Source organism: Myodes glareolus, chromosome 10, assembly GCF_982192425.1.
Source record: "Myodes glareolus chromosome 10, mMyoGla1.1, whole genome shotgun sequence".
Lineage (NCBI taxonomy): Eukaryota > Metazoa > Chordata > Mammalia > Rodentia > Cricetidae > Myodes > Myodes glareolus.
The window spans coordinates 21,210,880-21,499,237 of NC_142035.1; the positions used below are offsets into that span (position 1 = coordinate 21,210,880).

At 47.6% G+C, this 288,358-nt stretch overlaps 2 protein-coding genes, 1 non-coding gene and 2 pseudogenes across 3 annotated transcripts; 3 read left to right on the plus strand and 2 right to left on the minus strand.

Moving 5' to 3' along the window:
* Positions 1 to 17,002: 17,002 nt before the first annotated feature.
* Positions 17,003 to 47,145, minus strand: Vstm2l (V-set and transmembrane domain containing 2 like). Its single transcript, XM_048440902.3, has 4 exons — positions 46,867 to 47,145; positions 25,365 to 25,534; positions 23,991 to 24,041; positions 17,003 to 17,874 (listed from the first exon to the last, which is right to left on the minus strand). Exons 1-4 carry the CDS (start codon positions 46,985 to 46,987, stop codon positions 17,608 to 17,610), a joined length of 609 nt encoding a protein of 202 aa, XP_048296859.3. The 5' UTR covers positions 46,988 to 47,145; the 3' UTR covers positions 17,003 to 17,607.
* Positions 47,146 to 69,952: 22,807 nt separating this feature from the next.
* Positions 69,953 to 237,929, minus strand: Ctnnbl1 (catenin beta like 1). The gene is made up of 16 exons (XM_085697114.2): positions 237,771 to 237,929; positions 198,792 to 198,980; positions 193,641 to 193,747; positions 184,490 to 184,631; positions 174,012 to 174,107; positions 167,066 to 167,159; positions 164,933 to 165,024; positions 156,722 to 156,794; positions 156,450 to 156,508; positions 154,900 to 155,048; positions 125,109 to 125,290; positions 92,109 to 92,206; positions 89,834 to 89,914; positions 76,616 to 76,753; positions 76,422 to 76,494; positions 69,953 to 70,135 (listed from the first exon to the last, which is right to left on the minus strand). The coding sequence occupies exons 1-16, from the start codon at positions 237,798 to 237,800 to the stop codon at positions 70,047 to 70,049; spliced, it is 1,692 nt and encodes a 563-aa protein (XP_085553240.1). The 5' UTR covers positions 237,801 to 237,929; the 3' UTR covers positions 69,953 to 70,046.
* Positions 139,519 to 140,133, plus strand: LOC148120585 (ubiquitin-ribosomal protein eS31 fusion protein pseudogene; annotated as a pseudogene).
* LOC125405117 (small nucleolar RNA SNORA61) lies at positions 234,049 to 234,177 on the plus strand. Its single transcript, XR_007233469.3, has one exon. It is a non-coding gene; the product is annotated as a small nucleolar RNA SNORA61 (small nucleolar RNA).
* A 23,230-nt stretch (positions 237,930 to 261,159) lies between the features above and the next one.
* LOC125405063 (uncharacterized) lies at positions 261,160 to 268,286 on the plus strand (annotated as a pseudogene).
* Positions 268,287 to 288,358: the final 20,072 nt, after the last annotated feature.

Below are 288,358 nucleotides of genomic sequence, written 5' to 3' on the forward strand. Positions count from 1 at the left end.
TTTTAATGATAAATGTTGGAACTAAAGTTGTAGATAATAATAAAGAAGATGGGGATAGGGAGGGGAGAGACTCCATTTGGTTATGTTGTGTGCTAGAGTGTCTTCCTCCTGAGGAGTAAAAAGTTGTTAGAAAAATTTAGTCAACTATGTTAAAAATTAAAATGAGTAAACTGGAGAGATGGCTCAGTGGTTAACAGCACTGGCTGCTCCACTCAGAGGATTGTCTTGGCTCACAACAGTTTATAACCCCAGGTTCAGGAGGTCCAACACCCTATTCCGCCCTCCATAGGGAGCCGGCCACAAAAGTGGTATTCCGACACACATGCAGGCAAGCAGCTGTGCCCATAAAATAATAATAATGACAATAATAATCATTATTATAATAAGTTTTCAAGTGTCTGGAGAGATGGCTTAGTGGATAAGAGGCTCTTCTTGCACAAGCCTGGAGTATGGATCCAAGAACCACGCTGGGTGACTCATAGCTGCCTGTACCTCCAGCCCCAGAGAATCTAATGCCCTCTATGGCCTCCACGGGCATATGAATGCCCATGCATGTGCAAACGATATGGCACATGCACCTGCACATACGAATGTGCTGACACATGCACCTGCACATACGAACGTGCTGACACATGCACCTGCATACACAAATGTGCTGGCAATGCACCTGCACACACGAATGTGCTGACATATAAACATACACATAAATAGCAAGGACTCCTTTTTTCAAACAGGGTTTCACTCTACAGCTCTGGCTGTCCTGGAACTCCGGCTGTGTCTGGAAGGGCTCTGCTTGCCTCTGCCTCCTGAGTGCAGGAATTAGAGATCTGGAGGCATGTGCCACCATATCCAACACGTTTTCTAAAGAATTCAAAACCGAACTTGGGAGGCAGAGACAGGCTAATCTCTGTGAGTTTGAGGCCAGCCTGGTCTACGAGAGCTAGTTTCAGGACAGCCAGGGTTGTTAGACAGAGAAACCCGTCTCAAAAAACCAAAATTTACAGGGCTGGAGAAATGGCTCAATGGTTAAGAGCATAGCCTGCTCTTCCAAAGGTCCTGAGTTCAATTCCCAGCAACCACATGATGGTTCACAGTCATCTGTAATGAGGTGTGGTGCCCTCTTCTGGCTTGCAGGCATATACACAGACAGAATATGATATACATAATAAATAAATATTTAAAAAAAAACCAAAATTAAAAAAAAAAAAGAAAAGAAAAGAACTCAAAATTTAGCTAAAGTTGCCTATAAGGTGTGTCCAACATACTGATAAAGCCAAAGCTGAACGCAGACAGAAAAGATGTCCTGGGCAATTGTCTGCATGCAGAGCTGCAAGACAACCAGGGCTACAAAGACAGAGTTTGTTTCAAAGAAAAGCAAACAAAAAAATATATCCCAGACAAATACTAACATTAAAAAAATCTAGTCTGCCAATAGCAATATCAGGCAAAATAGATTACAAAAGAGAAAGCAGACTTTGGGTTAAAGAAGTTCAATATATTCACAGTGAAAGCAACAATCCCATTGTGATGGCAGCGGACCTGGAACTGAACAGTTCCCCAGCATTTGGATGGAATTCTTACTCAAGAATTGTTTGTTCATTAAAGCAAAACTTCACGCAGGCCTGAGTCCCTTACTGTGGAAAAGGATGAGACTCGAGGAACAAGGATATTAAAAAAGAAAGTCGCCTACTAAATTATTAACCATCAAGCTATGGGCTAAATCAACATAACTGCAACTTGAACAATACAGGCCCACTGCACCCCAAATCACCAGCAGCACATTTGCATATTAAATTGGAACATTTATATAGACATAGCCTAGAAAAGGGCCTTTATTAAAACATGCCCACAGTTAACGCTTTAGGTACCACTGCAACTGGGCAAGCAGAGCCTCTTGTGCAGGTAGGGTGACAGACAAGGGGGACAGTGGGCTCAGAAACCCAGTGTGTGGGGCAAAAACCACCTACAATGACCTTGTGGCCAAGAGAGAGGGAAGAGGTTGGAGGCCGTCCTGAGCCTCCAGGGCTGCTGTTTAGCAGGTATTGTTAGGCAAGACTGCTGTGAACCAGACCCAAATCCTAGGTGTGTTCTTACTTATTAACTGGATGATCTTGATAAAGTCTTTCGTATCATTACGGGCTTTTACCTTTTGTGTTTATCTATCTATTGTGTGTGCATATGTGTGTGTGGACACACACAGTACTACAAGCATGTGGATCTCAGGAACAACCCTCAGGAGTCACTTCTCTTCTACTGTGTGGGCTTCAGGGCTCCAATTCAGATCATCAAGCTTGGCAGCAGGTGCCCTCATTATCCCCCAAGCCGTCTCACTGGCCCTATCTTATATGTATCTTACATGTACGTGTGTATGTGTGTGTGTGTGTGTGTGTATATGCATGTGCGATGCATGGGTGCATATGATATACAGATGGATTCATGCGTGTGCCTGCCCATGTGTATGAGTGTGGGCACGCATGTGCCATGGCACATGTGTGGAAATCTGAGGACAGCCTCAAGTGTGAGTCCTCACCTTCCTCCTTGTTTGTTGCCAGCTGCCGTAGCCAAGCTAGCTGGATGCCAAGCTTCCTGTGTCCGCTTCCCATTTCACCATAGAAATGCCAAGATTACATGGCCAGCTTTACCTCAGTGCTGGGATCCGAATTCGGGTTGTCCTGCTCGCATGGCCAGCACTTTATCCACTTGGCCATCCGCCCATCCCTCTTCCGGCCTACTATTCTGTATTCGTCTGGCCATCAGTCTCTCCAGAAAGAGACTGCTGCCTGTTTCAAGGCAATGTGCGGATTAAATGGCATCGATCACAGAGACACTCAGCATGCCATAAGCACCGAGTGCTGCTTCTGCTTCTGCTTCTGCTTCCCGCTTACAGACGGGAAGAGAGCTCAGGAGCCACAGGATTTGGGGTTTTAGCTGAGACACAGTGTAGCAGTACAGAGCTGTCCCCGACTTGGGGCTGTGACAAGAGGAGCATGCTGTCAATGTCGAAGAGGTGATGGCTGAGTTGTGGTGACAGTTCTATTAGGTGTGAGTGTGTCCAAATGTGCGGGACCACCCTAGACCCTAGACCACTGATTCTGAAGAGTGGTGGTGGCCACAGCCAGCACCAGGAAGAGCAGCAGCAGCAGATAGGGAATTTTTAAAGAAATGCAAATTTTTATGACCTGCTCCAGTCCTGCTGGATGGTGCCCCGGTAATTTGCATTTTAACAAGCTACTGTTCTCCAGTGTTAGCATGATTCTGACACATGCTGTAATTTGAGAACCAGTGACCTAGCCTGACACACAGTAGGGAAGGATCAAGGTTTCTAACCAGGTCTATCGAGGTCACTGGAGGGAGAGCAGACTAATCCAAAAGACAGAAGGGCTGGCTTGTGTTTCTCTGTCACCGCAGGCAGCAGAGTAATGTGGCGGATGTCTTAGAAACTGTGGAGTGGCCAAGGCAGAAGGTGCTGCGAGACCACGGAGGGAGGGGGCAATCCAGGACGGCACCATAGGCAGCGTGTCAGTGAAGAACTGAAGATAATGGAACAAGCTTAAAAGGAAAAGTACCGGCTCAGGATCCCCAAGACCAAGTTCTCGGCACAAAGCAGATTTATTTGCCCCAGAGGGACAGTGGTCAGGGAATAAGAGACAAAGATAGGAGATAGAGTATGAGGGAGAAGAGAAAGGAAACAAGGGAGGGGTTGGGAGTCTTTGTCCCCAGGGGTTGGGGGACTGCCTCTGGATAGAGAGAAGACAGACCTGTAGGAAAATGGTGGTTTATAATGGTACAAGGGGAAACCCCGTGTTAGGATGAGGTGTTTAATTTTAATTGGGCATGTTAATTAGGTGAGCCACAGGCCAAAGAAGGGAGTAGGTCTTGGGGGCTAGCTTCTGGAATGTAATCTAACAGTTTTGGGGAAGGCAGAGGAAGTCAGGGAAAAGGGCAAGGCCTGCCAGAGCCGCATGTTCAAGTGGGCTAGTGTCTCTTCAAAGCTCACACCCCACAGTGGGAAGAAGGGGCTTGGGATTTGTATGCTCAATAGACAAGGTGAGCCCTAGCCAACCAGAATGTCCCTGGGCTCCCTATAAACCATGACTGTGTCAAATGGCAGCTAGAAACGGCTCTAGGAGTCAGCTAGGAATAGGAAGCCGAGGACCTCAGCTGACTGTCTTAATGACTTTGTTTATTCTGTTTGGAATGTGTGCAAGGGTCAACTGGGCAAAGTGGCAGTCACAATCAAGATGGATTGTGAGGGACGGGTGGAGAGGGCTCAGTGGTTCACAGCGCTTGCTGTTCTTGCCAAGGTTCCAGGTTTGTTGTTCTCAGCACGCGTGGTGCACAGCCATCCATAACTCCGTGTGATGGCTGTTCTCGCTTGCCAACTTGACTATGTCTGCAATTAACTAAGACCCAAAGGGCTGGGTACACCAGTGAGGGATGTTTTTCTTCATTAAATTGCTTGAAGTGGGAAGACCCACTTTTAATCTGGATCTTCTCAGATGGGAAGATGTGACTTTAATCCAGATCTTTTGAGGTGGAAAAGTCCACCTTTAATCTGGGCCCCACCTTCTGCTGGCAGCCTATATAAAGGACAAGGAAGAAGGGAACTGGCTCTCACTCTCACTAGCAAGTCCATCCCTTCACTGGCATTAGAGACTACTTCTTCAGGATTCTGCTGTAGACTGAAGACCAGCTGAGTGATCCAATCTCATAGACTGAAAAACTATTGGATTCTTGAGTCTTCTATTGGTAGAAAGCCATTGTTGGATTAGCTGGACCACAGGGTATAAACCATTCTAATAAATCCATATATATATATACACATATATGAATAATATATATTGTATATAATAAATCCATATATGTGTATATTCATTCTATAAGTTCTGTTCCTCTAGAAAACCCTGACTAATGTACATCAGTTCCAGAGGATTTGAGATGATGGTAGTCAAGCCAAATACCTACTAGGGTGGATTCCAGAAGGTTCTCTTGGCTACAAGTAACAGACAGCTGACCTAAATGACCTTGAGTATCAGGGGTTTGTTGATGTTATTCCTTATGCTCTGGTCCCTTTAAGGGCTAACTACGCCCACTCCCAGCCACTTCTGACCTCCCTCATTGCCATCTTAACTCTTTCTCTTCTGTCCCCCGTCTCTTGGCATGTGCACATGTGTCTCTTCTGTCTATATGTTTTTATGTCTTTATGTTCCTCTATCTCTGCCTCTCTGTCTCTCTGCCCCTTATTTAAGTAATGAATGTTTAGCTTTATGTATAGCCTTATGTCCATTTACTCCGCTGTCCATCACACCCACCGGCCTGCTCTCCGGCCGCATGGCAGGACCAGCCTGCCACCCTGGAGATCTTGCAGGGACCCACAGCTATCCTTCTCGGACTAGCGGCTGCTCTGCAAGCCTGCCAGGGAACACGCCCGCCTTTTAAAGAACAAAAGTTGGTAGTAGCAGAAGTCCAGAGATAGGTTGGGTCTGCTTCTGGCTAAGCCATGAGCTCCAGGAACCCTCAAAAACTCGGGGTTTCTCATCAGTCATCTCTGTCTGTCAGGTGGCTCAGTGGCTCTCCTAGGGGATACACAAAATGAAGAGAAATTATGCCCTCCAGTGCTTAGACATCAAGAAACAGAGGAAGGAAGAATGCTTTCTTCTGTCTCCTGTGAAGTATTAAAAAAAATTTTTTTTTCCATGAGAAATCAATGTTCTCTCTTACCTCTCCTGGTCACAGAACACAGTGTAAGCCAGTCTTTGGCAAGGATAATGGGATATAAAGATCATCAAAAACCGGGTGCTCTCTCTCTGTCTCTGTCTCTGTCTCTGTCTCTCTCTCTCTCTCTCTCTCTCAGATATACACGCAAGTACACGCATGCACGTGCTCGCTCACACATACATACACTGCAGACCCTCTGGTAGTATGGTGAGGCTGTAGACATACCAGAATAGTTTTCAACTACGTTTATTTAAAATGGCAGCAGGAAACCCATTATAGTGAAATACAATTTCTAAAAATATCTTTTAAAAGCAGGACATAGGAATAAATATGCTTTATTTCATCTTGTGGAGCTAAGGGATCGAATCCATGGCCTCATACATGCTAGGAAAGTGCACTACCACTTTCAGGCCCTACATATGTGTCTACATGTTATGTGATAAGACACCCTGAAAAGCAATCTAAGGGAGAAGGGGTCTACTGTGGCTTACAGTTTCAAGGGGTACAGCCCATCCGGGCATGGACAACATGGCAGGAGTCGGGAAGGCGTGGGGCAGGAGCAGGAGCAGGAGCAGGAGACTGGCTGACCACATTGCATCCACATTCAGGAAGCAGAAAGATAGAACAGGAAGCGGAGAGATCCATCAGGAAGCAGAGAGGAAGTGGGGTTGGTCTAATAAAGCCAGAAGGCCCACCCCCAGTGACCTACTTCCTCCAGTGTCTGAGAGTTTCTGTTTCTTTGATGAAAAACCATGACCAAAGTAACTCGGAGGAGGAAAGGGTTTCTTTGGTTTGCATTTCAAAGGGTTTATTTGGTTTGCACTTCAACAACTTAGTCCATCATTGAAGGAAGTCAGGAAAGGAACCCAAACAAGCAAGGAACCAGGAGACAGGAACTGATGAAGAGGCCATGGAGGGGTACTGCTTACTGGGTCTCTCCCCATGGCTTGCTCAAACTGCTTTCTTACAGAACCCAGGACCCCTTGTCTGGGGTGACCCTATCCACAATGGACTGGGCCCTCCCACATCAATCACTAAGAAAATGTCCCTACAGGCTTTCCTACAACCTAGTCTTATGGAGACACTTTCCAAAGTGAAGCTCTCTCCTCTCTAGCGCCTCTAGCTTGTGTCAGGCTGACATAAAACTAGCCAGCACGTCCAGCAAGGCCCTAATTTTCTAAAGGTTCCACAGTCTTCCCAAACAGTGCCACTCGCTGGAGGCCAACTGTCCAAACACGTGAGCCGATGGGGAACAATTCCCATTCAAACCACAGGGCCCCCACGTCTTTACGAGGCTGATGAGTAACAGGCTCCAGCAGCTGCCCTGATAACAGCCAGTTTTAAAGCCGCAGTGCATGTGCGCAGTGTTCGGGGCCACCTGCAGAAAGCACTTTAGGATGAGGTGGAGACTCTGCAGTTCCCATAGTGACAAAGTCACAGCTGTTGATGCTACAGGGACAGCTAATATATGTTCCTTTTGCCCTAGGGGGAAAGGATGCTGAGTTCTATACAAGGTTAGTGAGAATAAAGGGGTAAGGCTTTCCTAGGGGCTTCCCCACTCCTGGGTGTGAACCTTGTGTTCTAACCAAAGAGTGCTTGGATTTCACAGTAACAACTCTTGACTGGTCCAGGCCTGGTGGCACAGGCCTCTGGTCCCAGCTAGTGGGGAGGCTGAGTCAGAGGGTCCACAGGTTCAAGATCTGCCTGCTCTTGAATTAAATTGAAGTCCACCTGGACCAACTTAGTAAGCCCATGTCTCCAAGAGAAAAGGAAAGAAGCCGGGAATGGAGCTCAGAGGTGGAGCACTTGCCGGCACGTGCAAGGCTGTAGGTACAATCCCTGGTGCGGGCGTGGGGGGTGGACGGGTGTGGAGGGATGACACCCTGTGGGAGCCTGATCAAGACGTACAAGCCAAGACCAGACAAGTCTTTTCCTGTGACAAGGGCTCTAAAAGGAGTGTAGAAAATGAAACTGAATCAGGACTAAATCAGGAAAAGAAAACCCTGTAGGATTAGAGAGAGGGTGGGAGCAGCTGGAGGTGTGGGTGGACATGGCTCCAGGGTCTGCCTCAGTAGCGACAGCAAGGGCTTCTTTCAGCACTGCAAGGCTCAGCACACGGGGAAAAGATGTTGTCAAGGGGACTGAGACACCAGCTGGTGCACAGCCTAGGATCCTTGCCAACCTCAGCATTCCTTCACCTCCCTCCCCCATTTTATTTACTCTTGTGTCCTGATTGGCTTTCTTCAAACATTGGTCTATGTTTCAGGTGCAGATGTAATACTTACCCTCTGCAAACAGCCAGCCTCCGAGCCCCATCTTTTCTCTCCCACTTACCAACCATGATGGTGGCTTTCACCACCTGGTCTGTCTGTTCAGACACCTTAGTCTGCACGAGGGGTGTCCCAACAACTCAGCCAGGCAGAGAGGCAGGTTAGAAATGCAGATTCTCAGGCCCTACCCTGTCACCACACTATGCTTGTAAATGAGAACAACCTCACTGGATCAGACGTCAACTTCGGTGCCTGCATAAATTTTCTAAAAAACCTGGAATTTCAGGGAGAGAAGGTAGACCCCACATCACACACCTCAAAGGTCACAGAGCTTGGATTTGATCCCATGACTGCCTATTGGTTCTGGCTGAGGCAGCATCCACACTGAAGTGTTTAAAAGCTTCACTAATAAGGTTGAGGCTCTTAAAACAGTCTACGGAAGTTTGAATAAGAATGGCCCCTATAGCTTCATACATTTGAATGCTTAGTCACCAGGGAATGGAACTGTTTGAAGGGATTAAAAGGATTAGGAGGTGTGGCATTTTTACCCTAGGTGTGACCTTGTTGGAGGAGGTGTGTCCCTGGGGGTGGGTTTTGAGATTCAAAAGCCCACACCAGGTCTAGGCTCTCTTCTCTTCCTGTTGACTGTGGATCGGGATGTAGCTAGTTCTCCAGCACCATGTCTGCCTAGATATGGCCATGCTCCCTGCCATGATGATAATGGACTAAGCCTCTGAAATTGTAAGCAAGCCCTCAGTTAAATCTATAGCATCTCTTCACAGCAATAAAACACTGACTAAGACAGTCACAGGGCACTGGACAGGGGAAGAAAATTAAGCATTCGTATTAAAGTTAAAAGCACAATAAAACCAGGCATGCTGATAATACACCTTAAATCCCAGCACAAGGGAGGAAGAGGAGGATTTCCGTACTAGTCAGGGCTACATCAAAACAAACAAACAAACAAAAATAACCAACGTCTACCAGTACACAGCCAATGCAGTTAGAGAAAAGAATAAGACGTGTACAGGTTGGAAAGAAATGCAGTTGTCATTATGTGACTGGGAGGTGGTGGGGCAGCCAAGTGGAAAACCACTGCAAATACAACAAACTCAATAAAACAGCTGGATACAAAAGTGAGAAATACAGAAACCAGGCTAGGGGTGTAGCTCGGTGGTGCAGCGAGGGTTTTACAGGCACAAGACTTTAGGTTCAAGTCCCAACACCAAAAAAAAAAAAAAAAAAAAAAAAAAAAATACAAAATGCAGAAGCTGGTAGCCTTCACATTTATAAAACAGAAATGAATTAGAAGACAGCAGAAGACTTTAGTGCAGTGGTAACAATAGGAAAAGTGAGAACTAACCACAACAAAACTATGCACAGACTATAGAAAGACGTCTTCGAGGTGTGTGTGAGGGGTTGTTGCCTATGATGGCCCCAAAATCTTGGCCTCAAGCAGTCATCCTGCTTCAGGCTCCCAAGTGTCCAGGAGAACAAGCATTTGCTACTGTGCGAGGCTCAAGAGCAAACAACCTAATTGTTCTCTTTTCTACCGGCATCTCTCTTGAAATATATATATATATATATAAATATATATATATATATATATATATATATATATATATAGAGAGAGAGAGAGAGAGAGAGAGAGAGAGAGAGAATGTGTGGATTTTAATATGTATGTATGTGTGTATGTATGTATGTATGTATGTTTGTATTTTGAGGCAGGGTTTCTCTGTATAGTCCTGTCCTGACTTTTCTGAAACTTGCTCTGTAGACCAGGCTGGTCTTGAACTCACAGAGATCTGCCTGCTCTGCCTCCCAAGTGCTGAGTGTACCACCACTGCCTGGCCGAGAAGGAGTTTGTTTTAAATTATGTGTTTGTGTGGGGGCCGGAGAGATGGCGCAGCAGTTGAGAGCTCTGACTGTTCTTTCCCAGGCCCTGGGTTTGTTTCCCAGGCCCCACATGTTAGCTCACAACTATCCTATCCGTACCTCCAGGTCCAGGGGACCTGATGCTCTTTTCTGCCACCCAGGCACCAGGCACACACACGGTGCATTTACATGTGTTTAGGCAAAAGACCCACAGACACAAAATAAATTAAGTAACTCAAAAAAAATCTTTTAAATTATATGGATATCTTAAGGGGGTGCGATGAGTGCAGTGCCTGGGAAGCCAGAAGGGGCGCTGGATCCTGTATAGCTGATTTAAAGAGGGTTATGAGCTGCCCAGTGCAGATTCTTGGGAACTGAACTCAGATCCTCCGGAAAAGCAGTTCACGTTCTTAGCTGCTGAGCCATGTCTTCCCCCTCCTCCCTCAATATCTTACTATTAAAGGACTGAGGATGTAGCTCAGTGCTGGAATGCTTACCTAGTATGCCAGAGCCCTAGGTGTGATCCCTAGTGCCCTCAGCAACAAAAATAAATAATAAAAATGAAAGTTTTAATAAGCATAAAAGTTGAATTGATAGTACAGAACACACCCATATACCTACTGCCTTTGTTCTCCAGTTGATATTTTTCTTTATTTCGTAATCTCTCCTTCACCTCTATACCACTCCACGTGACTGACACACGTGTTTATACTCCTCTAGTCATCATATCCCTAATACTGTCTGGAGAGGTACAGTGAAGAAGTCCTAACGGAGGAGGCGTCGTACTAGAGAAGGACTGTAGAGACACACAAAGACATGGCTAGGTAAGCGTCTGCCGGGCTGATTTATGAGCGTACCATAATCCCAACTGTGGAGGTATGAATGAGAATGGCCCCATAGGCTCATACATTTGAATGTTTGGGCCCCAGTTAATGGAGCTGTTTAGGAAGGATTAGGAGGTGTGTCCTTGTTAGAGGACATGTGTCAGGAGGGGTGGGCTTTGAGGTTTCAAAAGCACTTGCCAGGTCTCTTAGTCTGTCTCTCTTTCTCTCTCCTCTCTTGGTCTCTCTCTTATCTCTTGGTCTTTCTGTCTCTCATCTCATGGTCTCTCTCTCTTAGGTTTTCTGTTGCTGTGATCAAACACCATGACCAAAATGCAGATTGGGGAGGAAAAAAGGGTTTATTTGGCTTATACTTCTGTCTTGTTCTTCATCACTAAAGGAAGTTAGGGCAGGAACTCAAACAGGGCAGGAACCTGGAGGCAGCAGCTGTTGCAGAAGCCATGGAGGGGTGCTGCTTACTGGCTTGCTTCCCCAGGCCTGCTCAGTCTACTTTCTTATAGAATCCAGGACCACCAGCACAGCGAAGGAACCACCTACAATGGGCTGGACCTTCCTCCATCAACCACTAATTTAGAAAATGGATCTTATGGAAGCATTTTCTTAAGTGAGGTTCCCTCCATTCAGATAACTCTAGTTTGTATCAAGTTGACACAAAACTAGCAATCTCTCTTCTCTCTCTCTCTCTCTCTCTCTCTCTCTCTCTCTCTCTCCATCCATCATCTATCGACTCCCTCCTCTCCCCATTTCTTCTGTTTGTGAATAAGATGTAAGTTCTCAGTAGTTTCTGCTCCAGCAACATGTCTGTCGCCATGCTCCCTACCATGATGCTCATGAATTCACCCTCTGGAACTGTAAGCAAGCCCCTAATTAAATGTTGTTGTTGTTGTTGTTGTTGCTGTTTAATAAGTGGTTTTGGTCATGGTAACAGCATCAGAACAGTAGCTAAGACACCAACTGAAACAGCAGTTAATTTTTGTCTGAGCTGAGGATTGAACACAGGGCCTTGCACATGTTGGAGGAAGAACTTTTTTAAAAAAAAAAACCAATGATTTACTTATTTTTATTTTATGTGCATTGATATGTTGCCTGTATGTAAGTCTGTGTGAGGGTGTTGGATCCCCTGGAGGTAGAGTTACAGGCAGTTGCGAGCTGCTATGTGGGTGCTGGGAACTTAACCCAGGTCCTCTGGAAGAGCAGCCAGTGCTGTTAACCACTGAGCCATCCCTCCAGCCCTGAGGGAGGACTTTCTAATGATGATTCGAGGTCTAAAAGAGTAAGCTGGTAAGTTCTGGAGACAAAATGTTCCACATGAGCCAGGTGCTGCAGTGGAGGTAGAGGCAAGAGGATCACTGAGAGTTTGTGGCCAGCCTGGGCTACATGGTGAGTTCCAGGACAGCCAGGGCTATGTAGATAAACCCTGTCTCAAAAACAAAACAAAACATGCAAAGAGAGGAGTAGACAGCTGCAGAACACATTGGACCTTGTCATAAAACTGTAATAATTAAAACAGTGTGATACTGACCCATCATAGATGAGACAAGGAAATAGAAAAAAGGTGGGGGAAGCGGCCATGGATGTGGGGGAAGCGGCCATGGGTGTGGGGGAAGCAGCCGTGGGTGTGGGGCCAGCACTTAGTGCCAACGGCGTCACATACCAGTGTGGGGAATAAAGATGCCGTTGACAGATAAGAAAATTTAAAAAGCTAGAAAAAAAGTGAATTGGAGACCCTAACTCATATCTGAAGACAATTTAAGTTCCCAGAGACTCAAATTTATGTTTATATAATGAAAGCTAACTCAGAAATGATAAAGTAATAGAGAGTGAAACTACTTAACAAAAAATATTTGTCAAACAAAAAGTCAAAAGGAAAAAGAAAACAAAACCGAACCGAAATGCACTTCACAGCAATGCCACAAATCAACAGGATGACAGCCCCAGCCGGTAATGAGGCAGCCAAGACTGAGCTGTCAGTCCCTGGGCTGGGGGGAGGGGGATGCGGGGAGATAAGGGGGTTCTCAGAGCAGCAAAGAGCTGCTGGGTCCTGCTCACAGTAGCCAGTGAAGGGAGGGGACCCAGCTAACCCACAGACCACGATCAATCCATTTGACTCTCAGGTTGTGGAGCGGGGCCAGGTGCACATTCACACACCATTTATAGAGGGGTAAGTGGCTCCCGCTTCTGTGGAAAGTCATTAACAGGAATTAAAACAGCCGCGGTGACTTGAACCTGCAATTCTAAGGTATAGAGACGCCTTACAGAAGCGTTCTCTGCCTACACTTGGGTTTGCCAGGTAGAACATTCCACACAACCTTGCTTCTGGAGGCAGGAACCCCTGTGGATCAGCCTTTGGGAATCCTCTGGATAAAGCATTCTCTGCCCAACACTGGAATAGCCTAAAGTCATCCAGACTCCATGGGAGACTTTACTGAGCTATAGTTACCTCGGGCTGCTCAGTAACTGCAGGTACTGGTGGGGTCTGAATGCCAAGAATTTAGACTACATCTCACACTGAGTTTCTTTTTGTGTGTTTGTTTTTTCATTGAATTCTTAGGTCTACCAGGCAACGGTGGCACACACCTTCGATCTCAGAAGGGATCGGCAGAGGCAGCAGATCTCTGAGTTCAAGGCCAGCCTGGTCTACAGAGTGAACTTCAGGACAGTCAGGGTTACACAGAAAAACTTTGTCTCAAAAAACAAAACAAAACAGAAAATTCCTGGGTTCAAGCAATGCTCCTGCCTCAGCAGCCAGAGTTGCTGGAGATCCAGGCATATACCACCATACCTAATTATTTCAGGTTATTCTTTGTGGTATGGGTGTATGTGTGTGCATGCATGTGGAAGACAGACACCTCAGCTGGCAGGATCTCTCTGTTGAGCTGGAATCTATTGATTAGGCCAGGTTGACTGGCTGGACCTCTATGATCCTGTCTGTCCCCACCTCCCTAGCCTTGGGATTACAAGTGTGTGTTGTCCCTGAGAGTCAATCGCAGGTCTTCCTTCATGGCTGTACAGCCAGCAATTTACCAACCGGGCCATCTCCTAGGCCCACAGGCTACTCCTGTGTTTGGCACAAAGGGGAAAGCGGCTTGTCACTACCTTCAGGGACTGTTGGGGTTTTCTGAACCTTCAGGCCAGCCAGGGCACCACCTTAGGAACCTGTCTCTCATTATAGCCACCTCCCCCAGCTGCCACCACCTGCTGTGCCTAACCCTCTCCAGCTTTCGCCTAGAAATCAGAGCGATGAATAAACAGAAGACATCATTTCCAAGTGCCTGCCGTGTGCCCAGTTTTGGCGTGTGGGCACAGGGCTGCAGTCAGGAGAATCCTGTTTCTTTTAACAGCTTTGTTGAGATATCCACACGCCACACGATCGTCCACTTAAAATAGCGGCTCAGTGATTCAGCACGTCCGAGCAGTTGTACAACCATCATGACAACCAATTGTAGAGTGTTTCTATCGCCTAACTCGTCACCTCCAGGTTCCTATACGCTGTACTGTGCGTGAAAATGCTCTTTTTCTCTCTCAAATAATATTTCATTGCCTGGCTCGGCTTTCTTCAGCAGTCACTTGTTGGCTGATGGACCCTGTTTCTGTTTGGGGCCTGCCATGAATAACAAACACGGTCGTGAATATTCATTCACAGGCTTTTGAGCAGCCCTGTGTTTCCAGCTCTCATGGGAGTGGGGCCTGCTGAGAGGTGTGGAGACTGACACGAGAGGTTGCCTCGTTTCCCATCCTCCCTGGCAGTGTGAGTGGTCGGGGGTTCTGCAATCTCCCCCACATTCCTCACCTGTCCTTTTGATATTACCCTCCTTGTGTGTGTGATGATGGTTCATGGTGGTTCAGGTTTCACTTCCCCAGTAGCATCCCCATTACACTGAAAGGGAAACTGAGGTTCAGGAGGGAGAAGGGCCCTGCTGGAGGGCTTGCAGCAAGGATGGACAGGGGCAAGACTCCAGTCCAGGTACTTTCTTTCCCCCTGGACTCTTCCAATGGAGCTAGAGCAAGCACTCCAAATTCCCCTCTGGGAGGAGGGGGCTTTGAGAAGTGCAGAGTTTGTTGTGACAAGCCCTGCATCAGTGCCTGGCACAAAGCACAGTGCCCACCTGGCTAGAGTTGATGGGCACTGTTGTCACTAATGTCAGCAAGGCCCTCTTCCCTCACAGAGGGGCCTTCCAAGGTCAGCATTGCCTTTGGACATTTCTGAGGTGGATCCCATTCATTGAATAAATGGTAGACACTGGCCAAATGATCACAGGCCAGACAAGATGGTCCTTTGTTGTTGGGGTTTCTGTCCTACCCAGTTTCCACAATCGTTAAGTCCCAAAGAAATCACACAGAGGTCTACATTAGTTATAAACTGATTGGCCCATTAGCTCAGGCTTCTTATTAACTCTTATAACTTATATTAACCCATTATTCTAGTATATGTTAGCCACATGGCTCAGTACCTTTTTCAGCAGAGCAGGTCACATCTTTCTTCTTCTGTGTCTGGGCAGGACTCCAGAGGGAGCTTCCCTCTTCCCAGAGTTCTCCTGTTCTCATTGACCTACCTCTACTTCCTATCTGGTTGCCCCGCCTATACTTCCTGCCTGGCTACTGGCCAATCAGCGTTTATTTAAACCATAATTGACAGAACCCAGATTTTGCAACAGGTGCAGGCCCTGCGGACTCCACAGCCTAGGTTAGTTGTGTCTCAATCCACCCATTCATCTGTCCACATACCTATCCATCTACCCACCAGTCAGCTATCGTCTGGCCATTCATCTACCTACCATCCAGCAGTCCTTCCATCCAGCCATCAGCCTTTCCATGTACACAACAGTCACCTACTGACCCATCAGCACATCCAGCCACCCACCATTTAGCCATTATTCATCCATCATTCATCTACCTACCAGTCTATCCATTGTCTATCCCTCCATCTACCTATTATCCATCTATCCATCCATCCACCCACATTGACATGGGACGTCCATGTCAACATCCCCAGGTAAATCCTCAGCAGAACCATGGCAGTTGGGATGACCCAAGGCATACATGATGAAGGAGGAGGGGTTAGAAGGGACCTGGTCTTACCAGGGCCAACTACTCGTACTTTTAGGCTAAGAAAGGTCCAACTGCTGTGTGAGCTAGGGTGAACTATGCACCCTCTCTGACCCCGATTCCTCTTGTGTCATAGGGAGATGGTGATGGTCTGAGGAGAATATGGACCCTAACGTGGACAGCCTGGCGTGCAGCCTGGTAAATGTCCCTGAGACTCTCAGGCGTGTGTGTCCAGCAGACATGGAGAAGGAACACACGCCACATCCTGTCAGCCCGGTACTGGAGAAGCTGAGGCAGGAGGAGAAGGAGGTCAAGGTCATTCTTGACAGCACAGAGTTTGAGACCATTCTGAGGTATATGAGGCCATGTTTTGAAAATGAAAACACAAAACTCAAATATGTAGGGGCTGGAATATAGCTCCATGGGAAAGCACTTGCCTAATGTAGGCAAGGAACCCTCATTCCCAGCAACCAAAAAAAAAAAAAAAAAAAAAAAAAGGAAAATTTGTTTAAAGTGACTAACACGATGGGTGAGAAAGGCACTTGCTGCCAAGCCTGATGACCTGAGTTTGATCCCCAGGATCCACTTGGTGGGAGGTGAGAACTGACATCCTCAGGTTGTTCTCTGACCTGGACATACATGCTGAGGCATGCATTACCCCCGTAAAGATGCATGTGATAAAAAAATAAAGTGATATAATATAGGTATTAAAATAAAAAACAAAAATAAACAAAGAAGCCCTACTAAACTGGGCATGGTGGCCACACTTCTATAATCCTAGCTCTTGGGAGATTGAAACAACAGGATCACGGGGTTCCAGGCCCACCAGGGCTATATGAGACTCCAGAGTTGATGATGAGGATGACGGTGATGATGTTACCCTCTGAGAGTGAGGGAGGGGGCGGTGGAAGAGACTGAGAGCTGAGGTGGAGTCTGTTTGGGAGTGATAGGCTTTCTTTGTGGCAGCTACAAAGATGTTTATCCATTTCTGCTCGCATGCTTCACAGGTTCTTCTGTATGTGTGATTATCGCGGGATCCATGATGAATTCAGGTGCCAGTATTCACGGTAGGGTAGACAAAGACTGCTTCTTTTTCCCTTTGGGAACCACTCTTCCTGTCCAGCAGCAGCCCCTGCCCTTTCAGGATCCTCTCAACACCAGGTTACTTCTGCTCTTTTCTGCGACCCACCAAGCCCTCCTTCCTTCCCCCACCGTGGCTCAATTGCCAGCTCCAGCAAGACACTGTCCTGGTTGGTTTAAACCGCTTTATTGGAGTTGGCTGGTACTCACAGGTTGGGTCATATACACAGGGCCCGCTCACCCCTACGCAAAGCCCTGGGCCTCCCACCTCCCCTCCATCACCGAGGGTGGCCAGAGGTTTGAGCCAGTTCCGGGTCGGGGTGGGCCCAATAGAAATATTTACAAACCACCAGGGTAGATGTCCCCTGATCAGGAATGGGGAGGTGATGGGTGGAGGGGATCCCTTGGGTGGACTTCACAGGCCCAGGACAGGGCTGGGCGTGGGGGGTGCCGGCAGAGGGGGGCTCGGGGAGAGCCTCGAGGGCCCAGAGCGAGCCTGCTGGTGCTAACTCTGCCTGGTAGGGTAGCCTCCCGCGTGGGGCTGGGGGGGGGGGTCCTCCGCTTCCCGGCTGGGGGACCCGGAGCCGGTTCCGGGTAGAAAGAAACGGAACAGGAGCGTAGGCCCCCCACGGCCCGGCTCCTCACCAGGGGATTGGCCGCGAGGACGGGGTGTATGAAGCGGAGCCGGGAGTGGGGGGCAAGCAAGCAAAGCACACGCGGGACTCCTCTGCCACCGTCGCCGCAGGGCCAGGAGGACTGCATGCGGGGCGAGCGGGCTACAGGCTGCAAGCCTCCGGCAGAGAGCGCTTGCGCAGCTCCCGGCCCGGCTTGGGCGGCGGTGCGGGCGCGGCAGGGGGCGCATCAGGCAGCTGCAGCACCGAGTTCTCCCCGGGCTGCACCCGCAGGTAGGCCTTGACCTTGTGGTGCCGGGCCTTGCCGTCGCTGAAGTCGATCACGCGACACTCGTAGGTGCCTTCGTCAGTGGGCTTCACCCGCGACAGCCGCAGCTTGTGGGAGATGTTGCTGCCCACCACCTTGACCACCTGGGGGCGACAGAGGCACCGTGAGAATCGGCTGGAGTCAAGAGCCAAGCCGCTAGGGAGACAGCTAGGGAGGGGACCCAAGGCCAGCATCCGAGCAGTTGAAGCAACGCTAATGCCTATCCACAGGGTGGTGTGTGCAGCCAGTGGAATACTGCCCAGCGCTGAAGAAGGGTGAGCCAGAGCCCAGCTTGTGAGAGTTCTACATGCAAGCAGGGAACAAGCCTCCTAACAAAGCTCCCAGGCTGTGCAGCTGTTTCTGAACAAACGGAAAAGCCCCGCATAGACGGGAGACACTTGGGCTGGGGGCTTGTGCCACAGTGAATGTGTGGTCAGACGACAATCTGCAGGAGTCACCTCTCTTTCCACCCTCTGGATCCTAAGACTGAAACTCAGGTGTCTGGCGTCATCGCCAGAGCCATTACCTGCTGAGCCGTCTCACCAGCCCAAGGTTCTGTTTCTTTAAGATAGGGGCTGGAAGGAAGTGGGGATGGGAAGATGACTAAACACTTAAGTTCTTGTAGAGAACTGGGATTCGATTCCCAGCATCCACTTGACAGCTCACAACTGTCTGTAACTCCAGTCGCAGGGAATCCAGTTCTTTCGTCTAGCTTCCACAGACACCAGAAATACAGATGGTGCACAGACATATAATCAGGCACACACACACAAAAATAAAGTCTAAGAGAAAAAAAAAGATACAGGCTGACAGAGCACAACAGTCGGATGCCAGACTGTCCTCTCCCTGGCAGTAGAATGAGTGTTGTTAGCTTGTAAAGTTTTGCCTTTTTATTGATTTGAATAATTTTTTAAAGATAGGATCTCGCTTTGTTGTCCAGGCTGGTCTCCAGTCAGGACCTTCCTGCCGTAGCCCTCTGAACACTGGAATTGTAGCGCCACTCCTAACCCTTGACCTGATTTCTAATATTCATCTCACTGCTGAGGCCCCACTGTCCTGGATCAAGTACACCCAACTCGGTGGACAGCCCACTCCTGTTCGCGCTTGTGTCTGCCATGGAGCCTTTCTAAAGCTGTGGATTCCTTCCGTGCTGGTACTTAATCCCCACTAGGGGCTACCTTTTCATAGCTGTCACCACAGTTTAGCCACATTCTAGAACTCTCTGTGATGGGGAGGGCCCTTTGCCAAGGCTAACTTTCTTCCACACACTGCAGTGGTTCTGTGCGTGGCTGTGTGGTATTCCGTTGGGTGACCACACTGCGGCTTGTCTACACGGTTTCCTCTTGGCTGGTGTTCGGGGACTTTCCAGATTAGTGTGCTCATGAATAAATCTGCTGCGACTGTAACTCTGCTGGCAACTCTTTTTTCAGTCACACGAGGAAAGGCTGTCAGAGTAAAGTGCGTCATTAGCATGACTGGAGGGTGGGTATGGAGGCCCTGACGTACTTTTGTAAATTTCTACATTTCTATAACAAAAAAAATATTAAAGGGAGTGAAGTTGGACGTGTAGTTAGGCAAGGATCTTTCCTAGGGCTGGAAGCCCAGCCCTCCTGGAGCTCAGGTCCCCAGCCGTCATCTGGCAGGTACCTACCCTCCAGGCCCCGCAGCCCACCAGCCTGGTCCCTGAGCACAAATATCCTTAATGTCCCTCCTCTAGATAGCAACAGCTGCACTGTGCCTGCCAACTCCCAAAGTCCTGCTTTGGGACCCTAGTGGATTCTCTGCTGGTCTCCCTGCCCCAAAGTGAGGGACCCTAGGGAGAAAAGGATGGTTCCTGGGAGGGTGGGTATGGCCTCAGGCATATTTCCAGCCTGCCCTGAGATACACACACATAGCTGGGGACACACACAAGCCAGACACAAACAGCAGCCAGTGTCTGTTGGGGGAACTGAGACTCCAAAAGGAGTCAAGCCTGGCCCGGAGCCCAAACCAGTCTTCAGTAGGGCTGGACAGTGACCCCAGGCTAGGATCCATGCATTCACCCTGGAAACAGTGTGACAGACCCACAGAGAATTCCAGAGCTGGCAGTACAGGCTCCGTAAGAGCCCCCTGGTGAGGAGCCCATTCCCCAGGAATCAGGAAAACATGGGTTTACCATACAGCAAGAGGAACTGGGATGGGACACAGACAGAACGTCCCAATGGAAAACAAGACACGAAGAGTCAAGAATCAGACGCTCCCTCCCTCGTGTGGGGCTCAGCTGATGTCCACTGTGCCTGCTCACTCCATCACCCTGACCAAGGGCACAGAAAGACCCCCGCGGTCCCGCCACACTCTCGGGTGAGTTAGGAGAAGCCATTGCAAATGCGCAGCGGGAGCGAATTACCTCAACATCTGTTTCCCTCACGGATATTAATTATCCTTCATTTGTCAACCCTACAAGGCGCTAATGGAGTAATAATGCTGCAGCGCTGGGAGCAACCGCTCCTGGGGAGGGAGGCCTACGCCCCGCCCTCCAGGCGCAGGCCGAGGGGGATGCTGAGACCTCTGCCCTCGCTGTCAGCCTCCTCCGCAGCTTCCTGGAGGTCAACAGACAATGGTGGCCTTCAGAAGGGCCGGCGCTTCCATCAGGGGCTGGTGAGACAAGGTCTATAGCACAAGTCACTCATGGGTACCCTGATCATCCAAGTCAGAAGCCAGAAGGAGGCGAGGCTGTAACCCTGGCTTTGCCCTCAGCACAGTGTGCAAAAGGCAAAGATCCAAACAGCAGCAATTAGTGCTCAGAACCATTCTTGTAGCACGATAACCCCAAACCTCTCAGGGTCCGAGACGGAGAAAACTGAGGCTTCCTAGATCAGGCACGCATCGCCATACCCGGGGCGTGGCCTCTGGGCAGAAAGCCCTCCCACCTCACTCCCCAACACCCACCATTCTGTGTCCTTGGGGAGCCTTGCCCTAAGCCTCATCAGCGGCTGCTCCCTTGGACGGGTTCTCTATTCCACCTCAGTAGTTTGGGGTGATGGAAGAGCCTGCTGGGCTTCCTTATTCAGGAATCAGTGCGACTGGAGAGGCCAAAAGACACACCCGCAGGGCAGCTTGGCTGTAAATCATAATCACAGCCCAGCATAGACAGGCCTCAGCGATTAAGCACCTAATCACGCCGAAAGCGCCTGGCCAGGCCGGCTCTGAGCGCCAGCCTCCTGCTGGCCACAGCCATACACCCCAGGCTCTGTCCTCCCAGCGAGGCCAGGAGGAAAGGGCAGGCAAGCCATCTGTGCCCATAGAGTGACCTTCGCCTCTGCACGGCTCCCAAGGGAGACCTGGGAGATTCTTGGGGAGGGAGTAGTGGCTGGTCTAACCAGAGCCAGACTCTGCCACTTCACCACCTCTGAGCGGATTCAAAGCCCAAGTTGGGAAGCCCCCAGCTCTGGGACCCTGTGCGTCTGAGGACCTCCAGTTGGTTCTACTGTGCATTACCCAGCCCAGACTTCCTCTGTTCCTGCCCCTGGACATGTGAGACACCACCATCTGCAGGAAGCAGGGCAGACCCTGACCCTGCCAGCCAGGTCCTCAAGGGAACCTCCTCCATATCTTCCCAAAGGCCCTCAGCCCCATTCTACCTGCTCTTCCTTGATTGTCTGCCAGCCCACCCACAGCTGGCGCAGCACAGAGGGCCCTGGAGCCCTTAGCCCTGTCCTCCAGCGAACCCTTAGCCTGTGTTAGCTCAGACCCCTGGCACAGGCTCTCAGAGACCAGCCATTCTCCTCCTGTGCTGGTGGCAGATGTCATGTTCCCTTTTATCCCTTGGGAGCAGTGGATACATGCCCATTTTCCATTTGGGCCTGGGGATCGGGCACAAGTGATTGGCCTTCTGGAAGCATTTCTTGCCTACTGTGACTGCAGCCATCACCTGACAGGCCCAGGGAAGGGGGAACGTTTTTCATAAACTAGTTTTTGTGAGTGCATGGATGTATGGGTATGTGCTTGTCCTGTGTTCTGACTTCTATGTGGAGGTCAGAGGATGACACAGGGTTTGGTTTTCTCCTACTGTATGGGTCCCAGGGATCAAATACAGGTCATTCATTAGGCTTGGGACAAGCACATTTACCCACTGAGTCATGTTTTCTGCCCCATGGGGGAACTTACATCAGGAATTCAGCGCCATCTTTACCTGTGAGACTAGTGCAGGATTAATTTAACCCCTAATGCAGAAAGCATTCGCTAGACTACAGCAAACCTCCCAGAACTCGAACATGGCTGGCAATGCAGGTACCCTAAGCCTTGCAGAATGGCCCTCAAGTAGGTACTGGGTCCCTCAGTACAAGCTAATTCTGGTTTCTAGTGTTTTCTTATATCATCTTCTTCCAGAAACAGAGACAAAGAGAAGGCAAAGCCAGAGCCAGAGCTCAGCTCCTGGTCCAGTAAGTACCAACCCCATTGTATGCTCAGGATCCCATGAGTACAGACAGCCAACCCCTCTGTAGGACTCCTCAGCAGGCTCCACAGGTTCCGAAGTTTCCCCACTACCTACTGGAGCCAAGTCTCCCACAGGCCTTGGCGCTGCCTGGCCCGTAGCTCACATAATGGCGAGCCTGTGCATGGGAGAAGAGTCAAAGAACCTTGAAGGCCTAGAAGAAAAGTTTGTACCATCTCCTAAGACATTAAGAACCCAGGCTGTGGATCTGCCAGGGTGTGGTCTGTCCTGCCTGCGTATTTAGGAACATTGGCTTGCATGCTTGTGTAAAAGGCTGGGCCTGGTACCAGACCCGGAAAGCCCCAGCTGGTATGAGGATTATGGGGATGGACTAGGGGTGACTTCACACTCCCACAGAGAACATTTATTTTATTTAACTAATTAGCATTATGTTCCCCTCTCATGAGGCTAGCAACCTCTAGCTATATTATAATTATAATCCTCTCAATCAATTAGATAATTCTTTCTTTGCCGGAGCCCAAAGCCTCTCATGAAATGGGACACAATCAATGCAGAGGGTGTGTCCTCGAAGGGGGTGTGTTGGTACCTCTGGAGGCCTCTGTCTGAGGGTCTGAGAGGTGTAAAAGGCAAGAAATGGGGCATGAAATAGGAGCATGCCCTTGACTGAGGGTAGGAGAGCAGGGGTGGCTGCCTTAAACTGTGAACAGCTTCAAATCCCCCGCCCCACAGAAGGTACCAGGAATACTGTGATCCCATCCGGTCTCTCACTTGCTAGCCCCTCCCCTGAGTAGCTGAAGAAGCCTCCTCCCTGGCATCCTGGCCACAGTGCCCTTACTTGTCCTGGGGGCCACTCCGCTGCAGCTCCTGGTTCGGGAGCACAGCTCCCCTTGTACCGTATCTAACTTGCCCCTGGGCCCTGAGGTCCCTTATAGTCCCTAAGAAGCTGTGAGAGACTCAGCCAAAATGGGGGTTTGGAAAGGCTGCCCCCAACATTTTCATAAATGTACTTGGGTGCCTGGACCATGGGTGTGTTGCTAAACTCCAGTAACCCAGCCTTGTCCTGTGGCCACACGCATGTCCAGAATAGTGCCCCTGCTCCATGGTCTTATTCCGACAGTGCCTGTCTCTTCCAGGATGAGCTTTAGCCTCTCAGACTCCACAGTAACTGTCACATCTCAGCTCCCTGATGTCCCTGACCTCCCTGGGCTTTGGCGGAAGACAAGAGGCTCAGCACACTGGCCACATTTCCAGTACTCTTCAGCCTCAGCTCCCCAGGCCGTAAAATGGACAGGTGGTTGGCCCTCTCTGCCCACTGTGGCCACAAAAAGGTGAGTGGCTACCTAGGAACTCCTGAAGTCCCTGCTCCTGGAAGCCACACCCAGAGACCCTGAGAGGCTCCAGCATCAGTCATGGTGGGTCAAAAAAAATAGCCCACTCAGCCTCCTGAGACCTTGTAGCTTACCAGTGACAAATGGGGTTGAGTCAGGCATGGAACACCACGAGGCATACCTGGCCTTGGCCCGCCAGGGGAGAATTTGTCTTCTCACTCCTGTCATTTTTCCTACCCGTCATTCAATGGACTTGAAAAATCTCTGGAAAAAGACCCAGAAAAACACACCAAAAAAACCCCCGCCAAGCTGGGCACCTCCCAGTCCCCCTCCCACTTCCTTCATTTTCTTACCCAAGTTCCCTACTGAAATGGACCGAAACCATTTTTTTTTGTTGTTGTTGTTGTTACAGCTGCATCTTTCATTAGACCATTTGTGAAAAGGCATCAAAACTCACACTTATTTTGGTGGCGTCCTTCCCCGAGTCCTCCTGCTGAGAAGCTTTTAGCTGTCCAGAGAGAGCAGAGACAAGGTGTTAGTGAGTGGTGGGGGCGGGAGAAACAGCATGGAGATGGGGTGGGGGAGGCAGTTAGGATCATGGTCAAGGATGCTGGATTTCATCCGTACAGCTGTGGAAATGTCACCCTGTTCATAGAGACACTTACATACATTCTACTCAAACTGAAAAATGATAATAAAAAAAAATGAAGACTGGAGAGATGACTGAGCAGTTAAGAACACTTGCTGTTCTTCCAGAGGATCCAAGCTGGGCCCAGTGCCCAGCTCCAAGGAATCCAGTGCCCCCTTCTGGTCTCCACAGGTACTTTCACCCATACGATACACATATATACACTCAGTCACACACATGCACCTAAAATAATAATAAAAAAATCTTGGGGGTTGGAGAGATGGCTCAGAGGTTAAGAGCATTGCCTGCTCTTCCAAAGGTTCTGAGTTCAATTCCCAGCAACCATATGGTAGCTCACAACCATCTGAAGTGAGAACTGGTGACCTCTTCTGGACTGAAGAAAGAATACTGTATACATAATAAGCAAATAAATAAATATTAAAAAACCTTATAAAAAATAAGATTCTAGCCAGGTAGTAGTGGCATACGCCTTTAATCCCAGCACTCAAGAGGCAGAGGCAGACAGATCTCTGTGAGTTTGAGACCAGCCTGGTCTACAAGAGCTAGTTCCAGGACAGGCTCCAAAGCTACAGAGAAGCCCTTTCTTGAAAAACAAACAAACAAAAACAAAAACAGGATATAAGATTCTAGCTAGAGATCATGAGATTTGGAATTGGAGTTCCCTCAGCTCTGCGTCCACTGGCAATGCAGGAGTTGGGCAGTCAAAGGGGGATAAAGGAGATGCTTATGTTTGACACTGGCCACAGAGCCAGGCGCCTGGACACGGGAGGGTGTTTGGCTATAATGGCTGTGTGTCTGTGTGCACATACAAATTGGGAAGAATGTGAGTGGCATGTCCCTGAAGTCTATGCCTGTCTGGGGATGTGCTGGTACGGCTGTGTGTGTTTGAACCTGAACTTAAGTTTGTAGCAGATACGGTTAAATCCCTGGCCATGTCCTGAGGCTTCTACCCCTAAATAACCAAGAACACCCTGGAATGCCCCCAAATACCCCAAATTCCTCTTCTAAGTGTTTCCTCTGGCCACAGGGCTCTTCCACACCTGCAGGAGGCAGGCTGACATATTGAGGACTTGCTGTTCCAATAATCAAGAAAGGAGCACCTGCAGATGCTCCGGATGCAGGAGCAGCATCCGGCACAGGCCCCTGCAACGTCCCCTATGGAAGCATCTCCCGAGGTCTTACCTGGTTGGAGGTCCAAGACTGCTTGTCGGTCCAGTCCCGGTGGCTGCGCAGGTACCACCACTGGATCTCCAGTGAGTAGGATGGGGAGCCACTGCCTCGGAAGGAGCAGGCCATCTCCACATCCTCGCCTGTCCGTGCTGTCATGTCATGGGGCGTCTCTGTGAAAAGTGCTGTTCGGGGAACAGGCAGATGAGGGCTCAGAAACAGGAGCCCACCCCAGGGTAGCTGTGTGTGGCAAGACGCTGTCCCAGAGCCTGAGGGGACATGGCCAGAGGAGTGATGGAGGAGGGCTGACTTGCAAGGGAGCCAGGAGGCAGGGAGGCTGCAATTTGAATTCTTCCAGATTCTTCCATTCACCCTACCCAGTGCTCAGCCCTGTGAGCCTTGCCCCCACCATCTTCCAAACTCAAACCCAGCCTCAAGGTCCCTACTTCCCCTGGGGTGCACCCAGACACCACTCTGACCCTCCTGGGGGGCTGCTAGGCTCCTCCCCTCTTCCTGGGCCTCTGCCTCTTCTCCCAGCTTCCTTCTCTCTGGATATTCTCCACCGCCAGCCTGGCTCAATCAAAGTTCAGCTCCGAGTCACCCCTTTGCGAGCCCCAGCAACTCTTTGTTCGATGGCCACCAGCTTGCCTGCTCCAGATGTACTTGAGTGGGGAGCAGGGGAGAGAGGCAACCACCCCGCCTGGCATTTCTGTAGGGTCCAGCTCCCACCAAGTCTCAGCACAACCAGTTCCACGAGCCAGCAGCTGTACCCCCATGCTGTACCCCCACTTCACAAGCCCCCTACCCCTCCCCACCATATGCTCTGGCTCTTACTCCCCATACTGTCTGAGATGCAATTAGCATGTCTCTCTCCTCTCCGGAGATTGTCTCACACAGAAGAAAGATGGGAGATGCCTAGCAACTGCAGGTCACCCCAGACACGTGGTGTCCACCAGGCCCCACCCCTGGGCTATGCAGTCCTCCAGGCCCAGTTCAGAGGGACAGACATTCCTAGCCCCAGAAGGCCACCTGTTCCAGGAAAGAGGGAGCCCCGAGTGGCGAGGAGGCATCCTGAATCAAGGGGCAGCAACCCCACTCCCCTCCACAGGATAATGGGGGTTTTATATGATTAGGTTTGATGACTGTCTTTGCTCTGCACAAGGTACCCGTGTGGAGCTTTACTTCAGCAACATCTCGGGGCTGAAAGAGAGCTTAGCAGGCCAAGGTTTATAAAGCTTCTTATGGGGGAAAAAAGCGTCCGTTTCTCTGCAGAATGGAAGGGCTGGCTAGCCCTGGATACATAAACAAGGCCTGTTTGACAATGAAGAACATGGCTTGAATCACAAAGATGGTGTGAGGTGCTGGGAGCTACCTTTACATGTGGCCACCCCCAGAGCTGGGCTGTCCTTGTCTTCAGGGGCAGGAGGAAACCAGTGCCTGAGCCAAGTGCTCAGACCACAATCTCAAGCCACCCTTGGCTTTCTGACTCAATCCTCACAGCCTATACTGGATCTTCTGAAAACTCCATGGGTTCAGGCCCAAAGGATCTCCAACCCCCAGCCCCTATCGCAGGGCTGAGCCACCATTAACACACTAGTCCTGCTCCTTCACGCTTCCCTGAAAACAACCTGTTTTCACACAGTGGCTGGAGGTATTTTAACACAGCACAAACAGCTCCATCCCTCTCTTCTCACTACCCTCTCGGGCATCTTCTCACCTAGGGTAGGAGCTGAAGTGCCTGAGGGGAAGATGGTCGGTACCTATGTAAGTTAACATAGCGATCACTAGTGACACATTGCTGAGTGGACCAGGCCCCTGGATTTTAAATTTCATTTTAATTCACTTAAATAGAACCATTTGGATAGTTACTATCTTGTGTGGCACAGCTAACATGTTATCTGTCCTTCCAAGAAGTACAGCCATTCCTGTATTATCTGTCTGCCTGTCTGTCTGTCTATCTATCTATCTATCTATCTATCTATCTATCTATCTATTATCTATCTATCTATCATCTATCTATCTGCCTATCTGTCTATCTATTATCAGCAATGGAGAAAGGCCCTGGTTCACAGTGGGAGGTCAGTAGTATTCCTCAGCGGCTAGAAAATGGTCTCCAGGGTCCACACCTGATGATCCTGCCTCAGCCTTTGTGGTCAAGTCTCTCCCAGTCTTAACTTGCCAAGCAGAGCATATCCAAGGGTGTCACGGAGGACCTGCTTACGAGAAGCCAGTAGTGCCCTAGAACAAGAGTCCTCTGGATCCAGGCCCCTTCATTGGATCTTAGTGGCCAGGGATGGGGCTGCTCGCCTGTGACCCACACCACATGCCAGTGCTAAGTCTCAGAGGCCAGCGCGTGGCACTGCTTGCCCTCTCACGGAGCAGGCTCAATTTAAGATCCTGGCGCTAGGCAAAGGGAGGCCACTCAGGCCTGAGATATAGCCTTGGAACCTCTCCTCCACCCCATAGTGGGATTCGGGGAGCCACATGCGGCTGGCAAGGATGAGGATCACCTGTGTGGCTCCAAGAAAAGGGAAGGGACATGCCTCTGTCTGTACCCTCTCAGCCACCCCCTCACCAGAGCAGCAGCTACCTTGGTTGGGGCCTTCGGTTCCACTCACTAGGTTCAGAGAAGGCAGAACGTGGTCTGGGCAGTCCAGCAGCCAGGGTCAGTGAGACCAGGCCCCAATCTTTGGGTCCTTGGGATAGCCCTGTTCTGTGACTTGGGGTGGGCCAGAGCACAGGATGGGGCCCACCCCGGTCACCTCTCCACTGGATTCCCAGGGATGGTTTAGGACAGCTCTTTCCAACAGAAACCTACATAAAAGAACTAAATGGTGTCACAAGTCACAAGGGACACTCCATTTCCCCACAAAGAAGTTTTTTTTTAAGAAAAGCTAAAATTAATTTTAATAATATACTTTACTTAAACAAAACTATATTATTTTCAAGATGTGATAAATTTAGTTAATAATGAGACATTTTCCATCTTTTTGTGTGTGTGCTAAGCAGTGGAAAACTGAGCATGGCTCAGCTCAGCCAGCCGCAATCTCCGCCTTTGGTGGCCGCTATGTAGATGTCTTGCAGTCAGTGAGCTCCTCGTGATTTGGAGGGGACAGCGCCCCCTCCCCAGCTGCAATCCTTCTCCATACTACAGTGGTCGGAATTTGAACCCAGACCAGCCTGACTCTCTAGACTCCCACTCCCCGCCACCACATACTTTTTAGGGGATTCGGTGACTTTGCGGGACACGCAGGCTCACTATGTAGTCCTCGCCATCCTGAAACTCGCTCTGTAGACCAGGCTGGCCTTGTACTCACAAAGATCCTCCTGCCTCTGCCTCCCGAGTGCTGGGATTAAAGATTGGCCACCACACTCTGACATCTGTCGCCTTTTGCTTTTAGACCTCTTTTTACAACAGGTTGGGACCACGAAGGAGCGGGCCCTGGGCTGAAAGTGAAGCTAAGTCATTTCAATGCTGGCCTGGCATGCACGAGGTCTCAGGGTTTTATCTCTCACACCGCATAGTCTGGGCACGGTGGTGGCATACAACAGTAATCCCAGCACTCGGGAGGTGGAGGCAGGAAGATAGAAAGATCGAGATCATTCTTGGCCACATGGCAAGTTCAAAGCAAGCCTTGGATACATGAGACTCTATCCCAAAAAGAAGTGGGAATGGCCCCTGCTGGCCAGTCTGCAGCCCTGGAGGGCTGTGTGTGTGTGTGTGTGTGTGTGTGTGTGTGTGTGTGTGTGCTGTTTATCAGGACATAAGGACACAGTTTGCCCCATCTGAGGCAATCGGGACGACTTCCCTGAGGCAGCATCCCCTGGCCTCAGCCCCCAATGCACAGACAGAACATCCCGAGCATGGAGTGGACACGGATTTTGAGGTGAAAGGTCAAAGCAAGACTACAAGGCCACTACTGTGGCCATCGCTGCCAGCTCCCCTCCCCATGGGGGCTCTGGTCCAGGGTTTCTCTGATCCTCCTCAGACTTGTCAGGGGCTCCCAAGTGGGGTGTGGTTAGTTCTCCCTGGACCCCTTCACCTAGCTTCCCAGCGAAGGGGGAAGTGTGACTGAAAGGCAAACAGGAGAGCATGTTCTGTGCATGTGTCGGGGGGGTGTCAGTTCCCAGTCCACAGTCAGCCACCTAGACACATGTCCCATCCCTCCAAGCAGTCGTGTGGGTCCAGTGTGTGGGGAATCGTGAGAGCACTGGGTAAGAGCCATAGCCCGCCTGTGCCTCACCTCAGAATTTCTCCCCATCCTGGGCACCAGTTTGTCTTTCCACAGATGGGGTGTGTGCCGGGGACACACCAGGGAGAAGAACATGGCGTGTGTCCTAAGTTTGTTCTCTGGTCTCAGGAAGAAGGCAATCCGGGAGAGCTTCAGAGGGGAGGCTCCCATTCTCCCTGCAGGACGTCCAGCATCCTAATAATTGTCCCCACTTTTCAGATGACGTGGGGAGAGACCTCAGGGAGGTTAAGCATCTTGCCCAAGGTCACAGAGTGAGTCACTGGTTAGACTGAACCCGGTTTTAGAAGACTTAAAAGGGGAGCCTCCTCTAGACCATCTCTGAACACCTCCTTCCAAGCCCCCAGACCAGTCCTTCCCACAGCCCCTGCCTCCCAGGGGCATCTCAGACATGAGTCCTCTCTTGTTGAACTACCCCCAGATTCTTTCCAGCTCAGGTGCCTCCCAAAGCCTCAGTGTGTCTCCAGGGCTGGTGTAATTATAGATTTTGGAGGAAGGGTATTTGTATTCTCCAGCTCCAGGGCCTGTGGCTGCCTGGCTGACTCTCAGGAAAACTCAGGGAAGACAATTAAACCCAGTGTCCACAAATTAGGATTCTGTAGAAGGAACAGGGACTTGATTGAGCGTGACATCAGCTGCCTTTCTGCTGTTAATTGGGGCAGCGATATACTCATTAACCCCAGGCCCTATCGGGCATCGGCTGCAGCGACGGGTGCTGAGGCCTGGCTCTTGGCAGGTAGGAGCGAGCTGAGGCCTGTCCTGTCCTTCAGCATCAGGCTCTCCCAGCCTGAGCCTGGTCCATCCAGATAGCTCTGACTTTGCCTTCAGTCTCGTCAGCTTGGCCCTCACTGTGTGACCTGGGCCAGCCCGTTGCCTCTCTAAGCCTGTTTCTTTATCTGACAAAGGGGACAATCCAGGGACGGCTGAGAAAATAGCACAAGGCAGCATGCATACAGTCGGTATTCACCCAGCAACCTCACCTCTCACCTCACTCTCTAGAGATGCGGCCTCAACACCTCATGAGGTCACATGGCCGTGTAGCATCTGTATCCATGCATGGTGGGCCCTGTGACCCCTCACTCACCAGTTCTGGCCTCTTTGCCCCAAAGGTCCACCTTCTAGAAGTCACTGGGCTCTTGCACACCTGGGGGACTCATTTATCCCCAAATGGGCAGTTCAGCCTGGCTCTCTGAGCCCAGATCACACATACACATGCCACACATGCATACACACACACACACACACACACACCATGTGCCCACGCACACACATACATGCACACACATACTTCTTTTAGCTCCTCTTGCATAGCTGGTACCTGTTCCTTTCTTTTCCAGCCCAGTGATGTTTTTTACTGGCTCAGGATCATCCTTAGAGGGTCTGGAGCCAAGTGTTGCTGGTGGCTCAGTAAGAGATGTCACCTGGCGAAGTGTGGGCAGCGTTTGGGGTGGTGGTGATGTGCTGGGTCTCTCTGCTCTACCTGAGCTCTGTTGGGTATGTATGTGTGTGGTGTGCATGTCTGTGTGTATGTGGTATATGTGTGTATGTATGTGGTATATGCAGGTGTGAGTGTGTGGTATGTGTGTAATCTGTGGTGTGTAAGTATGTATGTCGTATCATGTATGTGTGAGTATATGGTGTGGGGGTGTGTGACATGTATATGTGTGTGTTAGTCTGTGGTATGTGTGTGTGGGGGTATATGTTTGTGTGAGTGTAGGGGTGTGCTGTGTTTGTGATCTGTGTGTATATGTGGTATATGAATGTGTGAATGTTTGGAGTGTGTGTGGTGTGTGAGTGTGTGGCCTATGGTGTATGTGTGTATGTACGTCGTATTATATATATATGTGTAGGGGTGTGCTGTGTGTGATATGAGTACGTATGTGTGAGTGGGGTGTGTGTATGTGGGGGGGTGTCTAGTATGTGTGTTGTGTGTGTGGTATAGAATGTGTGTGTAGTGTGTATATGTGTGTGTAGTGTGGTATATGGTGTATATATATATATGTGTGTGTGTACGTGTGAGTGTGCACTGTGTGTGGGTATGTGTGTATGTATGTGATATGTACGTGTGAGTGTGCACTGTGTGGGTATGTGCGGTGTGTGTGTAAGTAGTTGGTTCTCTAAGGACAGGCCCAGGGTCTCCCTTACGGAGGTCCCAGAGCAGCAGGCAGTGCTCAGTAGAAAAGGCGCTGCTGTCATGGCAGAGCCTGGGCACTGAGAACACTTCTGGACGGTTCTGACAACAGCTCAGCAGACTGTACACACTTTGTCCGGCTACACACTTAAAAACAGCCAGTGTGGCAAGTGTGTGCTCTGAGTATTTTATTCCATCTTAAAAAGCCCCCAGCGGCGTCCCCAAATCATAGCAGCTGCCCCAAGTGAGCACTTCACAGCTCGCTTGTGGACCATGAACCCCACTCTGGCCCTCTACTTCCGCCTCCCGGGGTCTTCGGTCCTGTCCCCTCCCAGTAAGTCTCCTCACACTTGCTTGTAGCTTTCCTGACCTCTTTACTAGCCGACAGTCTTCCGGCTTGTCTCTGTTTCCATCGTCCAGCTGATACACAAGTTTCTAAAAGCAGTCATTCCGGGCTGTTGCCTGCTTCCAGGATGGTGCCAGGCACACAGCAGGTGGCTCAGTGAACTCCGCCATGTTTGGGAGTACACTGGTCACAGCTATTGTAGCAACCTGGCATAAATCCACTCGGAGCCTTTTCAAGCTGCCCAAGAAAGCAAGGCTCAGAGGGCCCAGGACCATCATGGCTAGTCCCCTGCCGCAGCATAAGAGGCAGGAAACCTATTTTACACCCCAGTTCTTGTACAAGAAACCCCACTTCCTTCAGGCCTGGTGAGGTGGACTGCCAACAGGCTGTTTCACCATGGAGTTTGGGTGCCCAGAGAGGGAGCGACTGAGCCTAAGATCACAGAGCTGAAGGCACAAGGTCAGCTCACAGCTCCAGGACTGGCTGGGAAAGTCCTCACCAGAACTCACATTTTATCTAGGCCCCTCTCTTTTTTCAGCATAAGAAATGTGACACTTTGGGGGTCATTCTAGGAAGCCAGCTTTGTGCCTACCCCAGAGCAGTATCCCCTGACCCCCCGACCGCCGATCCCGGGGCAGAGATGGGGTGGTGGGAATAGGTGCTCTTTAGACCTGATTGATGGATTGCTTTAGCTAATTCTTTCACACTGCTCAGGAGAGGAAAACCTCCCTGAAAGGAAACCTCAGTCGAAGAGGGCAGCACAGGCAGCCCCAGCCCCTCCTCCCTGGAAACAGGGCAGTGTCTTTGGCCTGAACTAGGAGGAGATTCCTCCAGGGCAGATTGCCTGCACAAGAGGGAAGGAGTATAAAGTCGGGGGACTGTCTCAGAAGGAACGGACGAAGCAGGACGACTTAGCTGTGTGCCTGCCCCCTGTGAGAGGCAGATGGGAGGAATCCTGTCACAGCGCTGAAGGAATGTGCTGTGTGCCCTCGCGGGAAGATGGTTGCCTGAGCTTGCAGTCAACACGCAGGAGGAATGAGAAACACCATTCTGACCCCCTCCCTCAGGGGAACGGCTCTGTCTCAGAAAGGCTCTGGCCTTCAAGGAGCCCGAAGGGGGAACAGAGACACACATGCCAGGGACTGCTGTATGCACAAAGGCTGAGACCGGGCGTGGTTGCTGTGCACAGCTGTTCAGGGCACGCACAATTTGCACCGACCATGAAGTAGAGTGTCTCCCTCCCCTCCGAGTTTGTCACGCTGTGTGTGGGAACTCTGGAAAGAGGCACGAGGTCTGGAGGATCCTGAGGAAATGTAGGCCTGCATCAGCACGGACAGTCAGAGGAGGCTCTGAGCAGAGGGGACAAGCTTGGGCGTCAAACTGCCAAGGCTGCACGGTGAGGGGACAGGGCATCCAAGGGCCTGTTATAGGCAGGCTCCTACATCCAGCTTTTGAGGACGGCCTCCATTTCTCCACAGGGTGCCTGTACTACCGGCGCCATTATTTACTTAATATTTATTTTCAAAGCATCTTTCCCATTTTACTTAAATAAATTCAGCTTAAAAGGAGACTTTTATTACTGCCATAAATGGAAAATCAGCATCGCTTGCCATCGATAGCGGGAAACTGTAAAAATCCACACAGAAGCAGCCGGCATCAGTAAATCCCAGCCAGCAAGGCTGATACGAGCTCCTGCCTCTGCCTCCAGTTTGTTCCACTCACTGGGAGGTGGGTGAAGGGAAGAGGAGCCCAGGGGAGCTTTTGGGCTAAATCCAGAGTGGTACCACAAATAGACAGTCTTTTCCATCCAAAGGGTCTTGAGACACAGGTCCCACTGAAGTGTGAATAACCGTGGCCACTCCCAGTCTCCCGGCCTGCTACCATCTCACTGGTTACTATCACAATTTACATTTAGACCTCAGCGGCCTGGCTGGGGCTGTGCCACAGACCCGAGCCTTGGCCTGTCACTGCCGTCAGAAAAGCATCGACGACACTATGTCCCCTCTACTTGGTGATACCTGGGGTGCTTGGAACAAGTGAGGCAGAAAACAAGGTAGGAGACCCTCTGGTCTGTTCTTCTCCAAGCAGGGAAGCAGCTGCTCAAGGAGTTGGCTTGTCTCCAGAGGTGCGTGAGCATAGCAGACACAGGAGGGAGCAGAATACGGAATTCATGAATTTTTGAATGAAATGGGGACCCTCAAGGCGAGTCTATCCCTGTTGGAGCCAGTTTCCCCCCTGCACAGGAGCAATAAATGCCCCAGGGGTGTCTCCCATCCCTTCTGACCCAAGGCCAAGTTCAGCTCATTGGTCCTGGGCATCTCAGCCCCTGTCCTCACAGTGGGAAGAGGACCCGGAGGGAGAATAAAGGCCCAGGGTGGGGAGCCAGGACTCCCAGATCAGGTGTGAGCTACAGTCTCTCTGAGCTCTGGTTCCTACCTGCTTCACTGGCTGAAGGTTTATTTTGAAGAGGGAATGGATTAACGAAGATAAAGAAGCTGTTGGTATATGGGGCCTGGTGAGTGCCCAGCACCTACTGATCTCCGGTAGAATCACTCATTGATGAGGTTTAGACATGAGTGTGTTCACCCAGGTGGGGTCTCTGCCCACCTTGGTGTGTGCGCACACACGCATACGTGCGTGTGTAGGTTACCACAACCCATACAAATACAAAGAGATCAGATTTGAATACCTAGCTAGGTGCTCAGTGATGCTGTGCCTCAGTCTTTCTGTAGCTCTATCTATAAAATGGGAGCAATGACAGCAGCTGCCCCCCAAAGGCTGCTGTGAGATATAACACCATCACTATCTAATGAGGTGCCTGCTTCCACCCGGGAGAGTTATTTCCTTCTCCTTCCCCAGTGCTGAGATCAAAGGCTTGTGCCGCCAGCCCAGCAACCCTAGCTATTTTCAACTGACCTGAAAGTTACTTAAAATTCACTATCCCCAAAGTGAAAAAAGAAGAGATGCCAAGAGACCCCAAAAATTGTATAACCGTCACAGCCATCTGGTCCCCACACAGTCTCACCATACTAAAGGAAGCCCTGAACCAGTAAGCGATCGACCCCCGGCTCCACCTTCCCGCAGCCCTGGCAGCTACACATCTGGACTGGCCTGTGCTAGGCATTCCTGCGTGATAAGATGTGGTCTTCCAGGATCGGCTTCCTTTACTGAGTGCAGTAGCTTTGAGATAGTGGCGGTGTTTTGTGGCATTCTGTTCTTTTTGTTTGTTTGTTTACTTTTTTCTATTTTTATTTACTTTTTTGTTTTGTTTTGTTTTTCAAGACAGGGTTTCTAGCTTTGGAGTCTGCCATGGAACTAGCACTTATAGACCAGGCTGGTCTTGAACTCACAGAGATCCGCCTGCCTCTGCCTCCCGAGTGCTGGGATTAAAGGCATGCTTCACCACCGCCCGGCTGTTTACTTTATTTTGTATGAGAGTCGGAGTGGGGCTTGTGCCATGGGAGTTGGTTCCTTCCATCCACCATGTGGGTCTCGAGGGTTGAGGTCAGATGGTCAGGCCTGGCACCTTTACCCACTAAGCCATCTCATTGACTCTCATTACTTCTCATACGTCAGTCTGTTCTTCCTTCCTTCTGTTCTTTTCCTTCCCAAGAGAGGGTTTCACGCGTCCCAGGCTGACCTTCAACTTGCTATGAAGACAAGGATGATGACCTTAAAGTTTTGATCCTCCTACCTCTGCCTCCCAAGTGCTGAGATTGATTGCAGATGTGGGCCACCATGCTCGGTTCTGTGGTACTGGGAATAAAACCTGGGCCTTTCTCTGTGCTAGGCAAGCGGCTATGTCCCCAGTTACAGACGTTTCTTTTTTTTTAATCTATTTATTTTTATTTTATGTACATTGGTGTTTTTCTCTGAGTGTCAGGTCCCCTGGAACTGGAGTTACAGACAGTTCTGAGCTGCCATGTGAGTGTCAGAAATTGAACCCGGGGCCTCTGGAAGAGCAGTCAGTGCTCTTAACTGCTAGGCTATCTCTCCAGCCCTACAAGTGTTTCTTGTTTATTTGCTTGCTTGAAACAGGGTCTCACTTTGTAGCCCTGGCTGGCCTGGAACTTTCTCTGTAGACTAGGCTGGACTTGAACACACAAAATTATGTCTCCCTCTGTTTCCCAGGTGCCGGGACTAAAAGCACGCGCCCAACTTACATGTATTTCTTTAATGCGATAATAATTCTCACTACAGCCAGAAGAGTTCTTCTCACTCTCCTCTCCTTACATATGGGGAAACTGAGGCAAGAAGGAAGAGACCTGCTCATGTGTCCTGCCAGGCCACTCAGACACTATGCTTGCACCCACAGTGCTTCCCGCGGCCACCAGCGCATATCGAGGGAGACGAGGGAGACGGCAGTAGAATTACAAATCTAGAGAGATTTAAGGAGAGCAAAAATATTCTGGCACTTGCAGGATTGTGGGAGTTGATCAGGCTTCCCCAGTGGAATTCCTGCCTCCTCCTCCCACACGGGCCACAGGGAGGGAGAGGAAGGCAGGTGTGGGAGGCCCAGGGAGGAATGCCTGGGCCAGCAGGAGGGAGGCAAGCAGGCCAGAGGGCTGCAGGCTACAGGCATTGTTTCTCTTCCCTACCCTGCAGAACCACTGGAGGCCCTGGCCCTGATGGTTAGCCGAACTCACTGGTGTGAATGAGGCCCACGATCTAGGCCCCCACAGTGTGACACCAAAGCCCAGGCATACACCAACCTGCTGCCAAACAGGGAGAGAGGGCCAAGAACGGGGAGCAAAGATGGAGGCTGCCCTCCGTCATAGGAAAGAGAACCTTCCTAACGCTGAGACCCTTGAATACAATTCCGCATGCTATGGTGATCCCTGACCATAAAATTATCTTGTTGTACTTCATAACTGTCATTTTGCCACTGTTATAAATTGTAACGTAAATATCTGATATGCAACCCACTGGGGGTCAGGAGCCACAGGTTAAGAACCATTGCCCTGAATGCAGCCAAGAGAAGAAAGAAGAGACTTGAGGACACCAGAAGGACCCCCGGAGAGTCGGGGGCAGCAAAAGGAGAAGAGGCAGAGAGGAGGTAAGGCAAAAGTGAGCTGCGGAGGCTCACACCCAGGGTGCTCTTGAGCAAGGCTCTTAGGCAGCTCAGTTGGCAGAAGCAGAGGAAGGACCGCTCTCCGGGGCCACCCTTGTCCCTACCAAGAACCTCGTGTCTGCCTAGACACAGCCCCTGCTCACTCTGACAACTGCACTTGGGAATCCCTAGGTGGCTTTCAACATGGGCTCTGAAGACAGGTCAGGATTGGAACTCCCACTGCGTTTTCTCACCATAGTCCAGTCCTAAGTTAATCTCTGTGCCTCTATTTCTCCACCTGCAAAATGGGCTTGCGAGGCCCACACTAGCTCCAAGGAATACTGAGACACTGGCCATGTCTCCTCTGCTATTCACTCCCCTTCACAGGATGGGTTTGCTGTGGCTCCTCCTTCTCCAAGTCTTCTTTTCCTTAAGAGAGGATTGGCCTGGCCTGGTCTCTTTAAGCCAAAGTCAATTCTAGAATCAAGAATTTTGAGCAGAAGGGGTTCTGCCCCACCCCAGGGCCTTTGCACTTACGGTTGTCTCTGCCTGGGCCAGAAGCACAGCACCAGAAAGCAGAGAAGAGAGGGAGGAAGAAGGGGCATTCAGGGTTCCAGGACTGGGCTAGGGGCAAGGGACCCCTGCCTGCAGGAGTCTAGGCTCATAAAGGGACCAATGGGTGACTTCAGCGCTGCCCCAGGTCTTCCTTGGGCATCAGCCCGCCCCTCCCTCTCTGGGCATGCAGGCCCAGAGACCATTAGCGTGGCTTTGTTTTGAGTGCTGTTTCCACTACTGAGAGCTCTGGCCGCAGGGCCTCCATTAGGGACCCTTTCCCGGGGCCGATGACAGGCGGCAAACAGCTCCCCAGCGAGCCAGCAGTAATTGCTGCTGTCTCCAAGGCCGGAAATGATTTTTTTAAAGCCTCACAAAGCAAAACAGACACCCGGCTGTACGCTTTCTGCCTTCTTACCCTAGCCAGGAAGCAAGCCTGAAGGTCTGAACGCAGAGTCCACTGGAGACTCCCGGAGGCCAAGAGTTTGCTGAGGAAGCCAGGCTGGGGGGCCCAGTCTGCCTCTCAGAGCCTCAGTTTCCTTAACTACAGCTAAGTGTGTAGAATGAGGTCAAGGGTACCTGTGGCTGGGTGCACAGGAGACCTGGGGGACAGCCAGGGGAGAAAGACGGGAGTGAGCCAGGCAGGAAAGGACACAGGGACAAATCTGCAAGGGGAGAGGAGCCTGGCACAGGCATGAACTGAGAGAGGACACACGCTCCATGCACATATGCATGCATGCATACACACCGGTTCCCATCCCCAACCCCTAACATGACCACCCTCCCCAGGTGCTGAGCCAGTGTCAGCATCCCACAAGCCCACACTCGGTGAGGCTGGAACTATACTCAATGCCGTCCTGGCAGGGGGCGTCTCCTCCAGCCTCCCACACCAGCCCAAGCTCCTGTTCCCCACACCGCACCAGCCTGACCCAGGCCTTCCCCACTCAGAAAACGTCCCGCTGGGGTGTGTGGAGAGATGACTCAGTGTATGCCTTGCAAGCCCAGGGACTTGAGTCTGATCCCTAATGTCGTAAAGCTGGGTGTGGTGGCATGAGTTTGTAATTGCAGTGCTGGGGAGACAGAGCTAGGTGGATCCTTGGGGCTCACTGATTAGCCTGTCCTAATCAGTAAGTCTCAGGCCAATGATAGACCTGTTTCAATAAACAAACAAACTAACAAGCAAGCAAACAAACAAACAGATGAACCCAAAGTGGGCTGCATCTGAAGAGGAAAACTTAAGGTGGTTCTCTGGCTTCCTCATGCATGTGCATACATGTGTACAGCCATGCATGCATGCATGCATACATACATACATACATGCATGCATGTGTGATGCCCTGGGTTAGGTCCCCAATGACACAAAGAGAAAAATGAAGCTCACTCCAGGGACCAGAACCCAGGTGCTAACATGCTCTGTAGGCCCTGGTCACTGTTGCCTTTTCCAGAAAGGTTCACACACCTCTAAATTTCCTTACTAGAGTGGTGAGGCTGATTCCCTGGGGAGCCAGAGATGGAACTGGGGTTCGCCCACAGCCCTTTGGAAGTCCCAGCAAACCAGGTTCACGTTTCAGAGGCACGAGTGGGTTATGATGACAGAAAAGAGGAAGTCGCGGGTCTGGGCAAGCCGAGGCCCTCCAGGCCTCCACATTTGGCCGCTTACTCATCAGTCATTGCTCATTCATTCATTCACTCATCCCCTGACTTGGCCAATGTGTGGGTGTTTCTGAAATAGGCTACATATGTGTGTGGTTCTGAGTTGTCTTTTGATGTGTGTGTGTGTGTGTGTGTGTGTGTGTGTGTGAGCGAGCGTGTGCGCACCTGCATGTACAGACAGAGAGGTGTGGGGAACAGGGACATGAGAGAAGAGGGAAGGAAACAGCAGTCACAGAGAAAGGGACCGAGAGACTGAGTGGCAGAGATAGGGAGAAAAAGAGACAGAGAAAGATCCAGAGAGATGGAGACCCAGCAAGAAAGAATAACGGGAAAGTGAGCCCAGGGAAGCGGACCCAGGCAGATGGCAGGCACAGCACCTGGCCAGTGGCACTGCTGACCCCAGGCTGATAGTTCCCCAAGGCCCCTTTCAGCTCCTGAGCTGACCGCCCAAGGCTACCATGAAGGGCAGTGGAGGCTGACCTTAAAGCAAAGGCCACAGAACAGAGGATCCCAACCCAGTCCCTCTCCATCCCCTCCTAACCTGCCCACTCTCCAACTACAGCCACCCAAATACACTGCAGGGACACAGTTAAGCAAAATCCTCATTCCCTGGGCTGGGATCCCCAGGTGGAGACACACAAGCAGCCCACATATGTTCATAGGACCCCAGCATTCTCCCTGACAACGCCTGACAGAGACCGCAGAATGCCTTGTGGGTTCTTTCAGGCAGAACGCAGCACCCTCGGTATCCTGGCAGTCCCTCCCCCATGACAGCCTCACAAGCCAGGGCAGCGAGCCAGGGCACTGTCAGGTTCAGGACCAGGGCTGCCTACACACTCAGGCAGCCAAGCAGAAAGCGGAAAACGCAGGAGCTCGGCTGTGTTCCTCACCCAGGCTGAGCCTGTGTGCTCTGCCACATTTGTGTGCCTGTATGTCTGACCCCCTTTCGGCAGCCTGGCCTGAGAAATGGGGGTGTCCTTGATTCTGTGGTGACGACCACGTGGTGAGAAGAGAGTGGAGAAGTGGGTGGGGAAAAGATTGGATGATCGAACCTCAGATTCCAAGACCTTGAAGACAGGTACCACAGGCTGTGAGGGACCTCAGCCCCCAACCCCACCCACATCTGCTGCTCCAGGCACAGCAAGGCTCCTGAGGGATTTCAGAAGCCTAGCATTTAGGAGCAAACTCAGTATTGTTTGGTTGGGGAAACTGAGACCAAGAGAAAGGCAGGCAAACCACCTAGCAAGAGAAAGGGGAGCTGGGCAAAGCCGCTGGTATCTGCTTGCCCCTCTCCCTCTCTAGCATTTTTGCTGAGACGGAGTAATAGAGTCAGAGTCTCCACCCCAACACAGTGAGCTGGGCAGGTCCACCTACTGTGTTCCCTAGATGCTGGGGAAGAACCACCCCTACTGTGGAGCCTAGGTGAGGGGGAGCATTCTCCACACTGGAAGCTCTCTCTCCCCTCCAACCCATCCCTAGTCAGCCTGTGGCTACCATGCAATGCGTCAGACCTTTATAAACACCTGCTGTGTTCTGGGTTGGAACCTATGGGGAATAAAGTAGAACCCCTCCATGACATCTCCAGCTAAGACGTGGCTGGGTCCTGCTTGTACACTTTGTGCGATGGGGAGCTCACTCTAGGCACTGTCATTGCCCAGGGTGAGCGCCCTTCTCTGAACTGAATGTTACACCTTGATCCCATGCTCCCTGAATAGTCTCAGAAATTATACTTAAGTATCCTTTATGGGCACAGTTTCTGCCTCTCCCACAAGCCTGAAAACTCTCCATGGCAAGAACCTTATCTGCCCACTTCACTGATAGTTTCCAGTAGCTAAATGGCCTGGCATAAGGCAGGTGCTCAACTGATATCTGTCAAGTAAATGAATGCACAGCTCCTAACAGTTGGCAACATATCCCACCAAGGTATAGCCCTGGCAGGCCCCCAAAGCTGCCCATTCCTATTCTGGATGCCCACTGCCAGGCCTGGGTACCACCTGTACTATGATGTTCGTAATGGCTTCCTATAAACAAACCCACTATTTTTAATACCCTGTTAGTCCCATCCTAAGCAATCATATCTGTGAAATCACAGTTTTGATGTGCTGGCTATATTTTCCAGCCCACATTAAAATAAATGCATAACTATTAAAATGTAAGAGGTTTGTCTGGGCTCTGCCTAAGACCATTTCTCAGGGAAGTCACAGTTTGGCTGAGGCCCTAGGGAAGCTTTGGGAGGGGTTGAAACTGGAGTTAGAGGTGAGGTAGAACGGAGCTCAGGCCCCAGAGATTCCACTGGTGACTTCCAGGAGGATGAGGGGCTACTCAGCTGTGGGAGGGGCCTGGAGGAAAAGGTGCAGGTTCAGCCTTCCACATTCCTTCTCCGGGATACTGGGCACCACAGGGAGCCAGTGTGTGGGTACTGATCCTATATCGCAGATGGCCACTGGGTGGATTGCTTCTCTGGCTTAACTCTCTGCCCATTTTTCTGATGTGCCACCAGATCAGGGAGGAAGTCCAGTTGCACCCCTTACTCCCACCTGGCAAACACATTCCATTGCTACCCAGAGACTGGGCTCAGGCTATCCACTGCAAGGTGAAGTCAGTTACCCACCCCATCCTGTCCTTGCTGTGGCCAGCAGCCTTGAGGAGATTCCAGCTGCATGAGGCTTTCACTGCAAACATGGATTCTCTGTGATATTCAAGGTATTTCAGTGTTTCTAAAATATATTAATGTGGATGGAGCAAGTGTGAGAATTGGAAACCCAGACCATCCATCATTCCCTGGACCTCCCTGCACTGGTTTGAAGTGTCCTTCCCATATCCCTGCCAACCGTCAGTGTGATCCTAAAATTTCAGAGAGTGGCCGAGCACCTAGAAGTGGGCTTGAGTCGGGTTGTCTGTCTTCCTCTTTTCCTCTCCTTCCTTCCTTGCATTTTTTAAAAAAGATGTTTTGGTTGCTTTTTTTTTTCAGGTTGCCTTGCTGTGTAGCCCTGCAGGCCACAAAAAAAAAAAAAAACAAAAAAACCACCCATCACCTTTGCTGTCCTAGTAGCAAGGGACAGAGTCCAAGAGGCCACCTGTGGCTCCCATTTGGTAAAAGGGCCCCAGAGTCTGCTGAGGGCAAGGTGTCTAAAGCAACTGGTGTGAAGGTCTTGAGGAAAACCATTTCTGAGGGCCAGGTTCCCACAGGAGGCTGGGAGGCCCTGAGCCAGGCTGAGTATTTATGAGAGTAATTGATGGTATAATCACCAGTGCGGGAGACAAAGGAGAACACACATTCTTAACATCATAACCTTCAGGAGACAAGACTCAATTTTCTTCAGTCGTCCAGCCACCAAACCAGCCGGCTTATGGATGGTGAGATACCGCCAGTCAGGGAAGGAACCCACGGAGGCCACAGACCGTTTTTTTTTTCAGAGCGCGAGCTGCATGTCAAATGGTCCGGAGCCCCTCCTCCAGGGCGCCCCACTGCTTCTTCCCGGTAATGCAGAGCACCTCAGACCAGCAATCATTCACTGGACTAAGCGCCAAGCCAAGCTGGGGGCTTTGTCTGTACTTGGGGGCATTAATAATTGACGGTACTGGGCTGGGTTGGGGGCCGCATGCTTCAATGGGCTTCTGAGGCTTCACTGTTTAGAACATGTTTAGGAAACCCAAGCAAGCCTGCGCACTTGGTGATTACCACTCTATAGCCCCCAGCAGGTATGGGTGACTATGGCAGGGCTTCCTGTCTCCAGATGCCAAGAATTGCCCAGGAGCTCATTAAAATGCAGATGGGGGAGCAAGAACTGAGGTATAGGTCAGTGGGAGAGCTCTTGTCAAGCTGGTACAAGGCCCTAGACTTGATCCCCAGCACAATCAAAAGAAGGGAACATGAGATGGCTCGGCAGGTAAAGGCGCTTGCCACCAAATATTACAACCTGAGTTCAAACCCCAGAACTCTTATATGGTGGACCTAGAGAGCCAACTCCTGCGTGTTTCCTCTGACCTCCACAGGCACACTCCAAGAAAATAAACAAATGGAAAGAAAAAAGAGGAAGGAAGGAAGGAAGGAAGGAAGGAAGGAAGGAAGGAAGGAAGGAAGAAGAGGAGGATGAGACAGTGGTCTGGGGGTATATACATTATCACAAACACCCTGGTGTGCTCAGATTAAGGCCTGTAAATGTCTTCACAAAGCTCCCACCTTCCTGTTCCCATCCAGAAAAAGCAAAGGAAGCTCAGATGTGGACTCCAGCAAGATCTGCCTACCCTCTTCTCGAGCTTCTGGTACCTCCTGGTGAAAGGAACTGCTTTCCCAGTTCCCTGGGAAACTAGGGGCCCACAGTGGAGCTGGGGCCATGCAGAGAAAGAAGTTCATTACAGGACTGGGCTGAGCCTGTCCAAAGGCTACCCTCAGGATGACAAGTTCAGAACCACCCGCATACCTACATTCTAAATTTGGTCCTCCTGTCTCTGCAGGCTCCGTCCGTGACCTTGGGGAAGTGGTCGGCTCTCTCTGAACTCGGTTTCCTTGAGTATCTGATGCTCACACAAATGACACCAGCCTGCCTGAGTGCACAGTGGCAAGAGGTCTGGGGCACCTAGAACACACACTCAGCGTTCTATACACTGTAACTGCCTTTCTTCCCACCCTTGCTGAGGGCATGGCAAGGAGCTGGCCCTTTCTTATGAGGCAAGTCAAAGCAGCTGCTGATACCATGTAGGAAGCTTGAGTCTTCACATTCAGTCTGCGAGGGTTGGGGTTGGGGGTGCCTTCTTAGAGCCAGGCCCCACCCATTCTGTGAGCCTTGCAAAGCTTGCTTTGGAGGGGGTTGAATGGATGTGGGAGGGAGCTGAGGAGTAAACAGACATCCTTGCTGACCTGGTCACAGGCACTCCCTGTGACAAGCCCAGGGACAGACAGGTGCAAGGCGATACCTGGTGGCTGGGTAGGGCTCAGGTGGAGCTGGAGCCATGAGCTGTTACCAAACTAAGCAACTGGAGCTCAGGGCTCGTCCCCAGGAATCTTCTACCCCCGACCCTTTAGGCCATACCCAGAGACACCATCCTGACCTGGCCATATTCCCTGAATCAGCTGAGGACACGCGGAGCCCAGGAATAATGAAACGATCAGGCTCCAATCTGCTAAACAGCAATTTCGGGCTTTTTCAGCACACACAGCTTTTATCAAATTGGTATTCTCCTCCTGAACACAAATGGCTTATTAGACATGACCCACTTATTCGCCGCGTCTCACTATCATTAATAACTGTTTCTTTTTGTGATTAAGTGAGTGGCTCCAGACCCTTCCTGTGGTGACAGGGTGCTGGGCCCGGCAGAGGGGCAGCTGTGGGGCTCCTTAGCCGTCACTACTTGGTGACTTTGAACCTGGCAATGTCGAGAAGGCATCCTGGCCCCTGCAGAGCAGCTGGGCCATTTCTTGAGGGACAGAGCCGGAGGTCCCAATGGGTAACTGATTTACCCAGAGACACAGTCAGGAGGGGATCATATACCCAGCAGCAGGTTCCATTCTTTTTGTACCCAGCATCTCCCCTGGGCCTTCAGGGACTGGTCCAGAGTGGAAATTGGAAGACTACCGTGAGGCTGGGACCCCTCAGCTCAGCCTGGCACCAGGGGGCAGGAGGAGACTGTTACACAAAGGGAAGAGCCTGCTTGCTTAAGAAGGACCCAAATCCTGGGAGCCTGGTGCCCCAAAGGCAGAATGACTGTAAGCCTCCGAGTTCCATGTTCATACCTCAAGGGATCTCAAACTCAGAAAGGGAAGCTCTTCTCAGAGAAGCCTCCTGGTGGAGTTTTGACAGTGCCAAGGAACTGAACTGGGCAAGCAGGCGGTGAGGGAAGAGAAAGGAGGAATTCCCAGTTCTCCCTGAATGAGAAGGAAGGTGACAGGGAGATGAATGTCCCAGACAAAGTGCTGCTTTGCCTGACAGACCCTGGAGCCAGCCTTGGCTTAGCCACTCTCTCACTGTGTGACCTTGTGCAACTCCCATCACCTCTCTGAGCCTTGATTTCCCATCTGTAAGTAGAGCGTCAAAATTGTCCTTTCCCTATTTACTGCCTGTGCAGCCAGGTCAGCAGAAACCACGGCGGACACAAAGGTATGTAAATGATGCACCCAGAGAGGTTACTGTCAACCAGAGAGAGGTGTGGGTACAGGGAGTCCCCGCTTCTCTAGAAGCAGGGATCCTGAGAACGGCTTTGAAACCCCCTCCCCCAAGAGCAACCTGCGTTCCTACAGCACACCTGTAAAGGGTCTTCCCTGGGTTTCTAGGCCCCTGCACACACCCCTCACTCCTTCCCACTAGAATAAATCATCCGGTCCTCAGCCCTTTGTTCAAACCTCCTCCGGTCTGGGCACACAGAGCACAGCATGGGTGCCGCAGCCTCTGCTGGGGAAGAGAGCAGGGTCTCCTCCGCTTTCATTCATTCCTGCCCCATAACACAGCATGGCTCAGAGGCAGGGAGCTTCCCCGGCTGTGTGTATCTCACACCACCCAACTCTGCTGCCAACTTGGGCTCCTGTGGGGAGAGAAGGCGCTTCCTCCGACACTTAGGCAGGTAGGACTGGGAACACTTGCTTGCTCCCTGATCCCACAGCGCTAGAGTTGAGGTTCAACATTTCAGTTCTCTGGGGCAAGGGTGAGATGGGGGTGCCCTGAGGAAGGATGCAGGGGTTTCCTACTCACCCCAGAGACAAACAAAGCGCCCTACATTTCTCTTAGCTCCTTGCTTCTGGCTGGAAGGAGTGACCTCAACTACTCCAGTGTATCCCAGATCTCCACCCCAACCCCTGCATCCCCACATCGCCCTTATTCCTGGGATGCCACCCACATGGCAAAGGAGGCTGCCTCCCTGGCTAGCAGGTCTCATGCAACAGCATCTGGCGTCCCTCAGGACCATTCCAAGCAGTGGAAGGGATGGATCCAGATGAAGCTGACGAGAACAGCTTCAGCATCAAACCCACAAAGGAGAAAGGCATCTGGGCAGAGAGGAGTGGGTGGGCAAAGTGTGAGCACAAGTGTGTGCGTGCATGTGTATCCGTGTCTGCAGGCAGACAGGCAAGAGTTGTGGCGAAGCAAAGCGTGTATGCCTGGGTGCCAGCTGGCAGGATGAACCACCAGCCAGTGTCTGATGTGTGTGCATAGTGGGCACAAGTGTATTTACTAGTGAGGAGAGGCTCGGAGGGGTGTGCGGAGTTGTGAATGTGGGATGCAGTGAGCGTGATTGAGTGTGTCCGCGGCTGGAGACATCTGTATGGTCGCGGAGGTGTGTGTATCCGCGTGAGCGTGTGCGCGCGTTGAGGGGGTTCTCCAAGAGCTAGAGAGAGAGAATGGGGATGTGCTCAGGGCCCCTCCTCGCAGTGCTGGCCAGGATGGGGACCAGGGTGGGTCCCTAGTCCCAGCAGGGGGCGCCTGAGAACTCTGGGCCGCGGCCTCTGTGGGCGCGGGTTCGAACCCCACAACCGCCAAGTTGGAGCGTCTGCGGCCGGGGTGGGGTTAGGTGGGGAAGTCCGTGGGGGCGGAACGCGAACTCACCGTGTCCGGAGACGTGGTTGTCCCAGGGCGCATGGCCCGCGGGCCGCGTGGCGCCGCCGAGTTGCAGGAAAAGTGCCAGATAGTGGAGGGCGCCCAGCGCCGCGGCCAGCGGGGCCCCCATGCTGCGCGCTCCGGCCGGGGGGCGCCGCCGCCTCACATCGGGGCTCCGCAGCCTGCAGAGCCCGCGCCCGCCTTGTCCTACCCGGCGCCGCCGCCGCCCTCTCCGGCTGGCCCCGGCCCGGCCCCGGCTGCAGGCAGCGAGCGCACGCCCAGCCCGCCGCCTCCGACTGCGGGACTCTTCGCTTGCGCGGAAGGCCACTCCGTGCCGCCGCGCACCCGCCCTCCCCCTCGCTCCCCGCCCTGAGCCGGCGGTGGCGGAGGGATCCGCAGCTTGATTTATCATCAAAGTTTTGCCCAGGCTGGGATTTTTAAAGCGGTACTCGCAACTGGCCTCCCGCGCGGGAGCGGGTGTAGGGCGGGCCTGAGCGCGGGAGGTCACCTGGGTGCCCGACCCCCCGCAGGACGGAACCCTAGGGTGTTGGGAGCAGAAATCTAATGGCAGCGAATAAGGGGCAAAACCTTTCACTTGCCGCCAGACCCGAGCGCTGTAGGGACCGCTCAACTTTGCCAGCTGGGCGGTGCCGGGGCCACCAGGCGGGGTACAGGCCAGGTGGGCAAGGGCGGAGGGGGCACCGGGGCCGAGACATGAGTGGTTTGGTTAAAGCTCTGGCAGCCTTAGGCTCCCCGCGTGATCACGCGTAGTCCCTCCTGTCTGCACCTCAAGGTCTTCGTCTGAGAAATGGGGACAGACGCCACCTTCAGAAGCAGTAGTGAGGATCTTTGGAGTTGAGTGTGTAAACTGGGGAGCATTGCGGCCCCCACACGCCCCCTCTGTGGTTATCGTTGTGGTTCCCCGCTCTGGGACTCAGTTTTCAGCGTCTCCACGACAGGAGAGAGGCTAACCAGTTAGTGGGGCTCCTAACTTAAAGGTGTTGGGGCTCTACGCAGTGAACTGGATCGCCCCCTTCTGGATCGTAAGGCTCTCCCTAGACAGAAGAGTCTAGATGGAGGTGTGTGTGTGTGTGTGTGTGTAAAACATGAAGCTTCTTCCATTCCTAAGTGCGGCAGTCCAATTCCGATTTCTTCCCCGACCTCTTTTACCCGGCTGTTGGGACTGGAAAGCAGGGTTTTGGCTCGTTTTAAAAGAGAAGCCCCTTCCATCAGACTGTTTTCTCCGAGGTCCTGTGAAGATCTGGCGCAAGACTTCAGACCCCAGGAAGGGTCCGTCCTGCTCTCATTCCTCCTTCACCTTCGCCCGGCGTGGTTTCAGCATCTCCAAGAACAGCATTCTTCTCCCTCCATCCTTTAAGTACCGCGGACAGCTCCTCGGGGGCGCTTAGATGCGAGGGTTCAGCACCGTGGACAGACATCCCGCTCCTCAAGCAGCACCACAGGGGTCCCCCAGACAGCAGGGCGCACAATACTGAAAGTTTGAGAGAGCTAAGAAGGGGAGGGACACACTGTGCTCGCTGCCTTTATTCTGTCTTTCCGTCCCTCTTTCAGAGGGAACGGTGGATAGCACACTGTGGTCACCAGGAACGATTCAGCTTCCCCAAGACCTTGCCCTCTTTTCTGCCAGTTGTACTTAGAAGCATCATTGCAGAACCACGGACATTCCCGCCAAGACCTTTTTCAGCACCACGGACAGATCGCCTCCAGGCTCACCAGCAGCGCAGGGGCCGACAGTCCAAGGCCTTTCCAGAACACTGTGGAGGCGTTAGAACTGGGACTCAAACCTGGGTTTTCTCCTCTTAAAATTCAGACTGGAAACAAATACATCTTAAAATAACGGGGGGGGGGTGCAGCAAAGGGACAAGAAATCATAGCTCTCAGGATCTAGTTTCTATATTTTTAATTGTTTTCTGGTTAGCTAGGTTTTTGTTTTGTTTTTGACTTTGTTCTTTGTTTTTTGAGTGTTTTATGTAACCAGGGTGGCCTTCAACTCACTATGTAGCTGAAGCTGGTCTTGAACTCTTGGTCCTCCTGTCTCTATCTATCCAGTCCTGGGATTGCAGGTGGCATGCATCATGTCCAGCTTCTAGGAAAGATTTGACTCTAGAAAGGCTCCTGACTGCATAGTTGTCCCGTATCCATGTTTATTTAGGAATTTTGACTTGTTTGACTGGCATTCATCTCTCTGTGGTCCAGCTACTGCTCCCTCCTTGAGTATGCTTTCCCTCCAATGAGTCTGGGTCTCCCATTGCCGCCCATATGTGTACATACCAGATCCAGTATGTCATCAAGTCTCTCATGGGACAAAATCCAGCCTAAGTTCCCAAGAAATGCCTTCTCTCTTCTCCCAGCTCTCAGGCTCTGTAGCATTATAGCGGACACGACAGTGTGCAAAATTACCTAGACATCCCACTTGCCTTAAAAATTTAGGCCATGTAGGCAGGATGTTGGATCTAAGAGTGGACTCTAGGAACTGGAGTAGTGGGTAGAACACTTGCTTCGCAAGAGAACCAGAGTTAAGATCCCTGGAACGCACACAGAACTAACTTCGGTAGTGCGCATCTGCAAGCCAGTGTTCCTACAGCTACACGTGAGAAGGAGCATGAGAAGCCCTGAAACTTACGGACCAGCTAGCTTGAATGCAGAATGTCGAACAGCAAGAGACTCTGTCTCAGGCAAGGTGGAAGGTGATTGATGCTGAGGGTTGCCCTCTGACCTCCACACATGAGCCGTGGTATGCATGTGCATGCATATGGTCACACACATACAGCACACACATATATGTAGATTTTGAAAATCCTAGATCCTAGAGCCACACCCCGAGTTTCAAATGTTGGCACTTGCTAGTTCTGCTACCATAGACAGGTCATTTCATTTTTTTCTGCCTCAGTTTCTTTCTCTGTAATATAAGGACAATAATACCCTCCTCACAATGTCACTTTGAGGATTAGATCAGTTGCCACATAGACAGCACTTAGAACAGTAACTGCACACAGGAAGTACATGATGACTGTTCCTGTCATTGTCAACTACAGATGAGGAAACCGAGACTCAGAAAAGGTGGACTTGTTGCCCAGAGCAAGGCAAGGCTAGAAGGGTGTCGGTCTCAGTGGCAGAGACCGTGCTCTCAGGAATATGTGAGCAGCTTTCACTTAATCCATCCTCACTGCAGCTTTGACAAGAAAGAGTCAAGGAGGGCTAGTGGCTCCCTCAGAGTTAAACTTTCCAGTACAGGGTCCAAGTCCCCCATTTCTGGTCTTGGGCCTCCCCCATTGTGTCCTATTGTTCCACTTGCCTTCCCTACTACACCCACTTAAACAGCACTTTACAGTTTACAAGTCATATTCACATCCACTATGACCGAGGTGTTCCCCTCAGGGAACTCAAGGTGTCCCCATTTCTCCCCTTTTAATTAAATTTCCTAAATTTCTGCCTAAGATTTGGAGAAAGGATGATTCACAGCTCTGGTAATGGCCATCAGTGCTCCTGGCCCGTCCCGGGAGTGACCGGACTGTACCAGGTTCCATCATTCACATTCATGACTCCTGAGGCCAATATTCTTCCTTCACAGTTGAGGAGTCTGAAGCTCAGGGAGATGAAGTCACCTGTGCCAGAAGCACATGTGACGGGCAGAGCCAGGTGTAAAGAACGAATCCCCAGGCTCCATGCCTTCCCTGTGTCTCTTGTCTGCGTTCCCGATTCAAAGGCAAACTGCAGACCCTGAAACAACTGGAAGGGGTGAGTAGAAGAGAACCACACTGTCCCAAGAAAGTCTCTGGGAATCCATCAGGGCAGGGCGTTCCGATCACTCACTGAGTTCTGGGATGCTCCAGGAGAGAGGACGTCTCCTGTCCCCGGAGGCAGCTAAACAAGCATCCGGCAGTCATAGCAAGCATCCGGCAGTCATACGGATGGTGTGAGGCAAATATCACGGCCATTTCCCTTACGCAAATGAGGCTTGGAAGGTGAGCAAGTTCTTTAGCTGGAAAAGGTGCTCATCTCAAAGTTGCTCCAATCAGGGAATCTTGTGCTCTCAATACCAAGTCAGCAGAACTCACTGGAGAGTCCCCACCCTCCCCTTGACTCGGAGAGGCCACCCTCCCTCCCCTCCTTGAAAGGTGTCACTTGAGCACTGTGGCTCTGTCAGTGGTAACAGCCGTAAGATTTGTCCTTTTAATCCAGAATCAATAACAAATTTCATTTAAAAATAAATTAAACCAGGCATTGGAAATCATTCACCGTGTGGGCCAGGGCCCTATAGAGCACCGTCTAAATGGCTTCCTCTTGCTCATCTATCAATGTCATGAAGGGGGAAATACCTGAGCTGCCTGATTCATGGGGAAACGACTTAAATGTATCAGGACCTAACAATGAGCAATGTAAGCCAGAGCCGCACCTTGCACACACCAATAACATGGGAGCGAGGCTTCATGGGAGCTTATCGAGACCCCACGGTCACTGGCTTTGAGGGAACCCATTTGTAAGGGGGAACAATGGCTTTAGGATATAGCTGCCTAATTTCTAGAATGCATTACTGAGCTCAGAGGAGCAATGGAATTCTATTAAAGCCTTATCTGCCACGGGAGGGCATGAAACCGGCAGGGAAACCCAGACTTGGCATCAGCATCCCTAAGACAGCACCAGGGCTGACCCGGGAGGTGGGTGAAGCAGCCCAGAGGTGGGGGTGGGGCAGGCGGGGCCCTGGGTGTGTGGAAATATGTACATTAATAGAACTCCAGTTGCCAGCGATTACGTTTACATCAGCGAATAAAACTTGGCAATAAAACATCAGAGCTGTGTCCCCGACAGCACCTCCATTTATAGCCTGTGTATTTCACTCATTCTAACAGGAGGCAGGGAACTCGAGGTGTCCCCATTTCTCCCCCCCTTTAATTAAATTTTCTAAATCGCTGCCTAGGATTTGGATAAAGAGAATGACTTACAGCTCTGGTAATGGCCATCGAGGCTCCTGGCCCATCACTGGAGTGGCCCTGACTGTACCAGGTTCCATCATTATTAAAGTGAAATATAGTAAGCCTCGCTTCCTGGGCTCTGGTTTGTAGAAGCAGATACAGCGTCTTAGGAGAAGCTGGCCCTGGCCTAGGTCTGCCTTGGTTACCATCTCCCTGTGTGAGCTTGGGTAAATGACTGGCCCTCTCTGAGCTTCGCTGCTCCCCTCCACCACACACACCACACACACACCCAATATACACAGAAGTCTCTGACAATTGATCGGGGACTAGAGCAACCCTCAGGTACATATCACGTAAACTATTAGTGCCCAGGCCACAACCGGGAATGTTGACATTAATGTCCCAGATGACTCCAATGCCCGGCCAAGGATAAGCACCACTTGTTTAGACAGATATTTTTTTTCTTTCTTTTTTTGAGAGCAAATCTCACTGTGTAGTCCTGTCTGGCATGGAACTCATAGAGATCTGCCTGTCTCTGCCTCCCTAGTACTGCAATTAAAGGCAACTGCCATCACACCTGACCAGCTTTTTTACTTTTTAGGATTTATTATTATTATTATTATTATTATTGGTTTTTCAAGACAGGGTTTCTCTGTAGTTTTAGAGCCTGTCCTGGAACTAGCTCTTGTAGACCAGGCTGGCCTCGAACTCACAGAGATCCACCTGCCTCTGCCTTCCGAGTGCTGGGATTAAAGATGTGTGCCACCACCGTCCGGCTTAATTTTATTTTTAAATTATGTGTTCTGTGTGTGCCTGTACACAGTGCCCATAGAGACTAGAAGGAGACGTAGGCGGATCCCTCAGAGCTGGAGTTATAGGCAGTTATGAGCTGTCCCAAGTGGATGCTGAGAACTGAACATGGGTCCTTTTCACTGTTATCAACAGTGGAACCATCTCTCCAACCCTCAGACAGAGTTCTGATACAGTCTGTGGCTATAGAACCTCTGGGAAGGCTGGCTGTGCCCACCGAAGTCAGAGCCTCACCTGGGTGAATTCTTGTTTAGCCTAGATGTTGGGGGTGGGGGAGATATTTGGCAGCGTGCCACTTACTGGGTATCCCCGTGAGCCTAACATGTGTCCTACGGCACAGCTAGAGTGGGGGGGGGGTCCTCATCTCCTGCCCTGACTTGTGATGGTGACCCTGTCTGCTCTTGCTCTCCTGGAGGGCAGCACTGGACCAGCGCCACTGTGGCCAGCCCCTCTTGGGTGCTTTCCTTCCCTGATCCATCAGAAACTGGGCATGCGCCCTGGAAACCACAGATAGACCACACACTTGTCACATGAGCCAGGCTTGAAGTCTTCTTCCATGGCACCCTGGGTAAGATCCAGCCCTCCCACCAGGATGGAGCCTGCATGTGTGTGTATTCTGCCTCACCCAGGCTACCTGACCACCTAGGAAGGCCCTGTTCATTCCTGGGCTTGAGGCCAGGGCCAGGCATGGGTGGAGAGAGACTGTCTAATATGGCTCCTTCCTTGCCTAGTTAGAAGCCCCTTGTAGACTCCACCTCCTAAGACTAAAATAAAATCTCCCTCCATTTGAACATTGATTAGACTTGGAAACTAAGGTCTAGAGAGGAGAGGTGACAGAAGCCTGACACCCCACAGGAGGGGACCAGAGCCAGGATGGAAGTCCAGGTTTCTCAGCTGCATGTAGGGCTCTTTCCTACATGTCCCTGCCCAATGAGGGAGACAACCCATTGCCACCCTGCATCTAGGCAGCTCATCCAAAGGCAACCAACTGTAGGACCTCCCAAGAGACATCTGCAAAGCTCCTGAGACCCTTTGCTTTAGAGAGTTCCACAACAAAATACCACAGTCAGGATGGTTTACAGGCCACAGTCCCACAAGCCTTGAGTTCACACTCAAGGTACTGGCAAGGTAGGTTTCTTTCCTAGCCTGTTTTCTTGACTTAGAGGTGGTGTCCCTCTTGCTGTGTGCACAGATAGCCCCTGCTTTCTGCATAAAGAGAGGGGGTGAGAAAGAGGGAGGAGGGGGCACCCCGGCTCAGCTTCAGGGAATCTACCACCCTCTTCTGGCCTCCTTGCATACACACAAACACACACACACACACACAGATGCACATGCGCACATGCTTGTACACTCTTAAAAATAAAAGTAAATTTCAAAATATATAAAGATTCCCAAAAGTTATAGTTTCAACACATAATCATATAAACCATCCCTAGTGAGGTACGGCCCACCAGCTCACTGACTTGAGCATGTCTCACACTCAGTACATCTCAACATGAATCGACTCCTGTAGGACACGCTAGTCTCTTGTGACTCCTGTCTGTAAGACACGCTAGCCTTGTGTGACTCCTGTAGGACACGCTAGCCTGTGTGACTCCTGATTTTTCCTAATGGACAATGCAAGGTGAACCAGGGTCTAGAAGGGACTCGAAGAGACAAGAAGGCCAGGGTCTCCACATACTCACGTACATAGCTCTCACATAGAAAGAGAAGGAACATCTATTGAGTTCTTACTGTGTCCTTATGCCATGGGTGTGGCTGTTTACCTCATCTTCTGGTCGTGTCAAAGAGCTGACCAAGGCCCACCGCCCCAGGTTCCTGTGACCAGAACCCTCCTGTGGAGGCCATCAGGAAACAGGGCCTCAGTCTCGGGAGATGGAGAGGAAGGGGCGACCTTGTGAGTGGCTGTCAAGAAAGGTTGCTCACACTGAGGCTTGCTCCCCGCCTGGGGACAATTTATTTTGGTGATTTTCTACTGCAGAGCAAAGGACCTTAGGACAGACAGCAGGGTCCCAGCCAGAGAAGCCACAAAAGCCAAGATTCCCTCTGTCACTATTTCAATGAAGTTGTGGGTTGTACAGTTAACTGAAGTGTGACCTCCTCCCTGAGGAGCCAGACTGTAGGCTTTGTAATGGCAAAATGATGCCTCTCTCATTTCCCATGGTGTCCTCAAGGCCAGATTTAGCCCCTGCTTAGTCAGCCACACCCTCTAGTATAGGAGCAGAATGCCTCCACAATAGATTCTTCCATCTGGCCTGGCCTTGGGACCCAGTTTGCCATTTTACTCTTGAGGCCTGGGCACAGTCAGCTTGGGTGTATGCTGGCCATGTGATTATTTTTGGATCACCATGGCCACAGTTGTTGCTCACCAAGGACCCCAAATACACCAGGCTATGTGCCGCATGGATAGTGTGGTATTCCATTTATTCCTCCTGACACCTGGTGTGCAAATTTCATCTCGCAGATGGGGAAACTGAGGTCCCGGGAGGTGCCCAAAGCCTGCCTGGTGGTAGATCCTGGGTCCACGGTGGATCTTTCTGAAGCAAACAACAAATGGTGTGCCTCACTGGAGAGCACACAGTGAGGAGAGCTCTTGGCAAATCCTACCCCATGTGGTGCCAGGGGCTACAGGACTCTGCCCCACTCCCTCCTGCACACAATGACCCTGGTATCTTGAGGCACAGAGTTGTGCGCAGATGACAGACTTGCTGGTCTTTTCACTGAAGCAGGGAATTCTTTCTGTTCTGAGGGCAAGTGTGAGGTCAAGACCTCAGCTTGGTGATGAAAGAGGCCAGGCTGTCTTCCTCCGGTGCTGGAATTCGGTCCTCCCTACTAGGTGAGCCTGGGGTTAAGCCGGCTCAGGCCTCGTCTCTACTTCCTCTGAGTTCCTTTGTCCCCTCTGGCAGATGTCCTTCTCTGGACCCTGAAGGTCCATGTAGAAGCATTGGTCTGAGCCTGTGTCTCCTCATTCTGTCTTGTGTCTCAAGCCTGGAAAGTGCCCTCACCCCACCAGCAATCCTCCCCTTACAGTTTAGCGATGCAGACACTGCCTAGTGATTAGACGGCTGGAACAGGCTTCAGTCTTTGCCAGCACTCACAATTAAATCAAGCCGATGCAGGGAGGACAAGCTGCCCTCTAATCCTGGCGGTCTTGGCTCTCTGCTTTTGTAATCCGAGACATCTCTAGCCCTGTTCCCTGTAATTCTGCAGTCTGCAGCCCCCATCCCCTGTAATTTGAACCATCTCCAGTCATGGTCCCAAATGTTGCATAAAGCAAGGACTTTCCTGAACCTCCCACCCCTCAAGCGATGCTTTAGGAGGCCAGGCCAATGGCCCTGAAGCATCTTGGAGGACAGTCTTCAGGTCTGCACTCACGTTTCTATTTTTCCTTCTGTCTGTGAGTCCAAAGTTGCCATCACTGCTCTGCCACTGTGGCGAGCGGCATACCCTGGCATAGTTCCTCTGCTTGCTTCAGCTTCCTAGTCTAGGAGTTGAACTCCTTCCCCATCCCTCCAGCGCTGTTCAGAGGAGCAGATGCGACTGAGTGGAGGTCCCCAGGGAACAAACAGGACTGTGCTCTTGGCTTCAGATGCACCCCATGAACACCTCCTGAGGGGGATGTGATTATCCCCATCACCCTGATAGACAAACTGAGGCTGGTGAGGGTAGGAGCTTGGCCAGATCTATCCATCCGGGTCTTGCTCTGTGTGCCCACACTCACTGCATGCTTCCTGCTGTCCTCAAAGCGTCACCTGCTTGCCCATCGTGAGGAGTGCACATTCCCCCATGCAGGTAGCAGAATCCAGCCTCAGCCCAGCCCAGGCGTGGAAGGCTGAGAACATTGCTCACCTTTCTGAGCCTTCAGTGTTTTCCTTCCTAGAGCAGAGACTCCCATGCTGTGTGAGGATTGAGATGCCCATGAGAATGTGCTCCAGCCTCAGCACCCGAGAGGCCAAGAGCATCAGCTATTGATTTACTTTTCCTTGATCCCACTAGGTCATTCCCCAGATGTGGGGACTCCGGTGATTACTGTACTACCTCATTGTACAATTGGAGGAACCAAGGAGGGAAGGATAGAGATTTCTGAGGTCACATTTTACCCGGACAGACCAGGATCTTGGGAGTCTCCCTTTGGACACAGTTCTTCAACCCTTTCCCCACCCGGTTGAAGTTCAAGTATGTTCTCCTTTCCCTATAACGTGGGACAGATTCCAGCACTTAGGATGAAATCCACATGGCCTCCCACCATGCCCTGGGCTTCTACCCAGAACCTCATCACTCAGCTTCCACCCCATCATCCCAGTTCCTTGGTCTTCTGGTAGCTTCTAGACTGTTCCATGCCTCTTCTAGCTCAGTTTCCTCTCCCTGCAGCCCCACTTCCTGGAGGGGAGGCTGTCCTGCAAAGCCCCCCAGCCCCCTGTTCTTCCCAGCAGCCCTGTACTTCAGCATCCTGCCTTCCAGGTCCCGGGCTGAGCCCAAGAGGCTCACACTCTTGCTCAGAGCTTTCCACACAGTTGGGTCTCAGTAAATCCTACTGAATGAAGAAATGGAATATTAGGCCTGACATCAAGGGCTAGGCATAGTGACCCCGATCTTAGACTTTGATTTGACTTCAGAGAAGCCCAGTCCCACATCACTCTGATTTCTGAACCCCATTTTCCTTGGGAGAACAAAGGAATTGGTAGGATGGCCTCTTTGTCACTGTGGGATGTGAAGGAGGAAGACCAGTGGCAGAGCTGGGGCCCAGAGGTGCCCTAAGGGGCTTAAGGTAGGACAAAGACAAAGGTGCCCATGGGCAGGGTGAACCTTCATTATGAAGAAGTGAGCTCCCTGTGGTTAGAGGTAAGCAAACAGGATGCAGTGGGGAGGGGCCCAGAGGTCAGACCTAAGATCCACCACATAAGGAGCCGAAAGACACAATCCAGAGGCCATCCTAGTGCTATTTTGTTGGCCCTGTGTCTCTGAGTTGGCTCAGTTCCAAATACCCATAGCACAGCCTGGAAAGGGGAGGTGTGGTGTCAACCTGGCCCAGGGTTCAGGGTCTGGGGTGGCGTACATGTTGTCGGCACTATATCTTCCAGTCAGAATGACAGTTCAGTCATCCCTAGAATGGCTGCTGCACCCTGAGGCCGGAAGGCCCTGGCCCAGGTTACTAGGTTTCCTATTTTGCTCTACCTAGGGCCTCACAGTCTGGGGTCCTGCCTTGAATCCTAAGGCCTAGAAGACAGGAAACTTAAGTTGACTCCCTCTGCATCTGCCCCTGAAAAATCCCCTTTGACCTATCCCTAGTTCTCCCTCATTCCCTTTCCCTCGTTCTCCTTTCCCCCATCCCTTGCCTCCACACAGGGAGCCCCATCCTTTCCACGCCTCCCAATCACGGCAAACGACCTCATCAATCATGTTCTCTCTAATTAACTTCTAATTTACCTCTTTAGTCAAATCTGTTTACAATCAGAGACAAGAAAACACGCAGCAGCCTGTGGTACGGATGAGGGGACCGGCTCCAGGGACCGTGAAGGATCAATCAGCCCTTGACCAGGCAGCAGCCCTGAGACCCGCCCCCCTTCTGAGGACAGGGCTGGGCCCTCCACTCAGTATCCTTGTTCCCCAAGGCAGTCGTCCAGAGTCCTTATCTGCTTGGCCTCCCCAGACCCCCTCCTGTCTCTCCATGGAGGCCCATGGTAGCAGGCCTCCTGCTCCTGGATGGCTGTGTGACCTCAGAAAGCTGCTGGACCCCTCTGAGTTTCAGTTTCCCACTTACAGAGTGAGGGAAAGAACCACCCACTTCACAGGGCTGTGGAGTCGCCTGAGGCCCCACCTCTACCTGGCCCAGCCTGTGACTCTGGGTTCAGTGAGGAGGAACAAATGCCTCCTTTGTTTGGATAGTCTGAATATTTCAACTGGTTCAGAATTTCGAATGAATTTCTAACCCAAGGGAAAGTCACAGGATGTGGCCAGCCGAATGCACACTGTGTTTGGCCAGACTTGGGACACCTAGGTTTGAAGTCACATCTGCGCCATCTTGGTGAGGGCCCAAGGTTGTGGTTTTTTTTTTCCTTGTCTGTATGTGTGTGTCTGTGTGTGTGTGTTCATGTGTGCACATGTGTGGCACGAGGAGGCCAGGGGCAGATGTCAGGTGTTGACCTTGCTTGAACTACACTTTATTTGTTTGTTTGTTTGTTTGTTTTTGAGACAGGGCTTCTCTGTAGCTTTGGAGTCTGTCCTGGAACTAGCTCTTGTAGACCAGGCTGGCCTCGAACTCTCAGAGATCCACCTGTCTCTGTCTCCCGAATGCTGGGCTTAAAGGCATGAGCCACCATTACCAATGCCCAGTGATATGCTTATTTTTTGAGATAGAGTCTCTCACTAAATCTGGAACTCAAGAACTTGACTCTGCTGAGAGCCTGTCCTCCCCTCTCACAACCAGCGCCCAGCTCAGGTGCTTTATATGTGAGCACTGAGGAAGCCAAGGCCACAGCTTCACCCAGCTTTAGGATCTTCAGGATGCACAACACGCTTCTGACCGAGCCATCACCCCAGCCCCTGAGGTTGTTTCAGATCCTTGCATCAGCTCCTGGACCTCACCACCCTTCCTCTCTGTTTCTGAGTCTAGTACGGGGGTGCTATGTAGCACCCCATCCTCAGGTTGCCTCTGCGGGCTGATACAGCAGGGTGTGGGAAGGTGCATGGTGCCACTGGGGCCCACAGAGGAGGTGCTAGCTCTGGGACAGTGACATCTGTGGCCTTGAGCTGGAGGAACCCCAAGATTTTGGGGGGACTTCACATGCTCCATTTGGTGGGAGGACCCAGAAGGCCTGGAGACATTGTCTTAGACCTGTAGCCAGTGTCAAGGGGCAAGCAAGAGGGAGAAGTAAAAGGCATGGAGGGTAATGACTATTAATAATGGCATAGCAATAACTTAAGCAATGGAGAACCTCTATCACCTGGAAGGAGGCATCGGGTGGGGGTGCAGGAGCTCAAAGAGCAGAGTGGAGGGAGGAGCCAGAGGGAGGCTGGGGGAACAATGGGCCGAGGGAGGCAAGGATCCCTGTATGACCTATATGGCTTCCATTCCCTGCTCATTAGCCATCAGTGCATTCATTGACTTCATTTTGCACTCACTCTTCCCTTTCTGGAACATTCCTCTAGCTCTTCCTGCAGTTGCTCCTACAAGACTCAGCTGGATTCTCTCTTCCTTTAGAACCACCTAGAAGTCCTTCAGCCACACACACATACATACATGCACACTCCCATACAAGCACTCTCATACACACTCGTGCGTGCATACATACACACACACACTCACACACTCATTTGTTTTTTATTTCATTAACTTGCTTATTTTCTTTTACCACCAGTTCAGTTCGTCAGGGACCCCCTCTTCTTTGGGGTAAGTTTTTTGGGCTGTGTAGTGGTGGCTTCCTTTTCGGGAGTTCCTTGAGACGAACAGTACCACCTGTTACGCTAGGTTTTGTCTCCCAGATGCAGGTTTGCATTCCACACTTGTGACAGCTTCAACCTGAAGTCATATCCAGCTGTGTCCTCCTTGGTACAGCCAACGTGGGGACAGAAGAGCCTGATTGGCAGGAGCTCTGCCCTCCCCTGCTTGCTGTCCTGCCCACGTGCAATCACAGAACCTCATGGTGGACACACCAGCAGAACCAACCTCTGACCAGGGCACCGTCAAGAAGAACCAGACTCCCTGGGAAAAGAGCCTTGAGTGTCAGGCCAGAGAGAGTCTGTCTCCACTGAGTTGCCCCAGAGCCCGTGGTCAGCTGTGTCCACTCCTTCCAAGCCCTGACCACCTAACTGTAGCCTAAATGATACCTGTCTATCATGGGTTCTTGGAAGGCTTCGGAAGGCCAACCCTTGCGCCCACCCACATGGTCACTGTCAAGTGTATGACTTCTCCATGGGCTCTTGGAGCCTGGTCGGCTGCTAAGGGTCTCCATGTTAGGGGGAGCAGGGTCTTATTTGAGAACAAGGAGGCCCTTCTTGCCCAGAGGTCTCTGGACAGTATCTGTGGTGAGGGTTAGTGCTGGGAGGGGCTGAGACTGTCTCAGCGCTGTTTGATCATATCTCTGTCTCCCTGCTTTGTTCTCATACCGTCGGCTTGTGTAATTAGGCGTCCAGGCCATGCCACCTCAGTTCCGGTAGGGTTTGCTTTGTTTAATCAAGGGCAGCACGCCTGTTCCTGTGGCCCCTTTTTTATGCCAGAAAAGAAAAAATAAGACTTTAGTTATAAAGGGAGCTTGAGGCACCTGGGATTGGGTATCTTGGTTTCAGTCTATCAGACTCTCAGGTGACCTGGAGTCCCACCATTTCCCCTCCCAGGCCTCAGTGTGCTCATCTGCAGAACAAGGGGCTGCCCTTCACTATCTCCGAGCTTGTGGCTTTGGGTTCACGTTTGGCTGAGCATCTACTGTGTGCAGCGTGATGCAGTGAGCCAGGGTATCATTCCCTTTGGTGCTGGAGGAAGAGGCGCTTAAATCCAAGGTGGCATTTTTATCACCATGTTCTTAATTGTAACTGCTATTTAATTAGATTAATGATAATTAATAACACCAATAGTGTACTACTGTCCTTCGCTTGGGATGATGACATTGTAGGGTGACTATCCCGAGGAGCTGGGCAGCAGTGGGTCCTCCCCTCCTCTGCCGCCCTCCCCCATCCTCCTCTTTCCAAACTTCATCTTTCCAACATGTGTTCTTGCTGCCTTGAGTCGTAATCATCGTTGTCACCATGGCTTCCCTATTAGGGAGGCTCAGGGACAATCCAGTCATTCCTAGGTCTCCACACAGCAAGGGGCTGGCCCGAGGGAAACAGCGGTTGAGAGGAAGGGTGAGTAGACAGACAGAGGGATGGCAGGAGATGCAGATGAAGGCCAGCTACGTCTCAGGTGGCGTAGCAGCCACTCAGCTTGTCAGGGTATGTGGGAAGGACCATGGTGTCTCTGTTCTCTGGAATATAGGTGGAATTTGACCATGGGAACCCACAAAGGAGGTACTAGCTCCAGGAGCCAGTGAAGCCTGGGGCTTTGAAGATGAGGAATGCTGAGATTTGGGGTGGGTTTCGTGTGCTTTCTTTAGAGGGAGGACCGCATGGACACAATGATCTACAGATTGTGTGATCTATAGATGGGCTGGGCCACATTCATAGATCTGCTGGATCGCATGCAGCCCTCTTAAAGGTTGGACACGTCTTAAGGGGGTCTAGCCTACCACCTACCTGGCTCTCCACAGCCCTCAGTATGTCCTCTGCCCCTTTGTCCTGAGGTCATTGCCCCTTTGGAAGTCACCACCATGGAGGGACTTTCACACTGGCATTTCTGAACGGCAGCCAGCCCCCATGTACCCCAAAGGTGACTTTTCATCCTCTTTCTTCTCCCTGTCCACTGCCTTGGGCCCTGTGCTCTGTACCCTGGAGTAGTCCCTGCTGTCTGACCTTCTCATGGCTTCCTTTGTACTATTCAGCCTTGGTTCTGAATGGTTCCCAGTCAGCTATTGCTACCCTTGGTGGCTGAGTCGGTGTTCCTCCTCCGAGAAGCCCCCTTTGATGCCTAGGAAGGAGGGACCACTCCCTACCACCTGCATTTTCTGTCCCCACTATTATAACCCTAGGAAACAGAAAGCCGGGGTACATCCCGCTGGTCACTTGGGCTGAGAGCTCTAGTTTTGGGTCTCACTTGGAGCAGGGGAGCAGCTAGCCTCTTCCCCGAACCTTAACTTCTCATCTAGAAATATAGGCAGCCGGGTCGAAAAGGACAGGGCTCAGAGAGGGCCTCTCCGAATCTGCCCTGGGCATCCCACAGTCCCTCAAGAAGCCCATGCTGTTCCCAATGCCCGCCCTTTAGTCCAGCTCAGGGAAGAGCAGGGATCGTCGCGCCATAACTGGCTGTTCTGAGAACATCGCGTCCCAAGTTCAGATGTTTTTGTGTTTATTGCTCTGACCTCTTTGGGGATCACATGAGACAAAGCCAGAGGGACACAGAGGATGAGAGCGGCCCTGCCCCAACCACAGTAGCCTTTCCATCTCTCCTTTCCTTTCTGGCTTGTGCTTATCCCCGACACAAACCTTCTGTTTAATAGTCTCCAATGAGTTCCCTTCGCAGGTTGAAGGTGACCCAGCTCTCTCCTGGCAGCGAAGCCCTGTCTGTCTGACCCTCACCTCTGCATCCATCTTTCATGCTCACACTACACAGGTGTACTGTGTGTGTGAGATGCACACGCCTGCCACAGGGCCTTTGCACTCCCCGTGTCCATTGTCAGGATACTCCCATCATCCCACACTCCTCCCCCAGGCCTTCTCTGGCAATTCCCAGCTGTAACGTCCTCTTCAGCAGCCCCAGCTGCCTTGCTCACTTATTCCTCAGCATTCCTTCCTAGGAAGGCGGCTGCAGGCTACCCATGTGCCTTGTGCAGTTTCACCCCACAGCCTGCTGCAGCGAGGCTCAGAAAGGCCTTGCTGAAGGCCCTGCCAGGCCACCCTGCCTTCCGCAGCCCGCTAGCCCTGTAAAGTTGGCTGGTGGCCTCTCCTGAGGGCAGTGTGGAGGGTTGGGAGTGCAAACTCACTGATCTAGGGTGGGTATGCTTGCTTCTGGCTAGACCTTTGCTACAGGGGAGCCTCCAGAAAGAACCAGCTGGGGGGCAGTGATGGGGGACAAAGGGTGTGAACAGAGGCCTGTGATCCTTGGTACTGAACTTGAGTATGTGCAGACTTGAACACTGCTTCTGCAGGACCCTGACTGGGGGCTCATTGATGAGTGGACAGACGTCTGTCCTTGTGTGTGTGGTTGGCTCTTCTAGATGGTTCTTCTAGAGGTACTGGCTCAGTCTGGAGAGGAAGATGGCCAGGAAACAGCACACGGGGACTGGTGAGGTAGACGGCTCAGTACTGTGCATGGCTCTGTTCCAAGCGTACCAGTTCACTGCCTCAGTGAGCACACTGAGCAGACCATTCCTACAGATAAGGAAACTGAGGCTCAGGGAGGCTGAGGAGCGGCAGGACTGGCCAGGGCAGGCTCTGTGCTGTGTGGTCACTGCCCAGGTGGCTACTTGCAGACCCTGCGTGGAGTCCTTTGGATGACACCTGCTCTGCGCATCTTCTGCTCTCCCCGAGCTCCTGACAGACTTTCTCCTCAGCGGCTAGACAAGGAGCCTGTCCTCTGGTTCCCAGAGGGCTGAGGTGAGACGAAGAGGGAAGACGGTTATCTGGGCTGTGAGTGGTCACTTAGTGGGCAGGTGGCCAGCTGGGCCTGCTCACTTGGCTAGGCTTTCTGGCCCTACAGCCACAGACAGCGGGGTCAACGGAGAGCCCAGAGGATCCCCAGTCTGTATTACAAAGAGAGTTGTATGTCCTTGTATGAATCCTTGCCTTCTCTGTTCAGTTTGGTTTGTATTGCTGGTGAGGTACCCTGGGAAGGCAGCGCTAGGCTCAAGGATGTGTTTCAGTCAGTGGCCTGCGGTTCATGGACTTTCAGGGCTGCCTCCTGTCACTCAGGGAATTTTCCCACCCCAGTCCTTTCCTAGACTTCTACTTTCAAGCTGGGCGTGGAGATACACGTGTAATACCAGCACAGTAGAGGCTGAGGCAGGAGAACAGCTAGGACTTTGAGGCCAGCCTGGGCTACAGGGTGTCAGGTTGTCTCAGCTCCCAGTTTGATGGCTGAGGCAGAGAAAACACAACCTCAGCCCTAACACCTAAGAATAAGGCAGAGGGCTAGTTAGCGACCCATGTTTGCAGCTGGCTCACCACTGCTGAGCCTCAGTGTTTGCATCTGCAAAATGGGACAGTCACGAATCAGGGAAATGGCGCTTGACAAGGACTTGGCCCAGAGAACGTGTTGCTGACACTAAAGAGTGTAACGATCATATGGCAGCTTGAGTGCTGGGGCTGCTTATCTGGAGTGGCCTTAGCATAGCCACCTGCTCTTATGGGACTCTGTTTCCTCTCTTGGAAAGCTGGATACCCCAAGGTGGGGCTTCCTTAGCTCTGGGGTTCTAGGAACTCCATTGTGTTGAAAGCAGCTGTCCCTAAACTCAGCTTAAGATGAAAACTGCAGGGTTCTGATTTCAGGAGGGGGGAGGAAATTGTGGGTGACAAGTCACATGTCCCTGTCTGCTGTGGCCTCATGCTTGTCAAGGTGTGGGAAAGACCCACACCATAGGGCCCAGGACAGAACATGCATGTGTGGAACACTGGGAACCAGGCAGAGCCGGGGGTGGGTGGGTGGATTTATGTAGCCAGGCTGTCCCCTACAGAGCCTGCTTCTAATGAAATTTTACGGCAGTTGGAAATGATGGGACCCGGCAGCCTTAAAAGCACTTCTATTTATTCATTAAAGATATTTATATACTGAGCCAGGCTCTCCCCCGCCCCGCCTGGCTCCTGCTGGCCCAGGAAATGGCTCCCAGGCCTCAATGCTGGGGATGCCTCTGGGGCAGGGCCTCTAGTGCAGAGTCTGGCTGGCTTTGCCTCTGTGTCTCAACCCGAGTCTTCGGTGGAGGCCCTTGTGGCTCATAACACCAAGGCTCCTCACTGGCCCAGGCTGTGCTGGCCTTTGGAGATCCTTCTCACCACAGTGCAACCTCCATAGAGTCCCCAAGGGCTCCTTTTAAAGTCAGTTCTCACCTCTTCCAAGCTCAGGGCTTAGGTCCTCTGCTTGCTGCACTGGCCTGATCCCCAGTTGGCCCCTCCTCTCCCTGAGTCCGGTCACTGTGGCCTCTGGTGCTTCTGGAGTGTTGTGTCTTCTCGCTGTCTTGGGACTCTTGCGCTGGTGTCTGTATTTGGGCTCCTAGGCTCCAGTTTTTCTGTTCCGTCTCTAGGACACCATTTGGAACTCAGCTCAGGTTCTGAAGGGACGATCACACTAAGCCTTCCTAAGTCACTGAGCCTGGCCACTCCCCTGCTCCTCAGCCCCACTGCTGCATATCCTGTTTGCTTTTTTACTCTCAGAAACTGCCCTATGCATTGTTTATATGTTCACTGACTTCTGGTTTGTCTTATGAGGTCAGGGCTCCCTCAAGACAGGGATGACACCTGTTTTGTTCCCATGTGGCATATGGTGGCTGTTCAGTAAAATGTAGAGGGACGGGTGAAGAGACCTGGGTACCATGTGGGGGCACAGGAGTAGTCTGTGGGGAGTTCCCAAAGGTAGCCCCTCAGTGAGACCCCAATAGTGGGCACGTATCTCCCAGTTCAGGCGGTTGGGCTGAGCTCCTGGATGGCTGGTTGGAAGCTGTGATCAGGCATAAGGTCCGGCGTCTACCCAGTCTGTTCCAGTGGCTTCTACACACCTTCCCAGGTCCAAGAGGGCTAGGGACAGCCTGGGCTGATGGGGACTGGATCTGCTCTCCCTTAGTCCCTGCCCTAGGTGACTTTGTGACACAGCCACAGAGCTAACAATGACAACGCCCTCTCCTCTTTAACTCTGCCACTTTAGACTTTAAACACAAGCGTAAAGTGAGAACCTGCACAGCACGCTCACACACTGGTACGCTAGCCAGAGATCAGCAACAGGCCATGTGCCCGTTATAACTCGGTAGCTACGGCAGGCCCAGCTCTGCAATGAAGCTTGGCCTTTCGAGTGGGCCAGTGTGCGCCACGTGGCAGATGTCAAATGGAAAGCAAGGGGATGACGACTACGACAAGATGAGCCCACCTGGATGGACCTGGAAGGGGTGCCTGGTCTGGTCAGCAGGGGCTGCATCCAGGGAGGGGGCTGAGTGGCCAGAAGGCAGACCTGGTGGGGAGATTTGTACAGCGCACCATCCCACACCTTCACGGGCCCCTACCAAGGGCATGTTAGCTCCTCGAGATGAAGTTTGCCCTCTCCCCAGCACCAATAACTAAGGCCCACCGCTGTGATCTCAACCACTTCCCATGTGCACCAAAGAACACAGCAGATTGAAAATGGGGGCCTGCTTTTACCTCTGCTGCTGGGTAAGAAATCTCATCAAGAAGTCTTGCCTCTAGGAAAGCAAGTCTCATCTCCCTGTTGATACTAAATTGACGCTTGTGGTAATGGCAGAAGGTGCCACCTGGGCACTGGTGCTACGAGAGGTGACTGAGGGATGCCTTCCAGCCCCCCCGCCCCACAGTCCCACACAGAAAAGAATGCAGCCTGCATGCAAATCTCTCTCAATTAGACTTGCCCATCCTTGCTGCCAGTAGATTCAGGCGTGTGGATCCCCACCATGATAGCAGGTGAGGAGGCAGCCATGACTTTCCTTTTAGGAGGCTCTGAGGTTTCTTAGATCACACCTGGATGGGAAAGGAATATCATCTCTGCAGGGCTCTGCTCTGGGACTACTCAGCTGTTGACATGGGACAGGCAAGAAGAGAGCTTCAAATCTCAAGACCCCAGGACAAGAGAGGTGGCCTTCACTGGAGAGTGGGGAGACCTTCCAGAGCAGAGGTGGGCACAAGCTGCTCTGTGAAGCAGCCTAAGGAGATGGGGCCACAGCCCAGGAGCCTGGGCTTCCCTAAGATAGCAGAAAGACATGGGTCTACATTGCCTTTGGAGGTCTCAGCTTTATGCAGTGTGTGTTATGACTAGAGTCCCTTGGCTTCGTAGCCCCTGGGAGTGTGCACTCTTGTCTCTGCAGGCATCAGGCTCTGGACTCCCTGGGTCCTCACACCCAACAGAATTGACCCACTCCTCACCTGTGAAATGTGTGCATGTGTGTAGGCGTGGGGCCCTGGGGACCAATCCCAGGGCTTTGCACAGGCTAGGCAAGTGCTTTCATTTGAGAGACGGAGGGCAGAGTTTGGACTTATTTTGGCAGAGGGGCTTTTGGGGCCAATGGGAACTAGACAGACAAGTAGAGGGAACCAGTGCCAGAGGCCTGGCGTGCAGAGATCCATGAAGCCCGGTTCCCTGCGCTGGCTGACCTGCCTGAGGGTGAGGCCTGGCCTTTGGGAGCTCATGCTGGACAATGCTGTCCACATGCTGAGAAGATGGCTGGGTGGCGGGAGCAGCTCCAGGAATAGGGGGCTCTTCGTGCATTATTTTAAAATTAAGTTTTGACTACTATGCACAATGGCCATGACCCTAGCTGACCACACTCAGACCAACAGAAAGTGACATGCTTACCAGTGTCAAGTGTCATAGCCTGACTGTATGAAGGAAACAGCGTGTTTCTGTGGTGGTAGCTGTGGCTTAGCTCCGCACTAATTGTGTTCATGGAGTACTCAGTGTTTTCAATTTGTAAAAAACAAGCTTCTCCAAATACTGAGTTAAAGTTGTTCAGTTAACACAATCCCAGAGAACCTAGACAACAATGAGGACCCTAAGAGAGGCATACATACATCTAATCTACATGGGAAGTGGAAAAAGTCAAGATCTCCTGAGCAAATTGGGAGCGTGGGGACCATGAGGGTTGAAAGGGAGGGGAGAGGAAGGGAGGGAAGCAGAGAAAAATGTATAGCTCAATAAAATCAATCAATAAAAAAAAATTAAAAAATTAAGTTCTGAACTCTGATACCATATGTAAGTATTATCTGGTTAAAAACCAAGAAAGTTAAAAAAAAATACAAGAAGTATTGAACAAGTAATGATCAAAGGAGCGCCAACTTTAGCTGGAAAAGCCGGTGATTCCATAGGTCGCCCGAGCACACGCTGTTCTGTGGACTCATTAAAGCATCGACAGAGACAGCGCACTGACGGATCAAAATCGTATCAGTCAGTCCTGGGGGGCTGGAGGGGTGCAGTGGAGGGTCACGGCCCGTGGTGTGAGTGTGCGGTGTGTCTCACTGGAGGGGTGCAGCGGAGGGTCACAGCCCGCGATCTGAGTGTGCGGTGTGGCTCACTGGCCACAGGACCTGAGCCCTGTGTAGCCGTGAGACCTCAGGATTGGCTTCCCACAGCTGGGGATGGCAGGTCTACGGGGCTGCAGTGAGGAGGCTTAGTTACAACGCAGTGGGCATGAAGCAGGTGTCGTGTGTAGCTACGGCGGTCACAGAAGTGATGTAAACAGGACCTGGCATGTAACTTGCTTCTACTGCTTTGCTGGGATGCCCAGTTCATGGTGGGACACACCTTCTCCATCTTACGCAGCCTTCCAGAGGCTGACACACAAGGGTGGCTCTGCCTGTACTTCCAGTACCAGGCTCCACATGGACGCAACTGACACCAAGTGTGCTTGGTGGCTGTCCGATGCCTGGTTCCTTGGAGTTCAGGGAGGAGTAAGAAGCACTATCGTGTGGCATTGTGACCCACGGGCCTGTGCGAAGGTGTGGCATTCCTTGCAGCTTCTTTGGTGACCAAGCGTTCATGCTTTTCTGTAAGGAAACCCCGTGTTGCACAAAGCTGCTCCACACACCTGGCATGGGAGGACTCTCCTCTGAGGCTGTGCTGTCTGCAGGAGGGAGGAGCTTTCACGTCAGCCAGGAGGCAAGACCACACTTCCGAAGCCACAGCCACACACGGTGAAAGAAGTCAGCACCGAATGTGCCCACCTCATCTGTCACCGTGGTCTCTTCATTCCCACGAGCACTGTGACCCTGGGCAGCCTGCTCTGGAGATGTCTGTCACCAGAGGTCAAAACCACACATCCAATGGGTCACAGCTGGGTAAGGTAGGGGTCACCTGCTAGCACTCCTTTGCCCCCCAGGCTCAGAACCTCTCAGGAGCATAAGAAACCAGCAGCAGGCCATTCTCAGATTTTTGTTTGTTTTTGGTTTCTCAAGATAGGGTTTCTCTGGTGAACAGAACTTGCTCTGTTGACCAGGCTGGCCTCACATCAGAGATCATCATGCCTCTGCTTCCTGAGTGCTGGGATTAAAGGTGTGCACCACCACCACCTGGCCATCTGAGACTATATGGCCTTCTTATCTGTGGGGACACTCAGCACCCTCACCCAGTATACGTCTCAGGCTATGCTTAGTACTGAGCATGGGGCTGTGGGGAGGGCACTTTTACCATTGAACACTTAAAATGAAGTCTAACAAAGTAAGACAATGGCTGTACATTAGTGTTTCAGGTTAGTGCAGGCCCTCTCACAGTGGGCCTGAAGCCCCGTGGCCCGAGCTGCGGTGAAACTGCTATGGAGGACAATCCTCTGCCGCCTGCAGCCCCGAGAACCTGCAGTGCCGGGCGGAGATCGCTACTTAGGGTTTAGTGCACCAACATCTCCTACACATGCCACGACAGCAGGTCCCTCCTGTCACCACCAGCCTCTCAGTGTCAAGTCAGATCTGGCTGGCCTACCATCTACATCCTCCCACTCCCCATGAGAGGGGAGTCAGGGTGAGGCCAGCTCTGGCCTTCCTTAGGTAAGCCTGTGTCTGCTGTGGAGGAGGAGGAGGAGAGAGTTAAGGCGAGGCTTTCACACTAAACGTCAGCCCAAGGATACCAAAACTAGCTTTAATCTGTTCAAGTCACCACAAGTGTAAACTGGTTTCCAGGAGGGATCCAGGGGTCCGAAGCACACTCTGTCCAGCCTTCTAGAAGTTCTCCAACAAGCCCAGGATGCGCTTCTGCTCGGTCTCTCGGAACTCAGGGCTCCGGCCATCCCCAATGTTCTCTGCGTATTCTAGGGAAGAAGGATAGGAGGAGTGAGGCTGGACCATGGATGCCGCCCCGAGCTATGTCTTTCCATACTGCTCCCAAATCTCAGTGAGCAACAAGGAGCCGCTGGGGGCAGCCCTTTGTGGCAGCTGTTGCCGTGAATCCTTGAGGCTCTCTGTCTTACCTTTCCAGGCTCATGTCTTCTCCGAGCACATCTATCCTCAGCCTTCATGAAAGTCATGTGGTACAAACCTACCAGGTACTGCTGTGCTCGAGCATCTGGGTCCCTCCCAGCAGTTCATGCTGCGGCCTCCAGCCTCCGTATAAATGGGATGTGACTCTTATACAAGGGCCCTGGGGAACATGTAAGGTCCCTTTGCTCTGCCACAAGGGGACAGACAACATTTTTGGCCTCTCTCTCAGATGCCAAGGGCAAGTTTTAGTTTTGAACTTCCTAGTCTCCAGAACTTCAAGGGAATAAATTTCTTTCTTTATAATAAAGAATCCTGTCTCAAGCATTTTGTTATAGTAGCACAAACAGGCAGGAGAGGTGCCTGGTATGTAAGTTCTGCTCTGTGCTTTGCAGTGTGGGGACACGATCAGCAGTATGACATCAGGTGAGAACATCCTAGAAATGCAGGATCTCACTCAGATGGTTTAAATAGAAAGTGTGTGTGTGTGTGCGCGCGCACACACACACACGCTAAAATGCTTAGCTAGCTCAGGCAAGGCCCTACATTCCATCCCTAGAACACAAAGAAGAAAAGAAGAAAGATGGGAATTTGCTTTTGCAATGCCTGCTTCCCAAATGGGGTATACATGATGGTTACAGAAGCTGGAGGGGAAGGGAGGCTTGCTGAAGACCTAAGAGACCAGTGGAGGCCTGCTCCAGGCAGCAAGCGGCAGATCCTGCTTGGTCGTCTGTTGGTCAGCAAAGAACTCTGGGGTCGTAACCAGGCCCTACACTCTGCTGTCCCAGTGTGACCATTCTACTGTTTCAATTCTCAATGGACACTCCAAGTCACTTCCTTGGGGAGAGCTCAGCCCAGATGCACAGAACAGAGAAAGCAAGTCTACGTCGAGCCCCTCTCTGTCAAGGCTATGAATGCCCTGTCACATAGCCACCTTAGCAGGTCTCTGAATCAGGCTATGACAGGGCGAGGCAAGGCCGGCTCATAAGCCCTAATCTTGGAATGGTCACACTTACTGGGTGGCAGGTTCTATAAATGTGGTTAATTTAACCCCAGCGACCACAACCACAACCACAGGCAGACTGAAGGGCCAGTCCTGTTCAGAAGCAGCAACCGAGGATTCGAAGGAACGGAGGCAGCTTGCCTAAGTATGGGCTGCGAGGGGAGCTGGAATTCATCCAGAATCAATGTGAGCGGTGAAAAGAAGTAGGGGTGAGTCTGGTCCCCAAAGTGGCATTTGCTGACCCAAGCAACACCCTGCCCTGCCTGCTCCTAACCTCTGGGGAAAACTGCTCCAAGAGCTTCCTGAAGCTGCTCCACAGGGGCAGCCCTGGAGGCACTGCTGTGGCCAAGGCCCTAGTGGCCAGGACTGGCGTGGGGTGGACCGGCTGGGCCCCACTCCTCTCTCAGGTCATAGAGCAGCTCTCAGAAATACATACAAGCCAAGGGGCAGGGACTAGACAGAGTCTCACGGGTACCTGAAAGCAGGTACAAAGACCCAGCACAGGCTGTCTCCTACAGCTGGCAGTTTGCACCCATAGTACAGCTGGGCCCCAGCCTCCATCTTTGTTTCTGGAGTCTTGGTTGGAGCAGATCTTGGTGCTGGCTACTGTTGGTTATTTCAGCTGCTGCAGTGGCTGATAAATATTGAACAGATTCCTCCCAGAGGTCTTGGGAGAGTTCTCTTCTATGTGTGTGAAGAGGAGAGATGCTGGCTGAAGAGAGCACTCTGAGGTAGAAAGAGAGTGACCAAGGACCAGGGGAAGGGAAGGGGAGGAGGGGTGGACTAGAGAGAGGGAGACAGCATCAACTCCCTTCCCTACTTCCACAGCATTTGAAATGCTCTTAGAATACAGGCTTTGATGGAGTTCAAACCCAGGCAGCAGGGCTGAACGCATAAATATTAAAGCAAACTTTAGACAGCAGGTTTACCACACAGACATGGAATACAAGCTGTTCTGTTTACGTGGAGAGGGAGACGGAGGGGGTAGGGAGGGCAGAGCAAAGGCTGTTTTCCAGGCAAGGGCCTGGGCCAGTGCACACAGCTCAGTCAGAGATTCAGGATGAGGATGATGGAGGAGTAGGCAGGCCTGCATCATCCCTGAGACCAAGGCAGGTTCCTCGGGTCCACCGCGCTTGCTTGACAACACTGGCGCTGGTGGCATGCTTCAGCAGAACATTTTGCTGGGCCAGGGGAACTTATTAAGTAAACCTTCTGAGAGAGGCTAGCTTAGCTGGTGGGTAAGATAACCACTCATCACTGTATGGAGGCTCTACTGGTCATGGCTGGTCCTTCAGTCTATGTTGCTGCCAGCTCCAGGCCGAGGATGCAAGGACTCCATGCCATGAACATGCCCTCTCACCTAGATACCCAGCCTCCTAATGGGCACGAGTGATGTGGAACATGGGTGACAACACTGAACCCCAGCAGTCTTGGTGTCCTTATGTGCTCAGGGGATCACCCTGCACTCCAGGGCTTCTGGACGACAAGAGGTAACACATGGCAAAAGCCTGTGTTAAGCCTGGCCTAGTGTCGCGGGTCTGTAAGCACAGCTGCTCAGGAGGCAGGAGGATCACAAGTTCAAGATCTTCCTGGGCTACAGAGGAGACCCTGTCTCAAAAATTAAAACAAGAATAAAGCAAAACAAACTCCTAAAACCAAAACAACCGAATCCAAGAAGTGTGGCTAAGAGCGGGGAGGGGGTCAATGTGGGACTCTTCCTTTGGAGTTTCTGGCCTGTCACAGAGCAGCCTGGAGATCCACTTTGGTACACAGCTTACTCTGTAATGAACAGGCTTTGCTCCGTGCCAGGTATCAAAGATGGAGGCAGGAAGGAGCACAGTGGGGATTGCCCTTCTCAGCTCCTTCAAGGACCTGTGGTCTTCAGGCCTGTCTGCCTGTTTGGGGATGGCTGGACCCGGGAGCGCCGAGTAAGCAGTCTGCAGAAAGCAGGGCTTTAATGAGCCATCAATTATTCCCCTGCTCTTGGCACCCCCAACAGAAAAGGAGGGAGGAAAACCATGAAAAAGGGGACTGAAAACCCTGGGAAAAGTCCCCTGCTGGGCTTGCCTCATCAGCGGTTTCCTGAGACCTCAAGGGATACATCAGCTGTCATCCTGCCAGCAAAACTTAGGAAATATGTAGGCCATAAAATCAAAGAAAAAAGCTCTCATCTAATTAGTACGTTAAAAAAAAAGGAAGCAACCCAAACTGAAAAACAAAATTAAAATCAAAGCAGACAGAGTGATGAGCTGGTCTCCTTTATGAGGCTTTGTTTCTTCACTCATTTTGATGGTGAGGCAGGGGAGAGGCAGGGATGGAAGGGAGAGCAGGGCAGGCTTCATGGGGTGGCCTGCACACAGTCAGCCCAAGTCACTAAAGTGTTCCTCTGGTTTCAGCACTGACCTCACACTGCCAAGTGACTAGCCCTGCAGGTCCTGCTGTACCCTGTCTGGGGTTCATATATGCGGCACAGGGAACAGGGATAGGCTTCCCCGGCCTGTGAGAGGCAGAGCAGGCCTGCAGGATGGGACTGAGACCCTTTTATTGCAATGGTCAGCACCATGCTGCAGGCTTCCTCAATCAAATACTGGTGTCCAGTTCTCGGCCTGTAACTGTCTCCTGAACACTAATGGCTTCAAATGCCCAAACCATCTTGTGAGCTCTAGTGAGATGTCTACTGACTGTTGGCAAACAAGATGACACAGTTACTACGTGTACCCCAAACTCACTATGTATCCAAAGAATTAATAACCTGCCAAAAACCACTGCCCCACCTGCTGGAATCTAGGCCGCCGGAGCCTGACCACTCTCTGGCCCGTTCCTCTCCTGGGATGTCCTTGGATGTCTGCTGCACTAACCCCTAACAGAGGAGGCTTCAATAAGCAGTGCTGAGAACACTGTTATGAGCCCCGCGGCTCAGGAGGGAGGAGACACGGTGAACAGGCAGGACAGTGCCTTACATCATGGAGCTTCCATTTTAACACACGAGACAGAGCAAATGAGTAAACAAACACATAAATAAAAACAATGACTGACTTGATAAAGGGCTTGGAAGGAAATACAGACGGAGAGGAGGGGACAGAGTCAAGACAGTCTGGAGGCAGAATGGGCGGGACTCCCTGCAGTACGGGCTGTGGCACAGGCTGAGAGAGGTGGACATGAAAGGAGGGTGTGGGGTGTGGTCAGAGGTGGGGGGGGGAGAAGGAAGTCACAGCAGGGAGCAGCTGTGCAGGTTTCTCCCCTGCCCAGACCCTCAGCGAATACACTGTCAGCACCTAGGGTGAGCCAGGACAGACGGAAGTAGAGGCGGGCTCGAACAGGATATTTTGAATGACCTGAGGTATCTATAACAGTCCAGAAAGGAAAACATCCACCTACTACGTTTCAAGCCCCCACCAACACTTTTTCCTTCTGGGAAGCTCACTGTTTTGACTAGAGGGATGGAGGTGCAGAGAGAAGCCTGAAAGCAAGACAGCGGAGCTGAGGGTAATCAAAAGCTCTAATTGCACACGTGGGCGTTGGCAGTAAATGCCATTTAAAGGCTGGAGGTGCAGTCATCACAGCCCCCCTCGGAGGCTGGCTGACACTAGTCCAATTCACGGGGCTCTGATGCTGAAGGGAACACCAGGGTCTACTTCTAACCCCTCCTCTTTGGAGAAAAGAGCAGATGCCAGGCCTTGCAACTGTTCATCAGCAGAATGGATACAATAGGTACCATGCCCACAGTGTGGCACGGCTGTGCCAAGCATATGGCTTCCAGTCCCGTGCTTTCCTTCACACTGTCCCAGCCCCACACACCAGCTTCATGCCACTTCTCTTGTGAGGCTTCCCACAGGCCTTCAGCTGAGCCTCATTGGTGGCGATGACGAACGTAGTTAACTAATGTTTTGTGACCATCATTTATTGAGCTTATTGAGACTCAAAAAGCTCCCATCAACCACCACAGTCACCTCCTTCAACCCCATGGTGCATAGAGTCTGAGTCAGAAGGCAGACCTGGAACTGGTCCCACAGCCTCTCCCCTTCTCTATGTGGACCTGCAGGGGGGCTAAGAGCAACTGAAAGGCAAAGCCTCCAAGTCGATGTAGCCCAATTCCCTACCCTAGCAGTGGGCAGATCAAGGTCCAGAGAGCAAAGTGGCTGCCTGTGCTTTACCAACCCACCAGGACCCGACTGTGGAGTTACTGTACTGACCACCTAAGCCCACCATGCTCGGGTAGTGCATAGGTGGCCCATGGTGCTGCTGCAGCCTGCGCTCAGTATAGACAGCCCTGCCTGTGACTGAGGTGGGTGACCACAGGCTTCTCCAGAGCTACTCTAGCCTGGTCAGGTCCAGACCTAGACCCACAGGCACTTGGGAGATGTTACAGAAAATGGGGGAAGGAGGTATGTTCACCCTGAGTGCTCACTAAAAAGCCAGCAGCCCCTCGCTCGATCTTCCCACGTCCTTCAGTGTGAGCAAAGGAAAGGGATGATGCTGCATGGGGAGAGGCAAGCCTTGCTAGGATGCCGTCTCAGAGCCACAGGCTGCATAGCTCCAGCTGCTTCTTGTCACGTCCTTGTTTTTTGTCCTACTATGCAGTTAAGTTTTCTGCTTTGCTTTGGCTTTAGTGTGGGTGGTCATGTCTGTGTGCATGCAGGTTTGTGTGTGAGTGCATGCAGAGGACAGAGATTGAAGCTGGGTGCCCTCTCGGTGAACCTGAACTGACTGATTCAGCTAGACCGGCTGGCCAGCCAGCTCCAGGGATCCTTCTGCCAGCACCTCCCAGTGTGTGCCAGGCCTTGTGCATGGGTGGTGGGGATCTGAACCCAAGACCTCACGTTATGTGTGGCAAGCCCTTTGTTGCTGAGCCACCTCCCCACCCTAGGTGTTTAAAAGTAGATGGTCCCGAGCCCTAGTGCTTCTTATCTGTGTTTACGGTGTGGAGCTGGAAGCAGACAGAGACAGCAACAGGTTAATCGTCTGTGCTCGTCACAGATGACCTATCACGGTGCAGTGGAGAAGAGCTTGCCACTTTCAGTCCAGAATATCTGGGGCACGGCTTTTCCAGGGACATTGATAGGGTCTGGCAAGCTCAAATAGCCCCCAGAGATGTGACCCAGCAGCACCCAACTCACCCTTGATGATGTGCCTGACAATCTTGATGGAGCTGCCACGCATATTCAGGATCTGGTGAACCCGCTGGCGAATCTAATAAGGAAGGCAAAGAATGGGATGGGGAAGAAATCACCAGGGTACAGTGCCATCCTCACCCCACCCGAAGCAGAGGACCCATAGGCAAAGGGACTACAGAGAGTGATGAGCCCCCTACCTGGGGCACGTTGGCATTGCAGATCTCGGCCATGATGTAGCAGATGTGCTGGAGAATGAAGAGCCCGGCATCCAGGCGCCGCAGGTAGAACTCGCCCTCCATGTCATTGTCTATGATCTCCCCACGCCGCACCATGTCCTGAAAACAAGCAAGCACGGGGTCAAAGCCGGATGGTGCTTGGTCAGGCAAAGGATGAGCCTCCAGTCTGGTCACACCACACAGAAGGAAAAGCCCTTGTCTCCACCCGCCCTTCTCCTTCTGTCCTGAAGCATCCTTCTGGTATTCCTCATTCCACGTGGACTATGGAGGCCACAACAGGCAAGTTCAAAGATCACTTTCCTTTCTGATGACTTGAGGCAAAAATGATCTCATCCACCTGCATATTCTATCCCAGAAAAGCTGAAGGGGCATAGCCTAAGCTAGTATCAGCTTTTTTCTTTTTTAAAATCTAGTTCATGATTATTATTTTTGTTTGTTTGAGATAGGGTCTCTCTGTATCCTGGATCTTGCTATGTGGACCAGGCTGGCCTTGAACTCACAGCATTCCATCTGCCTCTGCCTCCCAAGTCCCAGGATTAAAGGTGTGCTTGCTACACAAGCATGAAAACCTGAGCTCAGGTCTCTAGTACCCAAGGAAAAAGCTAGCAAATGCATGTGCGCTTATAACCCACAGTGCTGGGGTGTGGAGGTGCAGACTCAGGACCAGGGCTGGGGTGTGGAGGTGCAGACTCAGGACCAGGGCTGGGGTGTGGAGGTGCAGGCACAGGACCAGGGCTGGGGTGTGGAGGTGCAGACTCAGGACCAGGGCTGGGGTGTGGAGGTGCAGACTCAGGACCAGGTCTGGGGTGTGGAGGTGCAGACTCAGGACCAGGGCTGGGGTATGGAGGTGCAGGCACAGGATCCCTGGAGCCCACTAATCAGCCAGTCTGATCAGTGAGCTCCAGTTTCAAAAAGAGACTCTGTCTCAGAAAAAAAAGTAGTGATTATAGCAGATGTGTTGACCTCTGACCCTTGTACATGTATACACACATGCATTTGCACCATATACTCACACACACAAAGGACACACCATACTTGCACAAGGGTATGGGACACAGTGACCATGTAACATGAAAGGAACGGTGGTTCTCTTCTCACACAACCATCATTTCTCTGTAAAATCCTCTGGTTTACCTCCACCCTACTCCTCCCTGCCCTTCCCTGCAGCTTCGCTGCCTGCATCCTTGATCTCAAGAAAGGAACTGCCTCAGTGGATCCACACTTTCCTTTTCTTGCTGGGTCTTCAGATGTAACTGCTCTGTAAGACAAAGCTTCCTCCATTCTGAATCACAAGAACCTAGTCCCTTTCTCCCCACCCTGCCTCAGTCCACATGCTCCCATTGTTTCCCAGAGTTTCTTACAAGTCCATCACCCTCTACACCTCCTAACTGACAACAGGCTCTCTCCCAGACCTGCCTGACTGTACCTCTCTCCCTCTGCAGCTAGTTCTTATTTTAAAAAACGAATCCCCAACAAAGAGGCTTCCAGAGACACCAGGCACAAACCATTCCGTTGCTATCAGGAGCTTTTACCCATCACTCACGTGACCAACACTGCAGCACGTCTAGAATATCACCCTACTCACCATCTGAGGAAAAGCAGCACGGACCGCTGGGAGAATTCTCACCCCCAGCTTGTCTCACGTTTCCCAACATGGACCTAAGTGTCTCTCAAGCCTACACTGTTTTAAAGTAACCTTTCTCAAAAAGCCTTCCTGATTGTTTAAGGTTGGCACCTGAGCTCCCGAGACGACAAGACCCCTCCCTGTACACCTCTGCCACAGACTGTGTCATCATCCGTGTAGGCAGTGGATGCCAGGTGGACTATGACTCTGGAAGGGGGTGGTGTCCACGAGGACTACAGTAAAGGGCTTTGCTGCTGTGAGCCTGAGAGCGGAGAACACAGGACACATGGAGTGAGCTTGACTTGTGGACCGGTCTAAGACAGCAAGTGCGGGGGCCATATCTGTGACGACAATGACCCATTTCCTAATTCCATGGCTATTTTTATGGCTATGGTTCTTTCTGACAACACAGGCTCTTGTCACTGACAGAGCCCAGGGGACTGTGGAATGGAAAGGCTCAGCAGAGGGCCGTCAATCTCCAGCAGGAGCTCTTCAGAGACCACTTAGTTGCAGATAATGCACTTCTTTATTTACCCGGGGGGCCAGCCTGCAGCAACACAAGGCTACTTTTCATCTCGCCCCTAAAGGCCTGTCTACAAGGCACAGAGGGCTGCAGGCTGGAGACCCACTCTGTCTAGGCGTCACCACCGCTAATCCTAGGCCTCATTTAGTAGCCAATTCCTTGGCAATCTGGCAATTGTTAATGTTCACCTGGTAGTCAGAACACCACAAAGTCACAGTATAGAAAGAGCCTCATTCTCTTCTCACTTGGATCCTAACTTCCTGCTCTGGGGTTGGGGAGCACAGGAAGGAAATCAACTCCCTGTTTCCACTCACAAAAGCATTTAGTGCCCATATCATTCATTTCTACACGGCCATACAGTTTAAAGTCTTATTACACACACATGTCCTTATGAGTGACATTAAAGGGGAGAAGAAAGGGATTATTAATCCCACTGTACAAATCAGAAACCAAGGCACACGGAGGTGAAACTGCTCATTATTACATAATTGCCCGTTAACAGAATACAGCCTCTCTGAGGATGGGACCCTGTTCTGATTCACCTCTGTGTGGAAATGATAACAGTAGAATTCAGAACCTGGCCTTACTAGGTGTCTAGTAGCAAGACTATTACCCTAAGGCAGGGAAAAAAAGAAAGGAGAATCAAAAGTTAAGAGGGAAAAGTTAAAGGGAGGGAAGGAGGCTTCTGGAGGGACCGGAATCTCTGCATTCATCCACCCCACACTTAACTGCGCCAGGCACTGTGTGCTGAGCTGGGATCACAGAAGGAGAACGACAGTACACACTTCTTTCTTTTTTCCCCTTTGGTTTTCTGAGACAGAGATTCTTTGTGTAGCCCTGGCTGTACTGGAACTCACTCTGTAAACCAGGTTGGCCTCGAACTCAGAGATCCATCTGCCTCTACCTCCCTAGTGCTGGGATTCAAGGTGTGTGCCACCATCGCCCAACAATACTATACATTTCTGAGGCATTTACAGTGTAAGGAGCTTAACACACAGGAGCAAAGCATCTCTGAAGACAGCATGATACAGGACACGAGCCCTGCATGAATCCTGTGGGAACCCAGAAGCTAGACAAGGCCTAGGGAGCAGAGCCAGGCAGGGCCTCTGAGCTGGGATCTGATTGAATCTCATAGGACATTCTAGATACACAACAAAAATATGGCTCTCTATGGTCTACATAATAAATTTTTTTTCTCAAAAACAAACAGAACACTACAAAACAGACAGACAGAAATGATGGTGAAGAGGAGTCCGCCTGCTGGCCTGGAGAGCGCAGTGGTGGCATGTCATATAAGGATATGACGGTGGGAAGGACCAGGGGACTGGCTCCTGCTGATGAGCTCCCAACCATTTGCAGCTCACTTAGTTCTGATAGATTACTATGTGGTAGGAACACAGAAGGCAGTATGAACAATGACCACCCACCCACTGAAGGGAGCCGCTGAGCCCCTGCAGGTGGCCTCTGGTGTCAGGCACAGTCACTCCTTACTTCCCAGGGTAGGAGACACACTGGCTCAAGCAGGGCCACCTCCCAAGGCCAGGCTGGCAGTATTGGGACGCAGACCTGCAACTGTGCTCTCCACACAGGCGCTGACTTCAGAATAACAAACAAAGATGATAAAGAGTACAGGGCTCCGGAAGGAGGCCGGGCCATCTGCTTGTGTTCTTCTCAGTGGCCCAGTGTCCCAACAGCGCTTCCTGCTACAACTGCCCCTATAGCCTGACCTTCCAACTGAACAGGACACTGTGCTGCGGGCTTCTCCATGTTGCTTTCTAGAAAGCACAGACCCACGAAAGCAACACCAAGCTCTGTCTGCTCCTCTTCCCCTTTCCTTGGAGCATCCCCAACAACAGTCCATCAATGTTCAATTTCAAACATACAGCTTTTCAGACTGGAAAGTGGAATTTTCAAATGCAGATCTCAGAGAAGATAATAGCTCATCCCCAAGAAAGGCATGCCCATTGCCACACTGACTGCGCAGAGCTGAAACTGAGGCTGGCTTCTGAAGGTCATGAGGCCACCCTGGCAGCTTCGGGAGTGCCTAGAAAGTGGTGTGCAGTGAGACTGATCTATCAGGATGGTACCTTATGTAGCCCATTATAATACTGGGCTGTGGGTTTGGGGACACAGAACACACACGTCTTCCCTGCTTAGGGGACGCAAAAGCAGCAGGAGTTTATGTCATGCCGCACAGGGAGCGAAAGGGACTGCTGTCAGCTGCAGCAGTGCTCCCTAAGCAAAGCCTTCCTTGCTGTACAAGCCGTTGGGTACAAGTAGCAGGTGTTGCCTTCAAATTCCAAATGGAAAATCCGAGACATGTCATGTGACTATCGCGGCCCTCCATTGGGAGACAGTGTAGCAGGCTTTCCTGGTCTTTTCACTTTCACCTAAGTGGCACAGTTTCCTGAGTGCCAGGCACTGGATGAGTCACGTTTCCTCCTCTGAACCCCAAGAGGTAAGAAGACTATATCCACATCCCACTGGAACCTCTGGTCTCCCCAGGACACAGAGCGTGACTGAGCGAGTGGTGGAGCCCGGCAGAGAGGCGCACAAACTGCCTCCGAACCTGTGTTTCCTTTCATAACTCAAAGAGCAGAAAGTCTTAGCAGGGACCTGCCCCAGCATCAGGGCACTGTGTTTAAGTTATGTGGGAACTAACGTACATCAGGAGCATTAAACACAGGGCTTCTTGGCCTGTCTTTCTCCCAGTAAAGAAACTTACTTTATGAGAGGAGGGCAGGGGGGCAGGGATGCACTCCAGCTGGAGAGTGTGTGCCTCCCACCTCATGCTCATGAACCCTGGGTTTGATCCTCAGCAACCCCACTGGGCTGGCATACACTTGTAATCCCAACACTTGGGAGGTGCAGGCAGGGGACCAGAAACTGAGGACCGTCTTTGGCCACACAGCAGACTTTCATGCTTGCCTGGCAGTCACGGGACCCTGTGAAAGCATGGTGGGTGTGAGGGGTGTGTGGGGAAAATACAGCTAGACTAGAAAATTCCATATGCAATCTGAGACAGTGAGAAGACACTCTGCTAGGTTTTGTTTTGTTCATTCCGTGCGAGAGGGCTGGGATAAAATTTTAGATGGTAATTGAGTGAATGGTGTATTATAAGTGGAACAGATTGCAGTTCCCAGCAGCATACGCCTGTCGGAGGGTTGCTAAAATAAACAGATTCATCGCCAAAGACACCACGGAGGTGGAATGTGGAGCGTCAAGGTGCTATTACTGCAGGCTGGTGTGTTCTCCCTTTCAGCTGCAGCTCCACTTTAAATGTTAATCTGTCTTTGGAAGCACAACTGAACCATCAGCCTCCCACGTGCTTCTCTCTGGTCACAAGCCCTCGAAGTGCTCTGAGGATGTCATTTCTAAGTTGCCCCTGACAGGCAGTGAGCTGTCCCTGGCTGACGGAAGAGGACAGGTCATCAAAAGGGTGCTGTGAAGCCAATACAGCGCCCTCTGAGCCCCAACATGCAGCCCCAACTGGAAGTGCCTGTTCTTTAGGCACAGGCAAGGGCACCGCATCACCTAGTGATGCCAGCTTCTTCTCCAAGCCCAAGGCAAGCTTGGAAATGTAAGTGGTAAACAGAGAGAGGTGCAAATGCTCCCAAACAAGCCCTTCCACCAAAAGCTTCTAAAATAGGGCACACAGCTGGAGAAGTAGCCTAGAAGCTGTGTCTTCTCAGCTGGGGAACGCTGAGCCTGGGAAATAGTCTAGAAGTGTGTATGTGTGTGTGTGTGTGTGTGTGTGTTTGCGCGTGTACACACATGCACAGCCAATGGATGGCAGCTCCAGAAGAATCCAAGACTCTCAGGCCTGAGCCCTGCTCATAAGGAAGAGGCCGACAACACACAGCACACTTGCACAGCCAGGTTCCCACAAGCAGCCTTGCTCATCCTACAACACAGGGCACTTTCCACTCTGTGTGTGGCAGAGCTGGTGCTTAATCTGGGTTATATCAGGCTCCCCAGTACCATGGTGTCTTCTTTTTCCTAAAAACAAACTAATAAACAAAACTTCAAGCATCCCACTGCTCCCTGACAATGGAGAACAAGCCAACCAGTATTGAGAAGCAGGGTATTCACCACAGCAGGTGCTATCAGAAATCAATGATTCTACCGGGGAGAAAGTATGAGCAAATCCAACTAGTGAAGACTCCATTGGTTTAGAGAAAGACTGACCAGCATGTAGGTCAGAACCACTTGTGGCAACAGTTCTGACAAACAGCCTCCTCTCTTAAACCAAGGACTATTTTTGCTTAGGTCCCATAGCACCTAAGAGATCAGTGCTCTCACATGCATGCTCTCACCAATGAGTGTACCTCAGTGGTGAGTTCAAGGGAGGCACTGTGATCCCTAGGTGGAAGGCAGGTCACTAATTTCCACCCTGAGGCTGTTGCGCAGGTGTGCTTAGGCACCAAGGAGAAGCTCCAGGCATTCCCAGGGATGAGTTTTTCTCTAAGAACTGTGAGAGAATATTGCTGCAGCTACCTGGTATGTGACAGGCACTGCACACACATCTAATGACTGTGTGCACACCCATGCACTGAAGGCTGCTGAAGGACTCGTCAGCTGCAGCAGAGGAGGGTGCGGAAGACGCAGAGCAGAGAAGCATTCTAGGCAGACAAAACACATGGGCAAATGTCTAGCAGATGTTTGTTTTAGTCTTAGAGTTGAGATTCTTCTGCCTCAGTCTCCCGCATGCTGGGATTTTGATGCACACCATCAAAGTCTGCCTGGCTCTTGCAGACTTGAGGAAGCACAAGTTCAGGGAGGTACAAGTGGCTTCTTCATGTAGTGATGGATGAGGGAATGTGGCAGGGTGTGGTTTAGATTCACCTACAAGTAGATGGTATTGCAACGCTGGTTCACGTGTGTGTGTTTGGAGGAATGGTCTAAGTGAACATCCATCCACTCAGACATTTTCTGGGAAAGGATGAGAGAGAACCACAGGGCACACTCCCAGACTAGGGAGGTAAGTTAGGTGGGTAATGTGTGAAAGCAAAAGGAAGCGATGACGGTCACCTGCAATGAAGCCCTTGGCAGTGAGAAGGGAGATGGAGGATGCTACTGCAGGGAGAGCCTGCCTGAAGAATGTGTGGCAAGAATAAGTAGATGGCTTCTAGGTCTAATGTATTACATTGGCCGTAGAGTGTTCCCAGTTTAGGGAACCTAGGGTCTAGGTTTGACTTCAAGAGTCAGAAGAGCCTATGGGTGACACCCAGGTAAGGCTGGCTGTGAGCCTGCAGGTGTGGGAGGTCCTGGTATAACCTTGATCCTAGCAAACCCTACAACAGGCCTGGGAGGCAGCAGGGAGGTGAGGTATTAGCTTCACTGAGTAAGGATCCAGGGTCAGAAAAGCAAAACAGTGCTCACAGCCACACTGTAAGGAAAGTGGGAGAGGTATGGATCCAAAACTCAGATCCACAGACTTCTCTTCTGGTGACTGATTGGCACTGAGTGGCAGAGAAGCAGGAGACATCAAAGGGGCCCGGGCCTGAAATTGTGGGCATCAATAGAGGGGGTAGGAGAGAGGAAAGCTACTATGATGCTCTCCCCTCTCCCACTGGCTCCCACTGGCAAGTTTACTGGCTGAGAGCGTCTGTGTGACACTGGTTTAAAGACGAGCTGAGAGGATGCTCAGCAGGATGTGCTCTCCTGTTTAAAGAAGCTTCCAGCACAGTTAGCAGAACAGGGGCAGTCGGGCTCTCACTGTCTGCATCATCACTTGGAGCTCAGGGTCACACACCCCACACATTCACCCCACCCCACGCTGTTCATCCATGTCTTCAAGTGAGTTCTGGACGCTGAAGAAACAGTTGGTCTGCTTAAGATATCAAATCCTGTGGATACTGTTTCATTACAGAGTCCATCTTTTTCTTTGCAGGATAAAGCCTGGAATGATTTAACTGTGGCAAAATTAGCATGCAATTTGTAAGTCATTACGGTGCAAAGTATGTGGTGAGAACACTTTATTGAATAAACCTGCTGAGTATAATTTTCCCAGGAACTAAGAAAGAAAAGCCTCTCTCTAAGGCTCTCCTCCCTCTTTCAGAAATCCCCGCCAGCACCTATCTAATTACGTCTTGCTCTGACGGCAGCTTCTGCACATTGAACCCACAGGGATCTTGGTCTTTTCTGGGCTTCAGCCTGTTTGGGGAGCCCAGTGAAATCTGCTGAGACAAGCACCCTGGATATTTACTGATCATGAGGGCTGCTGCTTGCTAGGAGAGTTGGAAGCATTACATGGCCTTTAAAAGTTCAGATCTTGTTAACCAGGAGCCCCTGGGGTATGTCCAACTTCACTCTGGATCTCAAGGACACTGACTACAGCCTGAACATATTGGGCACCAGCCCAAGGTATGGATGACACTCTCCTCTAGTTACACACCGCTGTAGTTATAAAATATGAACTGAAAATGCATAAAATGACCTGGTGCTGGAAGAGTCCAGTCATGCTTCTAAGCACACATGGACTTCCTTAGTTGCATACATCTGTAGGACTGGGGATATTGCTCCACAGGAGAGCATTTGCACAGCAGGTACAAGGTCCTGGCTTCCATTTTTAGCATTGTAAGCAACAAACAACACAAATGCTACCACCAACCAAACAACACAAATGCTGCCATCAACCAAACAACACAAACACTACCACCAACCAAATAACACAAATGCTGCCACCAACCAAACAACACAAATGCTACCACCAAACAATACAAATACTACCACCAACAAAACCCTACAGTACTGCTGCAATTACAGTCGAATCTACATGTGTGTATTTTCAATGGTGGGTGAATTTTTAAAAATTTATTTGATTTTATATTTATTTGTTTGTTTGAGACAGGGTTTCTCTGTGTAAAAACCTTGTTTGTGTAAAACCACTATAGACCAGGCTGACCTCGAATTCAGAGATTTGCCTGCCTCTGCCTCCAAAAGTGCTGGGACTAAAGGTGTGTGCCACCACGCCTGGCTGGATTTTTTTTTTTTAAATTAAACATTAGGGGCAAAAATGAAAGCTATGGAACAAGTTAGGTATGGAGCACCACCCATCCTCCTAAATACCCAAGGGCAGTGGTCCTTTTATCAGGCTCAGCATCAGCGTGCAAATCTTCAGAACAGATCACAGGCCCAGAGGAAGTAAACAAGCACGCTACCTACCAGCTATGGGGGTGGGGCTCTGTGCCAGGGACTATGCCCTTTGAGAAGGGCTCATACCTAATGAGCTCTGACCTTGCATGTGGCACCAGCTATAAGACCCACTCAGGAGGACAGGACTGCAGGTGGGGAGACAGAGAAAGGGATTAGTGTCAGACCAAACTGCAAGTTAATAGGGTTTCTCCTGGAGAAAAGGAAACAAAAGGTTCCCTGCCTCCTTCTAGGTGCTGGGCATGGCTATGGCTTTTCTACTTGACGTTACTTTTAGTATACTGCTACCTACCCAATTTCCAAGAAAAAAAAAATTGAAACACCTTAAAAATAAAAGGCCACTAAGGGAAAAAACAGGCATGGGCAATGTAGTCATGTGTCCAAAGCCAGAGAGCCAGAGAGCCAGGGAGCCAGGGAGCCAGGGAAAGGCCTGGCACTGAGCCCAACTCCCTGGCTCTTGTCCTCCTTTCCCGGGATCTGGTAGCAGACTGAAAACACCCCACCCCTACTTGGTGTGCACGTGGAAGAATTACAGAGTGGTGAAGGTGACTCTAGCCACCCCTGGACCTCTAGCCCTCCCCAGCAGCATACCACTCCTGGGTCTTTAATTGGCACTTGGGCCTCCTGCCCTTGGCCAGTGCCTGGTCCAGTGCCTGGCCCAGAACAGGAGTCTAATCAACATTTACCAATGACTGGATTCTCTCCATTGAATCTCGGTCAAGTGCAAACCACACACAAGTGCATTGCACTCAGAAAAAAGGTTTACAGCGAAGGGTGGCTGAGAGACACTGAAAAGCTAACATCTGATTCTGTCACCTAGAGTGGGGAGCTTTGCAGGCTGGTGAAGAATGAGAGACATTCATCCCTTACTAATCTGAGGGTCATCCAAATGCCTTAGAAACAGTGTTCACATCAGCAGTGTGTGTAGAGTCCCCACGGTGGTAGGACATCTGTAATGGGAGTAGGGAGACCAACTGTTTATGACCCGAGAGAGAGGACAGCAGGAGGAAGGGGTGAAAAGAAGGTGTGTGGCTCTGTGACACGACACCCACGAGGCGGCTTCATCTGCCAGGACAGAGCCCAAGTGCTGGCAGTGAGCACCACTCATGAATATGCCCCGCCTGCCTTGGCTTTTGGAGCAGCACGAGGCTGCTGAGCACTAATGGCCTTGGAATGTTTGCCAGTGCCCAGCAAAACGGCCTTGGCACCAAGGAGACAGATGTTTGTCAATGAATGGCAGGGCCCGAGACTATGGCACACAGCAGCCTGCGGGAGGCTGGGGGAGCGGCTGCAGCCGTCACTCTCCATCAGTGCTAATCAATTTCACACCCTCTTCAATGCACATAATGGATAATCTCGGGAAGCACGCCAAGGACCCTAACAGCGGCATGCAAGCTGTCCCAATGCCCAACTGCCTACTGGTCTTCCCGGTGTGTCTATGCTCCACCTCACACAAAGCACAACCAGTCTGCTGAGGTGGCCCCTCTGGGACAGCAGGCGGGAAGGGTGCTCAGGCAAAGGACTGCTGGCTTGCTGAAGTGACACAGAAATCCAGTGGAGGAGGGCCACATGGCAGCAGCTTCTACTCAGTGAGTAGAGACTTTGCAAACGCTTACACTCGGTTTTCAGTCACTGAAAGAAACAGCTACTCTCATTTATGTGGAGAGGATAAGTTAGTTGCTCAGGAGCTCAAAGCCAGAAGTAGCAGAGCTGGTGTGAAACCAAGGCCTGACTCCCCATAGGTATGTGTCACTTTCTACCAGGGCTGGCCTCTCCTCTCTTCTCCCCTCCCCAGAGGACAACTCCTTCCTCTTAGGTAGTTTTTGTTCTTGTTCGTTTGTTTGAGACGGGGTCTCATGTAGCCCAGGCTAGCCTCAAACTCATTATGTAGTTGAGGATGACCCTGAACTTCTTGTCCTTCTGCATTCACCATGCAAGTGCTGAGATTAAATGAAAATATCACCATACCCAGTTTACACGGTGCTGGGGATTGGCCCCAGGGTTTTGTGCATGCAAGCACTCCACCGACTGAGCCGCATCCCCAGGTCTTCTCCTTAGGTTTTTAATCCATCCCATTGTCAAAACAGCAGTTACCAAAGGATGGCCCACTGAATTGAGTGAAGCATTAAGGTAGAGGGACCTAGGAGCCACACGAGGAGCAGTGAAAGTCATGACTGGCAGCAATTTCAAAGAGGCAAGTCTGCCTTGTAGGCTTTCTTCCGCCACTTAAAACCTGCTTCAGCGGGTTCTCTTTCTCAGGGGCGGTGTCATGGCTATTCCCACACAGAGCTAGAGAACCTTCATGTGTGTCTAGTCACTCCCACAAGGAAAGGCTTCCTTACTATGACACCCTGCCAGTCACTCAGTGTTCCTCAAGTACCAGATGAGACGAAGGAGCGGGCCTAAGTATCTAAGCCCAGCTCAGCACTTAGAGTCCCTGCCTTTATCTTGCAGCTGGATCTCTGTGTGAAAGAAGAAAGTGCCTATTAATCAATTCAATCAATCAGCAAACACCTGAGCACTTACCAGGCTTAGAGATCACAGGGAACTCAGAGTGAGAAATAGTTATAGTCTACTGGCCTGCCTAGGTGGGGTGTGTTTTATGGCAGAGTGGGAGCGTTGGGCAGGAAATGGTAAAGAAACAGGTCTCAGGGTCCCACATCTGGATTCCCCAGTTCCAGCCTAGCTGTGCAGAGCGATCATCAGCTTTGCCAACCACCGGGGTGGGTGCTGACATACTCCTGCTGGAGAGGCTCCAAAGCCTCAAATGCCCCTCCAAGGTGAGAACTGAGAGAACCAGATAATCAAGATCACAAGGAAACTCAGGGCTCCTGCAGCCAGCAGAGAGCAGGGAAGCGCTCACACCGTACTGCTGCTGCACCCTGGGGGTGTCTGCAGGTCAGAAGACAGACTGGACAATCGGCGAATGTGACAACCTGCCTTGATTAAGATGCGAGCTGAGTAAGCCACAGGGCTGCAGGTGGAATGGTATGGAGGCAGGGGAGAAGCATGGGGCCACCTGACGGAAGAACAGGAAACCCACCCAGGCCCATGGCCCTCAGCAAGCTGTAGGAGCAGAAGATAGCCAGCCATGGCAGTCTAGGGTTTGGCCTGGCCACAGAGATAAAGCCTTTATTCCCTGGGTTGTCTGCGAATGCAAAGCTGGATCTACTGACTTCTCAGCTTCCTCCTGCTCTCCTCTCCTGGGATTCCTTTCTTAGAATCATCCCGCAAACACCACTTCTTCAAGACAATGGCAGCCAACAGCTTGGTCACTATGGTACCAAATCCTGGCACTGTACTTGGGTACTTTTGAGAGCTGTGCTTGCCTAGAATCTTGTCCCAAACTCCTAGGGTGACCTGGGTCAGTCCTGCACCCTTCCTCCTAAAAGCTCCCCACTTGCAGAAGGGCGTTACACTGTGGCTGTTAACTAGGTTTAGAGCCTCTGGGGAAATGCACACCAGGTATGACTATGAGGGTGTTTTCAGAAGGAAGGCCTACCCAGTGTCATCCCACGGACTGAATAAAGAAAAGAAAGTGAGCTAAGCACCAGTATTCGCCTCTTCCTGCTTTGTAACTGGTTGCCTCATGTTTCTGTTGCCATGCCTACAGACTGATAGACTGTGCAGCCACAAACTGTGAGCCCAAACCAACTCCTCTTCCCTTAACTTGTCTGGTATTTGATCAAAACAACAATAACAGCAACTAATACACATGTACACCACAGTGGCCTTTTGCTCTGCCCTTAAGACATGTTAGGTGGCCCATGGCTGTAGAGGCACCTTTGGTCTACCTGTCTTGTGCAGAGAGAGAAGGCACACAAGGTACCAAATGGAGTGTGTCAGGAATTTGCAAGAAGTGGGCAGGGATACATACATGTTTCTCTCCTTCAATCTTCTTGTCGGCCACCTGCATTGCACCCAGATATTTAAAATGCAGCTCCATTAGCCTGTCAACCTGAAAGAGAACCACAGGCAGGAGTGAGAAGGGAAGAGCACACCCCCCACTTCACTGTCATTGCCTGCAAAGGGAGACCCGCCCTTCTACCTCTGATATGGGGGATGGACATCAAGGACACACCCAGAGCAGAACAGGGTGCTGGTGCGAATAGCACCCAGCAAGCACCAGCTGGAACACACGCCCACTGCTCAAAGGAAGAGTGCTAGCCTCTCTACGACTCCAAGGAATTCAAGTGTTAGTAACAAACAAATAAATAAATAAACATTCGAGTCCCTTCTTGCAAAGCAAAGGCACTTGAAGCTACATACTTGATATTCACTTAGAACTTAGATTTCGTTTTTCCAACTGAAACCTTTCATGTTCAGATTCTGCCCCAGAGCTGATCTTAAAAAAAAAAAAAGTCAGAGTAAAATCTTTTCAGTTGCTTTTGAGTCAGAAGAGAGAGCCAGAAAAACTCCTTCAGCAACCTGAAAAAAAAACCTCTGGCTTCTGTTCAGAAATAACCTGAGTCAGTTCTCAGCTCAGCAAAGCCGTCCTGGAACATGGCCTGCGGACACCAAATGGGTTTGGAAAGGTTCACTTTCCCTAAGGCCTTCAAAGGACAGAAAGAGTGCCGCCTTGATGCTGGCCAGACTTCTGACCTACCCGCCAGGCTGGTGCCACCATAGCTGCTGGCAAGCAGTCTTTTTTTGCACTGGAGCTGATATCATGTTGCTCCAATGTAGACGCAAACAGTCCAGGCAAATCGCATCCAAGCCCCAACGCTTGGCAGCTGATTGCGACTTTGTGACTTAATGCATTTCCCTCACATGTCCATGATTTCCTTTACCATGAAAACGTATATCAGGTAACAGGGACGTGATGTCATTCCTACTACAAAGGTGTGGAAACTGGAGCACAGAGCGTCAAATGATGTCACAGCGTGACTGCTGAGACGCTCTGTGCTGCGGTGCATTGCTACTGGGCAGCACAAACAGCTCAAAGGGGCAGAGCAGGACCCTCTGAAGGCTGTATCCCAGCTCTACCTTCAGTACAAGCAGGAATGTAATTATCATGTGTTAAAGCGGGGACTCTGAGCCGCCTTCTCCTCTGGAACTGCCTATTATACACAGTGTGGACAGAGGCACAGGCTCCTGTACTCAGCAACCTGGGTTCAAGCCCAGCTCTGGGTATTAGTGGCATGATCGTGGGCATTCCTGTGATGCCTCTACGCTTCAGTTTCCTACTGAAAACGCGGTGACACGAGCACTAGGATAAAGTGCAGCTCTGCACAGCACAGTGGAGGTGGCGCCTTGTTCCCCATGCCCCAGCAGCCATTCAACAAACGGTAGCTGCTCTTACTGTTCAGTTCTTCTGGTTTGGGATGCGTGATGACGACACGAAATGCTGTCCGATCTCACACAGCATAGTGATCGTCACCAGCTTCTGCAGCCACCGGAGCTGCTCAGCATTTCCTTCGAGACCTTTCTTCCCTCACCACCTAGTGAGAGCTCATCGAATCCACTCACCCCCACCCACCACTGAGTCTTCCAGAGTGGCACACACCTTTTCTTTCTTGCACATGCGTGTGCATGCGGAGGTCTGAGGTTGAGGCAGGTGTCCTCCTTGCTTGTGCTCCACTTTGCTTACTGGAGCAAAGTCTCTTGCTGAGCCAACGCTCAAGGACCCCAGCTAGTTTAGTTAACTGCCAGCCAGCTTGCCCCAGGGATCCCTGGGCTTTGCCTTCCGCATGCTGGTATCAGGGTGGCTGCCACACCTGTCCAGCTTTTACATGGGTTCTGGGTTACTAAACTCTGGTCTCTGTGATTACATGTCAAGTGCCTGAGCCATGTCTGTAGCCCACATACCTAGAAAGTAGCAAAACAGCTTTACCTACAGACCTCTGGCTCCAAAGCATGTTCTCAGTCACCTGGCTACGCTGTGCACCCCACTACACCCTAACCTAAACCCTCTTATACTCTCCTCTCACAAGGTCTGAAAATCCCCACCCCAGGAGGCACTGGCATTCGAGGGGAAAGCACAGCTGAACACAAGACTGGAAACTCAGGAACCTTCAAGACACAAAGCAACAGACTCAGATGCTGGAGGAGATACTTCAGGGGAGAAGCACTGGCACCAGCACCCGTCAGGTGAGGAGCTGTCTCCCCAGCACTCTGACCCTGCCCCTATCTTCATGGTCACAGTTACCCACCTTCTCGCTGTCATTCTCAGTAAATTTATTCAGAAGCCGGGTCCGCTGCTGCCCTCTCAGGTTGCGTAGGAGGGAAGCCAGGATCGAACAGACATGCTCTGGGGTGGGAAGGAAAGAAGAGAACACGCTGAGATCACAGCAGTAATTATTACCTTTTCAGGCCAGTCTGCTCTGTCAGAGGAGGAGAAAGGAGGCGTCAATGACTGAGACTATTGATTAATAAGACAAGAACCTCAATGGTGTCATCAGAAAACTAAATTTATCTGGGCATGCTGCACAGATATACAGTCAGAAGGGATGACATCCTCAAGGGCAGAGTGAGCAAGGAGACCAAAGGGAGGTGAGAATTTCTATCTTGCCTGGAATTAATTGACTTGTATTGTCCACAACAGAATCTCAAACTAATCCCCCACTTAGAGAAAGGCCCTGTGAACAGAATACGAACACCAGCCAGGACATGAGTGAAGGATGAATGAGAAATGTTCTGTCACTTCTCAAATTGCCTTGCAACTTTCCTTGGCAACTGCCCTGGAATGAAATACAAAGTGTGATAGTGTCCAAACTCTGCTGAGCTGACCCCCCACTTGATGTTGAGGGGGGCTGGAAGGTGAGCACTTCCCACTGTGTCAGTCTCTTTAGTCCTGCAGCCCAGCGGCTTCCCTCAGACAGTGCCACCCCAGCCTTGCACAGGAGACAACTGCAGGCTATGGTGCAGGCTTCACTTCTGAAGACAGCTTTCTCTTTAAGCATTAAAAGACTCCCGAGAGACGGCTCTGTGGGTGAAGGATGGCTGTGTAAGCACAGGGACCTGAGTTCATATCCCCAGAACCCACACAGAAGCCAGGCCTGGTAGAACATGGCTGCAACCCTGGTGCTTCCACAGCGAGACAGGAGAAGCCCCAGGAGCAACGAGGAGGGCTCCCTGGCATATACAGCAGCAAACACGAGGCCCTGTCTCAAACAAAGTAGAAAGTGAGGACTCACACCCAAGGCTGTCTTCCAGCTCTACATGTGTGCAGTTGCACACACACATGCACGCATACATGCACACACACACACACACCACAGATTTAAAGATCCTTTAGCAATGACCTTGAATAGGTTACAGATACCTACTTATAAGGAAATGACAAAGTTTATTCTGAAATAAATTGTTGGTGCTGGGGAGATGGCTCAGAGGTTAAGAGTGCTCACTGTTCTTTCAGAAGACCAAGGTTTGGTTCCCTGCTACATTGGATGGCTAACAATCACCCGTACCTCCAGTACCCGCACATACTTGGCATACACTCATGGAGACATGCACATACACACACTAAAAAGAGGGGGTTGGAGGGATCTGACTTGGCATACACTCATGGAGACATGCACATACACACACTAAAAAGAGGGGGTTGGAGGGATCTGTCAGTGGTTAAGGGCCTGGGATCAATTCTTAACACCAACATGGCAGCTCACAAATGCCTGTAATTCCAGTTCTAGGAGATCTGACATCGTCTTCTGGCTTCTGTAGGCACAGGGCACAAACACATTACACAGATATACATGGAGGCAAAACACCCATACAAATAAGATAACAAAATAATTTTTTTTAAAAATGGGAAAAATTTCTCAACCTAGATGATATTTGACAATTGAAGAGCATCTTCATATGTAGGTCCTACCCAGAGTTCTGAGTTCTGTGACTGTGAACTTCAAAGAGCCACAGGGAAACACCCCACATCTGCTGTGACATTCTGGGCTTGAGTGTGTCCTCCTTTACTTATACCCCCTCATGTCCCCAACTTAAGTCAGAAGCCTTTGTTCTCAGATATCTGCAGAGTTGGGTTCATCCTGCATTGTGTCTCATATCTTTGGAAACCATTTACACGCTGAGACTCATGAACTTGAACCTGTAACCAGACCCGTCCTTTGAATGTCCTTTCGAGTCATACAGTCACCGCTTTTCCCACATACTTGTCTGACAGGTCTGTTCAGCTTAGCCAGCTAATGGCAAGATCCTACCCTCCCTCTCCAGCCTGCTTCATTCACTTCAGGGTGACCAGGTTCTCAAGCCCCACAGCAGATCCTTCATGAAGACACCTTTTATTTCTCCCTCAGATGTGACTCCAGCTCTACACCATCATCACCATCCCCCACTCTGGTCTGAATTACTTTCACCCTTGCCCACAACATGCCACAGCCTGCGAGCAGGTGTCCTTGCTTTCATCCTTGTCCCTGGGCATAGTCTTCACAGGGCATAAGGATATTTCTTCAGCAATGGCTCCTGACCTTCATCTAACTGCTTCTTCTGTTGCTGGGTGCTCCTGTCTCAAGAAGCAACAGTCAGGCCAAGGCCAATGCAGTTACCCCGGTGATTACTCTTTAGACTCAGGGGCCTCAGCCCTCTCCAGTAGACTCCTTTGTCCATACTCTTTGAAAATGCAAAGCTGCAACACGGCAGTTCTAGATCTCATTAAGCCTTCCTTCTCTCCACATTAAGTGCTGAGTGGTACTGATTTTTGTTCACCATTTCCTTCAATCAGAGTATATGTTGCCAGAAGACAAGGGCTCCAGTCTGCTTTGGTCACTGCTTACCTCTCATCCCCATGCCTATTCCAGCCTGTCATATACAGTAGGTATTTTGGGAAGCCTTTGTGAATGAATGGGAAGAAAGCAGACTCTCTGTATAAAGACCATTACTGAGTTCTGGATGTGTCTTTAATGCCTTCATACCTCTGGGTAAAGCACCCAGTCCAGGTTCAGAGGAATGTGGCCTTGTATGCGGAACAGAAAGAACCAGGTTACAGACCACCAACCAGGGCTCTGCTCTGGATAGGGCAGCAGCATAAGCAGGGATAGCCTTGAAGGCACAGTCAGGGAAAGCAAGGCCTCTGGGTGAGCCAGGAAGAAAAGGCCAGAAGGTAGAGGGTGGGACACCCAAAATTCTGCTAGTCAAGGCTGAACGAGCAGGTTGGGGCTCTGAGCCCTTCAGCTGGTGAACAGGTGTGAGAGAAGTCATAAAGAATGCAGTGAATCTCACATACTCAGCTCTGAAACTTTGAAACTACTTAGCACGGCAGCTGGGAACAACCTCTGTGTATACATATAAGGCATCTGACAACCGCAGAAGGAGAGCGAACAACAGCCAGTTCTCGTCCAGTGTCCAAAACAACCCTCTCTGTATGGATGGAAAAAGTCAGGCCCAGAGCACAGGAGCATGCCCACAGTGAGCTGGTGCAGGGGGTTGGCACGGTCCTACCTTTAGATGACAGACAGCCATTCACCACTTAGCTCTTGAGTGCAACAGGTGAGTGCCCAGGGCTCCAAACAACACAGCACCCCAACCTGAAGGGGCTCCTTATGAATAGGGAGGTCAAATCAACTATTATAGTGCTCTGTGCAGGCTCAGTAGCTTGGTAGGTATGGGACACTTGGGAGCAGGGGACATCTGCCTAATGCTTCCCACTGGAAGAAAGAAAATTGAAATTCCTAAATCCTGGTAACCATGTGAAGAGGAAAGAACATTCCAAGCTGGGGAAGCAAATCTATAAAGGCCTTGTTGGAGTGTCATGTGCATGTAGGGAATGGAAGACCAGCTGTGGGAAGTGACCAACCACGATACCAGTGACTTTAGAGTGGGATGCAGAGACAAGATCACATCAAGGTTTAATCCCATCTCAGCAGCTCCATTTCCTCCTACAGACCAACCCTAGGAACATGTCTCTTTCCTGATGAATTGTTTTGTTTGTTTTCCCTCTATCTTGGCTATTAGGAAGCTGAAGGATGAATTCATGGTACCCAAAGGAAGCAGCATCCCTTATTGCTTTATTGTTGGTCCCAACAGAATGCAATGGATGCATGTGGTAAAAATGAAACCACACAAGGCACAAATATACTTACTATTTATGTGTATCTATACTGGTATTTTTCTTTTCCCATTCTCCTCCCACTATCTTGCCTTCCCCCAAAAGAACTACAAAGTACCTTGTGTATATTCTCATGAGAAAATTTATATTATATACATACATATTCCCAAATATAATATACTTCCTTTTTAAAATGGGTATATAGATGCCACTGAATTTAACTAGTGAGCCCAATCTGGGTATTTTTGGTAGCTTCCAGTTTGAGATTTTTTTTTCTTGTCATTAAGGACAATGATATTCACATATTCTGGCATACTTTTCTATGTTTTTTTTCCTTATGGCATATTCTTAATAATGAGATATGTGACTCATGAAAATCACATATAAAATGCTTAATGTCATTTGGGTCAGAGAGATGGCTCAATGGGTAAAGACAATGTTTGGATGGAACCTCCAGTTCACTCCTGTGTGATCTGGAAAGCCTCATTCCTGTTCCTCTCTTCAAACCCTGCCCTCTCAGAGGCTATCCAAGGAAGAAAGGATGCCAAAAAGCCCAGGTCCACATTCCTGGCAACTATTGAAACTTTCTCCCCCGTTGCTGCCAGCAGCCCAAGTCCCCGCCTAAGCATTACAGCTTTTGACTACTTGGGCACAAACCCAGTCTGTGGCAGACACATCATTACCCCTCGCCGACAGGCTATATAACCTCCCTGCTTTGGTTTGGGCATGTGGCTTCTCCGGCCTCAAGTTCTGGAACTGGAGAACCTGTCTGGGAGTTGCTTTGTGCAAATAAACCTGTAGTTACACTTTCTCAATTTGACTTGATCTGGCTTACTGTATCAGTGGAGAAACCTATTATCCAGGTACAGAAAATCTATCAAACAACACTGGCCATGCAAACCTGGAGAGATGAGTTCAATCCCTGGAACCCACATAAAGGTGGGAAGGAAGAACTGATTCACAAAGTTGTACTAACTGCCACATATGTGTTGGCTGTGGCACATGTGCCCTCCCCCGACATGTGTGTATGCACAACAAATAAATAAATAAAAATCTCTAAAAGGGATTGGTAGCTAAGCATCCGTCTCCCTACACCCTTCCTCACAGTGTATACCATTTTCAGGTAGAACCAGACTGCCGCCTGATTAGCACGTGCCTGTCCAACATTCTTTTCCTATGTGCATGAACTGGGTTCCCCAGACACAGGGTACTGCGGGATACCCTACAATACAGAGGTCTGTGGTGAGGGTTTGGTGTTTGGTGTCTGTGGAGACCTAGGGAAGCCAGAGGAGCAGTTCCACAGTAAACTCAAAGGCCAGAGGTTCAGGCCAAATACACTAAGTCCCAGAGTGGAGGCTGAGAACCATACCTGAGGGCTGTCTGGCTCCTCCTCCTTCTTACTATATTTGGGGTTCTCAATAGACGGGGTGATGCCCACCCACACTGGGAGGATGATCTTTACTCAGCTATCTGATCCGAATGCTAATCTGTCCCAGAAACACCCTCCTAGGCACACTCAACTACCAGGTTCCTTATAGTCACATACATGATTTACTCATTACCCCATGCTTACTAACATTTGCATGGCTTCTCCTGTGAACTTAGTTTTCTTAATTTTGAGATCTAAGGGATCCTTGTAGGTTAAGGAAACTACCTTCTTTGTGTATGTTTCTTTCTTTTTTTAAAAAAAATATTTATTTATTTGTTTTTATTATGTATACAGTATTCTGTCTGCAGGCCAGAAGAGGACACCAGATCTCACTACAGATGGTTGTGAGCCACCATGTGGTTGCTGGGAATTGAACTCAGGACCTTTGGAAGAGCAGGCAATGCTCTTAACCGCTGAGCCATCTCTCCAGCCCCCTTTGTGTATGTTTCGAATATTTTCCTTAGTTTGCCATCTGTCTTTTGGAAGTTCTTACTCAAAGTCAGATTTAGCACCAGCCTACTGTTTTGCTCTGAAGCTGCTTCAGATGCCTATTTGAGGGCTAGATGCACAGCTCAGTTGGTAGAATGCTTATGTAACATGCATGAGGCCATGGGCTTGGCTCTCAGTACCCTTCTCTCTCCCCAATCCTATCTGAAAGCAGGTATGGTACGTCGTCACCATTCGTCGCGCACATATGACAGCACACTATTTTGTCTATACACCTCACAGCGAAGCTATGGGAAAGGTGCCACCTTTATCTCAGTCTTATTAATCTGGAATTGAAGGCTTGGAGAGGTTAATTTGCAATCCCATGCTTGAAAAAGCAGAATCCATGTTCTCTGACTCCAAGTGGCAACCTTTTCCTCACTGCTATGTTTTCCATAAACAAAAACCAATCCCCTGGCTGTTAATGAAGGACAAGAGGGGCCCAGAAACCAAATCAGGGGCTCACTGTGCCCACAAGACAGGCACTATGTAACTGTGGATTTACGAAACCCCACAGTTTTAGTGAGGCTAACATGAAGCAAAAGGCCATATGGAGGAAGGCATGAATAACACCCGCCTTCCCTGCGTTACTGAATTAGTCTTTCCAGAGCAATTTCTTTCAGAGTCTAAATAAAGAAGAGACTGAGTTTTACACAGTTCCACAAATACCGAACCAGAACTTCACTCTGCAGTCCTTTTCTCTTTGAATCCTGCTGTTTCTGGTGGATGAAAAGTACCAAGGGAGTGTTCTTTATATACCTTACCAAGAGGGCAGGGGTTACTGGTGCCTGGGGAGGGCATCCAGAACAGTACGTTTCAAGGAGGGAAATATGATCTCTGAAGGGATCACTTTGGCACCAAATCCTCTTAGCATGCATGCCCACAGCTCGCTTAGTCTAGGCAGGAGAAACCTTGACCGTCACACAGTACACTAAGCAGACCGTCATCTGCCTGATTGATGGGCTTTAAGCCAAGCAAACCCGACGCTCCATGCTCCTTCTACCTCTGTAAGCTCTGGCCTGTCATATGTCACAGGGAAACGCTCCAGCCACCCCAAGTTTTAGTACACAGGTTTCATTAGCTACTAATAAATGTAGCTTCCCTAAGAACAGATTTCAGCCCAAGGTGGTGTCAATTTTTCATACACCAAGGAGATGGGGAGAGCTGCTGGCACAGAGAGCAGAGGAGATAACAGGTTTATCTGCTGGCCAGCGCTGCTCGGCTGCTCTGTCATTTCGACAGGATAAAATGGAGGTGAAGGATGGCTATGGAGCTGTCAATGTGGACGTGCAGATGTGGTAGCGCCACTGCAGAGGAAAAACACACAGACATACCTGCCATATCCCCCTACCACGCACGCACACTCTACACATATAACACACCACATACATGTGCCACACCATACCACATCTCTACACCTGGAATCCACAAAGGGAAAGGTCAGATAAATCTAGTTTTCAACTCACTAGTGAGAGAGGTGGGCATCTTGGCATCCTGGTAGAATGTCAAAGCCAGCACTGACACTGTGCCCGTGTAACTCCCTGCCTGCTGGGCACCCTGCTCAACAGACAGACAACTGGCTGCCTCCTACACTAATTACTGAAACTGCCTGGAGGGGTGGCTCTGGTCCATTCTTTCCCTAGCTTTACTCTCCTCAGGGCCTCTCCAGGGCGATTAGCAATGAACTAGATGGTGTCTATGCAGAGGGCTAAAAGTTTGATTTTCCAGGGCAGTTAGAGGTGTATGATTTTTCAGAGCTGGAAGGAACAAGAGCTCTCGAGCCTGCCTCCTTTGGGGTTCTGCATATAGAAACGATGGTCTAGGAAAGGGAATGACCTGCCTCAGGTAAAAACACATTTGGAAAGGGGCATGGGAATCTAAAATCTACAATCCTCCCTCCAAATCAGGACATTGGAGAATCCAAGGACTACTTCTGCCTGGATGTTCTGAGTGTCCCCATCTCTTAGAGATGGTCCCTTAGTTAAGAATCCTTGCTTCTTACACCAAGCAGGTCTTTCTAGAACAGCACTTCAAGCTGGCTCCTAGTGCAATGCACATCATTGCAAAGAACTGAACGCATCAGTGTTTCTTAAAAATAAGTGAGGTCCAAACCCCAACATGCGTTTGGTTAGCAGCAACTCACTCCATGAGAGAAGCTACTTGCCTTCAGGTCAGCCTGCTCATAAGAAAGGATACTAGATCTCCTGCAGAGAATGAAACAAGTACCGAGAACTCACTCCAACTGGGGTCTGCTCCAGATGAGGGCAGCGAATTCACCAGACTTGGGTTCAAAACCTATCCCCAGCTATTAGACCTCTCAGACGGGTGGTTTATCTGCCTCGGTTTTCTTGTCTGTAAAATGAGGCTGCCCCACCCACCTATTAGATCTGCTGTCTCAAGGGAAACACGTGCACAGTACCCACTCACCAGACGGCAATCTAAGCTGTGCCACACCACCACAAACAGCACTGTGGGAGTCTCTCGTCTGTGCACCCGCGGAGAGCTCTGTTCTCTCCTTGAGCACTGTTCTGGGCCCACAGTTCCTGCAGTGTCTTTGCCTGCCTGGGTCCCGGTGAGAAAAAACCTTTCTCACACTAAAATGGAGCAAGGCCAACCTCACTCTTGTCCTTTAATCCCACAATAGATTAAAACAAAGTACTGGGTGTGACTGTTTATAAAATCCACAAATCTGAAGACCTGCAGACATCCCTGAGGCAGGCATAGCTGTTTACAGGGAGCTGAAGGACACAGCACATCTCAGCAGGCAGGCTTACCTTTCAATAAAAATGAGCATATTTAGCCATAATAACCATTTATTGAAAAGAGAATACGTAATTTGCCAAACTATAAAACACAGCTTCTCGTTCTGGAGTTGTACAACTTCAGGTCAATGATAGGGCATAAAGCATTCTGACAGCTTCTGTGTGCCAGGCACAACAGCAGCAGCAGATCACGGAGAAGAAAGAGTCGACTGTCCTGTGAACAGGCTGGGGAGTAACATCAGAGAACACTATTAAGTGGCATGAAGGGGACACAGGGGACATGAGGAGGAGCCGAAAAGAGAGGGTGAGAAGGCCAGAATTGGGATTGGAGGAAAAGACCTCTTCTGACACCTTGGAGAGAGCAGGGTTGGGTGTGCTCTACTGCAAACAGACAGCTTGAGCTCACTGTTGTTTGAAGTAATGTTGGTAGGCTGGCAGAAGCCAGGAGTCTGAGTTTTACGGGCACATCTAGTTTCTGAAGCACAGACTGGGCACACTCCTCATAGTAAAAAGTCTGCTATAATGATAGATGGGCAATGGGAGGGTTGATGAGGTACATAACAGTTCCTAAATGCAACATCCTCTTACTCCTCCTGTGCCTCCAAATCCCAAGAGGGTGCTGCTAGGCTCTCTGATAAGTTTCAGTGTGAATGGCAGGGCAGGCCTACAATCACCAGAAAGGAAGAGGAGGCTCTGACAACAGAGCTGGCCACAGAGGAGGACCCTAGGTTAAAGCAGGCACAGGAATTCTATCATATGTCAGGTAGTGTCTGGGGACAGAAGTGACATACACTGACCCTGCCCTCCAGATGCCTCTGAATGACGTGACAGACGACAGAAATCATGGCAACCAATGGGCACTGGGCATACTGGTAACAACATGACATCCATACCCAGAATCCATATACACCAAAATACCAAGCTCTACTCCACCTAAGGTGTAATATGTCTTTGATAAAGCCATTGAAAAACAAAAAATAGGTACAATCTCATTCAAAGTGAGAGTGGGCAGAAAGCAGGCAGGAGAGCGGCATGAGCCAAGGCGCTCCGAGAAGCCGACCGAAGCCAAAGACCTGAACAGGGCAGGGTGGACAGAAACAGAAGAGATCAGTGTGGCAAGTAAGCAGAGGGTCAAGGGAGAAAGAAGGCAGGGGCAGGACAGGAATCAACTTGAATGTAAGACTATGGATAAATATAAAGCCCCCTGCATCCGGAAGACTGTGTGTGCGCGTACATGTGTATCTGCATATGCCACAGTGCATGTGGAGGTCAGAGGAGCTGGTTCTCTACTTCTACCACGTGGCCCCCAGGAATCAAACTCAGGCTGGCAGCAAGCACCTTTACCTGCTGAGCCATCATCATCCTGAGCATCTAGCCAGGCTCGGCTGGCCACTGCAGCCTCAGAACCTTCGCCTGCCTTCCAACTGGCTAAAGACAGACACACAAGGGTCAGCCAGGGTTCTAGCAGGATGGCAGTGGCTCCTGTATGTCACACACCAGGTCCATATTCGGGTCAGATGGAGAGGGCTACTTTAGAATTCAAGGCCACTCTGCAGCACTGCCTTTGTTTCCACTCAGCACCAAGGCCGTCAGCGCCTTTGTTCTAAGGAAACCAAACACGGTGCTGTTTTCATACTCTAAAATTACAGCCATCCAGTTTTAGTACTGAACCCACTGCCCACCTCCCTCCAGCTACCCAGATGGACAGACATCCTTGTTTCTGGTTAGATTCTAGATGCAAACAGGATGTTCAAAATACCCTAATTAGATCGATCCCGGCCTCAGCAGTAGTGTGCTGGAATACAGATTAATCTGCTGCATGGCCGACACTGGCAGCTGAAGTAGCAGGAGGCCCTGTCAAATCAAGCCACAGTATTACACGCTTCTGCCTTTACTATTAATTTTGTTCTCTTCTTACATTTCACGATAATAGACATCTGCCTAGTCAGGGATGTGGCATCCCATACAGAGTTACACGTGTGTGCTCAGTCCCTCCAGCTGAATACTGATGCCAGTCAGATCAAACACTCTTCGAAAGACAGATGGATCTGTGCGAGCATCTATATACAGCCTTTTAAACACACACATAAAATACATATATTCCTATTCTTCCCAAATGTTTCCTGAATATTCAATACATGGCAGGCATATGTGGGTCCTTAAAATGGTAACACAGATGCAAACCTAGCATGCACCTGTGTGCACACTGCATGTCATTTCACACTCACAACGTTCTACAGGTTACTTTGATCAGTCTTCCAATTTCCAGACAGGAAACTAGAGGCTCAATTAGGAAAAGGAATTTGTATCACAACAGCTAGGAAACAAATAACCTAGTCAGTTCTACAGAAAGTAAACTTGATCCTCTCCCTTAAACATTAAAAGGGCACCCGACTCCACTAGTGAGGCAAATAAAAACCACAGGCTACTTCCACTTGACTAAGCTTTCGAAGTGGAGTGTCCGGGAGGATGTGTGGGAGTGCTCCTACACCCTGCTGTCCATCAGAGCCCTTGCCACACTAATCCGCAGGTCCTTCTAAAGAGAAAGTAAGCTCCTCAAAGGCTGGGTTGCTGAGAGCTGCCATGAGAGTATACAGCAGGTGACAATTAGTGTTCAGTAGGCCGACCTGCCAGAAACGAATGACTGTCTGTTTCAGTAGGGAGCCCTACTAGGAAAAGTCTGGAGTTACTGACTGTAAATGATCAATTGCTTCTGGCTGTGATTCTCTTATGTGCTGCCACATTCCTTCCCTAATAATAGCCATGGGTATTATTCCCACAGATTGTGTGTTTATCTAGTGTATATATTCTAGATACTGGGCATACGTATAGCTGTGGATTGTCAGGAAGATGATTTTCACTCAATCTGTAAAATTTTGATAAGCAGAAATAATACTAGGCTACTTTTATTACTCAGACTGACATAGGAGAGTAACAGTATTCTTAGTTACAAAGACAATTAATTCTAGACTTCAGAACAAATTCAAGAGAATTCAAGGAATACACAAGGATAAATAATTCTCAGGTGTTGTTTATTGCTGCTGATTCAAGGTCAGGCTAGAAGCAACTTTGGTAGACACAACACTTTGTTTTTTTGTACGTAGTCCCAGCCTCATTTTACAGGCTCAAGTTTCAGCCAACTGTTTACTTTCTGTCTGAGAACCCTAAATATTTTCACTATGGCCAGTGTTACTCGCTGGCTGGTCAATGTCACCCTCCCTAGCCTAAGAGAAACCATATGACTTATCCTGTGTTATGAGAATGGGTTGGGTTCTGAAAATGTAACATAATTGTCCAGAGAGTTTGGCTGTGAGGAGAGGAAGCTGTGTTGAGCTATGTGGAGGGATGCTGGAAAGGGCTGTACAGGATGTGAATGAGGGTGTGTGTGCTGAAGAGAGATGGAAGAAGAAATGTGAAGATATGTAACTGTGTGGGGAATGTGTGGAGAATGTATAAAGAATGTAACTGTGTGGGGACAAGGAAGATGAAACTATAGATGCAACTGTGTGTAGAGATATGTGGCCGTGTAGGAGAGAGATGTATGTATGTAAAGAGAAATATGTAGTTATATGTAAAGAATGTAGCTGTGTGGAGACAGAGATTCTCAGAGAGGATTATTTAAGAGGAAGTAAAGGAGAACGTTACCATCAGAAAGCGTGTGTTTCCTTATTTACCCCTCAGATAGAAAAGTCTAGTCTTGGCTGCATTCGTGGATTTTTTTGCATACCCTGGTGCTGACTAGAGGCTGGCTCTCCCAATTAGCGATACTGGGTGAGTTTCAGTCCTGCCTCATTTAACTTATGCTGAATCAATGTCATTATGAGGCTCATGGTAAGAGCCTGCTACACACACACACACACACACACACACACACACACACACACAGAGAGAGAGAGAGAGAGAGAGAGAGAGAGAGAGAGAGAGAGAGAGAGAGAGAGAGAATAACTGAATCCCTGAAAAAGGAATGAGAAGAGGAGCTGGCTATCTGAGAGGGTCAGGACGAAAGAAACTCTGCAGCTTCAAAGCAATGTATCACAGTGGCGAAGGGGTAAGGACATGCCCAAGAGGCTGGGCACAGAGATGTGAAGGGCAGATCACTCACTGGGGGTGGGCAAGGGATGGAGGGTGGAGCAAACAGCTAAATATAGGAGATGCAAGAACCCCGAACCTTTGACTAGAATCTGGATTGGGTCCCACGGGATACAGAGCAGACGGTAGGAAAAGGCAGCTAGTTCTGTGTTCCAGGAAGGTCATCCTGGAAAAGGAGCAGGGAAGGATGACACAGAGGAGCTGCCAGGTCAGACGGGCATCTTACAGAAACACAGGCAACAACACAACTCACGGCATTCAGATGTCCCTAAGCAAAACCTGAAATAGTCAATGGCCTTCCAGAGAATCTCAGGTACCACCTTCTTTTTTAGAGAGGGAGAGGGATGGAGCTAGGAGACTAGACTTCTAGTCTACCACAGAGACCATGACACAAATGTTCCTGACTGTTTCCCATAGTTCAACTCTAACCAGCCTATTAACAGGAAGAGTGGAAAAGTTCATCCACATAACAGAATTCTACTCGGTAACAAAAGAAAGAGACCCCCAACTATAAACAAATCTCACAGAGGGCACCAGAGTGAACGCCTTACTCAGACACGCCGACATTGTGTGAGCCTCGACTGAGGGTCTAGGTTACCTCTGTGGGGGTGGGGACAAGGGTCTGTTAGGAAAAGCAAATTTTCTGGACTCCTCAGGATTTGAGCATCCCAATTGTAACTAAGCAATAACAATGCAAGGTTAATGATAAACAGGCTGGAGTGTAACTTGTCTGCAACTTACTTTCTGTATTAAAAATACAGCATAAGAATGAGAGAAGGGAAAAGCAGAGCAGCGCTTTAACTGTATCCCGGTGGCAGGGACGGCAGAATTCGCTGAGCCTTTCTTTCACCTTTGCTATGTTTGAAAATTTTCCTAAGAAAATGCTGAGAAGGAGAAGGAAAGATGAAAAGTGAACCTGGGATATAAATGAAGCAACTTCCAAAGGTGATTTTCCAAAAAGGAGTTCTCCTATGTGTTACTTGAAACTGTGAATGTCTTTCTCACTGAAGCCCACTCTACCTGAAACATAACTAAAATTAACTGAGTATTCTCACTTCTGGGCTATGATGAGACTCTGCAAACATGGAGCACCTACTGGGTGCAGAGCAGGTGCAGGTGCTGCCTGGGTTGACTCCTCTGTCACTGCCATTCCCCTGGGATTCCCTTCAATAGCCTAGCAGCACGTGAATTAGGAAGTACTTAGGTGTTATCTTGATAAAACTGTAGCCTGGAACAGTAGGGAAAGGCTTCCGGAGTCTAGGGAGAAAGGACTGAAAGGCGTGGCTTCTCATAAGCCCAAGGCTCCTCCCTAGAAGTGTTCCTAGAGTAGGATCGTCCAGACTTTAGGAAGAATGGAGGAGCTGCATGCAACCCCTACCATGTGTGCACCATGACGAACTGGAAGTGGGGACTCTTCACCTGCAGTTTTCTCTGGCTCCTGTAACGTGATCTGTCAGGGACATAAACCCCATTGTCCCAGCAGCAGCAGTGTGGTCTTATGACAATGGCTCTAGGGAGCACCACTTGACTTCTGAAACCCAATGCAGGCTTGGCCAAACTGCCACAAGAAGCCGTATACCAAGGACAGCAAGCAGAAGGGTTGAAACTGCCATTGCTCACACACATTGGTCCACCTCAGATCTCTTAGTACTAGAGCACATTTCAATTAGAGAGATATTTGATCAACATAAAAACAAAACAAACAGAACCCTATAGGTACTTAATATTAGTGATTTACGCTTGACTGGCTTTTGGAACCTTTATAAGAAGGGACATGTCCCATTCTTCCCTTCCCCCTTCTTTAGTCTCTGCTCTCTGGAATATAGGAGTTATAACTAGAGCACTAGTAGCCATCTGGGACCATAAAGCAATCTTGAAAAGAGTAGTCAGGCCCCTTTATAGTTGCTTGGGGCACAGTGAGAGCCAACAAACACTTCTGACCTCAAGATAAGAGCGACAGGACACCAGGAAGCTGTCAGAATGGTCCAGCTGGCCTCTGGGTTTGTCTTACCCAGAGAAACATACACATCATTGAAATCTTTTTTGTTAGTGTTTGTGATTCTAGTTCCCAGCAGTAGTCCTGCATCTTCTACCTGACACCCTATCCCTAAGTTCTTTCCTAGGACTCCCAAAGTAAGGGGAGGTCATGAGCATCCTGAGGGTGGCCCTAAGCAAAGGGATGTGCACCTAGCCACACCTATTCTCAGAAGCAGTCCACATCCCAACAGGGGAAGCTTCAGGAGCAGATCAACTGCTGATGAAAACGTGTGAGTCTCCCTTTCTCTGCAGGACACTTTTCATGACTATACACAGATCACAGACTTTGGTAAGCAGGACCAGGAAGCTTTTGCCTAGAGTTCAACACCCTCATTTTACAGCAGATGTCCATAAGTGTCAGTACTGTGGAGTGGATGGATGGATGGATGGATGGATGGATGGATGGATGGATAGATGGATGGATGAATAGAGCTCCTCTGGCCACATGGACGCTTGGATAAGGCCTCTAATAAGAAGAGCCCTGTATCAGTCAGAGTTCAGCTCAGTTCTCTGCCTTTTACTTTCAGAGTACTTCATCTAAATGAAAGCTCGCTGTGGCCTATGAGCTCTTCTGGGTTTGGGAAGTGCATTACCTAGTTACTGCCACTCCTTTGCCATGAAGCACATAAAAACATCTTTAGATCCTAAAATGAGACAAACGGCTAGGATATTTGCAGTGCGACATTTTTCTTTTGTAAAGTGTCCTCGATGGCCAGCTCAATGTAATGTCAAACAGCTCTGTAGGGCTGGTGAAGCTGAGTATACCTGCTTGGCATACGCTGCTTGGCCTGGACTCATAGCCAGAGGCTAGGCACGGATGTCAGCATACTCCCACAGTCTGTCGGCAGATCTGCTCTTCCCTACCTGTACATCCTGAGTATGGGGGTGTGGGGGAGACTGGTGCAGCAGAGCTGACCAACACAGCCCCAAGACTTGGGAGCTGTTTCCATACTCCGGAACCACCACTGCAGACCTGCTTTGGAAAGAAGTGTGTGTGTGTGCACACATCATGCATGGCGGGGGGCGGGATATGCAAGAGGAGAGGTCAAGATTTTTGGGAATGAGTTAAAGTCATCTCTACCATCCTCATCTTATTCGGAGGCTCTGCCTCAGTCCTCAACAGTCAGCCCCGCCTGCTCCTCCCACACTAAACACCATAGTCATCTTCTGATGCCTGAGGCCTTGCCAACTGTTGAGCGTCAGGGATTGCCACGGAAACAAGAAAAGTCTGTGTGCAGACACAAAGCAGCTCATGTTCATTTGCTTGAAACTTGATGTGGTGTGGCGGGAGGCCGGAGGGGTTTCATGGTGACAGGATGGAAGCATTTCAGTGCTGCTGGAACACACACAGCTCTTTAATTCTGTGTCTGGGATGAGCAAACTAAACCATTCTTTGATCATTCACATAGGAAAATGTCTGGAGAAACACGCAGTCCACTCTGCTGTGAAAATGCTTTGGGGTCACACTCAAACAGGTGTCTGTCAGTTCCCTCCTCAGGAAGAAAGGACCCAGTAAATCCTAAACCATACTGTGTGTGAGGACGGTTCCATGCTGTTACCTGCACACAGGCTATGGGCTTACTGTCAAAGCTTTCTTCCACGTATCAGACTAACCATCTCACAGATATATAATAAAGAACTAGAGGGAAGCGGGGAGTGTGAGTTTGATGCCAGTCTGGTTGGTCTACATAGTAAGTCAGGGCTACACAGTGAGACCCACCGGCCAAAAGAAGAAGAAAGAGGAAGAAAAAATGAGGAAGGAGAAAGAAGGAAGGAGGAAGGGAGGAGAAGGAGAAGGAGAAGACAGAAGAAAAGAATAAATGACCTGGGGGTGGGTGGGGAAGGGATGTTCCTGCTTTCTCCATGACGCTTTCCCGAAGAGGGATGTCATCTGTGAGTGCTCCCTGACAGTGAGCATGCTAGCTAGTTCTCATTCCCCACCCCCTCTCTCTTTCTGTGCCTGGGTGGAATCCAGGGTCTTACACAAACCAGGAAAGTGTTCTGCACTCCCTCCACCTCTTAGTATTTGTGGCCTCTTTTATGTGAACTACAAATGAAAACAAATAAGGCTCAGAAAGGTCCTGTGCCTTAGCCAAGATGGCAGAGCTAGTAGGAGCTCTACATCAGTGGATCTGACTGTAAAGGCCAGCTTTTCCCACTTCCCCAAATCTACCATTCCAGGGAACTAAGTCTCGCAGTACCCAACTTTCTAGGTACTATTTAGTGAGCTGAGTTGAAGGAACTACACAGAGAGCCATTTTGAAGAAATCCATACAATGAATCACCAGTGTCCCTTTGTTTTATACAAAACAGATGGTCTCTGGCAAAAATGGACTTCAAAGTAATCTCTGTGAAACAAATGCTCCTTGGATTGCTCTGGAATCCAGGATGCATTCTCCAGGAGAGACTTTCCCAGCCAGCACCGGCGGATGAGTGTACGGGGCAGGTCTGGAACAACAGACCTGCTGCTGGGGTTCTTCTAGAGTTCCCTTAAGTCCCAGGGACTGTCTTGCTCAGTGAGTCACACTCACAGGGAGCACACGACTTCTGTCCACTTCTAGGAAGCCTGTGCTCTTACCCAGTAGCTCTGAGTGGCATGGTGGGATATGGCACAGGGAACAGAAAACCGACTTTACTCTCCAGTACACTAACAGGCACAATCAGAACCAGAAGTGTGTGTTTCCTTCTAGGACTCAGTTTCCCAGGCTATTGAACAACCCACCCATTTCTTTCATTCCCTGTCTCTGTGTGGGTAGTTCTTAAGTGGGGGGGATGAGGAGAGGGAGCCCAGTCTGGGAGATATTTTGCAATTCTTTTGCTGTGTTTATCTGTGATGACAGGAGGTGTTACTGGGCTCTGGTAGGTGGAGGACAGACATGTTGCTGAATGTCTTATATATACAGGACACCTTCTTACACCAAAGTATGTCCTACTTTAAAAGTGTCAATAGTGACATGGTGGAGACACCTTGAGCTAGTCTAGTTCTGACATCGAACTGTTGAACAATGTTCTCAATGTTAACAAATACATTCCAGCTGGAAAAATGGCTAAATTTAGGGTTCTCCTTTATACTTGTTACTGATTTTATAAACATTCCATATGAGATAAAATTCCATCATGTCTAGGAATGTCTTAAAACATTACAGGAAAACGGGGCAGGGAGCAGGGGGATAAAACCAGATTCTCAAATGCTACTTATCAGAGTTGGGTGATGGGTAAGCTAAGAGCTCAGTAGTTATGCTTTTTATACCTCTGGGTATCTTGAAAATTCCCACCATAAAAGATGATCTGTTTCCTTCTCAATGAGTCTACTTAAAGAGATACAACATATAAAAGGGTTCCTACTCACCCCGTCCCTTATAGAAGCATGGTGGGGAGAAAAAAGGCATGCTGGGGCATACTGGGAGGAACTGTGCAGCTCTGACTACTGGAAACAGGATTCTAGGGAAGGTAAGATGCTGCTGGAGAAGGCAATAGGGGCTAGTCTCGCATGCTACACCAGGGTCTAGTTTTAGTCTAGATCTGTAATGGAAGACTTTAGAGAATTATCGGAAGTGCAGCCGGATTCCTGTTTTAGAGGTACTGGAGGTAGTGCCTCTTCACTTGTCTTCTCTGGAGACCTGGAAGGAGCAAACGATAGTCTGGAATGAGGCAGGGATTCCTAAAGTGAGCCAGGAACAGAGAGGGTTGCTATCATTTGGGAAAGAAACTGAGGGTACAGGGACAGTGTGCAGAAAGAACCAAGACTGCACTCAAAGGTGCCTGACTACGTGCTATTCAGAACTGAACCATAGGTGGAGGGAAAGTGAAAGGTCTGCCTCACGGAGACAAACAGCAAAAGATACCACTGATCTTAAACTGCAGGTGACAACAGGATGACAACTGTGGCTCCTTCCTTTTCAGAGTCGCACACTGTGACCAGACATGTCTGACTGACCCCCGACCTTCTGGTCGCCAGTCTGATCTTGTGGAGGAGAAGTAGCAGTGTGGGTCAGTGTACTGGCAGTCACTCCCAGTACTACACACTGGAATCCTGGCCTTCCCAGAGTTCCACGGTGATCTCTGTGCCTTTGTACATGCTATTCCTTCTGCCCAAAAGCTCTTCCAGGTCTTGTCCATGTGGGAAGTTACTACTCCCTTTTGATCTTCTAAGTTTTCTTGGGAATGATCCATATATAGTTCTCTCCCCAGGTAGACCAGATATCTAGTTCTTCCTTCAGGGCTTACAGCTGGCACAAGCTGGGACTTCAACTCAGGTCTCCAGGTTCTAATAAAAGGCTATGCTTTTCCTACTATACTGCTGCTGAGACCCCTGCCAAGTGTAGAACTTACAAAGGTTCTACCTAAATTAATATGAAATATACAGAAAGAACCTTATCAGAACATGGTTCATTATTTTAAAACTTAAAATGAAGTCATAAAAACATTTTACATTCCTCATTGTCTAATACCACAAACTTGGTAGTGTTTTCCTGCCCTGACATGCCACCATCATTCAGTCTCCCTCTGCCATTTCCGAAACAGCTAGTTACTGCACTGTTGCCTTGGTGATTAAAAGACATTTAACTTTCTGGTCTTGAGGTAGTTCTTTGAGAGGACAGAACAAAGTGTTAAGGGCTGTGCGTTCAGGTTCTTGCTGTTAAACTGTGTGCACAAATGAGGAAATGCTTAACTTTTGGAGGGCTATTTTCTTAATAATGAAGAACTAATGGCACCCCATGCAAAGCTGGTGGTAGGTATAGCATCTTGCATATACTGTAATACAGCAATACTCAATAAACCTGAGTTACAATCCACTGTCAGCATGGCTGACACCTCGGGCCAGTCAGCCTGCTAACCAGTTAGAACACTGTCATTCCCAAAGTTAGCCAGCCAGCAGGCATACTTACTGCAACATGATTTATTACTAATCAATACATTTAAGGAAGTTGTAGGCATGCTTTTAGTGATCATCAAAATCATATGCTTAATTTATTTTATGGTACCTTGCAGCAAATAAGGAACAAACTCACAACTATTTTTTTTCTACTTTGGAATCAAGGACAAAGAAAAAGTGTTACAAAGAAGTCTAAAGAATACAGAAGGAGTAGAGCGAGCACTATGAACAATACCCACCAGCTGCATGCTGTAGCCATCGCTGTCCTACATATTATCTTAAGCAGTCTCTTATGCTGTGAAGTACTGCTGTCTCCACCTTTAAACTGTGAAAAGCGAGGTTCTGGGAGAGCAAATGACTTATCCAAGTCATAAGCTAAACAGAAGAGTCTGGGCAGAAACATACCCCAGCCTCCTGAACCTAGTGGCCAGGGCCCCTCTCTGGGCCACTCTGGGACTTAAGTAACTCTTCAAGAAGAAGCACTGAACTGCAGAAAATCAGCCTTTACTGGGTCCAGGAGTCTCCAAACCCACCCCAGTGCACAGAGCCACAACTAGGAGCAAAATGTTGCCTCAGTGTGTCTGATACCTGAGGATAACCTCTGTTTGGGGATTCATTGTTTGGCTACCAAGAAAGAACGTTCAACATCTTTCCAGTCTCCTTCTTATGCTAATTACAGCTCATCAGCATCTGGACACCCACAAGCAAAATCAATCTGGCACCAGAAGCCAGCCAAAGACATTTTCCTACTATAAAAAAAACAAACAAACAAGACTGCAACATGATTAAACACACTGAGCATTTCCCCAGTAACCTGCAGGCTGGTGCACATAAAAATCCCATCTGATTTTACAGTCTAGGAGGAAGGACACTAACAAACACCTCACACCTGCAAGGGTATTCTTTATGAGCAGTGAGATGTATACAAGTTTATTTTCTGTGCTTCCCTTCCACATCACATCTTCTGTTAGGTACCAATATGTCCAACACGCTCAAATATTTACACATTGTAAGAAGCCAGCAGAAAGGCACCTTTCCATTTCATGCTCTAAGCGAATGAACGTGGACGCACTGGCCTTAGGTCTCCATTCCCTGACTTAGCAGTTCCTATACTTCCAGGAGATATGGAAGAGCCACCTTGCCATCCAAGTTCCTTTCCAAACTAAATCACCTCCAAAGACACCACTCAACCTGAATTCTTTTCTTGCCTTCTAAAGAAAGTGGAGCTTCACAGTAACAAAGCAGTAGTTACAAAACAGAATGCCTAGCAGATTCTCATCTCTGCAAAATCACACACACACATGACCCCCATCCCAATATGTATGTCTGAATGGATTCTGTCCATTAACTGTAATTAACTTTGGGTGGAGGTTTGGGGATGATTTTAACCTTTTCTCCAAAATTTTCTTTATTGTACTCAGAAATGGCAACAGTTCTTTTTAAAAAGCACCTGACATGTCAGGCGGCTCCCCTGGGCAGAGAGGAAATGTGAAAAGGATGCCAACCCGGCTGGGTGTTCTGGCCAGTGTCCTCAACACTTAACTGAACATTAGGATCATGAGTTTTATAAATACTGATGCTTGGGGCTGGAGAGATGGCTCAGCGGCTAAAAGTGCCTGATTCCCAACTATCAGGGTCAGATTCAGATGCTAACATCCATGTAACAAGCCCCAGGTTCAAGGAGAGACCCTGCTTCAAAGGAACAAAGGAACATGGAGGGCATCCCATGCCTTTTTCTGGCCTTTGTGCATGTGCACAGGCACAGGACCTACCCACAAATCTGAACACACTCACAGAGACACAGACATAATTGAAATCTTTTAAGAAATACTGATGGTCCAAGGCTCAAGCCTCGGAATTTCTGGAGATGAGACCCAGACCCAAGCATTTTGTCACAGCTCTTCTAGTGACACCAACCAATTAGGGTCGAAAGCTATAAGTCGATGCCGTTAATCAGGAGGAGTCAAGAGGACAGAGTAAGGTTACAGTGAGCACGTCTAGGAGTAAAGACTAAAGGCTGGAAAGCACTGAGCATCAGCTCTGGAAAACCCCATGTAGAGAAGAAGATATGGTAAGCAAATACGTCTTGGGTCTGAGCCAAGAGGCAGACAAAGTGAGGTAGGCCCAAAGGGTCAGCACTGAGAGATGGAGACTATACAGGACCACAGAGAAAGAGGCAGAGTAGGAAAGGATCCCACACAGTTTACATCAAGCTCTCTGTAGGCGAGGAGCCTTCATTTATGACTAGAAGCAGGGCCGCCACAGTCTCTGTGAGTCCATATGTGTACCAGTTCTGTCGAATAAAAATCCCCACCCCCAACCAAGAAACTATTTGCAATTGCCAAGAAAGGAAAAATTCATTTTCTCTAATAGAGTATCAATGAGTATATCAACTATTCTCTAGGGCAGGACCTATGTCCATGAATAGTTGGTCAAAACAAAGCAGACTCCATGGGGTATGCAAGCACGTACACGTGCTTGGACTTCTGTTATATTTTGTTTTCTTTAACTTTTTCTGCCGTTTCTTTCTTTCTCCTTTATTTATTTATTTTAAAAAGAAAGACACACAGAGAGAAGTAGAGAAGAGAGAGAAAACATGAAGTTGGGTGGGTAGGGAGAAGGAGAAGCGCTAGAAGGAACTGGGGAGGGGAAGGAATATGATCAAAATATATTGTCTGAAACAAAACAAAACAAACAAACCAAGGCCAAACAAACACTGGTGAAATAATTTTGAAACCACAGGAGAATGCTAGGTTCAGTTTCTAATAGGCCATGTGCAGTTCTATGACCTTAACTAACAGGGTCCCATGCTGTGTTCTCACCTGTCAAGTGTGGGTAGTAAGAACATGGTCAAGAGGAATGCATATTATAATACTAAGAATAAAAGCGGCCCTCAAATGGTGACGTCAGGAACGGCATCCCGGCGGAGAGTATGTGCTAAACTTCAATAAACCACAGTTCACAGGTAATAACTGTTTAGTTCCTGTTAGTCCTTTATTTTGGGACCACTTAAAATACTATAGAAGTTAACCTAAAATGGCCTGGCTATTCTTCAGTTGATGCTGGTATTTGTTTGATTTCTATGAGGGATATAATTATATACCAAACCATTTCTATAAAATTTAAGCAAGATCATGAACAAACACTATCATATTCCTATTGACAACACTACAAATGAATCAGAAGAAATTCTATTCCAGAATGAGAATTCTCCTAATGTCACAAAAGAGCTAAGCTGCTACTGGGCAGAATGAAAACTGCAAAGAGAACATAGGAAAAAGAACTGTTCTCTACCCTCCCCTCTGGATTCAACATTGAATTTGCGATAAATTAGCTTAAATGGCCAAGATAATGGAAATTAATGCTATACCTGTGACCTGTGAAAATTTGGGAGGTTCTTTTTGGTATGAAATAATAAAATTACTACCATAACAGCAACAAGAACTAGCTCTTATGAACACTTTCTTGCGCCAGGAAGGTCCGGGGCCCTGTCCCTGATGAACTCAGGTCCCACAGATGTGGCTTCTGGATAATGCTCTAATCTTCTCTATGCGCTGCTACCACTCCACCAAGACTGGGGCCAGCAAGGCCTTGGGGCATACTCCAGGGGGGAAAGGAGGGTGGGGCACATAGGGCTCTACAAGAAGTTGGTGGCAGCCACATTAAAGACTCACTGTCATTTGTCCCTTCTGTCTTTTCTGTATGTGCTTTCCCCTGACATTACTACTCAGCTTCTACCAGAGTGTGACTCAGGAGCCACACTTCCCAGGTAAGGCTATTTCTGACCTCCACCCATTCTCTCACTCAGGTGAGATGTGGAGCTGTGGAGCCTCCCTTCCTTTTGTGTCCACAGGGCCTCAAACATCCTTCTGCCTCTCACCTTGGCATAGAAATGCAGACTTTCTATCTGTTTTCTCGGTGAGTCGTGAACACATTCAACTCCCGTTTTTTACCTTGTAACATAAAAGGTGTCTTGATAGCTGGGCTGTTGGTTTGTTCACCTTCCATCTAAGCCATGAGCCTGGCACAAAGAAGGCCTAATGGTTTGTCTAATGAAAAAGCATGTGAAGTCTTGGTAATCTATCTTGGGGCAATTCCTGTTATGACCCAGCCTTTACACAGATTGGCTCAAAGCTGGGCTCTATGCCCACAAAAGCAAGAATTTGTACCCCATATATAAGCACAAACCCTGGAAGAGGGAGGGATGACTACCTTTGAAGGGAGCTAACCCTGGTAACTATAGCCCAATCACTGGGGACTGAATACAGGACACTCACAATCATTACTTTGTATAGTCTGGGGGAAGATTTTACCAGTCCTGCTTTACTGCAGTGGGATTCAGCCTGCCTGTAAAAGCACTCCTCCTCTTCAGCTCTGGGCTGCTTTCCGACAACCTACAGGAGACCCTGCAGCCCCTGCTTCTGGGAGAGAGTTTGAAGATGACCTCAGCTCAATTCTGCACCTGGCACTTACTTGCTAAAAGGCGCTTGGCAACCAATAAACTCTAAGAGTCATGGCAACGAGAAGAGAGAAATGTCTAATTGCTAAAGCAGTATAGGCCTGTGTCCATTAGTGGATAGCTTGTTTTCTCCCCTGCCTCCAGGATGGCGAGTGCACCCTCTCTCCCAGTCTTCCAGGGGAAAACAAGAGTCCTGTGTGTAAAACCTTAAGGACTTGGGCCAGTTAGCCAGTCAGACAACAACACTCCAAACAGCCCTGCAGGCTTCAGGAGAGGAGCCCCAAGCCGACCAAACACGCAGGCGGCTTGTTTCAGCATCCCCACGGCTGACATCCAAGTATGGGTGGAAGACGAGCAGCTGAGGGAGGGAAAGGGAACTGATCCAGAATGTGTCCGTTACAAGGTTTTCACACCCAACACAAAACAGCAAGGCGTTTTATCCTTGGTCAGCACAAAGGGTCCATCAGTACATGCTTAATGTCATCTTTCCTCCATCATTCTATTATAAATAACTAACTTGTGATTTTGAAGCTTGAGGAGAACATGAACTGAGTTTGCAAGCTCTGGCATGGGTTATATGGGAAGGGTTTTGTCTGACGTCTCTCACACAACTGGCACACACAGAGACTGGCAGGTTCAAGAAACCAAAATGTCTGTCAAGTACATACTTCTTAAACCACCAAGATCTTAGCAGAGCATAAGTGAGAAGTCACCCTCACACCAGCACCACTACTACTGAGACCAAAAGCATACTGAGTATGTGTGTGTTTCTGAATGGTCAACAAGTCAAAATCAAATGAGGAATGAGCCCAAGGAGTTTCTGGCAAGACTTGCCCAGGTGGTACTGTGTGTGTGTGTTCACAGCAGCCTCGGATATGAACACATAAGTGAGCACTTTGCACTGAGCACGTCCTCATCCCAGAGAACGCTGTCTGGAACACCTTGGTGCAGGTCTGAGACTAGAGTGTGTTAGGAGCTGGTGTTTTTACTGCACACATAAAGCTTTCTGCTCTTATGGAAACATAATGGTTTAATTATGGAAAACAAAGACCGTCAATATTTTCCTACTGTTATTCCTTAGCATCTAAGTATTGATTTAGCGTATCTTTTGACTGCATTGTGTTAGGATGTTTGATATTAAAAACTGCTGTTTGAATTGCTGACTTGGGCTTCATAAAAAGTCATTAAGTACATTTTGGCTTGGGATTAGGAGAGAATTCCCAAGAATTTCTGAAATGGCCCTAAACATTCTTCTGTACTGCGTACTGTGTGTTTATGTGAAGTGGTATTTTCAGCATTGGTGATTATAAAACCTAAATTCTGAAAAATGCTGAAGATGCTCGACATCAAATATTCAGACAAGATGTGCAGCCATTTTATAATATACAAATTTGTTTTCATATTTAATAAATGATAAAATTATATGTATACAAAGAATTGTTTTAAAATAACTTTATGATTTATTATCAGTAAATACTGACATTTATATGTGTGTGTGCATGGGTATGCAGTCCCCGTGGAGGGTGTGTGTATGTGTGTGTGTGTGTATGTATGTATTAGCATGGGCATGCAATCCCTGTGGAGGGCGTGTGTGTGTTTGTGTGTATATGTGTGTGTATGTATGTGCATGCAGTCCCTGTGGAGGACGTGTGTGTGTGTGTATGTGTGTGTTTGTGTGTGTGAGCATGGGCATGCAGTCCCTGTGGAGGGCGTGTATGTGTTTGTGTGTATATGTATGTGCATGGGCATGCAGTTCCTATGGAGGGCGTGTGTGTGTGTGTGTATGTGTGTGTATGTATGTACATGGGCATGTAGTCCCTGTGGTGTGTGTGTGTGTGTGTGTGTGCGTGTATGTATGTGCATAGGCATGCAGTCCCTATGGAGGTGTCAGCTACTTTGGAGCCTGAGTTACAGGCAGTTGTGAGGTATGTGAAGGGGGTGCTGGGAACCAAACTCTGGTCCTCCCCAACAGTGGCAAGTGTTCTTAGCCACCATGTCATCTCTCCAGCCTCTAATGTTAACTTTCTATACCCATGTACCAATTTCATGTATCCGGGATTACATAAAATTTTTGAGTGAAAACGTTTAAAGCAGCTCTGCTCTAGCACACTTACAAAGTATGATGCCTGGGGTCAGCGTTATGTAAAGACACATCACAAAATGGCATTTCCTAATAAGACGTGCACACTGCAGAAGTCAGCTCAGCCCTTCCAGTAACTCAGGAGGGTGAGGAGTGCACTTGTTCTTAGAGATTAAGGAACAAGTTTGCACGGAATATTACTGAGCAGCTTCTTCAGCAGAAACACCGGCTAGACCACACGGTGAGAAATACAGATTCAGTGATGCTGTGAGGTACTGCCAGCCTTGACAGCAGCAGCAAACACTATGTGGCTACTACGTAAGTTCATTATTGACTCACCCAATATGCACTGAACACCTATCATGCACCACACTAGAAATGCCTAACAACACTTTCGCCAAGTCTCTGCCACCCAGCCTTCACAACTGTGCGACCTGAGGGTAACATTAGACTTTCCACGGCCATGACGAAATACCTACGGCGAACAGTTTAAGGAGAGAAGTATGTATTTTGCTTCACAGTGGCAGATTTTCGTCCACACTGGTGGGCTCCATCACTTCCAGGACTAAGCTGAGGAAGTACATCTTGGTGAAGGGTGTGGTGGGGCAAGGCTGCTCACCTCACGGCAGCAGCAGAGTAGAAAGAGCCAGAAGGAGAGAAATAGGAACCAACTTTACCCCATGGAACACAGAGCTCCAGTGACCGCTCCAGTGAAGCCCCACATCCTCACATTTCCAAAGCCACCAGTCAGGGCCCAAGCTTTCAACATAAGCCTGTGGGGAAAGAGTTCACATTCAAAATGAAAAGAGCTAAAACAGAGTCCCACTGCCATGATAACTTGCCAAAGCCTCAATGTTATAACATCAAGGTTTTCTGATTAAGAACTCTTGTAACTACCCCAGAAAAACAAATGTGCAAGCTCTTGAGGCTCATGGGAGCAACGACTAATAGCAATGACCCTGGGAAATGAGGTCTGTGATTAGAAGTAGAGGGGATCTGAGTCCTCATTCAGTTACCCACCCATTGTATGCTCTGGTCATGATTTCGCTGAGGCTCAAAGTCTCTATCCTTTAGAATGGGAAATAACCCTGAGGAGATATTGGAAGGCTCAAAATCAATCAGATGTGTAGAAGCCTTCTGGTAGATGCTACAACTGTGAGGGATGACTGAGGTTCTTGCCCTTGCCTCCATCTCCCTTCCACCAGAAGTGTCCTCTTCTCTAAGGCCCTTGCTCTGTTACCTTTAATAATGAAGTCCTCTTGTCTGGTGGGTCTTTGTAAATTGCTGATGGAATTCTGTGGCTGATACCCGCACAATCATCTTTACCCCCATGTCCATTTCCCCTTTCCTAAAACTAGAAATTTGCTAAAAGCTGGGCATGTCTGGTTCATTTACAGCCATTGAGACTCTGAGAGGAATCAAAAACTGGGCTCAAGGAACAGGTATTTAGGGCTGCAGAAAAGCTCAGGGAGGTGATGGGGCAAAGATGGTATAATGGGGGAGAGGGCTCAGGGGAGACTTTATGAGAATTGTTCAGTCAGGGAAGAGGAGGTCTGATGAATGTGGGAGTATCTTCAGGTGATTAGCTGCGCCAACCTGGGCTTGGGAGACTGAAGAGGTAAAGATCTGGGAGCCAAGAACAAGTGGAGGTCAAGGTCTTGAGGGGAACACGCAGGCCAGTGTTGGGAGGGACTGACGCCTCTGATCAAAGTGAGCAGGAGGCTGAGGGGAAGGCAGAAGCAGGGAGTGTGGGAGGGAACCCAGGAAGAACAGATGCTGCAAGACTGGCATTCTACCATCTTTTTTGTGCACACGGGACCTGCCATGGCCTCAGTTTCTCCCCCATTTTAACCACAGCATTAATTCCATCCAAAGTTGGCACCAAAGGATGCATGTCATCTTGCTTTTCCAGGAGTCTTTTAATGATGCTTCCTTTCCCGTGGGCTGGCCAAAGTTCCCTCTTGTCTGACTGCAGAGAAGCCATGCCCTTTCTTCTCTGACCCTGGCAGGATCCGATGAGTGCCGTGGGAGCCTGGCCTGCTCTTTTGTTTTCTTAGAAGTCTAGGAGACCTCAGGCATCATCATGATTCCTGAAATGTGGAGTCGATTGAAATCTCTTAAAACCCTTCCCTGACAACAGAAAGTCTTCCTCAAGCTGCTGACCTGCTATCAAGCACTGTCACTGTGGATAAGGTGGAAATGCACGCATATGCCCAGCAAGCGTGCTGCACACCTACACTGCTTGGGAGCTCACCCCCTCAAAGCTCTTAACAGCCTCCAGGGGAACCATGTTAAAACAGCGCAATTAACTAGAACGGCTACAAACTCAATAACTCACCTACCTAATGAGGCAATACAAGGAAAATTGGGCCTATTTTAATAAGAATTTAAAAGAGAGACGGGAAGTAAAGGTCAGATGCCATTTCTGGATCCCAGCTCTTTTCTCTTCCCTGTCTATGCTGGAGTAGTTAATACCAAGGAGATAATACACACTGTGCAATTCTTTATAAATCCAAGGAGGCAGCCAGTCATATTACTGCACTCAAGGGCAAGTGAGTCTTTCTGACCCATCCCCCCCAACACTAAGTGCCTCCCCAGATCTATTTCTGAAGGTTTTATTATGCAAACCTGAATGGATTTCAATTACAATAATTCTTTTCCTTCTCCACCCTGACTCATGAAAGAGAAACTCAATTACCAGCAATTTGAGGTTATAAGGGCAGTTTTGTTTTCCCCTCCTCTCTGGAGTCTCAGCAGTCTAGAAGGTTCTCCTTTCTCACCCCCTCCTGTTGCCTGAGCGGCCATAGCTGGTTGGTCACCACTAAGCAGCACGGCCTCTCCATCAAGAAGGCGCTTTCCCAGGGGTCAGGAGATGGCTCATTTGGTAAAGTGCTTGCCATGCACAAGGATCGGATTTGAGTTTGAATCTCCAACACTCATGTAAAAAGCCAAGCATGTGGAGCTTCCCTGTAATCCCAGTGATGGGGAGACAGAGACAAGAGGATCCCTGAAGCCAGGAAATCCTGTTGAATAGGAAACTCTTGATCCAGTGAAAGACCCTATCTCAAAAATTTAGGTGGAGAGCAATGCAGACATTGACCTCTGGCCTCCTCATGCACCTGCATACACCCACACATGTATGCATGCATATCACACAGCCCTCCCATTCTCAAGCTCTCCCCATGACTTTCAGAAAGGATGCATTCTGTAGCCAAAGCAAGGGTGGCCAAAATTGCTGGCGATTTTGTTGTGGGACGGAGTTAACACTTTTCAAAGCTAACTATTCAATTGTAGGGTCTATGATAGGAATATAAAGTCAACCCTCAATATCTTGAGATTAGGCCCAGGCTGCCAAAGATACCAAATTTTGCAGGTGATGAGTCCTTAAATAAAATGGCACAATATTTGCATATAATCCAGGAACAATCTCCCATATCCTTTAAATCATCAAGCCAGGCATGATGGTAACACACCGAGGAAGAAGAGGAGTTCAAGGCCTGATATACATAGCAGTTTTAAGTCAGCCAAAGGTGCTTGTCTCAAATCAACCAACAAACTAACCAACCAATACCTGCTGCAATGTTAAATGATGGATAAGACAGTGTTACACTATATTGCTTGAGGAACAATGACCACACCCTAAAAAGTCTGCACATGCTTAGTACTGACAATTTTTGTTACTCACATTCTCAATCCACAGTTGGTGGAACCAGCCCACAGACGTAAAAGTCCATCAGAATGACAGTTTCAATATGTGTGTCATTTCACTTGGTCCTTATGAACAACCAGAAGGAGATTCTAGACTCATCATTTTACAGACAGGGCAACTGGGGTTAAGAGAGAGAATTTAGAAATGTGCCCAGGATCACATAAGATTAGCAGCAAGGCACCTGTTCCACACCGGGCTACACTGTCACTGCAGTTGCTCTAGATAGGTCCTGAGGTGACAGGGCTGAGATGACACCAGAATGGACTCAAGACAACCAGAATGTGTGACAAGCCCAAAGCTTGCTAAGAAAGAAAAGGCCCAGGTAGCTTCCAGACTGGGGAACTAACTCCCTGACCACGACGCTTAATTAGGAGTCTGATCGCAGCAAGAAGCTTGTCCTGGGCGAGCCTTACCTATGATGAAGTTCTGTGCATACAGGGCTCTTGAGAGTACAGCTACAGAGGGAGACCTCCACCACCATCTCCAGACCAGAGTGACAAAACCCAATGTGCCGAGAGAAGCCCCTATTTCCACTTCAGAAGAAGCTGGATGGAAGGCCCCTCATTCTAGGCATGCATCACTGACAACCATCAAGGCAAATGTCAGCCAGCTCTATGACCTCTGTTCCACACAGCTCCGGGGAGAGCTCCAGCCTACGCCTGAACTCTGAAGTTTTCCAGGGTAGCTGCTGATGTAAGCAGGCACCAAACACTGTGTGCTTATTATACACATCGAGCACCAGACTAGACAGTGGGACCCAGACATGACAAGCCCACTGATTCTTGAATGTTAAGTGTTAGGGGACCAAGTCCTAGAACCGAGATCCAGTAAGCAAGAGGACCTGAGTACAGGGGTGCCTATTCTTCCTGTAGGAGACATCCAACTAAGGATGGCAAGGATGACTAACTGGCAGCCAGGACATCGACGAGAGTGCAGTACTGCAGCAGAGGAGGGGGCACGGTGAAGCCCGAGGAGGCCCTAGTCACAAACATTCCTAATGGCAAGAGTCTACTGTACTCTGGCATAGCACACACACACTTGGTGCTCTTGTATCAGACAGGCATGGACAGCAACAAGAGCACAGACTTACCCAGGGGACAAGGCAGGGCAAAGAAACTGGCATGATGTGCCCTATCTAGCCCTCTCCCTACCATTCAAAGTTTAGGGGCCAGTTTGTCAGGACACAGCAGCTGGCAGGTGGCAGAAGACAGAGGGCAATGCTTTCTTCTTGGTCTCCCTCTACTTCTGGGTGCCACTGTGTGTAGGATGCACAGCTCATCCTCGCCAGCCATTACAGCCCAACATGCCTTCTAGGAGCTATCTTACCAAGCCATTGCCCCTACTAAAATAATGTTATCACGTTCCTAACGCGGGCACTCTAAAGGCAATATACTGTCACCAGAATGTCACCGGGCACATTTTTTCAGCAGGAAAACAGCTGCACATTGAATCTGTAACTTCTTTCTCTTCTTAGAACCCTGCACATGAGCAAGAGCTGGCTCAGGGTTGTTTGCCTTCACCTTCTCTCCACGCGTGCTCAAAGCCCAGAGTCAAGTCTCTCAGTAGAAACCAACAGATTGGCTACATCAGTGTGAGGAGGTGGCCGGGTTATGAAGCAGCATTGACAAGTAGGACCTAGTATGCCTCGGAAGCTGAAGGCATAGACATCACAGCTTTTATTTAGTTCACTAGTCTCAACCCCTAACTTTTTAGACCAGGGATCTGGGTGGGGGCAGGAAGAGGTGGCTTGGTTGGTGAAGTGCTTGCCTTGCAAGCATGAAGACCTGAGTTTAATTCCAAGAACCCATGCAAAAAGTTAGTCAGGGTGGTACTTGTACTGGAGTGACAGAGATAGGAGGATCCCTGGGGCCTGCTAGCCACACTGACTTAGCCAAATAACTGAGTCCCAGGGCAACAAGAGACTTGTCTCAAAAAATAAGGTGGACAGCTGTTGAGGAACACCTCAAGTTGTTCTCTGGCTCTACATGCATGCACACACAGCTGCAAACATATATATGCACATAAATACACAAAAAACTCACACACTGGTCCCTGTGTGAGCTGATTTTCTCATAAGAATAAACAAGGATACCACCCTCTTCACCAGCTGTGAGGCCTAAATGAAAACGCAAGTAACACAGCACAGTCAGAACCTGGCAGGGCAGTGAACAGCAACTGCTACAGAACTATCTAGATTTCCAGAGGCCCCCATTTCTTCTCCCAGGGCCTCTTTCAGCTGAGTTCCACCAGGGAGAGAAAAAAGGCTGGCAGCAGGGTTAACTCATTTACAGCTAGCTTGGTCAATATCTGACCGGAATTTGATGAGGTCTCCAAGTTGCTGTCCCTCAGCTCTCCACTGCCTCTGAAGAGCTGATCAGACCACAGGTCACATCACCTTCCCTTCAACCACTCCAAGTTTGGGGAGACAAAACCAAGGCAATCTGAGATGCAGACAGGAGGGTGAGGGACACAACAGATATGCAGGTGCCTAGGCAACTCTAGCAATCACCGAGGGAAAAGTCGCCCAAACCATGGGACATATGTATGTTCCTCTGGACAAGACCCATGAGTGCTCATAGCAGCTCGGGCTCCCCTCTTTCACACTGCTTCCTGTCTCTCTGCCCCTCCTGCACTTTAAAATAGCCATCTGACCATGTAAATTCTCGAAGCGAGTGTCTGCTGGCCTCCAGCGGAGCTGTCAATGCTCATAAATCGCGGCCTTCCAGATTGCAGTGCAGCTATTTACTGGGGGAGGGGTGCAGCAGCCACCAGACAATACCAGGAAGACACTGGCCTGGCGGTAACTACTCTGGTTACAGCCTCACAATTCACAGTGGCATTCTGCTAGGAGTAGGCTCCATCAAGGAGGAGAAACATAAAAAGGGGAACCTGGGCTGTAAATAGTTTATTCCAGCAATTCCTGATGTTGGCTGAATCATACTTTAATACAGAAATACACGAAAGCACCACTCCGGGGGTGACATGTGTGGCCACCTCATTACTCTTTCCTAAAGGGTCTTCCATCAGAGAGACACCTCACCACAAATTACAGCGAAGAACACAAAACCTCCTCACACACTCACACAGGCCAGAGGGAATGGTACTTCAGGACTCCAACACAGACAGGGCCCAGAGACTTGGGCTCTGGGCTGCTTTGCCATGAAGGGAACAGGTGACAGAGATGCAGACTCACCTGCCTCTCCCAGAGGCCCTTGCAGTGAATCCTACCTTCATGTTCCTTCTCTGTGGTTCCCACTTTCTTGATCTTCCGGGGAGACTTCATAAAGAGTGGAAAGATGGTCCGCAAGCCAAGAATGTCAACAAACTTGTGGCAGTTGTCTGTGCCCTCGGGCCCGATCATGGCGTGGTCCAGCACCTTCAGGGCGCTGCTCCGGGAGATCTTCTTCTCCCTACCAGCAAAAGGGATTCCAGAAGAAGGACTAGGTTTTTAATGTGTACTCAACTGGGAAAAAAAAGACAAACATCCCCCAATAAAAACAGAACAGTTAAAATGTCCTCACAGAAAGAAGACATTTATGTTATATCTAAGCACACATGTTAACAGGGGGATCTAGACTAGGAAGAATAAATTCTCTCTCTGGGTTTTTTTTTTTTTTGAGTCAGGGTCTTTCTATGCAGACATGGTTATCCTGGAACTCTCTATGTAGACCAGGCTGGGCTTGAACTCAGAAATTTGCCTGCTTCTACCTCCCAAGTGCTGGGATTAAAAGTATGCATTATTATGCCAGCTAAAGAATAAAATCTTATGGTGACACAGGATAATGTTCAAATTTCTACATGAAGTATCATGACAATTCTGTGGGAAAGGCATCAGAAGACTGGAGAAGCAGATCAAAGTGAGGGCTTTCAGAAGGTTTAACAGTCTTTTCCCCTTAACAGCTTTACTAGATATACGCCACATCATTTAATGTGCCCACTTAAAGTGTACAATGCAATGGTTTTAGTATGTTCACACACATGTAACCATCCCACAACCAAGTTCAGGGCATTTCTACTGCCCTGTAAGGAAACCACCAACCCTTTGACTGTTCCTCCTCTCCATTCCCTGGCTCCTGAGCTCTAAACAGTCACAGATCTATGTTGTCTCTATAGACTTGCCTACTCCAGACATTTATTTTAATTAAAAGATTTTTTGTTCATTTTACATTCCAATCCCAGTTCCCTCTCTCCACTTCTTCTGCCCCCCTACCTCCTTCCATTCTACCTCCATCCACTCCTCAGGGGAGGTCAGGCCACCCTTGGGGAGTCCAACAAAGTCTGGTTTGTCAAGTTGAGGCAGGACCAAGTCTCTCCCTCCGTATCAAGGCTGAGCAAGGTATCCCACCATAGGGAATGGTCTCCAAAGAGCCAGTTCATGTCCCCAGGATAAGTCCTGGTTCCATTGCAATCTACCCCTTCTCCAGCAGATCAATCCACATAGCTGTTACCCACATTTAGAAGACCTAGTTCGGTTCCATGCAGGTTCCCGAGCTATTACTCTACAGACATCTTAGGCAAATGCTATTACATGTGATCTCCATAGTGGACACATCATTTCATATACCCATTGGAGACAGAGACTGCACTTTCATTTCCCAGTTGCCCAGACCCGAATAATATCACAGAAACTATATTAATAACACTGCTTGGCCAATGGTTCAGGCCTATTCCTAGTTAGCTCTTATATTTTAAATCAACACATTTCTATTAATCTATGTAGCCATGAGACTGTGGCTTACTGATAATGTTCTGGCATCTTTCTTCTTTGGTAGCTACATGGCATCTCTTTGACTCCGCCTATTCTCTGCTTGGATTTCCTGTTTGGATTCTGTTTGGATTTCCTGCCTGGCTATACTCTGTTAAGTCATTGGTCCAAACAGCTTTATTCGTCAACCAATAAAAGCAACAAATAAACAGAAGGACATCCCTATCAACCCATAGGCAGTGACAAGGGTTCAAATTTCTCCATATCTTGAAAACTTTTGAATTTTGGGTTCTAGTTATCCTAGTTGGTATAACAATGCCACCACAGTGTGTGTATGTTGGGGGGCACACATGTCATGGTATGTGTGGAAGTCAGTCCTCCACTTCCATTATCTGGGTTCCAGAGATCAAACTCGGTTGTGAAGTTTGGCAGAAGGCGACTATTCCTACTGTGGCCCATCACTGTGGTTCTCATTTACATTTCTGGTAACTAAAGTACTTAGTGTGCTTACACATTTGTATGCCGTCTTCAGGAAAATGCCCTCCTTCATTCTTTGCTCATTTTTTTTTATTTGTGATTTTTATTTTTTGGGGGGACAGATCTCACTGTGTAGCTCTGGCTGTCCTAGAACTCACAATGTAGACCAAGGTAGCCTTGAACTCACAGAGATCTACCTGTCTCTATCTCCTCTCTGGGAATTAAAGATGTGTGTCAACAAGCCCAGCTTTCTTTGCTCATTTTTAAGTGAGTACTCGTCATTTTTCCATTCTAAGAGGTCTTTTTAAGGACGTAAGATGTCCCTCAACAGATCATGATACAATCATTTCTTCCTATTGTACCAATTATTCTCCTTACTTTCTTGATGTTTTGGTTGTGAACCTTAGCCTTTAACAGCCGAGTTATCTCTCTGTCCCTCTCCTTTCTTTCTTAATAGTATCATTTGAAAAATAAAAGCTCAAAATTTTGATGGAGTTCATTATATTTAGTTTTGTCTTTTGCCGTCATACCCTATATCATAAATGTTTACCCTGTATTTTCTTCTCAGAGTTCTTATAGTTAGGCCTCTGATCTTTCTGCCTTAATTTTGAATGTGAGGTGAGGGTCTAGCTTCATTCTCTCACATAAGAATGCATGACTGCCCCTGTATCATTCACTTGTGAGTTTAAAATTGATGCCCTGAGTTCAGCCTGGCCTCAAACTCCTAATCTTCCTGCCTCCATTTCTCGAGGGCTGTGATTATAGGCACACACCACCACAGTGAGTTGACTCTAAATTTGTGCTTCTTGAAGGAAGCAGTGTGACACATTCCTTAATCCCAGCACTTAGGAGGCAGATGTCTGTGAGTTGAGGCCAGTTTGGTCTACATAGTAAGTTCCAATTCAGCCAGTCCTACACAGTGAGCCTGTCTCAAAAAGCAAATAAATAAACGCAGTATGGTGGTGTACGCCTTTAATCCCATCACTCAGGAGGCAGATCTCTATTAGGTCAAAGCCAGCCTTGTCTACACAGTGAGTTCCAGACTAGCCAAAGCTACATAGAAAGATCCTTGTGTCAAGAAATCTCCGATAAAATAAAACAATGTACTTCTGTTAAATTTATTTAGATTTTTAGATAGTTTTAAAATTTGTAAGTTTATTTAGATATTTTATTCTTACTATTGCTATAAATGGATTCTTTAGGGTTTTTTTGACTATTCATTACAAGAAATACAACTAATTTTTCTATACTGATCTTATCACAAACTTCTTTATTGGTTCTAGTGGCTGTAAAAATAGAATACGTAGAGTAAGATCATGTTATTTGCAAACAAATAACTCTTCCTTTTCCTTTCTGTAGGGAAAAAGGACAACTGGGGCAGGAAACCTACCAATCACTGTGCACCCTGACTCTGAACCCAGAGTCAGAGAAAGAAACACACCCTGTATTTGAGACCTGGGCCAGAGAGAAAAACATCTTTATCCCTGAACCCAGGACTAAAAACATGTTCCCTGGCTCTGAAACTCGTGTCAGAGAAACACACTTTGTCACTAGAATCAGAGCCAGTAAAAGAAATGTGCCATGGTTCTAAGATTGGAGTAAAAAAGCTAAAAAGGACCAATGAAATAAACAGTTTGGCCATGAAGTCAGAGCCATCTCTGCCCCTAACCAACTAAACTGACCAATCCCTGAGCAGGGAAAAACTAACCAATCCCCTGTCTCCCTGGGAAAACTCCACCCCTAAAAAGCCCTATATAAGCCTCTTCACTGCTTCAGTTAGGAGAAGCCATTAATCCCTCCCTGGCAGAGGCAGAAAATCTCCTGGACTCCTCCTTCCCAAATAAACCTCTTTCTCAAGAGTCCTGGGCGATGACCTTCATTCAGTGGCACAAAGCAGAACCTGGCTGGGAAGGCCCTTAGGGGACTGAATTGAAAAACCTTGCTGATATGCTCCCCAGGGGGCTTCAACAAGGTAGGGCAGGACAGAAGAACCTTGCTGGGAAGCTCCTTAAGAGGACAGAGCAAGGCCAGCTGAGGAAAAGTAACAACTTTTTGCCAGAGCTGGATGAGATTGCTATATTTCAGCAGGGGGCTTTGCTTTAGCAGAGTATTAGCAGAAGAAACATCTTGGGCTGAAGAAGCAGATAGCTCTGCTAGGACGCTCCCCTAAGGGAACGGAGCAGAACTCAGCTGTAGCGGCTCTCCAGAAGAGCAGGATCCCTATATCCTGCGGGGAGACCATCCCCACTGCACCCCAGCTTCAGGTAGCCGGGCTTCTGGATAGTCAGGACACCTTTCCTCTAGGGTTGAGCTGTCCTATTGCAGCTTCAGTCTCTAGAGCTGTCCTATTGCAGCTCAGCTCTAAGTATATCCTGGCTTTCCCATGTCAGGATATCCCAACACCACTACTGTACCACATGCCCTTACACTTTCTAGTTTATTTTATTTTATAGCATTGCCTAAGTGCCCTGTCTGGAACCAAGTCCAATGCTAAGAAGACATTTTATCTTGCGGCTGACCTTGGCAGGAAAGTAGCCAGTTGTAGACCATCAGGGATGCTGTTAGCTGTGGGTAGTCTGCAGGTGCCTGTTATTTCGACCCACTGTTTGAGGTTTTGCTCTGTGGTCACTTGGATCCACATAAAACAGTAGGTAACAACGGGATTGTGTGCAATGGGGCTGCTCACATCATGGTGGTCAGGAAGCAGGTGGTGGCACTGGAACTTCCTCTATATTCTTCAAGGATATACCCTCAGTGGCCTTACTCCTTTCTATGAGACCCTACCATCTCCCATCAGTGCTGTAGGCTTCAGTACATCAGTATACAGGCCTCTGGAGACCTTTAAGATTTAAAAGGAACAGGAGAATACTTTCCTACAATATTACATGGTTTCACTTGTTTCCTAACTGGGCAGAGATAGCCAATCAACCACACAAACGAACAGTGTTTCCTGAGCACCTACTCAGCACTGTGGTAGACACTAAGACATGGCTTCTGCTCTAAAAAGTGGCATCCACTTGAGGAGACCAAATGAACGTGACACCACCAGGAAAGTGTCCCTGTGTTAGGTCCTCTACAAGACCCACTGGACACCTTTCCTGTCAAAGAGAAAAGATGTAACTGTGCCCCGCAGCTTACATTCTAACTGCAGGAAGCCAGGGGACACGAAAGTGTTCAGAGAAAAGCAACAAGGAAAACCAGGGTGCACAACCGACATTGCCACTGGTCTTCTCCTTGCCACAGATGAGTGGACAGTCAGACAGGCAGCAGTGCTGGGTGTGAAGACAGTAGCAGGCCACCGCGAACTCAGGCCTGTTCAGACATTGCTACTGGAAACCAGAGGTTTCTTGTTTTTAACAAATTCGAGGAAAGGATAGTAAAAATAACAAAGGCCTCAAGCACTAGGAATTATGTTCAAGATGGTAGAAGGAAGGCAGCAGCTCATCTGTGAAAAACCAGTGAGGTAGCAAATGGCAGGGGGTGCCTGTCAACAGGGGGTGAGCAGTGGCAGCGGTGTCAGGGCTGGGGAATACAAGGTGGGAATGAAGGTGACAGCATGCACCAATGTGGTCCCACCAGGCCCCTGCTGTGCTGCTAGGGAACCCCAGCTCCACTGACACTAGCCCAGGAGCAGAGGGACTGGAGTGGCAGACCTTGTGGGCAGGGAGGACAGTTCAGAGACTATGGCACTAGCAGAAATGAGAAAGAAAAGGACACCTGACTGCGGCAGGGGGCTGAAAAGGGCCTATTTAAGAGAAATATGAAATTTTGAACACCAGGAGGAGGCAAACAAGGTTTGAAATCCACTGGGAAGGACTCTCTGTCTTCGGATGAAATTCTAGCAGGCTACACAAATAACATACTTGTTCTCACTGCGGTTAGACTTTTGCACCCTGCTTTATAAGCTGGAATTTACAGAGGTTATGGCTAGGGCAGATAATCATGCAGGCAGAAATTAGGAAACTGAGCTACCAATGTGCATTGTTTAGCCATTCAGGGAAAGGCATCCTGAAATGAATGACGATTGCAGACCAGGGCACCTTCAGCTTCTGTTGAGCATACATTGAAACCATTTCACAAACGACATAGGATTGCCTGAAATACTAAAAGCAAAGAAGCCTAGTTGAGCCAAGCCCCTCTTTTTTCCCTGCCTAAGCAAATTCATGAAACAAAAGACTTTAAAAGCAAAGCCCTTCTTTGGGTAGGCAGCGCAGGACATGTTTAAAGGGGGCAGTAATTGCGTATTGATCACCATTTAGGCAAGCTGCATGGAGGTGAACTTTGGAATATTCATTGGGCTCCAGTTCAGGCTTTTAGCAATCAATAGCTGTTTGGCCTGACTTTCTTGGGTTGACTTTATTTGAAATATTTATTCTACTGGAGGACAAGTAGTTTATCTTAGTCTTGTCTGGGTTCATTGGGTTGTCGATCAAGCCAAGCCCAATGTGAACACCAGCGCCTACAACCTGGGTGCCTATGGTCAATGGCTGGGTCGTCTGCTCCTATCTGCTCACGTGTGCCTCAGATGCTGCAGCAGTGTCTCCTGCTATAGTTTTAATTAGCTCACTCTTTATCATACTCAAACACTTCTGTAGTGAACACAGATTCCGAATATGATTTCCTTTGCTCATTTTTTCTTTACTCAAATATTTATGAAACACCTAACAGGTGCCAGACACCTAGTCAAGAATGCAGAGACAAAGCTCAGCTCATGGCTTCTGAGGAGTTTGGTCCACATGGAATGAAAACAAGCAGGCAGGGAAAAGGGAGGCCTGAGGAAGGCTGAGACCCACAGCAGAGGTATAGACAAAGAAGGGGAGTGCAGCGTGGAGGCCTGGCCAGGGAACAGAAGCTGGAACTGTTTCCCAGACAGGTAAAGAGGGAGCAAAAGGGAACAAAACACATTCAGGGGCAAGAGCAGGTGCACACCAGGGAAAGGGTGCCTGTGTGCCTTGGGAGGTAGTATGGCTCAGTCACAGTGGACAGATGGTGGATAGGGCAGGAGAAAGGAGACTAGCAGGGGCAGAGGAAATGGAGTGGTGGTTTGCATAAAAATTGCCCCACAGGTTCATATACTGGAGTGCTTAGTCAGCAGGGAAAGGCATTATTTGAAAGGATTAGAAGGATTAGGAGGTGTGGCCTTGTTGGAGGAAATGTGTCAACAGAGGTAGGCTTTGAGGTTTCAAAAGCCCACGCCAAGACCAGTTCTGCACTCTCTCTTGACCTGTGGATCAGGACACCACTGCTCCAGGACCATGAGTGGTGCCATGTTCCCTGCCATGATGATAAAGGACTAAACCTCTAAAGCTGTGAGCAAAACTTCAATTAATTTACTTTTAAATAAGAGTTGCCCTTGAGGCAGGAGAGACGGCTCAGTGGTTAAGAACACTGGCTGTTCTTCCAGAGGACCCAGGTTCAATTCCCACCACCCACACGGCAGCAGACAACTTTCTGTAACTCTAGTTCCAGGGGATCAGACACCCTCATACAGAGGATATACAGGCAAAACACCAGTGTAAATTAAGTAAATAAACCTTTTTTAAAAAGTTAAGTTGTCTTGGTCATGGTATCTCTTCACAGCGATAGAACAGTGACTAAGACACAGGACAAAAGAGCAGAAGGCAGGGATGGAAAGGGCCAAGAGTTCTGGTTAAACCTGAGGTGCCTCTGGGACAGGGCAGTGATGTTCAGCTAGGACTTAATGGGTCTAAAATTCATAAATGAGGGGAAATCTGAGAGAATTATTACATCTACAGGCTATAACTGAATCTCCCGGGAGAGACTACCCTGACAGCCTTTTAAAGGTAGAGAGGAACAGCAGAACACAGAAGAAAATATATTTAATGACAGGACAAAGAGGTAAAGTCCTTTTACTAGAATTCTGGCTAACTGAGATTAACTAAAGAGGTGATTAGGATTCTTTAAGATACTGGTAATGCTGGGCAGTGGTGGCACACGCCTTTAATCCCAGCACTTGGGAGGCAGAGGCAGGTGGATCTTTGTAAGTTTGAGGCCAGCCTGGTCTACAAGAGCTAGTTCCAGGATAGGCACCAAAGCTACAGAGAAACCTTGTCTCAAAAAAACCCCAAAAAACAAAATAAAACAAACAAACAAACAAAAAAAACCCAACAACAATAAAAAAGATACTGGTAACCATGAGCACATCCTGGCAGGAAATCTGGCTAATCCTGGGCAAGATAGCAATAGCTCATACACAGAAGAGAAAATTGCCTGAGTCTGTGAGGCAGGAAGCAGAAGGAAGCAACTAGAAAGCCACAGTCACTTTCAAAGGCACACCTCTAACGACCTAAGAACTTCCCAACAGACTCCACTGTCTCTAAGCAGCACCCCCAGGACCAAAACTATCACCTGTGGATCTTTGGTGAACACTCATCCATATCATTATCAATGACCAGTGGTTTCAGGCTATTAATACAATATCCTTAAACACTGTCCACAGTTAATTCACATGAGCCCATGAGTCAACATATAATTGCTAAAACACATTTCTTCCCAGCAGATCCTAGGTATGGCCACATGACTCTCCACAGTCAGTAAGATATGGGCATAACATATGCATCCTCAGAAGAGACACTGAAAGATGAACTCTATCTCGTAGGTTTTCCTTCGCCTTGTGAATGACGCCTTGTGAATGGCATGTGCTATCAAGCTCTGCCCTTTCAGCCCAAGACCCAAAATAAATAAGGCAGACAGCAGAATTTCCAGTAGCCAGTTAAAGTGGCACTAGGTGTGAAAAGCCTCTGTTGGAAGATCTGGGGTTACTACTATACCAAACCTGATTGATGAATGACAAATACTGTCTTGGGAGGATGGTATTGTCCCCCATAGGTTAAGTGGTGTGGGTGACACAGCAGAGTTGCTCAATATAAAACAATACTTTAAAGAGTTGTGCTGTACATACGTGGATCTAATCTACATGGGAAGCGGAAAAAGACAAGATCTGAGTAAACTGGAAGCATGGGGGTCATGGAAGAGGGTAGAAGGGGTAGGGAAAGGAAGGGAGGTAGAAAAAAATATATAGTTCAATAAAAACATTTTTTAAAAAGAGCTATGTTGTATTACTATCTATCAGCAACAAATTGTAATTAAAAGTATAATATGCTGGGCTTACACTGTGAGTTAAAATGGAGGAACAAGAACTGGATTTTTATGTCCCCTCCCTTCCTAAAGCAAGTGTGGGGCAACAGGGAAATACACAGAGCAGTGATGAACAGAACAGTTCCTAGACCTGAAACAAGGCAGGACATGCAGGAAGCCTGTCTGCAGGAGATTCCAGGACTCACGGCAGTGGGGATTCGGAGCTGTGAATCTGCAGAAACTGGTGCTGTTAGAGCTCACAGCTCAGGGAACCAGAATTCTGGGCAGGTACCTCAGAGCGCCCTTCGGGTCCTCCATGACATCAGTACACCAACCAGGGCTGAGAAAGCAGCTGCCTGACAGGGAAGGGCAAACAATTCCTAGAGCTCAGAGGGCACGGCCAGCAGCTTGTAGTAAGGCATTCAGAGCACTAGGAGGCCCCACTCTAGAAACAAAACCAAACCCACTGCAGTCTACCAGGCTGGTCAGTCATGTCCAGGAGATTTAAAAAGAACCCCTAAAAGGGCCTAAAGAGGCTGAAGAGATGGCTAGTTGGTAACTAACATTCCTGCTGCACAGTCATGAAGACCTGAGTTCAGATCCCAGAACTCACAGAAAGTGAGACACTCTGGTGCATGCCTGCAGTCCCCAGCACTGGTGAGTGAAGTGGGGACCGAAACAGGCAGATCCCTGAAGCTCACTGACCAGCAGGTCTAGCCAGTCCCAGGAGCATCAGCAGAAGCTGAGAGACTCTGTCTCAAAAAAAATGAAGGTAGAGGAATGGAGAGATGGTTCAGGGATAGAGGGGCTTGCTGTGCAGGCCCGACAACCCCGAGTTCATCCCCTGTACTCATGCAGAGGTGGAAGGGGAGAACCAATACCACAGAGTTATCCTCCAACCTCTACATACATTCCCTGCCACCCACCATCATATATACACATTAATAATATATTGAAAGAATTTTAAAAAAAAACACAACACTAGCTGGGTGGTGGCAGCACATGCCTTTAATCCCAGAACTCAGGAGGCAGAGGCTGGTGGATCTCTGTGAGTTCAAGTCTAGCCTGGTCTATAAAGTGAGTTCCAGGACAGTCAGGGCTGTTAAATCGAGAAACCCTGTGTTGAAAAAAAATGAAAACAACAGAAAATGACACCTGACATCAATCTCTGGCCTCTTCATGCATGAGATTCTGTCTCACACATGCTAACACCTACACCAACTAGAACATCCACCATATCACATACATATAAAAGAGGGGAGAGACGATCTGCTTCAAGAGTATTATATTATGAGGTATGGCTCAGGGGTAGACTGCTGGCTCTGGGTGTATGCGGTCTTGAGCTCAATCCTCAGCATCACAAGTAAGTAAATAAACAAACCAAAACTAACAAAGAAACCCAGACAACAAGGTAAAATTTACAATACCTGATATTCAAGGAATACCACCATAAAATATCACCTAAAATACCACATGACAGAATTGGAAGCTCCGATCATGACGTCTGCTAATGTGAAGGGGAGAGAACCATAGTGTATTGGACTAGCCAAAGCTGAACTGAGGGACACGCCGTGCCTGATAAAAGGAGATGATTGCAGAATGCACGCTATAGAAGAAGCCCAAACAGAACTGCCAAAGTATTCAGAATACAACATGGGAAGAAAAGCACAGATGAGACCATCACCAAGGAACTACAGAGGACAATTATGAACAGCAGAATGCACATGCAATTGTGTTTTTAGTACTTAATTGCATGATACTTTATTATTACATGTGATTATAGAATATAGTCATAATCATGTATGTGGAATTATAGCCCCTGAAAAACAGATGGGGGTGTGTAGCAATTTTTTTTTTAAACTCTCATGGCCAAAGTAATTGTACACTTTGTTTTGGAGACTGGCTCTTACTATTCACCATGTAATCTCAAAGTTGTGATCCTCCTTGTCTCGCTCATGAAGAGCATAAGCAATGGCAAACATGTACATGCCCCTGCTCCCCCCAGAACCAATCATCAGGATAGTCCCTAGCGTTGCAATAAAACACCAGCTATATCCTCTACCCCCATCCACATCTCCCATGGATCCCATAGACCATGCCCCTATGGCCTCTCCTCCCCACCTGGTCTTTGTACCCCAGCCCTCAACTGGAGCGGACACCCCTTGCTCAACCACAGGCCCTGACTGCCAGATGACCAGGTAGGTTGCTTGTGAACCTTTTCCACTCTCTCTCTTCCCCTAGAGCCAATCCTCAGAGTCACTCCTAGTGCTGCAACAGGTCATCTCCCCAGACCTCCCCTTCCCTGGCCTCCAACACCAACAAGCATTTCCCACGAATACACCAGCCAAGTGGACAAGCAATACAGGCTACACAGAGCCAACAGTCTCTGAAAGTCCAGAGAGGGGACGAAACACCCACCCAACAAAGACAAACCCAGAAATTGGCACCTAGACCTAAATCACCTCAAACCAAGATACCCAGACGCCAGCGTTATGAACATAATCAAGAACAGCCAAGGCAATAAATCTATCACCACCAGAGCCCAGCTACCCTACCACAGCAGGCCCTGAAAATTCTAACATAGCTGAAGCACAAGAAAAATACCTTAAAACCAATTATATATGAAGATGATAGAGGTCCTAAAAGAGGAAATGACTAAATTAAGAAATTCAGGAAAATACAAGCAAATAATTGGAGGAAATGAATAAGTCCCTTAAAGAAAGCCAAGAACCAACAATCAGTTGGAGGAAATGAACAAAACCACTCAAGACCTGAAACTGGAAATAGAAACAATAAGGAAAATACAAATCAAAGTAATTATGAAAATGAAAAATCTAGGTAAGTGAACAGGAACTACAGAGGTAAGCTTTGCCAACAGAAAACAAGAGATGGAAGAGTGAATCTCAGGCACTGAAGATACAAGAGAAGAAATGGATATATCGGCCAAAGAAAACATTAAATCTAAAAAATTACTGACACAAAACTTCCAGAAAATCTGGGACACAATGAAAAGAACAAACTTAAGAATAATAGTAATAGAAGAAAAAGAATCCTAGATTAAAGCCCCAGAAAATATTTTCAACAAAATCATGGATGAAAACTTTCCTAACCTAAAGAAGATGTCTATCAAGGTACAAGCTTACAGAACACAAGACACTAAACATATGGAACAAAGAAAGAATATTTAAAGGTGCAAAGGAAAAAGACCAAGTAACATATAAGGGCAGACCTATTAGAATTACACCTGACTTCCCCATGGAGACTCTAAAAGCAAGAAAGGCTTGGACTGCAGGGTAAAAGGACCAGTCAAAGAAAAACACCGTGGCCCTGAAACCACAGCCTGCGAAAGAAACACACTTTAGCCCTAAAACCACAATGTGCCCCAGACCAACTAATCAATCTCTCTCTCTCTCTCTCTCTCTCTCTCTCTCTCTCTCTCTCTCTCTCTCTCACACACACACACACACACACACACACACACACACACACACACACACAATCCGTGAACAGGAAATCCAGCCAATCTCTGAGCTTGTCCGAGCTCAGTAATTGAAATCTAACCAATTCCTACCCTGAAAAACTCCACCCCTAAGAAGCCATATATAAGCCCTATGCCTGTGCAGTTGGAAGCTGCCTTTTTCCACCCCGGCAAAAAAGGTCAATCTCCTGGATTCCCCCCTCCCAAAAATTCCTCAAATGACTTTTGGGTGAAGATCTTTCACCAGAGAGTAGTGGAACAGAGAAGTAACAATTTTTACTGCAGCAGGAGCAAAATGCTACATTTTTCCCCTTTAGCAGAGGGAAGCAGAGAAGCAATAGACTTCTCTGCTGGGAAACTCTCTTAGCAGAGTGATGCACATCTGAGCTGTAATGGCTCCTTTAGAAGGAGCAGGATTGCTACATTCCTGCAGGGAAACAGCCCCTATCAGAATACAGCTATAGGTACAGGCTGGCTCCTGACAGTCAGGATACCTTTCCCTTCAGAGCTGTAACACTTACATGGACAGATGTGCCTCACACTCTAAGACCACAGATGCCAGCCTAGATTACTAAAAGTTTAAATCACCATAAATGGAGAAAATAAGATATTCCACAATAAAGTAAAATAAAACAATATCTATCTACAACTCCAGCCTTACAGATGGGGCTAGAAGGAAAACTCTAAATCAAGGAAGCTAACTACAGCCATAAAAACACAGGAGATAATCACACACCAGCAATACCAAAAGAAGGGAAACCCACCACCAAAAATAACAGGTCATTGGTCACTGATATCTCTCAATATCAATGATCTCAATTCCCCAATAAAAAAGACATAAACTAGCAGAATGGATGCAAAAACAGGATCCATCCAACTGCTGAATACAAGAAACACATCTTAACATCAATAGACATTACCTCAGGGTTAAGAGTTGGAAAAAGAAGACAGGCAGTGGTGGTGCCTGCCTTTAATCCCAGCACTCGGGAGGCAGAGGCAGGAGGATCTCTGTGAGTTCGAGGCCAGCCTGGTCTACAAGAGCTAGTTCCAGGACAGGACCCAAAGCTATAGAGAAACACTGTCTCAAAAAACTAAAAACCAAAACCAAACCAAACCAAACCAAACCAAACCAAAAACAAATAAAAAACAAACTCTTTGTCGGAAAATGATATTCCAAGCAAATGGCTCTGAGAAACAAGCTGGTGCAGTCAGTTTAAGGGAAAGGACACTACATACACATCAAAGAAAAATCCACTAAGATGACATTTTAATTCTTAACATCTATGCTCTAAACACAAGGGCACCTATGTTTGTAAAAGAAACACTGCTACAGCTTAAATCACACATTGACCCTCACCCTCACACACCAATAGTGGGAGACTTCAATACTCCACTTTCACCAATGCACAGCTCATCCGACAAAAATTAAACAAGAGAAATGCTAGAGCTAATAGATGCTATAAACCAAATGAACCTAACTGATATTTATAGAACATTCCACTCCAAAACAAAAGAATATACCTTCTTCTCAGCACTTCATGGAACTTTATCTAAAACTGCCTACAAATTTGGAACACAAAGCAAGTCTCAAGAAAACTGAAATAACTCCCTGCACCCTATCAGACCACTACGGATTAAAGCTGGATAGCAACAAGAGAAACAACAGAAAGCTTACAAACTTACGGAAACTCAACAGCTCTACTGAATGAAAAATGGGTCAAGACAGAAATAAAGAATTAAAAACTTTCTAAAATTCAATGAAAATGAATACACAAAATACCCAAGCTTACGGGACACAAGCGGTGCTAAGAGGAAAGTTCATGGCACTAAGGGCCTACAAAAAAAAAAAAAAAAAAAACCAAAAAACAGGAGTGTGTGCTTCGTGGTCCAGCTCTGACCGGTGGCCTTAGGCGTCCGCTCTTACTGGGGTCGTCGGGTCTAATCCCTGTCTTTCCGAATGCAGGTGGCAGCGCCGCCAGGATGCAGATTTTCGTGAAGACACTTACGGGGAAAACCATCACCCTCGAGGTTGAATCCTCGGATACTATAGAAAATGTCAAGGCCAAGATCCAGGATAAGGAAGGAATTCCTCCTGATCAGGAGAGGCTGATCTTCGCTGGCAAGCAGCTGGAAGATGGCCGTACTTTGTCTGACTACAACATCCAAAAGGAGTCCACCCTTCATCTGGTGTTGAGACTTCGTGGTGGTGCTAAGAAAAGGAAGAAGAAGTCTTACACCACTCCCAAGAAGAACAAACATAAGAGAAAGAAGGTGAAGCTGGCTGTACTGAAGTACTATAAGGTGGATGAAGATGGCAAAATTAGTCGTCTTCGTCGAGAGTGTCCTTCGGATGAATGTGGTGCTGGAGTTTTCATGGATAGCCACTTTGACAGACATTACTGTGGCAAGTGCTGTCTGACTTACTGCTTCAACAAGCCAGAAGACAAGTAAGTATGTATGAATAAATAAAAAGACAGGAATTGAAAAAAAAAACCAAAAAACAAAACAACAACAACAACAAACTGGAGAGATATACTACGAGCAAACTTAACAACACACCTGAAAGTTCTACAACAAAAAGAGGTAAGCACACTCAAGAGGAGTAGACAGCAGGAAATAATCAAACTGAGGGTTGAAATCAATTAAAAAAAACAAACAAAAAGACAAAGAATCAGTAAAACAAAGAGTTGGTTCTTTGAGAAAAATTAACAAGATAGACAAACCCTTATCCAAACTAACCAAAAGACGAAGAGAAAATATGTCAATTAATTAAATCAGAAACAAAAAGGGAGACATAATATTAGACATTATGGGAATTCAAAGAATTATTAGGCCATACTTTAAAAACTTATACTCCACAAAATTGGAAAATCTAAAAGAAAAGAATAATTTTCTTGATAGGCACCACTTAAATTAAAGATCAGATAAACAATTTAAGTAGACCTATAACCCAGAGAGATATAATAGAAGCAGTCATTAAAAGTCTCCTAACCAAAAAAAGCCCCCAGGGCCAGATGGTTTGAGTGCAGAATTCCACCAAACTTTCAAAGAAGAGTAAGACCAATACTTCTCAAATGATTCCACAATGCAGAAACAGAAGAAACATTGTTCAATTCATTTTATGAAGCCACAGTTATCCTGATAGCCAAATCACAGAAAGACTCAGCAAAGACAATTACAGACCAATTTCCGTTATGAACAAAGATGCAAAAATATTAACACACTCGCAAACTGGATCCAAGAACACATCAAAAAAAAATCATTCACCACAATTATGTACACTTCATCCCAGAGATGAAGGGATATATGAAAATCAGTCATTGTAATCTACCATATAAATAAATTGAAAGAAAAAAGCCACACGATCATTTTATTAGATGCAGAAAAAGCCTTAGACAAAATACAACACTTCTTCATGATAAAAGTCCTGGAGAGATTAGGGATACAAGGGACTTACCTAAACATAATAAAGGTAATTTCTAGACAGTATCAAATTAAATGGAAAGAAACTCAAAGCAATTCCACTAAAATCATGAACAAGGCAAGTTTGCCCACTCCATATCTATTTAATATAGTACTTGAAATTTTAGCTAGAGCTATAGGACTACTGAAGGGGACCAAGGGGATACAGATTGGAAAGGAAGAAGGCAAAGTATTGCTATTTGAAGATGGTATGATAGTGTACATAAAGGGACCCCAAAAACTCCACTAGGGAACTCCTACAGCTGATAAAGACCTTCATCGATATAAGACATCAGGCTGAATACAAGATTAACTTTAAAAAATCAGTAGCCCTCCTATATTACAAATGACAAATGGACTGAGAACGAAATCAGAACAACACCCTTCACAATAGCCTCAAATAATATAAAAAATATCTTGGGGTAACTCTAATCAAGCAAGTGAAAGACTTGTATGATAAAAACTTCAATCTTTGAAGAAATTGAAGATACCAGAAGATGGAAAGATCGCCTATGCTCATGGCTCAGTAGGAATAACATAGTAAAAATCGACATCCCACCAAAAGCAATCTGCAGATTCATCGCAATCCCCATCAAAATTTCAATGTAATTCTCTACAGTCCTTGAAAGGACAATTCTCAATTTCATATGGGGGGAAAATCAACAGGATACCTAAAAAAATCCTGAACAATAAAAGAACTGTTGGAGGTCACACCATCCCTGGTTTCAAGTTGTGCTGCAGTTGTATTTCAAGTATTTAGTAATAAAACCACATGGCATTGGCATAAAAACAGACATGTTCATCAATAGAACTGAATAGAAGACCTATAGACAACTGGGTTTTGAAAAAGAAGTCACAAAGAGACAATGGAAAAACTAAAGTATCACCAACAAAGCTGGTCAAACTGGATGTCTACAAGAAGAAGAATGTAAAAAGATCCAAGTGGATCAAAGACTGCAACATTAAAACTGACACACTGAGCCTGATGGAGGAGAAAGTAGGAAATAGCCTTAAATGCACAGGCACGGGAATCTACTGCCTGAACAGAACACCAATAGCGTAGACACAAGAGTGACAATTAATAAGTGGGACATCATGAAACTGAAAAGCTTCTCTCAAAGGACCCATTAGTAGGACAAAGGGTCAGACTACAGAATGGGAAAAGAATTTTACCAACTCCACATCCAATATATATAAAGAACTGAAGAAACTAGATATCAAAAAACCAAATAATCCAATTTTAAAATGGGGTACAGCTCTAAATAGAGAATTCTCAATAGAGGAATCTCAAATGGCTGAGAAACTCTTAAAGAAAGTTCAATATTCTTAGCCATCAGGGAATCCAAATAAAAACTACGCTGAGAGGCCATCTTACACCTAACAGAATGGCTAAGATCAAAAACACAAGTGACTGCTTGTGCCGGCAAGGATGTTTAACAAGGGAACACACTTCCATTGCTGAAGGAGTAGAAACTGTATAGCCACTATGGAAATCACTATGGTGTTTCCTCAGAATATTGGGAATTGATCTACCTCATGATCCATCTATACCACTCTTGTGCACCCACCCAAAGGACACTCCATCCAAGGCAGATGTCCCACAGTCCTATCCCAACCTAGATGTTCCACAATCAGAGACTGGATAAAGAAAATGTGGTACATTTACACAATGGAGTATTACTCAGCTGTTTAAAACAATGACATCATGAAATCTGCAGGCAAAATGGATGCCAACTAGTAAGATAACCTACACCCAGAAAGACAAATATGGTACACACTCACTTATGAGTGTATATTAGCTGTTGAATAAATGATAATCAAACTGCAACCCACAGACCCAGAGAGGCTAAATAAATAACAAGGAGGACCCTAGAGGGAGGATGCATGGATCTCCCAGGGAAGGGGAAATAAAAGAGATTTTGCAGGTGGGCTGGGGGCAGGTGAAGACAAGAACAGGAGGGATCAGATGTGTGTGTGTGTGTGTGTGTGTGTGTGTGTGTGTGTGCGTGCTGTGTGTATGGCATGGAGGGAGAGTGCAGGGAGAAACAGACGGAACTGGAGAGTATTTGGGGGCTTTGTGGAAACCTGGTGCAGTAATGGGAGCAGATGCAGAGACTAGCCAGACATTATTTGGGGAGAAGAGTCTAAATTGGAGGTTTCCAATGGGTCCCTTCCTCTGAAGCTTGGGAAGCCCACAGAAGAAGGGGAGGAAAGACTGTAGGAGTCAGAGGGGATGGAGGACACTAGGAGAACACGGCCCCCTGGATCAACTAAGCAGGGCTCATCTGGGCTCACAGAGACTGAAGTGGCAGGCAAGAGGTCTGGGCTAGGTTCTCTGCATATGCTCTAGCTGTTAGCCTGGTATCTTTATGGGATACCTAACAGTAGGAGTGGGTGTGTCTCTGACTCTTGCGTTTAGAACTCTCTTCCTTCTCTTGGGCTGCCTTGTCCAGTCTCGAGATGAGGGTTTTGGACTTGTCTTATTGTCTCCTGTTTTGTTGTGTTTGGCTGTTATCTTTTCAAAGCATGTTCTTTTTTTGAAGGGAAACGAGAGGGGGTATATCTTGGGGAGAGGGTAGCCGGGAAGAGTGGAGGGAGGGGAAACTGAGGTCAGGATGTATTGTATGAGAGAAGAATCTATCCGCAATAAAAAAATGTAATATATATAAATTATATATACACATTTATATATAATAGAAATATATTTAATAGAAAAGGTCACTTTTCTATTAAAAACTATTTTAAAAGATAACTGATCATTAAAATAACAAGAAGACACTCTGCAGTGGATTTCCATCAAAATCTGATAACAAATATTACTGCTGCAGCAGGAAGGCCAGAGAGAGAAGTGTTCCTATGGGCTCCACAACATAGTAGGGAGGGGTACTCCTAGGGGGTATATCCTACTGTAGGATGCTGTCTTGTTGGATTTAGAGTTTCATGTCCTCACCCTCATTTAACCATAGACTGAAGAAGGATGATTAAAAGAAATCCCACACTAGCTCAGAATTGAGTACGATAGAGGGTTATTTATTTAGGGGTAGATTCACAGATCACAGTCCTCTGCTGGACCAGGGAACAGCAACTGAATCTCACAGTTGGAAAAGAGACTAGATGAGGCTTTACAATAGTGTAAGATGCCACACCCAAGAGGGCGGGTAACTTAAAGGCTACTGGAGATAGGAATTTCTACAGCAATAGATGCCCCTTTTAGGCTCTGTCTCTAAATCCAGTTACCTGGGGGTATTAGTGCTTCAGCATGTAAGTTTGGAGGGAGAAAGAGGCAAGGCAACAGACAGCAAACAACTTATTTTAGAACAGATGGTAAAAGACACTTGATGCTAACACTAATTAAAGGGGATGTTGTGGTGGTTACAGTACTAGGAATCAAGTTTCAGATCAAAGAACAATCCTAGGGATTAAAAAAAAGGAATTTCTTCAGAAAAAAAGCCCAGTTACTCAAACAAACATGTACTCTGAAATGTTTTTAACTTGTTGTTGTTGTTGTTGTTGTTGTTGTGGGATAGGGCTTCTCTGTGTAGTCCTGGCTGTCCTGGAACTCACTCTTATGGACCAGGCTGGCATCAGAATCCAAATTCAGCGATTCATCTACCTCTGCCCTACAAGTGTTGGGATTAAACATGTGCACCACCACACCTGATGTAATCTGAAATGTTTAGGCATCTAAAATAATTTCAGAATGCACAAAGTGAAAGCTTCCAGGGATGAAAGGACAAAGGCCAATATCTGTGATAGCAATCATGGCTTCATTAACATCTCTAGTAACTGACCAAACCAAAACAGAACCTGTAAGCAAAGATACCAACTCTAGCTACACATCATAGCAAAGCATCCTGGCCCAGGCAGCAGAAGGCTCTTCAGTTACACAAGCAGGACTTGGCAGTTTGACTAATCTGGGCCCTAAACAAGGTTTCATAAACCACGGAGGGTTCAGGCCACACACAGTGTGCTCTCTCTCAGACCAAAGTGTAATGGAAGTACAAGTGAGTAAGGATAGGAAGTTGGAAAAGCTCCAAGTTTTTGGGAACTTAACAATACACTTCTAGGAACTTCATGAAAAATGAAATCTTTGGTGTTTTTGAGTTTGGCTATTCTGACAGGTGTAAGATGATATCTCAAAGTTGTTTTGATTTGCATTTCCCTGATCGCTAAGGAGGTTGAGCATGACCTAAAGTGCCTTTTGGCCATTCGAAGTTCATCTGTTGTGAATTCTCTGTTCAGTTCAGTACCCCCATTTTTAATTGGGTTAATTAGAGTTTTAGTGTCTACTTTCTTGAGTTCTTTGTATATTTTGGAGATCAGACCTTTGATGAGGGGTTGGTGAAGATCTTCTCCCAGTCGGAAGGTAGCCTTTTTGTCTTACTGACAGTGTCCTTTGCTTTGCAGAAGCTTCTCAGTTTCAGTAGGTCCCATTTATTCATTGTTTCTCTTATTGTCTGCGCTCTTGGGGTTCTGCTTAGGAAGTGGTCTCCTGTGCCTATATCTTGTAGACTACTTTCCACTTTCTCTTCTATCAGGTTCAAAGTGGTCGGATTAATGTTGATGTCTTTAATCCATTTGGACCTGAGTTTTGTGCATGGTGATAGATATGGATCTATTTTCATTCTTCTACAGGTTGACATCCAGTTATGCCAGCACCATTTGTTAAAGATGCTTTCCTTCTTCTATTGTATACCTTTAGCTCCCTTGTCAAATATCAGGTGTTCATTCGTTGTTGGTGGGAATGCAAACTTGTGCAGCCACTGTGGAAATCAGTGTGGCGATTTCTCAGGAAACTGGGAGTCAACCTCCCTTAGGACCCAGCAATTCCACTCTTGGGAATATACCCAAGAGATGCCCTAACATACTACAAAAGCATTTGTTCAACTATGTTCATAGCAGCACTATTTGTAATAGCCAGAACCTGGATACAACCTAGGTGCCCTTCAATAGAAGAATGGTTAAAAAAAGTGTGGAACATATACACATTAGAGTTTTACTCAGTGGTAAAAAACAATGACATCTTGAATTTTGCATGCAAATGGATGGAAATAGAAAACGCTTTACTGAGTGAGGTAAGCCAGACCCAAAAAGAGGAATATGGTATGTATTCACTCATAAGTGGATTCTAGCCATAATTAAAGGTCTTTGAGCCTATTATTCGTGATCCTAGAGAAGCTAAATAAGAAGGTGAACCTGATGAAAATCATGCAGCTATCCTCCTGGAGATTGGAAACAGACAAGAGTCCCAGGTAACCTCGGGTGCTTGGGGGGGTGGGAGGGTTGTTGGAAGGGGAGAGGGTTAGAGAGAAGGGAGTAGGGGAGGAATGGGGAAAGCTCGGTGGACTGGGATGGGGGGGAGGGAGGAAGGATGGATATGGGATCAGGGAAGAATATATTTCAACTAAGGGAGTCATTTTAGGGTTTACAGGAGACTTGATTATAAATGGGATCCCAGGTCCAAGGAGAGATTCCCAGATTGTTCTCTGGACAGAGGAGAGGGTGCCTGAAACGGCTTTGGCCCATAACCATACTGATGAATATTTTGCTTATCACCATAGACTCTTCATCTGGCGATGGATGGAGATAGAGACAGAGACCCATATCGGAACACTGGACTTAACTCCCTAGGTCCATACGAGAAGCAGAAGGAAAGAGAACGTGAGCAAAGAAGGCAAGATCAGAGAGAACCTTCATCCGAAGATGGATGGCGATACAGACGGAGACCCACATTGGAGCACCGGACTGAGCCCCCCAAGGTCCAAATGAGGAGCAGAAGAACGAAGAAAATGAAAAAGGAAATAAGGACTGCGAGGGATGCTATCGCCCACTGATACAAGGGGACGGATCTAATGAGAGTTTACCAAGGCCAGTTGGACTGGGACTGAACGAGGACGCAATCCAACCAGATTCTCTGAATGTGGCTGGATTCTCTGAATGTGGCTGGCCCGGAGTCTTTCTGAAAAGCCATTGACAACGGCACTGGGACTTGTTTCCTCTGCATATACTGGATTTTGCGGATCCAGTCAGTCTGGACACTCACCTTCTTGGACCTGGAGGGAGGGGGGAGGAACTTGAACTTCCCACAGGGCAGGAACCCCTGACTGTAGGGATGGAGAGGGAGGAGGAGAGGGAGTGGGGGGAGTGGGAGGGTGGTGGGAAGAGGGGCGGAAATGGAAATTTTTATAATTTAATAAAATTACTTTAAAAAAATAAAAAATAAAAATATATTAAATGTTACAAAAAAAATGAAATCAAAATAGTGCTGCAGTTAGAGGGGCTTACAACAGTATACACATTAGCAAACAACAGAGTCCGCCAATGGTCAACCTCCAATTTACCCTGAAAAGTCAAGAACAGCAAATTAGCCCTCCTAAAGTTACCAAAAGGAAAGAAGGATGAAGACCAAAGCAGAAATCACCAAAACAAAATGGCAAAGGGGTGGAGAAAACTGTTAAACAAAAACTGGTTCTTTGAGATCAATAAAATTGATAATCCCCAGCCACACTGCTCAGAAGGACAGACAACACAGAGTCAGCTCCACAAGTCATCAAGCAAGTTCATGACCAGTGAGTGTACAGAGTAAGGGAGGGTGAGAGAAGATTCACACTAAGTAAGTTTGTCAACAGACAAAAGTGACAATGCCTCAAAAGACACAAGGCATTCAATTTACTCAGAAACAGGCCACCGGAACAAAGAAATCATCATCAGAATTAAAGTGTTTTCAAAAGATCACTTTGGAAATGAAAAGAGAAAGGGCAGAACACAAGGCCCGTAGCGCACACCTGCCAGGGGACCACACTGAGGGCGTATAAAGGACTTCTATAGTGGTCATAATTCTTACAGCCACCAAAAGGGCAAAGGATTTGAAGTGAACTGACCAGCAGAGATATGTGGGGTCAAACTGTGCACTCAGACACCCAGAAAACACTGCTCCTCATAAAGAAAAGCTAATTCCAATCGTATGAGACCCCTTTCCCCACCATCTACACACTAGCACAGCTCCACCGAGCTGACCAAATGCCAATGAGAAACCAGGGCTCCTGGAGCTCACACGCTGCCACAGGATTCAAAATGGCATCATTTTGAAGGCAGTCTGGTGGCAACTTAAAAAAACAAGTACACACCAATCACATGACTGAACCACTCAACTTCCCAGTATTGACCCAAGAACAGTGGGAAATATGTCTGCCCCGAAGCCTTGCACATGAATGTTCATTTTAGCTCATTCCTAAGGGCTAAAAACTAGATACAAATGGACATTAATATGTGAGTCAACAAACTATTCGTGTGAAAAAAATACTACTTGGTAGTGAAAAAGGAAGGAACTATCGCTATACAGCAAGGACAAATCTCAAAAAAATAAAACATATTAGGTGAAATTGGTAAGATGCACCGCCACTCCCCACCGAAAGCACATGCCGCATTACTCCATTTAAACTGCGTTCCATAAAATGAAATCTAATATATAATGGCCAGAAAGCAAATCGATCGTTACCTAGAAACAATGAGTCAGAGAGGAGGATTTATGGAGTGCAAGGGCACCAGGAACCACTTGAGTGTGATAAAGAAGGCAGTTGTCATTATAGTGGTGGCAAAGGTGTGAAGGGTGGGTCTACACAAAGCAATGCTCATCAAATAGACACCTTAACTATGCACAATTTACCCCGGACTGAGGAAGAGCTATTAAGTCAGACAGAAGGGCTCAGACAGGTCTGCCACCACTTCCCGGCAGCTAATCTGCTTCTACCACGGCACTCTCCGTCTATGAAGTGGTACAGTCCAGCCTCCAGGGCTGGGGGATAGATTGCTTTGTTCCTGTGAAGCCCTTGCCTGGTTCCAGAGAACAGGTGCAAACTCCTGGGATCCATCTGAGACAGAACACCGATATTTGGCTGGGGGCGGGGACAATACGGCACACAAACAAGTGCACTGTGTGTATATACATCTTAGAACACTGACTATCTTCCGCTCCACAACTGCACAGCTGCCCTCCAGGCCTGTGAGTGCTCTCTTCTGCCTGACCCTGAGAGACGGAGGCTAGAGAAGACTCCAGTTCCTGAAACATAGTGAAGGACGAGAATCAAAATGCAAAGCGGTCCAGACCTTCACATGTTCTTTAAGAACAAAACAACAGGAGAGCAGAGACAAGAGCAGGGAGGAAACACCAGGGTCCAGGCTATCCTCTCTGCCACCTAACTGGCCACGAGCCTTGGTCAGTGGGCCCGCTGAGCTCCACCCTGCAGATGGTGACATCACCCCCTCTGTCACATTCTTGAGTAAGGAAAACCTTACTGAAAAATCTCCGAGCCAAAAGCAACCGAACAAGAAGAGCGACTCCGGGATGACTGTGACTGTGTCGCTCCGCTCCTCTTTCTGCCTTTACAGTTAATAACCACGATGGGCTCGCTGGGTTTCTGCTACACAACCCAGGCTGCACTGAACACATCTCTGGGGAGCACGGTGGTCTCCTCTCTTTCTAACTGGAACAGGGCTTACAACAGAAGTAATAAGCCTCATGTCAACATTTTCAAGGAAACTGACAATGTAATTCCTCCTGTCCCACCGGCTTTGCAGTTCTTAAAGAGCACCAAACTGTTCACACACAAGGACACACTGGAAAAGAGTGCCTGCTGGTAGTGCCAGAAGACGATTTGGAGCACAAGCTAAAATTAACCCAGATCTATTGGATTCTTCTATTTGTAGCAGCCGTCTCACTAGAGAGAGACATCTGTGGGGATGAAGGAGGAAATAGCAGATCCATCTCATTCAGGGCATCTGGGGCAGTTACAGCACCACCCTCCTGTTCTGCCACATTCCAAATGGTATATAATTCTGCAGACTGGCCCCTCTGATTCCATCACATTCGTAATAGTACAATAAGCTGCAACGCCTCTGAATCTTATCTCTCCCTCCCTTTTTAAAAAGTATTTTGAGATAGGGTTTCTCTGTGTAGCCCTGGCTATCCTGGAACTCACTCTATAAACCAGGCTGGCCTCAAACTCAGGGTCTCTGCCTCTCAAGTGCCAGGATTAAAGGCATTCGCCACCACACCCAGTTCTGAATATTTTTTTCCACTATGTAAAATAATACTCGGCTCACATTCCTACCACAATTCTTCTCCTGGCCACTCCACACCTTCTCTGCTCACCAAAGACCACCCCACACCCTCTGCTTACCCAAGGCTACCCCCCACACCCTCTCTGACCACTAAAGGGCTATCCTACATCTTCTGACCACCAAAGGCTATCCTACACCTTCTGACCACCAAAGGCTATCCTACGTCTTCTCTGACCACCAAAGGCTATCCTACACCTTCTGACCACCAAAGGCTATCCTACACCTTCTGACCACCAAAGGCTATCCTACGTCTTCTGCCATTGCTCTCAATTCTTAGACCAAGATGGAGGCCAGGCATGGCACACCTCTGTATTAGAGCCACTTCTCCCTTCCTATGGGTGTCATACTGGGTACTGCCCAGAGCCTCTGCTAACAGCTATGGAACCACACAGGAAATCTGCTTTTTCTTTCTTTCCTTGTGGCTCCTTTAGGATAGAAAGGTTGCCTGCTGCTTCTATCACAGCGTGAGACTCACTCTCAGATATGACCGCAACAATCTTTTCTTCTTTTCCAAAATGTCTTCATTTGTTCTTTGGCAGTGAGAGAAGCGCAAAAACACACAAAAATAGCCGCCCCCGCCCCCCATTCTGTCAAGTACTGTGAACCTCAGACAGCACAGGAATGAAGAAAAGACACCTGACCACTCAACTGGCCCCAGGGTAGTAGGGGGAAGAAGACAAAGGCCTGAGAGGTGAAAATAGGTGGAGCGAGAGCCCAGTCCTATCAACATCTGTTGAAGGCAGCCTTGCACCTGGAGCAGAAAGAAGGCAGGAAATGCCACCCAATCTACAGCCCAGGAGGACTCAAGAGATGAAGGAGGACCAGCTGAGGTTCAAGGACCACAGCGGTCAAAGCTAGTTATAAAGTGCTGGCTTTTATAGGCACAGGCGGAGACTGGATTGGCCCTGCAGTATCACAAACAGCTAACAGGCCATTCTGTGCTCTTCATCTTCTACATGGGGGCAGGGAAAACCTGGGCTAAACACCACTTCTGGGAAGAGGCAGAGCATTTACTCTGCGGTCTTTAAACGAGTTCCTCTCCTCTCTGAGGTCCGCCTGCGGGGTCTGTTAGCAATTCTGCGTTAAACAGTAAGAACATCCACAGAGTCTCTGGACAGATTTTCTGGCTCACGCAGAGAAGATGAGTTGAAAGTCAATGTATATCTATTGCTGTACAGGAGAAGAGTGAATCCCTGCTCTCAGAAGCTCACAGTCCAAGCTGGGTATGATGGTGCATGCCTTAAATCCCAGAACTTGGGAGGCAGAGACAGGCAGATCTCTGTGAGTTCCAGACTTGTCAGGTCTACACAGTTTTAAAAAGGAAAAAAAAAAAAAGAGCCTACTGCTCAGTTGGAGACTCAGATAAACATGCTGGATGTTCAGTGGTATCTGTCACAGAGAACCCAGGGTTCCACATCCAGAAATGAAGAGGGCAGAAGATCAGGCTGAGAGTGACATGGGCAGAAGAAGGCTGCATCGTGAGATTCAATCATAAACACCAAGGGTATTATCAGAGGAAATAAAGAAATGTTACAGCATCTCAAATAGTCTGGGTAAGAGCAGAAGTGAGTGTGTGTGCACAAGTGCACATACGTGTGTGCATAAGCATGTTTGTGTGTGTGCATGAGCATGTATGCCTGTTCATGTGCATAAATAACTACCTTGCTGGTGATCCTTGCTTACCTATAGTCAGAAATTTAAAAACTTTCCTAAGTATATATGTGAAAAACTGTTCCTCTTAATAGTTGCCACACTTGGTTATATTAATTACTCAGTGTCTGTCTTTCTCACTAGTCTCTTTCTTTTCTTCCTTCCTTCCTTGTTTTGCTCTGTTTTTCAAGATAGGATTTCTCTGTATAACCCTGGCTGTCCTGGAACTCACTCTGTAGACCAGGATGGGCCTCAAACTCTGCCTCTGCCTCCCGAGTTTTGGGATTAAATGTGCATGCTGCCACCACCACCTAGATGCCTCTAATTTCTTAAAGGCAGGAATCTTGTCTTGCTTGCCATATGGATCTAGCACTTAACATACAGTTAACATAGCACCTTATCAATGTGTCAGCAGCTCTAGAATGGCTCGACTTTATAAAATTTGGTTCCCTCAAAATCCTTGAAAATTTAGCACTATTTCCCTTACTTTTCATAAAAATAAGTAAGAAAATAAAGGTCAGAGGCAGAAAATTTAAAGCAACTCAACAAATACCCAGAGCTTGTAGACAGAGGCCTGTGTCCCAAATCTGTATCACCTCAACTCCAAAGCCCAACCTCCCACCTACTCCATAGGCTACCTTCTGTGCAAGTCGGCCTCTCCCAGGAGTCTAGAGACTGATGGAATAAAGTGAAAATTCATATCCAGGGGCAATGGAACCACAGAAAGCTTCCTGCCATTCAAGTGTTCTGGCACCCTAGTTTTGAATGGATTTTCTCTAGACAGAGGACAACTTAAATATAATCAGGAAAATTTTCCTTCTCAGCCAGGCAAACTTTCCATTTGGAAGTCTGAAGGAGGAAAACGAGGAGAAACAAAGAGCATGGGCAGAGCCGAAGGGAATGCTGAGTCTGTGGATGCTGCTAATTAATTCAAAAGATGGAATCAGAGCAACTTCAGCACTGGAAACAGAGGTGGATCCGAGAGGTGCAGGCTCTGGCTCCGGTCCTTTGGAGCTCTTTAATTAGCCTCCCAGAACCTCAGCATTCCTCTTTGAATAATCCATATTTCTGGTTATTTATTCAGCTCCCCACTGCTACACATTACGGGGCCATATGCTGCAGGAATTCACCACTTCGGGTCTGCACTCAACCATCCACGGACACTGGCAGTTCAAACCTGTAAGAAGCTTAGGGGAAAGTCCCTGTAGAGTGGAGCTTTAAGCTTAGAACACCCAGAAAGCTAAATGCTTGGCATGCTGTTGCTTGAGAGACAGTGGTCATTTCAATTGAGGACAGGTAACAATCTCAAGAAAGGAAAGCCAGAATCAGCTCATCAGTACTCTCGCCACACTTTAAAAAACAATTTGCTTTTAAAAGCCAATTTCTCAAAAGAAGATTTTCAGTCAGTCCAAGGTCTAGGATACACTGGATGACAGGTATACCTCAGCCCTCCAAAAGCCTTTTACAGAAATAGAATTTTAGAGATACGGATACTGATAAATCCCAACTCATTTAAAACACAAAACTGGTCATTGTGGAGTTCATCAAGATAATGAAACATTAGAAACAACCTCAGTGTCAATAACAGAAGAATGCTGTGAGTGGCCTGTGTTCCTCAAGTAGTCACTGCCTTCTCACAAAGATTAAGTCACAGAATGACAAATATCATGTTAAGTTAAAAAAATATGAAACATTAGGGTGTGACGGGATTAAAATGTCAAAACAAAACAAACAAAAACACCTACCAAAATAACAATAAAAAATAAAGCAACAACAGCAAAACCTAGAAGACAATATCCATCCAAAGACAGACTACGCTTGGGGGACAGAGGGGTATCTTAGCTTCTGACACTTAACAAATACAGTGCCTAACAACATTCTAACAGGAAACAGACTGAATGTCTACAGTTTAAATTACACTTGATAAATATATGTCAAAGCTGTAAGAAATTTTCACCAACATATCTCTTTGTTCAGAGCTGCCACTGCACATGAGTAGAGGTTTCAAGATGACCGACCCTGGCTCAGTCCCGTGCTTCTAGGAAAATCAGAACACTGCCCAGCATCTCTCAGTTTCAAAGCTGTCCCTAAGTGGTACTCCACTCTGGCTACCTGCTCAGAAACTCTAGTTCCCTTCTCAGGATCAAACATTCTCTTGACCACATTTCTCAATAAAAGTTATCGAAACAAAGCATTTCCCCCCTTGTTTCCAACTTTAAGATCCTGTGGAGTAACTGAGAGGGTGAAGCAGTGTTATCTTTAAAAGAACAGAGCAAAATAAAAAGATACATTAAAGAAAGCACTAACCCCAAAGTTCTAACCATCCTTCACATTTTCACATTTCCCATGCTTAGGTTTACAGCACATGCAAAATTTATTACTGAATGAATAAAAATAAATATTTAGCTGTCAACAGCAGAAATATAGATAGAGAAGTCTATGGAGGATACAGAGAAAATTGAGCTAAGTTTATAGATGAACAAACCTAAGATTAGAACAGTAGTTCCCAACCTGTGGGTCATGACCGCCAAAGGTCATATAGATTCTTTGCATATCAGATGCTGATATTATGATTCCTAGCAATAGCAAAATTAATAGTTATGAAGTAGCATCAAAAATAATTAAATAATTTTATGGTTGGGGTTACTACAACATTAAGAACTAACTGTATTAAAGGGTCGCAGCATTAGGAAGGTTGAGAACCACTGGTTTAGAAGGTAATGCTTAACTTTTCCCAAAACCAACAGAACAAAAGAAGGAAGAAAGACATGACTCTTCCAGGCAGCAGACATATTACCAACTTACCCCAGAACACAAATAATACACATCCTTACCCACCACCCTCATTTCAGAACAGATCAGACTCATTTAGAAGACATCCCCAAATGAACATCATTCGGGATGAAGGGGAAACTCAAGTGACTAAAGGACACAGTTACACATCCTAAATCCAGGCTAGCAGCGAGGGGCAACGGGAGCGGCACCAGTGAGGAGGGGAGGCACACTGACAAGCGGGCCTGGAAGCAAACCTGAGCATGAGGTTCATGAGCTGAAGGCCCTCGCCCTTCAAGAAGCGCTCGCGATTGGAGCTGAGCATCAGGCAGGAGCAGAGCGCGTCAAACAGGTTCTCCATCATCTCCTGCTCCTCTGCTGTGCTGGGGTTGTGTCTTTTAAACACCTGCCAAGCAACAAGAGCAGGAAGGAGCCATGAGCAAAGACCACTTCATCAGTCACCATCCCACAGTTTCCAAAGTCTGTCTGTTGTGAAAACCCCACCAAGGAAACAGAACTAACCCTACAATGTAGCTCTTGCCAGGTCCCAGTTTAGAGAAACCGAGTTTACTGATCTGTGGGCACTAAATACATATATACCAGTTCATATAACACTTAGCTCTCGGCACTGGATCCATGAGTGACTGACAGCTTCAAGGAGGCAGATCAACAAAACAAAACAGCACCCCTCAACCCTCTTCCATTGTGAAATATGACAGAAACGGACAAGTCTATAAAGGTCACACCCAGTGAAAGAGAGACAGGGGACACCTCTGAAACCATAGTTCAGGTCCAAAACCATTTCTGGCAGAGAACCCCACATCCTTGCTCCTGCAGAATCTAACCCACCAGCTCTCCTTTCCTTCTAATGTGTCTATAACACAGAGGGGCCAATCCTATCTCATGTGAAGAGGTGCTTCTTCTCAACAGAGCTGCTGAACCTCCTCATTCAGGAGTAGGGGCTCAAAATCCCGGGAGTGGGGGGAATCTGGGCAGTTCTGCATGCTAGAGCTGAGCAAAGGCCGGGAGAGCCTCTGAGCTGGGCAGGTGGTCCCATACATCTACCATCAGTGATTACACAAGATAAGGCCCGAGCACCTCGTGGGGACTAGAAACAGCTTCACACCACAAAGCTCTATTTTCAGGGGGGAATCTAAGTCACTCTGGGCTGGCACCGCAGGGAAGCTGTATGCAAACTGCCATCCCAGACACTCAACACTCTCCAGCCTGTATCCAAATGATCTATTTTCAGTGCTGTTTTGGACTAACACAGATGAGTTTTGTTAGGAGAAATCTTGACGGCATTTCCAGAATGCCAGCAGGATAACATTTCAACTAGATTTACGTTTCTTTCACCGAGCAGACGGCAGTTTCCGATTTCTCACTCCTGCCTGCGGTGCGACAACCTCCTCTACTGCCCCCACGGCCTCAAGCCCACTGTCCTGGAAGTGGCTCTCCCTGAGCTCATCTGGAGCCTAAACGAGCAGACTCCTTTAGGGGTGACCCAAAGGGGAAGGAGGGGGATGTTGGGAGCAAGACAGATGAACACACTGGCTTTTTCTGGCCCAAAGACATAGAGGACAGCTCGCTGCCTTTGGGTGAACAGTCAGGAAAGGCTGCACCAGGTTCATGGTGACACTTGGTCAGAAAGAACTAGTGACTAAAGGAGGCAAACCTTGTGCCACCAGTGTGACCTCCAGCCTGCCCTGGTGCGCCACGTGGCTGTTCCTTCCCATGTGCCCAGCTCCACCCACTCACAGCAGGCCATGGCCCTTCCTGGCTCCCAGGAAGCAGAAAGATTACTCACGGATAACTGCTGCAGAAGCACATCGATCCCATCCAGCTCTCCCAGCAGCTCCCTGTTTTCTAAAAGAGGAAAATAGACGAAGAAAAAAAAATGAAGCCAACTGTCAGATTTTAAAACCGTCACCACTGATCCATCAGCCAACAAAATCAATACAGCTTGACAGAGCACAAAAGCTGCACAGAGAGCGAGTGGAGAATCCAGGCGATGCCGAAGGCCAAGTTCACCGGCTGTGAGGATACAGCCGAGCCCTGGCTCTATAGGAGGGAGCTCACCATCATTGTCCTGGAGCAGGATGGCCAGCACTTCACTGCAGTACAGCTTGTTGGCATCAAAGGGCATCTTGGCCTGTAGCAAACAGGAATAAGAAAGCCATTGAGGCATCTTGCTCCCTTTCTAAGGCAAACTATTCGCCCACTAGAGACGAGGAAGTTAAAGGAAAGGCAGGTTAAGGGGGAACATCACCTTGCTGCTCTCAGAGACTAGATGCAGGTATTCCATAGTATTTGGAAGATGGTCACAGTAGCCCTACACAGCATGCTTAATGTACCCTCCTCCATGGAGCCTACCTTGCGCCCATATTTTAAGTCTAGAGACTGTGTATGCCCAAGGCAAATAAGAGAAAGTTTTGAACTTTTAAGATTAAAACACATGAAATTCTAATTTACAAGTTATAACCACAAAATGAGGCTGTAAACAAGCTGATATATGATCAGAGAGGTTGAGAAGAAAGCAAGTTCTTGTACAGATTAGCTAAAAATATTTATAACGAAGTAGCTCCTTTTGGAATTTTTTTAATGTTTAAAATTTAATTTGAAACCATAAACCTATCTGCTTGTAGGCCATAATCTGCCTACTATTTAAAAAGGAAACCACATTAAATATGCAAAAATGTGTTAATATTTTAATACCTAAATTACTACCCACAATTCTTCCCCTGCTGTGTGCTCTGCAGCTTGAAGACTCAGAGAGGACATGTCCACTGCGGAGACCATCCTTCATGGCTGTCTACTTACTTCAGCTGCAAGACTTCAACATGGCACCATCTATGGCACCCTTGGTGAATGGCGCAAGGCTCACTGGAGTTATTTGTGGGAGCTAGCTCCTTGAGAGGCAGGCCCTCAGACAAAGACTTTAGTCAGCACAACCCCTGCTTTGTAGTCAAGGTTTTGACAGGACAAATAATCTCTGTGGCTGCAGAGGGCAGTGCACATGCTCACACTGAAGCTAGCACTCCATCACTCTCGCCATTCACAGGTTGTTTGAACACTGATTTTGTACTTAAGGAGGAAGAGCGGCGGCGTCTAATCAAGCAATAGCCAGAGCCATTTCAGTTTTCTGTGCACGTCTTCCTCATCAAGCCAAAGTGCACCCCACAGGGTTTCAGGAGGGCGGCTACATCTGACCCATCTTGGGTGGTACACACGCTGGTTGTATAGTATGCTCCCCTGGCAAGCTGGAGGCCTTATTCTAAGAAATCTGTGTAGCAGTCGGAGCTTAAGTCCAGTTCATGGCATGTCTACCTGAAGAAAGATGGTTTCAGAAACTCAAAACACTGGAAAGTCAAGCAGTGGCCATCTCTGTCCAAATGGAGGCTTCTTTAAAAATATAAAATCTCTTACTCAAATGACTTAAGCCTCCAGTGTTGCAATTAGCTTTTAAATTATTTTAACAGCATAACTTACATGTAGCTTTTCAAAAGCTGGAGTATTTGAAACAATGCACCCTTAAATAAAGGAAGGCCAATGACCAGGCCACCATATCAATGGTCTTTCTGGGCTTCCATGCCTCTTGTCCTAGTGGATTTTATAAACTTCTGCCTCAAGGTTAAGAGGGAGTCTTTCTCTTCCTTTCAATAACAATTCCTGGGCCCCTGCTATAAGTGAGATAAAGTAAGCACCACAGGCAACAGAGGTGAACCCTGTTCTCCATAACAAAACTTACAGAACTTGCCACTACCCATGTGCCACAAAGTCTGGCATTTCCAAGTTGAGCTGAGGTAACTGGGTGGGGGATTGAATTCCCTGCAGGCTATGTTGAGATTTTCAGCTAAAAGCGGGTGACACCTGACAGCTGCGGGGCACTGCACACTCCTTTCTTCTAATGACATCACACCTTTTGTTTTGTTTTGAGACAGGTTCCACCTGGAACTCACTCTGTAGACCAGGCTGGCCTCGAACTTACAGAGATCTGTCTGCCTCTGCTTCCCAAGTGCTGGGATTAAAGGTGTGCACCATCACCACCCGACTATGACATCATACCTTTGTGAAGCTAGGTTTGGTAGTTGCTATATGAAAATCAGTGAATAGTAGATGAGCAGGAACACTCCATTAGTAGTGACTGGAACATTTAAGATGAAATCTATGATGCTTTTTTTCTAATGTATGAGTGTTTTCCCTTCAAATAGCTATTGAATTGCTAGGATATGGATACACAATAAGCCCTCTGTATCTAACTACCTAATAAACCATCACGGTAAAAACAAAATTACTGAGACAACAAGAACACCAAAAACCAGTAACAAGATCTATGACCCAAGTAAAGGTCTTCATCTGTTTCTCTACCTATAAAATGGAAATTAAAACAATATTCCTGGGATATCAGTTAGGGGTACTTGCCAGGAAGTCTGACACCCTGATTTTGATCCCTGGACCCACACAGTAGAAGGAAAGAAATGACTCCAGCAAGTTGTCCTCTGACCTCTACATGTAGACTGTGGTGTGCACGTGCACATAAATAAGTAAGCAAACATGTAATACATTCTTTAAAAAAAAAATAACCCTTCTCTGCAGAGTTACTGTGCGAACCACGCAGGGTAACAGGAAAGCACCTGAGGCACAGTGTGGACTGCGGCTCCTGGCCTGGACTCAGAATGTGTGTTAGTGTCTCAGCTCTAATTACCACCATGACAGGCTCTCGGGCCATGACTGTGCTCTCTGACCCAAGGTCTCCTACATGGCCATGTCTTCCTTCCGAGGTGGCGGCGCCGAATGAGCGCCCTTAACAAGCACCCAGCACTGTGCCCCCTACTCCTGGCGTTCAGGAGGGCTCCAGCTCCTGCTCTCTGCCACCATAAGGAATCTCCAGTTGACCCAAAGTTTAAAAACAACCCAAACCAGAATTCTATCACCTTTTCCTTAAAACAGAAACTCTGTTACTGAGAAATTGGCACAAAGGAGAGATCAAATCAAGAAACCAAAATGTTTAGACATGATTGCTCCCAGCCCTGAGCTGCAATGTGGAACCAGTCTGAGGCAGCTTGGCAAGAGAAGGCTGCTTTGGAGAGACCCAGGCCCAGCTGACAGGCTCTCCCACCCAACCCACTTTCATGGGGCTCTCTCCTCACCCGAGAACTGGGATAGCCGCATGCTTTCGGCAGAGCTGTTTATGTGGATTAGAGACACACATGCATGGACCTAAGAGTTTTTTACATGTGCTGGGCAATTAATACATGAAAGTCAGTCCCAGCTGGGGAAAACATAGAGATGATGGCAGTAATGAAACCTGAAGTTGGGCAGGTGGAAAGGAGAGAGACTAACTAACCCTTCATGTCTAGCCAAAGATAAAATGTACCAAGGAAACAACTTCTGTTTGAATCTCAGCTAGAGATTCCACGATATAAACTGCCAAATAATAAGATATTTCATCAGAATGAGGAAGCAGGAGAGTCCAGGAGAGTCCACTAGGCAGGTACCATCTCTTAGATATTACAGTAAACCAGGGGGACCGGGAGCTTGCAGAGTTCCTCCATCGAGGACCCTGGTGATCCTAAGTCCTCCAGCAGTCAGAGGAATTGCAGAGTCAAGCATAGGTTTGTACTCATGGACGAGCCCTGAATAAAATTAAACTTCTCCTTGTGCGTTATTGCTGCTTTTTTGGAAAGTAGAAAACAATTATGCTACCACCCGCAGCCAGAGGCTGGAGGTTATATCTCCAGTTCACCTGAACACGGGTAGGGGTGGGGTTCAGCCACATTGCCAGTCCCTTACAACTGTCAAAGCAACCTCTGGGGCCAAGGAGCTTGCGTCAGCCAGCCACACTGGCCACTTAACTTGACCAGTTGTGAATAGATTAGCTTGTGCTGAATGTGGCAATGGTTCCTAGGATGTTGATTTAACTGGAAACTCTGTGGGAACCCTAACTTCACTTTAGAAAGCCTCTGGTCTGGGTGTTATTTTCAATAGTACACAGTATTCTAACACTTGCAGCGCCCATGTTAAAACTGATGCAATGTCTCTCCTGCCACAGACACTGCTCACTTGCTAATCCACCTAACACCATTCTCCGCAGTGGGTCTCATCCTCCTTAGGACAAATTAGAGGGGGTTCATTTGGTGGATGAAAAAAGCCCCATGCTGCTAGGCTACCAGCACAAAGCGGTGCAATCTGCATCTAACATGCCTGCCACCAACTGCCCCTCAGTGAGAATTACTGAAGGATCCCTAAATAAATATGGATCATCAGTCAAAATGGAGGGTTTAATCCAACAAGGATTCTAGAATTTCAGCTCTGAGATTTTTCCCATCCATCAACCTAGCTTTAAAGATTAAGTACAGCTGGGGAGGATCTAAACATCTGTAAGAAACTGTAAAAGAAAAGACTGAGGGAGATGGGAGAGAGAGCCAGGCCTGGGGTTTCTATTTAGGATATCTGAGGTAAGGAAGTCAGCTGGGTGATGAGATCACCTTTACTTCCCAAATGAAGAAAAGGTGTCCCACCATGTGTGGTACAATTGTGGATGAATGCTGGAATCCAGACCTGCTAACCAGGAGAAATCCATCAGGGGATGATTTTCAGAAACCAGAATGGTGGATGGGCTGGAGGCAAAGCAGTGCCATGGGAGGCCCACAAGAACACTGCTGGAGGTGGGGGGTTAAACCCCAGCTCCAGCTCCACCCGGGTCGGTTTGGGCAAGGCACTTAATATCTGGAGGTCTTGACTTTTAGCTACATATCCACAATACACACTTCCTTTCAAGTCTAAGAATGATGTAGGCTATGAAAGAGTAGGGACTCAAGCTGTCTCACAGTGTTTACGTATATTTAAAAATACAGAAGGAAGAAAGGTACTGTGTCTGCAGAGACAGGGACATAAGCAAACCAGAGACCTGACATTTTTAGTACAAAGGGTAAGCAAAGGAGCTGTGCAACAGGTAACAAGATGGACGCTTCAGAACTGAGGAATGAAAAGGCCAGACTAAGCCAGAAGCGGTCTTAAGCAGGCAGGCAGGTGGCCTCTGAGGCAGAGGAGTGTGCATCACGGCAGGCCGATGGACAGCCACTGACAAGGAGCAGCTTCCCCACGGTAGCAGTCTGGAGAACGAGGACGGGAAAAGGGCTCCACTTTCTAGAGCCCAGCAGATCTCAGTGAGGGGCAGACACTAAAATCACACAAGGAGCATTTCTAGAATACTAGCAGTGGAACCTGAAACGGAGGATGTGCTGGCTAGTTTGTGTCATTGAGGAGAAAGCCTCAGATGAGAAAACCTCCATAAGATCAGGCTACAAGTAAATCTGCAGGATGGTTTCTTAATTGGTGATTGATCAGGAGAGCCCAGCCCACTGTGGGTGGTGTCACCCGTGGACTGGTGGTCCGGGTTCTATAAGAAAGAGCAAGTCAGTCAGCACCATCCCTCCATGACCTCTGCATCAGTTCCTGCCTCCAGGTTTCCTGCTGTTGAGTCCTGACCTGACTTTCTTCAGTGATGGACTACAACATGTAGGTATAATCCAAATTAACCCTTCCCTCCCTTTTTGGTCATGGTGTTTCATCATGGCAACAGTGACCTAACTAGGACAGTAGAGCTGGGCTGTATCCAGGGGATATGGTTTTTAAAGCTGCACTAGTGAGCTCAACACAACCCCTGCTAAAGGCCCTGGCGCTCTCACATTAGTCTTCAGTAACCTCACAGCACCAAAGAAAACAGGCCAGACAAGTGAAGCACCACTGGCTGTAGCCACAAGCCCCTAAGGGAAGGCAGGCTCAGGATGTAGCCCAGCTAGGGCTGTTTCCAAGGCTGATGCTGGTGAAGAATACAACTGCACCACTGTCTTGGGCTGGGGAATCAGAATTCATGGCTTCTTGATGGCCACACCCTTCAGCCTGGCTTGCTTTTGTGAGCATTCCAAATGTTCCACCCAGCACAGGGCTTTTCTAAGGGGACTTGCTTCCCAGTAAAATAACCACATAGCAATTTAATGTTTAAATACCGGAAACCTTGAAAATGGTTTTAGATAGCAACAAGGCTATTCCTGTCCTGAGGATTATACAAATTTCTATGCCCTAAGGCAAAACTCAATAATAGCTTGCTAAAACAGCAAATGGTGTTCAGACTAAACACCCAAAGGTCTCAATTTCTCTTCCTATATAACCAATTCCAGAAAAAGAAAGAACGAGCAAGAGAGAAACAGAGACAGAGGAACGGAGACAAAGAGAAAGACACAGAGAGAGTGAGAGAGAACAAGAGAGAGAGAACATTATTATGGCAAGTTTGAACACTTCAAAGGACAGAGGAATTTTAAAGAATGATCCTTAAATTCATTATTAAGTCCCAAGGAACTGAAAAAACTTGTCCTGACTTCACAGAGAGAAACACTGTTAGATTATTTTGTGTGTTTTAAGGTTGGGACCATAAATTCCATCAGCAGCCCAGGGTCCCGCTCTCCATCCCGTCCCGTTCCGTCCATCCATTTTGATTCTCTTCTCCTCCACCACTCATTCCCTAAGTGTTCCAAAGACTTAGAAGAGGGGAACACATACTGAATACTAAGGAAGTAGGTGGGAAAGGAACCGTACAAGGATTAAGTGCACTTTGAAGGCAAAGAACATCCAGACTCAGAGTCCAAAGGGAAATGCAAAGAAAACAATGTATGAGTTAGCTACCTGCTGAATACAGGCTGAAGTGGGAGGAGGAAAGGGCTTGCAGGGGGCTCAGTGCATTGTGCCCTTCCTGGCAAACGTGCCTATCTCCACTGATAGGACCAGCTGGCCTTAGTATGATAGGTGTGTGTGGGTCTATATTGCAGTTTAATGGGAACCAATGTGAGTAAGGCTGGAAAAGACCTAAACTATCAGGGCAGAACCTTCCCCTTAGCCCTGCCAAGACAAGAAGAAGGAGCCTGACCTGATGCATCCCAGACTTTTTGGATAAGCCATGATCACTTCAACAATCACTCCTCCTTAAGTGCTCCTTCTTACCTTGCTAGCTGAGGACCATCATAGTTGCAATATAAGCTGCTGCCTCAAGCTAATAGCTGTGCCCTCCTTTTCTCATTTATTCTACGGAATAGCACTAATTGTTAAAAAAGGTGGTGACACCATGCGAAGAAATAGAATGAACCCAATAGACATGAGAACAAAGGATACAAATGTGAAGCTAAAAAATGTATGCGGATAGCTATACTATTGTTTTGAGGCAGGTTCATATAGCCCAGGCTGGCCTGCAACTTGCTATGTAGAAGATGACTTTGAACTTCTGATCCTTTGCCTGAACCTCCCATGTGCCCCCATTAAAGGTGTGTAGAGTCTCAGTACCCACTGAACTACTACCCCGAGCCCATGAATGACTATTAAAGAGTCAGAGCCAATATACGTGTTCTTTGACTTTAAAATCAAAATTAAAACATCATAGCATCAGTTTTCACTTACAAGTGTAAAAAGAACCTTAAGTTTGATAATGCCTGGTGTTGTAAGGGAGCAGCAAGGAACCTTCTCACAGCAGTGGGGCAATCTTGACAGGTGACAACTTTGCAACATATACCTCAAGTGCTATGCAGATACCCTTTGGCCTGACCACTTCACTTCTGGGGTTTATCACGCAGATAAGCCGAGATCAGTGCATCAGAATAGTATTTGACTGCGATACTCACTGCAAACTGCTTACAACAGGCAAAACTTGGGAATGGAAGTATTTAAATTAAAATTGAGAGCTAAGGATGGGATGAAGCTCAGTTGTTGGGATGTTGCTGAGCATGCACAAGGCCCTGGGCTCAATCCCCATCACTGCATAGATTGGGCAGGGTGGCACACACCTATAATCCCAGCACTTGGAAAGTAGAAGCAAGATTAGAAATTCAAAGTTTCCTGAGTTACAGGCCAGCCTGAGCTCCATGAATCCCTATCTAAAAAAAAAAGAATAATTTTGATATCTTTGTCCAATGGAACACTAGGCATTCATTATTAGTTCAGTGAAATAACAATTTGCATAAGGAAACATTAAATAATTCTTTTAAGGTCACACATACAACATTGTCTCCCATCCATGTACAAAAAATTACTGAAAGAATATATACAATAGATGGTTTTAAGAAGCAGAACTCAAAAAAATCTTTTAAAAAGGGGGGAAGGGGAAGATAAGCAACAAAAGGGGGACCAGAAGCTTCCCAGACTAGACCATATGGCCAAGGGCTGCCAGGCTCCATCAACACCTTGGCCCCAGTGACACCCAGAGCCCAGACGCATGAGCGGCAGTGCCACCGCCCCCCTTACCTTCAGCCTCTTCAACAGCCACTGCAGGAGCCCCTGCTGGGCAGCCTCTGTGCACATCTCCGGCCGGAACTCTGCCATGTTTTCCACAATAGCTGGAAGAGAGACACCAGTCACTGGGGAGGGCATCTCTGCTTCCACCTGCGGCAGGCTTGCTTCCCGCGACAGGCATTTTATTCTTCTTCCCACTTCCCTGCGTTCCTCCCAGCCAGATGCGGTGTCACTTTTACATTAACCAGGGAGTTGCTATGGCTTTTTTCTTCAGTTATGTTACAAGTAAAAGTCAACTGAAATGATGGAATTCACAGAAGGGATGAGGGACAGGTTTTTATGCTAATAGAGCAATTCTGGAGCAAAGCATGAAGAGGGGTGGAGAGCGGCCTAGCGAGGCCCACTTAGTCCCAGAGGTCTGCAGTCATGGACAGGGCAGAACCCTCCGGGGCAAGGCAGTCTCTGCCTTTCTAACTTCTCCATTCTAGTGTTCTCTCTCTCTCTCTGAATCATGTGGAAACCAGAACACTGTCAGGGAGGTGAGCATGATCTTCTTAATTGAACAAAGTAATGTGTGCAAAGGGGAAAGGCCATGCCGGCAGGGGTAGCTGCTAAGTTCCTGGAAGCAAATAATTGGTCCTGTTATCTTCTACGATAGTCAAAGTGTGACTTAATGGGAAAATTAAAAATTAGGAGGCAAGGGAAAATGCTTTCCTTCCCCTCAGGGCCCCTTTACTTCCTATCTTAGAAGGAACTGGTCACTCTCACAGCTCCACTCATCCTCCACTGGCAAAGGGTGCCTAACTTCAGCTCCCTTGCAACAATTTGAGGCCCTTCCTCCCAGCCCCCATGATGCTCTTGTCACCAGCACTCTTCTCTCTCTGATCTGGACCTGCCCATCAGACCGTCCTAGCGTTAGCCATGTCTAACTCATCCCGATCTGTTCTAGCTGCCAGCACCATGCCTGACAAACACTGGGCACCCGGGGAGGGGGCAGGGGTGAGGATGAGTACTGTAGTAGATTCCTATGTGGGAACCACAGATCTTCCAGACCCATGCTTTGCCCATCACACCAGGGCCTTTTAAGCCAGCTAAGCTTTCAATGTTGCAAAATCCAGCATTAGGCTAACAGATGGTAATGCCAAACTCTGCCTCTACACTACAGCCATCCCCAACCACAGGCTGTTGTGTTCGCCTCTCTTACTCCCTGGGTGCCCATCTTCCCTCTTCTTTACAATAATCCACATTGAAGAGTCTAGAACTGCAAGGGAAATCTGCAGTAAACACAGAGGAGCCAGGAGGGAAACTAATCTCATGGAAACTCCTGCTTCTACTCGGCCTCCTTCACTTCTGGAGCTCTGCTCGCAGAGACGCCACAGCTGGCTTTACACGACGGTGGCCAGTGTGAAAGCAGCGTGCTCAAAGGCACAATTCTAAATAGGCCACCAGCTCGGCAACTTTGCAAAAGGAGAAACTGGAGAGATTTGAAGGAAAAGGGAAAGAAAGGGACTGTAGAGGAACCCACTGGCGTGAACAGGACACAGGGGTGGTACTTCAACTCATTTAACAAAGTCGTGTGGCTGAAGAAGACAGGGAAACATTAGCTCTCCCCAGGGCAAATGCCTGTCCTGTAATGTCCATGGTCCTACAGACATTGCAGCTCCACTGAAGGAAAGTGAGAGAAGCCACTTTGGAGGTAAAGGCTTTGATGGAGACACGGTTCTGTGGTTAAGACACTCATATTGCTCTTGCAGAAGATCTGGGTTTGGTTCCCAGTACCCATACCAGGTGCCTCACAACCACTTCTAACTCCAGCAGAAGAGATCAAAGAAGGATTTTCCTGGTCTCCATAAGGATATTCAAATACTCCCCAACATATATCTACACATAAATAAAACACAGTAAAATCTTGGAATAAAGTTTAGGAGCCAACACATCTTTTCTTGGAAGGGTACCTGCTTTGTGGATTTCAGCTTTTATTGCCTATATGCCAAACCAAGGCTGTAGTTATATGAAATGAACACACGCTTCTGAAAACGCAGTTTTGGAGCACAGGGGAGGAAAAACAAAAAACACTTGGTTGTTGACTGGCTTATAGAAAAGGGAAGCAAACAGTGTGCCCTAGCTTAGATGCCTGCCCCTCACCTAGGGTGTTGTGGACGCCATCAGCCTCCTCTCTCACGGACTCATCCAGGCGCTCCAGATTCTGCACCAAGAGCGCTACCACCTGCCCATCCACCTGCAGAACAGAGAAGCAAAGAAAGAGAAGGATGCATCACAAACCAGTCCCCACTCGTTCCCGTTTCCACTGTCACAGTTCCAATTGGAATGAACAAACAGTGCAGAATTGGCAGTCTGCAGTGCTTTATCTGAGGTACTCTGTGGCAAGGAAGTGGTAACACTGTTATTCCAATAGGGTGGGCAAACCAGAGTTGAAGAACACAAAGGAAAATTCAAAGGTTACAAAGTTGGTGAAACACAAGATTTTCATGTTTATTCTCCCATTCCACCTCCCCCAATCTCTGCCTCACATGGCTTGAACAGTGCATGAGGCATTTATGCGTAAAAGCATACTTTTAGACCACTGGAGCTGACCTCAGAATTCCGAGCTCAACTCCAACGTTCTAACTTTACATGCTAAACTTTTATAAAATCATTAGTTCTGAAGAATTTCTAGTTCCCTCATAAAAAGAATAACAATAACATGTCCAAGTGTTTTATGTCGAGACTACACGTAACATATAAATTATTGTGTATCTTACTTGATTCACACCTTTTGAAGTAGGTAGGAAATTCAGAGTAGCTACATCATACAACCAATAGTGCACAGCTGCCAAGGAGTGCAGCCAGAGTCAGCTTCCTTATATGACCACCTGCACAACATGGGTCCGGTGTGACTGCCTATGGGTAACCCCAGGGCATGCAGGAAGGAAAGAAGGAAAGAAGGAAAGAAGGAAAGAAGGAAGGAAGGAAGGAAGGAAGGAAGGAAAGAAGGAAGGAAGGAAGGAAGGAAGGGAGGAAAGGATGGACCGACCCACTTCTCTATCCTTGGAAAGTGACTGTTCAGCTAAGACAGTTATATTCAGACATCCAGGAAGCCATGCCTGCTGTATACAGTATCCCCCTTCCCAATGCCTTGTTTGCCTTATGTAGGAAATGAGGATAAAGAATTCTGTAACAATCTCAGGAAAATGTGGGGCTCTATTCTTGGTTAAAGGAATGACTCAAGATGAGGAGCAAATTTGCATTGAGTTCTATACCTAATCCATGCCTAATCATCCACTAGTCACCCCACTGGCAAAGAAAAAGCCAAGTTCTTTGACAGCAAACCCCTCACCTCGTGCACCCTGGCAAACTTCAGGTCTTGAACAACTGTGCACATAGCAGATGCCTGAGAAACCTTACCTCATCAAAACAAACTGATGCACACACCCTCTGTGCACCATGATGGGTTTAAAGACAGTATTCCATCTACCGCAGCATACAGCTCACAACTCTCACAGAGACACAACAAAGGTTCAGAGAGGTTAGGCAGCCTGGCCAGAGTCACAAAGCTTGGTAGCAGAAGTGATCAACTCTATTACTTTGGTGAGAACAGAAAAGGAGAGAGAAAGAAAAGCAGTGAACACATGTCACCAATACTTTCTGAGACTTTGTGTGGCGCACGCCTTTAATCCCAGCACTCAGGAGGCAGAGGCAGGCGGATCTCTGTGAGTGCAAGGTCAGCCTGGTCTACAGAGCTAGTTCCAGGACAGCCAGGGCTACAGAGAGAAATGCTGTCTCGAAACGCCCCCACCCCCTAAAAAGAAAGCTGGCTCTCTACAGACTTGGTTCAACAAAGCCTTCGATGGTAGAAATGACAAAAGGGACAGATGCCAAGTAAGGCCTCTCTGTTCCTTCTGGGTGAGATCAGGGACAATGTGTGCAAATGATGAAAACCTGACATTACTGACCTGTCTGCACACCCAATCACAGTGGATGGAGCTTTCTGAGCTCTCCGCTGTGCCTTAGAGGAAGGAACAGGGAGGGAGCCCATTGGAGGGGACCTGGAGCCAGACTGAGAGGGCTGCAAGCAAAGAAAGAGCCGCCGTTCCTGTTCTGTCAAGAGACTTGCAATCTTGCTCTTGTCTCATAGCCAACAAGAACATAAAGGGTTTCCTTTAATAAACTGAAAAATATGTGCATGGGGAAGGAAACAGAAAACATCTGGGGGGTGAGCACAGACCATGTCACAACTTGTTTTTTCCCTAACCCACTCTGATTGACATAATCTCCTCCAATCCTGAAGTGGCGGACATGACAGCTCTGCTGGGCAGCAGGCGGCTTGTCACTCCTCCAGACTGCATGGCAGTCGGCTCCTGCTGCCAGTGGCCACTTTATCTGCATTATCTGTCTCTTTCCTTGACTCTTAGTTATGCTTCCCATCTCTGCTGTCTGGAAGCTGGTGGAGACGGTGGCGGTGAGCAACGCACTTAGATCCTAGAGTCGAATGGATATGGATGATGTGTGTCTGGCTGGAGGAAAGTCTTTTTTCTTGTTACGGAAATCTAACTTCTAACAGGCAGACTTTTTAAGCTTGCAAAGTGTGAAACTCGATGTTTAGCTGGGTTAGATGCAATTTTATCTGATTGCAGGCGGGCCAAAAGCAGTCAAAATACATTTAGCTCAGAAACTCCTTAGAAGAGTATTTGTATTATGCATGGCTCTGGAGTCGTCTAGTAAGAAGTGCAAATTAGCATTCTGTCTACTTCCTTCAGCCCCCAGGCCTACATTCAATTTTCTGGACCTGTGACCAAATCTGAAACTAAAAACAAATCCTGCTTGGGGATTAAAGTAGCAGCCAGAGCAACCCTGGCCTTGGAAATGAGGCCTGTCTGAGGCCTGGCGTTTTCTGATGAGTGTCTGGTTATTTCTGCTTGTTAGCAGGTGCCCCAATGGCAGGTCTCACTCTGACAAAGTTTGAGGGCATGATCTGACATCTTTTTCCACTTGACCAAAGAGAAAGGATATAATACAAGAGGAGAAAATAAGGAACCAGACAGATGAGAGGGGCTTAAGAGGATTCCTTCTCTACCTGGTCCACTCTACAACACTCAAGAGCCAGATTGGAGTTCTTCCACCCACTACGAGTTTCAGAAATGTCATGCTTAAAAAAAAATAAATAAATAACCCCCAAACATGTGGAATCTTGACCAAATAAGTTTTGAATGTTATAATGCTAAAAGCAGGCCTATTGTCACCTCTTGAGACCTGGGCCTCCACTCCTGCCCTTCCCCTCCCTACCCATAGTTGCCCGTACGGCTCTTCTAAACATCTAGGCAGACAATGCCAATTCCCTGTCTACCGGTTGTCCATGCAATCTCAGTACCTAAGGACCCAGAACTGCTCCCCACACCTGGGTGCACCCTATCAGGTAGGTCCTCTCATTTTCTCCCTGTTCCAACCTCATTCCTGCCTTAGTCTCCACCCTATTCTACCATGTTCTTGGTCATTTTGAATGTCTGGCTTCTTCCTGTACCCAGAACTCAGGAGCACTAGATATAATCTGACCTGCAGATACTCAACATTACCACATTCCATTTTAGTTCCCTCAATGAGCGTGATGCACTGTGGGTGATTTACCTGCTTCCCTATTTATTTCTGTCTCACCCTCCGAAACCAGAGATCCCATCAGTCTCACGCAGAGCTACAACTATCCAGTTTCTAGCATCAAGATCAAGTCAAGGGGGCTGGAGAGATGGCTCAGCGGTTAAGAGCACTGGCTGCTCTTCCAGAGGACCTGAGTTCAATTCCCAGCAACCACATGGTGGCTCACTACCATCTATAATGAGATCTGATGCCCTCTTCTGGGGTGTAGGTATGCATTCAGGCAGAGCACTGTACATAATAAATAAATAAATAAATCTTAAAAAAAAAAAGAGCAAGTCAGCATGCAGTGTGGACCAAGTGAACGGAGAGCAGACCCTGCCTCCTAGATATCCTGCTCTCCACCTTCATTACTGGTTTCCTTTTCTTTTAAATGAAACCTCCATCTTTGGATGTCTTATTTACACCTGCATCATCCAAATACTTAAAAACAATTACTCAAAATGCTTTCTGCAACAATTTTGAACTGAAAATGTTTAAGGTCAACAAATAACCACAAGCATGTCACCGTGTGGCAGATGATGCTCGTCACCATGCCCTGACATTCACAAGTGCCAGATCTTCACCAGTCCTGGAACATGGCCAGCAAGTAGTGAATGCTCTAAAGATCTTTAAATGATGCAGACTCTTCACATCCACACTGTGTCACCAGACACAACTGTTACCTCTACTTTGCAGACAAAACGCAGGGTGAAAGGTTAGGCCATTTGCCCAGGGCACACAGTGAGTGGCAGAGCTGCAGCCTTGACCAGTGTGGTTACCACTTAGAAAGGAAACTGGTCCACAGACACTATAACCAAATGGGGCAAGTCCCCAGGGACACAGACTCTGCTGAGGAGAGAAGAGCTGAGGCTGGAGGAGGCTTGACGGGATGAAGTGAAAGGTCCCAGAAAGCCCAGGGAGGCACTCACTGCAAGCCATGGCTGTCTGGTCACTGCACTGAGGAAACACATGTCTGTGGAGGGGTGAGCCAGGGAGTTCTCACCAATGCAATAAACCTCACATCTATGATCTCCAGAGAAGTCCATCTTCCAGGCTCCTAAATTGATTTGTTCCAAAGCACAAATACTCCCTTTGTGTATACAGAACAGCAACGAATGTGATCCAACATTTAAAACCCCAAAGATTCCCAACAATGCCAGGACAGCACTTTGTTCACAAATGTGCTACTCTATTGCTGGGGACTTCCAACTGGGAAAAAGACCAAGGCAATAACTGCAAACTGCAAACCACAATAAATCCTGCCATGCGCCTTCTAGCCCCTGCTCCAGTGATTCCAGACTTCTAATACTGGCCCCAAATTAAAACTATGAAGACAACTCAACCCTAGTAATATGAGAATACTTATCAAACTTCTTCCTCAATGTGGCACAAGGGCGAGATAAAGGGAAGCCCACTCGCCAGCTCTGCTCACTGATATTTACCGATGGCGTCTGAGTGGTAGCAGACAAGCAAATAATATATTATTGGACTCCAGAATCCTCAGTGTGTGTGAGGCCCCACCAGGATAAAGCTGTAAGAGTCAAAATCTTAAAATAATATAATCATAAAAAACCCTAAACAAACAGGAAATCCTGCACAGAAGCTACCTAATGGCTCCCAAGCCTGAGGATGAACGGTTTCTTTCCAGACAGACAATAAAATCTGCGAGATGCAGCCTTTGTTGGTGGGCTTGGCAACACAGAGACACAAAGGGGGCTTTTGTGCGAATCGCTGCTTCTGTGTAGGTTCCCAGCAGCCGCCTGGCTAGCTGTTCCTCTCTCATCTTCTCTATTCACACAGGCAAAGGATGGTAATTAAAACCAGCCCAGGGACTAGGCAGGAAGGCATACACAGGGCCACCGTAATTAACCTCTGGAAGGTAAGACTGCACAAATGACACTGTGGGGACACAGTGCGGGAGGGAAGTGCCACAGCCTTCCTATAGATGCTCCTCAAAACAGAAGACCACTTGGAAGAATCCTTCCCTTTCTGTACTGTGGTTCCAAGGAAAAATAAAGGTCCCAAGGCCCATGAAAGTGGTAGCTCACTCTAAGAAGGTGCTTGAAAGGAAAACAGTCATAGAAATGTCCATGCTAGTTGCACAGAGCTCTGCCGGACTCCAGTCGAGCTCCGAGACAGTCCTTCATCTCCAGTGGGTTCACAACCCCTCCACTTACCACCTCAGCAGTGTGCTCGCTGTGGGGAAGATCTGGAATTGAGAACCTTAAGGGAAGGGGTTGGCTGTGCTGCAGAGGGGTCTCCTAGGTACCAGGGTTCTCAGTCCAGCTATCCTGATTCCAATCCTGTCGGCAGGGCCAGAAGGCAGCTTAATGGCATCTGCATACACCTACCATGTGGCTTCAGCGCTTCCCAGGAAATTAGATTGCACAGAAAGCAGCATTTGCCACCATTCCCGTGAGAGAGAAGAGGTAGGAGAGAATAAAAGAAAAAGAGGGAAAGCCAGAATCCCGAGGAGTGACTGGATGGAGATCCCACCAGGAGTAGGGTAAGAGACCAGAACCACAGAACAGATCCACTGCCGCCACTGGCTAGCTATGGTGCGTATTCAGTCGGGAGCCTCCCTGATCGTCAGGACACACACGGGCTGAGGGGCCCGGCAGGAGGAGTCCATATGTCTCTGGGCTTCCTCATATGTCAAGCTGGGACCAGGTGGACAGGGCTTGCCTTGGCACTGCCTGGATAATGGCTGAGGAAGTGAGTAAAATCTGAGGCTTTGCCTTGGCTTCCCACACATGGTGATCCAAGTCTCTAATCCAAACACAGAGGACGCAAAGACAGACAGGGATTTGTGAGTTCAGATCTCTGAAAGTTTGAGGTCAGCCTAGTCTACATATCAAGTTCCAGGCTAGCCAGGGGCCACCCTGTCACAAACAAACAAGCAAACTCAACTGGACATGAGCATAGATACAGTTCTTACCTACAAGAGAGCTCAGGTTTGCTTGCGTGCTTTTAACATGATCCCAGTCTCCCTGATGACCCATCTTGTATAAAATAAGGAACGCTATCTGTCCTTGCTGCAATTATAAAGCTCAAGACAGGAAGCAAACATCTGTGAGATTTCTCTGTCAAAAGATTAGCAGCAACCCAGTGAGAGAGGACAAGACACGGAACCAGAGATGGACCAGAGGCTAAGAGTCCAGCTTTGACTACAGAGATACTGCTCCACCACTTCTGCGCCTCCGCTTCCGAGAGGATGTGGTGAGGGGGAAGCAGGGCTAAGGAAACGAGAAAAATCCTGCCTAAAGCACTAGTTGATGGATGCTGGGCTTCTCCAGGCTCTTCCCTCAGTCCCACAGAGGAAAGTACCCCACCGGCTGCATTTCTGCTCTCACCTGTTCCATCCAGCCTCAACACAGAATTCTATGGATGCTACTGTGCACAGTGGTAAGGCTAAGGTCAGCACCTTCCCAACCCCAAGTACCCCAAAGGATGAGCCACTTACCAGAGCATCGATGAGGACTTCTGCCCCCTCTTCACTCTCGTGGAGGGTGTCTATGTCTGTGAGCTCCTGAAGCAGGTCGACCACGGCTATAGACACATGTGACGAGTGTTAAGGGCATCCCAGGCACACTGAAGTCCTACTGGCATCTTGGCAGACTTTTTTGGCTCCCTTCGGTTCACCAGCTACTTTATCACTGCATATCTTTTTTTTTCTTTCCCAAGACAGCGTTTCACTGTGTGGCCCTGGCTGTACAGGAACTCACTCTGTAGAGCAGGCTGATCTTGAACTAACTCACAGAGATTCGCCTGCCTCTGCCTCCTGAGCCTGGGTTTAAAGGTGTGCACCCCCACTCCCTAGTTATCAGTGCATATCTCTAGCACACTCGGTTTTACTGGTTTTACTATCATCCTTCCTCCTTCAAGTGGGTCTCAGTGAATGCAGCTGATTCCCTTATAACCTAGTTTGTAGGTCCTACTGCATTTTCATAAATGTCTAAGCTTTAAGTAGACCATGTGGAGAAGCTGCATTTCCAGCGTCTTTACCTTCATCTCATAACTTCAACTTCTGAGACACAGTATGATCGGACCTGACTGACACAGCTGTCTAGCAGGGGGCTCCAGAGGCCAGGGCAGGACAAGGCAGGACAAAACTGCTGGGAAATGCAGAGGAAAGGGTTTCCACGGGGCAGCACTGGGCCCCAGCTGCACTCCCCTCAGTCCACACAAGGAAGGTGAGCAATGGGGCTGGACAGAGGGTAACTGTTTAGCACTGTGCGTTGTTCTTGCACTGTTTGGTTCCCAGAATCCACATAAAGTAGCTCACAATGCCTGTAACTCCAGCTCCAGGGGATCTAATTCATTCCTCTGGTCTCCATAAGGACCTGCACACATATGCCCCCCTTCCGCAAAGACACAATTAAAGTAAATTTTAAAAATGTGTGCAATAGAATCTAAACATGGGCAAACAGGAGTAAGAACAGGAAGTAAAAGCAAAGGAAACATGAAAGAGGGAAACAGGGAATGATTTTTGAAACCAGAGGGCAGAACTAAGCTTTCTTTCCCTAGAAAACTACCATTCTCCATCTCTCTCATCTTGCTCACATAACCTGAATTTATTGAATGTCTGCAATTAATAAAGCACTGCAAAGAAGTAAAGACAAATCCACTCATTGTTCTGGTCCCCAGTCCCCTCATCTCTGAATAATAATCAAACATTTTAAATCACGTACCTAGGACAGTACGAGACATGCATAGATGAGGATGCAGGCAGTGGACTGTACAACCCGACCTGAGCTGGGATATTAGGATATTGCTAAAAAGACGCTGGTCAGAAACCAGGTAACTACAAGCAGGCGAGGAAACAAAACCAAGAACAGAAGCAAAGCTGCTGGCATTCACAAAGATGTGGAAGAGGAGCACAGGACTAGGAGAAAGTTCTAATGAGGTGAAGAAAGGGCTGCGGAAGAGGGCTGGACAGAGTGGCTCAATGGGTCAGAGCACGTGTTATACAATCATAAGGATCTGAGTTCAGATCCTAGTACCTAAATAAAAAGCCAGGCACTGGGGTGGAAGGGAGACAGGAGGATCACGGGACTTGCTATTAGCTTAGCTCCAACATTAGCAAAAGACCCTGTATCTTAGGAACAAGGGGAGAGGGACAGAGCAGGATACACAACACCCTCCTGAGACCTCTATGGACGTGCACACAGGTATCCACAGCACACACACACACATATATACATATAATAAATAATATAGAAGACTTCTTTTTTTAAAGAGAAAGAAAACGCACTCAAGAGGCAAGCTAGGGCCTGTGTGGGGCACAATGGCATGCTGTGAGAGCTGGGGTCAGGGTACAAAGACGGTGGGAGGGCAGGAGCCAGGCCTGAAGTGAGAGGACCTGCCCCAAAGCTGCAGCACAGAGAGTGAAGAATCAGAGACAAGGTCAAGCCAGTCTAGCCAGGACACTCTCACTAGCAACAGAAAGAAAAACAGAAGAGGCAGGACACACTGACAAGAATGGTGGTGCTGACTGCTAACTGATGTTATAGGGATTTTATGAGCATCCTTTGCTGAAATTAAAAAAAAATGAGATTTACTGACTAGATGACCATCATGAATAATTAAACTTTTTATGTCTCTTTTACTCTTAAAGGTGATATTTACTCAAACCACGAAAGTGCTACAGACAGTATAATGAGCTCACATGTCTTTGGACAAAACTCTTGCACGTTTGATAAATGAAGTAACCAGAAAGCTGCTGACACAAAAGACCATGGGTCATTCCTGACACACAGTAAATCCAAACACACAAGTCATTTCAATTAAATTTTTAAAAAGCCAACAAATTAATGTCTAGAAACCCCAGTGCCATCCCGCGAGCAGGAATTCACAGCTGTTCCCTGTGAAGGCTAAAACGGTCATCATAAAGCCACCATTTTAAATAGTGGACCAGGGATGAGGCACTGAGTTCTCACAATAGTGCTACACATCAGGTGTGGTCCTCATTTCACAGACAAGAAAGATTAAGTGTAGAGTGTGGGATTAAGAAGCACAAGGGCTAAGGGAGCGAGCATGCAAGGCCATAATCCGTGATCCTAACCACAGCGCCATGCCATGCCTTTCACATTAATGCCAGGTTCAAACATGACTGGGCTCAGGCAAATTCTGGTTTACTGGCATTACTGCAATCATGGGAAATAAAGACCTGGTATTTACTTCTGCCATAAATTATTAAAAGTCTTAGGAAAACAGGATAATAAGTTAATACCACCTCATATAAGAAACGCCAACATTTAAAATTTCTCTCGAAAAGCTCTTATGTATGACAGCCCATCTCATGCCTTCTTAATATGCACAACAATATTCTATCTAGCGGCTACCCAAGCACCAATCCATAATCCATGATTCTCTCTTTCCCTCCAATCACCTTCATCTATCATCTCTCCACCCATTGATCTTTTTATCCACCCACCAGCCCATCCACCCATCCCTCTATCCATGCACCAACTCACCCATCCATCCCCCCTCCATTCCCATCCCTACCCATCCCTCCAGCCATCTGCTGATCTTCCCATCCACCCACTGACACCTCCACTCATCTACCATTGTCACCTGTCTACAGGATTAGGATCTGGATCCTTCTTCAGTGAGTTTCATCATTCACCTTTTGAACAGTAGCATAAACAATTATTTATAACTACTATGTATAATTGAGTTGGAGAGATGGCTCAGCAATTAAGAGCAGGCCTCCTTTTCCAGAGGTCCTAAGTTCAATTCCCAGCAACTACATGGTGACTCACAACCATCTGTAATGAGATCTGGTGCCCTATTGAGGAAGAGACCTGGTCAGTTGTCCTCATCAACATAGACGGTGAAACCCAATATGGACAGGTTCAAAACAACTGTCATATATGGGCTGCCCACGCATGCTTCAGCATTGCCAGGGCATAAGTTTCATTTCATTTCATTCAGTATGTATAATTATTTATAAAACAGATTCATGACAAGGTAGAATATAGGTGGTTACCAACTTAAAATGGTTTAACTTTCGATTTGCTGACTCTACTGAGGTGTTAACGAATATGCACTCCATGAAAACTACACTGAGACTTTGGAATTTCATCTTCTCCGTACTACTGACAAGCAGTGCAATAGTCTGCCTGATGCAGCCACGAGCTGTAGCTGTAGCTCCTGGTCAACCATCTGGTCATGAAAGTGAATGTTCCATACTCCACACATATGCTCTTGCACTAGGCGCACTACAGACACTTTTGTTTTAAGAACAAACACAACCGTACTGCAAGTCAAGAAGCATTAGTGTATCTGGCAGGGTGACAGATGAGTCAGCAAAAGTTCCAGGTCGGGGTCATGACACACTCATCTTTGCTTTTATGAACTGGATGGTCTGATAATTAACACCAGCCATATAACCTTGCACAAGTCATTCTATTTCTTTGTGAAATAGATATTTCTTATCTGTAAAATATGGAAGATCATCTCTACCCAGCTAAAGTCCCTGTGTGGCTATAGAAAACAAAAGAGGTCTGATCTATCAAAGGTCACGCAAGTTAAAACTCAGGAAACAGGAAAGGACTAAGCACTGATGGATAGTCTAGTCTCCCCCTGAAGCCAGAGCCATCACTGCGGACTTCGTTCTTCGGACAGCTTCCACAGTCTAAAACTAAAACTAGCAGAGTATGGTCTGTTTTCTGGATCACTCTGGGTTGGAAGACTAACTTCTGTTTTGCTTCTAAGGTCTTTGGGACCGGATCTTACTTATCTTTGCTTAGTCTCACACTACGTGCAAATGTATTACATTAAACCTAGGACCTTAGTGGGAAAATCTGTAACAGCGATAATTTTATATGGGAACCCAAAGTCTTTCTAACATTTTACCAATAAGTCACTTCATATAATGTTCCAGTAGATTCTTTTTCTAGCTTGCTTTCCTGCTTCATTTGAAAATAAGTTATTCACCAGGTCTAAACGAACAACTTATCCCACTACTGATTTTATATAAATCTTCATCTTTCCCAAAACAGCATTTCAGAAAGCCAGTAAAGAGACCATACTGTGACCATCAACTCCTAGGTAAAGTGATAAGACCATGAGAGGGAAGATCATTTGAAGACCAGAAATAGGAACAAAGACCAGACTCAAGATAGACAAGGAGTGCTCTACCACAGGCAGACACCGGACACAGCACTCTACCACGGGCAGGCACCGGGCACAGCGCTCTACCATGGGCAGACACTGGGCATGGGTGATAGGCTTCTCCATTGCAGTTACAATCTCAACTGCACAAGGTAAGAGCTCTGCCATCTAAGTGTAACAGGAAAATGGAGAGTCTGTCTCTCTGAGGAGGACTAAAACAGTTTGCCTGCTTTGTTTTGTCTTTATAGCCTATTTTGTCATGCTGAGGAAAAAGGCCACCCACCCACTCCATTTGCTCCCCCTGTACCAGCCCACTACCAGGACAATATATTTGTATAACAGCAAAATGGAAAAGACCAGCTGGGCATGAACAGTTCCTAACACAGAGGCTTCTGGACAAGAGCGGTGTTTACTTCTGCTGTGTGTTTTGGCTCTAAATATTTAGTTTGGGGCCTGATCCTCCTTAGTATTGGTGCAGAAACTGTTAATCTTATTAATATCCACAAAGATGTGTCCACAAGGAACAAAGTTATTAAAAAAGAGGAAGAAGAATGAGATACACTGAACAGATGGCTTTTTAAGTCATTTAAAAAAGACAAACCAGTATAAATTCAGAGGATATAAGTGATTTAATGTAGCAAATGTGGTTTTCTTTAATAAAAATGTTTGTTTTCTTTGTGGGTCGGGTAGTGATTAGGTATGGCTGGATTAATGCTGATGGATTTCAAACCCAGACAACACGGTTCTCCCCTTTGAAAACTGCAGCACAAAGTCCCCAGACTGGATCTGGATTCTTACATTTATACTGACCCTAAATAGAACTGTATGGAGAGAGCACACGCAGTCAACACTGAATGTCTGCTAACACCAGTAGGCACCAGCACACCACAGAGCAAGTGTCCAAAGCAGGCCACAACCACCCTAACCTCCTGAAGGCACGGGCTTCCTCACAGCTACAAATAAGATCAATGGTTTAACTAAGAGGGCTCTATTTTCCTGAACTGCCATTTTAGCTCTTTGTTTTTAAGCCGAATCTAAACATGCTCTTCAGAACATACAGACTGAAACAAGAAACAAGAGTGACTTACCAATAGGCATTATCTAGGAAGTCAGGTGACACATGAATAAAATAAGGAATTCTTTCTGTTGGAATTTTCAGTCTGGAAATATCAGAATGAGACTAGCTCTGAGGAAAACAACAGCCACAATGTGCACGTCTTGTTAGACAGCTTAGAAGGAGAGCAGTGGAGCAGGAACCGGCTCCCTCCCGGTCCAATTAGAAAAAAGCCCCTTGGCAGCTCAAACCTCCCCAGCCCTATTCTTGCTCACTAATGCTGGGTCTATAACACAAGGCACCCTAGACCACAGAGTACACCCTCTGGGATAATACAGTGTCTCAGGCAGTTGGTTCCACTTTAGCATTCCCAGACCAAACTGCTCAAGTTCAATTGATCCCTGCTGGTCTAAGAAAAATAAGTCTGCTCCTTCTCCAAATTCCCACAGAAATTCTTCACAAAACAGTAAGGGCAACTCCTTAAGTTCTCCAGCTTGCTAAAGTCTGAGCAAATACTAATTTAGAAAACAAACGTAAGTGCCACTCCCTAAAGCTGGCCTGCACAAAGAGGAGCTGTCCATTGCCGCCAGGAAAACACTAACAAGTCTTTCCCTTCCTGCACATCCAGTTAATGTCACAATGAGAGCTCTTTTTTTCTGAATCACAAGAGCAGGGGAGGGGGCAGAAGGAATAAATTCAGTTTAAATGGCCTGATCCTTTTTATTAAAGGAAAGGGCACTTTGCTGCAGAGCAGGAGGCACAGCTACCTCCCTCCCCTCTTTCTAAATAAAGAACCCTATGGCCCTGGTATCCCGGCACGTCTGTGACGGGTACAGGCCAGCAAGCAGCGCAGTAAGAACAGCAGCTTCCAATGTCTAGGTAGAAATCACTGAAAATGACCAGAAATGTCCCCATCCCATTGAGGCTTCCAATCTGTGAGCCCCAGTTCCTGACCGGTCCCAAGCCAGCGATGATGCTCCCCTCCTCAGCTCCCAGGACATTTCCCCCACGAGCACCAGGCAGTCATCTGTGTGTTTCCCAGTGTGTAACGGGCTTATCACACAGCAGAAGAACCCGAGCCAAATCGCGAGGCCACCCTGACAACATGGCAAAGGACACAGTATCAGGACACAATAATGACACAATAAATGACACAGTATCAGGACACTTACAAATTTGGTGCCAGGGTGATTTCTTAAAAAAAAATTGTAGCAGAAGGGGGTGACCAGCTACCATCTGTGATTTTACTATTTTACCTTCTCATTGTCTTATTTCTCTTTATTCTTTCAGGCAAATTGGGAAAATCTGGCTTTCACTAGGCCATAACCAAACTGTTGTTTAGTAATACCTGAGAAAACTATCTTTCGTGCCTTTGGTTTTATTTTCCATAGAAATACTCCAAATGGTTCACATCCAATAACCAGATTGGGGGCGGGGGGTGTCAGGGAAGGGTGCTGGTACTCTGAACATGTTCAAATAATGTATGTTATAGGAAATTATTTTAAAGCGCAATATTTTGAAGGGCAGCAGCTGTTTGGTGCCACCTCAAGCTCCCTCTAAACACATTTAAAGGACGGCTTCATGCCCTGTAGGGTGGGTCCCCTCCCTCTCCTCACAGACCAGAGCTCCGCAGCCGCGGCTGGGCCCCAGCCTCTGCGGGGACAGCACAGACAGCTGACAAGCCCTCGCCAGCGGCAGTGGTGCAGAAAGCCGGGATCAACTCTGCAGCAGCTCCTCACGCTTGAAAGGCCTGAAGGACGAGGCACAAGCTGTTGCCTCACATCCGCTGCCTCTTAAGGTTACAACAAACCAGACTCAGATCCAATTAAAATCCCCATCATTTATGTTTCCTCTGAGAAGGACAAAGCAAAGATGACCTGTGCTTGCTGGTAACACAACCCAGCCATGTATGGTCCTGGGTGATAAATGAAGAGTTAAAAAAAGATTAAAAATTGAAGTCATGACAGCCATGAAATTGTTTATTCATGGTAAGGTGTTGTGGGCAGTTACAGCTGTACATCAGTAAATTGCTAACAACCGTTTCCTGAAGAATTTCCATTACAGATCACAGATAAGACAAGAAGCGGGTGTGGCATTGGGGGAGCTCACCCTCCAATGCAGTTGGTATGATAGCTGCAGGTTGCAAGGGCTCCCCTTTTCCGAAATCACTTTCGAGAAAACTCGTACTTTGAAGAGGATGACATTTACCTTAATTGCTGCATCTAATTAAAATTAAGGTAATTAAAAATATTTCAAATGCACTTTAAATGTGATGTAGGGCATAATTAAAAATCAGATTTTAAAAAATATCATTAGGGCAGTTGGGTGAGGGCTGGCAGAAAGGAGGGGGAAGAATGGCTGGGCTCTGGGGAAACAGGAGGGAAATGGCTGTTCTGTCAAAGACATTATAGGGAGATATGGTGTTTCCCTTTTTAAAGACCAGAGCGCACCAAGTTGAACATCTGTGCCCTTGCCTTTCCCAAGAACGCGGATGTCGAACAGTGCGGCTCATGTCAGTCTTCTCCCCGGCAGGACCGGGCGGTGAATCAGAAATGTCAGCAGCTTGCAGCACTGCTGCTATTGTTCTGCATTAGCAGGAAGGGAAGAAAGAATGAGCGCCAGAGTTTCCAGAAACAAAACAGGTAATCTCTGTCTTAATATGCGGAGTGGCAGGTGACTAAGCAATTCTATCAAGGGCACGGGGAATGCCACTGGGGAGACAGCAGGTCTGCTACAGGACATACAGGGGCCAGGGACACGCCTTGACCACCAGTTAGCTGCCCAACAGCCGACTCATACGCTGTCTTGTAAGCATGAAGACCAGAGTTCAATCTTCAGAACCCACACCAAAAAATTGGGTGCAGTCGGCTGCCCCTGTAATCCTAATAACAGCAAGATTGAAGGTGGAGAGAGAGAGATCCCTTAAAGCTTGCAGGCCACCGAGCCTGGCCTGTATGGAGAACCGCAGGAAGGTTTCTGAGCACTACACCCGAGGTTGTCTGCTGACCTCCACACATGCCCTGGACCCTGGCCCACCACACACACAAAGAAAAATAAAAGTGACAAATGAATCAAACAAGGCAGTAGGTTACGTCTGGGAGGACTTTGCAATGTACTATTCAGTATGTGAACCACAAGATGAAATTACAGCTAGACTGTGCTGTCACTGGATTTCCCCTTGAGTAGGCCAGTCTTGTATCAAATACCTGGAACAGTCAGAACAAATGTTTATATCCCCGCCCCAAATTCCTATGCTGAAACCTAATTTCCAGTGTGATGGTACTCAGAGGCAGGGACTTTGGGAAGTGCAGAGGGTAGTAGGATCAGTGTCCTCATAAAGAGATGCAGCAAGCTCTTCACCCTCTTTCACCAGAGGACACAACAAGAAAATAGCTACTTGGAACCAGGAACCCAAATTACCAGATTCCAAAACTGCCAGAGCCTTGTTGAACTACCCAACATCAGAACTACAGGAAACCATTTTATATCATTTATGAGTCACTTGGTCTATGGTACTTTGTAAGAACAGCCCAAGGCGCCTAAGATACTGCCCTTGACATGCTTATGAATTAACGCTACCTGAGCACCCTCAGGACACTGAGCTCGGCACCTAGCAGACATTCAGATGTGCCTCTGAATGAACTTGTGGGAAAACTCACTCGGAAATCAGCTGGCCCAGAATCCCACAGAAAACTCTGGCAGTTGTCAGTCCAGGGATGGGTGTAGTCACTCTTAACAATAACAGTATACAGAGCATCAGAAATAGCTTAAGACTGCCCTTCGAGAAGCCACATTAAAATTATTCACTGATTTATTTCTGTGAGAATTATCAGTCAGGAAAGAGCCTAGTCAGACATGCTCTCAGGAGAGAGATTACCAGAAAGACGAGAATAACACGACGCAGGGGCAGATCTCCTGTGAAGAGCGCTCAAACAGACTCACTACGTTTGTCTCTTACCTGTGGAAATCAGGACTCAACCAGAACTGGAATCCATTTAACGATTATAACCCCATGCCCAGCACAGAAAACACCTGCACTGCAGCAACTGCACATAGGGCAACAGGGGCAAAGTATGAAAAGGTTTGGAAGTCGCGACACAGAACATTCCTAAGTGCCTAGCAGGCGCCAGGAGTTCTCCGTGACGAGTTAACGCCTCTGATTTCTTCAGTAGCACTAAGGGACAAGGTTGTCAACTCTAGTTTTGCAGATGCAAAGACCAAATTTTAGAGAAAATGAGGCCAGGAATCAAGTCCACATTGTTGGTTTAGGTCTCATGTTCATTCAACAAATAGGAAATACTATCGGCATCGATACCCAGTCTTTTTTTAAGGAACTAGAAAATAGTAGTGGACAAAACAGACAAGCTTCCCTATCCTCTGGACATCCCGACAAGCATTCTGCCATGGTTCACTGCTTCCTCCAGCCTCAATCCACAGAGCCATCTGTTAGTAGAATGATGTCTACATCAACACTTTCAAATCTGTCTGGTCTGGCCTCAATAAGGAGCTTCCAAATTCTGATGTGGAAAATTAATGCTGTTAGCGTATGAACGGTGTGTATAGCACTAACAGAGACCAGGACAATTAGGAATCTGCTCAAGGACTGTTAACAGATCCAGCTCAGGTTTTCAGAAGAGTAAAGAGCAGTGTGTATTTCAGAATGCAAACAGAATCGCAAACGTGACAGCACCCATCAGCAGAGACAGACAGGCGTAGAGAGTAAACAGCTCTTCCCATGTCAGCCTTGCGCCCGCACAGATCTGAAGGATATCTGTATTATCATGTCCCAGGAGGCCGAGAAGTGACTGCACAGCACTCAGCTCCACTAGAAGGTGGTACAGGTCTGGCATGGTGGCCACCACGTGCATCTCCTGAATGATGTCATTGAGGTCCAGCTCGGATTCCATGAACCTAGGAGGGGAGAACAGGACACGGTCACTGAAAGGCAAGGGGTACTCTCGCATGCGAGAGCAAACAGAAGCACAATCTAGGCTGACACAATCTGTCAAAATGTCTACGACGGACCAACCAAGAAGTCCACTCATCCAGACATCATACTGTCACACCATTTCCTTGGGAAATCGATTTCCTCATTACAAGAATCAATCTTGGATTCAGATCTCATTACAGGGATCCCCTTACTCCTACAGCCACAGCTGCCTTTTAAGGCCCTCGAAGCATTCTGTAGCAATAAAGGATCTGCCCTCTAGTTCAACGGGTTAGCTACATTACCCCTTGGGGTGCAATTTACTCTGGGGTCCTGAACTATGTCCTAATCCAAAGAAGGTTTCTCTTACTCCCCTTCAGATCAAGAGCAAATTATTCTCCTCACCCACACAAAGAAGAAACAGGCACCGCCGCTTCCCCAGCAGCCACCCCTTTCTTCATGCCTCCTCTGGCGAGATGAGACACCACAGGTCAGGCTGATCTAATCTCTGACGCTGCAATCACTGCCCCCTGTCACTCACAAGTCTGCCCCAGACACAGGGAACAGGACTACTGTCCTCGCCCTCTGCATGCCCTCCACAGTGCCTGAGGACTAAGGAATGCCTGGATGAACAGGACAGGAAGGTTTGCTCTCAGAAGCAAATGAGCTAAGGCATGTACAGCCATCGAACAGTACCTGACCCAAACTGACGGAGAGGACACATGGCTACACAGGCTTCAGGACCCAGTGGGCTGGGCTGCACCTGGCTCAGTCACTTTCCTGGTGTCTCTCTGTGTTGGTTCCCTCACTTGTATAAGTGGGACAGGGTGCTGTCAAACAAGAGTCACACACACAGGGCACTCAGCAGTGCCGCCCTCCTAAGGAGGAGGAACACCTGTGCTTACGGCCTCTATGCTGAGCCACTACCATTACTCTAAGCCCAGCTTCTCTTCTGGAGCGCACGCTTTGGACAGCCAGGAACTCTAGCTTTTGTTTCCTATATCCACAGATGCCCATCTCATTAAGTGGAGGCCACAAAAAAAAGAAAAAGAAAAAAAAATAAAGAAAAGAAACAAAGAAAGGGAGGGAGAGGGGAGAGAGAGAGGGAGAGAAGGAGAGAGAGAGGGACACAAGCAAGGCCTGTGGGAGCCACAAAGGATTTCTCGTTTTCTAGATGCTGAAGGCTAATCAGACACTGGAATCAAGAATTCATAAGAAGCAAAACCTAGAGTATATTTTGCTAAATACTCACAGTTAATACCCTTGCCATTGTTTTTCCTGTCATTATTTTTGAACACTTACATATATATTTTATAATTATAAAATATTACTTTTCACAGAAAACTGGAAAAAGAAAGGGAAGCTATTTAAAAGTACATAAAAGTCATCCATATCCTCTGAGCCAGAGATAACCACTGATGATATTCCAGTGTGTTTGGGTCATTTTTCTCAATTCTTAGCCTTTCACCCACAAAGCAAATCTCTGTGGTCTACGCTCAAATTTACTGCTGCCATTAATACCAGCTACACATTCCTTACAACAGGGTGAGCCAATTCCTGACAAAGTGCTACTGGTCGCTCTCCTCCCAAGAAGCCCCTCACTGATCACACCAGTCTCCCTGGTGCTGAGCCTGGCCCTGGCTTCCAAGTCCTTCTCAAGACAGTGCTCCAAGAAGGGACTGCCAATCAATCAGAGTGCGTGGGAGATTGTTTATCTGAAACTCCCGTTGTAAATATCAATTTTAAACAGTTGTATAGTAAACACACTCGTGTTGGCATACTGTAAGGCATTTGAAGAATTCCCCTCTCTCAGATACTCAGACAGTTTCCACTCCCCCGCCCCTAACAAATGGCATGTATCTGTGTGCACCCTCCCCACCCAGTAACAAACGGTATGCAGCTGTGTGCATCCCTCACCCGTAACAAACGGCATGTAGTTGTGTGCACCCTCCCATAACAAAAGGCATGTAGTTGTGTGTACTCCCCCCTCTTGTAACAAACAGCGTGTACCTGGGTGCACCCCTCCCTCATAACAAAGGGCATGTAGTTGTGTGTACTCCCCACTCCTGTAACAAACAGCATGTACCTGGGTGCACCCCTCCCTCATAACAAAGGGCATGTAGCTGTATGCATCCACAATCACCATGTGGGGGAAATTCCCAGGGAGGAAAGCGCCATGTCCAGGAGCATGCATGACTTCACAGATTTTGATAACTTCTGTCAGAAAGCTAACAAGCATGTCTGAAAGGCTGTTTCCTCTTCCCCTCTTCCCAAGCAGCAGTAGCTAATCAAAATTGCTCCAGGGCAAGAGAGCAAAGAATGCTCTTCAGAAATTTTGCATTTCCAATTTTTTTTTAAAAAAAAAAAGGTTAACATTTTTCTGTTTACTATTTACATTCATCCCTTACCCATTTTAAAACCAGGGTCTCATCCTATCTACCAATTTATAAAATGTTCTCTGTATCTCTTAAATTATGTGCTATGCTTTTTGGACATATTGGTCTTTTTGCCAACTCCATCTCACATACGAGTGAAGCTTTTCTATGGGAAGATCATATTTTATGTCTTACAAAATTTATTTTAACATGCTATGGGGCAAGGTCAACTTTATTTTCTATGAATGTTAGGCCAACTGTCGCAACTCCACGATCTACCCTTTTCCTCCCATCTGAAGAAATGTCAGCCATCACACACTAAACTACGATGCATATTTCCATCTGTTTCCAGCTTTCCACGCTATCTCACGGATCTGTTTACAAACTCTGGAGCCTGCACATTCCCGCACTGCTACGGTTTTCGTCTGTTGTTATAAAACATGCCCTGTTATTCTCTCAGTTAAGCTTTCCTGCCTGCTCTTACCTGTTTATTATTCAAAGCAAGTTCTATAATTATTTTATCAAGATTTCCCAATATCACTTTTTAAATGCTCCTTCTTCTGTGCTTGCAAATAACTAATGTTTTTAGACCATTCAGAAGTGTGGATCTGAAGGGCTGTGCAAGGCTGGGAGTGTAAGACGGGGGACAGAACACTTGCCTGGCAAACAGAAGGCCCTAGGTTCGATACTGCAAAAGGAAAAGAAAACTGCGCTGATGTCAAGCATCAATGTGTGCGGTGGGTCAGAAGTCTCAAAAGGGCATTAAGTGTAGAGGGGACTTGATGATGCAAGGGCAATCACGAGAAGGCTCGCCAGGGCCATCTACTTCACACTCACTGCGGGTCTCCAGCACCTGGCTCCCTCACTGGCGACCACAGAAACTACCTCAGGTGCCTTTTCAGGGGGAAGAACAAAGGCAAGCGCTACCACAAGTATTACTGTGACTTGAGTCTGCTTAAAAGAGGACAGGAGAAAGTCCTCATGCTGACCAGATGACCCAGAAGCTTTGTGACATCTGTTACAGAGCTGTACAGGGGACAGAGAAACTGATTCTGGGAAGTAACCAAGACATCAAGGAGACACATACCCTCTCATATGAGAAAATCTAATGAAATTCTTCTTTATTTTGGGGAATCTTAAAAATCAAAATTGCCAAAAGATGGAATAGATTTCTTTGCCAAGTTAGATCTCTGTCACTTGGAATGATATAAAAAAATAAACACCAGCCCAGGATGATGACACACACCTTTAATCTCAACACTTAGGAGGCAGAGACAGATGGATCTTAGTGAGCTCAGACCAGTTTAATCTACATAGTGAGTTCCAAACCAGCTAGGGCTGCATAGTTAGACTTTGCCTCAAAAATAAAGTAAAATACCCCAGTAGATGTGTTGGCAGGTGCCTGTAATTCCAGTCCAGGAGGATCACAAGTTCAAGACCACTTTGACAACACAGTGAGTTCAAGAGCAGCCTCAGCCACACAGAGGCCTTTTCTGAAAAAACAAAAGTTGGGGCATAAGCCAGTAATGGACAGCTTGTCTAGTAGGTGCAACGTCCTGGTGCCCAACCTTGGTACCATTAAATACGTAACCAACAAGCAGACAGAATAGCCCAGGCTTAGACAGAACTAGCAACAGAGTGCTCCTCAGTCCAATTCCACAATTCTTTAAAATATACGGTATCAGCCCTAAGCTTTTAAGATTTAGAAGGTCAGAATATGATTCAAACGAATCAGCAGAGAAGCAAACTGTAAGTACATCGCAAAAGTCTTACTAGACACAGTGCTAAATGGGTAATGAGACATAATGAGAAATACCTGGACTCAGGAAAGACTGACCTAGGGGTGACCATGAGCTGTATGCCAACAAGCATTCACCAAACCTAAACAGGTGCCAGTCACTGGCCTAGGTACAGAGAATACAACAAATAAAAAAAACCAGTTCAGTCTCTGAGCTCCCAGCCTACCATGAATACAAGCCATTCATTACACACTATGAAGTGTAAGGATGTCAACTGCACACCCAGTGTGGTCAAAGACAGAACATGTTACACTTATTTCTAAATCTTGATCCATATCTTCCTGGCTGAAGGATAGTGAGGATTTAAAGAAACAGCCCCACAATACTGTCGGCTCACAGCAGCTGCCTTGTGTCTGTCATGTCATCAAAAGGACAACTCTCTTCTGTTTCTGCTGGCCATGTACAGCCCACTCACTTAAAGCACACACTACTATTTGCAGAGGGCTGTCTTCAGGGAGCCAGCACAGCTTCAGCAACACATGACTCACAGCCAGGGGAAAGGTCAGATGAGAGGCGATGGGAAAGCAATAGAGCAACATATTAAAAGAGTAACCAGGCAGAGATGGGGTCATGGACTCCATCCGACAGGACAGAAAATGTTCTCCCGGTCTGCCCATGCTCATTTGCTTCAGACAAGCAAGATGTCCTCCTTCAACCATAAGAGTAAATAGAAACAAATGACCTCAGTGCTCAAAAACACAGGACTACAAGACCTGATGAGTCTTAGCTGCAGTCACACTAGCAGCCTTCACTGAAGAGGGACCATGAGGATACTCCCACCCCAATCCCTTGGTGTAACTGAGGCAGTGGGAGATCCCTGGGGAAGGAGTAAACTGACAGATCAAAATGTCATAATTCTAAGGTACTATCAGCCCTTTTCACACTTTTTTTTTTTTTACCAGCATTCACACCATGGAGTTTTCCCAAGGTTCACACAAGGGATATCATCCATTGTCTTGTGTGTGTGTGTGTGTGTGTGTGTGTGTGTGTGTGTGTGCGCGCGCGCGCACACGCACGCGCACATACAGAGGCCAGAGAAGCAGCTCATGTGTCCCGATCTGTCACTCTCCACCAAATCCCCTTGAGATTCTCATAAAATGTGGAGCTAGGCTGGTGGTCTCAGTCTTCAGTGATCCTCCTGGATCCACCTCCCAAAGTGCTGGCGCTACAGGCACATGTGCAGCCTCTGACAGGAAGGCTAGGAATCTGCACCCAGGCCTCTGTGCTTGCACGGCAAGTGCTCTTACCCAGTGAGCTATTTCCCCAACTACTAGACCATGATCTTGACAGCAAGTAGAATATACACTTGCATATTCTTGTGGTTGCGACAATTTTTTAAGAAAAGCAGTTTAGGGTACTCACATGAGAGCACAAAGGGGCCGTGAGAAAAACAAAAGCTTGGAAACCACTACACTAAATGACTCTGTCCCTGGAAAAAGGAGGCGAAGAGCTGAAGGCCTACTACAGAAGCAGCACGCTCAGTGTGATGTCTGGGAGAGAGATCACAGTGCCAAGGAGGCTGTGGGTGGAAGACTGTCAGCACCACTGAACCACAGCCAAATGGAGAACAGCATCTGGGAGGATGCGACCAAAATGACACTCACAGTACAGGAAAATAAATCTGAATGTTTTTGCTCTCAAACTGGAAAGTCTCATTCAAATACACAGGAGCAATTTTCATCTTAATTGCCCTTCGCTCATCTGGTGAATTATGGAAGACATCATGACAGCAAGAATTCAAGAATTCAGGGTTAAAGCACAAGATAGTTTCCTAACTGCTTTTTGACACAACAAAAAATTCTATATGTGTAATTTCAATTTTTATACATTCAAATTGTAAACTTAAAATAGCACATAAACTTCTTTTCTGAATGGCAAACACTGTTTAAAGAACATAAACCTCTTTCTGAAAAGCAGCTTATCAATGGCCCAACAAGAGACCAGAGGTGCCTAATGGGAGGCCAGCAGCCATACCTGCCATGACTTCACCACTCTCAACCGCAGGGCAATGACTGCCTCTGGCACAAAGGCAGTGCTGCCATTCCAGGACACAAATCAGATCTCACATTTTCAGTGTTATCAACCTGCAGCACAGCTGCCTCCAAAGGGGCCCTTGGCTTCCCGGCCATAGGGATTTAATAAAGACGACAAAGATTGCACGGAACTCTCACGTTTACTAAGCACCTGCAGCACAGCAGATACCACACCAATGCCACAGGAACAAACGAGACACAATCTACACCCAGCTGCAAGAGTCTAACAGGGAGGAACAAGAAAATAAACGGCAAAGGTGTTAAGGAGTGGCCATGACTACTGTGAGTACTTGGGAAGGAAAGGATAGAACAAGTAACCTGGAGTAGCTTTCAAAGACTGTAATTGCATCCCCTGAGCATCCAATGTCTAGGAATTCCTATAGAACATGCAAGCACAAAGGCATGTATAAACACAAAGAAGCATACCTAGAACTGTTTAGAAAAGCCAATGTTTAAAATAATCTAAACTGCTAGAGATGGCTAAGCAGTTCAGAGCACTGACTGTTCTTCAGAGGACCCAGTTAATTCTCAGCTCCCACGTAGAGTTCACAACCATATGCAATTCCATTTCCAGGGGATCTAACACTTTTCCTGACCCTATGGGTGCCAGGCTCACATGTGATACACAGACAAACAGGCAGACAAAACACTCATATACATGAAATAAAATAAAATTTTAAAAAACTTAAAATAACCTAAAGTTTATCCATACAAAAATAACCAAATACATCATGGGATTTCCTAAACATGAAATACAGTGCACCAGCCAAAAACAAAGACAGATAGACAGGCACTAACAGGAAAACATTTCCTGTTATATAAACTCAAATTTGTATATGCTGAATCTTCGTACACTAGAAAACAGGGTATAGAAAAGTCTAAAGGGATCTTCACGGAATCAGTCACAAGGTTGCCGTAGGTACTGGGGTAGTAGTAGGTTCGTGCGGGTGAGGTGACTTCCATTATTTAGTCTATATACACATTCAAGCTACTTTTTACAATAGTATCAGTCTATGTGATAACTGTGTAATTAAATGCACACACACATGCACACATACACTACAGTGTGAACTTCTGTACAGTGGAGGTCAGCACAACACCAGAGATAATGCAGATGCCAGGAAGCTGGTCTGTGATCTAGCTGCTGTCACAGAGGGCTGGGTTTTCCCTGCCCTATCCCTTCATCCACAGAAAAGGAGGCTACTGAGTCATAATGCCTCCCAGGCTTGCTGTGAAGAGTCTCTACCCTCTAGCATATTCTCTCTCCCACCCCTGCTTCTCATCTTCTCAAGCATGTGCATGTGTGCATGTGTCTGTGTGGAAGTATGTTTGGGTGTGCCTGTACACACGCCATAATGCACGTGTAAAGACCAAAATACAACAGAAGGTGCTGTCCTCACCTTCTGCCTTGTTTGAGACGGTCTCTTATACTCTGCTGTGCACACCAGGCTAGCTGGCCCACAAGCTTCAAGGGATTCTCCCATCTCTGCCCCCATCTTGCTGTAGGAGCCCTGGGATTACAGCCATGCTACCCACTCAGCTTTACACGTGTTTGCACAGTCCAAACTTATGTCCTCACACTTGTGTGGCAGGACTTTGCCCTCTGAGCCATCCCCTCCTCACTGCTTTCAGCTCTACACTAGCTGCATGCCTAACACAAGGCCCAGCCCCAACCCTACTTTTCTTGCGAGGCCCTCAACAAAGCACCCGCTCCTTCTTCCTATGCTCCCACAGTACCCTACTTACATCTCTACCTGTGTATTTTCTTCTATCTCACATTAATAGTCAGTCTCCCTAGTAACCTACAAACTCGAATGCAAAGATCCTACCATCCAACTCTTAATTGCCTCAGGGCTTTGGGCCTATTAAAATTCATTAAACCATTTATCTGGGAAGGGAGAAAGACAGGGAAGAAAACAGAGATTTAGAACTCTAAAATCTATACAGATATTTAATCCTTTTTAATTGGGATTCAGGATGAAAAGATCCCAGATCCCATGCTATGGCCCCTCACAGTAAAAAAAAAAAACATTTTCAGGAGTATCTACTGTGAGCACCTACTGGGTGCGGGTGCAACACGCAAGCTGTCCATTGTTCTCAGTCTTCCCAACAACACAGTTGCCTCACACAGAAGAGACTCAGAGGCTAAGAAAGAAGTGATCATTTATGGTTACTCAGGGGAGGGGTCCCCACGTACACCTGTCTGACCGCTGCAATAAAGCTTTCACCCCAGTGTGGCTGGTATCCTGGGAAGGAATGATGTAGGAAAGAGCTCACAGAGTAGGAGTGCTCTTCAGGAAGCCTGCTAGCAGCTGGGGAGCTGGCTTGAGCTGGCCCCTGAGTGCTGAGGGTGCTCCAGGCTCAAGCTGTAACACCCCAGCGCTGCTTGTTTTCTGGAAGTCTGAATTGTGGCTGTCAGAGAATGCCGACCTGCCCAGGCCTCAGGTCAGCCTCCCCAGGCATGGATACACCAGTGTAGTGCACTGCAGGAAGATGCAGTGTTGTCTGTCTGCCCTCCCCAGTGGAGGGAACAGGAGGCCCGGACACAGATGTCTCTAGACTCTGCAGATATGCATTTCTACCAGCCAACACCTTTGTGAACTCCTGTCATAATAAACCATAGCCCTTAGCATCACTGACTCAAGTCCTGTGTGTCCTTCTAGTGACTTCCCAAACTTATGGACCACACTGATCAAGTCACAAAAAGCCATCAAAGCAAGCAACAAATTCAACAAACCAGAAAACAGGCTAACATGCAGAGGGGTGTCAGCAAAGTGGATTCTTACTTCTCCGGATTGTCGGGAAACTTGATCCGCAGCTCCTGGTTTTTATATGACCGCTTTTCAAACGTGAGGATCATCTTCTTCACTGAACTTTCATCCAGCGGCTCCTCCTGGAACAAGGACAGCAGCTTCAGTGTTCAGGGATCACAGTCACTCGCTGTCACTATGGCTCTTCTGTCCACCTGCTGCCATGGGCCTCTGCTGCTCCTCCTCCCCAACCGGAATGGCGGTGAGGGACATCATCCTGGGTGTCACATCTACTACCCTGCCTCTACACCAGGAAAGCTCCGTCTCAGGCAGTAAAGATTCATCCAGCAAAGGTTTCTCAGGCACATTGTGGGTGCAGGGTAAACAATGCTCGGTACTTTTAGCCAACGTTTATCTTGTCCCTTTGATGCACAGGCAAGAAAGAGTCAGAAACTAAGAAGAATTTGCTTAAGATCAAACCCAAGTCAGTGCCAGGGACCTCTAGTCTCTTCCTCGCACCAGGTCACAAACCAGTGTACAGGCCAAAGCCTGTGCCCGTTTCTGCACAGTCCATAAGGACAAGAGGCAGCTGGGGCACTACACACACCGCTTCCTTCACGTGTTTCTGTACCTAGTCCTCCTTAGCTATTGAGAGGAGGGTCAGACAGCTACCTTGGAATGCTAGTATCACATCAAGGATTAGTTAACCATGAGCCAGATGTGGCAAGAGGATTAGTTTGAGCATGGCCTGGCTACATGGAGATGGTAAGACAGAAGAAGGAATGGGAAAAAAGAAAGAGGGAGAGAGGGAAGGAAGATTAATAATTGGACACATTATCACATGCCTATAATCCCAGCACTCTGGTAAAGGCAGTGGGATTGTCACAAGTCGAAGGCCAGCCTGGTCTACATAGCAAATTCTAGGCCAGTCAGAGCTACCTAGAGAGACCCTGCTGTAAAACAGATGAATAAATATTAAATATGAAAAATAAAGCATTTCTGTAACCTAGCTCAGAGGGAGCATTAGAAAACTAGTACCACAGAATTGTCTTGCTACATACACTGCAGAGATGCCTAAAAGTAAATGAATTGAATATTATATATTGAGGGACTGGAGAAAAGGCTCCGACGTTAAGAGTTCCTATTCTTCAGAGATCCTGAGAGTTCAGTTCCCAGCACCCACAACCACCAGCTAGCAAACAACCACCTATAATTTTAGCTTCAGGAGGTCTGATACCCTCTACTGGCCTCCACCAACACCTATACCTACACGCATGCAAGCACACACACTTGCACTCTTAAGTGTGCACATACGTACACATATGTGTACACACACACACATACACATAAATCTTTTTAAAAAATTTTGAATCATTTATCTTCCCCCACAACATACAACCTATACAGAAATTCCAGAAATGTATCTTCAGTTCACTTTCCAGTTTAAGTTAATGCAGCAGGGCCCCTGCCTCTCTAACACTTTGCCAACTCCAGCTTCTCCGCTCTGTAGTAATGGCCATAACTCACCTAAAGGCAATAAAGAAACTGCTTTTAGGAGAACTTGAAATAGATCCTTTTGGAAAGCACTGAATCATCCTATAATTCTGTAAAGACTCAGAAATACTAGCTATTATTTTATTATGAAATCTCAATGTTCTTCCTATACTGGGTTTTAAGTGGGAGAAACCTGTACATCCATTCTGAGGATGACACATCTCCTAGTTTGTATCGACCTCAGGATCTGGAAGCATTCTTTGGGGTTCTCACCCTCCCAGGTCTACAGTTCAAGAGGGCTTCCCCAACACAGTGAAAACCAAAGTCGGTGTCTGGACTGGTTAGGACCCAGAGACTCAACTCCCTCCATACTAACCACATAGCAACAAAACTTCACTAACAAATTTCTCAAAGTCCCAGCAAGTCTAGCTCACGCCTCGTCAGTCTTTCCTAAATTCATCCCCTTGGTGTCTAGAATAAATCCCAAATACTTCACGTAGTCTACAGAAAGAAAGTCTGGAAGGATCTGGTCTAGCTAACTGCTCCAACTTCAGATCAGGACAGACATTGTGGCTAGAGAGGCTGCTTAGCAGTTAAGATCACTGGCTATTCTTCCAGAGGACCCAGGTTTGATTCCCAGCACCCACATGGCAGTTCACAAATGTCTATAATTCTAATTTCAGGAGATCTAATGCCCTCTTCTGGCTTCTGAGGGCACCATACATATACCTACACTACAGGCAAAACACCTATATAAATTAAATTTTAAAATTTTTACATTAAAAAACAATAGGGCAGACATAATACCCTGTAGATGGCCCATGCCTCCTTGCTTACTGCTGACTCTTTAGAGCCTGGCTCACGGCAGGCACCCAGTGAAGAGCTGCTGGAGGGAGGGAGGGGGGTTGGGGTGAAAATGTTTGCTGGATCTTTCAAGGTCACAGAGATGACCTGAATCAACTGTGTACATAAAATTGTTTGGTGAACTTCAGTGATGAATAATGATGCTGTTCTCAATAGCGAGAGACACAGTATACCCAGCACACGGAGAGGGGCTAAACAACAGAGCCCTGTCTAGGGAACGGCTAACTCACTCTCTAGTCTCCCTCACAGCCACTGCTTTCCCTTCCTTCGCCAACACTCTGAGCATTCTGGAGGAACTATACTCATGTGAGTGCAGTTCTTGTGGGATTTCCAGCATTCCGGCCTCTCCAGGGTTTGGCTTCCCTCCTCAATTCCTCTCCAACACCAGAGAACCGGATTATCAGTCTTAGTCATCAGCCTCAGCAGCATCTCCAATAGCTCAACGTCAGAAACCGGCGGGAGATTTCAGAAAGATGGATGCTAGTGATGTAGTACAAAAAGGACAATAATATTTTACAAGCCCACGTGACCACAGGGGCAAGCATCACTTGTTTCCCATCAGATGGGACTTTGGTAGCAGTGAGGAAATAACTCCTGGACTTTTAGCCTTTTGTGTGTCATTTTTACAAAGTTATCTCTTTGTCCCTGTCCCTTAACAGGAAGGCTGTTCCCCCATTACACTTGTCTCGCAGGCTAGAAACTACTTAGCCATGACAGTCACTGTCCCAGTCCCCCAAAACCATCTCCACAGGAATTCTACCTTCCAATTAACTACAGGGTGAGCAGACTGAGCAGGAGCCTGAAGGAGCGTCAGCCACACACACTGTGTAAGCCCTTCGAGGCTGTGCTCTGGGAGACAATTCAGAACTCAGGGCTCTCTCCTACAGACTCCCCAAGTGCCAATGTATTTTAGGGGCAGAACCTCAGACAGTACTGGTCCAGACCCCCGAGAAGAAGGCGTTATTGTCATAACATAGAAAAGACCTGTTTGGAATACAAATTAAGTTTTCTCTTCTTCTCAGATTCATGCTCCTGCCTCCTTTTTAAAAGCCAAACTTAGCATCATGTCTTTGAGGGAACTAGAAAACAGCTGGCTCTTAAGAATTCATTTCCATAATTCATACTGAACAAAATGCCAGAGTGAAACCGCATATAAGTTAACACTTAAGGATTTAAAAAGACACAAGGTGAGGGCATTTTGTTTTAATCGCTGATATTTTACCTCTGTGCTCCTCTGCCCCATTCATTTACTCACTCGATGAATATTTACTAGGGCCTATGAAGAGCTAGATGTTGCCCCAGTGCCAGAGACAGCTGTGAACAAAACAGAGGCAGGCCATTTCCTGGGAGGCCGAGGGAGGAAAGCAAATGTGAGACGATTCATGCTGGGAAGACTACATACAGAATCAAGCGAGAAGAGAACCTGAGAACAGCCTGCGGGGCCACCTCGGAGATGGGATAGGATTCGTGGAGGATTTTACCTGACCCAGACTGTACTGATATTTTGCTTGTTTTTTAACAAATAAATCTTGCCTGAAGATCAGAGTGCAGGTCTAAGATACTAGAGGCCAGGCAGTGGTGAAACACACCTTTAGTCCCAGGACTAGGGAGACAGAGGCAGACAGATCTCTGTTAGTTCAAGGTCACTCTGGGATATACAAAATTGATACAGTCTAAAAGAGAAACAGAGCTCACACAAAGGTGATCCCAGCACTTGGGATCACAAACCTTTAATCCCAACACCAGGGAGGTGAAGACAGGAGTGATATGGCTGGGTGGAGAGAGGAATATAAGGTGGGAGGAGACAGGAGCTCAGAGCAGTCTGAGGATGCAGTCTGAGGACAGGATCGCCCCTCTGGTCTGAGCATTGGTAGAGGTAAGAACTCTAGTGGCTGGCTGCTCTGCTTTTCTGATCTCTCAGCTTTTACTCCTAAATCTAACTCCAAATTTTTATTGTTAAGAGCAATTAGAATTCGTGCTACACTAGACCTAAAGGGAAGAACCCAGGCACATGAGACATAAAGGGATATTACTCAAAGGTACAGGATAAGACTGAATAGAACAGCCCAAAGGTATTGCCTTCCTTCAACTGTTGTAGGACTGACTGTTGCTTTGTTTTTCTGAGGAAGGTTTTGCTATATTGTCAGAGATGGTCTTTGAACTCTTAGGCTCAAGTGATCCTTACTTCAGCTTCTGAGAGCTTCGACTACAGGCATGAACCACCAAGCTAAAACAAGACTCACATATCTAATCTAATAGTACTTTGAACTTCATTTTTTTAAATTTGTTTTAAACTTATTTTATATGCATTGATGTGAAGGTGTCAGAGCCCCTGGAACTGGAGTTACAGACAGTTGTGAGCTGCCATTTGGGTGCTAGGAATTGAACCCGGGTCCTCTAGAAGAGCAGCCAGTGAGCGCTCTTAACCACTGATCCATCATTTCTCCAGCCCCCTAAACTTCATTCTTAAAAGCCCTACTACCTTGTGTGATTGACAGATGTGACACTCCTTTTAGATTATGGACTATATTTTAAAATGATGAGTCTTCTACATGTCCTCAGAACGGCAGGACAAGAGGCTTTCTCTGTCTTTCTCCTGTCAACACGAGTCATCCTTCCTCTTGGTTCCCATAACATTCCTTACTCTGCAAATCCTTTTCTATCTCTTTGATCCCACCCAACCTTTGCCCCAACACTCTGATGCAGGATTTCTTAACCCCATTTTACAGACGAGACTAGGAGACTCAGGGTAATATCCTGTCCCCAGTGAAGACCCAGATGGTATGTTGGGGTCACTCCGACAGCCCCTGCCCAGCTCTGGCTCACTACCTCCTCCTCTTCCTCCTCGCCATCCCTGTCAATAATCTGCAGCAGCCTTTTTTTATCCTCGTCTGTTTCCTCAGCTGCTGTGGCCTCCTCCTCACGATAGCGGCCGCGTTCTCGAGGGCCAGTCTGCTTGCGACGTGTCTTCAGTTCCTCTTCTTCATCATCCCGGGGTCGTTTTGTGCCCCTGTTGGGCTGAGAAAAAAAGAAAAGAAACATAGGGCATTAGAGCTGGAAAAGAAGCAGGCAGCGGGGCATCGTGGTGCACACCTTTAATCCTGGTGCTCAGGAGGCAGAGGCAGGCGGATCTCTTAGTTCAAGGACAGCCTGGTCTACAGAATGAGTTCCAGGACAGCCAGGGCTACACAGAGAAACCCTGTCTCAGAAGTGGGGGAAGGTGTGCAGGAGAGGATAGACATATGAAAGCACCCAAGGGTCCCGACACCTAAGTGCCACGGCTTACCTTTCTCACAGAACAGCGAGGCTAGCTCTATGAAGTTTCAGACCCTCAATGGTTTTAAAAACACACTGTGACCAACAAACTTTTTTTTTTAATAAGGTTGTACCACTTCACAAGATTCCCGGTGTATATAGAAATCACAAGGGGAAAGGTCACTTTGACATGGGGATACTGAGTTAGGTTCACTTTCCTTGTAAGACACAATCCCCAACCTCCACCCATCAGCATACATCTTCTATCAACGTCTTTTTCTCAAGCTCCTCAGTTCAGACAGAGAATGATACACAGATACTTCCAAGTCTACTGGACTTCAGATTCTACTATGCAGGAGAACAGATGGCCAGAGGCTAGACAAGGGTTCATATGTTCTCTTCAAGAGAACATACAGAAATGGCTAAGAGATAAAGGAGAGGGGAACACCCCAATGTTATTAATCAGGAAACACAAATGAATCCATGGGGTATCATCTGTTTAAACAGCTAAGGAGGTGGAGAAGAGGAAGCCCTGAGAGTGTCTTGCTTGTGGGCATGTGAGTTAACATGGCCATTATGGAAAACAGTATGGAGGCTCCTCACAAAGCTGAAAACAGAACGACCACCGTATGATCCGGTGGTCTCCAAAGGAAGTGAAGTCAGCCTGCAGAGAGGTTCCTGCACTAAAGCGCACAGTGTAGCACTATTCATAAGAGCTATGAGACAGGAACAAGGTGCCCATCAGCAGATGAGAGAGATGTGGGGTGTGCTCTCTGGAGTCCCACTTAGCCAGGGGAAGAAAGGCTGTCATTAGCAATATGACCGTGGGCATATACCACAACTGGTCAATCTGGAAGACTTTGTGATAAGTGAAATGCCACATGATCTCATTCATAGAAAAGAACTCAGAAGCAGTGACTAGAAGAATGCTTGGGAATAACTGAAGAATTAGCTTTAGTCATTTAGTGGGCTGAAGAGTACATGTAACACATACTAACGCTCTGCATCCTTCAAATTTGAAAAAAAAATATTTTAAATCTTTGCCACAAAGAGTAGATGGTGACAGATCTGTTAATTCACCTGGTTTAATCATTCTATATTGCAACATACTGTTACACCTAGCCCGTTATGTGCCATAAGGAAGGAGGGACAACACTGATGGGTTCCAAAGATTTTAATAATTCACTACATAAGTGGGTCACTGATCGATCAGGGCTGTAGGACAAGGACTTGGGAGCCTTGTTTCTCCTGAGAGACCTGAGCAGGGGCAGAAGTGGGGTTTATAAACACAAAAATCACAAACATTTGCTGTCAAGTTAGTTACAATTTTCACCAATCAGGATTTAGAGATCAGAGGCTTTCTTGAATGTTAAATCATTGTCAACCAAAATACAATGCAAACCTTTCAGTCCGACCGTCAGATTCGTTTGTTCCTTTTGTTGTTAAGAACAGCCATAATGTTTCTAAAGAACCGAAGATGCACAATGACTATTTCCGTGGATTAGGGATGAGGCTGATCAGCTATTGGAAAGTTCTCAGCTCCCCTAGGGCTTGGAAACCTGAACTTTATTTTATCCTGCAAGTAAAATAAAGTCCGAAGTCAAAATGGCAGTATTCAGGCCAAGGTGCTTTTGCCTGCTCTCTTCAATATATTAAAATACATTGTGTCCTACAGAGTTGTCAATTAAAAAAAAAAAAAAAAAAAAACAGGGCTGAAGAGATGACTCAGTGGATACCAGTGCTTGTTCACACGCATGAAGACCCAAGTTCAGATCTCAGCACACACATGAGAAACATGTAACCCCAGAAGCTTCACTGCTCCTTTGCCAACACAGGGCACAGGAGTCTTCCTGTTGTGTCCGACTAGTACAGAATAAAGCAGGGCACTACTAAAACAGGCTTCAAAACCAAGGAGAAACACCATGGCAGACACCAAATAGCCCTATCTCACTGTTTGGCTCAGCTAGTACAACTTTGGGCACATGGTCTGCCTCCCTAGGCCTTAGCTTCCTAAAATGCAAATGAGGACTATAACCCTTTTCCTTGTGGACTTTAAAAAGCTGCATTTAAAGGGAAAGCACTCCAACGTCTAACAGTCCCAAATAAAGAAAATGACCACGATGAGGCAATCCAGGTACTTCCATCTTCCCCACAAGACACCTGAGATGGTCTCCTTCATGATTTTTTCCTTCTCCAATGACAACTGCACCTACTGATAGCATAATAGTGCAATGTGGGTTGTTACTAGCAAATAGAAGAAAATGCTGTGCTCATTAACACCCTGCTAAGGTGTCTGGTAATAACAGACAAACTTTCATCATGGACATCACACATCTTGCCTTGTGACTGCCACTGGATTGCATCGCGCCAGGGGTGCAAAGTCATTCTCTGTCCATGTGAATCCTGCTGGCTCTACATGCCAGGGGCTTCAGTGAGTCTGAGCAGATGATGGTGCTCAGGAGAATCACAGTTCCACTTGTAGGGTACCCCCTGCTACTTTTCTCTCTCTTCTGAGTCTCCCTGGCACATACCCAATTTCCTTAAGTATAAAAACCTAGTATTGTCATTACTGTTCTAACCTTAAAGGGAGGAAGGGATCTCCACATACAAGACCTCAAGAGAAAAAGATGGATGCTTTAGTGTGGGAAGGGAAAGGGAGGTAGCTTCACCTTCAAGGAAGCAGGCTTCCAAGAAAACTCTGCAGCTCCCCAGCGGTAGGAACCTCAGCCTCCTGGGAACAGAGATCTTTCAGGTTCATAAAACAAACCCCGCTGCGATTGCGATTAGTGTAAGCCTGCCGCAGCAGCCAAAGCAGCTAAGTCGGGACTTGAGCTCCAGAGTTCTCCACAAAGAGGGGATTTCGGGATGGAGAGAAAAGGTGGTTGAGTCGCAATTAACAGGAGGAAGCTAAGTGCTGCCACCATCAAGAAAGGCAGAGGAGAAACAACAGTGGTCTTGTCTCTTTAGAGCCCACTCTTGAAAGGCCAGGGGAGGGTTGCATCCCCGCCTCTAACAGCCCACTGAAATAGCACTTTCCTCGGGCAGCACTCATCCACCTCTCTGGGGACCAGAGGTAGTTAACAGTTCTGTTGTATTAGCAGGGAACAGGATGCCTGGGGTGCCAGCTAGCTCTCAATAAACACTTGCAGAGACAAGCTGATCCTCTCTGAAGTGACATATCAGAGTGTGCCCATCCACCTTGATTATGCAACTCTCAGTGACACAGTTCTGAGGGACTTAAATGTACCCACAGACAAAAGCCACATTATACCTTGGTTAGATTAAAGTGGTAAGTCATTAACAAAAAAAAAAAAAAAAAAAAAAAAACTTGAGAAAAGACTTCTTAGGCATGAAACACTGAAATCAGGTGGCCTAGTAGCGGCCCCAGGCTTCCAGTTGGGTGTCACCTAAACTGGGTCATGGGGAGAGGCACAGTCAAGGCAAATTAAGCTGCTATAACCTTTCTGACTGGCCTATCTCAACAGCACACATAAAGCATCAGCTCCTCTTGGGCTTGGCCTGGCAGAGCAGAGGCACAGCCACCTCCCTCTCCCGTGGGCAGGTAAGCTGTGCAGCGGTGGCCCTGAGATGCTTTATTTCAGCATCTTCCCGCAGATGCAAGAATTCTGCTCTTTACTCCTCAATGTGTCTCGTTTTCAAACTCCAACATTCTCAATAGAGGCTCCACTCATTCCTAAGACCTCAGTGGTATGGGTTGGGGTTGGCTCCTTAACAAGTATTCACTAAGTGCCAACTGTGTTTGAAGCTCTGTGCTAGGACAGGGAAAATGAGCGTGCCACAGTCCAGGATGGGTACAATCAAATACAGTGCAAGCCACTGGCATGAATATTTTTTAATAGCCACATTTTTCAAAATAAAAAGAAACAGGTAAAACTAATTTTAATAGATATTTTATTTAGCACAATATGCCTAAAATAGCAATTTAGTATATATAGTCAATATTTTTAAAATGCTAGTTTACTCTTTTTTTTTTTTTAATACTAAGCACGTGGCACGTGGTTCACACTTACACTCACACTCGGCTCCATACCAAGCACCCCATTTCATGCGCAGGCCGCCATCATACTGCTTCCTGGTGAAGCCTAATGGAACCAACTTTCAGCAACAATGAATGCAGCAGGGGTCTTAGGAACGCTGGAAACCCACAACAATCATAGCAAACTCCATACCTCACCTAGAAGTAGATTTCTTGACTCCATTTCCCCAGCCTGAACCCTTTGGTGGAGCAACTGATTACACATAAACACAGGTGTGCACGGGATGGAGTTCAGGCCGCCAGGCTGAAATCAGGGAGCCAAAGGACTGCTGATCCAAAAGGAGAGCATGACAGGGAAACCTGCCAGAGGTCAGCAGTTCAGGCCACGAACACCCTTCTCATGACACACAGTCAATCTCAAGAGGCTTAAGCCATTCTTACCAGTCACCTCTGGAGATTAATCTGCTCTGGTCCCTGAAAGGTATGTGGCATCCTTCAAGATAAAGGAATGACAAAAGCAACTGTTCCTAATAAAGTCATTTCTCTGCTTCTGCTGCCCACAGAACTGGAGAAAAATGGTTAACTCTTAACTTCCAAATATCCATCTCGAAGTGCTTCTCTGGCCTTCGACGTAGATCCCAGCCCCACTCCCACTGTCATGTAAAAGGCTCTCTGAGCACTTGTCCCCATTCAACCACAGGGCAGTGTGGCCTTTCAAGGATACAGGAAGGATCGACTCTCAAAGCTTACAGGAGGCCTCAAGGTCACGCATGTGTCCAAACCTTTCAGCAGCCCCTTTGTACAGGTCCGTGTATGTGTCAGCACACAGCTGTGTACTCCTCGATCCCCTCACTCCAACCCTCGGAAATGGACATCAAAACATCGTCACAAAAGCTTTGAAAGAGTTAAAAATTTAAGTAAGCAAACTGCCTGCAATACTCCCTGTGTACCCAGACAATATCCAACCTAAGCTTTAGGTTTCATTTCCCCCTCTCTATTTTTTTTTTAATTAAAAAGCAGTGAGAAGCTGCAGCTATAATGAGGGGCTGTGGGAACATGCAGTTATATTGGACTCAAAGTAATGTACCATAGGAAGAGACTACATCACCAGAACGTAGCCTAAATTAAAACTCCACTATGAAACCCACTCCATTTCCTCTGAGCGTGCAATCTGTATTATCACATTTATGGTCTGTCTCGACCTCAATTAGACTTAGAGGTTGGGGGTGGGGAGAACTTCTATAGGAAGCAATAATGGTATCATTATGATAAATTATGAAAACATAACAGTGCAATTATTAATGCACAGCACATGTGCACTGGGACACAACAGTGGAAATGTGTGTGCATGTATCTAAAGATAGTGTAACATTCCAAGTTACCTGGCTAAAGAGATAATTGAGGAAAGATGCTTTCATAATGACAGAGGGGAAAAGCACACCTAATTCCATAAGGGAACTAGAAAACATGAATAGAAAGAAGTCTTCTATGACCTTGAAATAAACCAGGAACTCTTCACCTAGCAACAGGGAGTGAGCTCAGATAACCTCAGAGAAGGGTCTACCCAGTGAGGTGTGCAAGCTGTTGCTCAAGATTTAAACGACAGAACTCAGAAGTTTAAAGTAGAAGACAGAAACGTCTAACTACCAGCCCAGTGGGTTTAAGCAACTTATGGTGAGTAAGAGTGCAAGACTAACTCCAATACAGTGGGCTCCTTCTCCATTCTCACCCAGACTAATTAGAAATAAGACAGGAGAATTCTGAGGATGTCACTGGATAGCAGGCACAGCTCCTAATATATTCCTAAGAATATAAGAACACAGACCAGTCCCCATGTGAGGGAAGAGCTGTAGCCATCAACAAAAGGCTTCCTTCCAGTAAATAACGGCCAGAGCCAGTGATCCTGTTCTAGCAGTGCTGTGCTAAATGGAAAATGAGTTTGGAGTCAGGTTTTCCTAAAGTCCTACTCCCTCTATTTAAGTTATGGATGGTAACTTAACTATAAACGAAGATTAATAACTCCCTCTCATAAACATTTCTGATGTTCATCTGTCCATAAAGGTGATGTTTCTACAGCACAGGGCATGCTGTGGCCCAAAGAAGACACAAAGAATTCCTTATCTTTGTGACACTTGATTCAAAATCAGTATGGCTGAGTGAGGTAGAAGGGGGCTCTGAACACTAATGGGCTTGAAGATATGGATTCCTGGGTGGAAGGTGTAGCTCAGTGGTAGCGTTCAATCCCCACTATCACTGGCGGGCGGGGGGATGGCAAAAAAAATTGTTTTTGAACATGAAGATATTTAACAGGTAACCTTCCCCCAGCTATACTTTTTGGCAGTGAATGACAGAGGAAGGACACATAAGAGCAACAAATGACTATCTCCCTGGGGGCATTTTTTCCTTCGGTTTGTTTTGAGAACTGTTAATGAAGAGTTGACTCCAGAGCTACTCTATTGGAAATGCCTGTCCACACCTTGCTATGGTTCTTCCAAGGCACTAGAGTCAGTCTGAGCCTTAGGCAGCTCCATGACACCCGGCAGTCATCCATTTGCAGTCTGAATCCTTTTGTTTCATTTTTGTTGTTTGCTTTTCGAGACAGGGTTTCTCTGCAGCTTTGGAGTCTGTCCTGGAACTCGCTCTGTAGACCAGGCTGGTCTCAAACTCACAGAGATCCGCCTGTCTCTGCCTTCTGAATGCTGGGATTAAAGGCGTGCGCCACTGGCTGAATCCTCTTTAAAAACGTCTCTGGGTAGACATAGGCTGGGACTTTCCCAACACCCCTGCTGACCATATACCGCCCTCCCCCATCTTCGCATCTTTCCTTCAGGGTTTACCACACTGAGAAAACCCTTCCAACTTCAGTCTCCTTCCCTGATCCCTAGTCCTTGCCCTTGAAGGACAAGTCTAGCCTGACTCTCACATATGGGGCTTTAAAATTAAGCTTTAGTTGAAGACAGCAATCCTATTTGCCTCTTCCTTTCCTGCTGCCTTTTCTTCCTCAGAATAAATGCTTCTAATAGGAAAGCGGGTGTGTAGCACAGAGCAGAAAGAAGAGCATACACATAATTAAATTCCTCCTACCATGACTTTGGGATTTCATCATTTTAAAATGTTCTAATACCCCGTGAGATAATTAGACATTTGGAATGTCACAGCCCGAGCTTGGGGATGGATTGGTCTAACCAATCTGAACTGTTCAGAAATCATCGGTTGTTAACCTCTCCTGATTACCTTTTGTCAGAATAAAAGGTAGTTTTCAAACATTCGTTCTTACCAGATGGTGGTGAGTGGCCTGACCCAGAAGCTGCAGACGAGCTGCAGTAATGAGTTCCCCTGCCTGCACTGGCTGCACATTCACTGGTGACATTTTACAGTGGGGACTTCTGGCTCAATCAATATTTGCAGGCATGAAACCTGCCAAAGTTAACATCAGGGCTCCCCTGCAAATTTGCTTAAGGCACAACTGAAAAGGCTCATAGTCTCTTCCACTGCAACTACCATCAGCCAAAATTCATAATTAGAGATCAAAGCAATCAGAGACGGAAAATCCCACCCACCAGAGGACTGTGGGATGACAAAACAGACCACTTTCCAAAGATCCTGTGTAAACTAAGGGTCAAAGCAGTGAGAGGAGCCAGCAAGCCACACTTCTGGGAAATAGCTACACGCAGATATAATTTGCCTTTGGAAATTCACAAGAGTTAAAACTTGAAAATTATTAATGAACAGTGGCTATCTACTAACCTGTATTTTTGGAGGGCAGCTATGCTAACCACTATACCACCACCGTGAACATCTACATGTATTTCTTGGGGGGGGGCGGGGAACAGGTACCAAAAACTCTGAGCCCTACAGGAAAGCCAGCCCAAAATATAAAATAGAACCTCCTGCACTTCTCAATCAAAAATAAATAAATAAAAGCACAGAGGCCATAGTAACTACTGGGCAAGCTGTTATTTTTACCAATGTCCACAATCATCAAAACCCAGGGTAAGATGGTGGACTAGAAGTCCCCTTACTGCCTCCTGATAGAAGAGAAAGATCAGCAGAAGAAAAAATAGAATCTCCTCCAAACAGAGGGCAAGAGGACATACGTTAGAAATGTGCAAAGGGAGCTGTAAAGTGTGGTCAAAGGGACAGGCGACACACTAAAGAGACGCCAACCCCAACACAGCTCCAAACAAAGGTTTGTGAGGGATGGGAGAGGCAGCAGAAGACTTTAAGATCAAGCAGGAGGTTCTGCTAAGGAGACACGAGCAAACCCTTGGGAAAAGCAGCCAGAACTCACAAGCCTCAAAGCCAGTTTCTGGATTAGTGAGACAGTGGTTCCTCTGGCAGACAGTGGAAAGGAATTCTACTTTGTCCTCTGCGTAACTGACTTCCTGGGCAGGGACCCGGCACCATCTTAAAAGAGAACCTGTTGTTTGAAACTGTGCTACTCTGGAAGCCTGAGAACAAAGGAACAACCCACAAGTCTGAGAGCCTGAAGTTAATTTGACACAGTCCTCCATGACAGACAGCCTTGGAGTTTGTGGAGAGCAGGAGGGACTGACCAAGTGAAAAATGCAGGCTACAGGACGCTTATCTTGGGCAGCGGAAGTGTACAGGGAAGGCTAACCCGTCTGATAGCCAGGAACAAACTTCGCTAACTAAGACCCCAGACTCAATTCAGCAGGTAGAGCCACCGAGCTGCTGTCACTGCCCTGATAGACCCTGAAGACTGAAGCTCTGGCAGGCTACACACAGCTGCATCCTTGCAGCAAGGTGATTAATACATTGGAGGTCTTGAACGCATGAAGACTGCCCCTGCTTGTGTAGAGCTCAGAAGGCCAGAGCTGCTGCTGACATCCCCAGTGCCTTGGGACACACACACACACACACACACACACACACACACATACACACACACAGCAGCAGCAGCAGCAGCAGCTACTTCAGGAGTTGTGAGCTAAGTGTTGGTCAGCAGTAGTTCCTGGTACCCAGAGAAGCAGCTCAAGTGAAGACAGGCACTTGTCCAGTACTGGATCAGCATCAGCATAAGCCACCAGGAAGACAAGTGCCCAGAAGTCCAACAGACATTTCCCCACCACCTGCATTACCAGTAGGATATGTGCACTAGGGTCCAGGAAGACGCTGCCAACACCTGGTTACCTTCTTTCCTATGTTACACTTCAAGCAGTTTATTCTCTTTATAATATTATCATATTTTAAAATGCCTCTTCTTGTCCTGTCACACTTTCATCTTTGTTTCTACATCTTTGACTATTGAGCAATCATTTTTTCTCTTCCTTTCCCCACACCCAGTTTTTACTCCCCAAACTGTCCTCCCACCCTCCACGCCTCCTATACACATGGCAGCACTACAATTTTATCTTATAGGGACTCTTACTTTTTTATTGCTATGATAAGCCACCATGATTTATAGAAGGAAGTGATTCTATTGGGCTTATGGGTTCAGAGAGTGAGAGTCCAAAGGCATGTCAGCAGGAACAACTGAGAGCTTACATTCCAAGAGACAGACAGACAGACAGACAAACTGACTGACTGAGAATGGCATGACACTTCAAAGCCTGTCCCTAGTGACACACCTACTTCAACAGGTCACATCTCCTAATCCTTCCCAAACAGTTCCACCAACTGGGAACAAAGTATTTAAATATATGAGCCTATGAGATTTGTTCTCACTCAAACCTCATCATTAGGATTTGTTGTTTTTCTTTAAAACAAGTAAACAAAAACACACATGTGTTTTATTTTCTATTCCATTTCCTACATTCATCAATTTGATTTTTCCAACTTTCTCATTATTGAGAAACTTTTTCTTTCTTTTTTACTTTTATCATTTTTAATTTGCCATCCCCCAGCCCAATCTTTCAAATGCTCAGATGTATGGGTGACTGCCTGCATGTGCACTATGTGCCCAAGGAGGACAGATCAGGGCACCAGATCCCCTGGAACTAGGGTTACGGATAGTTGTGAGTCACCACATAGATGCTAGAAACCATGCCTAGGTCTTCTGCAAGAGCAGCCAGTGCTTTTAAGCCCTCAGTCATTGTCAGACCCTTTTCTAATTTCCCACTTTTTCCTTTCCAAACAATCCTCCCCATCCCCTTTCTTTTCGTTTATTCAGCTTTACTCCCCTTCCCTGGCTGCTTCGTCCCATTTATTTTCACACTCACCCTAAGACACTTTAAACTCACGACACAGTCTATTCTCTCGCTTCTGGGTTATGTAATTGGTGACGTACTAGTAGACTTTACTTCATTTTATGTGCATCTCCATATCCTGCATTTGATGATGTTGCTGTTGTCACAGTCTGTTTTCTCCCTACTGAGTGGCACTCAGAACTGAGCCCTCAAATATAGGCTTCTCAATCAGGCTTCCCAAATAAAACCAGAAGAGACCTAACCAACAGAAATGCAATCAGTACCCCCCCACACACACACACACTATAAAAAGCAAGGGAATATGACCCCTCCAAATGATAACTCTTCAATTATTAAATTCAAAGGCCCTAAAATAGGTACAATGCTGATGATTTCAAAGGTTGAGTTTACTAACAAAATGATACAACCAAACAGATGGCTCCAATCCAGGTCTTGATGAAGAACGCTGGTAATATACAGGAAAAAGTCAGCAAGATGGGTGAGAAAATAAGCAGTACAGATGAAAACGCCAGCAACATGGAAGTAAAACTTCACTAAGGAAATCAAAATTTTGAGGTTGAAAAAAAAAACCAGAAATGTTGAAAATAAAAACCTCTAATGAACCAAATTAAAGCAACACAGCGGAAGACAACATCAGTAGACTTGACCAGGCGGAAAAAAGAATCTGAGGCATAGCCAAGGCCAAGGTAACTACATTCAAACTTCAACAAGGAAAAGAAGAAAGCAGTCACATCCATAACACCCAAAAGCTTTGAAAGATGATCAAGAAATCAAACCATGACCTAATCCACGTGACTAAAAAAGGAGGCAAGATCAAAGACTGCAGACACGGAGAATCTGTATATGAAATTAAAGTAAAAAATCCCAAATCTAGAAGAAATAAACACCCGAAAGAGGCATTTAGAACCCCAAAAGGACACAACCACAGGAAAAAAACCTCTCTATAACATATCATAACCAAGATATCAGAAACATAACACAAAGAAACATTAAAATAATGAGAGAAACCTCCAACTCACCTACAAAGGAAAACACATGGGAATGGCTTCAGATCTCCACCTGCAACTCCCAAAGCCAGGAAAGCATGAGGCAATGCATTTCAAACCCAGGAAGTAAACAGCTACCAGAGAAGTGCTCTACCCAGCAAGCCTTTCGGGACTGACAGTAAAATGAGGACATTTCAAGAGAACCACAATGAAGGCAGGTCAGGAAAACCAAGTCAGCACTGAAAAAGAAAATACTTAACAGAATACTAATCACAAAGTCTGAATCGCAAAAGCACAGGGAAGAATGAATTTCATAAGAATAAATGAACAGACAAGCTAGGAAGGAATCCACATGTCCAAGACAGTAAACCACCACTAGTACTAATGGGGAGAAAGAAAACGGCACTGCCCCAACACCAACCAGGAAAGCAAACAAAATCCCAGGAATTACAGACATTTCTCAATAACAACCTTAAAAGTGAACAGCTGAAATTATAAACAAATAAACTCAGACTGGCTGACTGTATTAAAAACTAGGTCCAAGAAACACACTACAGGTCAGGAGGTGGTGGCGCATGCCTTTAATCCCAGCACTCTGGAGGCAGAGGTAGGCAGATCCCTGTGAGTTTGAGGCCAGTCTGGTCTATAAAGTGAGTTCCAGGACAGCCAGGGCAGTTCTACAGAAAAACCCTGTCTCGAAAACCAAAAGAAAAGAAGAGAGAGAGAGAGAGAGAGAGAAAGGAAAGGAAAAGAAACGAAACGAAACACACTACACTGGGAAAGACGCCCACCAACAGAGCAGGTGGATGATGGAGGTCACTCATCTGCCAGTGAGTGGAAGCTGCAGACAAGCTGATATAGTTACTCCGCTAATTGATGACTTAAAATTAGACAGAAGAGATTGTACTTATAATGTAATTACACATTAGTAAAGGAAATAAACTAATCAAGAATCTATAACAACTAGGAGCAGGGGGATGTAGTTCAGTCAGAGTGCTTGCTGAAAATGCACAAAGCCCTGAGCTTGATCCCCAACATCATATAAACCAGGAGTGTTGGCAAACACATGCCACCCCAGCCTCAGAAGGTAGAAGCAAGCAGAGAGGATCAGAGAAGTTCAGGACCCCTCAACTACATTACAAGCACAATCTGGAATACTTAACAACCTATCTTTTAAAAAAATAATAATAAAACATCTATAACAATTATAGGCATATATGCACAGAACATCGAGGCTCCCAATTTCACCAAACAAATATGAATGAGCACAAAAGGCTATATTGACCCTGATATAATAGTGGACAACTTCAATAGCCCACTCTTGTCTTTATCATATTTTTATTTATCATTGGCGGGGGGCGAGAGTATGTGTGGAGGTCAGAGGACAGCGTGTGGGAGTCGGTTCTCCCCTTCCTCATATGGGTTCCAGAAATTAAATTCAGGTCATTAGGCTTGCGGACAACGACAAGCACCTTTGCTTGCTGAGCCATCTCCTCAGCTCCACTCCCATCTTCAGGTGAGTCCCCGAAAATAAAGCAACAAAGAAACGTCAGAACTAAACTACACTGCAGGTGCAAATCAGATGGACCCACAGACTATTAGACCCAACAGAAATGGAATCCACATGCCTCTGAGCAGCACATGGCACATTCCCTTGAGGCCTACATCCTAGGCCTCGAACAATTCTAACAAACAAAAGTGATAACTTCTTATATTCTATTAGATCATAATGAAATAAAATATCAATAAAAACATTAACTATAGAAAGGACATAAATATTTGGAGACTGAAGAATACACTCTTGAATGACTATAGGTCACTGAGAAATGAGAAAAGAAATAATTTCTTGAGGTGGGGCCAGAGAAATGTCTGCCACATAAGCATGAGGACCAAGTCCAGATCCCTACAACCCATGTAAAAAAAGGTCAGTGTGTACCTGTAATCCCAGCATTGGGGGCAGAGAAAGATGGATTCCTGGGGCACACGGGCCAGCCAGTCAAGACTGAATCAGTGAGCTCCAGGTGAGCTCCAGGTTTGAGGACAGACCCTATCTCAAAATAAAGCAGAAAGACTTTGGCCTCCAATCTCTACACACGCGCGCGCACACACACAAATAAAACAAAAACACAACTTGCAGAGCTTTTGGGACACAACTAAGACTGAGATGACATGAAATTACAAAGCTTCTGAACAGCAAAGGAAATAAACACCATACTGAGAGACAGCTTACAGTATGGGGAAAATGTTTGCTAACTATATACTGTACAGGGGATTATTATATGGAATATATAATGAATTACAAAAATTATACACCAAAAAATTATCCAATCTATTGAATAAGCTAATCAACTGAACAGTCAGTTCTCAAAAGAACGACTACAAATGGCCAACAAAATACCTAAAAAAGTGTTCAATGTAACAATGGAAATCAAACTGCTTTGAGATCCCCTTCCTCCTCCATCAGAATGGCTGTCACATACAAATGACAATAATAGCTCGCAACCAAGTGGGAAAAGAAGAACCCTTATTCATTGCTGGTAGAAATGTAAGCTGGTTTAGCCATTATGGAGATCAGTGTGGAAGTGCCCCCCAAAATACTAAAGTTAGAGCTACCATATGACCCAGCTATACCACTCCTGGGTATTCCCCAGAAACCCCATATCCTACCACAGAGATACTCGCAGCACACCCATGTTTCCTGTTGCTCTGTTCTCAATAGTCAGGAAATGGAAGCAATCTAGATGTCTATCAACACACGACTGCATAAAGAAAATGTTACACATACGCACAATGGAGCTTTTATTCTGCCATAAAGAAAAATGAAATTACATCCTTTGCTACAACGGATGCGATTGGAGATCATTATGTTAAACAAAATTGGTCAGACTCAGAAAGACACCCTATTTTCTCTCCCCTGCAGTCCAGATGTGTGTGTGTGTGTGTGTGTGTGTGTGTGTGTGAGAGAGAGAGAGAGAGAGAGAGAGAGAGAGAGAGAGAGAGAGAGGAAGCAGACAGGGAACTGTGAGGAGAGAGGAAGGAGAAACAGTAGGAGAGTAACACAATACTGTGGCGGAAAGCAAGAGGACTGGACTGTGAAGGAAGGAAGGCCATCGGGGTGGGGAGAGAAAACATAGCTCAGTGACAAATGGGGATGAACGACCATAATGAAATCCATTACACTGCATGCCAGCTTTAAAAATTAAAAGTAAAGTCTTCGATTAAAAAAAAAAAAAAGGCCAAACATCAAAGTTACCAACAGTCCCCCTTATGATCTGCAATCTGATTGGCTGACAAGCAAGGCAGATGTGATTTATGATTCAGATCACTAGTCATGAAGACTGTACTTAATCTAATTTTCCTCCCCCCAAAAAAACTTTTATTCCTTGTTAAAGCCTGAATATATATTCATCTTCCCTCCAAAGGCTATCTAGGTTTTTTTCTAGAAACACAAAGTACACTTTAATGTCCATGATTTACTTTGACATCTTCTCTGATTAATTCTACAGCTACATCAGAAAGCTGAATACTGATTTGGTTTCTTTATCAACACTAACATTGGCAGATCCTTGTAAAGCCACTGCAAGGTAAAGCATCTCCATTTTTGCAGACTTATTATGAATATGTTTTGTCAGCTACACCAAAACCATCATCACTCATTCATTCACTCCACAAGTATTTACTGAGCTAATAGAACTTCACCATCACTCTATTAGGAGCAGCAGGAAATATTCGACAGCAACCCTCAGCAATAACAACAGAACAGCGCTAACTACAAGACCTAACACAGTACTGTACAAACAGCAAAGGACCAACAATCAGAGCAGTGTAGGTTCCAGTGAATCATTATAGAGTCACATGGCCTCAGGTGAGTCACCTGACATATTAGTGCTACATTATAAGATATTCTGCCTTTGCTCTGCAACCTCAGAGTTGCCTTTAGGAAGACATAGGATACCATAAGATTATATAAAATAAGACAGAATATAAGCAGATAATCACAAAAGGAAAAACACTGAGTGGCCAATCTGCATATAATGTGGGCTAACTTCATGAGAGATTAGGGAAACCGTGGCATATCAGATTGACAACACTCAGACCTGGCAGCGTAAGCGCTGTGAGAAGGCAGCAGAACACCACTGACACTCGCTCATGAAGCATCGTGAGGGCAGAGCTAACTGATGATGCTGAAGACACTACACTCTGCAACTATTCCAGTGCATGCACGCACACTGGGGAAATTCTCACATCCACGGAGACGGCTACACAATGTTCACTGGAGCACACACACAACAAGAAAACAGTTCTTTGGCTAATGAGGTAGTAGTAGGAAAAAGGAACATGGGAATAAAAGAAGGTCATGCAGGAAACTGCCAGGCAGGGCCAGAGGACATCATTAAGGACATGAAATGAAAGATCTGAATTGAATTTGACAAAATGGCAGTTATACACGTAATTTAGGGGAAAGGGGAAGCCTACTGAAAGCTAGCAGGAGAGGCTGGCATTTGCTGTGGTCTCTTGGTGCTGTTACTGCTGAATAAGATCAGGAGTTTACAATAAACGTTTATGGAGCTAGGATCAACAGTATCTTCCATTAGCTCACTCAAGAGCACAAAGGGAGACAGGTGGGTGTGCAGCACTCTCAGGTGGCTCTACAATGGCAGATCCAAGCATAGTTGTCTGCTTAAGCTCAAAATGGCAAATACACATCACTCAGAAAATGCTGAAGGACCTAGTGAACCTCAAGCTCAATAAGTCAACTTCATGACCAACTTCAGTGGTTTGGCTAAGCTGATGCACGTTAAGGGCACACTTTTTAAAACTCAGCACTGAGAGGGCTGGAGAGATGGCTCAGAGGTTAAGAACACTGACTGTTCTTTCAAAGGTCCTGAGTTCAATTCCCAGCAACCACGCTGTGGCTCACAACCACCTATAATGAGATCTGGTGCCTTCTTCTGGCCTGTAAACATACATGCAGACAGACACTGTGTACATAATAAATAAACCTTCAAAAAAATTTAAAAAAAAACAACTCAGCATTGAAACAGCTGAGCATGGTGGCACATGTCTGTAATACTAGCACTTGGGAGACTGAGGCAGAAGAAATGATCGCCATAAGTTTCAGGCCAGCCTGGGCTGTAAGAATAAGACCCTGGCTCAAAAACCAAAACAAATGAGAAAACAACAACAAAACTGAGCATCAAACTCAGCCCCAGCTGCATGGCACTGAGTAAATAAACCACTGGGCCTGAAAAGAGGCTCACAAGCCAGAGAGCTTAGTTGTGGAATAGACAGGGCCTGGAAACTCCAGCAAGGGACCGAAAGAAGGCATTGGGGTCTGAGCAGAAGTAACACCCTCCTCAGCCACTAAATGATGCCTTCTTGGGCTGGGACGAAGCATCAGTGATCAAGCTACCAGGAATGGCAGGTCACCAAGAGACCCTCCACTTAGCCAGGGACCCAGCCCAAGCTTCATGGCAATGCTTCCAATGTTACCTCCAGCAAGACTCCTCAGCTCTCTCACTGGTGGATCAGACCTCTGTCTGCTTTCACACATGCATATCTCTCTCTCTCTCTCTCTCTCTCTCTCTCTCTCTCTCACACACACACACACACACACACACACACACACCCTTCCATCCCTCCATTAAACCATGAGCTAAGTCCTAAAGAATAGGAACCCTGGGATCTGACTCCTGCTCAGCACCCAACAGTGCTTGCTCTTGGTAGGTACCTGATCCATGCTGCCCAATAACTGACACAGGTTTTGGCTTTAGCACACACACTGCTAAGGTGAAGACAAAAGATAAGGTGACCAAGGAGCCTGATACCTTATTCTGTCAATAGTTCTGCCCCCAACCCCATCCACCACCCCAGAAGGCCCTCTATGTTTTGAAATTCTGGCATTCAGTATCTGAGCCTTACACAACTTAAAATGAAAACTATCTTTCTTTCTGGCTGCTTTTCAAAATAATTTGCCAAAACTCTTTTAAATTAAAAAAAAAAAAGTTTTATCCATCTTCCTGATGAAATTCGAGAAGTGGCACAAATACCAGCCATAATTACAGGGTGGAATCAGAAGACCTCTACAGATCACAGATTATATTTCATTTTGTTTCAGATTTATTTTCTAATCTCCCCACCCAAGACAGGGTTTCTTTGTGTAGCCTCGGCTTTCCTGGAACTAGCTCTATAGACCAGGCTGACCTGGAACTCACAGAGATCCGCCTGCCCCTGCCTTCCAAGTCCTGGGATTAAAAGCATGCATCACCACTGCCCAGCTTTTCCCCCATAACATTTTTAAGATTGTTACGTTTAATAAATTAGTGAGTATTGAATACATGGGTTGTCATGAACATGATGGGCAGACAAAGAAAGGACACAGACACCAACATCCACTTTTGCACACACTCGCAAAGCCCCATGCTAGAAACACAAGGTTTAAAATACAAAAGAAACACAGAAGGGCATTGTCTTCCAGGTGCCTGAGATTTTGTGAGAAACACAAGTAAAAGAGGACAGTGAGTCTTCTGGTTGGTGCTATGGCTAATGTGGACACTGGAAACAACAGGACTATGGGAGACATCGAAAACCAAGAGTCAAGTCATAACTAAATGGGAGAGGACAGAGACACCAAGGAACCAGCCACAATGCCAGGACCGGTAACTTACTATTAATACAAATATACAAATTCTCAAAGTTCTTTGGCCTTCAGGAGACCGCAGCAGAGATTCCATCTCTCCATGCTCCTGTATTTAGTCACATGGTGCCACCCTAAGATGCACTGTATACAAACTTAGTACATTTATCACTTAGTACCAAGCGATATTCAGAGGGTAAGCATGGGAAAACTCGGACAATGAGCTCCGCCTATCGCAGATGAATAAACTCAACTCAGCACAGAATAAGGACGTGAGCCCAAGAGCCTCCTGAGCAGTACAGCCTCCAGAGTGCCTTCTGTGTCCCTGCCCCAGAGGTAACCCTCTACTCCACACTCATATCATGTCTGCCACTCTCTTAGCCAGGAGAGCACTGCCTATGGGAATTCTGATTCCCAGCATGTCAACTGCCTCTGTGGGATCACAGTAAAAATTTCCCAAGATCACTTGGAGGAGAACTCACGGTGAGCCTCCAGTTACCGCCTACACCAAACCGCTCTGAAGCTTTAAACATTAACTACCAAACTGATATGAGAAAACTACTAAAAATTATGAGACAGGTGTGATGGCACGTCTCTAAGTTCAGCACTTGGGAGGCGAAGGCAGGAAGATCACAAGTCTGAGGCCAGCCTGGGCTACATCACAAGACCTTGTCTCATGAAACCATTAACTGTTTTAAAGCACAGCTCAGATACACAAATGCTTATGAGGATGAGGGGTTGGAGGCATAATGCATTGGCACGAGTGGGCCACACAGAGGCTCTGAATGTTAGCCACACCTGTCACTGGCAATTGAGCTGACAGAGAAGTCTCCAGGCACCAGACCATTGCTCTAGCAACAGATGATTCATTAACAAAAGTAGGGCAAAGAGATCTTCAAGTTGCCTCTAAGATCACTGCTGAGACTAAGAGCTGCACTCTTCCTTCAAAGAGAAGGGGCTGCTGGGGGAAAGGGGTACATGTTTCCAGAAGGACAGACAGGAAGTAAGGACACTCGCAGAAGAAGGGAGAATGAATGAGGACTGGGAGAGGGGATCTAACCACTTTTTACATTTGCTGAGCTTCCTCATTGGCTGTCTCACACTAGCAGCCCCACTTCTAAGGAAGCAGGAGTCAGATGGTCATTTCTCCAGGGACGACAATGCAGGCACAGCGTGACTGCCACCAGGCTCTCCAGCACCTGCTGCTGGTTTACCTCTCAGTTTGGATGAGGTATCACTGCTCTGGTCGGCATGCATGCCTGTTGATGAGTCCATCATGTATGATGAAAAAGAATGGCTTCATGTCTGCTGTGGTCTAAGATGCTCTTTATTCTCCATAACTCAAAGGTTTTACTATTTTATAGTCTACAAGCTACTGAGGTTAACAAAGTTTCTCCACTCCCACCAAAAAGAAAACTGGTGAAGGAGCGATCCGAGACAGGCATCCAGTGTCCAAAAACGTTCTCTACTAAAGGAGAGAGCACACGGGCACCACGTCCCACTTCGGAAGACAAGTGGGAGGGCCGATGGCCTGGGCAATTTGCAAATCCTCTGTGCAAGCCTCATCTCCCCCCACACTTTCTCAAAAAGGCTACAAAACAGATTTCAAAGTAACCTGAGACTAGCAGCTACTGACTTCAGGAGCATTTGAAGGTCTGCAGCTTCCTGGCAGGAGCACCTGGTAGGTAAGAGAGGCACAACACATTCCTCACAGACAGGACTCCACTGAGGTTGAGAACAGATACATAAATGTCTTCCAAAAAGACACAGTGGAGTAAAACAATTGTTTTGAACTACCTTAGCAGGTTTAGGACATCAAATTTAAAACTGACTACCTCAAAAAACAATAATAAAAAAAAAACACAAAACAAAGCAAAGAACAATAAAAGAAAAAAATGGAATCAGACGGAGCAAAGGCAACACACATGGCACAAAGACAGCATTTCTGTTTCAGGCTTGACTTCATGATAAAGAACAGCAAACGTTCATAAGCAGATTTCCTCTGTGGGTGAATCTCCAGTCAGTTACAGCCAGCTCAGAGAGAGCCATCAGGCAAACTACCCATTAGCTGTCACTTTAGAATGACTTCAGAAAGCCAGCCCCAGAGCTCCGCTGATATCTTTTCAACAACCTCTTAATCTTGTTTATAACACCTGTGTTAAGGCAGCCCGACATCAATTCTACTCACTTGTCTCAGACTGGAATTACTCAGAAACTCGAGGGTTCCAGTAAACATCCAACACCAAAGGCGTGCAGCTTCAGACAGCCTGAAAACACAGAAGCTAGCCACCTCTTAAAACAAAGTGGTAGAGGTAGACTGATCTCTGTCAGTTCAAGGCCAGCCTGGTCAATGTGAGCTAGGTCAAAGACAGTTAGGGCTGTACACAGAGAAACCCTGTCTTGAAAAACAAAACAAAACAAAAAACAAACAAAAAACAATACACTGTAAGCCACGCTAAGCCTTAAATTCCACAAAAGCAAAAACAAAACAACCAGCAGCACAAAGATCCCAGAATTGTGGGGTCCAAAGAACCCAGAAAATTCTTCCTACAGCTTTTTTACCAAGTGACCACTCAAACTGCAGTCACCACTAACTGCAAGCTGCTCTGGGCCAGAATGGGTCACTTTTCTTTCTGATCCTTTCTGAAAGCCTTTTGGAGAGGAAATATTCCTGAAGGTAATATTCACAAATGAAGAAGAGGGGCTGTAGGAGACACCTCAGCAAACTCCCAAAGTCAGAGCTAGAAGATGGTGGCGATGGATTCGATCAGGTCAAGTAGGCAAAGCCTGATGGCACTGTGACACAGCACGTGACACAGCACGTGACAGAACCCGCTCGCCTCACCTGGTTTCTGTGCTTACTGTACATCTATTCCTGAAGCTCCTTACACTTAAAACGAGCTGACAGCAGTGATTTAGACATGTGCATCCTAAGCCTGTCTGAAACACAAAACACCCAAGAAATTGATGTTAAACTAGTCTATGACTAGGAGACAGAAAAGGAGGAGAAAATGGACTTTGGTGACCTTGGACAAATCACAAGTCTTGGAAAAAAGTCCCCTTAGTGTTTTGAGATATTATGTGGAAAAGCCAACCCCCAAAAATGTACTCAACAAATACCAAACACACAGACACACTACATGTGTGTATTGTATACATATAGTGTGTGTATGTGTGTGCATATACACACTTAATTGAAATAGATATTCTTGAATCAATCAACACAAAATAAAAACCAATCTCGTTGTTTTGTGCAGTCTCATTTCTTGCCTATAAGGCTGGGTGCAGAGAAAACAGCAATTATGGCCCACAGTGGACTTACAGTAAATCTCTGGCAAATAAATGAATCAATCGATCTCTTGCTTTAGGGTCAGAGGCAGCCCCAGTCTTTAAGAGAAATGTCAATCAACTCTTGGGTTACTAGAGGAATAAAATTGGGCTTTTGTGGAGACCATCTGCTATTATTTAAGGCAAGTTTCCTATGAGTAAGGCCAAGATCAGTCACAAACACAGCTTAATCTACACTTCATCAAGAAAGAAAAAGCAAGGGGCTGGGAGTTAGCTCAACAGTGAAGGGCCTACCTAGCATACGTGAGGCCCTGACTTCAACCCCCAGCACCAAATAAATAAGTGAAACAAACATTTAAGAACAAAAGCAAAGGCTGGAGAGATGACTCTGTGGGTAGAGGACCTGAGTTCAAATAGAACTCACATAAAAAGCCAGCTACGGTCACATGTGTACATTAGCACCATTGTTGTGGGGGATGGCCGCAGGAAGATCACTGGGGTTTGCTGACCACCTGCCTAACTTCATATTCAGTGGAAGACACAGTCTCAAAGGAGTAAGAGGGAGTGACTAAACAGGATACCAGGTCTTTCTCTGGCCTCTACATGGGCACATATAGCTATACACACGTCCCCTATAGTACTTCACACCTATAATCCCAGCGGTAAGGAGACCGAGGCAGGAGAACTGGAAAAATGGTAAGCCACGATGAAAAAGATACATAAAAGACACCCCAATTTAGTCACTAATTCTAGATGGCCACTTCATTCATCCACCCTCCCACCCCTTACCCCACCCTTTAGTCAAGGGCATCCACTGAGCAGTTAATCCTCTGACCAGCTCTGATCTGGCCATAGTCCTTGAGGAATGCAAGGCACTGTGAAGGACATTTATATGTAAACAGGCGATTTCTCTGCAAAAAATGAAACCTGTGCCAGACAGGAAGTGAGTACAAGGCCAAGCAGTGGGCCTGAGTCCCTCCATTCTACACAAGTCTTCATTGTAAGCTGCCTTTATTTATGGAAACCTTCTTCTAGGAAGAATTCGACCATCTACTCGCTAGGTGTCTCATGCAGAAGGTCTGTGAGCCTCCCTTCCTCATCTGCAAGTAGAGAGGAGCCGGCATGCACCCACCAAACAGCCGAGAGCCTGGCTCTCAGTGGGCCTCAACATCAAGCCACAGGCCTCTGTTTGGTTTGGGGCTGGAAACATCTGTACTGCTCTTTGAGCGGCTTGTCGTCATCCCTGTAAGTGACGCTCTTCTACCATAAACACAAAGACAAGCTGCCAACTGAAGGGCAAGCTGCCACTGCTGCAGAGTGAGACCTCAGGCCCAGCTGCATGTCCACTGGCCACTACCCAGCTCAAGGTCATACTCCTGAGAAGAATCACATTCACTACACGCAGCCATCGTGAAGTTCACGTGGGGAGAAGGGCCTCTGCTCCACACAAAGTGAAGCAAGGGGAAAAAATGCCTTTTTAATTAAAATAAGACTTCCTCAGCCTTCTGCTGACAATCACTGCGACAACACAAAGCCCAGTGCCAGGCAGCTAACCAATCTCCGCACTGCTGGAAGGGTGGCTCCAAGCCCTCGGAGGAGGGAGGGGAAAATTACTAATTTAAACAAAATGTTTAATCTTCTAATTATGGGGCAGGCTCCAAGAGGATGGAAAGTGATTTGCAATCTTCATTATGGAATCCCCACGCGACCATGGCACAAGTCATGTCAGCCAGAGGCAGATGCCATCTCTCCTTCCCCTCTGAGCCTTCTGTGTCCTTGCCAGATCTGAGAGGATGGAAGAAATCTAACAAGAAAAATGTAGGTGAACCATGAACTGTGGCTTCTCCAGTTCATTATGCTGGGGGAGGCAGAGAGACCCGGTGAGAAGCTGGCAAGGGAAGACCCCGAACTTCATTCACAAGGCAAGCCGAGCAGCCTGAGGCCCCCTCAGACTCCGCTGCCTTGTGGAGCTGCCCGCCTCAGGTGGTTCTGAAGCAGTCCTCACTTCTCATCAGGACTGAGAAGCATGGAGAATCAGGGTGGCGCCCCTGCAACAGCACCTCTGGTCAGAAGGAAATCTGCTCCTCTGCAGATAGGCTTACATCCTCGCTAATTTGCGTTATCTCTGCCCATTCAGATCCTGTGCTAACTCAGGGGGAAAAGTCCCTGCCAAGCAACCCTGACAAGTCTGATGGCGGAGTTCCCACAGGGAAGAGCGAAGGCAGCAGAGGCAGGCAATTACTCCCTTTCATTAGGGACGGGTCTTTTTAAGTTGGTTTTTTTTGTTTTTGGGTTTTTTTTTGTAAATTTTGAAAACAAAACAAGAAGTAGCCATGTGTGGACACTGCTCACTGCAGTCACTTATACAACTGGCAGAAACTGAAATGTTCCCCCTAAGCCAGCTGCAAATGATGTGCTGGGAGTCCTAGAAATGGCCGTGCCCCTAATTACCCACTGCAGCATGAAAGCGGGCTTGGAGGGGATGACAGCAGATCTGGGCAGATCAGCAGCGACATTTAATCAGCGGCCCCAGCCATCTGCAGCTGTTCTGCAGGAGCGCGGGGTTCACAGTTCCAATGCTTCCCGCAAAGCACAGGTGCTGTGGGTCAGCTGGACGGTCCTGGGGCCTGCCAGGAATGCTTTCTTCATTCCCTCAGGCCAAAGGACTCCTCAATAAAAGGCCCTCTGCCCAGACTCTCGGTGCCAACCCTGGCAATAGGAGAGAGCTGCTTCTTGATTAGGTCAAAACACGGATGAAATGTGCAGGAAACAAGAGGCAGGAAAGCAATTATCCAAGGGAGAGCACGGCATCAGCTGTGGCCTCACCGCGAAGCTGGATTCTGTACTCCATCAACAGCCATGCTGGCCAGACTGACCCTTCATGGCCTCGTGACCAAACGAGACTATGTCGCCCCTCAGCTTAAGAGCCCTAATGACTTCCCAGTCCACTGAGAAGAAAACCACAGCGTTGGGTTTCTCCCCTCCTCCAGGCTGACCTCAGCCCTCATCTCACGCACCAAACAACAAGCCTGCTCCCACCTTGGGGCCTCTGTGTCGGTTGTTCCCTCAGCCTACACGGCTACTCACGCAGTTCTCCATGGGGTTGACTGTCTCATCATTCAGTTCTCAACTGAAATGCCATCTCCTCAAGAGGCCTCTAGAACCTTCTCAAGTAAGTAACAGTCACTGCTACAGTTACGTTGGTCATGTTTTCTCTTTACAACACATCTGGATCGTCCTCCGTCCAATACATCTGTTTGCATTCTCTTACTTCTGACTTCGCGTCTGTCTCGCCTCCCCTAGATGAAAGCACCGCACAGGCAGGGGCTTTGACCAGCGTCTAGTGTAATACTTTACACGTAGTTGGCATTTAATAAATGTGTAGAACAATTAAAGAACAAAGGCTCAATATGGACCACTAATCCACATAAAATTTACTAACCCCTGAAAATCCGGATTGGCTCACAGCCTGACTCTAAGCATATGCCAAGGTGCCCCGGAAACAACAGTAAACAACACCCTTTCTCCTTGCCAAGCCCTAGTCAGTGATAGGAAACAATAACAAAGGAAGACAGAGTCAAGATGGAGATCTTGCAGACTGCCTAAGAACTGGAAGAACTGCGGGCTTCCTGTGGGATTTACCCAAACCATTCTCTCACGGAAGGTGGGCTGGACATGGTGACCACCAATGGACTATGGCCAAAACATGAATCTTGAAGGTCCAGACAGAGAAGAATATAACATCTGAGATGGCCCAGGTCCATTCAAACATAGCTCTTAATGCTGAGAGACAAACAGCGTGTGTGCAGAACACGTCTAAAAAAGATGTTGTGTACACAGGAGTGCAAAGGGGAGGAGGAAGGATGCCAGAGACCACAGGTATAAGAAAGGCACAAACAGGCCAGAAACAGGCATTCTGGGGCTCTGACGTCTGCTTCGATCTAGGTGGCACAGGGTTCTGAGTGTGTGGATCTGGATGTGTACACTTGGCTCAGAGGCTAGGGGCACTAAGGAGGACCTGGGTTCAGTCCCCGCAGTCACACAGCAGCTCAAAACTATCCACGACTCCAATTCCAGAGGATCTGATGCCCTCTTCTGACCTCCAGCAACGCCAGGCACACCTGTAGTGTACAGACAAAGGTGTACACAAAATACTCATACACACAATAATAACTTTAAAGAAAAAATAACCACAACAGTAGGAGAACTAAATGAATACAACTCCTCCAAAAAGGCAAGAAGCAGAGAGAGGAAGCTCTGTTGATCAGACTTTCTCTAGTGCCCAAGATGTCAGTGGTGGGAAAAAAAAAAAAAAAGCCCTAAAGAAACAAAAACTAGGGGGCTGGAGAGATGGCTCAGAGGTTAAGAGCACTGACCTCTCTTCCAGAGGTTTGGAGTTCAATTCCCAGCAACCACATAGTGGCTCACAACCATCTGTAATGAGATCTGGTGCCCTCTTCTGGCCTGCAGGCATACGTACAGACAGAACACTGTATCCATAATAAATAAATCTTTAAAAAAAAAAAAAAAAGAAAGAAAGAAAAAAAAACTAGCCATGAATAATTTCTAGAATTTTACAGACCCCAATGTCTTATAGAAGAGTTCTACCAAGAATAATAAACTTCATCTAACAACCACAACTTTCTGTGACATCATTAAAAGAAAGCAGCAAAAGACCTCAGAGGTTAGAGAGAAATCTACTCTACACTAACACTAAGGAATGACAGCAGGCTCAAGGAGAAGAGTGAACAACTATGAAAAGTGGGCACAAGATCCCAAACCCCCTCCATGCCACCATGCAGCAGTCAAAGCTCTGCACAGGCCAGGAGAAAACCTGCATGCACAGTTAGCATTCACACATAACGATGGCCCTGAGTGCACAGTGCAGCCTACTGGAAAAGGTGAGAACACATATGCTTGTTTGTGTTTAGAAAGATCTCTATTAAAATGATGGAAAAGGACAGGAGGCATGATCATGGGCAAAGCTCTGCTCTGACCCCATCCTGTCAGCCAGTAGCTGGGTCCTGAGGCAAGGTACTTTCCCACCAGGGCTCCAGCCTCCTCACAAGTAAGAGGACAGGATGCAAAGAGCCTCTGGGCTCCTCCTTGCTCAGCTCTCCCATCTCACTTAAGGCCTCTGAAACCTAGAGAACCTGCAGCACATTCTCCGAAGACAGCAGGCAAGTGGGAGTTGGTACAATTCAATATAACCTGCTCCACCTTCTAAACCTCATTACGGGCTTCTTTCAGCAGCCACCCCAACTAATCAATAGTAATGTTGTTTCTCGCCCTCTTTTATCGCTGAATCCAGTATTCTGCTGGATCCTTGGTAGGTTTATTTTCCCCTAACCAACAGCTGCACCCTGTTTCAGCTAACTGAGCCATTATGTGACCCCAAAATGCTCAAAAGTTTCTTTCATCACCAATCTGAGATTCCACTGAAGCTCCATGTGCAGAGAAACTAGTAAACCCAGAGCTGCAAAGAAGCAGAGCAACCGGTACATCCCAGGACACTTCCAACAGTGCTACATCCCAGAACACTTCCAAGGGTACATCCTACATCCCAGAACACTGCCAACAGTGTATCCTACATCCCAGAACACTTCCGACAATACATCCTACATCCCAGAGCACATCCTATATCCCAGAGCACTGATATGAAGGGATGGTTAGTTTAAGTCGAATGAAAATCCCCACTGGGAAGAACTCTAATCACCTCCCAATTCTGGGCGAAAGCACAATAAACATGTAGTGACATCCAGCAACTTGTTCGATAATCAGTCCTACCTGCTCTTAGAATGCAAGGCGCTTTGCTCAGTTTCAGGTCTTCTGTACACTGTAAGGCTAAAGAGAAGTCCAAGGGCCTAGGTAGACCATGTCCTTACACAAGGCTAATACTTTGCTGGGTATGGCAGCAACACCTGTAATCCTAGCATTGGGAGGTTGAAGCAAGAGGATCATGAGTTTCTAGCCAACTTGAGCTACATAGCCAGATTCTGTCTAAAAAACAAAAATAAAAAAACAAGAGTTTGGAGAGATGGGTTGATCAGTAAAGTGCTTGCCACAAAAACATAAATACCTGAGTTCCAGGCAGAGCGGCCCATGACTACAGTGTCAACACTGGGGAGGTAGACACCGTTATATTCCTGGAGCTCACTGGTCAGCCAACTGGCCATATCAGCAAGCTTCATTTGAGACCTTATCTCAAAAAGTAAGATAGAGGGGGCTGGAGAGATGACTCAGAGGTTAAGAGCATTGCCTGCTCTTCCAAAGGTCCTGAGTTCAATTCCCAGCAACCACATGGTGGCTCACAACCATCTGTAATGAGGTCTGGTGCCGTCTTCTGGCCTGCAGACATACACACAGACAGAATATTGTATACATAATAAATAAATTTTTTTAAAAAAAAAGTAAGATAGAGAGTGACTGAAGAAAACACCCAACACTGACTCCTGTGCTCCCCAACACTGACTCCTGTGCTCCCCAACACTGACTCCTGTGCTCCCCAACACTGACTCCTGTGCTCCCCCAACACTGACTCCTGTGCTCCCCCAACACTGATTCCTGTGCTCCCCAACAGTGACTCCTGTGCTCCCCCAACACTGACTCCTGTGCTCCCCCAACACTGACTCCTGTGCTCCCCAACACTGACTCCTGTGCTCCCCACACTGAATCCTGTGCTCCCCCAACAATGAATTCTGTGCTCCCCAACAGACTCCTGTGCTCCTAACACTGACTCCTGTGCTCCCCAACACTGACTCCTGTGCTCCCCCAACACTGACTCCTGTACTCCCCCAACTTTGATTCCTGTGCTCCAACACACATGTACACATGCATGTACACACACACACACACACACACACACCACACATACACAAAAGCACAAGCACCTACACCCAGCCATACACAAACCAAAAAACAAAAATGAAAGTCTCCTTAGTCAATTCACTAGCCTTAGGACAAGGTTAACCAGTTTTATTTGTCAAGCCGCAAGGACCCTGAGATCCTAAGGTTTATTCATTCAGAGGAGGCAGTCTGGAACTCTGGAAAAGAAAATGGCTCTTAAGGATTCAGATGAAAAGACTACAGAGCCAATGGCTGATTCGGGAGAAGGCAAAAGAAGTTTCAGACTCCAGGCTCCATCTAATTCCAGCTGGAGATAGCTGCAGACTCAGATCAAAACCACCCACTAGGCTCAGGACTACCGCGGTGGGGGGAGGGGCGATTTGTAAGTGAGATATCTCTACCTGCTAAGCAGAAACTGTGGTTTTTCGGTGCCTTGAAGGAGACCTGGGGAACAAATGGCCATGCTTGAGGCATAATTCTTGCTATCAGTGACTTCTAACTGTGGCAGAATAGGACTGTGCTCTAGTCTACTGAGAATACGCTACACTGTGGCATGTGTGGGTGACAAACTGCTCTCATTTCGCTTTATTTAATTCTAAACCTTAATCTCCAAGGGACCAAAGATCTTGGGAACACTGAGGCAGCTCTGCAAAATTCAAGACAAACTTTTGTTTTCCCGTAGCACGTTCGTTTGAAATATCAATAATAAAAATCAACAGCTACCATTTGTTGGGAACTATACCACCCACACTGCCTCATTTAATCCTGTATTTTACAAAATATAGAGATGATAGCCAGGCATGGTGGCACATGCCTTTAATCCCATCACTCAGTAAGCAGAGGCAGGGGATCTCTGACTTCTAGGCCAGCCTGGTCTACATAGAAAGTTCCAAACCAGTCAGGGCTAGTGGTGTGAGACCTGGAATTTAAATACGTATGTGTGTGCGTGCGTGTGTGCGTGCGTGCGTGTGGGGGGGGGGGTATTATAATGGTAGCATGAGACTATTTCTAAAGATGGTGAGTTAGAGATAGATACTGTTAGATGATCTCCATTTGAAAGATAAAAACCAAGGCTTACAGGTTAATTAACTGGCCCAAGGTCACACAGCTAGCACTCAGCAGGACTGGGGTTCAAATGCAGGCCATCTGACCCACAGTCTGCATTCATCTGCCACGCGAAACATTAAAGATACTTCACAGGCTTCAAATGCTTTCCTCCCACAGTGCTGACAAGCTATTTTGAACCATGCATTCTCTGATGCAGTCATTTTTATATAAGAAAACTTCTCTATTGTGTTCAACCTTATACATTCACTCCTCCAACTGAAACAGTGACACCTACTGAGAGCTCAGAGAGACACTGTGTTCCCCAATTTCATCCCCAAAATTAAAGAGGCTGTTCAATATGACCTATTTCAACAGGTCTTTCTAAAGTAGGGGGGCCTAGGTCCAACGCTATGTGACCTCTACATCTAGAAAAGAGCATTCTCTGTCAGCATACAAAGGAAATGGACTCTCATCTACCGTGACAATAGCACCATGTGATCAAAGTAAGCCTGCCTAGGAAGCCATCAGTGTGGCAGAGCTGTGCAAGGCTACAGCAAAGAGGTGGTAGTGGAACAGGAAGGCTAGAAAGAAGGCTCTCGAAGACACAGCCCTCCTCCTCTGGAAAGCCTTCTTCCCACAGCGGAACTGTTTGGACACCTGTGTGACAGACAGCACTGACACTCAGCGCTGAGATCTCAAACCTCTGGAGCTCCCGTTAGAGCACAAACTCCTCAGGCTGGAACTGTGACAGGGCCTCTTCCTACCCGGACTGTGAGTCAGCCGCTCACAAGGGCTTCTGCCTTATTGGCTACTGAAGGGAGTTGGCTCACAAGCTTGCATAGTCCAAGGGGAAAGAATCTTTCATCTCTCAGCCCTTTCATCTTTGAGAAAGGGCCCCAAGGCTTCTTTCAAGTCAGCTGAACAGTTGGCAGCCCTGACTAAAATGCAAAGTTGGGCATGGGAGGGCAGAGGAGGAAGCAGAGAATTGTGTGATAGCCGAACATCTGGCCAGAAGCTCAGTAGACACAAGAAATGTCAATCAGGACTCCTGGGCTGACAGGTAGCTACATCAGGAGTTGAAGGGGAAGAATGGATAAGTTCTTCTGAGAGGACAGGAGCAGGGCGCAGTCACGCTCCAGTAAAAATCAAGTTAGAACAGTGAGACCCAAGAAATGGCTGGCAGAAAAGGGCACATGCATTCTTCAACAATGTGGCTCTCGGGGCAGCAGTGGTGCACCCATTTATTCCCAGCACCCAGGAGGCAGAGGCAGGTGAATCTCTGAGTTTGAGGCCAGTCTGGTCTACAGAGCGAGTTCCAGGACAGTCGGGGCTACACAGAGAAACCCAAATTAATTAATTAAAATAAAACCAGTACTCTTTAAACTCTGACACAGAGGACTGAGGTTCAGTTGCCAGCACCCACTTGGCAGTTCACAGCCACCTCTAAGTCCAGGGTCCAGGCAATCCAATGCCTTCTTCAGGTCTCTGAGATAATAAAATATACATACATGCATGCAAAACACTCATACATATAAAATACAAATAAATAAATCTTTAGACACAACATGGAAACCCACCTCCAGGTGTGTCTGAGGGAGTTTCCCAAAACTCCAGTTTTAACCTGGAGGGTTAAAATGTAACCAAATATAAGCCGGACCACTCCACTGGCTGGAGTCCAGAACTAGGTGAAAAAGAAAATTCAAACTAAGCACCAGCATTCATCTCTCCACTTCCTGACTGTGGATGCAATGTGACCAGCTACCTCAGACCTCACATTCCTACTGCCATGCCTTCCCCACGGTGGAATGACAGGGGATCCCCAGCTGGTGCTGCTGTTTGAAAGGTTAGGAAATCTTTAGAAGGAAGAGCCTTGCTGGAGGAAGTACATCACTGAGGATGGACATTGAGGGCTTATAGCCTGACCTCACTTCCTGTTTGATTTCTCTGCTTCCTGACAGACAGAGAGTCTCAGGCTCCTCCTGCCATTCCTCCCTCCCCACCATGAAGGACTCCATCCCTCTGGAACTGTGAGCCCAAATAAGCCATTGGTAAGTTGCTTTTTGCCAGGGTATCCAATCATAGCCGCAGAAACACAACTAATACAGATTATATCCCTAAAAGTGAGAGCCAGAACAAGCCTTTCCACTGTGAGCTGCTTCTTGCCAGGGATTTGACCTCAGCAATAAGAGCACTAATACATATCCCATTCCTGAACAACCATCACTTGACACTGAGGATGGGCAAGACACACTGCTAGATGCTGGCTCCCTCCCCTGAGTTTACAGAGGCACAAGAGCATACTGTATAACCTGGGAGAAGAATGAGCTGGGAAAAAGACAGATGAGAAGTTATGGTGGGAAGAAATGAACTTAAGGGTGGAAAACATCAAGAGATAAAATAAATGGGAACATCAATGAAACTAGCTCTTTACCTGTTATTTATAGGCACCTTGCTAACAAAATAAACTTGGGAAAGCACGAAGCTGTCATGCAAAACGCAGCCTCTTTCAGTATGATCAGAATACATTCTCAGGGTTAGAACATAAGACGAGGTTGCCACATAAATGAAGGATGCATTTTGAACACAAGTGTTCAGGCTGCCAATGATGTATCTTACACGTACAACAACAACAACCAATCAAAAAGGCTCAACCACAAACTCCAATTCCTATCTTAAAGGGAAAAAGCAGGTAGCGAGAAGTACAAATGGCAAACATGTACAAGAAAAATCTCCTTATCCACATAACCCTGAACAAGCACTTTATGTACCACTAGATAAATGGCAGGAATGTAAACCACGACAAGCAGCACCATCAAGACTGCAGGGGAACTTCAGAGCCCAGTGCTGCATGAGGGAGCGGCGCGTGAGCACTGGTAGTCTCTGCAGCTGACAGGACCCCATTGTCTCTGGCCACTCCCCAACTCCCTGAACATGCATGCAAAATTTGCTCCTAACAGTTGGCAACTGACTCTTCCCACCTTCTTCTGTCACCCACAAAACTCCTCCATCAAGGATAGGATTCCAATACCACCCTCTTTTTTCAATGACCACACCCTTCGATCCTGCCCCACTCTGAGCTTATCCCTGCACTTTGGTGCTGGGATACTTATATTCACACAGTGAGGTGTTTAAATGAACACTTCACTTCTCACATCATGAATTCTTTAAGGCCCAGGATCAGGACTCAGTGATTTTAACACATGCAATAGCTCAGGAATAGCATAAAGTAATTATGAATGACAAGTGGGAAGGGGGAAATGCCACACAAATAAAGAAGCTCCTTACAATATCGCCTCCAAGAACAAACACCTGGATGCTACCTAAATACCCAATTGTAGAGAAATAACTGAGGGGAAAATGGACTATTACCCAAACAAAAACCTACATATGTTAAAGAGTAATATGAAAGATATGTAGAAAAAATACATGCTTAATTTAAAAAGAAACATGAAACAGTACATACACAATAGTTATAGTCATCCAAAATACATAGGACTGTGAAAACAAAAAAATACTGGGTTAGGGTAATAGTTTTTCTCTCCTCAAATTTTTTCATACTGACAGTTTATTATCATTAAAATCTAGTTCAAAAGTAAAAAATTGGAGAGGAGAAAATTAGAGATTTCTAGAAGTTCCTCCAATCCATGAAAATGCTATTACCCACATATGACAGGAGGACTGGGTATCTGCAGTGTCACCCAAGCCTAAGGTCCCCGACCCCAATCTGCCTCAAAGAGAATCCTCTGGTGGTGCAAAGCCAGCCATTCCCACCAAGCCAATCTGAACTAAATGCGAATTCTTTATTGCAAAACTTCAGAGGTAAGAACTTTTCCCAGACATCTGTGGAATGAGTATTAATGAGAGTGCCCTGGAGGTCAGATCTGCGCCTGTGTGGCAGAAACTTCTCAGCCGAGCAACTGCTGGGCACACTTCTTGATGAGATGTCTAAGCCTGAAGGCATCAAAAAAGTACATTTCCATATTGGGAACATAACTGGTTTCCTCCTTAAGACTTTTCCCACCACCTCCTGTCCACATTGTAATTCTCCTGTCTTCTCAAATGAATTGTTAACATCTGTCAAGGATATAAGGCATACACCGAGGCGCTCTCCTGCCTATTACAAGAAGAACCAATCTCAGCAGAAAATTGCAATCTTCCCACTGACTTGCCCCAAATATGAAATTTAATAAGCATGCAAAAAATGTTAAAGTTTTAATAAACATTTCCTGTCACAGTAGGGTACTTTTTTCCTGCTCACCTTAGACCCTGAGTTTTAGGGATGGAAAGAACCAGAAGCTGTACAACCTGACCTCCTCATCTGACAACTGACAAGAAAAACAATGCACAGAGGGAAAGCGGCTTGTCCCCAGTCACCCAGACAAGTGCTGACAAAGGCCGGATTAAAACCCCAAACTCCCAGGTCTCCAGCCCCAACTCTTTTTGCTACACCAGGCTTTTTTATCTACTCTCTGGAGCCCTTGGCCTAAATAATTAGTATCACAGCATTTTAAAGCTACTAGGGACCTCACAAAGAGTCATACTTAATCCCCTCATTACATATTTAAGGAAACTGAGGCCCAGAGAGATTAAGTGATTTGCTCTCAATTTTGAGTGGCAGGGAAGAAGTAGAGCTTAAGCTGAGAACTCTGCAAACCAGCGCCCATGAGAAATGAGAGCTGTCTTGATTGGGAAAAGCTTAAAAGGAATGCAGAATTCTAGACCAGGGGGCCTGCATGCAGTCCCTGACCACAGCTTTAACATCACCTGGTATCTGACTGGAAATGCTTAGAACCTCAAGTCTCTGGACACTGAGTCAAACTCTTGAGCTGGGAACGTTCCAATCAGACATCTCACTCCCTTCTGTTCCCACGCAGGAGCTCCAGGGTTCAGGAGAAGTCAGCTTTCCAATGTTGATTACGAGCAACAGTGCTTATGACTTATGCTTTATTCTACTTGTGCATAAGACATCAACTCAAAAGTTTTTTAAGCCTAAAACCAAATGGAAACCATGCTCGGGCATTCCATGCTGGCTCCGTTGCTTCCTGGCTATTTCAGGTTAACAGACAGGGCACCTGCCTCCCTAGCTTTAGTCTCCCTTCCCATGAAGTAGTCACAGCATCTACATCTGGAGGGTGTGCTGAGGATTAGACCTGACAGTTGACCTGTAAGCACTTTAGTTCTGGCTCTGGCACTGACAGACAGACAGACAGACCAGCAGAGCAGTCAGGAGCTCCAGCTACGAAACAGAACTGCTTGTGTATTCTCTGGCTAGGTACCTTCAGTCAGGTCTCAGTTTCCTCCACTGTAAAATGGGGATTAAAACAGTTGCACGTGCCAGGCATGATCCATACAAGTCTTTAACCACAGCACTCTGGAGGCAAAGGCAGGCAGCAGGCAGATCTTTCTAACTTTGAGGGCAGCTGGCCTACAAGTCAGCCAAGGTTACACAGTGAGATCCTGTGGGGGCGAGGGAGGTTCCTCCCAGGATAGAGATATAGTTCAGTTGGTAGAGTGCTTGCCAAGTATTATTTGGTTCTGTTCACAGCACACCATAAACCAGGTGTGGTGGTGCACACCTGTAATCCCAGCATTTGGGAAGTAGACAGGAGGGTCAGCAATTCAAGGTCATCTCTGACTACATGATGGACAGCTTGGTCTACATAAGACCCTGACTCAAAAAAAAAAAAAAAAAGAAAAAAAAGAAAAAGAAAGAAAGAAAAAAAGAGAAAATTCCTCATAGGGCTGTTATGTGGATTTGGTAAGGATGCAGGCAAATTAATTATTTTATGTCAGAATATCGCTGTCTTTGAAGCACTTTCACTTCCATAAGCTCATCTGGTCCTCAAGATTCCCACAGGATACCCTCCTGTTTCCTTTCCCATCGGATCTTGATGCTGGTCTTGGTGGTCGTAAAGGAGGAAGAGCAGACCGAAGCTGGCCTCATGGCAACGTAGTCCGCTATAGAGCACTGGGTCAGAGTCATACATGCCTTGGCGCTTGTAAAATGGGCTAGCCTGAGAATTACATAAGCCTCTGGGCAGTTGGAGCATTGTGCTTGGGTTTCTCTAGTGATTTGTTTTTTTAGAGCCATGTAACCAGTGAAGGGGCCATCATTTATGATCTCATCTACAGTTTGTTGGAAAAAAACAAGAGGACTTCCCTGGAAGCAAGAGGAAGCTTTTACTAAAACTTTCTGATGTAGCCAGGTTCTGCCAGCAGTGATGGTGCATACTGAGACAGTAAAGGCTACAAAGAGAGACCATGTCTTGAAAAAACAAAAGGCGTGAAATGCTTTGGGATTTAACATGTAATTGGTTCAATAAAGACTTTTGAAAAGTTAAAAAAAAAATTCCCACAGGAGGTTGGGTGTATTTGATTGATTATAAACTAGACTCTAGGCACCGCCGTCTTTTCAGATAGGAATGGAGGTAGACCCTGATGAAAAAAACAGAGCTGCAAATACAAGACCAAGATTCTGGTTAACAGGTCAGTCACTGCCGTGGTCTAGCAGTTACCATGTTGGCCAATGACTTCAGCTAAGTCTTGTTGTCAGAGGCCGCTAGTTCTTTTCCTGACTGTCCTGACTCAAAATAATCACACAGAATCTATATTATTTGCAATACTGTTTGGCCAATAGCTTAAGCATTTTTTAGCTAGCTCTTACATCCTAAACTAACTCATCTCCATTAATCTGTGTATCGCCATATGGCTGTGGCTTACCCGCAATATGACTCCACCTACTCTCTATATATATCTTTTCTAACCTGGCTATATTCTGTTAAGCCATTGGTCGAAAGCAGCTTCTTTATTAACCAATGGCAATAAAACATATTCACAGCATACATCATCTCCCACATCAAAGTCTGTCTATCAGATCAGTGTTCTTGTTCAAAACAACTGGGTTGAATGAAGACATCTGCATCACCTCCCAAAACACAAAGGCCTTCTCCTGGTCCACAGGAAGTCCTACGAAGGCTGTCATCTGCCTACATCTCCAGCTTCATCACCTCCTGGTGTCCTATCCACTCACCAAGTTCTAGCTACATGGCTCTTCTCTCTGCCATGAGAGCAGAGTGGTCCTGGAGCCTGTGCTCATAGCTGCAGCTCCTGCCTTCTCAAGACTGGCTCCTTCTCCACCTTCAGAGCACTAAAGCTGGTTTGCTGGACTCCCTGCCTGCCCAGTCAGTCTACAGAGGCCCTGAAACAGGTAACTTATGGCAGTGCTGTCCAAGAGAAATAGAAGGAAAGTCACAAAAAAACTTTGCATGTAAGTTTAAATTTTGAAGTAGGCACAAAATTGAAGTTTAATAACCTATTTTCCTTAATCCAATCTATCAATGTAATCTACATAAGAGTTAAGATACTTCATTTTCATTTGTCCATGATAAAGCTTTGAAACCCAGTGAGTACTTTGCACATATGAAAGATCTCGATGCAGGTGGGCCACACTTTCCGTGTCCAATTGTCATGTGCCAAGCTGTCCCCAAACCATGCTCACACTTTCCCTGCAGATTCTGCTCTATTCCCTTCACAACACACGCAGCAATCTGAGTTTACTGTTTACCTACTCAATTATTCTCTGGTGACTCCTCTACCGTGTTTGCCTTTCGTTCGAAAGTAAAAGCCTTGTCTCATTCATGTCACATCATATGCTCAGTGGACCAAGTACCTCGCATACAGTAGGTGTTCAATAATTATCTGTAGCCAAAGAATGGACCTTTTCTGGCAGAACTGCTCCAGATCTGAGTCAATGGACTGGACTAGCCAATCCCTAACTCCCAAATCAGCACTCATCAGTAACAGGCCTACTACCGTTCTTGTTCCACCATCAATCACACAGTCTTTTGGGGGGCGGGCAGCATTTACAAGACAGGGTTTTTCTGTGCAGCCCTGGCTATCCTGGAACTCACTCTTGGACCAGACTGGCCTCAAACTCAAGAGATCCACCAGCCCCTGCCTTCCTAGTGCTGGGACTAAAGGCGTGTGCTGGGATTAAAGGCATGCACCACCACAACCACCATACTACATTGTCTTAAAGAGAAGAATATTACAGGCTCACATCTCCTGGTTATTTACAAATTCTTTCTCATTATGTCTGGAGTCTCCATATCTGGGGTCAATCTTTTATATATGGGCTAAGGGAAATAACCATTAATATTACTATTTATGGATTACTTTACTCTGCAACAAACACTGGTCTAACAATTTAACAGTTTCCCAACAGAACATGAGGTAGGTACCATAAAGTATTTTGTTGAAAGTTACAACAATCAATTAGCAAGAAAAAAGAGATTGCAAGCAACCAGGGACTCTAAATGCAAGCCTTATTTGGGGGGGGAGGGTTGGAGTCTCACTATGTAGCCCTGACTGGCCTGGAACTCACGGTGATCCCTCTGCCTCTGCCTCCCAACTTTCAGGCACTGAGATTAAAGGCAAGCAGCAGCAGCTCAGCTTGTCATTGCCTACTCTTGACTGCAGAGCTATCGCTAGTAGCTACACTTCTAAAAATCAACACAAACCGGTATGGTTGGCTTAAATTGTACCTTATTTCACCCATTACCCAAAATAGGGTCATTCAATCAATATAACCAATGATCAAGGCTCAAGTAATCAATATAAAAACACTAACCTTTTTCACCCAGCAGTGCTGGCACACACCTTTAATCCCAGCACTTGGGAGACTCATCTCTGTGAGTTCAAGATCAGCCTGGTCTACAAAGTGAGTCCCAGTACAACTAGGAGTGTTTAGGACTGTTACACGTAAAAACCCTGTCTTGAAAAAAAGAAAGAAAGAAAATACTACCCTTTCCAAACTGTCTTTAAAATCCAGTGTGATTTACTTACAGAACTTCCTAACTTAGACTAATTACAGTTCACGGGTTCTAACACTATTGAGACTAGTGAGTCAGGCTGGACACAAGGAGCCTCATTAGGCAGCCAAAAGAGGGCAGGGACTTTGGGCTGGAAAACTGGACACTTGAGCTTCAATTAATCATGCTTGTAATTGTTGAGTGACCTCAGGCAAGACCTTTCTTCCCTCTGGCACACCCACTGACCACAAGTATCCTGAGCAAGGAGGTCAAGAAGTCTCTTACCGACCCATCCACGCTCCATTTTCCAAACATCTTAACCATTGCGGGAACATGGGCACAGGTTTCTGCGCTTTCAAATAACCTTTCACACATACCCATTTTATAGATTTAAATAAATAAATAAACTGAGGCTTAGCGACGTGGTAAAGACTGTATTCAAAGCTACACCAGCAGCTGGTAGAGAAACTGAGGCTCAACCCCGAGGGGAAAAAAAAAGTACTACTGCCTCAAGCCCTATGAATAGACAGAAACGAGACCAAAGATGAGCGGAAGGGAGCCAGGCTACCGGGTGGGAAAGGAAGATCAAAGGGCTCAGGCCTGGAAAGGGAAGGAATCGAAAGGGTCCACGAGGGCTTCGGGGAGTGAGAGCAATGACAGGCGAGAACCCCAGGGTAGCATGAGAAGTGAGGGCCAGAGAGCCAGAGGAGGCGAGACGACGGGGCTCCGGCCCTGCGACCCCGGCGGGACGAAGCCTGCCAACTTCACCTACCTGGTAGCTTAAAAGTTCGCCCACGTCCATGGTTCCAGACCCAATCAGCACAGGGTATCCTGGTTACCTCCACTCACTCTCGAACCACGGGCCGCTCAGTGGCTTTTCCTGCCACACTGCCGTAAAGTGCCTCAGAACCAATAGGGTAAAAGAGCGCGAGGCCGGCGGGCCTGCCACACTGCCGTAAAAGGAAGCGCGACCGTAATGCGCGCCGCATTTTGACTCCGCGGCTTCCGCCGGGATCCTGAAGGGGCGGGCAAAGGGGCGGGGCGGATACCTAAGGGGTAGGAACCTAAAGCTGTGCCTGGTCTCTAAGAGTAGGGAATCCTGCGGAGCCTTACAAGACTCCCATATAAACAAACAGAGGTTTGGAATGCCGTGACACGTAAGGTAGTCTCACGTGGCTCCTGAAGTGTGGCTAGTCCTGAGATGTTAGGTGTGAATCAAATGACACTGGACTTTCAAAATTTGCACAAGTTTTCTTTCGTTCTTTCTTTTCTTTTTTCTTCTTTTTAGCTTACTGGGGCAAGGGATATATATTATGAAATGAATTTGATTTTATTCTTATTTGTTAAATAAATGTACTTAGTAGATACACTGAAATTGCATATGTGGATTTTCTTTTGGGTTCCCATTAGCCTTCCACTGAACAATGTTGGCTCACGAAACGGCACCTGGCCATAGATTATTATTGGCTGAGAAACTGTTTTCCTCTGAGCTTCTGTGTATTCGTCTACATAAGACCCAATGGCAATCAGATGATCCCCTGTCTTCCCAAGTAGTATTAAAGGGGCTATTAGGGGTCTGGAGAGATGTCTCAGCTGTTAGGGCGTTTACTGCTCTCCAGAGGACCCTAGTTTAGTCGCCAGCACCCATGCTGAACAGCTCACAATTACCTACAGCTCCAGTTCTAGAGGATCTGATGCTTTCTTCTGGCCTCCATGAACACCCAGAAGCACACATGCATACACACATTCTTATAAAAAGAGGTTTCTGGAAAAGAAATTTGGTCATTATTGAAAGAGTTATGGAGTTTGTCTTCTGGGATTACATGAGACTGCATCCAGAAACCCCCTTCAACTGCCCTCAACTATACAGAACTTGTTATTCCTCCAGCTGCCAAACCCTCTGCTCATTATCCTCTCGGCTAGCACTTCCTCTGCTGCTCACAGACCTCAGTCTGTCATTTTGAACTTGACGGTTGATGTTTTGTTTATTGGCAGCCTCACTAATTGGACTGCAGTGGGGGCTGAGTATGTCATCTTCACCTTCGTGTCCTCAAAGCCCAGAACAGAGTATGGTAGAGAAGTTTCACAATGGACATTGTAAGCTTTGACAAGGAGAATGGGTTTGGCGTCATCTACGTTGGGAAGCTGGTGAGAGGGTTTAAACAGGGATGCTTTCTGATTGGGTTTCTGTTTTTAAACAGGGTGACCTATGCAAACTGCTTCTAACAGAGTTCATTTGCATGTCTTTCCCCTCCCATTTGTACAGGTGTAGACTGACTGCAAGGGAGGCAGGACAGAGTAATGGTGAGAGCAGATCCTTTGGGCCATGAAAGCAACTGTGTTCTAACTTGTGCCTTGCTTCAGTCAGCTTGAATAGACAGCCTTGCAAAAACCCAGAGTTAGTTTTTAGAGACTTTTCTGGCAGATTTGCATCAGCTTGGAAACACCCACAATAGAGTGTTTGTGTCATGAAGAGTAAGCCATGCGACAAATCCTACAAATCACAGCTGTCACTTGTTCTCCCAGAGAGCCAGGTGTTAAACATCTGCTAACACGCACCTAGCTCTCAGGCTAGCCAATGTTCCGCCACAGCTAGAATGGCCAAGTTTCTTCCCATCGCCCCAGACTGCAGTTTCCTCCTCTACAACAGGACAAGTAACTGATAACATAATCATCAAGTAATTGGTAAGAGCCTACTCGGTGCTAGATACAACTCTTGGCTCTCGGGATGGAGCTCATGTGTGCCTGTGTTGGGGGTGGGGGAATGTGAGTATGTACATGAAAGTGTGGACGGACATAGGCCATGGCTCATGTGTGGTGGTCAGAGGACAACCTCGGGTGTTGATACCTTCTGCTTTTTTTTTTTAAGTTAGTTGATTTTTTAAAAATATTTATTTATTTATTATGTATACAATATTCTTTCTGTGTGTATGCCTGAAGGCCAGAAGAGGGCACCAGACCTCATTATAGATGGTTGTGAGCCACCATGTGGTTGCTGGGAATTGAACTCAGGACCTTTAGGAAGAACAGGCAATGCTCTTAACCGCTGAGCCATTTCTCCAGCCTGATACCTTCTGCTTTGAGACAGTCTCTTTGTCGTTTGCCGCTGTGTAGACAAGGCTGGCTGCTCCATGAGTTTCTGGAGATTCTCGTCTCCACCTCCCATCTCAGCCCAGAGCACTAGGGTTCCAGATGCATGCTCTTGTGCCTGGCTTTGCGTGGGTGTTGGGGATTCAAACCCAGGTCTTCAGTCTTTCAAGGCAAGTACTTGACACACTGAGCCATCCCCCAGCTCCAGCACAGGGCTTTGTGTAGAACAAGGTTTCTTCTTCTAGGAACACACCTTGTAGTTGGGGTGGGGGGTGGATCTCATACAAAAAAAAAAAAATTGTCGAGGGCTGGCATCCTGGGCATAGGCATTTCGCTCACAGATGTCAATTAACATCCCCTGGCCCACAGCTTTTGCCTGCAGCAGCACAACAGCCTCAGCCTGGCTCTCCTGGAGACCTGAACTGTTTCCATGTGTGCACCTCTCCTGTGGATCCCTTGTCAGTCCCCTCCAGGGATCCTCTGCTCTAGTTCTTTATTGTCACCTGCTAAAGCACTTGAAGGGGAGCCTGGCCCCTGTCACCGGCACTGTTGCTCCACCCAGGGCACTAGTCCCAGGTACTCCAACAGCTACAGGTCCCTACTGGTCCCCGGAGGGGCTTCGGCTTCTGCTCAAATCCTCACAAAAGCAGCGTCATGCTGCACCTCGAAGAAGCATGAGGTCGTCATCCTCTGGGTCGCAGCCGTTCGGCCTCTGAGGCAGCTCCACTTGTCTCTCACAGCTCATCTCTTTCCTCCACGGCATCTCACCATGTGAGTCAGACCCGGCAGCAGACACTGTCTTGATACCCCATTTTTCTACCTACCCCCAAGTGTCCCACAAAACCTCTAAAATTCTTCCCTTCCCTTTAGCTCTCTTCTTCCTTCCTCCCTCCCTCCCTCCCTCCCTCTCCTCCTCATTACTTTCCTTCTCTTTTTCCTTCTTCCGCAACCCTCCGCCTTATCATCGCTTTTGCTTTACGCAGTAGACATAGCATCGGGTCATCCCGCTCCAAGTCCTAGATCAGGTCCAGAGCTCCCAGTCCGACACAGGGAAGGTTCAGGTCCAGAGCTCCCAGTCCGACACAGGGAAGGTTCACAGTAATCTCTCTAAGTAGTGGAGTAAAGATAGCTTATTTTTTCTTCCTCTTGCTTTACTTTCTCAACTTCTACCTTGAGCCAATTTTAAATATCGCTAACTGAATAATTAAAAACAAAACACTCTTAACATCACAGTATTCATAAAGCTACTTGTAAGCCAGTAACTTGAGCCTGGTCAAGTTGCATCCATCTGTCCCCTTCTGGGTGCCTACATCTCCCCAACACACAGCTAACCATCAAGTTCTCCCTATGATGAACAGCCACTGTTAGTGTTTTAGGAATAGGTTTTGATAGCACTTGTTACATTTTATATGTATATTTATACCGTATGCTTTTATTTCTTCCACCACAGTATTCCAGAAAGGATTTCAGGTAGCTTATAAAGATGCTTGACACACAGCCAGGAAGAATAAGTAAAAAAAAAAAAAAAAAAAAAAGAAAGCATGAGAAAAGGAAAGTGTGGAAGTGTGAGGAGGAGAATAAAGGAGAGACAAATGAAGACAATACAAAAGAATGCTTGGTATCCTGCTGGCATGCTCTGGGAGGCCCTCTGTTGGGTGTCAGCTGCTCACTAGCAAATACTCAGCCGGAATTTTCCCCTCTCCTGCCAACCAGCTCACCTAACAGTTTTCAAAACGAATGCATCTGTGAAATGGCTTTGGAAACTGAACCCAGCTGAGGAGGCCTGATGGACAGAAAGGACGGCCAGATGGCACCACCTTCGTTTGTTTCCTTTCTTTTTCAGTTTTTTTTTTTTAGATTTATTTTATGTGTGTGGGTGTTTTGCCTACATGTATGTATGTACATCAGGTTCATGTGTGTTATTCTCAGATGTCATAAAAGGGTTTCAGATCCCCTGGATCTGATCTACTTGTGATTGTGAGTCACCATTTGGGTGCTGGGAAACCACACCCAGGTCCTCTGCAAGAACAACAAAGGTTCTTAACTGCTGAGCCATCTCTCCAGTCCATATTGGAGTTGTTCTTTCTTTTCACGACAAGATCTGGCTGTGTAGCCCTGAATGGCCTGGAACCCACTTATGTTGAGCAAGCTGGTCTTGAACTTACAGGAATCTATGTGCATCTGACTCCAAAGGGCTGGGTTTAAAGGTTGGTGCTGCCACATCCAGCTATTGTGGGCATATTGTGGAGCCTAGTATGAGATGGTATTTGGTTCATAAAAATCATATTTTTATTCATTTTGGAGCTATTCTGTCACTGCTTCGTGGCATTCTGCAAGCAGGATAATTTCAGAGTTCTAGATCACTAACTGGAAAGTTGGGAACAGTACTGCCATGTGACCTGTGAACTCAGACGTGCCTGGTCTGAACACTCACAGTGTGCCAAGCCCAGTGGCAATCACAGTGAAAGATTTTAATGTTCTTATTTTTCTATACTTGGAGAATTTCATAAATAATGAAATATGATCATATCAACCTCCTTAGTGATGCAAGGCTTTTATTGTGTTTGTTTGTTTGCTTACTTCTTTGGCAGGGCACAGACCACGACATGTGTGTGGAGGTCAAAGGACAACTTGCAGAAGTCAGTTCTTTCCTTCTACCGTGTAAGCCTAGGCATTGAACTCAAATCATCAGCCTCAGCTGCCAGTGTAATTTACCCAATGAGCCACCTCACCCGCATCTTTAATGACCATTAAAAATAATATACATCTTCTAGAAACTTACAGTCTGGTACAGGACAACAGTGCATCTTGATTGAAGGAGGGGAGGGGTGCCCCTGTCTCTGGCAACTTTGTAGTCTTTGAGCTTTCTCTTAGGTAACTTTGTAGTCTTTGAGCTTTTCTCAGGCTCTTGGTATAAAGGTTAGAGAGTCAGGGCTAATAACTGCATTTATTCAAGCTGAAGTATGGCTGTATCTGAATCCCACATACATGTGTGTGTACCTACTCTGGAGGCAGATTGTCAGTTCTATCACATTCTGGTTGTGGGAAACTTGGGCAAACCACTTTACCTCTTTGAGACTCTTTTCCGTCTACACTGAACAACTTTGTAAACCCTAGGTCAGGACCCCCATTTGGGTGTGGGAGTCATGAAAACCTTGGCATCAGTAAAAGCTATCGGAATGCAGGATGACCAAAAATTAGTTAAACACAAATTCCTAATGGATTTGAAATATCTTTGGCAGCACACATCTTAGCTGTGTCATGTGGCTGCACTGTAGCCTTGGTTCTGAACACACAACATGTCACTGAAGGCGTGAAACACCTTGGCTCAGATTCAAGACTACTGTGTGTCATGAAGTGCAGTGCTTGCGCTGTGATGGCTTAATTACAGAAAACAAAGTATATATATATATATATATATATATATATATATATATATATATATATATTCTTACCACCATCCCTCATTATACAAGTGTCAAATTAGTTTATCTTTGAATTATATTGTATTGAAATGTTTGGCTTAAAAAATTACTATTTGATTTCCTGACCTGAGTTTCATACAAGGAAATCATTAATGAATTTTGACTTGAGACTAGGGCAGAATTTCCAATAATTTCTGAAACAGATCTAAACCTTCATCTGTCATTCTGTGCTGTGTATTTACATGAGGCAGTGTTCTCAGCTTTGGTAAGTAGAAAGTCAAGCTGTCTGTCAGTCAAGGGCATTCCTCTACTGGATCCCCTCCCACTCTTGAGAATGCATTCTCGTTTCTTTAAAGGATATTTTTAACACTTATTAATTTATCCTATGGTGGGAGAGGGTATGTGCATGTGCCATGGTTTGCACGTGGAGGTAAGAAGACTACCTCTGGGAGCTGATTCTCTCCTCCAATGCTCAAGTTCCAGAGATCAAACTCAGATTGCGGAGCGGGGGCGGGCAAGCTCATTCTCCCTGGGGCCATCTTCCTGGCTCACTTTCTCACTTTTCCTTAATAAATCTACTTTATTCTAAAAAATAAAGTCAAGTTGAATAATACTGAAGATTCTCAACATCCTATCCTACAGTAGGAAGTACACAGCAAAGATTTAACTCTATGTAAAAATAAACACACTCGCAATCTCATTAGTATGTAAATTTCCTTTCATTTTAATAAGTAGTAAAATTATATGTACACGAAAGAATTGTTCGCAAATAAATTTCCTTTATCAGTAAATGTTTGACTTTGCACTTATACCTATGCACCAGAGGTCGCATAAAAATCTTTCAGGCAAAAGGGAACACCAGTAGAAAACATTTAAGAAGCCCTGATCTATAGAACCTAGAGAGAAATGCTGGCCCTGAGTACAATTAGCAACAGTATGGGTATTCATATGTTTATTTCCATATGTGAGTGTGAAACGTGTGTATACATTTATGTGGGTGTGTATGCACAAGCACATGGAAGCCAGAGGTCAGCATCAGTGTCTTCCTCACTTGAATTTTGAGGCAGGGTCTTCCACTGACTCTGGAGCTCACAGATTCAGCTAGGCTGACTGACCAGTGACTTCAGGGATCTGCCGGTCTCTGCCTGGTAGCATCAGTATTACAGACATGGGCTGCAGCACCCTGCTTTTATGAGGGTGCTGGGCATCTTAGCGTGGGTCCTCATGCTTGTGTGCTGGCACTTTACCCACTGAACCATCTCCCAACCCCCTTGGATATTTATTTCTTGTTCACCACAGTCTTATGAGGGTTTCAGACAGATGGCCTTCTATGTGTTGACTCAGGCTTCTGTTTCTTTGTATTTTGTGGCTTCAGTGTCTCGAAAGGATCCAGGACCTTTATTTGCTGCCAGTTGGTGGGTGGAGGGGTCACTGAGAGTTGCCTCACCTGTGTTTCACCCCTGTGCTCATCCCAGTTCCATAACACAGCCTTGTGGTTACTGCTACACACAAGACAGGCCATGAAATGTAGTCCCTCCATGGACCACAAAGAATGAGTGAGACTCAGTGAGTTCTTGGCCCGAGATCTTCACAGTTACCTCCTAGGACCACAGAAGACTCAGCAAAAGGTGATGTGCCTGGCACAGAGTAGGTGCTCGGTCAACATGGACATCTGAGGCCATAGGTACAATAATACTGTTATTTCTTCAGGAGCTAAACCACGAAATAGGCACTGGGCTTCTATTTGCTCTCTGATCCTTCTGATGTCTAGGCAAAGCCTGGAGATCACCCTCTCTAACAGATGAGGGAACCAAGACCCAAAGAGGCTGCAGGGCTGGCCCAAGGTCCCATAGCTAGGAGGATCCGATTCAAACCCAAGGAAATGCAGCTCAACAACCTGTGATCTTCTCACCAACTCATGATCCTAGTGGGCACAAAGAACACACACAGATCTGGCCCTCAGGAGCAGGCTGCTTTGGTGACTCTTTATAAAGAAGTACAACAAAAAGAATAGTAAGTATACACAGGTCGTACCCTGAAAGGTTATTGGCAAAACAGCAGCAGGATAATACTAAACACACTCCTATTCCCCTCACCTGTCTGAAGCCCCCTGGCCCAGGTGCTCTTCCTCCCACCCATCCCTCTTGCATTTCAGTTCAGTTCTCTCCCTCACTGTGATCCCTCCTGTACAAATCCACCGGTCTCCAGGTTTCTCAATGTACCTCTGCACTTTGTGTCCCAGTGGGTCTGAGAAAGACCCCAGTGAATCCTTGTCTCTCCACACATTCTTCATTCGCCTAAAAAAGTATTTTGTCCTGAGCACTAGGGTTGAGTCTGATGGCGAAGACAGACAGGAATCAAACACTCATGCCAACAAACTCAGAAAAAGAAACCGAATCTCCGAGTACAGAACAAAGGGAATGCGTGCCAGCCTAGGAGATGTCACCTGGCTGCCCAGGGATGTAAAAGGATAGGGAGGGAGTATTCATGTGCGGAAGCAGGACCAGATGTACAAAGGATCTGTGTTGAGAGGAAGCGCCTTTAAAGAGCAGGAAGGAGGCCAGAGCTGCTCAGGCCCAGGGTGGGACGGAGAGTGGGATACAGGGAGAAAGTAGAGGTGGGAAGGCGCTGGACAACTAAGGCCCAGAAGAATGGAGATAAATATTTAGTCTTCATTCCCAAGAGTGGAGACAAACCCACCAGAGGGTTTTAAGTCAGCAGATTTGTCTGCTAGGTGAGATGCTGATGTCCCTGTATCCTAGTTTTTCACTGGAAGATTAGGACCCATGTCCCATTACATAAGGACCACTGGCACCTGAATGCCCAGCCCCTCACTCCTCCAGCAGGAGATTCTGAAGTACAGTCAGCTGCTCTCTGGCTCCCAAGGCCTCTGGTGGCTTCAGCCCCAGGTACCTAAAGTATAATCTGCTCCCAAAGCCCTCTGTTGTTCCTTTTCCTGTCTTACCAACTCCCTATTCCCAGGAGTTCCCTGGGATCACCCCCCAGACAAACCCCCGTATGCTCAACCTTTATCTTATACTTCAAAAAAAAAAAAAAAAAAAACACCAAAGAAACCAGTCTGCAATGAAGACAATTAGTTTGAGCGAGAGCAGGGAGCGGGAAGAGCTGCTGTCTAGGTTTTGAGAGACCTCCTCCTGGGTGGCAGCACTGGGCAGAGCATGGCATCTCATCAGCAGGACTATGAGGTGCAGTGGCCATGCTGAGAAAGGGAGGGGCCTGTGGGAAGCATTGCCCAAGCTTCTGTCCACCCTAGCAGGGAGGCAGGGGGAAAGGCCAAGAATACATATGTTAATATTTCTACGCATGTCACAGAACAGCTTGTAGCCAGCAGATTTTCTGGAACTCTCTGCTGTCTTTTCACCCTGCCTTGACACATCAGACTCTAGAAGAACCCAGCTGCCATGTCCCGGGGAAGCCAGCATTTTCTCCTGTAGGGCAGGATCCAATAACAGTGTTCTCATCCAATAAAGGAGGCTGGCGCACAGGGACAAAATATTGAATTAAAAACAATACCAGAGCCGCCAAGCTCACGCCACCCCTGAACTGCCTGTGCATGCTTCTGCTCTGCAAATTGGTAGCGGGAGCCCTAGGGAAATACTGTCCAGGAAAGGAGGGGCAGGAAGAGGCAGGTGGTAGGGGGAGGGGAAGAGAGAAGCAGCAAAGTCCTGGCCACAGCTGGCTGAGCCAACACCAAGGAGCAGAGCAAGGATTCAGCTTCAGAGACGGAGCCCCACGCTCTGGGCCCTGACCTTGACCATGGCTGCATGGAGCTCATTCGGGAGCAGGTGATGCCCGCGTTCACTTACAGCTCTGAGGTCAGGCGTTCCTGGGTTTGCAGCATGAGTCTGCCCTATCGATGTGTTCTGAGACCTTGGGTGAATCCTCAGAGACCCTGAACTTCTGTTGTTGTTATCTCAAGGCCTCATCTAGGACTGTACCGTGTTTAGACATCATCTGATTCTGGCCCCTGTTCCCCTTCCAAGACTCCGAAGAGTTATGTCATCTGCCCAGTATCACACAGCCAGGAGCAGCTCTGTCTCAGGTCAAAGCGGTGGAACTTCTGCAGGCTCCTGCTCTGGTCCTCCTAGACTATTGCCTTCAGACCTATTCCCTTTTGTGACAGTACCAAGAGGTAATACCTATGGGGAGGTGACAAGGTCATAGGGCAGAGCCCACACAAATAGGATGAGTGCCTGCCTAAAGCAGGGTTTCTATTGTGTGGTAAACACCATGACGAAAAGCAACTTGGGGAAGAAAGAGTTTATTTTATCTTACAGCTTCTAAGTCCATCCAAACGTTAGAACTAGAACGAGAACTCAAGGCAGGAACCTGAAGGCAGGAACTAATGCTGAGGCCGTAAGAGAGTGCTGCTTACTGGCTTGCTCCCCGTGACTGGCTCAGCCTGCTTTCTTATAGAACCCAGGAGCACTAACCCAGGGGTGAAACTGCCCACAGTGAGCCCAGTCCTTGCACATTGGTTATTTATCAAGAAAATGCCCTACATACTTGTCTAAAGGTCAATCTTGAGAGCTTGTCTGGAGATTCTAACAGGGGAGCATAGCTACTTGTATGCCCTTGACTGAAGACGGGTCCTCCTCTAGGGGTGTAGCTCAGTTTGCAGAGTGCCCTGGTACCTCTGCCACAGGAATATCAGCATGACCACACTCCGAGTGCTATGGTGCCCAGAGTACTGTTTCTGACTCCTCTAGTACCTCCCTACCCCCCTGACCCAGGCATGTAATGCCAAGACCTCCAACCCTGCCTACCCACCGGCGCTATATGCTGGCCTTGGACACACGGGCCTCAGGTGGGCCCAGCTTTAGAGTAGGCATAGGGTGTGATGGATAGCTTTAATTATCAATTCAACACAATCTAGACTCACCTGGGAAGAGGGTCTCTCTCTGAAAACATCACAGCCATCAGAGTGACGATCCATAGGAGGCAAGAAGGAAGTCCAGTTCAACACAACTCCGTAGCCAGTGTTGGCTCAAACTTCTAGAGTTTATTTTAGGAGTACTGAAGCACGGAATCAATTTTGGGAAATGTTTCCTGATGATAATTAACTTAATCCTGTAAGGACCAGGCTACTGCGGGTGGTGCAACCCCTCCCTGGTGGCCCTGGATTGTATAAACAAAGGAAGCCGAGGGACTCAAGAAGTGGCCCAGTGACTGAGAGCACCGGCTGTTCATCCAGAGAACTTAGGTTTGAGTCCCAGCACCCACATGGCATCTCGCAATCACCTGTAACTCTAGTTACTGGGAATCTAATTCCCTCCTCTGGTCTCTGTGGTCACCAGGCATGCACATGGTGTACAGATAGATACGTAGGCAAGACATCCACATACATAAAATTTAAATTAAAAAAAAATTAAAAGCAAGCTGAGCAAGCCATGGGAGCAAGCCAGTAAGCAATGTTCTCTATTGAATGTTGCTTCGGTTTCTGCTTTGGTTCCCAACCCCAAGGTCCTGTCTTAAGCACATGCCCTGGCTTCCTTTGGTGCTGAACTATAAACTAAAAGATGAAATAAACTGTTTCCTCCCCAAATGCTTTGAGTCATGGTGTTTATCACAGCGATAGAAAGCGAATGAGGACACGTGCCTTCTCAGTAGCCCTTCCATTTAAGGCTAGAGTCCTGTGATGTTTTACCTTCATTTCCAAAAACTAAAATCTTGAACATTAAATGACATGTCCAAGGTCATGCTACATCTAGCAAGTAGCTGAGCTGAGGTTTGGCTTGCCCTGCACCCTTGTCTTCCTTAATCCCAGCAACAAGACTGAGCTCCGAAAACAACCGCTTGGTTCAGCATCTACATTTTCTTGTATCAGCTGAAGGCCTTGGGGCTGCAGAAAGGCAATACCAGTCTCACGGTTAACAAGGAGACATTAAATTCTGAGGTGTGGTAGTATGTGTTCCATGGCTCCACGCCCCGCCCCCACTCCCCACTGTGACAACATAAGAACTTAGTTTTATGCATTTGTTCACAGGATGATTGACACATCACCAGACATTATACGCAGATGCAGCCACGTCCGTCAACAAAGTCGCGACTTTTTCTTTCTGAGAAACAACAAAATCCTTTCTGGAAGCCCGTAGGCTAGGCAAGCACTGCTCACATCTCACTGGGCAGAATTGTTCCTGCTTCCAGACTCATCGCTCACTCTGCAATTGGGACTGCACGGCTAGCTCAGTGCAGTAGCCCTGGGCCATCTGCAGGGAAATGACCCACCCTCCAAATCAATGTTCTATTTGAAAAAGAAAAGAGCAGCAACTTGTGCAGGGTAAGTAGGCAAAAGTGGGCGCAAGCCTTTCTGGTTTTCTTCTAGCGTCCCAATACCATTAGCCCTAATACTTGCCTTCTTTTGCTATCTTATTTTTTTCAGGTTTTTTTTTTTTTGGTTTTTGTTATGCTTTTTGTTTGTTTGTTTGTTTGTTTATTTATTTATTTATTATGTATACAATATTCTGTCTGTGTGTATGCCTGCAGGCCAGAAGAGGGCACCAGACCCCATTACAGATGGTTGTGAGCCACCATGTGGTTGCTGGGAATTGAACTCAGGACCTTTGGAAGAGCAGGCAATGCTCTTAACCTCTGAGCCATCTCTCCAGCCCCTGTTTGTTTGTTTTTGTTATTTTGAAAGACAGGGTTTCTCTGTGTAGCCTGGCCTTAAACTCACAGAAATTCTCCTGTCTCTGCCTCCCAAGTGCAGGAAAGGTGTGTACACCACTGCTCAGCCTTGCTATCATTTTAAAGTCAGCACATATTCAGTATCCACCCTGATGGGTTTCACTACAATTTCACCTATGGATGTTGTGTGCTCCATTTCTTCTCTTACTCCTCCACTCACACTGGTCCCCCTCGCCCTCCCCAAACAGTCCCCCTTCAACTTTGATGTTACACGTACGTGCACTCTAGATACACGTGAAGGAAAACGTGCACATTTGACTTTCTTTTTCTCAGATTTTTATCTTGAACTTTTTATCGTGTGTGTGTGTGTGTGTGTGTGTGTGTGTGTGCGCGCGCGCGCGCGCGTGCACATGCATGTATAAACATACCTGCCACAGAGCACATACGGGGCTCAGAGGATAACTTGTGGGAGTCAGTTGAGGGAGTCAGTTCCCCCCTTCCCAGGAAGTGAACTTGGGTTGCCAGGCTTAGCCACAGACACCTTTACCTGCTAAGTCCTCTCACTGCCCCAGCAAACTTGTTTAAGTCTTCTCTCACTTAACATGTTGATCTCCACTTCCACCCATTATCTCTCTAAGGACATAACTTTCTTTACTTCTGACAGTTTCATAAATATATACAACGGGTTCTTGCTATCGCTAACCCGTTAGCTTCTGTTAGCCATCTTCCTTTCCCTCTGAGACCCTTCTTTCCACCTAGACCCCCAGTGGCCACACCATTGAATAAAATAATGCGCCCCCCACCTAAGAAATCATTCACATTAATGATGCCCCCCCACAAGAAGCCATTCACGGTCATCAGCTCCTCAGAAGGGACAGGAGCCTCACGGGACCTCCTCTGTCCTTGCTGGAATGTTGAAGGACTCAGTCTTGTGCTGTGTGTTCATGACTGCAGCAGCCCTGTCATACCTGGACGGCAGTGTTTCATGACAAACCTTCCCATCCTCCAACTCTTACGTTCTTTCCACTCTTGCTTATGAAATGTTCCCTGGGCCTTGGTGAAGGAAGACATAATTTTATTCTTCACTGTGACTGAATTGTGTGTAACCACATTCTCTTTAGCCAGCCTCCTCTTGGTGGACTTCTAGGCTGGTCTCCGATCTCGACCCTTGTGGATGGCGCAGCATGAACACAGGCATGCATGCATGTCTGCTATGTGTTGACTTAGAGTCCTGCGGTATATACCCAGGGGTGGTATAGCTGGTCCTAGGGACGTTCTATTTTTAGCTTCATTGAGAAGCCTCCACACTGATGTCTGCAGTAGCTGCGCCATTTTACAGCCCACCAGCAGGGAATAAGGGTTCCTCGTTCCCCACATCTCGGCCAGGAGTTCCTGTCATTTGCCTTCCTAATGACAGCCATTCTGACTGGAGTGAGATAAAATCTCAAAGCAGTTTTGATATGCATGTCCCCAACAGCTGAACATGTCAAACATCTTTTCATATATTTATTGGCTATTTGCTCCCGCTCCTGCTCCTGCCCCACCCCCACTCCCCACCAGTTTTTGGAACCAGAACATTAGAACATTTATCGTGTGACTGATGACTGAAGTCCTCAAGATGAACTGGATGCGGCAACAGCTGCTCTCCTCGGTTTAGGTGTCATTCCTTCATGGAGTCCATGTCTGAACCTGTGTTAATGATCATCTTTAGGTACATCATTTGCCCAGTCCTGGGAGTGTGTCTTCCCTCGGTCTTGGCACTCCAATTTTACTTCCTCTTGTTCTTGGCAGGAAGCCATGTGTGTCAGAGGTCCATCTCGGGAGGTGGTGGCCCTGCGAGTGGCACAAAGTGTGTAGCTTATTGGACACTTTTCTAAAGCCGCCAGTCCCTTCGCCATCTTGCTTCTGCCTAAGAGAGTGTGTGTCTCCTTTTGAAAGCTCTGTTTATGGACCAGGTGACTGGGGGAGGAGTTGTTGAAGTCTTTATTCTACTAAGTAACATTTTAGCTCCCTCTTGAAGGACCATCAAAAAGCCTGCCTTTCCCCGGTGGTCTTCTACCACAGCCTCCATCAGGCTGTCCAGTGGCCCCTCATCCAGTCTCTGTTTCCTCATCTGTGTAAGGATTCATCTTTCTTAAGGCATGTTTGAGAAATAGGGTAGACGATGTATCTGGGATTATTGTCAGTAATCTCCTTGGGAAGAATAGAAGGAGGGAGACCAGACTAGGCGAAATCCAGTTCTCAGCAAGAGGAAAGCAAAAGTCCTTTCAAGGTGCCAGCACCCAGGCCCCTCTCCCATCATTCCCCGCCCCTTGACTCTCCCAGCAAAGTCATTTTTCATCCCCAAAGTCATTTGGCTTAGAGCGAGGGGAAAGAGGCAGTGGCAGGGTCTGTATTGTGCTGGCCTGGCCACCATCCATCACCCGAACGACAGGAACTCACCTCCCACAAATAAAGTTATGACAAGCGTCCCCAACCCATTCTTTCAGCCGTAGCCTCCCTGTTTCCATCATCTCTGACATTATAAGCCATCAGCCAAGTTGTTTGTCATGCCTCTGACAGGGCCTTGGCAACACGGGCAGGGGACCATGCCAAGGTATAGTTGCGCCGGGGCAAGTGCCCGCTCCCGCTGCTGCGGGTAATCCTGCTATTCCACACTTGCTCTGAGAAAGTGTTTCTCCCCATGGAGGCAGGAGTCCAGCTGTGGAGCAGGTAACAGCCCCTTCATTTATTCACACAGCAAATATTAGTGAAGTCCATCCTGTCCCCAAACCTGTAAGGTGTCCATGTGGCCACAAAGAGAAGTCAGGTGCATTGATGACCTAAGGGAGTGCCCAGTCCCAGTGGACAGAGAGGAAAGGGTGTTGACAGGCAGTGCAAGGACACCGCAGGTACTCTGGGAGTAAAGAGGTGGGGGTCACAGAGAGACTTGGGCAGGAGGCAGCATTTCAGCTGAGACCGCAGAACCCAGAGTAAAGACACAGTGAACATAAAGAAGGTTGTGGAAGGCCTCCTCTGTCCTCCTAAAGCGTAAACCTCACCAACCACCCCTCCACAAAGCACCAAAATGCAGTGGTGGGCAGAGCCCCGGGAGGGCAGAGGGAGGGCTGAGTACCTGGCCAGCGGAACACACGTAGACGGTTCTACATCTATTGTCTGGAGCTCTTGTACCAAGTGACCTCAAACTACGGAAAAGCATTCACTCCTGCAGACCTGGCTGTCTCTGGAGTCCATGTAGCAGAGCTGTTTCGTGTCTGCTTCCTGGCTTCCAGGGGCTGTGGATAGACCTGGGCTTTCCTTGGCTGGTAGACACATCCCTCTTATTCTCCTCTGTTCTTTGTAGTCACATGGCTGTCCCACTGTTGCCAGCTCTCACGCCTCCTTCTTCTGATAAGAAAACCTGCTGGCCAGGCCTGGGCCTCATGCCTATAATCCCAGCTCAGGAGGCTAAAGTCAGCATGGGTGGCATGGTGAGACCCTTCTCAAAAGGATGGGGAACGGGACAGAAAGGGAGATGAGAGGAGGGAGAGATGGGGAAAATAGGGAGAGGGGAGCAGAGGAGTCCTGCCTATAGTCCACGGCCATCCATGGATTTGTCTTGACTTCTTGTGCTATTTAGTTCTGCAAAGACCCTACTTCCTATAAGGTCAGACTCAGAGGGACCTAGGATTAACACTTTGACATATGTTAGGGGTCAGTACTGTTCGTACATGGCAGACCCAGAGGCAAGAGAACATACCAATTTCTGGGGACATGTGTCTTAGTATGACTGGAATATCAGGACAGAGTCACCTCAGACCTGTTTGTACCACCAGTGAGCAAAATGAACAAGGCCAAGCCCTTGATATCTCTGGGCCTTGGTCCACTGTCAGCCATGTGGACTTATTCTTCCAACTTCTCAGGGCGAAAGGTAGTCATTCCCTCCAGGGGTGGGGAAGAAGGCTCATTCAGTAAAGTGCTAGCCCTGCAAGCATAAGGACCTGAGTTCGATCCCCAGTAGCCACATAAAAAGCTAGCTGCAGGATTGTATATTTGTAACCTCACAGCTGGGGAGGCAGAAACAGACCCATCCCTGACTCATCAACCAGGCAATTTTCATCTACCCAATTGATAAGTTCCACCTTCAGTGAGAGATCTTCTCTCAAAAAATTTTTTTTAAGTTGGTGTGCAATTGAGGAACACGGCCAACATCAACTTCTGACTTACACACATGCATGCACGTATACACACGAGCTCGCATGCACGTATGCACGCACAGCACTGACTCATCCCGTGTTGTGTATAAATCAGGGACAGAAAGCAACCCAAACTGGCCTAAGCAATAGAAGACTGTGTTAGCTTCTATATTGAGAATGTCTAAGAATGAAACTGCTTCCAGCTCTGCTGGACCCAGGCTCCAGATGGTGTGTTCAGGATCATTGCATCCCACCTACCCTCTGGATTTTGTGCTGCATCAAAAGCCGCTAATGAACCTGACTATCTACCACGCATGCTAAGTAGCCATCGGAAGAGGGGACCAAGCAAGACACAGTCACAAGGTATATCAGGTAGGATCTTTCCCAGAATTCTGAAGCATGAAAATTGGCACAGCCAGGTAGGGGCTGTTTGTCTGCATTTGACAGCTCATGGTCCAAGCTTGTTTCAAAAGTTTGGTCTATGAGAATTGGCTCCTTGCCGATGATCAAAAGACACCTAGAGGGTCTGAGGAGGGTCTGCTGTGGGGATTGGTGGGTGTTGGCTACCTGTTGTCCTGGGAGAGGCCTGGAGGGTGACAGCAGTGGCTCCCTTCTCAGAGGGGAGCGGGGATGTCTCCAGGGTGTCCTCTCCGCCCCATGCACCTGCCACCACCTGCTTGCCAAGCATTGCAGCAGATCAGAAGACACAGGGGTGCACAGAAAACAGGGGTGCACAGGGGCTTTTCTCCAGCTGGTCCCAGACCCAGGGGGTCCCTAGAGAAGTGACAGACACTGCTAAAGTCCGAAAATAAAAGCCACTCCTTGCTTGAAGATCTCAGAGTTCTAGAATCTTCCTGCCTCAGTTTCCCAAGTACTAGGATTATGAGCCACCGCAACTGACTTGTGGTTTAGATATGAAGCAACTCAACCCACTGTGGTGGTTTGAATGAGAATGGTCTCCATATGGCCATATTTGAAAGCTTGGTCCCTGGTTGGTGAACTATTTGGGAAGGATAAGGATGTGTGGTCTTGGAGGAGGAGACACGTCACTAAGTTTCAAAACGCTAACACACCAGGCCCAGTGTCTCCCTTTCTGCCTCCTGTTTGGGAATCGGATGTAAACGTTCAGCTACTGTTCCAGTGCCGTGCCTTCCTGCCTGTTGCAGTGCTCCCAGCCATGGCAGTCATAGTCAAAGTTTGCCCCCTGAAATTTTAAGCCCTAATAAACTCTTTCTTTCATTTGCATTATGAGGTGGCCATGAGCCTTAGGGAACCAGGCACGGAGATTCATTTTGAATATGGAGTATCCCCAAACAGGTTTTCGTAGCAAAGGTTTGGTTTCCAGCTGGTTAAGCTAAGAAATGACTATCATTATTTTGAACTAATCAATGGATTCGCTCATCAATGGATGCATAATTGATGCATAATAATTATGGGAGTGTGGAAACTAGGAGGTGGGGATCTTCTAGAAGGCAGCAGGTCACTCTCTGAAGGGAGAGCCTTCAAAGGGTAGATCTTGTCATGGACCCTGTTTCTCATTCTCTGTCTGCTTCCGACTGCTGGGAGGTGAGCTGCTGCTCTCTGCCGGTTTTTCCGCCATGATGTTCCTGCCTCACCACTGGTCCTTAAACAACAGAGCTAGCTGGCCATGAACTGAAGCTGAGCTGAGTGTCTTTTTCCTCCTTTCCGTTGACTTGCTTGGGGATTTTGTAGTTGCTAACCGGGCCCTCACTTTCTCGTCCATCTCCTGAACAAGAATACAAGTAACTCTATCGCAACCTTACACATGGAGAAGCTGATGGGCCAGGCATAGGATGCCTGCTCTACACTTCTCTCTTGATGTACAAACGACCGAGTGAAAGAAAAGAAAATAGCTGTGTATCATGTTCTCATACCAATTCTTGAGATGAAGGGAAGTTTTTAAGAATCAAAGACCAAAATGGAGAAAATGAGAATTTTTTTTAATAAAATTAAGCTTATTTTATTTGACTTGAAAGACTGTCTTTTTATTCTGAGTTCATGTTCTTCCTACTTTGAGGATGTTTAAAATACCTTCCCTTTACAGAGTCACATTAATGAAAAATGGTTATTATGGTCATTGTTGAACTTAAAAATGTTTTTATTAGGTAAAATAAAAATGTGGTGATCCTACATTGGTCTCTCTCTCTCTCTCTCTCTCTCTCTCTCTCTCTCACACACACACACACACACACACACACACACACACACAAGTGTTTTGGGATCTAGAGAGATGGCTAGGTGTTTAAGAGCCCTGAGTCTCTTCCAAAGGACTTGGGTTTGTATTCCCAGCGCCAACAAGACAGCCCACAACAATCTGTAATTCCAATACCAGGGCATCTGACACCCTCTTCTGGCCTCCAAAGGTGTCAGGCATCATGTGGCACAGAGGCATACATGTAAGCAAAACACCCACATGCACAAAAATGAAATAAACCTACAAAAATTTAAAAAATATTTACTATTGTATTGGCCCCCAAAACTTAAAGCAAAAAAACCTAGAAACACAGAATCAGAAGCCAGGCAGCACGGTTGATCATTTTGGTCTCTGATGAGGACCAGTCTCAGTGACTGTTTTGACAGCCTAGCCTAAGGCAGCTCTCCCCACCCCTCTCCCACCTTGTTCTCTTTTTCCTCTACTCCTCTTTCCTATTTCTTTCCTTGGGGGAAGCTCCGAGTGCTCAGAGAGCATCTTATTTGTGCAGGCACCTGTTTATTATCTGCTGTCTAAATCTGTATGCAGACAGCATGGGGTCTTGTTCACCTGCTCACCTCCGCCTAGCAATGTTCTTGGTGTGGAGTAGGTGCTTGGAAAGTGCGGAAGGAAAGGAAGGAGGGAAGGAGGAAGGGAAGGAGCCACAGAGGGAAGAGCCATGGAGCTTGGGACCTCAGTTTGGAGAATGTCAGTCCGGTGCGACTGTCACTGTGGATCCTCAATGCCATCACCCTTCATCATCTCCGTGACCTCAGCAAGCACCCCAGTGCCAATAGCAGCCCTCTGTTACTTAAGAACCTGCCTCTATGTCCCATCCCACAGCAGCCCCTGGAGCCCTTTTCCTCCCAATCCACAGCCACACAGGCACATAGGGTTAATGCGAGATCCAGCCCCCATCCCAGGGGGCCCTAGGGATTGGTGGCCCCATGCCCTATTTCTCAGCCATTTATTTACAGCTGAGCCCTGATTGCCCAAGCCAGTGTCTCCTGGTTGCCTGCTCTCTCACCTCCCAAATGCCTCCCTTTGTTAACCCTTTGCTTCCAGTTCTGTTTTGGGGGGTAGCCAATTTCGACATAGGCTGGGGCACCTCCCCATAACCTGCTAGCCTCTTCCCTTCACTTTCCTTCTTGATCCCAAATCTCCTGCCTGCTCTTTCCATGACTTCTACAGAAATGCCCCTTTGGCCACCCTCTCACCTCACCTGGCAGACAAGCTGCCAGGTCTTGACTCCCTTCCAACCTGGCCTGAGTTCCAAGAAATTTTAATGAAGAGCCTTGTCCGGGCCCTGCAGAGCCCAGGTGCTTTGCAGCCAGGGGGAGGGGGGGGAGGGCTGCCTGTGAAGGAGTGTGTGGTGATTGAATCACCTGCTGTCTCCTGGCTCCTTCTTTTGTTCCTAGATGCTGCCTTCAACCCATGACCTCCTTTTTCTCCTCTGCCCCTCCCCAGCAGCCATCATAGCAGAAGAGCTGACTGAGCCTACCTAGAACAGTCCGGTATCAAAACTCACAGGGCACACATCCAGACTTCCTGTTCCAAGTCGTTCTTTAGGGACCAGTGATGACGCTGCTTTGTTTCGTTGTATCGTGTTGTGCTTCGAGACAGGTGTAGCCCGGCTGGTCTAGAGGTCACTGTGTGAGCCAGCCTGGCCTCAGATTTGCACTAATCCTCCTTCTGCGGTGTTCCACATCCTGGGATGACAGGTCAAGCCACTCCTCCTGACTTAGAATGATTTTCATAAAAATGCTTATCCACATCAGTGAGGAACTCTAAGCTGGAGTAGAACCTGATGAGAAAAATCATACAATCAACATCCGTTCTCTCATTATCCATCCATCCGTTCATCCACCTTTGGGGAGTATGTCAGTGTCTAAGTCCTGGGGTACAGGATGTGGCTCTCACCGCCAGGACCTTGCGTTCCAGTGGGGACCATAGCAGTCAGTGTGGAAGTAGGAACAAAAGAGGAGGGAGTCACAAAAGAGGAACTTCCAGGTGGAAGGTAATGGAGGAGCCAAGAAGCACCCAGAAGCTGGGAAGAGTCCAAAGACTCTTATGGAGCTGCCAGTGAGCTGAAGACTCAGGAGCTGCCACCGTGGCTGAGAGAAAGGAATACCTAGGCATCCTCGTTGCTCCTACACACAGTATAGAGTAGAGCAAGGGAGTGGAGAAGCTGAGGAAACAGACAGCCCAGGATGAGAAGACTCTAGAGAGGTCAGAGCAGAGCACCGGGGAACACAGGGAAGAAGCTTTGCCCGGGGGAGGGGGGGGATGCAGAAAATGAGTGGTCAATTAGAGCTGGGCTTTGAGGTATGTACAGGAGTTTGTTGAGCATCATGTTAGAGGAGTGTGGCCCAAGTAGCTGGCATAATACACAGTAGTTCCTCACTATCCTAAGGGGATGTGTTTCAGGAACCCCAGTAGATGCCTTAAGCCACTGGTCGTAGTTGACTTCACCGGTGATGATGACAGGCATTGTTATTCAGATTCAAGTCACACACTCCTCTCGCTCTAAGGCCGCCCCCATTCTTTAAGTCTCAGCACAAGGCCACGTTGGGATGAGCCCCCCTCCCCCCCCTCCCCCGCACCCCCTGAGGCCTGCCTTTTGCCAACGTTACTCTTAATTACCAGCAGACCTGAGGAACCCTCCTGGGCTCCCACGGGGCCAGAGTACCTGGGACTTGTGGACTCAACACTGCCCCCTAGGTTGAGAAGTACCCTCTCAGCCCAGGGTTTATCCTGAGCCCGCTGGCCTTGCGCCTTTGGCCGACAGTCACAGGGAGGGGCTGGGGGCACAGGACCAAGGGAATCCAGTTTCCATTTTGCTCTAGTTCACGTTTGCAGTCCAGATGCCTCCAGATCTAATTCCGAATAAATAATTGTGCTGAGTAACCTGGGTCCCTTGGTGATTAAGTAAACAGGCCGAGGCGGGTGGAAATTGAATTAGTGCCGTGTGCTCAGCTATTATCACCCACCCCTTCTCATGAATATTAATGAGGGGTTATTAAGAAATGTAAATGCTGCCCCAGGGGGCATGGAGATGGGGAGGGGGGGTCAGGACCAGAGGGCAGACCCTTCAGAAAGCTGTGTGATCGAAGGCATTTTGGAAATTATGTCGGATGGTTCTTTTCTGTGCTGTGGCAACATTTTCGGACACCTCGCTTTTATTAAAATGAGGAAAAGGGAACAAATTTTAATTTGAGAATAAAATTAGCATTTTCCAAGCAGCCTTGGCAGCAGTGAGGACATATTTTGCCAAAAAACCGGCTATTCAGGGTGGGGCGGGGCAAGGTTGTGTTGTGGGGTACAGCTGATGGACGATTAGTTCTCTCTGTTCATCTCCAGGCAAGGGAGTAAACACATTAATCTCTGGGCAGGGAGCAAGCTGGAAGATGCTGGAAACCTACAGGAGGCCGCAAAGTCTTGCCTGGAAAGCCAGAGACTGCTGACCCAGAGAGGTCAGGCTCTGGTCTGAGGTCACACAGGAAGGCCAGGAGCTCTGACTGAGTTTTGCAGGCAAGATGGATGAAGGAGCCTGCTTCTCCCAGACACACTGGGCAGGGTGCAGGGATGCAGCTCTTCTTGCCTGGTCTCCCTGGCCCTAGGCTCTCTGGTCCTGCCCTCACCACTCTGTTCCCATCTCCACGGCCAGATTCTTCCCCACACTCTCACGAGGCCTTCTTTCCACTCTCTAGCCTTCCACGAACCACTAGCTCCCTTAGTCTGAAGATGACTCGGCTCTTGTCATTCTTGTCCCTCCGGGATCTGACTCCAGTTTAAACTGGTGCTGCTCTCGGCAGTTGCAATTGGATGGACAGACGGTAAGGAGACAAGAAGGAAAGACAACGAGGCAGGAGAGAAAGATGGAAGGAAGAAATGGAGGAGGGAGTAAGTGGTAAGGACCAATATTCCAGATTTGCTACGACTACGTAATGCTGTTGACTTAGCGATGAAACCGACAGCTGCCGTGGCCTCATGAGCTCACACTGGGCTATCCTGGACTGATTGCAGTGCCTGCATTGCCGGCTCCCAAAGCATGCATAGCTGTCTCCGCTCCACAGAGGACATAGAGCTCATCCAGGTCTAGTACTTTACCCCAGGTCACCATGGACACCAGAGCTTGAACTCTGGCCTACTACTACTACCTTGGAGCTAAGGATGACCTTGAACTTTCTGATCATCCTGCTCCCTCTCCTAAGAGTGGAGATTCAATTTCCAAGACCCACTCCATCTTGAAAAAAATATCTCTTCTGGATTAGGGCTATAGCTCAGTTGGTTACATGCTTGCCTTGTATGGATGAGGCCGTGGATTCCGTTCCCAGAGCTGCCTAAACTGCATGTAATGGTACACACCTGTGATCCTAACACTCTGAAATTAGAGGCGGGGGGGGGGGGGGAATCAGAAGTTCAAGGTCATCCTTGACTTCATGGTGAGTCAGGCTAATCTGGGATATATGAGACCTTGTCTCAAAACGAACAAGAAGAGAAAGAGACAGAGACAGACAGACAGAAACAGAAGCTGCCTTTGAAGACACAGGTACAATTCACCTACTTCCTGTACCCAGAGGCAGCACACAGGCTGTCAGAGATCCAACCATGCTGTGGTCCCCACAATATCCCCTAGAAGAAGTTGACATTGATCCTGTGGTTCCTACAGACATCCTCACCAGGAGCCCCCGAGCTGCCAACAGGAGCCCCAGGTGTGGGGCTCTTGGCCCTCACCACCCGCCCCAGCCCCAGACAAGAAAGAGTGGATGGGATCTAACTCATGCATTTTAACGACTTCTCCAGCACGCCTCGCTCCACCCGCTCGCTCGCAGGAATAAAGGCTGACAGGAGCCGCTGAGTTAATCAGAGTGGGTAATAGAGGAAAAGACAGGAATCGCTGGCCAAATTGCTGCAGAGAAAAATGGGGCAAAAGCATGAGAAGCAAGTCAGAAGTGTCCAATTAAAGCGTGGCGTGTTTAAAGGGCAAGACCCACATCCCTGAAAGTTCTCGTAGCACAAGTCTCTGGGGGGCCCGAGGGCGCCCTCAGCCCTGAGGATCGTTTCTCATGGTTTACACATGAATTCCTTTATATCTGAGTAGATATTTTAATGCATATTACAAAAATGCAAAAAGCATATAAAACCTGCTATTTCATGCATATTATTGCCTAGAATGAGTCTGAGAAGATATTTTATTACTAGTCAATTAAAAGAAAAATTTTATTTTTAAAGGAAAGAAGAATATGGTAAAAAATATGATGTTGGCTCTTTGTGTGCGTGCGTGTGTGTGTGCATGTCTGTATATGTCTGTGTGATCTGTTCATGTGTGTCTGTATATGTGTGTATGATCTGTCTTTCTCTGAATGTTCATGTCTGTGTGTGTGTCTTTCTCTGTGTGTTTTGTGTGCATGTTTTTATGCCTGTGCGTGTATGTATGTATGTATATGTGTATATAATCTGTCTATTTCTATGTATGTGTGTGTGTACACAAGCCTGTATATACACATTCATAGGCCAGAGGAGATATCAGGTGTCCTGTTCAATCACTCTCCATCTTAGTCCCTTGATTGTCTTTCACTGAACCTGGAGAGCAAGTGCGCCCCACTGGCCCTCCTGTCTCTGCCCCCAAAGTCCTGGGGTTATAGGTACATGCCCGGCTAGGCCAAGCTTTTTGGGGATATGAGGATTTGAACACAGCACACACTCTTACCTACTGAGCTGTCACCCCAGTTCTTCATGTGAGCTCTTCCATGAGCAAAGCTTGGGAAGGAATATATGAATTCATTGTTACTCAAAGTAAGGTGCATGGGTCAGCAGTACTTGTGTGTGAGTGTGTGTGAGATCCCTCTGTGTGTGTGTGTGTGTGTGTGTGTATACACACACACCTTCCCCATACCTACTCTGTCCATAACTGAATTTTAACAAGAGTAAAGGTGACTTGCATATACATCAATACACAGTGTTTTAAAAACACAAATCCTTGGTGAGAAGGAACCAGCTAGAGAATGCACAACAGCCCCTCAGGCCCGCTACCAACAGCTCCAGCTGGCAGCACCAACTCCCATCAGTTTATCTGACTTCTGCCAAGGCTCTGAAATGCCAACTATGTCGGCCTGCACTTGATGTCAAGGTTGGTACCACCCTGCAAAGGAGGATGCCAGCCAGGAGATGAACTCTTGCTTATTCTAACCTGGAGGCAAAAGATCGCAAAACAGTTGCCATCCCAAACTACCCTGGGGTTTATTTAAACGGAGGCAACCAATGGGATTTCAGCTAGCTCCTCTGCTCTCCTACTGGGACCCCTCCAATCAAACCCCCACCCTTCAACCTACACCCTGTCCCACACCTGCTCTCCAGTATGCAGCTGCAGAAGCTTAACAGCCAGTGTTGGGATAGTGCAGCCACTCCAGACCAACCAGGGGCAGGACCCCTGTAAAATGTGGGCTTGTGGGCTCAAGCTGGAAGAGGGGTGTCACTCTCTCCTGCCAGAGCCCAGAGCCCCGTTCTCATTGACTCTAACCAGAAGGATGAGGAGGCGCTGACACCAAAAGTCCTAAAGACTGAGGAACAAAGGTACTGATTCTGTTGCAAATAAAAATAAATTACTCGCAAAGAGGAAACAAATCCTTATCTTTAGGACAATGAAGACAGTTTCAGACGTGGTCCTGGGGAAAGAACACTGGATTAAGAGTCCACTCCAGGGGCTGGAGAAATGGCTCAGCGGTTAAGAGCATTGCCTACTCTTCCAAAGGTCCTGAGTTCAATTCCCAGCAACCACATGGTGGCTCACAACCATCTGTAATGAGGTCTGGTGTCCTCTTCTGGCCTTCAGGCATACACACAGAAAGAATATTGTATACATAATAAATAAATAAAATATTTTTTTTTTTGAAAAAAGAGTCTACTCCAGCCAGAAGATTCTCAGCTGGGTGTGGTGGGCACACCTTTATTTCTGGCACTCAGAAGGCAGAGGAACAAGGATCACTGTGAGCTAGAGGCCAGCCAGGGGCTACAGAGTGGGACACTGTCTAAAACCAACAATAAAAAACAAATGTAAATCGAACCTGGTGACACTACTTCACACCAGCCAGCAGGGGATAGCACAAATAATGCTAAGAGACAGAGAACAAGCGTTAAGGAGGATGGAGAAACCAGAGCCCCTGCTGGGAGCATAGCAAAGGGGAGCCACCCCACCCAGAAAACAGCAGGCAAACCCAGAAAACAGTAAACATGTGACTCCCTGTGGCCCAGCAATCCCAGTCCCCAGTCTCTTACAGCAGTAAAAACATATCTTCACACACACACACACATACACACACACACTCACACACTCACAAAATGTGTACACAGATGTTTACATGATTGTTATTTATAACAGTGAAAAATCAGAAACAACCCACAGGCCTATCAGTGGGTGAATGGTGGGTAAATACAGTGTGCACACACATGAGGTGAAATATTACCGGCAATAAAAAGGAACAGAGTAGTGATCCATGCTTCGGCATTCTGCTAAGGGAAAGAAGCCAGTCACTGAGAACTGTCTGCTGTAAGCTTACATTCCTGTGAAATATCACAATAGGACTATCAGTGTAGAAAGCACACCAGTGGTTGTCCAGCATGTGTGTGTATGTCTGTGTGTGTAGGTACATTGCACACGGAGGCCAGATGCCGACCTGGGGTGCTGTTTTTCCTGCACTTATCCACCTTACTCTTTGTGGCAGGGTCTCTCACCGGCCTGAAACTTATTAACTAGCCCAGGCTGACCAGCCAGTGAGTTTCCTGGTTCCTCCTCCCCCGTGTCATGGTCACGACTGTGTGCCATCACATCTGGCTTTTTGTGTGAGTGCTGGGGCTCGCACTCAGGTCCTTGTGATTCTGCAATCAGCACTTTGCCAGCTAAGCCTTCTCCCCAACCCACTACAGCTACTTAGCTGTGCATTTTCAATGCGAGTTTGTATGGTATAGAGACATAGTAATAGTCCCTCAGAGATGTCCGTCTCTCAGTCCAGACCCCACAAGCATGCTGGTTACCATGGTGAAGAAGAGCTTAGTTTGCAGTGGGAAGGAAGATTCCCCACCTGCTGGTTTTAAATGAGGGAGGTTTTCTTGGGGGACCCAGATGGAAGTGTAATCCCAAAGGATCTTGAAAGTCGAGGCAAGAATCAAAGAGGAAGGAGAGCAAGGACGTGTGGCTACCACCGAAGCCCCAGAAAAGGAGCCCTGAGCATGAGGCCCCCTCTCCAAGCTTGACAAGAAGAGGAAATGGAAGTCTCTAGAGCAACCTCAGAAGAGGAGCGCACAGCCCTGCCAGCACCTTGATCTTAGCCTAGCAAGATCCAGCCCTCTTCTGAGCTCTTGATCCCGAAGAGGGGCCACTAAGCGTGTGGTCACGTGCTGCAGCAACGGCAGAGAATCCACAGGTGTACCGTGTCAGCTACACGAAGGTAAAGCTATTTAAAAGCGATTGTTGCCTTAGGCAGCATAAGGAGAAGTAGGGGTTCTAGCGGGATGGAGGTGAGAGTCTCTTTATACTATAAGGGAGACAGAGCCCATATGGGGCTCAGCTTTCAATTATGTACTGTAAGAAGAAAGTGGGAAACCCAGCGTGGGCTCAAACAGAAGTCAGTGTGTTGGTGGGAAGATCTGGCATGCTAGGGGAGCAGCTTCCCAGGAATAGGGAGTCTTCAAGTGAAAGAAGACGGCAGCCTACCTGTTCTTGCTGGTAGCTACTGCGGGACACGTGGTGTGCCCCTTATAGATCCAAAGCTCAGCTTAAAATGAACTTGCTTCTCTCTTTAAAAAACATTTTACTTGGAGGCTGGAAAGATGACTTCCTGGTTAAGAGCACCTGCTGCTCTTAGAGATAACCCACGTTCGAGTTCCAGCACCTACATGGGGCTCACAACCATCTGTAACTCAGTCGCACCTTGTCTGGCCCCCGTGGGCATCAGGCACGCACTTGGTGCACACATACACACATGCGGGAAAAACACCCATGCGTATAAAATAAAATGAAAAAGCCCTTAAAATATTTTATTTTAGCCAAAGTCATGGTTACTTAGGAAATATAAATAAGCTAAGAGACAGAGAGAGAGAAAAAGAGAGAGAAACAGAGAGAGAGAGAGATAGAGAGAGAGAGCGCAGGGGCAGTCAGTGGCTCAGCAGGTAAAGGTACTTTCATTCAAGCCTGATACCTGACCTCCAGTTCCAGGACCCACATGGTGGAATGAGAGAATGGATTTCCCCAAGGGGTCATCTGACCACTACACATGCACATACACACACACACACACACACACACACACACACACACACACTAAATAAATAAATGCAACAACAATAACAGCAATCATCACCATCATCTTAATTAAAAACACTAAGCAATCATTCAGTGTTTTGGTGCAAGTTACAGATGCTTCTGGCGCCCTGCCCCAGAGAGGAAAATCCAGGCCTGTCATTGCCATTGTCACCTTCTCAAACCTATCTCAGGTCAGATGATCGTGGGGTGCTTGCTGAAGGAACGTGCGAACCACGGACACAGACGTTTTTAATTCACAGCCCCAGTGCCTCCTGCGCACACAGCCTCTCACCTGCTCCCCCGCTGCTAATCTCCTGGGAGCGTCTTTCCAGTTCAATAAATATACATTTTTATCCTGGATGTAATGGAGCTGGCTAGACTGCAAATAGAATTCAGGGGGACTGTGAACTCAAATGGGCGGGAAATTATATTCTTATTTTCACTTGCCTCAAACTGAAATTTCTCATTTCCTTCGGTTTAAACGTGGACAAGCAAGCTGGAGAAGCACTGGGGTAGCTACCGGCTGACTTCCAGCCATGCCATTTGTGCTCACCACCGCTGTGAGCTGACACTGGCTCTCACACCTGCCCATGGGCCTTGTTGGTGAATATGGTAATTAGGAAGCAAGTCAATTACCATATCAGGACTTTTAAAGTGTGCACCCGTGTGTGCATGCGTGCATGTACTCACACATGCTGGTTTTTCTGTTGTTGCCATTGTTTTTAAACAGCCCCTACAACACTTTGACAATTGTTCCCTGATATTTGTCTTCATGGAAACCTTAACATCTTATGTGTTGAGAACAATTCTTCTGAGAAATAATCATGCTGTTCTTCATAGCAAAAGTTAAGAATCCATAACTAGCCAGACCTGGTGGGGCATACCTGCAACCTCAGCCCTTGGGAGATGGACTGAGTGCTGGGAATATCATTTTCAGGTGTGTGATTTTTGCTTACGCTGCATTTGTTTAACTCTGTGAAGCTGTGGTTCTTTGCCTGTCTGAAACACCTGATGGTCCTAATTAAGGCAGGAGCAAGGATAGGTGGGGCTGGCGGGCAGAGAGGAGAAATAGGAGGAATCTGGAGGAGAATAAGGAGCAGTGAAAGAACAAGGAGAGGGGGCTGGAGAGATGGCTCAGAGGTTAAGAGCATTTGCCTACTCTTCCAAAGGTCCTAAGTTCAATTCCCAGCAACCACATGGTGGCTCACAACCATCTGTAATGGGGTCTGGTGCCCTCTTCTGGCCTGCAGGAATACACACAGACAGAATATTGTATACATAATAAATAAATATTAAAAAAAGGAACAAGGAGAAGAAGACATTAGGAGCCAGCCACCCGGACAACCATGGAGTAGGAATGAAAGAAAGATATACAGAGAAGTAAAAGAAAGAAAGATATACAGAGAAGTAAAAGAAAGGTAAAAACCCAGAGGAAAAGGCTAATTGGGATAATTTAAGTTAAGAAAAACTGGCAAGAAACAAACCAAGCTAAGGCCAGGTATTCATAACTAAGAATAAGCCTCCACGTGTGATTTATTTGGGAGCTGGGTAGTGGTCCCCCAAAACCAAAAGAGTAAAACAAACACAACAACGGAGGAAGGATCATGAGTTCAAGGTTCAGTTACATACATAGAGACTTCAAGACAGACCTGGGCTTCATAAGACTGTCTTTTAAAAAAAAATTCCTGGCTGGCCAGTGGTGGTGTACACATTTAACCGCAACACTTGGGAGGCAGAAGCAGAAGCAGGCAGATCTGTGAGTGTGAGCCTGGTCTATAAAGTGAGTTCCAGGATACCCCGGCTTACACAGAGGAAACCCTGTCTCCAGAAGAAAAAAAAATTCCTTGGGGCTGGCAAGATGACTCTGCAGATAATGCACTTGCCATGCAGGCCTGGTGACCTGAGTTCAATCCTGGACCCCACATAAGAGGTGAAAGGAGAGAATCAACCCCACAAAGTTGGCCTCCGACCTTCACACGTGCACTGACACGCCATTCATGTATTTGGGGCAGGAAGAGCACAAGAGTGAGCCCGTGGGGGGGGGGGGTTGTTGAGAGTCATCAGGAGGTCAGAAGGATGGATGGTGGCCTCGACCCCTGGATATTTTAGCAGCTTATGGCATCATCTGCTTCCTTGGTCCCCTTGCAGCAGTCCTGCAGCTTGCTGTGGTGGACAGAACTACCTGGAGAAGCCAGTAGCTCTCAGGGTGATAGCGAGAAGGACCCTGTCCCCATCACAGCCCAACGCTATCGGATTCGCTTGTTTCCCTACCGAGTATCTAGTGACATCTGCCACCCACACAAGGCACGGGGGCAAGGAGCCAGGATGCTTCCTCTCCTGGACCTCATTGCCAGGACCCATGTGTCCAAAGAGGGGCCCACATGGCAGCCCTGCAGAGCTGGCTCCTGTTAGTCGGCTGTGCTCCCTGCACTACTGAAGGCTAATTGCTTCTAAGAGCTGAGCTCACTGAAGGGGAAAATACGAGGCGGCCTGACCTTTGCTGGGCTCAGCCAGCCAAGGCTTCCCACTCACCCACCCTGCCTCCTCTTCTCTCTGGAATGACTGCTAATGGAAGGGGGAGTTCCAGTCCCCAGGCTGAGGAATGGCCATGGTGATGCACCCAGCACCAGCAAGGCAGGGGTCGCTGGGCTCTGGTTTCTGGGCACCCTCAAATGCACAAGGGGTCAGAGGTTAGGGAAAGGACTAGAAGCATCAAGGAGGAGCTAAGGTGCTAGTGGGGGAGCTTGACTCCCTACCCATGCTCAGAGTGGGGAGAACAGTTCTCATGTGTCAAGGAAGGGATCAAGTATTTCTGCTGGCAGACCCCGTGACTCTGCAGACTGAGAGAAAGAGGCCTCCTGGACTCATCCATTTGCATGAGGTTTGAAAGCAGGCAACTTTAACCACTGGTATGGACAGCCATGCAAAGATTCATCCCGCAATACACCGAAGATTGTGTGTTGGTGGGGGGCGTGGCAAGGAATGCTCAGTGGGTATGAGCACTTGCTCAGCAAACGTGAGGACCTTGGATTTGGATCTGCAGCAGCTGTGGAAAAAGCCAGGCTTTTTCCACATACCCGTAGTCCTGGTGGAGCGAAGAGAGACAGGGGATCCCTAGGGATGACTGGCCAGCCAGCCTAGTTGAATTGGTGAGCTCCAGATTCAGTGAGAGACCCTATCTCTAGGGAACAAGGTGGAGCTTGATGGAGGAGGTGCACGATATTCCTCCTCTGGCCCCTGCACGTGGACGCATTAACCCATACATAGGACCCGCACACACCTGTACAACACACATACAAAATAAATAAAAGATTCTGTGTTCGACTCTATTTTATCAGCCACAGAGAGACTGAGGAGAAGCAAAGGCCCACTCCAGTTGCCTCTGGAGGTAGAGAAGATGGTAGGAAGAGGAAGTAGGTCCCAGCTCAGCCAGCAAGGCTTCATGACCTTGATACCCAGATTCAGTCAGCAGAATCAATCTGATGATGTGGCCTCCATGGTTGAGTTATTAGGAAAGGCCATCTGGAAGGCTCAAGAACAGCCAAGGTCTTAATAGGTGCAAGCCAATGTGGGTGAGTGGATTCAGCCCACATGAGTCCTGGCCTGAGACCCTAGGACAAGCATGAGTGGGGTCAGTCCCTGCCTTGAGGTTTAGGCCCCGCTGGAAGATCAAGACACAATTGAACAGGTGTCTGTGAATGATAGGAGGGCTGAAGAAGGGTAGAGAGACAGACAGACAGTACAGGATCCACTGGGCATGGCTTTGTGGAAGAGATTAACTAGAGAAGAACTGAACTCATCAAGGACCCAGAAACTTGAGGAAAGGCCAAGGCAGGCTGCTTAAGGGGCCAAGGCGGTTAGTAGTGCTCTAGAGGGGGCTACTGGGAAGACCCTGGGGAGCTCTGATCAGAAACAGTATCATCTGACCTCAGTGACAACCAACAGCCACCCAGACTGTCAGTCCAGAAGACCATATGGAAGCTGAAACTTCACAGCCTTGTGAATCGAGGTAGCTGCACTCTCTCAGAGGATAGGGTTAGGGATGGAATTGCCCTGGTGGGTCTCGTGGGACCCTCAGTACTGTAAAGGCCACCTGGGTGGCCACACAAAAGGGCACTCGTTGGCATGGCACTGTACCCCAAACCTCAGTTAAAATGTAAAAGCCCAATAAAGGTCAATGAGATGGTTAAGCGGATGAAAAAACTTGCTGGCAATCCTAATGAACAGAGTTCAATTCCCAGAACCCATATGTGTGTGTGTGTGTGTGTGTGTGTGTGTGCACGCGCGCGCACACACACACACACACACAATAAATGTAATAAAAAGTTTTAAAGAAAAACTAACATGCTGGGCATGGTGACCCATACCTAATCCCTAGGACTCAACTCGTGGAGGCAGGAGGATCAAGAATTTAAGGTTATTCTTGTTAATTAGTGAGCTCCAGGTAAGCTGAAGTTATCTAACGCCTTGTCTTCAAAAGCAAAACTGCAAAGAAATCAGCTAACACATTTATTGGCTATTATTTTTTAATGAGATTTGTTGAGGAACAATTCCCTGCTTTGATGTGTTAGGTGTGTGTACGTTCATGTGTGTGCAGGCATTTGGAGGCCACAGGTCTGTGTTTCCTTTATTGCCCGCCACCTTATTTAAAAATAAGCAAATGCTTGTTTGCGTTTGGGTGAGATTACACAGGACACAAGACACGTGACACAGGACACATGTGGAGGTCGAAAGACAGCTTGCAGGAGTCAGGTTGGTTCCCTCCTTCTCCAGTGTGGGTCCTGGAGATGAAACCCTAGCGCCCTGACCAGCTGATCCAGTTCACCAGCTCTTTATCTTGCTTTTTGTTTCGCTTTTCAAGATTTATTTTGTTTTTATTTTACATGTAGGGGCAGTTGGCCTGTGTGTATGTTGATGCACCATATTTATGCAGTGCCCACAGAGGCCAGAAGAGGGAGTTGGATCTCCTAGAACTGGAGTTATAGAGGATTGTGAGTAGCCATGTGGGTGTTGGGAATTGAACCTGGGTCATCTGGAAGAGCAGGCAGTGCTCTTACCGTTGAGCCTCCTCCCCAGCCTCTGCTGCCCTCTTCAATTCACCGCGTGCAGTGGGTGAAGGACATGTGTTCCAGCTCTGCTACTGCCACCCTGGAGACGTTTGCTACTTTGTCCCCACAGTTGCCCTGTGCAGCTGACCTCATTTTCTAGTTCATGGCCGCCACAGACCTACCTCGGAGCCTGCTGGCGGTTGGACGTTTCCAGACAGTCCTGACTGGAACTGGGCAGTACAACACCTTTGGGCGTCTTTCCAAATCAGTCCATGTCTTCCACTCGGGAATGTTTTGCAGAACCAGAACTGTCTGTTTCTCTGTTGTTGCCACACAAGGGTCCAGCGTGTAGACAGGAAGCCAGTCATTTACTCATGTGCCCGCTGATGGGCCATGCGGGATGGTTTTCAGTGGGGGGCGACTGTAAAGAAAGCTGTTAAAAACATTTGAAGACACGTGTTATTTCTCTCGAATCAGTTTGTTAGTATTGGGGTTGGGGCAACTCATGACAAATCCAATATTAACGTCAGAGCCCGGCACTCGGGTACCAAACTGGTTACTATGTAAGGTACTCATGTGACCCTTAGACGGGACAAGGAAAGCGGGGCTGAAGGCCCGGGCATCCTGGCTGGAGCCCCATGGTTAGCGGTTCCTGAGGCTGATTAGCTCACCCTTCTCCTCCAGAAGCAGCAGACCCCAGGACAGCTCACAGCCTGACAATAAGGGCTGTGGCAGGGACCCAGGGGTGGGGCTGTGTTGCTCCTCTGAGGAAGGAAAATAATGAAAGAAGAAGAGAAAAAAAGAGACAGGCAATGTGAAAGCAAGGAAAACCAGATACAGTGGAATATTAATTCGTCTGAAGCCAGTTGGTCCCCGCTGCTCCCCACATCCCTTGGTCCCCAGCAAATTTTCAAATTAAAGTGCTGAAGGACCCTTCTCTCTCCTCACCCCCAGGTGGCCACTATTGGCAGAGAGAGCGCTGTGGACAGAATATAGTCTGAACCAGCAAATTCATGTCACCCCCAGCCTCAGACAGGCCCCTACCCCAGCCTGCAGGGAGGTGACATCCCCTAGCCTGAGGCAGGCTTGACCCTGGCAGGGCCGCAGGGAGGAGGGAGGTTAATGAGATTTGGATGAACCTGCCGGCTCCATTTTGTGAGGGAGAAGGCTCCAAGCGCCGCTAATTAAAGAGAGCTGACCTGTGAAATGAGTCTGGGGATGGGTGGTGGGAGGGAGGGAGGAGAATGGCCTTCCACTTTGTTCTTCCTAGTGCAGTAAAAACATCAGGCCCAGAGACTGGAAGCAGTTTGCCTGCGGATGCTCAGTCAACCCAACTGGAGCTGGAGACAGAAGGTGGAGATGAAAGAAAAGTCTGAGAAATGAGGAGATGGATTAAAGGTACAGAGAAAGGGCTTGGAGAGGTGGCTCAGTTCAGCAAGAGAGCTTGTCTTGTGAGCAGCAGGACCCCAGTTTGATTCCTACCACCCAAAGAATGCTCAGTATTCAGGGCAGGCTTCTACCAGGCAGCAGGACCCACAGATGGTACTCGGGCATTAAGTTGGCCAGGTATATCTGACCCCATGATAGAGCAGCACCTCCGGACACTGGGGTGAGGCTGGCATACACTGTCCTGCCACAAACAGTGCCTCTTACCCAGTCCCAAGTGAAAACGTCTGTGACTCCCCCACCCCAGCCACACCTGATAAACCCTGACGTGCCCACTCCGGGCTCCCTCAGCATGAACTCAACAAACCACCCTAATGCATGGAACAGTGCCTATAAATTCTGGACATCCCAGAAATATTTGCCAAAGGGAGGAAAGCATGAAGGAATAGGGGAGCTGGCGTTGCAGTGTCCCACAGAGAGCCTGTGCAGGACCTGTCTGGTGCAGGGGGGCTCTCTGTGTTTGTTGATTGACTTCTGCAGCAGTCTGCTAGACTGACCTAGGCTTCAGGGCTGGGGTGGTGGGATGGAGCAGACTTGGCCCAGTCTGTGCCGGGTTCAGGCAGGGCGGGGTCACTCCGCAACTGCCTGTCTTCTCTGGCCACACCCACCTCCCCAGTCCAGCCCCTCCTTCTCCCATCTCCTTTTCCTTTCTGAGATGAGACAGTGAAATGATTTTTCTACTTGAGCAGTTTTCAATTTAGATTAAGAAAAATGCAGGCTGCAGCCACTCAGCAAGAGCCCCAACAGCCTTGTCCCTTCGGGAACTGGGGTCTGCTCAACCATTGGCAGAGCACAGCTGGCTGCAGAGGGAAGCTTTGGAAACGGCCATGGCACCCCTCTGCCTCCCCAAACCCATGCCCTGGCTTGATTTCCTGCCTTTTCCACTGAAGGGCCAAAGCTACTCATCACCAAGTCTCAGCACCCCGTAGGAACCTGTAAACAGCAGGCGCCCAATAGTGAAGGCGTGGCCGGTCAGAGGCCCAGGTCTGAGTGCCTCCCTGGCTACTGCCCTTCAAGTGCTGCTCTCCCCAGTAGCCCTGTCATCGTCCTGTTTGTGTCTGACCACAGTTAGCAACGGCTCTTTGAATGCTCGGTGCATTTTTAGGCTCTGCAGCCACCTTGCCCGAGGACAATCCCTCCGTAGCATCGGGCACATGTGGGACCTGTGTGTACAGAGACTTTCATTTTTGAAGTAATTTCAAACAGCACAGAAAAGTTGCACAGACCATCCTACACTCAAAAGGCCACTTCTGGATGCCAGCCTCATCTGCTTCAACCTTTTCTTTCATAAGTGCTAACAGGCGCCTGGCTCTTTTGGTACTGTAGATGAAAGCCCATGTTGCTCTAGGTTGTATTACTATTAAAAAAGTACTCAAGTGGTCAATGAGATGACTCAGCAGATAGAAGGCTGTACACACACACACACACACACACACACACACACACACACACACAATTAGATTGATTAATTAAAATAAAAAAATAAAGAAAAGTACTTGAGGGCCTGGAGTATAGCTTAGTGATAGAACACTCACCTAGCATCCTAGCATGGCTGAGGTCCCAGGTGCAATCCCAGAATCTACTGAAAAGAAAAAGAAAAAAAAAGAGGAAAGAAATAGGGTTGGGGATGTATCTCAGTTGGTAGCGTGCTTGCCTAGCATGTGTGAGGCCCTGGGCCAGTTCTGCATAAACTAGAGGTTGTAACGCATGCCTATAATCTCAGTTCTTAGGAGGTGGAAGCAGGAGGATCAGGAGTTCGAGGGTATTCTTGGCTATATATCAAGTGTGAGCCAGCCTGGGCTACCTGAGACCCTGGTTAAAAAGAGGAGGAAGAAGCAGAGGAGGAGGAAGAAGAAGAGAATGAGTAGAAGGAAAAAGGGAGGAGAAGGAGGAGAGAAAAGAAGGAAGAAAGGGAGGGAGGGCAGGCAATTCTTTGACCCCCTCCAGATTCTGCTTGGCAGAGGTTGCTTTCCCCACCTAAGTGCCCTCCCATGTGACTCTCTGACTTGAGATTTGAACTCAAGCCCTGTTTGGTGAGAAGCTTTCAACTTAGCAGTGTTTTTCCTTTTGCCTCGGAGAGGCTGCAGTCCAGAGTGGGGTGGTCTCAGCATGGTTCAGAGGACAACATGGCGTCTGAGTGAGGCAGGTTCTCTCCACACAGGACAGCATAGGAATCTGCAAACCCCACTGGGCTGGAGGGAGGGGCACTCTTCACTGTGATATAACTTCAGAGACACAAGGTAACCTCACAGACACATTTGTGGGGCACCCACAAACACAAATATTTGAGAAGCCAGGTATTAGCCATAATAACCCAAGAAGGTATGGTTGAATAGCCCCATTTAATGATGGGAAACTGAGGTTCTATTGGTTAAGGTGTTGTCTAGGGCTTCTCAGTCAGGGAGAGGGCAGAGATGCTTCTGGCTCCTGTCAGAGACAACACCTCCAGACAATCGTCTGCCTTCTGCCCTTTCTGTCCTCCTCCTCCTGACAACCCCATTCCTGAAGGTTCTTTTCTCAGGTTATGCCAGCTGGCTCCATGAAGCAGCGGGCTGCAAACCGGAGGTGTTACCTGCTAATGAAAGTGCTGGCAGTAACGAAGGCATTAACTAATATGGATTAACACCTCTCCAGGTGCTGGCATATTAATAAGGGATGCAGGAAGGCCCAAACCACTTAGAGGGCCAGAGGAGCAGAGCTGCAGAGGCAGTAGTCCCCTCTTTCGCCCTTCACAGGAGGAGCCACAATCCCCTCTGCCCCACTGTGAGCCAGACGCAAGCTCAGACACACAATGAGCATGTCGTAGGCATAGAGGCACACGTAGTTCAGTGCTGACTGACCTCGCCCTCATCCATCATCTCCCTCAGTCTTTAAGGTCACTAAGCAAGGTGAGAGTCTCCATCCCCAATGTACCAATGGGAGCTGACATTCAAATAAGGGAGTAAGTTTACTTACCAAGATCACATACTTGGGGTTGCTAAGTCCCAGTCCTGTGCTCCTCCCAAGGTCTCCATCCCCACAATGCAGGTAGAGGAACGTGGTGATTTGGATGAGACTGGCCGCACAGACTCACATATTTGAATGCTTGGTCTGCAGTTGGTGGAACTGTTTGGGAAGGATTAGGAACCGTGGCCTTGTTGGGAGAGGTGTGTCACTAGGGTTGGGCTTTGGGATTTAAAAGCCCATGCCATTACCAGTTAACTCTTCTCTCTGCCTCATGGTGGTTGGCTCAAGATGTGAACTCACGGTTTCTGTCCCAGTGCCGTGGCTACCTGTCCACTGCCGAGCTCCCCACCATGATGATCATGGACTCACCCTCTGAAACTGTAAGCAAGCCCCAAAGTAAACGGTTTCTCTATAAGTTGCCTTGGTCATGGCTGTCTCTTCACAACAATAGAAAAGTAACTCAGACAAGGACCGTACCAACTTCAAGCTCATTGTCAGTCTTCTTGGGCATAACAACTCAGACCCCAGGAAGCCAGAACCAAGGCTTGGCCGGCTCGTGAAATATCCACTGCATTAGTAAATATGCTATTGTCGTGACAAAGTATCTAATGATATCAGAAAAAAGGTTTATTTTGGCTTAAAGATGGAGAGTATAGTCCATCGTGGCGGAGAAGGTGTGGCAGGAGCATAGGAGCATGAGGCAGCTGGTCATATTGCATCCACAGTAAGAAAGCGGAGAAGGATGCTGATGTTTAGCTTTCCCCTCCCCTGCACCTTTAATTCAACCAGGACTCCTGCCACCATATTCAGAGCAGGTCTTCTCTCACAGTTAATCTTTTCTGGAAACGCTACACAAGCATGCCCAGAGGTGTGTCTCCTAGGTGTTTCCAAGTTGAATCACATTGACAATAAATATTAATCATCAGTTGTTGATTTGAAACCCAAACATATCATGTGTGTGTTTGTATGTGTGTGTGTGTGGTATGTGTGCATGTTCATATACATGTATGTATGTTCATGGGCATGTATATGTAGATTTGGGTACATGTATGTGCTGTATGTGTATGTGTGTATACACTTGTATGTATAGATGCACATGTGTGTTTAAGTGTATAAGCACTAGTGTGTGTATGCATTAGAATATGGATGCACTAGTATGTGCGCACGTATGTCTGTATGTATATTATCTCTCAAATGTGAAGGCCTGAAAGTGATATCAGTTCTCTTCCTCAATAGTTCTCTACTTTGCTGAGGCAGGCTTTCTTGCTGAGCTCAGAGCTCACCAATTCCAGCTAGTCCAGCTAGCCCGCTTGCTCCAGGGATCTGGCCTCTGGCTCCTGAGTGCTGGGATTACAGGCAAGGCTCCACCCCTGTCTAGCTTTTACCTGGGTTCTGGGAATCTGAACGACAGCCCCATGCTTTCTAAGGAAAAACTTTATCCACAGAGCCATCTATGCAGCCCATAAAAGGTACCACTTTTAAACCACGACATTCCATCATCCCTCGTCCTCAGACTTGTGGCCGTCTCATAGGCAAAATGCATCCAGTCCAACTTCAAAAGTCTTCGCCTTTAACAACTCCCACACTTCAAAAGTCCAAAGTCTCCTCTGAGATTCAAAGCAATTCCTTTTTAAAAACCTTTTTGAGAACTTTTATCTTAAAAAACATTCCACAAAACATAGCCCTTTTCTGTGATGTGTTGCCTTTACCAGTTTGTCCAGCGCTTAAAGTGTGAGGTGCTTAGCATTGTGCATGGACCTGAAGCAACCTAGATGTTGGCAAGCAGACAGGAGACATGACAAAAGAATCAAAATGGGAAAAAAGCAGACTGAATGCAGGGCACGTCTGCGAACACATTCTACACTTGGAAATTACCGTCGCAGTAAGAGCGATACAGTTTGTATTTGAAAGAAACATCTGAAACTGGCCTACCTGCTACAACAAGTTATATGTATTATGTCTAAAAAGTTTTGTTTACATAGTGAATTGACAAACCCTGCTCATACTTCAAAAAAAAAATCTAAGCAGGGCAAAAATCCAAACCAAAAGAAGTCTTTTTCTCTGTAGTAAATCCAGTAGCTTCTTTCATGCACTGTTTGTTAAAAGCCAGAAATAGGGAATGGAGAGATGGCTCGGGATCTAAGAGCACTTAGTGCTCTTGTAGAAGATGAGGCTTGGTTCTCAGAACCCAAATAGTGGCTCACAGCTGCCTGTAACTCCAGTTCTAGGCACTCTGATGCCTTTTCTCACTTCTGTGGGAGCCCAGCATGCACATGATACACATGCATGCACACAGGCAAAACACTCATACACATAGAAAAAAATAAATCTTTTTTTTAAAACTTAAAATAGAAATAAAACCCAGAAAATTCATCCATATTACAGTCACTTAAAACTAGTTATTTCTCGAGAAAATGGACAGAACAGAAAGCAAGTATTTTCTCCCCAAATTGTCCAAGGGATATAATCTACTTTTGCTTGAGGGCTGAAACTATAATTGTTTAAACTGTGAGCCCCATCAAATCAAACAATGTCACATGCTTTCATACACAATGGCACAGATCCTGCATTTCTGTTCCAAACAGGAGAAATGGAGGATCACAAGTAAAGATTGGACCAAAGCAAGACTGAAGCTTACATGTTCAGAGAGAGAAGAAGAGAGCAAGAGCAAGGGCTGGGAACCATTGGCACACCTCCTCCCACAAGACCACACCTCCTAATCCTTACCAAACAGCTCTACCTACTGGGGACCAAGCATTCAAATATATGAACCTGTGGGGACCATTCTCATTCAAAGCACCACAGTTTTCCTGAGGGAATCTGATCCTTGGCAGCTTTCTGGAGCCTTGGTCTAAGTCTTCATGACTCCATAACTCTTAGATTTTGCTGCCTGCAGAAACAGCACCCTGTGAATATTGCTTCCAAGTTCTGCTACCAGCACAAGACGTAACCTCCTTTGTCCACAAGTATGGCCTCCATGAACCTTGGCAGCTGAACCTAGAACAACACTTCCTTAAGAGGTTGTCTTGGTGGCTCATAGGGCATGGCACTATTAGGGGGTTTGGCCTTATTAGAGTAAGTGTGGCCTTGTTGGAGGAAGTGTGCCACAGTTGGGGGCAGGCTTTGAGGTTTCAGATACTGTCTTTGGATCTTGATACAGAACTCTAAGCTACTTCCCCAGCGCCATGTCTGCCTGCATGCTGCCATGCTTCCCACCAAGATGACAATGGACTAAACATCTGAAATTATAAGCAAGCTCCCGATTTAATGATTTCCTTTATACGAGTTATTGTGGAGCTGGAGAGGAGGCTCAGATGTTAAAAACACTGACTGCTCTTCCAGAGGTCCTGAGTTCAATTCCTAGCAACTGCCTGGTGGCTCGCAACCACCTATAATGACATCTGATGTCCTTATTTGGGGTACAGGCAAGCATGCAGACAGAACACTATATACATGATAAATAAAATAAATCTTCAAAAAAAGAGTTGCTGTGATCATGGTGTCTCTTCACCGCAATTGAAACACTAAGACAGTTGTTTTGAGCAGCAGGGTACCTCTTCCACAGCATCCTCAATTAGGCTTTCAACGGATGCGGTCTTTCCTTTGGGGTACCTTCCCCATTATACTGGTGAAGAGCACAAAGCCTCTCTTTAATGATACTGATTTGACAGCTGCTTTCTCTGCACCCTCCTTTTCTGCATCTTTGACCCTGCCACCATCTTTCCTTGTTCATAGCTTTCTGCTCTTACTATAGAGCTGGCTAAGAGCAGTGAGCAATAACCATGCCTAGGTTACACCTAGTAGTCTTGAAGTTTCCTCCATTAGACAACTTAGTCCATTACGTTTGAACTCGGCCTCTTCACATCTTCAGGACCCAGGCACAACACGTCTGATCCTTTGCCAAAATATGAGTGGCTTCTAGCCCAGTTTCCAATGGACTCTTCATCCTCCTCTGAATCCACTGAGCCTTTACTGTGCTCTACTGTCCATATTTCCCTCCACAATTTGGTTCTCTGAGCTCCCACCAGAAAGGCCCAGGACTCTCTGGTTGCAGCTCTCCAGGGTTTCTCTACCCACAGTCCCCAATTCTTTCATTTTCTTCTTACAAACAAGTTCCAAAGACCTAAGAACCACAAGGTCACGTTTCTCACCGCAGCAGCCCCATGTCCAGTTCTGTCTTCTGTATTAGCTACTTTTCCTGTTTCTATGATAAAATACCTGGCACTTAAAGAAGGCAGGGTTTTTTGTTGTTGTTGTTGTTTTTTGTTTTTTGTTTTTTGTTTTTTTGTTTTTTTGACTCCCGAGTACAGCACAGTAAGAAGGTACAGAGGCAGGAGCATGAGGCAGTCGGGAGGCAAACAGAGACCAATGCTGATGCTCAACTTCTCTGATCCTTTTTATTTGGTTCTCCAGCCCATGTGATGGTGGCACCCACATTTAAGGTGGGTCGTCCCTCCACAGTTAAGCCTTCTGGGAAAGCTCACCACAGACATGTCCAGAGTGATGTCTCCCAGGTAATTCCAAACCCAGTTGAGTTGGGAATGAAGTATAACCATCACATCCATTGTCTCTTATGCATTTCTGGTGGAAGCCAGTTTTTCACTGATGTAAAAAGTTGTTATCCAGGGGCTGGAGAGATGGCTCAGAGGTAAAGAGCACTGGCTGCTCTTCCAAAGGTCCTGAGTTCAATTCCCAGCAACCACGTAGTGGCTCACAACCATCTGTAATGAGATCTGGCTGGCATGGAGATGTACCTGCACAAGGAACATTGTGTACATAATAACTAAATTAAAAAAAAAAGTTGTCATCCACAATCTGGGTGGGGCTCACCCCCAGTCCATCTTCTCTGGAGATATCCTCCCAGACAGTCTGTGGTGGTTTGAAAGAAAACGGCCCCCAAAGGGAGTGGCACTATTAGGAGGTGTGGCTTTGTTGGAGGAAGTGTGTTACTCTGGGGGGCGGGTTTTTCTCAAGCTTCTCTCAGTGTGACAGTTAGTTGACTTCCTGCTGCCACTTTCTGCTGGTCAAGACGTAGATAGCACCCCATCTGCCTGCATGCCACCATGCTCCCCATCCTTCTGATAACGGACTGAACCTCCAAAACTGTAAGCTGTGGTCATGGTGTCTCTTCACAGCAAGGAAGACCTAACTAAGACACTCCCGGACGTGTGCCTTACTGATCTCCTAGGTGTCTGTCAGCTCCATCAAGCAGACAGTCAAGGCTGGCTAACTCACATTTACCTACTCAGACTCAGCTCAGGGGCAACCTTTCCTGGAAGCCTCACCCCTTGTCTGAACTGTTGCAGGACACCTCCCCTGGGCCGCCACATGACCCGATTTGTAGCCTACATCTGTGTTTTACAATACACTCATCCCAGACCCCTGTTGCACGACACCTCCCCTGGGCTGCCACATGACCCGATTTGTGTCCTACATCTGTATTTGGCAATGCACTCATCCCAGGTCAGTGAAGTCTTCAGTGCCACAAGCAGTACCAAATGAAGGCAGCTGCCAGAATCACAAGTGGAGTGAACAAGTGAGTGATTCCTGTAACTTACAGAAGAAACTCCCAATGTGGATCCCATCACTCATATTAGCTAGCTAAGGTTTACGCAAAATGTGGCCATTTGAAAGTAAAACAAGAAATCTATTTTCATTGTCTAAAAGCCCTAGCAATACTTCACTCCATCACAACGAACAGACATTTATATCTTCACGGGTCTCTGCATGCAAATGTGTGTGCTAATCACACCTACCATTTCTGTGACGTCTCCCATGGACCAGTGAGTCCTGTAGGACAGCAGAAGAGGAAGGCCCCATGGTCTGTTGTACTTGCTACACCTCCATGAGATTATCTGCCCATCGACCCATTGGCTCCTTCTGTTGGTATTGTCAATTTGACATAATCTAGAATCACCACAGAGATGGGTCTCTGGGCATGCCTTGGGGGAGTGGGTAGCTTGATTATGATAATTGATGTGGAAAAACTCATCTTAACTGTGGGCAGGGAGCCCTGTACTGTATAAAAAGGAGAATGTGAACTGAGCATCAGGCATCAGGATGCTCGAATCTCACTCTGTCTCCTGATGTACATGTGATGAGCCCTGCTGCGTCCACCCCTGCTGCCTTCACTTCTTTACCATGATGGACCGCACCCTTGGACACTCTAAGCTGGCTTGGTCAGAGTGTTTTGTCACGGCATCAGAAGAAGTGAAGACACGTACATTCCACTGGGACACAAGATCCTGGAGGATCAGCTCCATCGCAGCCTAATTCCCAGTGTGTCCCAGAGCCTGGCACACTGCCCCAGTTAGTTGAAGAAGGCGTGAATGTGTGAAAACCATACCATCTGGCAGTGGCCAGAGCTGAGCCTGACAGAGCCTGGCTTCTATTCATAGTGGGACTCCAGTTGTTTACTGTTGTGGCCTTAGAAATCTCAGCAGGGCTCCTGAATGTGACATTCTGAAGTCTGATTTGCTAAGAAACTCGTTTTTAAGAAGTCCCTTGCAGGACAGTATCCTGAGAATTGTACACACTGCCAGATGATGCTGGGCTCGGCAGACTTTCGGGGCAGCCTCAGCACTTCTGATCTGACCCCCAGGTCTAAGCACACTGCCACTGGAGGGCAGGAGGAGCCAGTGAGCCTTTCTGCTTCCTCACACTGTCCAGCTGGGCCTCCTCTTTAGCCCCCAGTCCCATGCATAGCCCCTCCCTCCAAGGCTCCAGCCCCTCCAGGATGCCCAGCTCCTGCCCTTTTAACATCATCACTTGTCTCTCTGTCCCTGTCTTAGTACCCTGTCCTTCCGGGCACCCCTTCTGCATTCTGTGGCACCTCGAGTCTCCAGACAACACCTAGGGAAGGCAGGACTAGCGGTTACTACTTCTGTAGCATCTTCCTGCTGTGGATAAGGTCTCAGTGATCCCACCTCCGGCTCTTTCAAAGTGTCCTCTTTCTGTGCTAATGTTCCCTCTGAGACATTTGGTAGATCCCTATCGGGACCATTTGGTAAACACTTACTAAGCTAGTTTGACCACTGTGATGGTCCTCTGACAGGAATTCCATTGCTTCTCTGATGTGGGATGCCCTTCTGTATGCTGTGAATATGTTTTATTACCATTGGTTAATAAAGAAGCTTATTTGGCCAATGGTCAGGCAGAATAGAATCAGGCGGGAAATCCAAAGATACAGGGAAAAAGAAAGTGGAGTCTGGGAGATGCCAGCAGCTGCTGGAGAAGCAAGATGTGAGGTAATGACACGGCCACATGGCAATACGTAGATTAACAGAACGGGTTAATTTAAGATGTAAAAACTAGTTAGTAATAAGCCTGAGCCTTTGGCCAAACAGTTTGTAATTAATATTAAACTTCAGAGTAGATATTTGGGACCTGGCAGGTGGGAGAGAAACCTCCAGTTACACTTTCCCCATCCTAGAGATGGGTAAACTGAGTCCTAGGGAGGTTAAGAAACCTGTTCCAGGCTGTATAGTTAATAATTGGGCATCTGGGGCTAGGGGCGAATCCTGGGTCAGATGCTCTAGCAGAAAGAGAATTTTCTTTCTGTCCCTTGACGTAGTTTCTTACATCTGCTGAATATGCTCAATCTTGTGTTGGATGCTTTTTTGTTCATTTTGGGAGGGAGGGGTTGTTTTATTTTGTTTTGAGGCAGAAACTCAGTATGTAGCCCAGGTTGGCTTCACACTTGCATTTCTCAGCCTCCTGAGCGCTGGGATGTGAGCTACCATGGCCTCACGTCTGCTAGTTTGTGTTTGTGCTTTCTGTAGGGCCCAACACTGATTGTGGGTAGAAGGTGAAACTAATTCAGAAAGCCCTTTCTGTATATAACCTGGTGCCTGTGATAGGTGCTCAGACAGGAGTGAGTAAAGGGATGGAGGGATAGACAGACAGATGATAGACAGACAGACAGACATGAGTAAGAAAATAGAAAAGGAGAGGAGGACCGAGAATGAAGGAGGGAAATAATGAAAGAAGGAAATGGGAGGAAGAAGAAGATAGAAGATGGATGAGAGGAAGAAGGAGCAGATATGAACTGGAGGAATGGACCAGGGACAGAAGTATAGAACACTGGGTGGAAGAAAAGATGGACGGATGGATGAATAAGAGAATGGATGTGGTGGTTTGGATGGGAGTGGTCCATAGACTCATGTGTTTGAATGCTTGGCCCTTAGGGAGGGGCACTCTTAGGAGGTGTGGCCTTTTTGGAGTAGATGTGACCTTGTTGGAGGAAGTGTGTCACTATGGAGGCGGCCTTTGAGGTCTTATAAATTCAAGTCTGGCCAATGTAACAGAACTTTTCCTTCTGCTGCCTGCGGATCAAGATGTAGGACTCTCAGCTCCTTCTCCAGCACTATGTCCACTTGCACACTGCCGTGCCCCACCCTGATGATAATGGGCTAAACCTCTGAAACTGTAATCTACCTCTATTAAATGTTTTCCTTTATGAAGAGTTGCTGTGATCATGGTGTCTCTTCACAGCAATGGAAACCCTAACTAAGATGATAGAGATGGATTAAGAGCGGGCTAATTGATAGAGATGATGACGTAATGGAAGGAATACGTACTTAGATGCCTGGACAGAATGGATAGCCAGATGAGTAAATGGATGGGTGAATGGCTATGTGGTCAGCAAGGTAGATGGAGTGGGTGGGTGAGTGACAGAATGGGTGAATGGAGGGTGAGTGGAGTGGATGGGTGGATGTGTGGCTGCGGACAGTGTCTGAGGGTTTCTATTGCTATGGATGGACACCATGACCATACAACTCTTATAAAGGAAAACATTTAATTGGGGCTGGCTTATAGTTCCAGAGGTTTAGTCCATTATCATCATGGCAGGAAGTATGGTGGCGCGCTGGCAGACATGGTACTGGAGAAGTGGCTTAGAGTTCTCCATCTGGGTTCAGGAGATGAAGGAAGAGGAGTGAGCCATTGAGCCTGGCTTGAGCTTCTGAAACCTCAAAGCCCACACTCTGGGACACATTTCCTCCAACAATGCCACACCTACTTCAACAAGGACACACCCCAATAATGCCATTCCCTATGAGTCTATGTGGGCCGTTTTCATTCATACCGCCACAGATAGATTGGGTGGATAGCTGAATGAATGACTGGGTGAATGGGGTGGATTGACTGATGGGTAGACTGGGTGCAGGGATGAGTGGATTGGGGGGATATGTGGATGTATGGACTGGATGCATAGATGAGGAAATGGGCAGATGAATTCATGGAGGGATGAGTGAATAAGCAGATGCATTGGCCAGATGAGTGTATGGATGGACGTATGTATGTATGTACGTATGTATGTATGCATGTATGCATATGTGCATGTATGGATGAATAGATGACATGGAAGAAAGGATGAAGTGGATAAATGGATGGAATGAGTAGATCGATACATGGACTTGGTGGATAGATGAGTAGTGGGTTTGTAGACAAGTGTGTGGGTGAGTGAATGTATGTATGGATGGGTAGGTGGATGGATGGTAGATGGATGGATGGATGAATGGATGGTTGAATAGGTTAACAGATAGATTGAATGCATAGATGGGTGGATGGGCAGACGGGCAAACAGGCAGATAAACATCTCTCCAAACTTGTGAGGCTCTATGCAGTGGTTACTCAAACCCTTCAGTAGAAAGCACCACCTGGCTGGGAAGCAGGTCTGTTGCAGGGTTAGAGAGAGCTCTGCATCAGGCGGAGAACCTGGCCATTGTATGTGTGAAGGAGTTGGGGAGAGGTAAGAGAGCCTGGAGAGCTCACACCAACACCCAGTGACACTACCCACAGTCCTCCTAATAGCTAAACCTCTACTCTGGTCCCAAGGTAATTTGAAGGTTCTAAGGTTCCATGCCTGCAAGACTTAGAACTCCAGTGTTAGGGAGATGGCCAGTCAGAAACTATGCAAGAAACTAGGAGGCCCTGAGTTCAATCTCAGCACCCATGTAAAAGACAGAGTGACTTTTCTTTTAAATAATCCTATTGCAGGGGACGAAGAGACAGGGAGATCCTGGGGCTTGCTGGTCAGCCTAGTCTAGCCAAATCGGTGAGCTCTAGGTTTCTGAGACCGTGCCTCAGAAAATAGGGTAGAGAGTGATCTAGGACAGCAGCAACGTTGATCTCTGGCCTCTGCATGCATGTGAACACATGCAGAGATGAAGAGAGAGAGAAAGGGAAAGGAAAGGACATAAAACTGTATCTACCATGTTTCCGAACTGTCCTAAGCACTGTAAAGAGATTCTATTTTAAGCTGTGAGTGGCACCTGCCTGTAATCCCAGTACAGTGAATGAGTGAGGCTTAGTTTTGAACCCAGGCCAGCTAAGTGGATCCAGATTCCACGCTTTTGAGACGTCTCCCGATTCTCAAGGAATAAAGCGTTCTGCATATTTTAGCTTTCAAAGATCTGGTGCTTGTAGCTGGAAAGTGTGGGTTGCAGGGGGTTGGGTAGCATCCCTGGAAAGACTGGGGGAGTGTCCATCGGCCTATGGGGGGGAGGGGGGAGAGGGAGGAGGCCTGGCTGGCGCCATTTAGCGGGTCTTTGCTGATGCCAGGGGCTCAGCTGTCACTCTTGCTGTTAACCTTGGGGGGAAAACACATTTGTGGCAGATAACAGGCACAAGGGTGTGCCAGCCCTCTGCCCGCCGCAGGCCTGATGGATGGGCTACATGGGCCCCCCCTGACCTGTGTGTGTACTGTTATCTGCTCGGCCACGGGAAGCTGTTCATCACAGCGACAGCTAAGCAAGGAGAACCTGCTGGGCCTGCATCAGCCAGAACCACCAGCATCCTGGGAGGAAAGAAGGGAGGTTGTCCAGGTGATAGGGCAGAAAGGAAGGCTGGGGATCCAGGGCCAGGAGCTCCCCAGAGCCAGGACTGACCCCAGCAGTGGCACTGTATCCTGGGGATGATGCCTGGATTCTTTCTGCTCCCAGTGGTATTTTGGAAGAGCTGTGTGACCATGGGCTAGTCACTCAACCATCCTGAGATGCAATATGAGATTAAGTTTTCCTAGACACTGAGAATAACTTTTCCTCCACTGCCAATCATAAGGTTCTGGAAATAAAATTAATGAATTAATTAAAAAAAGGAAAAAACCAAGGTTTTGACATTTCTGCCTTCCTCCTGTTTCTCACCATCCTCTCTACTGTGACTCTCCAGGGTCCAGACTGACAGCTCAGAGAGGGTATATGACCCGTACGTGGTCACACAGCACGTCAGTGTGCCACCAAGAATGGAGACTAGATATTAAGCCCAGAACTGAGTGCCACCATGTCAATTTGCTGTTATTCCTGTAAAATCAGGTTACATTATCCTCCACATAGCCTGCCAGTGTCTTCCTGTCACGCTCAGAAATAACCCACAAAGAGCCCTCCCAGCCCACCCAACACTGCACCTCCCTGTTGCGCATTCTCTTAAGTTCCAGCCTCAATGCCATCTCACCTGGTGACCTTGGCAACAGCCTTTCCCCGCCCTCACCCCGCTTCTCTCTCCTTGGTACGACTGGCTAGCTCCCCCCCAGCCACAGAGCTCACCTCAGTGGGTACCTTCTGGGAAGACTTGCTGGCATCCACAGCCCCGTCTCACCCTGCTCCATTCCCAGGTCTTAGCGACTCCCCACACCCAGCACAGCCCCATGTGATGCTGTCTGTTCACTTGTTAGCTGTCCGTCTCTCACAAGGATGAATGTGCCAGGGTCATGGCATAGTGATTCTGAGGGTTCTTTGGGATTGAACCAGATAGTGTTTCCTACCCCAGGACCTTTGTACAACTTCTCTTTTCCCCTCCCTTTTCCACCTCAGCTCCTAGTCACTTACCAGATCTGTACATTCGTCACTCCACAATGGTGGCCTCGGCACCACTCGGGGGGAAAGCCTGGAGGACAAGTGGCGTTGATGCCTCCTCCTCTTGATGTGAGATAGACTATGACTTCTCACCATAGAATGATATAACACAGGGATCCTTCTGCAGGAAAGCCAGGGACCCTGAGCCATTCTGTAAGTACAGTACACAGCAGGGTGTCCTGAGGACCCCATGCTAAAATGTTTCAATTACTCTCCGAGAGGAGGTCAACAGGGGTTCATTCGACCCATTGGTGGGGTCTCTGCCCACCACCTTCTCACCAAGTCCTCCTAAGACCAGCATCGAGCCACTGGGTGGGGCCTTCTGAGCCCTAATCCAGAGAAAACACTGGCAGTAATAGATATAACAGTGCCCCAACTCCTCCTATGCCAGCACTAGAGATCCAAAGCCAGTGTCTGCCACTTATCACCCCTCCAGCGCCCCAGAATGCTGGGTCAGTCACCCTGGAGCTGAGTTCTCTTTCTCCCTCTCTCCCACTGAAATCTGTGTCTGGTCTCGATGCATCCCCAGTCATGAGCAATGTCTGACACATGGCGGTGGCTCAAGCCAACACCATTGATGTGGTCATTTCACTCCTCTGTCACACTGCCATGTACAGAGACATTCTATCCTTGCCTGAAGCCACACAGCAGAGCAAGAGGTCTGATTCTTCCTGGCTCCTCTCTGCAAATGGAAGGATAGGGATTCTGGGGACGGGGATGATCCTGGAAGTGGGAGGTGAGAGGGGCCACCTCTTCTTCAGGTTAACATTTTGTTTCCTTCCCAGAGAAAGAGGCCAGAGAAGGGGAGGGGATGTGTGCAGGGTCACAACACAACCAGAAGCCCCACATTCCTGACTCAAGTGTCGCAGACCACATTTACAGAGCCTCTGTGGACTAAGCTCGGCACAAGACTCAGGCTGGAGAAGATGGTCTGCACCTCTGGGTACAAAGTCGAGGACACAGAACCGGCTACTGCCGCTGCGGCCTCAATGCTCCTGTGAGGCTTTTCACACCAGCCAGGAAGACAGCACTAGGGTCTTTTCACGAGGGGAAACTGAGGCTCAGACAGAATAGATGAAACCTGAGGGGCCGTGCTGGTCCCCTTGGGGCCAGGACCTGAATGCAAGGCTGGCTCTCATAACACTGGCTACCTAGCTAGGTTAGGGGCATCGAGACCACCCACGAGTCTGAGAGAGACTGAGTGACAGTTAAGGAAG

Coding starts and splice junctions, on each gene's coding strand:
- Ctnnbl1 (XM_085697114.2), bottom strand. CDS start 237,800: ATGGACGTGGGCGAACTTTTAAGCTACCAG. Junction 184,632..193,640: donor TTTCCCGACAATCCGGAGAA/GTAAGAATCCAC, acceptor CTCCCCTCCTAG/GTTCATGGAATCCGAGCTGG. Junction 76,495..76,615: donor GCAATGCCAACGTGCCCCAG/GTAGGGGGCTCA, acceptor CTTCCTTATTAG/ATTCGCCAGCGGGTTCACCA.
- Vstm2l (XM_048440902.3), bottom strand. CDS start 46,987: ATGGGGGCCCCGCTGGCCGCGGCGCTGGGCGCCCTCCACTATCTGGCA. Junction 24,042..25,364: donor AGTCTTGGACCTCCAACCAG/GTAAGACCTCGG, acceptor CTCTCTGGACAG/CTAAAAGCTTCTCAGCAGGA. Junction 17,875..23,990: donor AGGACGCCACCAAAATAAGT/GTGAGTTTTGAT, acceptor TGTCGCCCCCAG/GTGGTCAAGGTGGTGGGCAG.